Source organism: Oreochromis niloticus, linkage group LG20, assembly GCF_001858045.2.
Source record: "Oreochromis niloticus isolate F11D_XX linkage group LG20, O_niloticus_UMD_NMBU, whole genome shotgun sequence".
Taxonomy (NCBI): domain Eukaryota; kingdom Metazoa; phylum Chordata; class Actinopteri; order Cichliformes; family Cichlidae; genus Oreochromis; species Oreochromis niloticus.
Window position 1 is genome coordinate 20,693,590 of NC_031984.2, and position 283,916 is coordinate 20,977,505.

The window sequence follows — 283,916 nt, forward strand, 5'->3', positions numbered from 1 at the left end:
TTCTAGGCAATGCATAATGGAGTTTTTTCTTTTAAATTTTTCTAAGGATTAAAATGCTTCTGCCACTGCAGGGCAAGATCTGAAGCTGCGGTAAACAGTGAGACCCTCCCTCTTCATCACTGACCACTGTAATCCAGCAGGTGCCGCTGCCAGCAGAACAGTAAAGCCCCATGCCTGCCTGAAAGCAGCAGCACAGCGTGGGTGTCTGCCTGTCACCCGTGTCAACAGTAGAGGGAAGAAGAAGAGACGTAGAGGAGGAAACCAGAAAATAACGCTGCAGCAGTCATGGACTTGCGGTCTGAGCTGCTTAAATCCATCTGGTATGGTTTCACAGCCCTGGATCTGGAGAAGAGCGGGAAAGTGTCCAAGTCTCAGCTGAAGGTGAGTGAGGGATCATCTACCTGGAAGATGGAACTAGAGAAACTTTTTTTTTTCCTGCCTGAGAACTTACTCATCTCTTACCGTGTACCCTCGTTTCCTACCTCGTTGCATTTTGTATCATGCGGGCTGGGTGTGAAGGAGGTGAAAGCAATTTTAGCAGCGGAGCAAATTAAATCTCACGGTTTACTACTTTTACTATGTGTTTATGTGTCAGGAAATAATGGTGTGCAACGTCTGATATTACTTATCAGAAAACATCATCATCATTAACATTTCCTGTGTAAAGCTCAGTGTTTTTCAGCCGTGTACTGCCCAACAAGGAACAAATTTGTTCCCCCTATTTTGAATAAAATGCTTTCAGCTGCTGAAAGAGGGCACAATATGCACCTCTGTCCGGCGCGAGCACGAGAGTAACAGTTTGCTCTCAGTCTGTACATGAATGGGAGCCCTCATCTCCAAGCTGTGCTCACACTGGGCCTCCATGTACCAGCTTGTAGTGCAAAGGGACCCTCTGGCACAGCACCGGGCCAGAGAGCAGCCTGTTGAATAGAGTAGGTTCACAACATGAGGCCGAACATGTCAAAAAGGACATTGTCACAGGGAGAGCAGGGATAAAGTGGCAACATGTTGGTGACCGTTGTCTCTTTCCACAGAGCCTAAACGAGGCTACTGTATGTTGCGTTGATCTCATTGTTATGTCACTCGGTCTCGCTGTGGCTCAGACTCCATTTCCAGCCACCTCCACGCTCCTGCGAATGTGCCGCCCGGCGCTCCTGGCTCTCAGCGAGTCAGCCTCATGACTGGGCTTATCCCCCCTCGTGCCTTCAGCCTTCTCTGAGACACCGCGCTGCTCAGAGGCACTCGCAGGCAAACACTTTGCATGCTTTGGCCTCAAAACTGACAGATGTTGTAGCGTTGGAGACTGGAGACAGGATGTGGTTATGGCTCAACACACAGAGAACCTAGCTGTCTGATAAAATGCACGATACCTCAAGATGTTGCATGCTTTCAACTGAAGAAACAGAACAAGAAGGAAAAGCGCTTTTTTAATCTAACTGTTTTTCACATGCTGTCAGTGATGCCACTGCTCACAAAGAGTAAAGTCTAACACTTGAAGCTTCTAATATAACTTGGAGATGTTTTCCTGAGCTCGATTTTCATCTTTTAAAACTTTAAAACAGTTATATTGCTTCACTGACGTCGTTCCACTCTTAAACCAGTGCGTCTGAACGGTTTGCCAGGCAGCTTTCCTCGAAAATTAAAGCTTTTTGCTGACTCTGGTGACTCTTTTTTCCATGTTTGAGCAAACACTTTTTTTTTTTAGAAAAAACGATGCAGCAGAAATTTAAAAGTTCAGTTCCTTAAACACTTCACTGGCCTTTATTTTCTGATTCAGCAGCCAGCTATATTAATATATTTATACATCATGTCACTTTTATATTCCACACAACGTTTCATCTTTCCTAACTCATCATGAGTAATCTCTTTTTTTAGACGCTTAATTATTTATTTGTAGGCGGAGGCGGTTAGCAGCCTCACAGGACAACAAATAAAACAGTTTGTACAGTCCTGTGTTGGACAACGAGAAGTAAAATGACTTTCTGCTTCAGTGTTTTTCTTTTGTAAATATCCTCATATTGTCATCCTTCAGGTATTGTCTCACAACCTGTGCACAGTCTTGTGTATCCCACATGACCCCGTGGCTTTGGAGGAGCACTTCAGGGATGACGATGATGGCCCAGTTTCCAGTCAGGGTTATATGCCTTACCTCAACAAATACATCCTGGATAAGGTGATTAAAAAACCCCCAAACAAGTGTGCTCAGTTTATTTCAGCATATTGCAAGCCTCATGTGTTTCATAATTCAGACAGCTTTTTTTTAAACCCTGGTCTTGTGTCGTTGTAGGTTGTGGAAGGTTCTTTTATTAAGGAAAACGTAGACGAGCTCTGCTGGACTCTTACTGCAAAGAAAAACTACCAGCCAGACAGAAGCAGCAGCACCATTTTGCCAGAGAAAGACGCTTTTCGTCTCTGGTGCCTTTTTAATTTTCTCTCCGAGGACAAGTACCCTTTGGTTATGGTTCCCGACGAGGTGGGTTTAACTCTTAACTCTTATCATTACTACGATGCATTGTTTATTGTATTGAAAATATAACCGAAAGAGGAAAAAAATCACAAGTCTGTGTGGCAAAAGAAACCCGTTTCCAAACTTAGACCCGCAGATACTCAACATTTCCGCGCTCTGTTATTGAGTCTGAGATTGCAGTCAGTAATCTTTGACCTAAAAATGCTGTTGGATCTTTTACAAACACCGAGTACACCGGCTGAAACTTTGTTTCTTGCCACCATGGAACATGGTGCTCATGTCATGCAGCAGTGTGGGCTTGTTTCTCACTTGCAATGTCTCATTTTGGTTTCCTGTCGTGTATTCTTCACAGCCGCTGCCAAGAGAAAGCCCCAAATTTTCAAGGGCAGGGTCGTTTCTGTTGCCCTCGGTTTATGAAAGCATTATCCAATTGTATTTTGGAGCATGTTTCATACACCAGCCACTGTGCAAAGCACTCTGTGGTGTAGCCAGGGCTACTGTGAGGTTATACTGTTACTAGAGAAAGCCTTATTGCGAAATAGCAAAAGCTGCTTTCAGCTACACTTTTAAATACAATTTTTGCGGTTGTGTTTTAAGCAGAAGGATTCAAAACTACAAATAAAAGTGTAGTAACAAAGTAATATTAAAGCATTACTGTGAATTAGCCCTTAGTTAGCTGGTGATGGTCACTAAAAATGGTAAATTCAGTTTTAGATACTCCTTAAAACTGCACACAAAGGTGCTTGATGTAATCTATAGCTTGCTTGAGTGCAGCACAGCATGCAGGGACACTCCAGATGAGTTATTAATATTCTCTCTTTCCATGCAGGTGGAGTACCTCCTCAAGAAAATATGTATGGCTATGAGTATTGAGTTCAACTGTGTCGAGTTAGAGGACTTCTTCTCTCAAGACTCAGTGCAGCAGAGTGGAATTACTGTTTGGATGTTTCTAGAGATGATGAACTCCGGGAAGGTAACCAGAGGAATTGATGCGAGCATCATCAGCATGGCTATAGAGGAAGTGTACAGGGAAATAGTTGGTGACGTCCTCAAAGAGGTAGGAAACTGATGTGCCTCCAGAAGGTTGTTTTTGTTCCTCCCAGATGAGATTTATTTCAGTGATCTGTATGTCGGTTTGGCTGCGTTCAGGGTTATCTATGGAAAAAAGGCCAGCTGAGGAGAAACTGGAAGGAACGGTGGTTCACCTTAAAGCCGAGCAACCTGTCCTACTACACTGGAGAGGACCGCAAGGACTGCCAAGGCAATATAGCCCTGGATGAGAACTGCTGCGTGGAGGTAAACAGCTGGAGAGATAATCATCTGTGACAGCTAGAGAAACTCTTAATAACAAAATCTCCCCAGCAGAAACACTCAAGCAGGAGTTTAAATGACATTCAGGCAGTGGTTCTAAGTGTAGGGCGGGGACTTCCCCAAGGTTTTTTTTGTAGTTTTATTTTTTATCATGCCCCTCATCTTTCATTTAACATGTAATTTACTAGAAAATTTGAAATCCTGTCCCCCCAAAAGTGAAACAAGACGAAAAACGGGGAGCAAGCACAAAATCCAGCAAGACCCTGGAATCTGGTCAAATTAAATGTAATGACTTATATACATTCAGTTTATACCTGTAAGTTTATTTATTTCAGTTGCATTTAAGTCAAAATTATTGCTTCACGTTTACAAAAAATACAAAAGAATTTTTTTTGGAGTCTGAGAGAAAATGAGACCGCCCTAATACCCTAAAGTAATTAGTCACAGTGAAATCAGCACAAGTCATGTCGACATTAATAAACATGCTATACAGATAAGAAATTTAAACGTTAAATGTTGCTGAATAATCCCGCTGGTCTCTTTTACTCGGTGGCTCATGATGTTCTTTTAGCAACGGTGAGAGCTTCGGAGAAATCCCAAAAGACGCGGAGCCTCTCTCAAATGACTAAACCACCTTTCATAAAAGGCAGCAAATAACTGCAAAATCCACAATCTTTCTACTCCAGTGCTTTGACTTGTGTTGGCACTGCTTCATATTTTGGGTGTCATAATGAAACAAGGTCAGACTGAAAACTGAAGCTTGCCATGGGTCATATTCAAAACAAGATTTCCTCACAAATCTTGCGGAGCTCAAGGGAACTGAGGCGATTAGTGCGCTAGCCTCACTCCTAGCTGAATGTGAAGGAGAAGTAAGAATGGAGCGGTTGCTATTTAAGGGGTCTTGGTCGCTTTTCGTGTGGACACTGTCTCAGTTATCATACTGAGTAATACACTTGCAAGAAGGAAATTGTAAACCATTTGGTGTTATTAGGTTCTCTGCATTGATTGCTCATAAAATGTGGTCAAAATTTCATCCCAGTTACAGTCAAAGATGACTAAAAGCGCAATGAGATCTATTCTTGTATCAGCTATGAGTAATTAATCGCAGAGCAGGCTGGGAAAGGGTAAGTGAATTCCTGAATGTAGTAACTTGTAGATCCCCCCCCCCTTAGCAGTCACAACATCCATCACATGCTTCCTGTAGTTGTTCATGAAATACTTCAACATTTCTGGGATGTCTTGATTGATCAGCCCTCTTCAACTCATGCCACAGACCATTTGTTGACTGGTCGCATTCGGTTTCTGGACTTCCACGCGTGCAAGTCATTGTGGCGTCGATCACTGCGAAGTACGCATGCCGAGCAGCCCCAAACTATGACGATGATGAGCGATACTCCACCTACCGTGCTTTGCAATTAGGAGGAGGTTTCAGTGTGGGTGTGCAGTGCCCTTTCCCCCCCGCATTGCATGAAAGTTCACGTTTGTCTCGGCAGTCCACACAGCGTCACCCCAGATTTATTGCAGAATACACAGGTGGTCCTCGAGAAACACGAGCTCGTCTTTAAGATGGTTTTTGAGATTAGTTGGACTTGATGAGTACACAGTAAGAATCAGCTGTAAACAAAAGGTATTTCCTCATATGTGGACTAATGAGGGTTTATTTCACAAAATAACGCAATAAAGTATGAAACACTTTATTAAGCATGAATGCAGCACCAGGTACAGAAAAGCCAAAATGTAATGATGACACAGCGTCTCGTTACGATGACTTAATTTATTTTAGCACTTGTTTGCTTTATAGTGTCCTTTAACTATTTCTCTTCTTCTTCTTGATGAACCACATGTTTGATTTGGCAAAAACTTGAGGGCCTACCTGTTACAGGTGTCCCCTTTTATCGGGGCTCTGGATCGGCATTAGGAGTACTCTGGCCTGTGGCCTCCCTGTAGCTGAGTCTCATTAAAACTAATTTAGACTCCTATATCTGTATGTTTAATTAACTATAAGTCAGATTTTTGGTCATTATCTTAAAATATTGATTTAACAGCCTTGAAATTTCTTTTTTCTTTCTTTCAGTCATGGGAAAAAAAAAGGTAAAATTTTCAGTTTCAGAAATTCAGCGGTGGAAACAACCGCTTTACTTTACAGTTAAGGGAGACAAAAGTAACAATTGTAAATGACACACATGGTAAACTACTCTCATTTTTTCCACTAAGTCCATTTTGGCCTCTAATATTTAAGGTTATGGTACGGTTAGGGTTATCACCTGTGTAGATGATGTAGACCTCAGAGGGTTAACACTACTTCTGTTTTGTGTTAATGCTGCATTGGACACGTTAACTAAGGAAATGAGACTTGTGCAGGTGCTTTGCTGTTAGCTGTTCTTCTCACCTCTTTAAATACTCAGGTTTGTTCTCTTGTTGTGATCACCGCAGCATGCCAGACCCCAGGGAGCTAGCCCTGTCGCCCTGCCTTGTATTTTATTGTGGACTGATTAAATACCGAGGCCTCTAGCAAAGCTTTCGTAACATTTTCTTGCTTCTCTTTATGCTTCTTATAAATCCCTAAGGAATTTACTGTGATCGAAGCATGAGTCACACCTTCATATGCCTCCTCTTGTCTCATCTCTTTAACTGGAACGTCTTGTTGCAAGAGGATTCTTTTGAAAAATCACGAGCATATAATTTTGCATATTGTTTCCAGCCTGGACCGTGACTGATGACTCATTGTGTTTATAAAAGACATTTAAAGTACAGCTCAAATTATGATCATTACAAAGGTGACTTGGAATAAGCGTAGACCACAATATTGCAAAAATCCTGGCAATATAAATTCTTGCATGAATAACTAGTTGAGTCATAAGTTCATCACTTCACCCGGCATGTGATACTTCAAAGGAAGTTGCTGAAATTGTGTTATATTATAGGAAGCAGATGTTTGAGCTTTCAGAGTTGTTAGAAAAATGTCCTTTGCCTATAATTGATGTTTTTTCTCCTTTATTTTTACAAAATAGACTCAAAAACTGCAAAACCATTCACAGTTAACTACTCAGTATTAACAGATAAACTGGGTGTCCCTTTTTTGAACAGGTGCTGCCAGACCGAGATGGGAAGAGATGCATGTTTTGTCTTAAAACCCTCTCCAAGACGTATGAAATGAGTGCGTCAGACACCAAACAGAGACAGGAGTGGACTACAGGTTAAAAGAGACTCACGTTCATCAATTCAGATCAGTTTTTAAAAGCTTTAATTATTTATTTAGATTTTAAACATCAGTGTCTTCTTTGCAGCCATTCAAACGGCAATCAGGCTGCATGTGGAGGGGAAGAAATCCCTCCACAAAGATCTGAAGCTTAAGCGACGTGAACAGCGTGAGCTTCGGGAAAAAAGGCGACAGGCTAAGGAGGAGGAGCTGCAGAGGCTGCGGGCCTTGCAGGAGGAACGGGAGCGCAAGCTGGCGGAGCTGGAGCTCCTGAAGGAGGCGCAGAAGCAGGCTCAGGCCCTCCTGGAGCAGGATGAGCAGAGGAGGCGCCAGCAACACGAACAGCTTCAGCGTGCCCTGGAGATTCAGCTCCGTGAGGCTGAGGAGGTGAGCATGGAAACAAAGAATGAAAGATTTTAAAAGGATAAAGATGCAGGTGGACTTTAACTTGCTTCTTTCTGTGTGTCACAAGGCCCGAGTCAGTATGCAGGCAGAGATGGCTCTGAAAGAGGAGGAAGCAGAGAGGCAAAGGAAGAGGATCCAGGAGCTGGAGGAGATGCAGAAACGTTTGGAGGAGGCGCTGCAGCAAGAGATTAAAGCCAGGCTGGATGAGGAGGCCTTCCGCTATGCTCAAGCAGGGTAAAGTTGTTTAAGCAGCTATCCAGGTGTACAGTGCAAAAAGCTTAGCGCAGGGTGGTGGAGGTTGTGTCGCGTACAAGCAGCAGTTAATAAACTCAGTTGCTGAATTAGTTCACATTGCGTTATGTTCCTGAGGAAGTTGAGCTGCAAAGAGAGGAAGTTGTTTAACGTTGCAGTCACCTAGACCATTGTCATTGCACTCTCGATTTATCCCATCCCAGGTCCAAAATACCTCGCTGATGAGCCCCCTGCATTAATTACAAATGATCTATTCAAAGTGTAACGTCTTTGCATTCTACATCATGCTCAGGTTGTTGGCTGAGGAGGAGGAGAAAATGAAGGCCCTGATGAACCTGCAGGAGGAACAGGAGGAGTACATCGCGAAGACACAGAGGGAGAAGCAGGAGCTGAAGCAGGAAATGGAGGCCAAATCCCGAGCCCTGGAGGAGGCGCAGAGACAGCTGGAGGAGGTTCGAGCCAACCGGCACAGAGTTGACCAGGACGTTGTGGTAGGTAGAAACCCTGACACTGACCGTGTAACTCAATTACAGCATGTTATTGAAGCTTATACCCCTCAGGCCACAACTGCAGACCGCCTGAACATGGAAAAAAGAAGTGAGCTTCTGCTGCTTGTCGTTTTTTAAAAAATCACCACAGAATGTGTTGATGAGATCAGCGAGAGGCTGTCCTGTCATAAGAGTCACAGACAATTTGACACCAAACCAATAAACAGAAGTTAAGCTTATAATAGACGCTTAAAACAACACATGAAAGCATCTCATGAGCTACAAAAATACAAAACAAAAAAAAACAAAACCACCCACCCATGACAGTTCCTAGTCATCAGATAAAGTTAGATAACCAGGAAGTGCTGCAAGTATAAATTTGAACTTCATAATGATAAGACAGGATGCCAGATGGCACAGACTTTAATGAGACTAAACAGACTGCCATCATGATCAGTCCCTCAAAAGCACATCAGTTATGAACAGGATTCAAACAGGACACTATTTCTTTTTCTCTTGTGGAGTGGTGGCTACTCTGTCTTTTTAATACTTTCATTATATTTGATTTTGTCTGACAAAATCTGGCCTTGAGAGCGGCAGTGGTGAACCTTAACTGTACTGAGATGCAGAGTTTAACTTTTTAATAAAGTGACCAGTTGTAGGTGGTTAAAATACCAACAGCACTTTGTTTGTGACCTGATAAATAAACAAAGAGCAAAAAGGAAGCGAGATCACGTCTTAGTGGCTTTTCTGGGTAGTTTTCAACAGACTGAGGTTTTTGTCAGTTCACTTGTTTATTAGTAACCGCTAAGCTCTTCTTCTCTGCCAGGCCGCCCAGAGGAAACTTCGGCAGGCGAGCACCAACGTCAAACACTGGAATGTCCAGATGAACAGACTGATGCGGCCGATCGGACCAGGCGGTACGTGTCCTTGTCTGTTCAGAGACACGACAGACATGCAGCGTTTAAAGACCAGATTTTCAACTTTTTCTCGCCGCATTATACCAGCGGAGAAGTGTTAACCATTTCTAGCGCTGTTGTGTTACAGCCAGGACTGATGTGTGACCATTGGCTTAGCTCAGGGGCTGTGAAGTTTAGGTCAGAATAGGTGGTTCTTATATTTCATTTTGAACTTCTGCAAATATACTTCCTTAAATTTGATACTATACTTTGTTTTTTAACTGAATTCTGTTTTTATTTTTGGTTTTTGTTTCAGCCTAAGTCTGATTTCAATTGTCCGCTCTTTTGTTTTCATTTTCAGAGAAGAGACCATCGCTGGGAAGCTCCTTCTCGAGCTTCCAGATCCCGACGCAGCGAGACCCCGGGCTGCGTCTCAGAAGGAGTTCGGGATCGGGGGATCGGGAGGAGAGCAAAGAAAATGTTGACAACAGAGCTGGATGTGATTTAGAGAAACGTCACTCTCATGCATCTAATGGCGACATGGATATCCCCTAAAATGATGAGTCATAGAGGCTGCCTCGTCACAGGAAGGGCAAGAGATGGTTGTCGTGTTTGTGAACAATATGAAAGCAGCGGGGATATAGCTGAATTTACCGTACTACCACGTCTACTAAATGCTGAAATATTACTGACCTCGCATCACAGACAGCAACAGTTTAAAAACATTTTAACGAGAGTGCGTTTTCCAGTATCTCCCCCTCTCAAATAATCCTTTTCTGCCGCCTGCGTGAGGCCTGACGTGAACGTAACTGATACCTCAGCGGAAAGAAAATGAGCGGTAAGAAAGATCCTGAAAGTACAAGGTTAGCTCTGGTGTTCAAAGAGAAAAGCCTACACGCACACAGGAAGCTCGTTTTTCTGCAGCTCTGTAACTTAGACGGATACCAATGTTTCATTTCTATTGGTACAGTTTTCGAGGTTGTGGGAGGTGGCTTAGGTTTTTTTGATCTAGAAACTTGGTTCAGTATTAAAGTTTACCACAATTTCACTCCTGATAAACAGGAAAGAGAAAAAAGAGGCGTGAAAGAAAAAAAAAACTGTCATGAACTTCCTGTTTTTAATGTCATTTAACATTACTGTAAATAAAGAGAGTGAAGTTTGAAGCCGTACCTGCATCTTTACTGTGTTAAACTTAGCGCATTGTGCAATTCAAGCAAACTGTAAAGCAACTTTTTGTTTCACATCTGAAGCTGGTGCTTCACACAGTGGAAAAGCTAAATAAGAGTTTGCGAAACGAGTAGTAGTAACGCAGACGTGACAGAAACGCAAAAGACCAAACAGTGTGGAAGTAACTGTCGCAGACACTGCTGAAGTTGCACACTGCACATCCGCTTCGGTTTGAGTTGGAGTCTACTTCACGTCTGAGCCCTTAAATGTGTCATCTCCGACTAATCTGACGCCTTCCGGGGACAAAACCTTCAGCTGGCTCACATGAGCAAACAGAGACATCCCCTGACAAATAATGCAAACTGCAGGCCAACTGCAGTATGTGCCAGTTTATTAATGCACAGTTTTAAGCAGAGGTGGCAACAGGTAGAAGCACAGATAGTAGTGTTGAAACATACTCCAGTAAAAGTTGAAGTACTGTTTCCACTTCTTTACTCAAGTAAAAGTGGAAAAGTACTGGCTATGAAATATTCTCAAAGTAGGAGAGTAAAAAGCAGCTCTTTGAAAAGCATTTCTTCCACCTACTTTTGTGCAAATCTTACTGAACCCTGTGCTATATTCATGTAATAATTAAATAATATTAGTAGATAGGAAAACTAGCTTTATTTCTGTTTAAATTTTATTTCTAATAAAGGCTCGGCTTGAATCGGTTAAGTATAACATGAGCAGAGAAAAATTGTACAGGCTGTGATCTGCTGACCTGTGCTGCTGCAGCTGCTCTGAGGTTTACTGCGCTTTGTGGATTTACACACCTGAATTTAGCTGATGTTTCATGAGTTGTCCTGGATGATTTCCATCCTCTACTGACAGTACACTGTTTAATCTTCCAGTTTATCAAACACCACTGAGCTTGTGTGGTTGCTGTTGTTTGTTAATCGGACAGAAACATTGCATTTGAAATTACCTGCCACTTAAAAAAAATATTACTCCTTTTATGTTTGCTACTTTTTTGCAGGGCCGCAAGTACCACAACCGCAACTTATGGACAGCCTCAGTCGTGTTGTGCCAAAAAATAAATAAATAACTAAAAATACCAGCCCACTTTAACCTCTGACTTTGGCACACAGTTTTGCCTGTTTCATCTCTTTTTGTGCCACATACCCTGGTGATTATTACACGAACAGGACTGCCTGTCATGTGTTACTGTTTAGACTCAAATCGGTTTGATGTTTAAAGGCCCACGCTGACGAAATAATAACTCTCTTCAAATGCCTTGAACCAAAAGTAACAAGTAGAAAATACCAATGTTTGTTTAAAAATGTAGGAAGTAAAATGTTGCCAGAAAGTTGCATGGAGGTCCACACTGAGAGCAGTTGATGACTATTTTATGTTATTTTCAATTTATGAATAATCACTCCAACACTTTTCACCTTCTCACCAAGCCTTGTGCTGATGGTCTGGTCTTGTAGCTCAGTCCAGCCTTGTGCACGTCTACAGTCTTGTCCCTGGAAGTGTCTGATAGCTCTGTAGTTTTGCTCATGTTGGTGGAGAAGATGGAGAAGAAGAAACTAATTCTGTGGACAGGTGTACTTTACGCACATAACGAGTTGAGGTCAGGAGTGTTTGTAATTGATTGGTTGTAATCTGTGTCCCACATGTGCAAACAGCCAATCTGTGGGAGCCAGAATTCTGGCTGGATTGTAGAGGATCAAATACTTATTTCACTCAATGATATGCAAATCAATTCGTAACTTTTAGTTAATGTGTTTTTTTCAGTTTTTTTCTAATATTTTCCTAATATTAGATTTGCCTGATAGTTGTTTATTTAAACAACAGTTAATTTAGAAATATCATCTATATAAAATCTCTATTCACTGCAGTTTTTGGTGCAGCAGAGCAAAATTTCAGCTGTTTCTCTGATTTGGCATACAGTGCTAAATGGAAGCTTGTTTCTGCGATAAAAGACTGCTTTGTTTTTTGTTTTTGCTTTTTTGGACCAAATTTGGAGTTATTAGTTAGAAACTTTGTGATTCCTCACTCAAATTTTTCACATAGTAACCCCAAACTCGACATTTTGAATTCATAACCCCCCAAACTGACAAAAAATAAAATAAATAAATAAATAATGAATAAAAATAAATCTGTGGCAGAAACAAGCTTCCGAAACAGCTGACGAGAGGACCTATTTTTCTTGTGAGAGTTACATTTTTATGCAGTGTCAGCTGAGAGGAGAAATAAGCTGCTACCCTCCCTCCTTCTATGTATGTCGTTCCTAATATTAGATGTTACCTTAATAGGTTTATTTAAACAGAAATGAATTTAGAAATATAAACCAAAGAATATTTAAACCTCTTCTTCGATACATGGTCACGTACAGTTTCACGTAAAGTTGATTATATGTGTATAAACTAGTTGCAATGCATGTTTTTTTCCTCAAAGGCTCTTTGATTGGTAGTGGAAAGTTACAATAGCCCATTTCATTCAGATTCAAAAGCGTGCAGCCCAGTTCAGGCTCTACATTTATAAATCACACATTTTCCCACGTGGATTTCAGCCACGTGCTCTTTGTGTGTCTCCATTAAGGCAGATACAGTCAATGTCAGTCAAAGCTGAATATGTGTCCATGTCAAAAACAACTCTGTATTTAACCGAGACCTTGACTCTTCAGACAGAAAACTGTTTGCAGTAGTTGCATCCAGTCGGATGTGCGCTCTGTGTGTGTGTGTGTGCAGCGGGGGCGCTGTGCTGTGGCATGTGACGAGGGAGGAGGAGGAGGAGGGGGAGGAGAGAGGGGAGTGAAGCAAACCAAACCAAACCAAAGCGGAGTAAAAGCAAAGCCAGGGATAGACTCGGGGAGGGATTACTAGTTAACTCTGCTTATTTGCATGTGACATGGTAGCCCACAAAGATTTCCACATTGTTTTTCCCGTCTCGTCAGCCCGGTTTCTACATGGACGGAGGCCTGCCTGATTCGGTCTAAGTTTATAGTAGTTAGCGATCTGACGTTAGCTCCTGCTGTAAGCTAACTCCAGCTTCAAGCAAACAAACTTGTCAACAGCCGATCGATCCGGTACGGGACTCGGGACTGCTTTTGTGGCTTGTTTACCTCAGCCGGGAGGCATAAACATCTTCTGAAGCAGCAGCACAACCGGGAGAGGTAAGCTAACCTGGCAGGACAGCTAACGTTATTTAAAGGCACAAACGGGAATGTGGGTCAGCCGTGCTAACAGCTAGCTGATAGTAGGACTCAGTCACAATTCAAGGTTAGTGGCTAACTAGCTGCTAACCGAGCCGACACTTTTCGACGGCTGAACGAGCTCAGTTTTAAAGCCTATACAGTTTAAACTTTAAGAGGGAAAAGAAAGTTTGGCGGCAGCCATGTCTGTAACTCGGCTGTTCTTTCATTTTTCAAACGCTTGTATCCAGTTACAGTCCTGTCAGTGACTCATGCAGTTACACGGTAATGTTAGCAGAGACTTCCGAGAACCAGTGTGACAGGTTGTCTACTGTACAAGTCCTAACACCCCTAATTTGGTGTGTATTCATTATACATCGAAGCATTATGAAAACAGCGCGTAGCCTTTGAATTACAATGAGCGTGTCCTTTATGGAAAAAACCCTAAATTTATTTCTAATATGTAAACACTGTAGCTGTTTGTTAAGGCACAGCTACAAACAAGGACTTATTAATCCGCTAGAGGGCCCCGAGGTAAAAAAAAAAAGAAGAAAAAAAAAGTGTAACCCCCAACCCAAAGCCCTCTCCCCCACCGCCTCCATCAGCAAGCTGCACTGCTCAGTGTGTACATAGTGCATGCACCCTGTCCCTTTAAAAGCAGCCGCCAAGTACCCCTCGCACCCTGCCATGGAAGTGAGGCAAACAATAATACAGATGTCGTCAAGCTCCGTTAGAGATAAAGTTAGTGCCCTTACTATTACGATCTACTGGTGAACTGTGCTGGAAATGCTGTCGGCCCTTATTGTGATTAAAAGTGACGCAGCGGTTGTGAAATTCTTGCTTTTGTTATTTTCCAGGGGCAAAGTAAATAAATAAATAAGTATTCATTATGAAACTGAACATTTTTTTCATCTTTTTTTCCATGCTGTGTTTGAGCTTACTGTCAGCTAGGGAAAATGGATACGCCCCCCCCAAAAAAGAAAAGAAAATAGTAATAAAAATATTCTTACCCTACCCTATATCTACCATAAAAATTACTTTGTTAAAGGTACCAAAGGCATATACTGAACATGTTAGTATGTGAAGTAATGCAAAATGTTGCATATACATATATATATATATATATATATATATATATATATATATAAAAATGTGTCTTTACTTTTGCATTATTGCCATTATATGACCCAGATGATAGAGAGGGTCATCCAGCATCCAGAGGGTCATGTGTCAAAGTGTCCTTTAGCAAGATATTTAATCCTGAATTGCCACCAGTGCAAGCAAAGAAAGTAAACGTTGGATAAAAAGCTCTTTATGAATGTGTGTGTGTGTTATTAGGCAAATGATACTTGTAGTAGAAAGTGCTTTGAGTGCTTAAATTAACTAGAAAGGCACTATATGAGTGGCAGTCCTTTTGCCATCTGGAGGAGAAAAAAAATCTGCTGAAGAGGCTACCCGCTGTGGCAACTTATTATGAATAAGGGAGAAGCTGAAAGTAGCTTTTTACTTTGAACTTACAGTGGTTACCAAAGAGGTTTTGACCTTCCAACAAAGGGAAAGCTCGCAGGACTGTGATTTTTAACATGTTTATTCAAGTGGTGTTTGATTTTTCTTTATTTAAAAATACATTTTTGGTTCATAAAATGGCCAAAAGATAACAGGAAAGTGCAGGTAACAGAAAACATTTCGTCTGAACTATTTGTAGACCACTTGTCCTTACGTGCACAGTCCTCCCTTTTTTAACCTAGGAAAACCCCTGTTTAAGTGTGACTTTAGCCTGTTAGACACGGTTTCGTTCTACATGCTGCTAACTAATAAGTAATTACTGAGTAATACTGAGATGGCGTCTCTGGATGTATGTACAGGCTTTTCTGGACAGTGCTGCAAATAAGCAAATCAATCTTTTATTTGTAATAAAGTATTTAAATCTAACCGAACCTAGCAACAGTTACCCCAAACAGTGTCTGTGTTAATATTCCTGTAAAGTGATGTTTTAAATCAGGATTGAAAATGTAGATATATCCTTATTATTGTCTTGTCTGTCTCTTCCATTGGCTTTGAAGTAATTGAGGCGTGATTCCATAACATCTGTGTCTCAGGTCATGAGCTTATTTCTTTAAAAGACATTCCCTGGCTGTTATAACAAAACCTAACTGAGTGAAAGGCTCCTAAACAAACTCTGTTGAAGATTACTGAACAGCACTCATTTCATTTATTATTGCTATACTAAACTGAATACAAGACTTGCGTGAGTTTCACCCGCGTGCTTTTGTTAAAAAAAAAATAGGGCTCTATTTTGGCTCTGCTGGTTTGTTATGGCAAGCTGAAACTGGACTGTTAACCACTGGCATGCTGGATTAAATGGAACTCTTGATGATATGTGGGCTCTAACAGTGTGATTAGCTGTTCTTTCTAGTTGTGTATATTAACTTCATGTTAACAGAGATATTTTTTTAGTAAGGTGTATTTCAAGTAGATTGATTCTGTTTTTAAATAGTGGAACTATGGTGGCTACGTGACAGGAGATGAGCTGCTGAATCAGCTGCAACAGGAACCATGGACGGGTTTCAACAAACTGCCCCAGAGAAGCATGACGGGGTGAACGGCTACTGTGAGCCAAATTCCCCCCAGGACGCAGCTGACGTCAGGTGGACGCCGCCGCAGGCAGAGTCTGTAGGCTCGGACAGTTGTGGTGCGACAAGCGTCTCCGAGGTGGCAGATCTGAAAGAGTTAAAGCGCAGGGAGAGTGAAGATGAGGAGGAAAAGGAGGAGAAGGAGGAGAAGGAGGGAGTCCCTGCTTCTAAATACCCGAAAAGGGACCAGAAGAAGAGACGGAAAGAAGGGGAAGATCAGGAGAACAGTGACAACAAGCAAAACAGTAGTGCATCATCTAGCTACACGGGTAAGACTTTCCACTCTCAGGACTTATTACCTACAAAACAGAGTGTGAAATTTTCACAAGATATACTTGAGCTGAAATCCTTTTTTTTTTTTTTGTTATATGCAGACCTGTCCCATACCTCATCACCTTCGCTCTCAGAACAGCTGCGTTTGGGCCGAGAGGACAGCACAAGCTCTGGGATCAGTGTGGAGTGTAAGGTCTGCGGGGACAAGGCCTCTGGCTTCCACTACGGCGTACATGCCTGTGAAGGATGCAAGGTAAAACATTTCCTTTTAACCACAACAGATTATTGAGTGGGAAGTTCTGTGCCCCGCCCCCAAACTGTGTGAGTTGCTTAAGTTGATGTGCTTTGCTCTGTGCAGGGCTTTTTCCGGCGTACTGTGCGGATGAAACTGGAATATGAGCGCTGTGAGCGTTCCTGCAAGATTCAGAAGAAAAATCGTAACAAGTGCCAATATTGTCGCTTCCAGAAGTGCCTGTCTTTGGGAATGTCCCACGATGGTGAGGGCTTAAGTGTTTTTTGAGTTTCACTTAAAATACTAAGATGATGATCAATTTATTTGTATAGCAGTTTTTAAAACACAGTTACAAAGTGCTTCACTGTTTGAGTAAAACCACACATTAAAGATAACTGTGCATGTGCAGTCATAGAAATGTAAAGTCAGACATGTGGTCATGCATTCATTCTTGCACATGCGCTTCTATACACATATTAGAAGAACAAGAGCCAAAAATAATGGGCAGTTGTTTAAAACAAACCACAGATTCAGCCAACCTGATGTGCTGACGAAGGCTGTTCTAGAGTTTAGGGGAGACAGCCTCAAAAGTGTGGTCATCACTAGCTTTAAAATAAGAGCATGGATCAGTTAAAAGACCTGGATGAGACGATCAGAAAGGCCAACTGCTGGAATAAGGTGTCATCATATCTGCTGTACAGGCATGGGTCTGGCCATGTAGGACTTTATATGCTAGTAATAAAATCTTAAAATGAATTTGAATTTCACCTGAAGCCAGTCTAGCTTCTGTGTTCTTGACCAGCTGAAGATGGGCTGACTGAGAGATCCAAGAGTTTTATTGTGTCTAAAGGAGGAAACAAATCTGCTGTTTTCATGTCAAATCCTTTCCAATCTTTCGCAACACATGGATGATGTGTTGCATTGTTAATGCAACACATGGATGATGTGTTGCATTGTTAATGCTCTGAGTTGTTCCAAAACACAAAGAGGTCTCAAAACTCATTAGTGTTGCAAATATCCTCTCAGAATAACACCAGCTCTGTGTGTGTTTTTGCTCAGCAATCCGATATGGACGAATGCCTGAGGCGGAGAGGAAGAAGCTGGTGGCAGGCATACTCGCAGAGGAGCTGAACGTCAGCAAACCAGGTGGCTCAGACCTGAAGACTTTAGCCAAACAAGTCAACACAGCCTACCAGAAGAACCTCAGTATGACCAAGAAGAGAGCCCGCAGCATCTTGATGGGCAAAACCAGCAGCACCTCAGTATGTTCCTGTCTTTCAGCCGTGCTTGGATTTATGCAAAACTCAGTTATGTGAATTTGTCCCTCAGACCTTTCACCCTTGAATAACTTTTCCTTTTAGCCTTTTGTGATCTACGATGTGGACACACTCTGGAAAGCAGAGAGTGGTTTGGTGTGGAGCCAGTTAACTCCAGGTGCGCCTCTGACCAAGGAGATCGGGGTTCATGTGTTCTACCGTTGTCAGTGCACCACGGTGGAGACCGTGCGAGAGCTCACAGAGTTTGCCAAGTGCATTCCAGGGTTTGTGGACCTCTTCCTTAATGACCAGGTAAGCCGCTATCTCACATAACAAAGAATTATTAGTATATCCATGTTTAGGAAAGCACAAATAAACAGCTGTTTTTGTGCTTACTGCAGGTGACTTTGTTAAAGTATGGTGTGCACGAGGCTATTTTTGCCATGCTGCCATCTCTCATGAACAAAGATGGACTGTTGGTAGCCAATGGCAAAGGCTTTGTGACACGGGAGTTTCTGCGCAGCTTACGGAAGCCCTTCAGTGAGATCATGGAGCCAAAGTTTGAGTTTGCTGTTAAGTTCAATGCTCTGGAGCTGGATGACAGTGATCTGGCCTTGTTTGTTGCTGCCATTATTCTCTGTGGAGGTGAGTCTGAGCAGCTTTCTGGTCAAGTATGAAGATTCAAGTCTTGTGAAGTGTGTCTGTTCCTCTTGAAACCTCTTTGAAAGTGCTGCATTGAAACTGTTAGAAGGTACAAACAAGGTTCGAGCCTTATAACATTCAGAAAAAGATAAGACAGTGATTTAGAAGTAATCTCTGAGATGGGTTTTAACTTGCCTTTGCATGTCTTGTTTGCCCAGCGTAAATTGTGACTCATCACAGGGTTTCTCCTCTTTTTGCGCTAGATCGACCTGGGCTAATGAACGTGAAGCAGGTGGAGCAGAGTCAGGACAACATCCTCCAGGCCCTGGACCTCCACCTCCAAGCAAATCACTCTGACTCTGCCTACCTCTTCCCAAAACTGCTTCAGAAGATGGCTGACCTCCGTCAGCTAGTTACAGAGAACGCCCAGCTTGTCCAAAAGATCAAAAAGACTGAGTCGGAGACCTCGCTCCACCCTCTACTACAGGAGATCTACAAGGACATGTATTAGTAGTCTCCAGCACAACCTGCTTTTAGCAATACTGTTACAGACTGAATTTTATAATGAAACACTGCATTCAGTACAAGCACTGTTGTACGGGCATGGATTTCTAAGGTGCAGATGAGGCAAATTCACCTGGCAGGTCTAACACAATCAGCAGAGTCTTCGCAGTGTCAGTGCAACCCTCAGCACAGTTATACGTGTGTTTGTGTGTGCGCGCATGGGACGAGCATCTGGAATCATTTGCTGCGAGTCCCAGTTTCCCACAACGGTCACGTAACAGGAAGAATGATATGTTTTCTCAATGAGGCTGCTCCTGTTTCATCCTGTTAGCGAAGCTGACCCCAGAGCAGTGTGCAGAGGGAGCTCGTCCTTGCTCCCCTCAGCTCTGTGTTTGTGCTGCAAAGGGAAAGCATTTCACATTCTCACACCAGTGGCACGGTTCAAACAAACGAGTGATTGTATTGTGTTCTCAGACTTAACTGACGGGAGAGATGCAGCAGCTGGTATTTGTTTACATCATCATCTTCATCATTATCATCATCATCATCATTATCACTGACCACCACTTTGCCATTTGGTATAAAGAACACAAACTGGGCTGGCTCCAGCAGTGTAGAGATCTCTCTTAATGCTGCAATGTGTGCAATACCATTTTGCCATTTGTCAATAAATGTGAGATCCGGTTTATTTAGGTTTTGTCTTAAAGCCATCTAGCCAAGTGTGAACTGTTGGACTGTGCTGCAAAGATTTTATTTCTGAATCTGACACTATACACATACATACATGACCCATTGAAGTACAAGGGACAGCATGTTTTTTCTTCCTTTTGATATGCAAAATATAATGAATTTGCCATTTAAATATTTTTGTTAGGTTATTCTTTGTAATTCTGTAACAAATTATTTGTAATTTTTGATTGTATTTCTAAGGGCAAAACATGAATTTATCAACTTGTTTCATATATTAGTTCATATGTGTTCTTTCCTATTACATGGCTGCCTGTTTTAGTTTTAGACTGTACCAAATATATCACCAAGAATACCACCAAACCTCTCCCCAATGAGGAGTTTGGATTTTATGGTTTCATGTGCAGGAATGACCTTAAACCAGCATTTTTAACCATGTCATTATTACTGGGATACTTGATGAAAATTGAACATCTTCCAATATCGTAGGGTGCTTTTGTATTGGAGATAGACACGGTCCTAGATTAATGCTCTTTTTATGTACAGGCTGATATGTCTTGAAAGTTGAGGCATAGAGTGTAAAAGCCTTACGATACTGTAGCCAGGATCCAGACATTTCTAATCGTTTCTTCCCCTTTTCTGTTTTTACTGTCCCTGCTCTGTGTGAGCACTGGTGTGTGCACAGGTCTCCTCTTTTGGTCTTTTTCTGTCCTGATCCCTATCTACCTCTAATGTATGATCTGTGACATTATTCCGCTGTCTCATCTAATCCTTGACATATATTATTTTTGCCTTAAATTCCTGCTACACATTGAAATCCTGATGTTACTGGCTGGTGTGCAGTGTGCCAACCTGGCAAAGGAGCAATTACACCAAAAACAAAAAGGAAAAAAAAGAAGTTGATGTAAGCTACCTCTATGCCTGTGTAAGTGATGGACTGACATATTTGTTCACACAAAAACTTGAAATGATTTCTTCTTAATGGTCACATGTAACCAATCTGCACATTTAGTTTAGTGATTTCTCACTTATAAACTTGATTAGAAACGGCAACAGTGATTTTCTCGGGTTATTTTTGTTTTATTTTGTATTTTATTTGACATTTTTTAACATGAGGTGGATCATACAACTCTTTCAAGTTGCTCCCTGCTGTGATTGGCGTCCCTCAATAAACTCTCTGAATGGAGTGCGTAACGTGCTGACGTCAGCGTCACGTTTCTATTGGTTCGTTGCCAGGTTAATTGGTAAGAGGAACCAGCTGTCAACTATTTAGTTAACGTGGATGGTGAAGGCTTGGCGGCGGCTCGTTCAAAACACACGGAGGATGGACTCGGCTCGTAGTGGAAACATTTGTCGGTAAGCAGCCCCTCAGAGTCCCACAGAGTGGGTTAGAAATGAGGAAAGTGTGGACCAGGCACTGAGAAATAGCTTGTCATGAGTTTAAATGCCTTCGTGTGGCGGTTGAATATACGCGTTAAAGTGAAATAGTGACTTTTGATTACACGAAAACTGCTTAAAAAAAAAACTTATGTAGTATGTTTGTTTTTTATTAGTTTTTTGGGGGGTGGGGTTCAACTTAGGAAGAAAGTGTGGTAGAACATGTTGCTGTGTGAGTAAATTCGTACAAATTTTGTATTGCTAGGTGACTAAATATAATGTTGAAATGTTAGCCAAAACTTAAGCTAACCGAGTTAGTGGCTGTTGGTAAATGGGATTTCTGACCGCACTTGTGTGTCGGATTTGTCCATTCTCCGTCAATTAATCCAGAAACGCGTCAGTAGAAGATTTTATTGACAAACACAGTTTTTAGAGCTGTTTAATCATGTGCATATACAGTACCGATGTTGTTTCAAACGGTTTGGTTTCAACGTATAAAATGCTCGCTCTTTACTCTTTGTAATGTGTTACATCTGCAGTTGAGGCTCAAGTCACATTATTTTCATTTTGACTACGTCAAGTCTCTTCTCTCTCTCCCACCTGTAAGAATTTACTTAACTATAAAAACGGCTCGACTACTCTTTTCAGCTTCTTCCCATAGGCTTGGCCAGAGCAGATCACTCCATTTCACCCTGTCCCTAGGATCACACCAACCATCTCCATATCCTTCTTCACCCAATCATCTTTCCCTGTGGTTTTCCTCCTGCCTGGCAGCTTCAGCATCCTTTCTCTAATATCCGCTATTCCTCCTCTCAATGTCCAAACCATCTCATCCCATCCTTGCTTCTCAAACGTTGTCTCCAAACACCTCAACCTGAGCTGTCTGATCTACTCCTAATCCTATCCTTTCTGGTTACACTTAATGAAAATCTGAGCATCTTCACTTATAAAGAATAAAATACCAGCAGCTTATCGTTATGAACTTGAATTCTAAATAACCCTATAAACACTAGCAGTCATCACAGAATCAAATTAGTGCAGTGGCATGTAAAACAAATCTTGCTCTTTTTTTTTAAAAAAAAAAGAAAAAAAAAAAGTTGGTGGCAGAAATTTACTTTGCGATTTGTTTTTGTTCTTTCACTTCATTGCAGGCGTTTCATAAATGGCTCTTGCAGATTTGGTTCAAGATGCAATTATCGTCATGAACTGCCAACCATACACTCATCCCAAATATGTCGGTATTATCAGAAAGGTGGATGCTGGTATGGTGAGCGCTGCAGGTAAGCTGCCCCCCCTCCCCCTTTTGTTTATTTAAGAAAATCCATTATTTAATCCCTTATATTTTTTTTTTCTCTGCTAGGTTTTTCCATGTTCTTCAGTCTGAAGCTGGCACAACTGTTGCAGGAAGAAGGGCTTCAGTACCTACAGTCTCCTCCTCCAGTGTGGCTCATGCGTCACCTGATAGGAGAGGGTCAGAACCTGCAGTTCTGCAAGCTGAGGTGACATCTGAACAAGAGTGCAGCAGATCCGAGTTGGTAGCTGATATTCCGAACCCTCAATGTGACACTGAGCACCTGCCAGCGAATATCGCTGAGGAGCAGTCAGAAGGTATTGCATGATTTTGTCGATGGAACTGAATGTAGAAGTTGATCTCATTAATTTGCTTTTCCTCTGCAGAATCTGGTCTGGGATCGTCTCAGTGCTCAGAAGCTGCTGAAGCAGGTGCCTGCGATGGAAGAAATGAGGTTTGTTTAATTTGACTGCCTTATCTTAAGCATGCTCATTCAGCAGGGGAACTTGGCTGAACCCAGAGCCTTCTATTAATGGAAAGTCATTGTGTTCAGGAGATCTCCCCATCTGAAACCCCAGAGGATGGGGCTGCTGCTGCAGCCTCTGGTTCTCAGGGAAGAGAAGAGGAAACTGAGGCCTTCCTCAGGAGCAAAGACGTGACCTGTGGGATCTGCATGGACAAGGTGTATGAAAAGACTGATCCGAAAAGCGGCGTCTTTGGCATCTTGCCCAACTGCAATCACTCCTTCTGTTTACAATGCATAATGACCTGGAGGAAGACCAAAGACCTCGGCCTGGATGTGATAAAGTAGGTTTCTGTAATATTTAAGAGGAGGCAGCAGGATCTGATGGGACCAGAGAGGGCTTGAGGTGATTCTGTGATTGACTTTTCTCTTTTTCCTCTTCTCAGACGCTGCCCACAGTGCCGCGTGAGGTCTGCCTTTTATGTGCCACACAAATACTGGGTTGAAGGACAAGAAAAGGAAGATCTGATTACTGAGTTCAAGGAAAAATTCAGGTGAGGAATAGATTTCATGTCTGCAGAGTTTAGAAAATCCTTTCAGGGCTCTAGAGTGCGACCAATTTGGTCGCAAATGTGACCAAATTTTTCAGTGGTGCGACTAAAAAAAAATAAATATTTGGTCGCACCGGTGCAACCAAATATTTTCGGGTAACAAAAAAAACAATCTCTGCAACTCTCCGTGTGGTCAACAGACACACATTATGCCCCTATCGTGGACTAAACCAATCAGAGATAGTCAGGGGCGGGACCTCTCTGATTGGCCGTGGTGCAGGTGGAAGAGGGAGGTGAGTAGCTTGAATAAAGCGATATCAATTCATTAACGGATTCCACACAAAGACAAAAACACAGAGCGGACCCGACGCATCAGAATCAGCTTTGTCTTTCTCGGCTTTCTCACCCCACGGCCTGAACACGGACACGCTGTCGGAGCTCAGCGATTCTGATGCGTCGGGTCCGCGCTGTGTTTCCGTCTCTTTTGCGCTGATTCTGAGCTGCAGGTTTTGTCTCTCCAACCAAAATTTGCCGAGCCAGCAGCAAAAGAAGCAGCAAACTACGCTTCACATTTGATCAATGTCGTCATGAATTCCCTCTGACTTTTGCTGTTTTGCTTCCACCACCATAAAAATCACACTTCATGCACAGCTCTCTCTCTCTGTACTTCAAGAACAGTTTCCCGTCTCAAATCTGTTTTCTGCATTATTTATTCACTTATTACCCACCAGTCTACCGTTGTTTACAGCGCTGTCGGCCGCTGTCTTTTTCTTTTTTCACTTAAATGACCTCGGACAAGAAAGCTAATTTCTGCTGTTCAATACTGAAGAAATTTAAACTTCTTAAAATTATGCAAAATTGCAGAATATTGCAGAATATTTTTAAGGTTATGTGCTATAAAACGCCAGACCACGAAAATCTTCATGTTTTTCTGTGTTTTATTCTCAGTTACTTTGACACAAAGGCATCTGCTGTGATGTTCACAATTCTGATGAAGTCTCATGTGTATCAGTACTGATAAATGATCAGAATTATATTTCTGACTGTCTGAGGCTAAATTGAATCGAATCAGGACTTTGAGAACCGGAATCGAATGGATTATAGAAATCAGTGATTATACTCAGCCCTAGTGAGCAGCCTAGGCCTGACAGAAGTGGATGTAGCTGTGGGTAATAAGAAAAGATGAAAAGAACTATTGATAACTTTTTTGTTAAGTTAAGGACTGATCCGTCTGAAATTCATAGCCAGCTCTGACACGGTGCCATCAATCTTTGAATGCTGAAAAAAGCAGCAGTGTATCCAGAAAACACATGCTGCAATAAATGCACTGCCCAAGTGTCCCCTCTCCCCACTGCCTTTCAGCAGCAGCAAACAGGTCGTCAGAGGAGCCAAGATGATGATTAAGTTTAACATTTTCTACAATATTGACAAAGCAATTTGAGCACAAGTTTGTTAGTTAATAATTTAGAAATGAATGTAAAACTGCGGTGTTAAGCGATGCGGTTGAAAAATTTGAGTGCGCCTAACTTTTTATGCTGGTGCGCCTAAATTTTTAAAGTTAGGCGTACCGGTGCGCCCATGTCAAAAAGTTAGTCTAGAGCCCTGCCTTTGGAGTCTGTCCTCCTGGATATATTGTATGGATGTTAGTTTCAATAAGTCCAGCCTTTTCTTCAGATTTCTTACATTACAGGGGAGGGTTTTAAAAATGTATATATGCCTTTGCAACAAAAGGGAAAACTTTGCCAGTGCAGAAAACTTTAGGTTTAAATTGTTTGGTTAGGCCATGGTAACTTTGTCCATAGTTGCTGTCTAAAGGTTTTTGTTGTTGTTGGTTTTTTTTTTTTTTTTTTAGTAATATACTCCTCCCAATAAATTGAATCTCTTGGACTGCTACAGGTCTCCCATTCAGCATTAAGCTATAAAGATATACAAAAATCAATAGCTGTTAAATGGGACCCAACCTACAAATTAGGCAAAGATTCATACCACATATTGCAAAATACTTGCTTTTGGTTTTGCTTATTGCACCTTTAAGTCCCTTCACCATTAGTACGTACTCGGCAAGGTTCACACTAGTTTTCAGGACTTTCCATTAGGTCATTCTGATATTAACGGTCCCTCTGGAGTGTGCAGCAGATGCCTTCTCTAAGGAAGAGTGCTGAAAGATTCAGAGAAACGCAGGTGTGTAGCATTGCTAATTAACAATGGGAGCTACAGAGTGAATGATTCAAAAAAAATAAAAAAATAAAAAATAAAAAAATTTCGTGACATAGATTTTAAAATTGCTTGTAATCTCAAGCCAGTATAAACATTTAGCTGACCCCTCCCTGCTGCCTCCTGTTTGTTTCCAGTAAGAAATCCTGCACCTACTACTCTCGATACCGATGCTGCCCCTTCAAAAGCGAGTGTCTTTACCGACATGACAAAAGTCGACACAGCGCGTCCTTTCTGGTAACTACATGGTGATCAGTGAGTGTTTTACATTCTCCTCCCTCTTCTAAGATAGGTTGTATTTACTCTCCCCTCACTCTCTTTGTCCTTGCAGCATTTTGAAGAAGATGACTTTGAGGATGAAGACGATGGAGTGGATCTAATTAGTTTCTTCATAGCCATGACCCTCCTTGGTGACGATGATGATGACGACCTTGAATTTACTTTTTTACCTTACTAAAAAAGTGTGGTTTGAGCGCTCCTTATCTTCTTTTTTTTTTTCTTCCTTTTTTCCTTTTGTCAGTGTTTGAAACCACTGAATGGGGTCTTTAGCCATCATTGGTCCCTGGAGAATACATGGCTGCTGCTTTTTTTTTTTCTTTTTTTTAAACCACCTCGGTCTTCATGAATTATTTTTTTTTTTTTTTTACTGAAACAGCCTACGAGTATCTTTGACTCAAGATCAGGATTATTGTCCGTGCACTGAGTGAAAGTACATCTCACTTATAGGACTCCTAAATTCAGACGGGAACCTGTCTCCAAGTCTGTGCACACTTGGACACTCCAGAACTCATGGCTAGTGGTCTCAGCACAAGACACCTTTGTTTCTAGTTGGGGTTTATAATTTTTTTTTTTTTTTAATAAATACTACAGCCGTTGTGTGTTAAGTGTTTAGCCAACTGTCAGCTTCTCTTCCAACCTCTGAGCGCGCCAATGTAGACATTTCCCTAGTAGCTTGTGCCATTTAGATATTTTTAAAGTGTTGTGTAGATGGTAGTTTTAATTGCCCAAGGGTTAAAAAAAAAAGTGTACTGTACCCATGTCCTAATGTTTGATTTGCATAAAAATGATTAGTCATCACACACTTCCCAGTTTTGGCAAGAACAAATGGTTTTATGTCTGTTTTTAAACAAATTGTACCTGTACACAAAAAATAAAACATTGATTCACTTTGTCTCACTAAAGTGTTGTTCCTTCATTGGTGCTTTGTGCCATTCAGGGTATTTCCCTGAATGGTATTCCCACATGGCCTGGGGGCCAGAATGGGCCTAATTCACACGATGCAATGAATTCACATAATGGATTTTCATTTTAAAAAAGTAATTAAATATGGGCTAGATGGAATAGTCTAACTTTTTTTATTTATTTTTTTTAAACTCAGCCTGTGCTGTTGAGTAGCTCCACTGTGGTCTCCAAATACAGACTTAAATTTGTTAAATGTGGAAACGATTGAGACATGATGGCAGTCTCGCTTCGGTTGCCTCTGGACGCTCGTTCTATTCAGGAAATTCTGGCTTTTAACTAGTATACACCACAGGATTAATCGTGCTGTGTCGCCAGTGAGCTAAATGAATTACACATCTGACCAGCAGGTGGCGATGTTGAACTCATCTAGCCCTTTACCGGTGACGAAGAAGAAATGTAAACAGCAGTGGCGGTATAGTGGGGTTGGGATGGAGCCACAGGTGTCTGGGAGAGACGGAAAGGACAAACCCGGAGATGGGGCACACAGCTGTCTGAACTCCGGCATGTTTCTTAGCGGATTTGACGGGCAATCGAGGCTGCTGCTTCGGTCACTGATGTCCGGAACCTCCGGGACCTCAAGGGCGCTGGGCGTCTTCCACAGGCAGCAGCGGGCTAACCCGGAGAGCTCACTGTGCGACTTCATAGAAACACTGTGCAGAGACGAAATAACCCACACAGAGGCTGACGCTGAGTTTCTAACCGTGTGAGTAAAGTACACAGAAAAAACAGTTAAATTATAAGGTGGGGATCTCTGCCTGCTTAAGTCATCAGTCCCACAGGCTGTGTGCGTTTAGACTGAACGTAAATGCTCCAGTGTAGAGTTAGTTTAGCATTCACATAGATATTTTAGGGTAAACAGACACACATACATGTGTGAAAAGTAGGGTGAAGATCAAATCAGTGTTTCCTTACCTCTTTTGTTTTAGATCCTTTAGATAGCTCCTTTGCCACATTTCCTTGGTTTTATTGCAGTCTAAGAAGTCACTTTAATCAGTATTTAGCAAGCATGCATCTCCCCCAAAATGATTTACATTTGTGAAAAAAAGTGTCATAAATACTGATGGTCACAAATCAGTTTTGTTTTTTTTAACTTCTGCTTTTTTCTTAAACATGAACTTTTTCTTTGTCTACACAACTTCAGAGACCAGCTGACGGTTTCTTTGGTTTTTCCTTACCTCTTCTAGTAAACCACTAGTGTGCCTGTTTCCACCTTTATTTAAACAAAACCTGCTGTCATTCATCCACCTGGTGCATTCTGTTCTTCCTCGGACCGCTGTACTCCATCTGATCAAATGTCTCAGCCAGGACTCTCGTCCAAACCCGTGGGTGACTGCTTTGTGCAGACAACTCGAAAGAGACCTGGAAACCCACCGTGAGGTGCCTCTGTACACCACACTGTGCAGCCAGAGACTAAAGGAGCTCTCCCAGCATTTGATCGGATCTGCTGAAACTGGAGGATGGACCAAGTGTTTCAGCAGTCAAACAGAATTTGAATCCCAGAGTACATCTGATTTATCTGAGCTGGGGACACAGAGGAAAAGAAAGGGCAGTTTTGTAAGCGTGGGGTCTGATGGTGAAGAAACGGGATCACAGAGTAAACGGATAAAGATGGATGATAATGAGTGTGTCACAGCCGAAGAACTGAGAGTTAACAAGGAGATGCCGGGAGCGCCAGAAAGTGATGCTGCAGCAGAAACTCCAGCCTCAGACAGTTCGTGTGATGGCCTGCCTGAACATATAAAGGTAAAAACCACTATACAAAGAAGGGTACCCTCTCCACGCTGAAATCTTTCTGCCAATTTCAATGTTTGTTTTGTCCTTAGAGGAGCAGAAGTTGTAAAACGATGAGCTGATTTACTGTTTTTGTGTTTAAGGTCTGTATTCCTCAGATAAAAGAACTGTTGGAGAGTCAGACGGAGGTAAGAAGATTTTATTTTCTTCTAGCTCACTCAGTGCAGACAGTAAGTGACATTTAGTCTCACTGTCATTCTTTTTGTGTGTTTCAGTGGGACCAGAGCTCCACAGATGTGTTCAAAGTGCTGAACAACTGTGATTCAAACCAAGTATGTCCTCAATAATTTAACCTGCGTTTTTACTTCGAAAATGGGTGGATTTGACTTAAATTACAAAAAAAACCTATTCAATAAGATCTGAAACTGTCATTAAAGTGCAAACGAGCTGTTTTCACACATTTCCATGAAACCAGAGTTGCTTTTTGCAACCAGAAGAGTCGCCCTCTGCTGTTCGTTAAAAAGAATGAAGGTGTAGGGCAATCTTTTAAATCTGTTATACTATTTAAAATCCTTAGGGCTGATAAACAAGATCATATTTATAGGAGGAATAACAGATATTAAATATAGGACTGACACCAGTGGTTGGGACCATCAACTGAGTAGCAGAGTCATTTTCTCATTGATCTCTGTTGGGTTCCAGAGAATATATCAATATTTTATGTACAATCTGCCGTTGTGATTGGACTTATCCCAGGTCCTTCCCTGCCCTGTTTAGGTGGAGGTGTTATGCAGCATGCTGAATTTCCCGGGCTTACCTGACCAGGCGCTGCCTACACTGTGCAACAGTGTTTTGGCCCTCTCTCCTGACCTCAGCTACAGCACTGCTGCAACGCTAATCAAGAGCCTTCTGCTGGAGAAGGTAGAACACTGAGTATGAAAAATAAGCAACATGTGTTTCTGTGTTTGATCGTGACAGGATATTGTTTCACCTTACAGGTGCTGTCCCTGTCAGAGCCGGCCTCCAGGTGTCTGGTTACCGCGGTGACATCCCTGTGTAGCCGCTATCCCAGACCAGTGTGCCAGGCTCTAATCGGACCAGTACTAGAGAAGGAGAACATAGGTGAGATAAAGGGAAACGGTGTCACTGAAACCGACTACAGAAATTACTTAATAATAATCCTGGTTTGTGATCTTGGTCAGCTGCTAAGATGGTATGTGATTTAATAAGGTCTGGTGTTTACAAGCACTTAGTTAAAGCAGTGTGACTTGTACAAAAGTGATATATATATATATGTCCTGCACTTTTCTTCTTACTGTGATGCAACGTGTCAAGCAGGTTTTCTGAAAAGTGCATCACCGCACCATCTCCACCAGCCTGAACAGTTGATATGAGGCAGGATGGATCTGTGTTTTCATGTTGTTTAAACCAAATTCTCCCCCTACCTCTGATTGTCGCAGCAGAAATCGAGAGTCATCAGACCAGGCGACATTTTTCCCATCTCCTATTGTCCAGTGTTGTTGAGCCCATTTCCTGTTATTACTGACGGGAGTGACACCCAGTGTGGTCTTCTGCTGCTGTAGCCCATCTGCTTCGAAGTTCATCGTGGTGTGCATTCAGAGATGCTCTTCTGCATACCTTGGTTGCAATTAGTGGTTATTTACATTACTGTTGCCGTGCCCAGCTTGAAGCAGTCTGTCCATTCTCCTCTGACTTCAGCTGTTTCAGTGGATCAACAGATTCTGAAATACTCAGACCAGCCCAGCTTGCACCAGCTACCATGTCACGTTCAAAGTCACTAAAATAACCTTTCTTCTTCACTCTGATGCTCAGTTATAACTTCAGCAGGTCATGTGTTCACATCTCTATAGATACAATTGCTCACACTGATTGATAATGTTTGCTAACAAGCAGTTGAACAGATGTACCTCATGACATAGCTGGTGAGCGTGTATGTGCACTGATTGTTTCAGGGAAATCGGAGAGTTACAGAGCAGCAGAGCAGGCATGGATTCAGAACCCTGGTTTAAATACACATTAACAGGACAGATGCTTTGATGTGATAGAGCTCCTTTTACTCAGGCTTTGCTCCCAGCATGAATTAATCCTTTTGAACTTGTTTTGTTTTCAGGGCCTCCACAGGCTGAGCTGCTCAGCAGACTGATAGAAAGCTGCCTGGACTCTCACTACAGACTGCTGGTGGTTCAGTAAGTATGAAGTTAGGTTCTGTTTTCACTTGTAACTGCTGCGACAAAGAAGCTTCGCATATTAACGGACACATGGTTAGTAGTAAATGACTAACCCTCCTGCTTTTTTATGTTTTGTTTTTAAAGAATGACATTGAAGATTGCATGGAGCGAGACAGTGCTATCTATTATCCACAGCTTGCTAGACTCAAAGGTAATCCAGATGTTTATTCGTGGGAAAGAGCTGCAAGACCTGTTAGTCATAATACTCACTGTCACTGAGCCACCTGTTTTGTCTGTTCCCCCCAACAGCCTGTCTTGAATGAAGAACTTTTCACACAGTTCACAGAACAGCTCGTCAGTCAGGCTCCTCGTTTCACAAAGTCTGTGAAGTTTGCAAAAATGATGCTCACAGTACTCACCAAATACAGCATTGATGTAAGTATGATTGGGATCACAGATAATCTCTGTACAGTGGATGAAATGGTGTGTGATAACCTTCTGCGTATAAATGATTGCATTTCCAGGTGACTGCTGCACACAAACACTCCTTGTCCAGCTGCCTGATGTTAAATGAGACCTTCCTGAAGAAGTCTCTACAAGCTGCTTTGAAACGAATCGCAGACACGTGACCTCACTACCTTTTCACCTAATTTACATTAAAAAAAACCTGTGTAAATAAATTAAACTGACAATAAAGAATCTTAATTCACCAGTCTGACAGGGCTGATATTGTTTTTTATTACTCAATTACTTAATGCCATTTAGTGCAAGTTGTTGAAAAAGATGACCTTTAAGTCGTAGAAAGAAAGTCAGTCTCTCCATCAGATGTATTTCCCTATATTCTCTAGCACTTACTCTACTCGGGGAGGATCCTTCTTAAGCCAATTCCTTGTTATGGCCTTTTCAGATGCGATCAACAGGATTTAAAAAATATATCTGTCCTTTTTTTAGAATCAAATCTCTGGGTAGCAAACCCAGGAGGAAGATCCTGGGATCCTTAGGGATGCATAGGACATGATGTCATCTGTTAACTTGGATATGCTGTCCTAAAATGAGGTCAATTGTGTACACGTCCAAAAGATATGAGAGTGATTGGCGTTCGGGTGACCACGCTGTCTCAAAGCCTCCATTTTTTAAAGGTTAAAAAAAATTATTCAAACTTTGGGGTTCCCTAAAAATGTCTTACAGTACCTCAAAATCTAATAATTTTTTTCTGTTAAATCGCACAATTTTGTTCCAATTGTTTATTTTGCTTTTTAATATACATTTCATTTTAGCAGTGTTTGTGGCGGTCATGTTTCCGGTTATATTTAATAAACATGGTCTTAAAAAGTAGAGCTACTAAATAGAATTGTGAGACTCGTACCAAATATATATAATATATAAATTGTTTTATAGCAGCGTATGGTCTTTCAAATCAAAAAGTTTTCACAGGCTGTAAGCAGCATTGTGAAAAACTATGCACGCCTCATAATTCAGTAGCTTCTAGAACCACCAGTAACAGCAATAACTTGAAGTCTTTCTGCTTTGTTTTGCTTTATCACAATCTCATATCATTGTGGAGGAATACTGACTCACTGTTTTTTGTTTTTAAAGGTTATTCACTTCATTGAGCTCTCTTAAAATCCTGCCACAGCATCTCAATCAGGTTGAAGTTTGGACTTTGACTGAGCCATTGCAACATCTTGACTCTTTTTCAGTCATTCTGTTACAGATTAGCTGATGTGTTTAGGCTCATTGTTCTGTCGCATGACCCAATTTGTGACAAGCTTTAGCTGTCAGACTGATGGCCTCGCATTTAACTCTAGAATACTTTGGTATACAGTGGCTGCAAAACAAGCACAGATCATCACTCCACCAGTTGGTATGATGTGTTTGTGCCTATTTGTTGTTTGGTTTAACATACCTAATGCTCCACACCAGCAAACTGATTTATAAGGGAGTTCAAGCAAATGCATTTGATTAACAGCTGTCATTTACACTCTTTATTCCTATAGCAATCGTCAGGGATTTTTCACAGGACTATAATTTTGGAACAAAGAAAATCACCTGAAACAGCCAGAGCTCAACTTTTCATATTATAATTTACAACAGCATAAAAACTGTAATGACAAAATTTAACAAAGACAGCTGAATTATGTAACTGTTATGCAACCAACTATTCAGCTTTATAAGTAGGTAAGTATCCTTCAGTAGTTTTATAGGTATTTTACTTTTTTATGTATATGTTTTATCGTAGACGCAACTTTTTAAATTATAACTGAAGCAAGCACAAAAATATATGTTATTTTAATATATAAGTTTTGTTGATTTCTATCGGAAAAAAGAAAAAAGCTCGCGCTTTCTGATGGCGTCACGGATCGCCTTTATGTCGCGTAACGTCCGACGTCACTTCCTTTTCCAGCGTAGCACGACGAGAGCGACGAGCTGCCAAGATGAGGTCAGGCTCCATTTTTCCCAATAAATGATTAAAAACCTCATTTTAAACGCGCTTTTCTTTATTGTGTTATTCTTCTAGATACGTAGAGTCGTCATATTGTCCGGCTTTGTTTATATTTTATTGTATGTTGTAGTTTATTGACGCTAAAGGTGCGGCATGGGACCGGTTCATCTGCCGGTGTACCGTCAGCGCGCTATGTTTCTCAGATGTAATCCGTCGTCATCCGCATATTTAAAATATATTTACAGTCTTCATCTAATCTCTGCTGTTTAGTTTAATGCTCTTAAATAACGGAAACTTATTTTTTCACGACTTTTGTGGCTGCTTGGTGAACTTTCAGCGCTGTGCTTTAGCATCATTAGCGGTCTTAGTTCTCTTGCTGATAGTAGTAGTGACGTTAACTTTTTTTCTGACGTTTTCCACATTACAGTAAGGTCTCCAGGGATACTTTGTATGAAGCCGTGAAGGAGGTCCTGCAGGGCTCCGTGGCCAAGCCGAGGAAGTAAGCAGATCCGAACAGCTGTAACCAATGATTAAAGTGCAGTACTGAAAATACAGGACGTGTGTGTAACCTGTCATCTCTTTGTAGGTTTGTGGAGTCGGTGGAGCTTCAGATCAGCCTGAAAAACTATGATCCCCAGAAGGACAAGCGTTTCTCCGGCACTGTCAGGTTCGACCTTTTACTGTCTCACCCACCCTTTTCCCTGTGTGTCTCCAGCCCTGTCTGAGTATCACAGCGGCCTGTTTAACGGCCACATAGTACATGAAAACTCAGTCCAGACAGGCCAGGAGCAGACATGGAGAAGTACTCTGGGTAGTCTGACTGAGCTTACTCAGCTTTCTGCTGGGAAAGGCGAAGCAGGCGGACCCCTACCCTGGGTCTTAAAACATGAGGGGAGGCTTTGAGTGGCTGAGCTGCTAAGTTCACGCCCTCATGCCGACCAATTTGCTTGTATTACCTAAGAGGTCAGCTGGACGCCAGCCCCTGTGGTGGTATGGGTAAGACTTTTTCTACTCCACAGTAAAGTCAGGTGGTTTCATGAAGGGTCAAATTATATCATCACATGTTGAATGAGTTGATAATTATTTCTCAGAGGTTGAAATGTGGTTGTGAGCACAGTCACTAAAAATGTTTTGTTGACATGCAGGCTGAAGACTCTCCCCAGGCCAAAGTTCTCCGTGTGCATCCTGGGAGACCAGCAGCACTGCGACGAGGCCAAAGCTGCTGACATGCCACACATGGACATCGAGGCTCTGAAGAAGCTCAACAAGAACAAGAAGCTGGTCAAGAAGCTCGGTACGGTGTCCACAAGATTACAGACAAACTGCCTCATCTGTGACCAAAGTCTGTCAAGGCTTTCTAATGTCCTCGTTTCTTCCTCTTCCAGCCAAGAAGTACGACGCCTTCCTGGCCTCTGAGTCTCTGATCAAGCAGATCCCTCGTATCCTGGGTCCTGGGCTGAACAAGGCCGGCAAGTTCCCTTCACTGCTCACCCACAATGAGAACCTGAACACAAAGGTGGATGAGGTCAAATCCACCATCAAATTCCAGATGAAGAAGGTGAGTTCTGCTGCTCCCTGGCTTTATGGTTTCATTATCTAACGCTTAGTTTGAAGAAGTTGATCAGTGTGGAGTAACCTTGCTGCTTGTTGTAGGTGCTGTGTCTGGCTGTGGCCGTAGGACATGTGAAGATGACAGAAGATGAGCTTGTGTACAACATCCACCTGGCTGTCAACTTCCTGGTGTCGCTGCTGAAGAAGAACTGGCAGAACGTGCGTGCCCTCTACGTCAAGAGCACCATGGGCAAACCCCAGCGTCTCTACTAAATACAGTTTTTCTATTAATAAAAGTGGAGATTCTCCAAAGTTGGCTGCTCTGAGTGATTTATTTTTTTAAATTTCATTACTGAGGTCTTTTATCACCAACTGATAGTATCTGTAATTCTCATATGAAACGTGTGTAACAGTGTAATACATAGTTGCACAACTCTGGTAACTTTAGTCTGTATAATGTAAACTTGCTCTGCCCTCAAAATGTGAAATTCAGGTTTTGGGAGAAATGACAGGAAGGTGCTCAGGTTTTCATGCCTAGAGAGATTTTGAAAGTTATTATGACTTGAAGACATTAAAATGATTAATAGAACTGACAGGGTTGATATCTTTTGGGATGACAAAGATTTTCAATGAGGGATAATATGGATTGAAGCTTTTCTACACTTATTTGACCCCTTAAAGCAGCTTGTGCTATCGGCCTCATTCCACCATTAGCTTCACACCCTCAACATGCACCCTTCTATGAACAGGGCCAACTCAGGGGTCAGTACCTTGTCCAAGCATGTGCCAGCAGGCATACCAGAGGACCCTGGGATTGAACCACCAACCCAGGCTAGTGAGCCCGGGTATTCATCCCAAATAATTAGTGGATGGGCATTAGGTGTCTCTGTTGGTCTGTGCTTTGGCGTGCATTAGCAGGACCTGGGGCCTATGTTTAAAAAAAAAAAAGCGCCCTCATTCCTGTCTCTGGCTAGTGTGGCTCTGACCAGCTCATCTACAGTGTGCTTACTGAGTTTCTGCACTGCCACTCATACTTTACACTATACAGACTTGTTGATAAATAAATGTTCTTGCAAATTTCTTATTCAAATGGATTTATGGTACCATCTCGTCTTCATCACAGTCTTTGGGCTGAGCTTGAACTGTCCTCTAATGGTCTTTGATAAATAAAGGTCTAATATTCGACTGATGCAGATCACAAATGTGTATGTAGACTGAAAAATGGGAAGCAGAGTGTTAATAAGATCTACGGCTCCTGACCGATGTAATCTCCTCATGGGACCCCTGTACCCTTGTGTCCTGTCCTGCTGAAGCTTTTAAAACCCAATTATTTATTCATGAGATTAAGTGAACAAGCTACTCCCTTTGCTTCTACAAGATGTTATAGAGTGTAGTATAACATGGTGTATTATATAGTATGGAAGCAGGGTGAACTGTGGAATTGGTGCATTTGATTTATTAACTGGTACAACACTAGTTTTAATTTACCACATACAAACACAGCTTCCCATGAGCCTCTTGGGCCAGTCGTCCTATTCTGGTCTGACAGTGGATCTCTTAATAGGATTATCTATTCTCGGGACTGGAGAAAGGCCGAGGAGCAAATGAGCCAAACACTGACTCGTGAGAATATTTTTGTGCGTTCACAAATGATGAAGAGTCCACTGTGAACTCTGAAGTGAATCTGAATACTGTAATCAGGCTTTCTCTGACATTTGGATTAACTCTGGTGAAGAAAGAGGCTGACGCAGTAATGAGCGCTGAGGTGAGTAACCAGCTGTCCTACCTGTTCCTTAAACCAGTCATTTAACACCTCGGAGGGCTAATAATGTCTTTCAAATGTTTTCAGCCAGAGGCAGAGATCAGCATCTACAACCTGCCCAACATGCCGGACAGTGACGACAGCGGGGAAGGTTAATGGCTTAAAAATAATCATTTTTTTAAAAGGTCTAAAAAGTTTCTAAATCAGTTTGAACTTTTTAACAGAAACTAGCCAAGAGGAGCCGCCAATCGCAAGCTGGAGTGAGCTGCCCATCATAGAGCGCGTCGGCCTCAATAGGTGACATTCATACGTACATATACAACCAAATGATAACCGCCAGATTTAATTAGAAGTGATATCAAACTGTCAGACTTCTTGTTTCCTAACAGTGTAGAGATGTCAGAGAAGGATTTGGAGGTAAGTAGTCTAAACTTCCCCTTCATTAAAAACATTCAGTAGGTTTTAAACTTTGTTTTTTAATGTGCTGCACTTGAAAATTTACATACAGAATGTGGGTTATTTGATTATAAGTTCAAGATTTCTGTATTTCGGAACATCTACGGTTTCTTTAAAGTTTATTTATCCTTAAATCTCAACACCAGGCAGAGCCACAGGTATCTGAAATGCAGGAGGACACTGAGAACTTGAATGAAGTTGTTATGTTTTTGTTTCTTCTCTTAGATGGCTTTCTCTCAGATCGCCTTGTCTTTCCGCTGTGATCAGTACACCCTGAAGCAGAGGCTGCAGGCGGAGGAGCACGCCCGTAACCTGGCTGAGGAGAACATCCAGCTAGAGCTGAGTAGAGGCAGGGAGACCCTGGAGGTACTGTATGTAACAGGCTATTATCTGTAGTGAGTCTTTTTGGCCTCAGCAGGCTGCAGGTACAAGTGTGATCCTGTGGGATTTCAGATACTGAAGAGCCTGTGTTTGGACAGCAAGCGCAGCAAGATCCTGCAGAAGCTGGAGCTGTCCCTGGACATCCTCGGAGGCACCGTGGAGCGGATCTCTAACACGGCAGAGGTGCTTGGTGCCGTGCATCAGGTACAGTAAGGCCTCTCTGCTCATGCACTGTGGGTCAGGCTCAGTTAAAAGCAAGTGTTACTGCTATATTGGGACCAGCACTACTAGTAGGAGTTTTCTCTTTATCTCCTGCTTTGTTCAGGAGGCTCGAGTGAGTAGAGCAGTGGAACTCATGGTGGCTCACGTGGAGCGCCTGAGGAGGCGATATGACAGAAATCTAGCTGAGCTGGAAGAAGCCAGGAGGATGATGATGCAGCAGCAGCAGCAGAGCTCCTGCAGAAACATCACAGATCCCAGAGCCTCCACAGGTTTCTGCATCAGTGGCCTGTTTCTTGTTACTTGTCTTCTTCTGTGGTTGTATGCAAAGTTTGAGTAATCGCTGGATTTATTGTTGTAGATCCAGAGGAAAGTGACAACATAAAGAAAGATAATCAGCAGGTATGCATTTTTGGATGCTTGTAGCATCTAATGTAGGTTTAAACAATCTTTTGAACTTCAATCTGCCTTTTATTTGTGTGTTTTTTTAACAAGAAGCATGTCCGTAGAAGGGTCTGTGTATCAGTAATTTCCAGCCAAACTCAGGTAAAGATTTTCCTGAATAAACCTTCCTGCTTTCTTCTCATGTTATCAGCCATAAACCACAGGGAGTGTCTTCTTTGTCTCCAGGATAGCAAAAAGCGAGACTCCAGAAAGCGTCTCTCTTCCAGCAAGAAGGCCGTCCCTTCCTGCCCGTCTCCCATGAGCTCAGAGTACAGCTACTCTTTCGTGACCAAGGACGACAGCTACTCAGTGGAGGACAGGTGAACTAGAGCCAACAGGTATATTTTTTGGTATCCTAACTACATGGTAACATTTATCACGAACATGTCTTACTGCAGGCCACACGATCCAGATGAAACTCCATCAGAAGCTCTTCCAGGACCCGCTCCCATCCTAACCCCAGAGAGCGTCCCATCAAAACCAGTGAACAACAGCAAGACTCTGAACAAAAAGTATGACACTATTCAGAGGAGGTGGACTAACTGAGAGACACACAACAGCCTGCAGTATTGACCGATTTCTGAAGCGTTTCGTGTCGGTATTGGTTGCTGCTGGCCCTGGGGCCTGTGTCTAGTTTAACAAATACAGCTCTTACTAAATTCAGCATTAGCAACTTTATCAACAAAAAAAGCATCACAGGCTTGAAGAAGTTACTGAGGCATGTGCTTTTATATTTACAGCTCCTCTCTGGATACTTTGCGGCCCAGACACAGGGGCAAAGCAGTGTTATCCAACAAAGGAAGGGAGAAAAAGATGGCAAATATCTACAGACGGATCTCCACAGTGGGGATGTAAGTGAACACAATGTCATGTTTTTTTGTTCTTTTTTAAAAGTGTATTATTTCTGATAATTTTGGATAAACACTAACCGACTGTTCTCTTCAGGTGGAGGCAACATCCTCTAGCTCACTGGCTGCAGCGCTGCCGGCTGGTTCTCCTGTGCACGTTTGTGATTTTCTGTGTCGTAACACTGAGTTACTTCTTGTGGTAGTTTCATGATACACAGTCATCAGTTGTTCATGTGAATTAGTGTGTCTACAATTGAGGGCTCTTTGTAAACAAACATAAAATGGTTTTTGATGGCCTGCTTTTGGTTGTTCATTGTGTTTGTCACAGGGAATCATACATTTTAGTAACATCCATCCATCCATTTTCTGCTGCTCGTCCAGTTACCAGGCGGGGTACACTCAGATGGGTCATTTTGGTAATATTTTTATTATAAATATACAAAACATATCAAAACTGATACAATCACTCGGTTAGTAAGAAAACACCATACTGCAGTGAAAACTTTCACCAAAATTGCCCTTAAAGGCATCAGTGGTTAATAGGAGTTAATAAGCAAGATTCAAATGTTAAGATTCAGCTCACTTCACGTCATTACCAGACAGATTTCACTATGTATATCTACACATATACCTTTAAAAACTCATTGCTGTGCGTGCTCATAGGTGGCGTATCATAGTTTTAGTGATAAGTCTATGTTGCAAAGGAAGGCAGGGGGGTTGGGGGGTGTCTTTAAATAATAAATATAGAATATAAGTCAAAAATTATATTAGAAATGAGGAAAGCTATTTTAAATCTACTGTGGGTGAACTGCATGTGCAAAATGTGTTCCAGCCACAAAAAAAGGTCTTCAAACAACAGCAAGTTTATGGTCTTTGTTGAAATAAGCTATGAAACTGTATCAGATTCATTTCACCTCAGATCTATCACCAAACAGTGTCAAATAAATAAAACTGGCATACCACCTTACATTAAATTAACCAGTGATACCAACAGGTCCACGTTTTCTGCATTATGTCAACAAACAATCTCACAGAGAGTCCAAAGACTTAATAAATAAAGGAATGAGGCATCATACTGCAGGGGGTTTTAGGCGCGTCAGCTACACCTGGCTCACAATCTCAGCATCCTCGGCTACAAACCACTGAAGGGGAGTCCCGTCTACAGCCCTCTGGAGAATCACGTTACCTGAACCCTGTGAAAAAAGTCACAAAGTCAGCATATTGTAAATACATTAGATCTCTAATCTAGTTCAGTAAAAAATATTTCATGCTGTTTTCAAGTGAAAATGTGTCAATTTGCCAGAAAATCCCATGGGGACCAAGCAACCTTAAATCATTGCTCTAATCAAAAAATAAGAGAAAGTGATGAATTTCCTCGAAGAAGTTATTTGAAAAAAACAAAACAAAACATAAAAACACAGGCTGTTGGCTCTTAATTGCTAATGCTACCCAGTCAAATGCAAAGCATTAACGCCATTGTTTGACCCACATATCACTAGAACACAAACTTCAATAAAAGATAAGTGTAAGTGTAACGAGTAATATCACAAACTAACCACCACCTACTACCAGGTTTAATTGACTTTTTATATAAATAACAGTACACATACTTTGAGTAACTTGAGTACCTTTGCTGTATCCCAGCCCACACTTTGGGAATCACTGATCTAATTTATGAAAGTAACAGCTTCAATGCATTAATATGTTGAGAGTCAAATGAAAAGGTACCGTGTTCAGTACCTACCTGTGCAAAAAGAGGCAGGTGAGGTGAAGTGGGGCTCGTAACGCTCTGCTGTTCGACGCAGCTCGGCCGTAGCTTCTGTAGCTGATTTCTTTGATGCCAGGATTTCAGCTCCTCTGATACGACCTCCCGGGGCAGCAGCCTCACGGCGTGGTTCGGGTACTCTTTCAGCGAGGGTGTCCGTACGAGCCTGGTGTAAGGCGGAGGGGGCTTTAAGATGCTTCTCGGTGAAGGTGTCCCCTCCTGCCACTGTCTTTGCTGAGTGCTGCGTGCCACAGGAGAGATGAAGCACTTCCCCATGTCTGGAGCTTGCGGGGAGAGGGGTCCATCTTCCGCCGCTGCCTTAACATAGCTGGCGCTCGTGTCTTTGTGCGTACTGGGGAAATGGGAGACTCCTTTCTTCTGTGCTCCAAAGTGGAATCCGTAAGGCGGCGGGCAGAGCTTTGGGATCTCAGTCGGCTTCTCCCTGCCAGGAGAGCTAATGCAAGAGGATGACGAGTGCTCTGAGCTGCTGTCCTCAGAGCCGGACTGGTAAGGACGCAGTGGAGAGTACTCCGGAGAGCGCACCATGAAGTCAGCCACGCAGCGTCGCTGGGGCAGCCTGGCTCGACCTCGACTGCTCTCTGAGCCGAAACGCTCCACGTCAGATGGCTTTCTTTTTGGAAGTCTGAGAAGGGACATTGTGTAAAATTTAAACCTTAATACATGCATTATTGTCTTTAATTCCTCTGATAATACAAATGACATAACTTGTCTGTGTACCTAAAGGACTGGGAGTACTGCCGGCGTATGAACAGCTCTGGGGTGGAGGGGGCGCTGGTGGAGCTGCTGTGACGCAGGGCAGAGTTTTTGACAAACTGAGTGAGAGGAATCCTGATGCTCTCTGCAGACACCTGGGCTGCTGCTGGGCTACTGCACACAGGAGACATGACATGAGATATCCCACACATTCAGAGAAAGGAAGCTTTACTATGTGCTAATCCAGCACAAGAAGTCTGACATTACACCTGAATTTATCTAAGTTCATCTGTCAAATGGAAAACTGTAAAATAAGGTACAATCTAGCTTGGAGTATAATAGTGTATTTCACTAGTTGTTAGCATTCTTCAGTCCTTACCTGGACCTGCTGCTGCAGGCGGACTGAGGTTTGGTGGCCTTTTGGTAAGGCTGGTCCAGACTGGACTCCTTCCAAGGGGAATTCTGGATGGGAGCGGGCTCGTGCTCCACACTGAGCTCGCTTGAGGACTGGTGCGATGTCTGCACAGTCTGGGCTGACAGCTGAAGGGGATCTGAATATGAAGCGTCCAACACTGGAGGTGAAAGGGGGCTGGATGTGTCCACATCTATACAGGATCGGAGAGAACATTAAATAATTATTTCTAAACCAAAACAAGTCAGTAGAGTATTCATTATTTTTAAAATTTTTTAAATCACATTATTAAAGTGAGTTTTGGAATTTTAAACACATATTTGTTTTTACACATGACCCGCAATTAATTTCATAAAAAGACATGTAGAATGATATGCATTTTGAATGTGACACCATGCTCTATCAGAGCTGTCTTTTCTTCTACTGCATATTTAAATGAATATCATGATAACCTTTAAAATTATACAGGTAGAAATGTATTTTCAGCTCACCATCATCCAGAGCCACCACATCGGAGAGTGAGCTGTCATCAGACATGCACAGATCTGCACACAGACGCCATACATTTTAAATTTCCATTAAATCCACTGCATGTTGCACAGCCTGGCCTGAAGGGAGCAGCAAAGTCACTCACCTTTGTTCTGGCTGCTGACGCTTGGTGAGTTGCACTCACTCTTGATTCTATGCTGGAACACGGCCTGCTGCAGTTCCTTCACTTTCTTCTCCTCCCTCTTGCACTGCTGCAGCCGGCCCTTCTTCTGCGGCTTACTGAGGTTCTCCTCGAGCGAGAGTTTGCGGGCTGCCTCATAAATCTGCCGCTGAAGGGCCAACTCAGTTTCAAGCGCTTGCAACTCTGAGTCCTATGAAAAAAAGGCAAACTCTAACCTTACATCTCAGCTGATGTGCTGTAGTTTCCTCTGCTTACTCACTCTTCCCACTAACACTTAACACTGATGGTGGTTTGTACCTGTTTATCTAGATGGATCAGACCTTCATCCAGCTTGAATGAAGCACCAATTCTCCTCCGAACACGTGGTGGCTTCTCATCTGGCATCATTGGATAGTCTGAGGGCAGTACGCCTGTCAGCTCCTGTGGGAACAAAACAAAAGTGGTGCTATAACGTAAAAAGAAGCAATCTTCAATATTGATTTAAAGCTAATCTTCATAAAAACTAGCCTAGGCATGTTTATACGCTTTAATCCAGGAGTCACTTACTGCCTCCCTGATGCAGAGTTTTCGGAGCTCCAGCAGGCAGATCTCCAAACGCTCCTCCAGAGATTGGTGCTTCAGCTTCAGGGCTCTGGTGTGGGTGGTGAGGTCCTTCAATGGGGACGTGGGGCTGTCAGGACCTGCAAACAACACACACAAAATCAGGCTTTACCTATCCACATCTATTATATTTTATATAGTGTATATGAAGTGTTGTTATCAGTTCAGCCAGTGCTGCACAACCGATGTGCAAACATTTATTCTCATACCCTGTATAACCAGGTCATTATGTACAATACTGAAGCTGTATTGTACTTTCCTGTCTGCATCATATGCTGTCATATGAGCTAACATTTGCTCTGCTGTGACGAGATGTTTTTAAATGCACTACATTATGAATCTGTATTAAATAATATAGTTAAACATGAGGGCAAACACAGAGCACTTTCTCCACAAAGATTAATCCACAGAGTTTAATGGATTCTTTCTTTGCCCACGCTTCGTCTCTCCACTTAGTTTCATGACATACACAGAGTCAGAAAGACCCACAGTACCTTCCACATATATTAAATGATATATATGATATGATAGAGTGCTTATGAAGAGGAAAATGCAAATATTTTAGAAATCTGTTAAAAACTTATTTAAAGGTAAAAAATAAAATAAACCCAAAGTTGAGCCAGCCACAATGGACTTCTCTGAGGAGGCAGAAATTATTCAAGCATAACATTAAAAAACTAAAACTTGACTTTCTGTTCAGGACTGCAAACAATTTGGCTTCTTAATAATAAAAAATAATAATAATGTGCTTTGCCACTTTTTCAGCTTTTTTTGTAACATTAATTTCAAAATTCATGAATATCAACATTAATTATATTATAGCATTAAAACTATCATTATGTTTGCACAGACTGGTGGATTAATCATTACAGGAACTGCCAATACTCTTCATATAGGGGAGCTATCGCAGAAACCTTACACTGAGTAGTGGTCTAATAAGTTTGTTATCTTGTTATGTCAGTATTGATATGGAGCTACAGCAGATATAGTACATTAGTACTGATGTAAAGCGTAGGTTGATAAATAGCAACAAACTTTTAAAAAAATGCTAAAGATGCAGTATGTTAGAGGAAATTCAGACAAAATGTCCCAATTACATATTTACAAAGTAAAAATATATAAGTTTATTTAACAAAATGTCACCTGATTTATTTATTTTTATTTCATTTCTCAAATGTTAATATAGCTATGAGCCTCAAATTCCATTATACTCCTAGCAGTAAGTAACAGTATAAATATGTTTTGATACTGATTATGTAGCACTAATCTGCAAAAATGAAAGATGAGATAATTGACTGGACATCTGTTTAGTACTGTCCTTACCGGAGTGCAGGATAATCCCACTGTCCGTGTCGCTGATCTCTTCTTTACTCTCGATGGCCGTCATCTTGTCTCTCTGCTCTTGACTTTTTTATATATACCTGTTGGAAACAACAGAGTTTATTCAGATTGCTAAAATGAGACTGTTTACTGCTAGGAATAAACTGCTTGTATTCCCCCTCACATGGATTCAATCACTCTGTCTCTGCTGCTTCACTTAACAAAAGTGAAAGACTGGCAAGTGTCCTTTTTACACACTTATCTGTGCAGCTCTCCATCTCCCTCCCCCTCCTCCACCCCTGTCGCCCACCCTTTGCTCAATCACAAAAGAAGCAGACCCCCACGGTTGACTCGGCACATGTGCGAGGGTTAATCTGAATCACGGTGCCATGGTGACGGGGCATGCTGCGGCTGCGGCTAGGGGAGTGTGTCGCCATGAGGCGTGTCAGAGGGCGTTTAAAGAGCCCGGACCCCGAAAAAGAAAGCAGATGGCAGTGGGAATTACCCCACTTATGGACTGCACCTGTTCCCCCTGTGCACCCCTTCCTCGGCTCCCATTCAACCAGTGTCCAGAAAACCCCCTGGGAGCTTTGAAGTGGAAGAATGTCTCAATGCTGGGCTTGTACTCGCAGCATCAGATCACAAGGTGCCTGCTGACTCCTGTGCAATGCTGAGCACAAAAACCTGGCCGACACAATTCTTGTTTATGACCCGCTCTGTCCCATTGTTGCTCTCCAGCAAACATGTGACTGATAATGAACTAAAACAAGGTGTGGAGTGGAACAACAGCAAGAAGAGAAAGACAGTGACAACAACAAATTGGAAATAGCGTTCAACAAGCTGACAGCCATTTAAAATCAGACCATGAGTCTGTGTGTGGTTGTTGTCTTGAAATTACCTTAGGGTAGCGGAGACAGAGAATGCTGCCTTTATTTTCTCAGTTTTGTAGGTCATTTGATTTATTTTGGATCTCACATGTCTCAGACTTATTCTAAAAAAGCTAGCAGATCACAAGAGGCAACATTATTGTCTCTAACATGATTAAAGGATGTTATTTCCTTGCCTTGCATCAATGCCACATATTCATAAACTTTTTGGAGCAGCCAAACCTCATTTGAAAAGTGAATGATGTGTCACTGGTCAGGAATAAAAGGGGAGGTAAGATGCCATGAAAATAGACACCACATGACAGTAAGGCTTCTGTGTATAATCCTTAGCTCCTGTGTTTGGTGATTGGTATCAGGCCTTTTCCTGTAGAGACAAGGAAGGCACAGAGCCTGCGTGAATGAGAACCTTCTCTGGCAGGATATTATTGTGTATCCTATAGGTTTTCTCCATTCAAAACAGCAACTCATGCGAATGGACACAGCTATGAGCAGCCAGTGGCACAATGGAACACAGCTAAGCAGCTCGAGTTAGTAAAACAACACTGCAACAAAGGGCCTGTGTCCCAAAACCAGCCTAAATAATCTGCTGCAGGCGCAATATCTGCTGACAACTGTGGCTTGAGCGGCTGTGCCGGGTCAATATTGAGACAAGGCTGTTGAGACAGCGAGAGAGTATCAGAATGGAGCAGGGCTGAGATTTTAAGGTGCAAGGTTGCGCTCCCAGACACATGGCTCCATGCTGCGGCAATCTAAAGCTAAATACGTCAACAGGAATCCAGCCTGGTAATCAGAGACAGACAGGGTAATGTGGGATTTACCCACTTACACCCCATAACTGTCTGAAGACTTTCACAAGAGTCTGTGGTCGGAGGTCTAGGCTGATTGAGTGAGTGAGTGGGTGAGTTGGTGGGTGTGTGGATGAGTTTGGGAAAAACTCTCACTTGAAGTCGCAGCTTATTGCCAAAATGCTGATGCCATTCGTCACAGCTTTCATAAGAACCTAGAGCCGTGGGATTGTTGACATTACGCTGTAAAGGAGCGCTAAAAAAACCCAAGACTTTTCATAATTGACTGTGACAGGAATAGCAGTCCATTTCCTGAAGTGAAGCTGCTGATAGCACAGTCTCCACCCGGAAGACCTGATTGATGTAGTCAAAACATCTTAATTCAGGGAAGTGTTTGATCACTGCTTATGATGTCTGCCTAGAAACACATCAGGAGTACGAGATGACTGTCCCACCCATCCTCACTGGTCACTGGACCATGACTGTGTAACATCTACGGAAGTTGATGTTTATGGCAAGAGATCACAATGCGGATTTACTGTCTCCCAGACTTCCCCCACCACCCTTTCCCATGAGCCTCTGGAGCTGCGTACTCCTGGATTGCGGCCATCACCACCGTGCTCATTACCACTGTGGTCGGCCCTGGAATTACCAACGGGGATCGTGAGGGTTGCCTGAAACCAGACCGAGGCCTGTTCGAACCCTGTAATTAAGATTCCCTTCTGAATGCTGATACTATGGAAGAAACCAAACGACTTTACAGCATGCCTTCTTTTTTTTTCAGAGTCTCATGGAAAGCCAAAATCCATTCAGCAAAATGGATCCGCTCTGTAGACAATATATGCTGCTGGAAGAAAAGTGTATCGGAGTGGGGGAGTTGCAGGCAAGAGAAAAAAATGAAGTATTGTATTACAAAGGACGTCACTGGAGTGAGATCCTTGCCTTAAGAAGCAGTGCTGAGTTTGAAAAGAGCAGTAAAAAGAGGCTGTGATAGCATGAGCTTCAAAAGCAATGGTATCAAAGACTTGATATGCCGTCAGCATCTTTCCTCTGACAAGTTTCATTCAGAACAACACTTTCAGGCAGACAATGCAGGGGTAATAAGCACCAAGCCGATCTGCTTTCAGTCACTGGAGGCCATATGCTGACCAGACACATCAGCTCTGTCACAGCCCAGTGACAGTGTAAATACCAAGGGCCAGAAGAGATCCTCCATTGTTCTCCAGAGGCTGAAGCATTGGCTGGGGGTGATCATGATTCATGACACCTTGTCCCTCTGAGTCATCATTTCTGAAGCCTCTGAATGGACACTGATGGTCATCTCAGGCCATCGCCGGGATGTGTTTACAGCTTGTCAAGTGCCCACCACTCACAAAAGAAGTGGAGGACGACACAGAGGTGTTGTCTCCAGCATCACAGTGACACTTCATGCCTGTCTGTGTTTGTTCTGCTGCTGCGGACAACAAAACAGCTGACACTGACAAGCCTTTTCCCAACCATAAGTCCTGCAGGGTTGTTTATCTGTGAAAGCAACCTGTTCATTCATTTAGCAGCCCAGTTATTATTGAGTCTGGTGGTTGTATTTCTGACATCTTTTTCTGGTCTGTAGTAGTCAGTGCTTCACTCAAGTAAAAACACCACACCCCAGTAATCCATTACAAGTAAAAGTCTTGGATTTGCATGTTTTCAAGTACTGAGAGTAATTGTACTTACTCTGTAACATTGCCAGACCATATTATACTAGTGGGTCGTTACTACTGACGCATAAATCAAATAAGCATTTCATAGCTGCTCACTAATCTACACATATCAACACACGGTACATTATATTTATGGTTTAGCTTAGCTCGCTTTTATATGAGTGTAAAAATAAGCAAGCACACAAGCAGTGAAATAAAAAGTGAAAAAGATTTTCATCTAAATTGTGCTGGATTAAAGGAGTATAAGAGAGAAATCTTTAAATGTGTCATAATAGCATATCCCTTGAAGTTATTTCTGTTTTTAAGCATTATATACCGCACAAATAGCCAGTTTAGCTAACTGCTCAGTAACGTTTCTCTAAAATTTAATTGTATAAAAACCTCCAGCTTTGCCTACCTTTTTGCTGTTTACATTAACATCGACGGTTATTTTCTGACTTCTTCTTTTTTTGCGGGTGAAAATAGTCTGTACTTACGTTTCAGCTTGCGGTCTGTTCCTCTACATCAGCATCTTTCCTGAGACAGCGAGAGTTCAAACTTTCTCTGGTCAGATGTGAGGGAAGAGCTCCGGACATCTGTTTCAGACGAGTCCACTTTCTGGATCAAACTACGGGCGGGGGTGAGCTTTGTTGATTTTTGCTTCAGTATTTATGTAAAAATATTCATTTTTAAATTAACTTACATTTAAGTCACAGCTCACGCTTTTGTAAAATAGAGTAATTTCGGCTTAACCGAATAAGTTTTTATTGTTTTCTGTCTGTAATGCCCCCCTCGCTTCTTGTATTGGGTTGGTCCGACGCTGCAGACTTTCCAGACACGCTTTGCGTATTGACACAGCACGCGACTCGCTGAGGGGGGGTTAATTTGAGAAAAGGCACAAAAGGCTAGAGGGAGGCGGTAGAGTCAAAGTTTTGTTAAAAGAAAGAAAGAAAACAGGACAGCTGGCTGGTAAGTGCTGGCTGAGAAGACCACGCTCTCCTCTTTCCTCCGCCATGATGATGAAAAATTGTGTACAGCGTGAGCCATTCACCCATTCATCCATTAACATAAATAAAACATAATTAAAATGAACAGAGAAATATAATTTTGATTGCTGTTTAGTTTCCACAAAGCTATATTACCATGTGATCTTCTTTGTAATTCATTTCCATGTAATTCGCTTAAATTTATTATTACTATTATTATTATTATTATTATTATTATTATTATTATTATTATTATATTTGATGCTAGCCCTTTTATTATTACTTTGCTCAGGTAGGCTACTTGGCGCCTTAGACAATGTTGCACCTTTACTCTTCACTACATTTATTTGACATCTGTAACCAACTAGTGCTCAAGTTCTTACACAAATTACATGTGTGTAACTTCTGAAATGCTAAACTATATAAAAAAGTTAAAATTATGAGAATAGCCTTTAGCCTATTTGCATGCGTACAATTATACAATAATGTTACCTCACATCTAACTTTAAAAGTACAGCACTTATGTGTTATTGCACATTTAAAGTTGTTCTGTTAATTCAATTTGCACATGTGGGTTTCTTTTGTGTATGACATAATTGCTAAAACTACTTAAAATTAATTCTGAAACAGCAAACTGGCTACTGCTATGTGCCCTCAGCCGGTTGTATCAGTGACCCTTGGGTATTCCTAGTCTATAGATGATGAAAAGCCTTCTCCAGATGGCCTGTGCTTTCTCCTCTCATGGCGTGATGGAATGAAAAGATCAGCTAATTAAGCAAAGTCCCATATCCATGTGAAAGAACCGTGAGAGCCCTCGGGGAGTGGAGCAGCATGCAAATCAGTCCCCAGTGCTTTGAATGGTGTCCAGTGCAACAAAACATCACAGCAAGCTATAAACCTTTCATTTCCACAGCACTCAGACACACTAAAAAAAAAATCCAAAGTCATGACAGAGAAGAATAAGCAAACATGCATATTTTGCAGTGTTGGGGAATTTTTATTCATACAAAACAGCTCAGTTGAAAATGTTCCTCCCAGCAGTTGCATAATGGTCTTTACAAAGGACAGAATCAGGCTTAACTGATATCTCATGCTCATTTGATCCTGGAAGAAGCATGGGAAACTAATTTGGAAAAAAAAGTAGTATAATTAGCATAGAAAAACATAAAAGAAAAATCCAGACTCAGAACTCAGTGCGAGCTTTCTCTATTATTTCACTTCCCAATCAGAAAAAGAACTGTGACTGACTTTATGAAAGTACACTATATTGCCAAAAGTATTCACTCATTCATATTCACTCTAGGTGTTTCAATCACTTCCGCGACGACAGGTGTATAAAATCAAGAACCTAGGCACGCAGACTGCTTCTACAAACATTGGTGAAAGAATGGGTTGCTCTCGGGAGCTCAGTGAATTCCAGCTTGGTACAGTGATAGGATGCCACCTGTGCAACAAGTCCACTTGTGGAATTTCCTCATTACTAAATATTCAACAGTCAGCTGTTAGTGGTATTATAACAAAGTGGAAGACATTTGGGAATGAAAGCAACTCAGCCACTAAGTGGTAGGTCATTTAAAAATCACAAGGACGAGGTCAACGGATGATGAGGTGCAAAGTGCGCAGAGGTCAGCAACTTTCTGCAGTCAATCTCTCCAGACTTCTTGTGGCCTTCAGAGTAGCTCGAGAACAGTGTGTAGAGAGCTTCATGAAATGGGTCTCCATGGCCCTAGCAGCTGCATCCAAGCCTCACGTAACCAAGCACGAGCGTTAGATGCAGTGGTGTGAAGCGCACCGCCACTGGCCTCTACAGCAGTACTGACCTGTTCTCTGGAGTGGCAAATTACGCTTGAGTCTGGGTTTGCTAGTTGCCAGGAGAACAGTACTTGTCTGCCAGCACCGTGCCAAGTATAAAGTTCGGTAGTGGAAGATTATAGTGTGAGGCTGTATTCAGGAGTTGAGCTTGACTCGTTAGTTACAGTGAAGAAACTCTTAATGGTTCTGCATAACAATTAATTTTGGACAATTTTATGCTCCCAACTTTGTGGGAACTTGACTGGCCTGCACAGAGTCCTGATCTCAATCTGACAGAACACCTTTGAGATGAATTAGAGCAGAGAATGTGAACCAGGCTTTCTCATCCAACTAATGATGGACCGCCTCACAAATACCCTTCTGGAAGAATGGTCAAAAATTCCAATAAATACAGTCCTAAACCTTGTGGAAAGCCTTTTTAGATGAGTTGAGTCTGTTGTAGCTGCAAAGGGTGGGCTGAGATCATATTAAATACTACGGATTAAGAATGGGATGTCACTCAAGTTCATATGCACATGAAAACAGACAAGAGAGTACTTTTGGCAAAATAGTGTGTTTCTGGATTACATGTTAGCCTGGTATGAGTGATTGCTTATACAAAATGTGATAACTCAAAGTATATTGTAAAGCAAAATGGTGTCTGTGGGATGTAGTTCTGTAGACTGTGAACATCCAGATTTAGGGCCACTATGGTGAGATGCTGCGGGGGCTGATGGGAGAGCCTCAGGGCCTCACTGCTCAAACGTCTGCGTGCGCCTCAGGTTGTCCTTCACACGGACAAACTCTGGGATCTTCTGCTGATTCTCTCGCTGCCTGATCTCCTCCTGCTCGTACTGTTGGGGGGGAAGGACACCAGTTTATCCCAACAAAATATCCACAAAGTTAAAGAGAAAGCCTGAGAAGAGCTAGGTTGTATTCTGTTAGTATTTGGTGAAATTCTTCTCAGTTATGTGCCTCTTACCTCTTGCAGTTTCTGCTGCCTCTTGCGGAGCTCCATCTCCAGGTCTGAGGGCTGTCGTTGTGCCATCTCCGCCTCCTTGTGCAGCTCCAGTCTGCGCTGCTCCAACACTCGCTTCAGCTCCGGTTTCTCCTCCAGCAGCAGACCCCTTCAAAGTCAGAGCTACGGTTTTACCGACACATGCAAACACAAAATTCCTGCCAATCTCTGTTTCAGTGGGTGACTACTTTAAGACCACAGAGTAAAAGGAGTTTTTGGCGTACCGTTTATGGCTGAGCAGCAGCTCTCGGTGCAGGTTATGATAGCTCGGCGCTTCTGTTGAGGAGCCGTTGAGTTTCTTCTGCTCACTGCTGCTGTCACCTGTGGATGGACCAACTCAAAATTCTTCTTAAAGCTCATAAATGTGAAAAAAACAAGTTTGACTCTACCTTGTTATTAACTATCACATGGTAACAGAATGTCCTCATAGTTTTGATTGTTGGAGATACAGAATTGTAACATTTAATCGAAGTGGCGATGTCATTTTAAACACAGAATACACTGCTTCATTCACCCGGTAGTACTGATGGATGAAGCTACTTAATATAAAAGATGATTATTTCTAGCTAATTCTAATCCTACTACAACGACTATATATTTGACTGATAGCAATATTTGATTGATAACATATACATGATTTTGCTATCGATCAAATCTAATCTATCATTCAGCATTTGTGCTTTAAACTACCTTTTTTGAGAAGCCCATATCCCAGTTTCTGTGAAATGTCATATGCAGTCAAACAAGGGAAAAAGAAAAAACAATGCTCTTTGTTAGTGATTTCACAAGTTAATTACTTTGCATGTGAACACTGATGCACACAGCCTGGTTTGTCAAAACATCTTTGTTGTGATCGTCCCTTCATTTGACGGAGGGTATAATTAGCTAAAGGCTAAAAAAGACCGTGCCTGCTGTGCTGCTTAAGTACGTGAGCTTTGTTTAATGAAGGTGACATAACAGCTCTGCCAGTCTGTCAGAGAGGTAGTTATGCAGTTTTGGTGTGTGACAGAGAGCTTTATTTGTAGTGGCAAATAAAATGATGTAACCACACAGAGTCAGGCCACTTACAGTGGAAGAAAAACGTGGTTGTAACACAATCGTTTACTTCTGCCACACCCACTGAAACCAGATAGCCAGGAGACACAGATTACAGCGACCAGGGAGCAGATGGCAGATGCTGTCATGACTCGTGTTTCTCAGGCAAAGTCAGGCAAGCCAATAAGACCAAGACTCTGACATAAACAAGTCCAACAGCTGAAATATGATCCCAAACTCTGTATTTGGTATTGTGCCTTTTACTATTCCTGCTGTAGTTATAAGCCTCCAGGTTCAGGGCCTTCTTGGGCCCCTGCAGGGGAGATAACCAGTCTGGTGTAAGGCCTGGTGGAAGCCATTGTTCCAATAAAGGCCTGAAGGTTTCAGATGGATTACAGGAAGCTCTCACCTACTTGCAGAAATGCTCTGAAGTGTCAGAAGTTAGCTCGATGATGCCGCTCTGTGATACTAAACAATCTGTCTGTTGGACTGAATCAGTCTAAAGATACGTTTTTTGACCAGTAATCATTATAATGTTGCTGTCAGATTAAAATACTTTATTCTTCTTAGGAAGTTCAACACAGCTGCCTTGTATTTTCAGGCTGTTTGTCCTTATGTAAAACCATCCCAGCCCCAAGATGACCTTGTTATGTAATCACTTCAGATGTGACTTTGATCAAAGATTGAACAGCAATGTTTTGACATTGCAATAATATTATATCACATGTTCAAATCACCTCACTGATCAGAACAATTCAGACTTCGAGACAGCATTTAAATGCCCATCGGGGAGCTAAAATATGCACAATGATTTTTGTGTTTAAAACACAGAAAAATGCAGAAAAATCTTTAATGAAAACAGACATTGTGCTAACATAGGTAGTTTTATAATAGCAGAGATTAAAAAGAACTATAATGAACTTGTTGAATATTAGCGTCAATACTATTTAATCTGCAATAACAAGATTCTGTAAGAAGGCACAGTTTATATATTTTTGGTCAAAGTGTCCATCATATGAAAAGTTACATAACATCTACATACTTTAATCACAATAAACTTTGACTGTAAGCCCACTGAAGCAACACATGTGGTCTGACCAAAGGTGAACTAAACCTTTGACAGATGGACATCAGACCAGACACTGATCTCTCACTCACTGGACTGAGACTTATAGCAGCGCTGTAAGTAAACAACTAGAAAGAACTCACTTTTTTTACAGCTGATCCCTCCATAGCAGGATGGTGGAGGCCCACTGTCTTGTGCACAGCAGCGGCGTTCCTGTTTTAGTCCATTGCTAAAAGAATTGCACGTCCTCACTCCATCGGTCGATCGTCTTTTTCCTTGCTGCATCCAAGGCCAGCATGTTGTTGATGACAGATCCACAGACTCAATGTGCCATCTAGCAGTAGTCAATAGTGGTAGTAGACAGTGAAATCTTATTACGCTATTCTAGATTACTTCACAACCCCCACACGGCATAGGATGTTAGATTAGGTAATTGCCGCTGACACAAATGCAGCTTAAAACCAACCTAACACGGTACTATTACCAGTCGACTCCTCTTCCTCCCAGCCCATTAGTACTGACAGAGAGTCCAGCAACAAAGGTCTTCAAAGAAACATAATATGGTGATGGTTGTTACAGTTTGGGGACTGAGACAATCGTAGAAAACCCAAGTACAGCCGGAAATTTCCTGCCATAAACTTTGTGAATGTTTACTGGTTAGATCTATAAGAAACTGGTACTGGTAAATAAACTGGTACAAATATCAAAGTGGGCAAGAAGACTGTGTGAATGCATTGTTATTTGTTGTTTGTGAATGACTGTGTTTTCACTCTCAAACAGGAGCTGTGAAAGTTTGTGTCACTGTGCTCACATCTTTACATCTTCAACCATGCGCTGATGTATTTGTACTTTAAAGTCACTTTTTTGTAGCAGTTCAGGAGGTTTGAATGTTTTACTAAAAAACAAGACTGACTAAAAGCTTTATTCAGGTTAGACTTATGATGATACACACATACAGCACACTGCATGTATTTAAGTGTGTATCAGTGTATGTATAGTCACAGCACAGTCTTTTCTTAATGAGTTCTGAGGAAACAAACACTTCCACATACTGTATCTATTTCTGTGTTTCAGCTTACAAATACCCTACAAAACAAGTTATTTTGTATTTATTTATTATTGTTAGGTCCATTATAGTTATGTTAAATGTATCTGTGGCATAAACACTAAACAAGAACAAGAATGGATTGTAGATTATTCTTGTTCTATAAATAAAAGCTGAAATGTCATCTGGTGAGGTTTAGTCTACATACTTTACATTTTATCTATCTATCTATATGTATATATGTATGTATATATATATATATATATATATATATATATATATATATATATATATATATATATAGTCCAGCATATATCTATATATATATATATATATATATATATATGTAAGTTTCCATACATAGATTACTATATATTATATTTTAAAATAAATCTTTATTCTTATTATTATAAGTTTACAAACAGCATAATATTCTGCTGGCTCATAAAGACACAGAATTTGCCAAAGGGAACAGTTAGAAAGTATTCTATTACATAACATAATATAAGACCAACAAAAACTTCCACAGGAAGTTTCTGACAATTTTTCTCTATTCAGGAGTGTAAGATTAACTGGAGGAAGTAAGAAAATGCAAGAACAAAATGAAATATATTTTAAACTTATTTTACATAACTCTCTCTCTCTCTCTCTCTCTCTCTCTCTCTCGCTCTCTTTTTACCATTATTTGCTTTTACCATGGTAAAAGCAAATAATGGTAAAAGGAAGTAATTTATGGGATCAACCATCCAAAGCAACAGACATTGCACAAGAGAGGTGAAGAAGAGAGTGCAGGGAGGGTTGAGTGTTGGGGATTTCTGACAGAAGTAGAGCACAGTGAGTGAAAGGGAAGGTTTGCAAGATGGTAGTGAGAGAAGATCATGGGACTAACAAAAACACAGGAGGCCCAGTTGATAATGTTAAGGTTTTCACTGAGAGTGATCAGGATGGAAAGGATTAGAAATAAATAACGTCAGTGGGACAACTCAGGCTGAGAGCTTTGGAAACAATTTTAGAGATGGTTTGGGCAGGGATAATGGATGAAAGACAAAAGATGATGAATATAGAGCTGGCAGGCAGGAGGAAAAGAGGAAGACCTCTGATAAGATTCGTGGATGTAGTGAAGGAGGGTATGCAGAGGGGTGGTGTAACACAGTAGGATTCTAGGGGCAGTGTAAGAGGGAGGCAGGTGATCTGCTGTGGTGATCCCAGAAGAAGATGAAGACCTTTTAACACTTAAAAAGCTTTACCTACATTTGAATTAATTCAATGAAATATATTTGGGGATTTGGGTGATGGTTTTATAATTTTGTTTTATGTATATTGTGTTACTACTGGTGGCCACGTGATGTCGCTAAATAATCAATAATCGTCGGAGTCGATGTCCCATAATCCCATGCGGCTTTTGGCTTTAAACCGGAAGCGGAAGCTCCGTGTTCCTCATAGTTTGAATGGCTTGTGAATGAGTAGTCGAGTGTTTGAGTGAGTGAGTGAGTGCGTGAATGATGTGTGACTGTGTCGTGTCTGTGTTTATTTTAAAAACCTACACACTGATCTTATTTGATCCGGTCTGAGGTGGCTCTGCTCTGACCGGAGATGATAGGAAACGCGCTCGCGAGCCTTCGTGGCGATGTGCAGCCGGCAGAAACTTTCAGGGCCTCCACGCTCCGTGCCGTGGTTAGAGGTGATGAATTGATCAGATATACTAGCTCTGTGAGAGTTTGAGTTCATCTCAAGCTTCGCAGTGGTCAATGAGTACAGAGGCGATTCTGATCTAACCACAGCAGGAGGAACCGTGGAGGAACACGACCTAAAGAAACGGCTGCTCGTCACATACTGCTTATTTTAACGGTTAAGACAAGCTGTGGAAATACCAGGAAAGCTAGGCTTACGAAACGCTAGTTTTCCTGGTAAAAACAAAAACAGTTAGACGTGTTAGTCCTAAAGTTGCTTCTTCAGTCAAAAGCAGTTTTTCTCCCTTAAAGCGACCGATTCAAAGGGAAAGGGGGACAGTGGGAACAGAGCTATACCGGATTAATTCAATCAAGTAATGAAGATCATTTAAGGGCTGACTTCTGTTGTATTTATTTTCAAAGATTGACTGTACAAGCTTTAATTGTTTTTCCAAAAATAAAAAAACGAGCTTGGCTTTAAAATATTTACATTTACGGCGAAACAAGGTTACTAGCAAAATGTTGGAAAATTTTCCAATGTAGCTCTTTTACTTTATGTAGGTGAGTGTCTGAGATATAACTCTTAATTTTGATTACTCGTTCCATTTCAAAGTCTTTAGGAATAAAATACCTTTTAACCTTATTTGGAAAATAGTGTTTCAGTAACGCCTCCAACAAGTTTATTGGAAACTCTTCTGGCACAGAAATCAGTGCCTTGAATATGGAGCTGTCTCAGGCCAGCGAGGAAACCTCACCTGGGGCCTCCAGGAGTCTCATTAACCTTTAGGTTTCATTAATATCCCCACATATAAACTAAATATGATAAATCTGCTCTAGTTATCATCCAACGAATAAAGTGACAAAACACAATTGCCGTTTTGTGTATTTATTTTCTTTATAAAATACTGTCTTTCTCTGTGCATAGTTCTTTAACCCCGAATCAGCACTATGACCTCCTTTAAAGTGCATTTTAGTTTACCACTAATTAAATTGCATTAGTTTTGTGTTAAGTGGTTGCTCTGACCAGTTTAACTGCCTTGACATTTCTGTTTTTGACCTGTGGAGATGTTAATTTGAAAAAGCCCATTAGGCACTTTTCGAATTTTCAAAATGTTCCACTTTGGCTACAATTTGTATTTTAGGACTAAATGAATTTCACAGCTTTTACTCTTATATCAAATGATTTTGAATGTAAGTAAGTCAAATTATAACTTGAAAATTTCTTCAGAGCTTCTTTGTTTTTAGTACAAGATAATTAAGAGAGCAAATGTTTACTTTTGTCTCAATGGTCTCATGACACTTGTAGCTGCACAGTGCGATGGAGGTTTAGCGCTTACTTTTTTACCACTTTGATAGTGGCACATAACTAGGTTCAGACATTCATCTGGTGTCATTTTATTCTCATCTGTTTCACTAATTTCATGTCCTTGGTGTGAAAACTCTTTAATCCGTAGCTCAGCTGTCATGTTGGCATTCTCATCCATTCATGGAGCCTTTCAAAGACATTGGGTGAAAGGTGGTGCACTCCATGGGTAGAGTAAGCATCATACCATCATGCCAAAAGCCACTTCAGAATCACCAATTAACCAAACAAGCGTGTTTTTGTATTGGTTCAAATCTATAACCCTTTTAACACTTTTTTTTTTTAAACTCTCACCTGTATGAGTTCGCACTAATCCATCATACTAATCCTCCCTGGACCAGTATCAGTTTGCATTTCAGGGGAAACTAGTCAACATAGATACACATAGATACATAGATAGGTATAATAGGGTATAATAACATTTAGAACTCCCTATAACTGAACTGCGAACTTCATTAGAAATCTTTCGTATTAACGCTAACACAACATGCATCACCTGCACGTGTTAAATTATATTTTCGAGTATTTTCTACTTTCCTTTTATTTTCTAATATAGTATGTTATCACTTGGAAATCAAACATTTTAGGTGCATGCTGTACGTTTGTCATCGTATGGGTAAAATTCATATCTCGCGATAGCTTTGGCGCTGTGGTCGCCTTTGTGTATACACGTGATCTTTTTGGTCCAACCGGCTTTCAGCAGCAACTGGGCAAAGCGCGCGAGGTGTCTGTCCGTGTGCGTGAACGTGCATGGTTGTCTTGTGGGTTCCCTTTTGGGGTCACCATGGCCGAACCCAGCAAACGACAGAGGCTCAGTCACATTAACAGCAGCTCACAAACTTCGAGTAAAAGCTTATCGAGCATTTTCACGGACAGTCAGGACGAAGGACTCGAGGGGGAGGGTCGATATGTGGAGGGATCCATACTTCGGATCACCATGAAGAACTTCCTGTAAGTTGCTGCTCCTCAGTTGTCATCGGTCAACGTCTGTAAACTGAAACTGCCGGAACACCCCGATTTACCTGCTGATAGCTACAGCCAGATGACCTAGATAGCATATATGCTAACATTTGCCACCAGTATGCGATTAAAAGTTAAACCCTGGGCTCTGTAAACACGAGCAGGTCGTAGACCCACTGAGGGAAGCTGCTGCAGACCGACTATATGGTCCAGCAGCTACAGTTAAGTCCAAATGAGGTATTTTAGTGAGCTAACTGTACGATTTAAGGGGTCACATTCAAGGCGGGTGTTAAAATAGACTCGATATATTAAAGAAGGGGTTCCTCATGATGACTCATTATGTTTCCATTGCTTTCTACTTCAAGGGGGGCGAGAATCACAAGCAGCTCTAGCTTAAAGCAAAGTGCCAAATCCAGCCAGTCAATAAAAATCCTGTACCTTCAGTCTTATAAATTCTGTATAAAAAAACAGGACTTCAAACGTCTGGCAGTGGAGCTTAACAGCGAGTTGCATACATCCCCTTTTTTCAGTCTGTTTCTAAACCATGTTCACACTCACAGATGATAAGTAGCGGTAGATGATAACCTGTTCAGAGCTTCTTTTCCACTCAGAAAACTAACCAAGAGTCAGTTACTGGTATAAATTCTCATCTTACTGTCATCCATACCTGCCTCTAAGTTTTTTAATGAAAATTATGGCAGACTAAGTAAACATTCATTGTTATACAGACTATTCTACATTTATTAACTAGTTAATCTGTAATACATATTTGCATTATTGTCAACTTGCCTCCAAAATTGCAGTAACTGTGCAGGGATAAGAGTGGTTGTAAATAGGTATTTCACTTTGAGTCTGCCTGTCACAAATGTTTAAGCAGTATGAGCAGATGAACAGGTACTGTATGTATGAAACTTCAGGTCTCACTAACAGACAGCCATTTGAAGTGTAAGATAGCAGTATTGCCACTTTTACGTTACTACGTTCATTTGTACTGTTAGTGTAGATTGCAATGATTTTAGGCGAGATGGAGCATCTTTACTCTAAAACACTGCAGGAAACCCCTGATTGTCTACCTTGTACTCACAGGACGTACGACTACTCTGTGGTGTATCCTGGACCTAATCTGAACATGATTGTCGGGGCCAATGGTACTGGAAAGTCCAGCATTGTGTGTGCCATCTGTCTGTGTCTGGCTGGCAAGACAGCTGTTCTTGGCAGAGGTGATAAGGTAAGCCACAGAGCAATACAAGTCATTGATTGATGCACTCCAAAGTTATTTCGGATTTGTTTTCTTTTCAAAAGATCAGAAAATAAACACAATGTTAGCAGACTGGTAAACAAGCTGTAGGTGGTGATAAGCATACCTCTATGAAAATCTTTCATTGCCCTTTTGCAGTACATGTACTGTTGTTTCTCATCTCCCTGCCCCTTTATCAGTCAAAATATGATACTTTGAATTGAGCTCACATAGCAGATACTGCATTTGTTGATGATGATGATGATAATTATTGAATGTTACTTTGTTTTGTTTTTTTTAAAGGTTGGGCTCTATGTCAAGCGTGGTTGCAAAAAAGGCCATGTTGAAATTGAACTGTAAGTTATGTGAAATACATTCCACACGCTGCATTACTCTTTACATGTTTTCAGAAATTCTTCATGAATCTTTTCAGACAAGAAGTTTGAATTCTGAACCCTCATCTTTTCAAAAATGAAAGGAAAATTTGTCAGAAGTTGTTACATCACCTGCATTATCATGTTCAGCATAGTTATATGACTCTAAATGCTACACTTTGTTTTTGTTTTTGAAGGTACAAAAGAGGTGGTAACGTAGTGATTTTTAGAGAGATACATGCGGAGAACAATCAGTCTCTGTGGATGTTGAATGATCGGCAGTGCAGCCAGAAGGCGGTGGAAGAGGAAGTCAAAGCTCTGCGCATCCAAGTCAGCAACCTCTGTCAGTTTCTACCTCAGGTATGTTTATGCCACTGCAACATAAAGCTGCATAGATGCAGCAATATGTAGTTTTATCCCTGTTTTATTGGCTTTTTTTTCCCCATGCAGGAAAAAGTTGGCGAGTTTGCCAAGATGTCCAAAATTGAGTTGCTGGAAGCAACTGAGAAGTCAGTGGGCCCACCAGAGATGTATGAATACCACTGTGAGCTCAAAAACTTCCGCAACAAAGAACGAGAACTGGAGGTAAGCTCAAAGCTAGTGATCCAACAGGCAAAGTTTGATGTTCATTCATTCCTGTTTGTTTTTTAAGTTGTCCTCCTCTTAAAGACATGTAAAGGCGACATGGCTCTTTGCTTCTTTGTAGAACATTGTGAAGGAGAAAGCAAGCTTCCTGGAGAAAGCCAAGCAGCGAAATGAAAGGAATAAACACGATGTAAACCGTTACTACGAAAAAAAGAGGCATCTGGATGTAATCGAGTTGCTCGAGAAGAAGAAACCATGGGTGGTGAGTGGTCTAGTGTAAACAAGAGAAATGAGCACAGTACACATGTGGAGAGAGAAACTGAATTAATTGTGTAAGCTGTTTCTGTTTCCTTGTGATATTAGGAGTACGAGACCACACGTAAGGAACTTGAGGGTGTGAAGAAGGAGCGTGACGAGGCGAAAAAGCAGCTTTTAAGCCTAAAGCAGACCCAGGCGCCCATGGTGAAGAAGATCCAACAGATTGAGGAGCAGCTGAAGCCAACTGAGGCACAGATAAAGGCTAAGGTGACAAATCAAAGGCTGGTACTCTGTAACAGGTCCAGTTTCATGAGCAGATGCAGTGATACATTATTTTTGTAGTAGAGGAACTCTGAATTAGAGACTGTAAAATAAGTTCATATTGCAATTTCAGTTCACAAGTCCTGTAATGATGGTGGTGAAGATGAGGTTGTTGTTTTTCAGACTGCTGCCATCAAAGAAGCCTCGCTGAAGTGCAAACAGAAACAAGATCAGCTGGATCGAAAAAACAAAGAGGTGCGGCTGTGTGTGTTTTGTTTTTTTTCCCCATTCCTGGTTTTACATTTGTTACAGAAGAAATTAATAATACATTGTGCTTTTTATCTTTGTACTTAATTGACATAAAGCAGACTTTTGTTAATACACGACTGCTCTCTCCACTCCTCTCTGCAGATTGACGATATTAAACAAAAATGCAGACTCAAGCAGATGGAGGAGGAAGACCACCAGAAGCGAATCAGCAACACCAGAAGAACCATCGAAGACCTGAAGGCGGAGCTTGCCAAAGTTGGCGACCAGCCTGATGTAACCCCGCGCATCAACGCCGTCAACGCTGATCTGAGGCGCATTCAGGAGGAGAGAGCCAAGATCGAAGGGGAGAAGGGCGACCTGCGCAGGGAGAAGGACAACCTTTGTGCTGAATCCAGAAGTGAGCTTCCCACAAACAATTTGCATAAACAAAGATGTCTTTTTTTTTTTTTTTTTTTTTTTTTTTTTGGGCGCACATTTCGCTGACAAAAGCACATTATGTACAACAGATTTACATGTAGATTCTGTTCTATTTTCTTTACCAGTGTTGGAGAAGAAGCTCAATGACATGAACAACATGATGAATGCCAAAGAGGAGAAGCTGCGAGGACGTCACAGGGACACACACACTGCCCTCCAGTGGCTCAGACAGAACAAGCAACTCTTTCGTGGAAACGTCTACGAGCCCATGATGCTGGTGGTGAGTTTCACTGAACTGTGACAGGACGTGCTGCACTTTAACTGCTTAGTGTAGGCATGTGTTTTCAACAGCCCTAAATTATAGAAGTGAAAAAAAAAACCCCCAGACAAACTCATGAGATCAGGTTCTGATTTAACAAACAACTCGTATCTGAAAACATTTAAATCCCACGATTCTTTCTCCATGTTTAATGATGAATTTCAGCCATGTTTCTGTTTTCCAGTTGAGAAAAGCCACTTACTAAATGATCATATACTGCTTATAAATGGTTCAAGAGGGGGGGAAATTATATCATGATATTTCACGGATGTTATAAAAAAACGGAATAATGTTTTATCAGTGATTGCAGCTTGCACGCAGCTGAATTTATTAGTATAAACAAAATGAAATATATTTTCCTTTCTTTTTTTCCAACAAGCTGCTGTCGTTAATGGCAGACTAGCTGCTTCAGAGCATGACTCCATTGCCACAAGGTGCCAACAGCATTATTGTGCAATAGTAGTGACACAGCATTATATACAGTGACACATAAGCACGAAAGTAGCCTATGTGGTGCTTTCCGTGAAAATTTTTAAACTTTATTTGTCTCTGATAAGAGACAAAAACAATAAAAATGTTCCACACACCCAGCCCCTGAGATTACAGCTAAAAGGTACAAAGAAAAACACACTAGGGTGGATATTCATAAGACAAACATAGTACAGATGAATGGGGTGGGGTTCTCCTTTACTCACAATCAGTTGAAATGTACCACAATTCAAACAATGGCTCCATTTTATGGCTGTTTTTAACATATTCAATGAAGGACGACTAAGTCACTCAAAAGTTTCACAGAGAGTTCACTGTGTTCTACCTCACTTTTTCTAACTGCAGCGTAGAAAACATTTTTCTAAGATACTTTGAGTTACTCTGGAGATGGAGAGGTACTACAGTGATTCTGCAACAATGGCAGGGCCTCGAAAATGTTCTTCCAAATACTGTTCAATCATTGGCAGTGCCAAAACACGTGAACTAGTGTAGCTGGGCCTTGATGGGAGGGTAAGCTTGTTGCCTAACACTAGTGTGTGTGTTTATCATTTGAATATTGTATACAAGGTACTACTTTAAATTGACTCAGGCACTATTTAATGCAAAAGAGAAAGAATGAACACACCCTATTCAGTGTTGCCAGAACTCCCAGTTCAGGGATTTTGGCTAAAACGTGATTCCGGTTATAATGTAGCTCTGACACAGAAGTATAATTCAGGTGTAACTTGCAAATGTCTTAGTGATCCTCTGTTGTTTGACTAAAGTGGTGAAACAAGTTTCTTTCCACCTTCAGCGGGAACAGTTTTCTTAGTGTTGTGCTTTGCTGGAGTTTGTTGTAGTAGCTCCTTTTTTAGCTGCTGAATCACCATCAGAGTCTAACTGTCAGAGTGGCACGAGGTGTGATGAGACACTTTTCCATCACTTAAAAATTCATAACTGGCATTATATCAGATGATATGATACTGAACCACCCTACCAAACACATTGCATCTCACAGGATAAACGAAGATTTCCTTGTTAAGTGATGGATTGGTTTACTTTCCTTAACTCGCTCTCTATTCTACAGATCAATGTGAAGGATCACCGCTTTGCTAAGTATGTGGAGAACCACATCTCATTCCACGACCTCCGTGCGTTCGTTTTCCAGAGGAAAGACGACATGGAGAAGTTTATGATCGAGGTCAGACTGCTGCAGGCTGCCGATGTCGCCTGGTTGGAGGAAAATATTTCATCCGATTAGAAATTTTAGTGAAGCTAATGATGAGTTTGATCTGTGGTGACCCTCAGGTCCGTGACAAGATGAACTTGAAGGTGAACTCCATCTGTGCTCCGGAGGAGTCATGTTCTAAGCGACCGCCATCCCGAAATATTGAGTCCCTGAGGTGAGAGAAAATAAATTTAGTTCAGTTTTTTAAAAATCTATACAGTATTGTTTTTTTTTTTTTGTGTGTGTGTTCTTTTTTATCCTGACGTATCCGTGCATCTGTTGCGTCTTTTTACTTCTTCTTACTGGCTTTCAGGCGTTTTGGGTTCTTCACCTACCTCCGAGAGATGTTTGACGCCCCCGATGAGGTCATGAGTTACCTCTGTCACCAGTACAGGGTGCATGACGTGCCAGTGGGCAATGAGCGAACCAAATCCATGATTAAAACGGTACGCTTGTCTTCTCACATTATTCAAAGTAACAAAAAAAAGGTGAATATTGTTCAAAATGTAATCTCTTCTCTCAGCGAAGCTTGCAAAATAACACTATTCAGAAAAATGAGGAGAGGTGTGTTTAGAGTAAAACAACAACAACAAAAAAAGCTTCTTAATGTAAACTAATAAAACCCCACATCGTTCTCCTTAACATCAAAATCTCCTGGGAGTCCGTTGCTTTTAACTTCGGTTGTATTTATTGCTTTTGTGGTGGAAAGATTTTGACACTGACCCGGATCTGTCTTGTTCAGGTGATTGAGGAGCCCTACCTCAAGGTGCTGTACACAACAGAGGAGAGGTACACTGTCAAAAGGTCCTTTTACTCTAACAAGATAAGCACCAGCAACTCTGCGGTACACCCTTCCCAGTACCTCACCATCACTGTGGATGCTGAAGAGAAACGGCAGCTAGAGCAGCAGATGAAGGTGGGAAACAGTCATGTGAAGAGAGCTGGAACGACAGCAGCACCTCAAGACATTTCAGTATATTATATTGCTTAAAGTCCGTGTAAAGCAGTAATAAATGTGCGCTTTGAGTTTGTCATGTAACAGAAAAATGTGCTTTAAACCACTCAAGGATTAACAAAATTCACCAAGTGTATAAGATTAGGTTTTAAAATTGTTAATAAATGTGCTCTGAAACACTGAGGGGCATGTCCGATTGAGGGGGTTGATTGCTTGAGTGTTAGGCAATTTGGACAATACTAGGCAGGCAAAATGAGCCGGGTTTGTTTTAAGGGGGGAATTACCAAAAACCCTTCATGCAAAACTGATGAAAAAAAGTTTTGTGTGTAACTGCACACTTTAGTAAAACGTAGTTGACCTACTTTTCACTTGTTTTCTGCAAACGTTTTTTTAAATATGTGCTTCATTCTCCTGTGCGACCAGTCCTGTGAGTCAAAGCTGCGAGACATCGACGAGAGGATGAAGGCCTTGCAGAAGGAAGCTGTTGCACTGGACCGCCGTGACAATGAACTGTTGGCAGAGAAGAAGCGTCTCTCTGAACTAAAGGGGAAAAAACGACAACTGGAGCAGAAAATTAGTACCAAACAGGACAGGTAAGCTTCAATTAAAGGGACAAAATGCTTAACAGTGACTTTTGTCATATGTTTTAAATGATCTCTTCACAGAGGCATCAGCTTGGTTATGAGATTTCAAAAACTCATCTGTCTCTTCCTCTGTGTTTAGTCTGAAGCAGATGGAGCAGAATATTATTGACCTGAAAAAGATTGAGGAGGAGACTAAAGAGAAAATTGCAGCTGTAAATGCTGAGAAAGTGACCATAGTGACTGCATTCATGGCCCAAATGAAGGTATGAGTCAGGGAACCTGACTGCATTGCTTGTGTTAGCTGTGGTAGAATGGCATTAAACCCCTCTCTGTTTTTATATCACCTTTATAGCAGATATTATTGAAAACATCTACGATTAAATAATTTGTCAGTGAAAACGATTTCACGATTGCAGAACTGTCTCTTCTTTTTTTTCTATTCACTTGTCTGCATAACCTTCAGCTGAGAGCCAAGCTGACGATGGAGAAGGTGCATCTGGCGTTGGAGACGGTGGGACTGACGGCAGAGAAGAACAAGCTCGAGAATGACTGCAGAGAAGGTGCCTCTGACCTGAGGACCACTGATGTAAGTATTTAGGCCTTTCTCTGAGGATTGGGAGGTTTTGTATCGCTGATTTATGTTTACTTGTCATGTTTTTTTTTAAGCAAAAATGCAGCCGTCTGGAGCAGAGAAAGGTGCAGCTGACAGACCAGTGCAAAGGGCTGTTGAAGAGAGCAAAGGCGATCTGTAAGATGCAGCCTGATCAGTCATTACCCGAAGACCTGCGTAATGTGAGTGTTCTTCACAGTTTTATTGGTGAATATGATATGATATGATATGATATGATATACCTTTATTAGTCACACAGCTCCTCAGAGCCTAAAATTCAAATGAAGGAGTTCACAGCTCTTTTTTTTTTTTTTGTTAAATCAGGCTTTCAGCAAGCTCCCCGACACGCTGGATGAGGTCGATGCCATGCTGAATGAGGAGCGCTCCAGAGCCGAGTGCTTCACTGGCCTCAGTGAAAATGTAAGGACGCATAGAAATCAGGTTTTCATTTATGCTGCAGGACTTCTGTCTTCAGCGTGGTCGTAACTTAAGTAAGAAAGCAGTTTGGAAATGTTAATGAGCATGCATTAGAACAGGGACGTCAAATTGTGGGCCACAGTTTGATTTTAAGTGGGCCGGACAAGTAAAGTTCCTCTTTCTTTCAGCAGGAAGAACGTTCACTAGACATTTAGAAAAGAAAAAGAAGGGCAATCGCAACAGTATTTCTTATTTTTCTACATAATAAGGAAATGCTTCTGTAGTAAATGAAACAAATATCAGCATGATTTAAATTGTAAGCTTGTGGGGGTTTTTTTGTATTTTTTTTTTTTAACTGTCCAGTGGGCCGTATTGGAATCTTTGCTGGGCCGATTCTGACCCCCGGCCCTTATGTTTTACACCCCTGCATTAGAACTTAAAAATGCCCTTTTGTTCAGACAATTAGTTTTATTTTTACTTAACAGTTTATTCCATTAATGTTCTTGTTTGAAATATTAAATGTAAATATATACAAATATTGATCCTGACACCTCTCTTGACTTGAAAGGTTGTCGATGAGTACAACAGGAGAGAGCAGGAGATTAAACAAATGGAGAAAGAGCTGGAAGAAAAGAGCAACGCCCTGAATGCCTACCGACAGAACATATCTGAGGTGAGTGATTACCTGGTTTCACAGAAATTGTCCAGTTTATCATTTGTTGTGCGACAGAATGGCTCTTGGGGTGTAATGATGTGTATATTTGGACTTTTTTTCTTCTGTGTCACAGGCTAAGGAACGCTGGCTTAATCCTCTGAAACATCTGGTTGAACAGATAAATGAGAAGTTCAGTGCTTTCTTTCGCTCCATGCAGTGTGCAGGAGAAGTTGATCTGCATTCAGAGAATGAGGTAATCGCAGAGTCGCACCACACTGGGGGTTGCCTTATTATTTTTCACATCATATTTCTTCATAATTCAGCATGAATTTAGTTTAACTGAATATATTAGTGTCCTCTCTGGACTTAAAATAATTTAACTTAAATTGTCCAGTTCATCAGTGGTAGGACAGTTACCTCTCATGCGGTTGTACTCACATGCATAATTCAGTAGATTTATTGATGATTAAAGTTATGATCTGAGCCTTTTTTTTGTGAGTGGATAAGATTTTTATGAGTGTCTTTAGAAACAAAAAAAGAGAATACTGAGTGTTTCTGCCGCAGGAGGAGTACGACAAGTACGGGATCCGCATCCGGGTGAAGTTTCACGCCACCACCCAGCTCCACGAGCTGACGCCTTACCATCAGAGTGGAGGAGAGCGCAGTGTCTCCACCATGCTTTACCTCATGGCTTTGCAGGAGCTCAACCGCTGTCCCTTCAGAGTGGTGGATGAGATCAATCAGGTAGTTCTTACACACAGTCTCAACAGTGTGACCGTAACAAAGTTGCACATGAGCTGCAGGTACTGTAATTATTTGGGAAACTCGGGTACGAGTTTCTCTTTGCTGTCGTGATTTGTGGGCAGATTTTTTTTCTTATTCACACATACACACATTTATGCGCAAACCACTTCACACAGACAGATTTGAATAGACCAGAGCTCATGTGCCGCTGCTTTCATGAAATTAACATTTTAACAACTTTAATAAATAGAACTCAGATCACGCCGACAGGCATTCACACAACAGTAGTCATCAATTGCCTTTATTAAAGAGTCTGAGCCCACCTGTTTCTTTATGCAGGGAATGGATCCTGTAAATGAAAGAAGAGTCTTTGACATTGTGGTCCGCACAGCCTGCAAAGAGACAACGTCCCAGTACTTCTTCATAACACCTAAAGTAAGTGTTCTATGTTCATGCAGACTGCCTGACTGAAAGTCCCAGTGCTACCAAGCAGCTGTTTATGTGCTAATAGTCAGACTGTTTGGACTAAAGTATTGGGCTGCATCACTTCATCTTTGAGTCAGATTGCCACAGGGATATAAAATCAAGCACTTAGCCATACAAATGTTTGTAAAAGAATGGGTTCTAAAGAGCTCACTGTATTCAGATAATAGTATGCCACCAAATTCCAACTGTAATGGGTATTTACTTGGTACTTCATCAGGGAAGAAGTTAGGTACCACAGCCATGAAGTGGCAGACCACTTGCAGTTACATAGCAGGTTTGCTCATAATGCTCACAGTCACCAACACTCTGCTGACTCAGTAACCACAGAGCTCCAAACCTCCACTGACATTAACATCAGCATGAAAACTGTGGACCGGGAGCTTCCTGACTGAGCAGTACTTCTATCCATATCGCGTATCTCCCTGAAAGTTTGGTATCCTGAAATAAATATGGTTGTTGGACTGAAAAAATAATAATAGTGCTGCTCTCCAACAGCTCGTCATGTAAACAGTCGATTGTTGGCTAAAAGGTTTTATATTTTGTTTAATTTTGAAATGTTTTTTTGTTTTGTTTTATATGAATGCATAACAGCTCTGTGCTCTTAATTTCTTCCTGCTGTATTTGCCTGCAGCTGCTGCAGAATCTTACGTATGCCGAGGAGATGACCATCCTTTGCGTCCATAACGGCCCCCACATGCTCTCCCCCAACCAGTGGGACGAGAGGGCTTTCGTCAGACGGTGTCTTGAAAGAAAAGCCAGGGCATGAGCCCTCTGGATTGACCTGTTCTCCTTGAAACTCTAGTTTTAAGGAGTGTTTATAATTTTTAAAAAAGAATTATTGGGTATACTTTGTCACTTAATGTTCAGAATCTTTAATGCTGCCATTTTTGCAGTTTTTTGGTTTTGTTTTAATGGTATTGGGCATTATAAAAAAGATTAAGAGAAAAGTGTTTATAAATAATATTATCCGTTTTCATCATTTGCACATTTTCTTATTTATGCAGCCGATATCTTGTCTCGTGTGTCTTTAACAGTTGCTCGTGTTTATATATTTGAATAAAATGTTCTGCTGTTTCTCTTCTACACGGGTTGTTAATGCTCACTTTAATGAAAAACACAAACAGAATAAAGAAGCATTGAAAGAACTCGTTTATTTTCAGGGCCGAGGTCAGCAGTTGTTAGAGATGTTAGCTGTTGAAGCTTCATGCTGAGCTGAAGTTCTTGTTGTGCTTTGTAGAGCAGCCCCCTGTCTGAAGACGCCTGTGAAGCAAAGATAAGTGCATTGTGTTTGTATTTGGACACACCTGACTCCAGACAAAGACACACTCCTCCCAGGGTCAGTGGATTTGGGTTGAAGTCGCAGTATTAGAAGTATTAGGTTTCTCTGAGCTGATGATAAATTTGCGTTTCATTGTGATTGGTTTCACCAAGCTTTACCTGTGTGTCAGCTGATGCGAATAGAACGCCTCTGTTTGTCGACCCACACTGTGATTCCATTTTCTGCTTCCTCCATTTCTAAGTTTGCCTCTTTCCTGTTAATTAACATACAAATAATGTTAACACAGTTGAACTACCTGATGCACCACTGCCATCACATCACAAACACCCGCCTGTGGTCTTCAGAGACAGTCTCCTTCTGGTACAAAATCTGGTTCTTGCTCCAGAAGCAGTTCTTGTGGTGATCGTAGACCGCGTTTAGCTGAAGGTCAAGGCTGTCGTTTGGAGTCTGAGGTTGAGTACAGAGCAGTCGTTCAAAGTAGAGATACTTCAGGCTTTCTGTGGTTTCATAAGTGAATGCTGACAACATACCTGCATACAGTTCAAAATACTCCGCTGGGTGCTGGCCACAGTGGCTGTGTCGTGGAGGCGACTCCAGGGTTCCTCAGTCTGGGCGATGTGAGTTGGTTTATTGTAAGTTTTTTTCTGCAGGATAAGAAAAAACACTAATTCCAAATTAGTAAAGAAATGATATGCATAGATTCCAAATTTAAAACTTATTTACATTTTTAAGCATAGAACGACATCCGTGTAGAATGAAATCTTACAAATGGTTTTAGTAATTCTTATTTAAGTTCAATTTTTTAATAACTTCATTAGATAACAATAACTAAGCAAAGAGCACCAGGTAACATGCCTCGAAATGTTTTACAATGTATTTTTTAATACTGCATACCTAGATTTAATTGACTTCATTTATCAGTTACTTACATATCAAGTGACATTATAAGGATTAGGTACCCGTGTCCAAATCTACTTTTCAGTCCTTAATTATTTATCACACTTTTAAGCAGTGGTTATACATAATTTGAGCAGGGGAATACTAGGACTGTTTGAGTCACGCTGTGTCACCATGTTCCCCGGTAAGTTAAAAAAACAAAACATGTCATTAATATTTTAAAATAACAATAAAAGTAACAAAGGAGCCAAATAATCTGCTCCAATCCAGACAACAAGATATTTGTTTGCTCCTCTGGCTCTGTACTTATGTACATGTAAGTTAAAAATAGATAAATAGATATTACAATATGATGTTGAAATCAAATATTTTATGTTAGTACTAAAAAATCTATGTGTGAGATGTAAACAGAGATCCAAATTTGAGGAGTAAATGTGACCTTCTCATGAAAACAATTAGGTCCAAATGAAAACACTGGTTGTAACATCCCAGTTTTTCAAAACAGACCAAAAAGTTTTAAAGCTGTGGAACAGAATCCTTTAGACTAAGAAAATAGCAAACTTACAGGTGTCAAAACACTGAAACTAAAGAACAAAAATATAATGTGTTAGAATATTTATGTATATATTTATACTTATATTTATAAGCCCCAGATGGTATTGTTGTTAAAAAGTAACACTTGTAATACAGCCTGCGACTAAGGGTGTAATTCCCCCAGAGTAAAGTAAAATTTCAGTATAGTTTTTGTGAAATCAAGATGTAATTTAAATTACCTAAAAAACAAAACAAAACAAACAAAACGTTTGTTTTGTGTTTCTTGTGTGTTTTCTATCTTTATTTGTGGAAATGTTTCTCAGAAAAAGACTTTCCAAGGGAGACACATTTGTTTGCTTGTTTTGTTTTATTAGAACTGCTATCATCATCATCATTATTATTATTATTATTATTATTATTATTATTATTATTATTATTATTATTATTTGCTCTGTGTCTGGTCACCATGTCACATTTATGACAGTTTCCTGATCTTGTTCTGTTTAGTTCATTCAAGAAAGACAAAACAGTCATTACATTCTTATATGAGTAAAACTGTATGGTGCAAACAAAAATATCATATACACTAAATAATGTGTAATTTCTTTCTTTTCTTTTTTAAACACCATATTTATCATGCAAAATTTGGAAATATCGTTATTTTCTCGGCTAAAATACCCGGTACTTACTCACTTCTTAAAATTACTTACAACTTGTTTCTTTTTTCCTATAAAAAAAGTGTTGACCTTTTACAAGTAAATTACAGCCTTATTTCACAAAAACAAAACAAAAAACAAAGAAAAACATATTACACTCTCAATAATAAAGTGCTACTCGTGATCAAATGTGCAGTTTGGTATAAATTGTTGAACACAAAGCAACAGTAACGCCTCTCTGAAGTTTCTTCTGCTGACATCAATCAGATATAAAGTTATAGTTATTAAAGTCAACGCACCTGCTGCGGCCTGTAGCCGCTGAGAGTGAGGTCGTTTTCTACCCTCGGAGAGGGGAAAGGATCCCGATTTGACATATTTAGAAGACGTTCTACAAACAATGGTCCATATGACTTTGTTTGAGTTTTTCTTTTTGCGGCCTTTAAACGACTCTAGCTAAAGCTAGACCTTTACAACCCGGTTTCTCAGCAACAGCAAACTTCCGGTTAAACCTTTCACAGGAAAACGGTGATCAGTGTGAAGGTTTATCACAAAGCTATATATATCTATATGTGTGTGTGTGTGTGTGTGTGTGTAAACAGAGAGAGAAGTCAGGTATTAAAAGGTAACTCAGAGTAAAAACACCAAGCCAATCACCTCCCAGAGTGTGAGAGGGAAGCCGCGCCTCCAGCACCTGAGGGCGCAGGTCAGACCTCTTCTCCTCCGTCTCCATCACTTTAGCACCGACAGCAGGTGACCATGCAGCCCGGCCTGACACACCTGAGCCACTGCCTGCTGTGGCTGCTTTTTTTGCAAACCTCCGCGGATCTGCCCATGTGCAAAGAGGTGAGGCGGTTCATATTATTTATTTATTCATTTTTGTCATTTCAGTCATTTCTAAATCACCAAGGGATGATTTCATGCGTGTGCTGCAGCAAACCAGCTGTTTGTATAATTCACTCTAGTTCTGGGGGTGCAGACAGATGCTGGTGCATGTGCTGCTGTACTATACGTGTACTGTGTACTATACGTGTACTGTGTACTTCAGACTTTGAAATATATGAAAGGTTGAAAGGTTGGTCTAGAAACACATATGTTTGGTGTAACACATGTTCAAGTGAAATGCTGAATCACTCTTTAAACTAAAACCAAACACTAAAATGAGCACAGACAGCAGTTTGTTTGAGCAGTTTGTGAGATTGAACATATGTTTCCCCTTCAAGTGTTTAAAGTACTCCTACACTTGTTTTACTAGAGGTTCCACATACTACACAGCCTGCTCGCTCTCCTACAGCCTCCATATCTGTGGTCAGTTTGCATAACAGGAGTAGCTTGTGATAATACTCAAACCACTCCTTTTGATCAGCACACTTTGCACCATATGGACCTAAGCTTTTATTTCAGTTTCAGAGAGCTATGAAAACAGTCCTGCTAGCTGCTCCTTTCCCCTCTGTGACTCTTGTTTTCAGCCCAGTTTATTTCACCATGTGGCACAGCGGTCATAATGTCCCGTTGCCCTGGTTTCCTTGTGTTTGTTTAAAGAGGGCAATTAAGCTACAGCACATCTCCAGTTCGATGCATTTTTACATCAAATCCTCCCACCCAAGACCCGCATTCACTTGATACCCTGGCACAGCTAATGTTGCAGCTCTAATTGAAAAACACAGGGATGGAGGAGTGCAGCTGCTGCTGTGTTTCTGTTAACTATTAATCCCATGAAGCTGTGTGGGTGTAGATTGGCGTGGCAGATGACCTTCCTTGGAATATCACATCCTTTTATTGACCAGTAACCAAATCTCAAGATTACGCTCTATGCCTGCTCTGTGTTCATGCCTTGTTTCAGTGAGGTTAACTTAAATGTTTTGTCTCTTCCCAGTTTACCTCATTATGGGTGGGACTGTGTTTGTCATTCGACTGAGAGCTTTTGTTGTCTTCAAAGTTCTTCGAGAACACTTAAATTAAATGTTTACAAAGGGACCGGTCAAATCAGCATCTCTCCCCTCAGCTGAGTAAACCCTTAAGGCTGCAGAGAAGCAGCAGCATATCCTTGATAAGCGTGATTAAAATAACAGTTGAGACGGGCTCCTGGGCAAATATTAGCCTCCGCTTTTATTTGTAAAAGAGGCTGTCCTGGTTTGGGGAAAAGATTCCTGAAGTATAAGGCAACCTGGAATTCTTCTTTTTTTAAAACAAGGGTGCAACAATGAGTTTAGTGTTCCTGTGTGTGAGGAATTTACATGCTGAACATGTGAGGAATCAAAATGGGCACATAAACTGCAAAATAATCCTTATTTGCATTTGCATTTTTTTTTTAAATTTACAGTTATTATTCCATCCCACTTCCGGCTGTGCAAGTTATCCATTGTGTGCTTTTATGTCCAACTGTGTGAAACTCACACCTGTGTTTCGTCCCTGCAGTCAGATTATCACTTTGAGTACACAGAGTGTGACGTCCTCGGGTCAAGATGGAGAGTTGCAGTTCCCAACAAAGCTGACACATGCACGGGCCTCCCGGATCCAGTCAAAGGGACTCAGTGCAGTAAGCAGTGACCTACTTTTATTTCAGACATTTTCTCCAAGTCTTCAACCTGCACGACAGATACGCTCACTGTCAGGTGCACATCTCCATTCTCAGCATGTGCTTTGTCTCCTTTAAGCGTTCTCTTGTAATGAGGGGGAGTACCTTGATATGCAGTCACAGCAGTGTCAGAAATGTGCTGCGGGCACCTACTCTCTGGGCACCAGCGTGGCCTTTGACGAGTGGGACAGCCTGCCGTCTGGTTTTGTCACTCACGGCGTGATAACGAACGAGGGGTATGACCAAACGGACTGCTCCAAGTTAGTATTCACAGTAACAAGCCCCCTCCCCCGTCCCGTCAAGGTTTATCTGATTGATTGAGGCGCTCTGTATCAATTTTCAAAACTGTTGCTGCTTGGTGATGTTTTTGCAGCTCAACCTGGACACCAAAGGGTGACTACATAGCCTCGAACACAGATGAATGCACTGCGACGCTGTCCTACGCCGTGAACCTGAAACAGCCTGGAACTCTGTCCTTTGAATATTTCTATCCTGACAACAGCATCTATTTTGAGTTCTTTGTAAGGATTGTAAATGACTGCTGCTGCTTCTGCTGACACAGATCATCTTTCAGTTTGAGTATCTGGTGAAATGTTCTCATCTTCCTGCAGGTTCAGAATGACCAGTGTCAGTCGACAGACTCTAACAGCCGGTGGATGCGGATCTCGGAGAACAGCTGGAGCAAATACACGGTTTGTCCAGGAAGCAGTTTTAGCACTTCAATGCACTCAAGGCCAGCCCTGGGGAATTTTTGAATAAATGAATGCCCCACTCTGTCTCTGTGCAGGTAGAACTAAATAAGGGCAACAATGTGTTGTACTGGCGAACTATAGCGTACTCCCTGCAGAGCAGCGCTGTCAAACCTGTGCTGCTGAGAAACATTCAGATATCAGGTAAGATAAGTGTGCAGCAGGCCTAAACATTTCCCTTTTCCCACCAACACCTTGTTTCTGTTAATGATTAACTTTTTTTGGTTTCCTCCAGGGGTGGCCTACACATCAGAGTGTTTCCACTGTAAACCCGGCACCCACAGTGCAAACCCAGGGTCTGCACGTTGTACCCCCTGCCCCGCTGATACCTACTCCAATAAGGGTGCCACTACTTGCCGTGAATGTGAGGAAGACAAATACGCAGGTATGCCCGTTTGCTTATCTCTGTCCAAACGTAGCAAAGCATTCTTACAGACTTACAACTGCTACGTTCCACACACATGCAAATGCAGCAGTTACTGCTAAAGTGGTCAAGTTAATGTTTTCTCTGGGCTTAAATGTGTGCTGTGCATTTTTCCTCATCCAAAAACATTTCCAGTGATCGGTTCAGCGAGCTGCAAACCGAGACCTGCATGTACAAGCAGTGACTACTTCTATACCCACACCCCCTGTGACTCTGAGGGAAAGGTAATGATATGTGGAAGTAGAGTTCCTGCTGGTTCAGTAGAGGTTTTTCTTTAAAAATCCCACTGGTGTAAATGTTAGGCTTCATTTAATATAAATTATCTGTTTGAATGAGCTGTAACGCTGCCACTGCTGCCTCTTCTTTTTGTGTATTGGTGTGTGTCTCAGACTCAGCTCATGTACAAATGGATCGAGCCTAAGATCTGCACTGAGACTGTCGAAGGAGCACTGAAGCTTCCCGCATCAGGGGAGAGGCAAACCTGTCCGCCATGCAACCCGGGTTTCTTTGTCTCCAACTCCTCCAGCTGTGAGCCCTGTCCCAGCGGATCCTTCTCTAACGGAACAGGTTAGAGCCGCTCCGCTCCTTTTTTACTGTGTTCTCACTGATGTCGGCCTCGTAGTTTTATTTTGGCGTTGATCATGTGATATTAAAAAAAATAAGGCAATCATGTTTATAGTTAGTTACATTTTTGGGCAGCATGAGAGGAAATGTTATAAGATTTAAGGTGGTATGTCTAATATTGTTGAGACTAATGACACCCCACATGTTAAAAGTTATCCTGATGTGATTTTCCACTGATTGCTCAGTTTGCACCGAGTGCCCTGCTGGCACAGAACCGGTGGTGGGGTTTGAGTACAAATGGTGGAACACGATGCCGGCCAACATGAAGAGCTCTGTCTTCAGTCAAGTGTTCAGTGACTCTGACCGGCGTACTGGTGAGAACCTTAATATTAGAGAATGAGGTGTAGGTGGCATGGTGGTGCAGTGGTTAACACAGCAAGAATGGGGTTTGAATCCAGTCTGAGGCCTTTCTGTGTAGAGTGCGCATGTTGTCCTCCTGTCTGCGTTGGCTTAGTTCGGTACTCCGGCTTCCTCCTGTAATCTAAAGACATGTGTGAATGGGATTGTGAATAGTTGTCTGTTTCTGTGATTTAACCCTGTGACAGATGGGTGACCTTTTCATGATGTACTGGTAATCTCTTACTACGGGTGAATAGACATAATCATTAACTTGTGGTGAGGAACTTCTCAAAGTAGAAAGATAGCAAAGTGATTAAACAGCGTGAGGCACAGATAATAATTTGCTAGTTTGCAAACTTTCCAAGGCCAAGAATTAAACCTGCACATGAGCTTCAGCAGCATACGTAATGGTTGAAGTGAATTGTGTAATAGATCCTTAGCTGTAAGTAGGTTAGAGGAATTCATCTAAAAATTAAACCAGTTTGCTTTGGTTTCAAAAATTATCCACGGTGAGTTTGTATGTGTGCATGTGTATGTTGCTGTTGGGATAAAATGTATCTTACAGCTTTTATCTTTTGTAATGGCAGCATGGGAGGTGGCTGGAGAGTATATCTACACCACCCCCGGGGATCAGGACACAGACTATCTAATGCTCACGCTCAGTGTCCCCGGATACAGGTGAAGTCAAACAAGGACTAAACATAAAAGTTTCTCCTCAAATTTGAGCTTGAGTTGTTATAGACGTCTAATAAAACGTCACTGGTTTTCACAGGTTGCCTCAGTCCATGGTCAAAGATGCTGAGAGGAGTGAGCTATCTCGCATCACCTTCGTCTTTGAGACCATTTGTACAGCTGACTGTGAACTTTACTTCCTGGCGGTGAGGATGGTGTCCCAACATTTTTGTTGCATGACTCCTTCAGGATGTATAATGTGCACATGAATAAATGAATGAATGTGCTTTTGTTTCTGTAGGGATATAATCAGTGGAACAACGATGTGGTGGAGCGCTGGAATGGCAGAAACCACAAGCAGTCATACTCCTACTTGATCCAGAGCAACAGCACCGTCAGCTTCACCTGGACGTTTAAGCGAACAGAGGAATATGGCATGGTGAGATACAGACGCGCATCCCATCTACTCAGGTTGATTTATTTCCTTCTTAGCAAATTCATATTTCAGCTTCAAAAGTACATTTTTTCCAGAGTCCCTATTTAGACCAGGGGTGTCAAACTCATTTTATATTGAGATCCACACAGAGGGTAATTTCATCTTAAGTTGGGTGGACCAGTGAAACTACAGCACTGCCTGATAACGTCTTAAAAAACACTGACAATTGTTTCCCCCTTTTATTATTCTTATTCTATGTAAAGAAGTTACACATTTAATCAGTGATGTCTTATGAAAAATAAGTAATATTTCGGTTAAATAAGTAAAATTTCAAACTGCAGAAAATGAAATCTGCCAGCATGGCTGTTTGGGCTTATGCTTTAAAAAATAAATGACTAAAGTACTCTGTAGTTAAAAACAAAAATTTACTGTTAATTTACAGAAAATGTGCTTTTTAATACAAAAAAAGTCTGGACCCACTGTTTTTAAAAATAAAACGAAATAAAATAAAAAAAGGGTAGAAACAGGAACTTTACTGTTATGATTTATTTCTTACTCACCCGTTTACATGTATTATGTTTGGCTCTGAGTGATTTCTTTGTCAGTAAGAGTAAACTGTACTTCTGTAAAACTGACCTAAATACAGGGAAATGTAAAAGAAAACACCAAACCTTCAGCCATAAAAACATTGTGTCAGCTTTTAAAAGTTCAGCAATATTCAAGGTTTAAATTGCGATTTACCTGCAGAGAGATTTGACAGGAGGGCAAGAACACAAAGCAAGAAATTTAGCAATAAATACTGCACATAATATGTTTACAGACTGTCTGTCCATGTTTTTAATCCTAACTGGAATTTGCTGTGACAGCCTGCTGCAGTGTCATGTTGGCTGTGGTTGATTTGTTGAGAGCTTTGTACCGAGGCTCTAGATGGCAGTCTGGAGCTGTGCGTTCACCTCAATCCAAATGACCTTTGTTCTCTCTGTTCCTTATATCCCCGTTTTATACTGACTATAAAATAGAGCTAAATGATAAACTGCATTCCTGTTAAGCAGGGCATTTGCATTTCTATTCCCTCAGGAGAGGAACTACAGCGCAGATGTCGCAAAGATCTACTCCATCGTCATCACCAACGCCATCGGAGGCGTGGCCACGAAGTGTCGCCGCTGTGCTCTGACGTCTGTTAAGGCCGGCTCTGCCTGTGTGCTCTGCCCACCGGGACACTACATGGTCAACGGGACAGGAGCGTGTCAGAAGTGCCCGCCAAACACCTTCATCAGGACTGATCAGCCAGTTGGGGAAGCTGCTTGTATTCGGTGTGGGCCAAACACAAAGACAAACAAGGTGTAGAACAAAACCCTTTCCAAAAGCAGCGCATAAATGTGTCCAGGTGCTCACTGATCATTTTACATGTTTTAGTATTACAGAGAAAAATGTTTAAACAAAATATGTAATTTGGGGCATGAATGAGGAAAGAAACTATAAAACAGGCTTTCTTTTTTCCATTTCTTTTGGTATACTCACATATAAAACTACACAAATTAATCCCACATGCTCAAACAAATCAATTACTTTACTGTCTGAAATCCACAAGACCCAAAACATTAACGTCTTTTATTGTGGAAAGTGATTTTTCTGTTTATCCTGTGATTTCATGTTTGTTGAGCTTCTGTAAACTAGCCAAGACGCTCTTTATTCACTACCATTAAAGAAAATTAGTTTATCGTTAATTCCTAAATATGTAAAGAATTTCACTCAAGAAAACAAATCCTCAAAAGACAGTGATTCCTTAACTCTTTAAAGCCTGAACCATGAAATAATTGCCTGAAAATTCTACTTTTTTTAATGAAATGAAATATTCATTTCCATATATGAATTTTAATTTGTATAATATTTGCTGGATTTGGCATTTTTTGGCAAATTATTCCTTAAAAAATGTTTTGTGCAATTTATTTTGGTTTTTCAAGGGGAAAAAAAATCACACTGATGATACAGAAGGGTCAGAAACAGAAAAACTCAAGTATTAAATTTGAAACAGGAAATCATATGTCTCTGTCATATATACATGCCAGCTATAATAGTTGGCTTTCCCACAGACAGAACGTGAGGTTTTTCTCTCAGTGTATGATGTGTGCTGACACGCTCACCTCGTCCTTCAGGCCTATACAGCTTGTCTCAGTGACTGCATGCTGGATGTGCGCACAAGCAAAGGAGGGCGGCTACACTACGATTTCTCTCCTTTGGCCAACGTCACCAGCGTCCATAGCAGCCCCCGCTTCACCAACAAAGGCCTGCGGTACTTCCATCGCTTTAATCTGGGCCTGTGTGGGACAGAGGTGAGAAGGCAACCGTCCCGGTGACGTTTCTTTTTTGCAGAACTGCGTTTGACATGTATTTTATCCTCGCTGTGTTTCTCTCACAGGGCCGAATGCCAGCTTCCTGTGTGGATAATGTAACAGAGAGTGGGAGAGAGGTCAAAGGTTATGTCTGTCAGTCCACTGTGGTTCCCTCTGACATCAGGAGTCAGAGCCTTGTGTCCTCACAGCCTTTCCTTATTGGTGACTCACTCATTGGTATGAACTGAATGAATAGGTTTTTGGGTTTTGCTGTAAATACGATGATACACTTGAAGGAGTTTGTTAATCATTTATTGAAAAGTGTGTTCAGATAATAATTAAGCTAGCTGTGAGGATTTGCATTCCTCCTGCTCCTCAGTGTTCAAGGTCATCGGTGCTCCAGAAGAGCAATTTTTGGACATTTGCTTTCAGGATTAGCACAGGTCTTTTTAATTGATTAATAAATTAATAAACCCTAAGGATGCTACTAGAAGTGTTTCAGCTACTATTTTTGAAGAGTGGAGTGTTTACTCTGCTGGAGTGTAGGGCCATAACTGTGACTGAGTTATGCATTTTTAAGCATTTTCATATATTTTTGAATGAAGATTTCCATATTCACTTATAGCTACATGCAGATTCCTTAACCCTCCAGCATATAGTTTCATAATTACATGACTTAAAAAGTCCCTTGCGTGATTCATCATCTCACATCTTTTAGCTCTATGCAGCCTGCTACAAGGTATCAAATAGACTTTACTTTGTATATCTAATATATCATAATGGCACATGTATTCCAATTCCAAAGGTGTAACCACTGAGACGAAACTTGGCAACATCTCTTCTCCAAAGTGGTTCCCTGCAGCAGTGGGCCTGCCAGATGTTATATTCTATTACAGGTAAGTGAGCTCACAGCTATTCATTCATTTTTTTGATCCATTTAGATGGTTCAGTAGTAAATATTCATTAAAAAAAAAAAAAGAAAGCTTTGATCATTTTTTTAGAAATTAAAATGTAACAGAGAATCAAGAGCAGTTTAAAATTTCTCACTTGGTGTGTGCTTTTGATGTTTCCAGGTCCAGTGATGCAACTCAGGCTTGTAAACAAGGCCGGTCAGCTACAGTCAGGATGAGATGCGATCCCGCAGTGACCACTAAAGATCACATCATGCTGCCAAGGTGCTGTAAACAGAAACCGAGCTCGACCTTCGACCTGTCTAGAGTCGGCTAGCGACAGCTTTGTTGAGAAACAGCAGCCGTCTTTTTGCACTAATAGATGTCACATTCAGAGCTGCAGACAGAGTGACTCCCGTGAGATCGTTTTTAAACCCTCTGACCGTCTGTCTTACTTTCTTTTTCTCCACAGTAACTGTTCAGAGGGGACATGCGATGGTTGCACGTTCCACTTCCTGTGGCAGAGCCAGCATGCGTGTCCACTCTGCACCAAAAACCACTACAGAGAAATCGTCAGTGCTTGCATCCAGGGAATACAGGTAATGCTCCATACCCACAGACATAGTACCAAAAATCCCTTTAACTCCTCCTCTGCGTCAGATCCATCATCACGTCTTTCAACATTTCATGTTGTGTTTTATGGAAAGATAGAATTAGAAAAAAGTATTTTTTGTTGCATTGGATTACAGAAAAAATATTTAGACAATGATTAAGATAAGAGATAAAGTGCACTTTTCCTTGTGATTTAAAGTGAAGCACAAGCATGTTTTACGGAGATTAAATGTCAGTTCAGCATAATGTGAATTACAATTTCCAGCAGGTAAGATGAGAAGACTGATAGCACTCAGTTTAATATAAGCTCACTCTTCCAGTGTGTCCAGTTAGCATACTGCTTACTAGTATCTCAAGCTCATTCATCAAAAGTCTAGTTTTCACTAAATGCTACTCTCCTGCTGCCTGTAGCTTCATATCTGACTGAATAGTATGAGCCTGATAGCACTCTGCTTATCAGATCTCTCCACCAGAAAGCATAGTTCTCTAAATCTCAAGACAGACGAGGGAGGAAAGTTGGACTAAATGCTCGTATGTGTGTTTCAGAGAACCACCTATGTGTGGCAGCACCCTGTGCAGTGTTACGGAGGACAGCCGCTGCCTGCACAAAAAGTCAGCGCTTGCGTGACTCTGGATTTCTGGCTCAAGTTTGGTGTTTCCACCGGAGCCGTCGCTGCTGTGTTGCTCATCAGTCTCATCTGTTATTTTTGGAAAAAGACACGCAAGTGAGACTACCACACTCTATACTTCCTGTAGTGTTTATTGAACAGCTGGCACATCCAAACCGTTAAATAAATCAAAGACAAAACAGAGAACAAGGTGCTGTTCCTGTCGTCTCCCATCTGCAGGCTGCAGTATAAGTACTCCAGGCTGATGATGACCTCTGGGGGTAGGGAGTGCGAGCTGCCCACCGCAGACAGCTGTGCAATAATGGAGGGAGAGGATGCAGAGGACGACCTCATGGACCTCACCAAGAAATCCTTTTTCACCAAAATTAAGTCTTTCTCACGCGAGGTCAGTAACCCCCTCATTCCCGTTCACATTGAGCTACTTGAGCTGACTTACCTTGCTTCATGTTGCCATCAATATGTTTCCAGAGAACATCCGACGGATTTGACTCGGTTCCCCTTAAGTCATCATCTTCACGCCAGCGATTAGTAGAGGAAGACTCTGATGATGAAATAGAGCAGATCACTCTACCAAGGCACAGAGGAAGTGTTCAGATGTAGACGGTTTAGCTTCAGAGCGGCTTTTTCTGTCAGAAAAACTTAGACTGTTGATGCATTTTAGTTAATAAGATATTTGCATTAATGAGGGGTTTTAAGAGAATGTAGAGACATAGTTTTGAGGATGTCTCGAAAGTTTTTAGAAGTAAACAGAGACCGAAATATTTGTTATTGGTCCAAAAATGTAAAGACTGAGAATTTGTTTGTAATTATCATTCCCCCCCCCAGTCTCAGAAACACAGTGAGCAAATCAGCAGTCTTGGCATTATTGCTATCTACCTCTTAAAACGAAGCTAAAAAATGTAGATCTCAATCTGACTGAGAAATTGGTCCATACTTTCATTACAGCTACTGTTAGACTACTGTAATGCTCTATTTGTTGGATTGTCCAAATTATCAGTAGAACAACTACTATATTAATATAGTAGTTGAATATTAATCCATTTCAATGGCTCTCAGTTCAACACAGAGTCACCTTTAAAATCCTTCTATCAGTTTATGAAGCACTCAGTGATTTGGTCCTCCTTGTACATCTCTGACTTGCTCAGTGTCTATAACCCGATTAGCTGTCTCAGACCATCAGGGGGAGATTTTTTTTCCAGAATTAGATCCAAGCTTTCATTTCTTGTGGTCCTATTCTGTGGAACAAGCTGCCTACCGATGTCTTTTACAATTATGTCAACATTCAAAAAGAGACAATATCTTTTTATTTCTTTTAAGTTTACACCTGGTAACTGTGTGTGTGTTATTTTAGATCTTTGTAAAGTTTGTTTTGTTGTTTTTAATACCTTAAGGCATAGTAGACCTGCATAGGTTTTTATGTTTTTATCTTTTATGCGTATTGAGTTTACATGTAATGAAATGTGCTATATAAATAAAATGGCCATTGCTATATTTTTATGTAGTGTTCTTTCTCAGTTGAAATACAATATTAGTGTCCATTTGGGGGATATCGTGTATTTTTAAAGCCCAGGGTGTTTTCATGATGGTGTAGGATCCAAATTTATTTAGAACCTGTGTGCACGTGACTGTGTATATCTTTTCTCCTCTTTTATACTTGGTTTTTTTTTTTTAGAAATTTTGTTCAGTCATAAATTTTTATCTGTTGAGTGAGTTATATTTTCCAAAGTTTAACATTTTCTGCCTTGCCTAACAACATATGATTATGCTTTACTGTAAAGTAAATGCATTTTCTACATTAAAAGTCTCTCACCAGGACGTGACCTCTGATGCTGCCTTCAGGTACTTTTTGAAAGCTCACTCCACAAATAAAAAATAGAAATAAAATAAAGTGGTTGTTGGTTTAAGGACGATAATTATCGTGTACATTTTGAGTCAAGCGGATGAATATGGGTTTTTAGTGAATTTATTGTAAAGTAAAAATGCTACAGGAAAAAACCCTGTAAGCTGTGTCTCAGCCGAGCGTCTATGTTTTTATGCAGTAATTCGTAAATAAATGTAGCTGTTTTTTTTTTTCAACAATACATCTTAGTGTCACATCCTGTTTTACCGGTTGGTATAACTAAGATACTTTAGTTAAGTACTGTCCCATTCACACGGAAAATTCATACCTTTTACCCATTTAATCGGAATTATTTTCGATATTCTGCAGATTAAAATGCTTTAGGCACATTCATTTTTTTTAATTTTTATTATTATTATTTTTCAATCGTCTAATACCGATCAGTTTTTTCCCTGCACCACCTGAAAGCAGCACAGTTTCAGACGTCGTCGGCACAGCTGTCCCATCTCTTTTTTCTTTTTTTTTTCCCGCGAGATTTTGCGCCGTTTAGCGAAGCGAGTGGGGTGAAATCTCGAGCGAGCGTGAGAACCAGCAGGGTGAGGAGGAACAAATAACGTGGAGACCTGAAAAGTGTGTGCACACATTGCAGCATTTCACAAGAAGGCAGCACGGTAACTTTAAACGACGTCAGCTTCTCCGGGGACGAGAAACATTTCGTTTAGCTCCACTTTCTTGCACTTTGGTAAAGTTGAGCTCTGCGCGGCTCGGAGTCCCCCTCCTCGGAGCAGAAAGTCGGTCGGTGGTCGGCAGTTGGTCCTGCAGGAATGTCGCGACAAGAGAAACACGATTTTTATCGAGATGAGGTGAACAAGACTATATGGGAAGTCCCGGAGCGGTACCAGAGACTGACCCCGGTTGGATCCGGCGCCTACGGATCTGTCTGGTAAATCGCCTTCCTCCAAGAAGTTCAGTTTGGTGAAGTTAGCCTGACTTATCCATTCATTTAGACGAGGCCTGCGCTTCACAAGCTAATGGCGAGCAAGGTGGAGCCGCGGTGTCTGTTTGAGCAAGAAAGCGCAGAACTTGTTATCTTTGACGTGCTACCGAGGAGTAATTATTAAGTGCTGATAAATTCCTGGTTGTGAACTAAGTATAGAAAGTCTGATCCTCATGCACTGATCAGTGGGCATGTTAAGAGTCACACAAGTGTTGTGGTCTCCTCAGGTTACTCCGACCACATTTGTTCTGGATAAAGACATTTAATGCACATTGCACCGTTAGTGCAACAAATATAGCTGCCTGCTCCTAGCAGGTTGTTTGAATTAACTCAATCCCTTCATATTGACGATGTGAGCACAGCTTCTGGAAAGGATGTTTTTATTATTAGGAGCACAAGTGGAAAGTTGAGATGTCCACTTCACTGATCTTGCATTGATAAAGAAAGTCAGAGTGCTGTAATCTAAAACAGTGAATAGACCAATAGATTGACCAGTTGGCTATTTTAAAAAAAAACTACAATAATAACAAGTGCAAACAGTTTTCTGTTTAAGTCACTGTGATGTTAGTATCTTTTACTTTTGTGGCTAACTTTAAGATAATGACTGAAAATGATCAACAGCTGCTAAAACCTCCCAAGTTGGTTGCTATGAAAACCAGCTGCTGTCTTCATGCAAATTTGATAGGCAGCCTCATCAAAAGCCCTGCAGTTAATGTTTGATACGTTATATACAAATCTGCAGCTCAGAGGTATTTGCATGCACAGCAGAGTGGAGATCTTGCCTCTTGAGGGTGGGTTTCCTTAGTGTTGCCTATTGGCAGTAAGGTCATCTGTGGCTGAATGGACCCTTTACATAGGTTTTTAATTAAATGGATTGTGCTGCTGATACGATCTGGGACACAACATAGTCAGTGGTACACTTGGTTTAGTGAGCAGATGTTTGTTTTGCAAATGGAAGAGGACAGCTGTGCTGTTGCCGGGCAATAGGATAATCTGTTGCTGGTCAGATTACTGTCAGCTCACTGCTACTGCCTCACTGACTGTGATTGTTTTTATTATAACAGTGCGCTGGCTTATATTGTTAGCAGTTACGTGATGACTTCAAGTTTACTGTAGCCAGTAATTTGAAACTGAAACTGAACAGCATGTTCTCAACTGTGTGGCAATGACGCACACCTGATCCCTGCTGCAGGTTGGTGGCTTTATCCGAAGTCGACTCCCTTATCATCATACCTAATAAATGGAATGAGTTAAGGAGCGTCTTTATCCAAGAAGCTTGCACAATTGAACACTGTTATGCGGAAATTGCTAAGCGGACATAGTGTTTTTTAGATGTGTTCATACCACTTAAAAAATACTCTTGTTTTGTTTAGGTGAGGGTGCAGCCTAGATAATGTCTGCATTATGTAAGACAAAGGATGACTGCACTGTTTTAACTTCCTTCAGTCAAACGTGAGGTCCTTATGAGGGAGCTGACGAGATGATTTAATATCTAATGCAGCTGCATGCGGGATTTACATTCCTGCATGCTCTTGAAATGGGTAAAAGATCAGTGCAGCCGTGTATGTGGGGAAGAACAGTTAAGGCGACTCAACTATATCCTGTGGCATTGAACCAGACCTGATGATTATCCCTGTATCCATTTTTATTATTAGGTTGGCATTGCTATAGGGGGTTTCTTTGTTAACCTTTAATATCTGTTGGATGTTGATGTGTCTGCGGGCACGCTGGTGTCCCCACAGCAGTCACATGAGGCCATCCACAAGCCGTGACTCTGGTTAGGTGAGCTAAGCAGAGGTGGGGTGGGTGTTGCTTTTGGGTCAGAGACGGTTGGTTTTCAGAGCGGGGGATATACTGCTGCCAGGGCTGCTTGCAGTCTGCTGAGAGATGGCATTTTCTGCTGATGTCGTCCTTTCCCCCAGCCTTCAGCAGCTCTTCCTGCACCTACTTTGTTTTTTGAGAGCAAACTCAGACCCAGACTGAGCCACATGAAACGCTTCAGTTCCTCTGCCTGAAAAGGACGGGCTTGCTTTGATTAAAGCCACAATCTTTCAGTGTTAAATAAATGCTCATAACTTGTTGCTTTGATTATCTAAATAGGTATGCTAAAAATTAAGGTGTTTTACCCAATGAGATTTAAGCTCACATGCATGCTTTTGTTTTTTTTAAACAGCTCCGCCATTGACATGGAGACCGGTTTGAAGGTCGCTGTGAAGAAGCTCTCTCGGCCTTTTCAGTCCATCGTCCACGCCAAAAGAACCTACAGAGAGCTGCGACTGCTTAAACATATGAAACATGAAAACGTGAGCGACTTGTCCGTCTTCAATTTGGTCCGCCTGTTGAGAACAAAGCCCCACAGTGGTCTTTGCTCTTCAGTTTTGAGCTTAAGTGTTTGTCTCATTCTTGCAGGTAATTGGCCTCTTAGATGTCTTCACCCCTGCCACCTCTCTGAAGGACTTCACCGACGTGTGAGTCGAATGTCCTTCTTTAAAATAACTTATGTTATCTTAAATTTAAAGTATCAGGGAGTGCTTTTGCATAATTTAACAGTGATGTGAAGCTCAGCAGCCTTGAGTTTCTCAGCAGCCCACAATCCCTACTGTTCCTGGAAAACACCTGGAGGCACGCCAGGAGACTGAAAACACTGACAAACATTCTTTAGACTCTCTGCTATGTTAGTTATTCACTCACTGGCTGTAGCCAGTCTCTTCATCACCAGCTTCCTTCCTTTTGTTTCCTGATTTCTGGTTTTGTGGAACATGCAGTACATGCCCTGGTTTACAGAAAAACGGGTAGTTATTGTTTGTTGATGTTAAAATCTCTTGGAAATTGGAAGTGAACAGCTTAACAGTGACTCAGCATGCAGCTGTGCGTGCTGCCTTGCTTGTTATTGGTGGAGTGTCACTCTTTTTTTTCCCTACACTTACACAAAGTTCAAACTGTTGCAGATTCCAGGGAACACCCCATCCAAGAATGCGTCTCAAGTGAATTCTTGGAGTCACACACTCATTTATGATTTCATACTTCAAATGTCCCCGTGTTATTGACCCATCCTATTTAGTTCATTATCTGAACCAAGCGATACTGGAAGCATTATCGCTGATATCTAAAATTCATGAAGGTCAGTGTGGCAGGCAACTGCACAGATCCTGGGAGCATACTGTAAAGTAAACATTGAACACAACACCAATTTTCTAAGTAAAGTCTGAAGGTGCTATTGACATGTAATTTTTCACCCGATGTCAGCAACAATCCACCCAATCCACACATTCAAAGAAATCAAACCATAGATGTCCATAAATTCACTTATATGTAACAATAAGAAATGAAATAAGGAAAAAAAGCATCGAACACATGAAGAAAAGGAGGTGCAAAAAGCCATGGAAACTCATGAAACCGGTGAAATGTATCAGTAATTAGAAAGCAATCCTGCCATTTAGTGCAAATTAATATCAGCTTGTTCAGTCCCAAGTGATGGCCTATGAAAAGGTGTCTCATTACCAAGGTATCACGCCGTAAAACCAGTGAGCTCTCTCAAGACCTTTGCAACCTTATTGTTGTAAGACACGATGCCACTGATTACAGAAGAATTTCTGAACTACTGAAGGTTCCAGTGAGCATCGTTGGGAACACTGTAAACCAGCCAAACTAAAACTGAGCTCTTTGGATGCCGTGATACACAACATTTTTGGAGGTCAGAAGATGCTACATATCACTCTGAAAATACCGTATCAACAGTGAAATTTGGAGGTGGGAACATCATGGTGTGGCGCTGTTTTTCAGCAATACAGCACTGGCACGCTTCATATAACTGAAGGAAGGATCACTGGAAAAATGTAATGAGACATTATTGATTATGAAGATGAAATGAGGGTGGATGTTTCATCGAGATAATGATCTCAATCATACAGAGAGAGAGAGAAAATAAAGCTGCTAGAATGGTAGCCAATCATCTGACCTGAATCCAATTGAAAGTCTATGGAAAGAACTAAAGCCCAGAGTTCATTGTAGGGGCACACAGTGCCTTCACAATTTGAATAATGGACCAAAATCACACCTGAGCAATATATGCGACTAGTTTCCTCCATACATGGGGCGTCTTGAAGCCATAATCACCAGCAAAGGCTTTTGCAAGAAATGTTAGATAAACTTCAGTAAGCATGTTCAATACATATTCCCTGTGTCATTTTTCATTATTACACATAATTTATGGACATATATGGTTTGCATGGATAGGTTGTTGGTGAAGTTTTCATGTCAGTGGCACCTTTAGAGATATATTTACTTAGAAAATTGGTGACATGTTTAATATTTATTTTACCTGCTTTATATAAACTCTTAACTTGGTTCTCAGCTGCATCACAAACCTCTAATTTGAGATTTGCCACCAATTACTTGAAAATGTTGGACATTTGCACTGGGCTCTCTATTACTGCTCTACTGGCTGAAGTGAGAAGCAGTAACAAATATGGAAGTAAACTCTATCCACTTGTGCAAAGATAGGTTTGTTGGGCAGTCTGTCCTGGGATTTCCCTGGGAAATTATTTGGCTGAGACAGTACGTCAGTCAGCTCTCTTTGGAGGTGACTAATTGGAAGGTGACTAAGTCTAACTCTGTAATAATCAAATGAATTAATTTATGCAGTTTTCTGTGAAAGTGTCTGTCCTCAGTTTTGTTAAAGGTTATGTGTTACTTTTGCATCAGCTCGTTAGTTATATGTAGTTAAAATTTTATTAGAGTCCTAAACAACAGGGAGTCCTGCAACAGAGCCCTGATCTCAACATCAATCAGTCTATCCAGGTTCATGTGAAGAAAGAGAAATAAATGAGACTTTTTGCTTGGAATACCAAACCTCCTTTGAAGAGCATCATGTGATTTGAAGTGCTGTGAAACTTGCATGACGTTGTGTTTATAGTGCAACACACAAGCTAGAATTTTTTTTTTTTTTTCATAATCATTTGGAGGTATATCACAATTCTATTCATGTAATAATTTATAAGGATCATGCAGTCTGTGTTTGGTCTCAGGATAGAAGAAAATAACAATGCTGTGTTCAATATTTGATCTCAAGCTTCTCTGACAGCTCAGTCAGATCACACAGTTAACACAATTTAAATTCAGAGTGTGGAAAAGGCTTCTGATAGATGACTCAGGCTCATGCAGAGATTTGAAGTGTAGTGAAGTTTTCTCATTTTTCATCCGTCATCTTCCCGAGTATCTCCCCCTCTCTGACGTATTGTGTCTGCACAACCTTTCGAAAGTTGATTAAATCTTTGTGGAATATTTCTTCTAAACTTTTTTTTTTTTTTTCCCCTCTATGTTATCAGACATTTAAAATTGCAGCGGTACAGCAGTGCAGTGGTTAGCACTCTTACCTTACAGCTGGAAGGCACTGGGTCTGAGCCTGTGGGTCGGCTGGGGCCTTTTTTATTGTTTTTGTTTATTTTGTGTTTGTTTTTGCTTTTTGAGTCTCCGATGGCCCCTTTAAGAATTGCACGTTATTTTGTTTTTAATTTATTTTTGTTTTGTTAGCATTTATTTTTTAGCCCCAGAGGTTTGTGGTTACTCATTAAAGTCCATTAGGTCTTGGTAGGTTTATGCAAAGATGATTCATGTCAGTGCAGCATCACATGTGCTCATCTCTGCTGCAGGCTTGCAACTCAAAGTGTGACGCACTGAAATATGGAATAAACTGTTTGCAGTTGCATTGCTTCTTGGGTAATGTAGGCACAGGGCCTTTGAAAGGGAAGACAAATTTGTGACAAACAAAAATAACAGGGCCCACAATGCTAAACTGCTGAAGTAGAGTCATTGAAACTGAACACTTTAATGACTCATTGGAATTTTGTCTTCATACTTTGAGTGGCAGCATCTGTGCGCTGTTGTAATGGAGAGCCGTCCACTCAAGAAGCCCCGCCCTCCTCCCAGAAAAGCATAATGCTATGGAGGACTCGAGGCAATGCAAGGTCACACATGTAGACCACACGTAAAGCTGGACCCCTGTGGGAAAGAGAACAGGGGGTGAGTCAGTGGGCTGGCATGTCTTTTGCAGGTTTGGCACTGTTCTCCAGTGCACATCTGCCAAACGCTGTAAAGTTTCTGCATGCAATGTAAAAATAAGTAAAAATGTCAACTGTGCAGGTGCTCTGGGTGTGACCCTCCAGCTCTAAAAATACAAGCTTAGTCACAACAGAGCGGCTGAGACTCCTCAGCGCTCTAGCCATGTTCCTCTTTCTTTAGGAGAGAGAAAAAGAGAGGTCACTATTTATATTTTATATACCGGTGTGTGCGTATATATAAATATATTTACCCCCCCCCCACGGCGGGTGAACCTAGGCGAGTGTCTGTGTCTTATGTCTGTAGCGGAGAACAAGTTCAAGCATAACCAGATGCTATTTTAAGCCCTCGTTCTCTGTACTGTGTGAGAATAGAAGAGTATTCATGAAACGGGTATTTGTTGTGCAGCAGACTGACCAAGCAGCATGCGGCTCTGAGTTTTGGCTCCAAAAGTGCCAGTCTAGCATCCCGCTCTAGACTCCTTCCATAAGTGCTGTTTGGGCATTTTAAACAGCTTTGGGATTAGATTTGAATTATCCACTGATGCAGTACTATTAAGCCCATTTATCTGGGGTGCGTTGTTAAATGACATTCCATTTGTGAAGGGCTTGGCCTTTCAGTGCCTCTGGAGAGACGTGAGAGTGAAAAGAAGTAGCAGCTAAACCGGTTTAAGCTCGCATAGCCATATGGGAAATTAGGCACATGCTGCAAACAGTTTTGAAATTATTAGTTTGGAAGTGCAAATACATTTTATGAATTTAGTTGTTGTTGTTTTTTGCTTTTTTTTAATGAAGTGAGAAACATTGGTATGGCTTCTGACACTTGTCTGTTTAAGCTGTGACAACAATCTTTTCTGCTTTGGCAGGTATCTCGTGACTCATCTAATGGGGGCAGATCTCAACAACATAGTCAAATGTCAAAAGCTCACAGATGACCACGTGCAGTTTCTTATATACCAGATCCTCCGAGGATTAAAGGTGAGCTTAAAGGAATCTATTGACGTTGTGCAAAATGTGCTTATTTCCTTCCTTTTCTTGAGCAAGATAAGAAGATTGATGCCACTCTCATATCTGGTCAGCTTAGCACAAATGATAGAGTCCTAAGTGTCTGCTAGCTCACCTGGTCAAGACATGTAGTTTTTCCATCTTGCCCAGTTTGACTTGCTGTAGCTCAACAATTTATTCATAGCACTTTTTCACAGACAAAAATCAGAAAGTGCTTCATAATAAATGCAACTCTCCCTTTCCTCTCCTCAGTGCTCGGACTGTGTTGGAGATTTTAGTGAAATCTCTTCAGTTTTGCTATGGTTTAGAGCAGGGGTGTCAAACGTATAGCCTGTGGACAATTTTATCTGGCTTGTGAGATAATTTCATATGTCAGTTATTAATGGCCCGTCTGTATGTAGCAGCCTAATCTTCAGCCCTGCTGAGAATCCATGCAGGCAGGGATGGGACTCTAATTTGATGGGCACACCATGTGGCCAAATACATCCAAAGACAGACTGGGATCATACCATTATTGAAAGAAGGAAGGGGGGCAGACGTTCCAAGACGACAAGTGTAGTGGTGCAGGCCAGGTAACCAGAGAGACTGGGCAACCGGATTTAAATGCAAGCGTGTCGGGAAAAAGTGACGAAATGAACGAAAATGAATAAAATGAGCAGCACCTGCTGCATTTCAGTGATATTGGAGATTGCAAAGCTTAGCACAGAGCCATGGCTCAGTGTCCGAGTGTCTGACAGGCCTGAATGTGCACTTGAAGCCATTTATAATTCTTAACTTGTGGAAATTTTGGACTTTTAACTGTATTTCTGTAAGTTTTACAGCTTTTCCTACTGATAAAAACTTCCCTTATTGTCATTCATACTACACAGAGTAATTAAGCAATAAACATTTAACCTGTTGAACCCCATCAGGGGGATAACATCTGGTTTAATGGGAAGTACAGCCAGATCTGTTATTTAAATACAGACACCTGGGAAATCCACAGAAACGTCAGAAAGCCCACAAAACCATTTCAACAACCACCTAATGGCTAAAACAACAAACAATTAAAGAGCAGGTTTTCCTTTCACCATGATAAAATCACACTTCCTGCACAGCTTTATCTCTCTGTGTGTTTAAAGACCGCTTTCCCATCAAAACTCTTTTTTAATGTCTTATTCGCTTGGTCAATCTGCACCAGTCTACCGCTGTGTACAGTGTTGTCGGCCGCCAAGGTTAGAGGTTAGAATCACTCCTAAGTTCCACCTGTGTGTACTTTCAGAGATGAGGATTTTACTTATTTTCTTAACTGTTTTTAGTTACAAATCATGTTTACTCAAGCTTCACTGCTCTTGTTACAGTAAAAACTAAATTGGCAGATAGTGTGACAGATGAGTTATCAGAGCTTTAACTCTTTAGGTAAACAGCAACTTCTTTCTGGCATTCAGGCGGTGCTTATACACTACACCTGTTCTGAGGTACATAACGCAGGTTTTTTTTTTTTTTAACACTCTTTTAATTTGTGAGCTTTCAAGGTGCTACTAGGAAAAGGGTTTCACCTTTGAACAGAGATGTGTGTATCTGCTTTTGTCCGAGAGATGTAAATTTTGTCCTCAGACCGACCTGTTTCTTATTTTTTTGTTTCGTTTTTTTTGTGACTGCATGACAAAGCAACAAAGTACGACTGCACCACAGGTGGCAGAGGTTCAAGAAGTATAACAGGAATGGTGACTCGGCTCTTGTATCTACAGCTGTCCGTGTCCACAACAGAGTGTAATCAAGGCCTGAGCTGCCCTCCATGTTTCCATTCTCTCCTGTAGGCAAAGATTACCTTCTCCTAGCTCCATATATTTAATGTACAGATATGAGAGTGGTATCATTATATTATCTACCTCTAAGCAAGTAGTTCCTTCAGTGATAGTTATCTAATGTTTTTACATTGTGTCCTGTATCTCCTGATGTGTTTTGTTGTGTTAAATCAGTCCATCTGTAAACACATGATGTAATCTGACACGTCTGCTCCCGTCTCTCTGCAGTATATTCACTCAGCAGGCATCATACATCGAGTAAGTGCTGTTTCGTTTTATAGTGACTTTTGTCAGATAATTGTTAAACAGGAGAGCATGAAGTGTCCTGGGGTTTATGACTTCTTTCACTTTGCAATGTCAGACTTGTTAATCCTCTGAAAAGACAGGAAGTTATAACACTTTGACTTTAGATTAAAGTTTGAATGATGTAAGACTCATCTTTTAACAAAGGAAATATCACATTTACTTCATCTCACCATCTTGGTTTAAATCACCCTAAATTAGACTGATGGCTTTCCTTTCACAGGATTTAAAACCAAGTAACCTGGCAGTGAATGAAGACTGTGAGCTGAAGGTCAGTGAAGCGCTGCTTTTATTTGAAACATCAGTTTATCTCAAACCTGGCTACAAATGTAAATGGTTTGTTTGTTTTTCAAGGCTTTCTTCTTTTTTTGCATTTAAATTGTTGTCAGATTTTGGACTTTGGTCTGGCACGACACACCGACGATGAGATGACCGGCTATGTGGCAACCCGCTGGTACCGTGCCCCAGAGATCATGTTGAACTGGATGCATTACAACATGACAGGTAGATGGCATAAAGAAGCTCCCCTCTGTGATCCGTCTGTAAATAGAAGAGTGTTCTGGGTATAATGTCTGTGTCCTGACCTTCTGTGTTTCAGTGGATATTTGGTCTGTGGGATGTATAATGGCAGAACTTCTCACTGGACGCGCTCTGTTTCCCGGCACTGACCGTATCCTTTTCATGTGACAGTTCGTTGTGCACACCATGAACTCCTGCAGCTGACAAACAATTTACATAACAAATTAAACTGATCCAACACACACTGATGTTGACGTAGAGGCGCACTGATTTGTCTGCAATAAATCTGCAATACTGCTTTTCTCCGTCCTCACACGAAAAGCCGCCTTTCCCTTTCAACACGACTCTGCCTGAGGCGTTTTCTTATGAAGAGCGATCACGCTTTCTTCTCACTTGACACATGCACCTCTGAGTAGTTTTTACACTTTGGCACTATGACTCTTCCTATATTTTAAGTGTGTATCTTTGGCTCAGGTCCACTTTCACTCTGTCTCTCCTTGCACCACCCTGTTTCTTTCTCTCTTTTCTTTTGCAAGTATTTGGTAGCTAACTGCTGAGCTTGTAAGCAAGCGCTCCACTAGGCTGCCCACCGCCTCCAATCCTTTTCTATTAAAAGCTAAAGTTCAGATTACAGATGTTCCCATGTGCGGCGTCTGGTCTTCCTTTACCGTGTGCTGGTAGATATTGATCAGTTGAAGTTAATCATGCTGCTCGTCGGAAAACCAGGTCCAGAGCTCTTGAAGAAAATCTCTTCAGAGAGTGTGAGTTCACAAAGCTGTGCAAGTTTTTTCCCCCCCTCTCTCTGTGTAACCGTGTTTCTACTCTAAACTCTGCACTCTAGTGTGGTTCAGCTGGAAATATCTGCTTTGTAATGACAGCATGTTTTTCACCCTCTAGCCTTGTGGGTGTGCTTTGCTTCTCTTGAAGAGCATTAAGCAGTGTTTGCTGTGAGATCATTGTTACACAGGTGATTTCATCTTTCACTGTGTGCCTGTAATGAGAAGTGTTGTCATGTGTCTTTCCTCTAATTCTGAGGATACTTAAGCTTTAGGTTTTTTTTTGTTTTTTTTCTGGGCTCAAAGCTCGAGACTCGTGACCCGGAGTTTAGCCCCACACAGTGTTGCGTTGAGAAATGGCTTCTTAACTCTGCTCTGTCACTATACTCCCCTTGACACAAACACCAAAGATATAAACCAGCTTCAGCACATACTGCGTCTGACAGGGACGCCCCCAGCAACTCTAATGAACAGGATGCCCAGCTATGAGGTGAGGAGGATACAGAGGTACTTGTAGTGCTGAGAGCAGACTGGCAGCGGGAGGACGGTCAGACTTTCCTCAGAATTTGTGCTTATGTTGATGGTTTCCACACTGACGCATCCTAAAATAGAACAAAAGCAACAAGAAGCACTCAGAGCGCAAACCTCCGCCAAGACAGCTCACTCCCTAAACATTATTTATGTGCATATAGTATATGTGTAGCATTCACTCCATTGTTTTACAAAAATCTAAAAGTTACTTGTGCATGAATAACTTGAGCTTCTTATATAATAATATACTACAGTATATTTCTAACTATCTAGGCAGCTCATTCTCCTTCTCTTGGCAACACTTTCTTTAAAAATAAGACACATTTTAGGCTCAACTTATAAGAAAGGTAGATGTAAAAATGAGGTCAGAGGTCAAATGTGACATATTTGGATGCAAACTATTATGTTGATATTTAGAATTCCAGTATACCAGTATCTCTTCTTAAATGTTGCCAATACAAAGGTAGTGGAATTTGAATCATAGTTTTAAAGATAAAAGACATTTTACTTGACCTTGAAGAAGAGGTCAGAGAGCCAAAGTAATGTGATATTTTGAACCCTTATTATCATTTCCTATATGCCTATATGTTGTCAATACAAACAGTGGCAGTAAGCTATATATTGTTATCACTTTAGCCTTCAGATCAATCTGTTGAACTTGAAGCAGAGGTTAGAGGTCAAATATGACATGATATTTTAAGTCTTTATACAGTACTTTTACCACACGTGTAAGAATTATAAGTTATAAGACTTTTTTTTTCAATAAATAATGAAGATGACCTTGAAGACCTTGGTGGATGTAAACTTTTCGATCTATCATGTTTACAGACAGAATGACACGCCCGTAAACGCTACCAATAAGATAACCGCCATGGCGGAGGTAATAATATTTGAAGCCACATTTTAAAAAGAGCTTCAAGGTTTAAGGAAAACTCAAACTCCTTTGAGGCAAGTGGGGCGCAAGGAGGAACGAGACCTCTTGGGACAAAAAGCTCGTATTAAACATCTGAATTTTACCGTTTTAGTCACTCGTGTGTCGTGTGACATGCTTGCTGCACGTGGTTATAACGGTGACGTGCAAAAAGCACCTTGAGTTGGATTAAGAAAAGTGCACTTCAATACTGCTGGAATTGTTGTTAAAAGCAACATTTTAATCAAAAAAAGTGCACTTCTTGATTTAAATGTTAAGGTTACTAACAGCATTTTGATGTCCAAAATACCCTTTTCTTCAGTGTTTTTTCTTTCTGTTTGCCCCTTAGAAAGGTGCCATCTTCTTCCACCATAACACTTTTATTTTCAGATCACACGTTGATTTACATGAGAGGTTTATTATAAGGAGTATTATGATTGTAATACGTTTTTTTTTTTTTTAAGTCTTCACTTCCGTAAAAGACAAAGACAAGTCCTTTCTTTTTAAAGGATACTTGGTTTATTATTTTTTTTAAACTTTAGTAAATACTTGCACTCATAGGCACTAATGGGTTTTTGACTGCATGTGTCTCACTTCAGGCAAAGAGTTGAACTCTGTAGCAATACATAATACAAGTTGAAGTTCCTCAATAATAATTCTTCATAAATGTAGTTTTAATGATGCTCTAATTATCACAAGAGGAACTTGTTGACTGTAAACTGCACTCATCAGGAAACGCAGCACAGATGTGGATAGATCTAAAAGCCGAACAAAGGTTGGAATCAGTCAAATGAAATGTGTCACGACTTGTTGCTGCTGGTAGGAACTTATGTTTGGTTTACTGTATTGATGTGTCTTCACAGGCCAGAAACTACATCAGCTCCTTGCCACACATGCCCAAGAGGAGCTTTGCTGATGTATTTATTGGCGCCAACCCACTCGGTAATGCCAAAGAAAACCAGGTTTCCCTATGATTTACAAAATTTACATAAAGAAACAATGGGATTGAGTGTAAATCAGTCATGTTTATATGCGGATGTGTTTTTAAGCTGTGGATCTTCTGGAGAGAATGCTGGTTCTGGATACGGATAAGAGGATAACGGCAGCTGAAGCTCTGGCCCACCCCTACTTCGCTCAATACCACGATCCAGACGACGAGCCTGAAGCCGAGCCTTATGACCAGAGCTTCGAGAGCCGGGAGCTGCAGATCGATGAGTGGAAACGTACGTCTTCTCGCGCTAAAAGTCACAGCATGATGATGTATTCCTCGGTAAAGAAACCAATCATCTTCTCCTTTTTTGCAGGATTAACCTTTGAGGAGGTGTGCAGCTTCCAGCCACCTAGCTTTGATGATGAGGATGACACAGAGTAATGAGACGCGCCACCAGTTCAACCCAAGCTTTTGACTACATAACTTATGCTTTAAAGTCTCAGACACACATCAGCCTTCATTAGTCTATTAATTGAGAAAACATGACCAGAAAACGTAAGAAAAAAGTTATTATTCTTATTTATAAATGACTTAATGTTGGTCAGTTGCTGGAAAACGTCCCTTCTCGCCAACAACTAAAATAGTTTTCTATTTAATATTTAGACTTTATTTTGACTCCTCACTGTGACCCTGAGATGCTGAAACACTTTGACCTATTGCTGTGCTAGTTTTTATTTTTTGATTAATTTATGGATGAGCATTTTTCTGTTAGTTGAAAAAGGAATTTGCTAGTGAATCACTTCCAAGCAGTTGCTAGTGAATCTCACATTTTGCTGTTCAATTTGATTAATTTAATTGGATGAAATCTGAGCCTTTTACTATGTAGGGTTTTATTATTATTTTTTTCACCAAGGCCCATAAATATGAAGAGAAATCTTTGCGACTACATGCTTTGCTCAAAATGTGTAAATATATCTGTGCCATGTTTTTTAAAATTTCACATATGTTTTGAAGCAATCACTGTTAGCATGTACGTCAAGACATTGTGTGTGTGTCCGCTAGTGTGTTGTTGGTTTATATGAATTTAAGTGTCGTGCCATAGCTTTTAATAAAAATGCAGCTTAAATGTGTAAAAGGAGGGATTTGTATTTATACTTTGTGGAGCTGGTATTTATAAGCAATCGAAAGATCCCTTAAGCTATTTTCAGTTTTGCAGAGTAACTACTGCTTTAAGTCCTTTGTTTAACAAAATAAAAACTTATTTCTAAGAGATTATGTTTTGTCTTTAATTTTTTATCCTTATTTTCAAGCCAATCAGTTGTCTCTAACTATGGTGCCCTACCATGATTCATGGACTTGTGGAATCACCTTTAGCAGCAGTAAATTGAAGTAATCGTTTTCTGTGTGATTACCAGCCTCTCACATCATTGAGGAGGAATTTGCGTCAGTTCGTTGAAGTTTGTGGGTATTCATTTACGCACAGCCCTTTTAAGGTCTCACCACAGCATATCAGTTGGGGCTGGACCATTGCAACACCTTAAACCATTCTGTTGTAGATTTGCTGCTATGCTTGAGATCAGTCTAGTATTGCACAAGGCTGTCAGACAGCCTCACATTTATCTATAGAATACATATATACACAGAAATTCATGGTCACCTCAATGACTGCAAGGTATCCATGTGCTGTGGCTGCAACACAAACCCAAATCACCACTTGCCCACCACCGTGCTGGTAGAATTATGGCTTGCTCTGTATTATGGCCCTAAAACCTAATATGAGCTTATCAAATATGCATTTCCCCCCCAAAACATTTAAAATAAATAACAAAATTATATTTTTCACAATTTTTTTGCTGTGACAGTTTGAGTTGCATGATCTTGCACTTGGCTTGTAAATTAAACAGATTTTTTTATACGTTAAACCTTGTTGTTGATGTTGTAATGTCCGAAAAAAACCCCATGATAAAAGATATTGCACTACGTTATCCGTGTAAAATATTTGGTAATACTAATATAGAAGCTATTAATTTGAGCCTACCAAGTGTCCAGCTATGTAAATTCCAGTCTGTGCCTTTTAACAAACCATGCAGTCAGCTTGTTCTGTACCGCTATCAGCATCCAGTATAACAAAGGTTACCAACACTTTAATATTAATCCCAATGTGGGCACAAACCACTGAATCACGTCACCAATCAGGCAGCTCATTTAACCCACCTACCTACACTGCTGCCTTAGTTAAAAACATGCACGAAAAGTAAATAAAAGGTTAAATTCCTGAACTGCACGGCTATCAGTGAGGCTGCTTTAAATACTTCTTTATAAGGCAGTTTGCCCTAAAATCCATAAAAACTGTTTGATACACGGGCAGAGACGTCACCAGGGAAGCTCCCCTTCGACATAGCGAGCCAGTGCGCATGCGTGGAACATTCGATCACTGGCTGTGTAGCTAACGGCTAAGCTACGGATTCAGCAGACATGGAGAGGAAAGGTAAATCTTTACGCGACACGTTGCACGCTGTGTGACTGGTGTAACACATTGTGTGTGTGGTTTGCCGTTACAGTCGATGTTGTCGTGCAGTGACAAATATAAAAACACTATTTTTCGCCGAGCAGCATACATTGTGATACGTGGTTTAATTGAACGCGTCTATCACGCACTGAGCTGGAGCGTTAGCCCTCTAGACGTTAGCTTTAGCTTCAATAGGACATGTCAGGATTAGCTCGATACATTTAGCTCTCCAGCTCCTTCCATTTTAAACACAGCCCGAAACACCGGCCACGGTAACCGTGCGTTCATGTATGAGTCCATAATTAGCCGCTGTAGTGGCTGAAATCACTTCACGCCACATTACCGTGTTTGAGACGAGCGTTGCCTAGGTGGGAAGCTCAGTGATGTGACTTAACGTTGGATGGGTTCTGGCAAACCGACACATGCACTGACACTGATTTTAGATACTGTTAGGTGCAAACATGACCCAGCACGATGCATAATGAACGTTGGGGTGAGGTAATTGTTTATTTCAGATGGCTTCGTTTGTTTTGTCTTGAGTGTCAGCTGGAAATCAACAAGGCAAACAGACAATGGTTAAAAAAAAGAAAAAGGAAAAAAAGAGAGATCTCCTGTTTCTTTTTTCTATTCTTTTTTTGCAGTGCTGGCACTGCAGGCGAGGAAGAAGAGGGTGAAAGCAAAGAAAACCAACAAAAAGTGAGTCACTGCTCCATTTAAACGTCATTCCCTCTTATGTGTGTCCCGTTTTTTAGGACACCCGCACACGAGCAAGTATTTTGTCAGCTGTACTCAATCAAAGCAGGTTGTTTGTTGCACTTTGGTGTATTTGCTGCTGTTCTGACATTGGAGAAGCTGTTAGAAAGGCCTTTGACTGCTTGTTTGCACTTAAACTTTGTTTTGGTCTCTACACGCCACAGCTTTTTATTTTTGCTCTAACCCTAACACGGTTTACAGTGCTTTAGTAAAAAAAAACAAAAAACACAAGTTTTGGGTGCTCTGTAAGCCATACCTGAAATATAATATTTAAACACTGTGATCACCTGAAAATATTTCTGAATGATTAGTTGCTGTAAATAGGGCTGTCAAGCGTTGATCTCCAGTACCGATTGTTTTGGTGTGCCCAACAATCTAGTAATCATGCTTGCACCAGTGGCATCCTCCAGAGCGTTACATAACAGCTAGTGCTATATTTAAAACAAGAGAATGAAGAAGCCCACATCAGCCCACCGAAGCATGGTGTTTAACTGAAAACAGCACCATTGAGGATACTCTCCTCCTGACAACGTTATCTTCATGGCTCGTACTTGTATGTTTTATTAGCTGTAAGAATCATGTGATACCAAGAAACTAAATGCAACTTAAAGCAGAGCAGCTGCATTCTGCAGTAATCCTAGCACATTGAGCACTGCATTTATAGACGAACAAAACAACCTTAGAGGACATAATGGGGTGGACTGGTTAATGTTTTGAAGTGCTGTGAGAGTCTCAAGGAAAATGTGCATCAGACACTTGTCCTCACACCCAAAAGGATGAGCACCATTAAAACGAGGTGCACACACCCAATATTAAAGCTTTTTATAATGAAAGGATGACTAACTGAGACTGGCTCTGCATTCAAATATGCTTCATCTGCTTTCTCTCTTTGTGAATGAAAATGCACGAGTGAGTATGTAATTTAGACGATGTATTTATTTGCATGTTGAAGTGAATTTGAAAAGCCATGCATTTACCTCTCAAGATGCAAAAAAACACGTTTTAAAATAATATGTTATTAATGCAGCAATGTAAATATTAAAGCAGACAACACGAGAACTGTACAGATAATCAGTATTAAATTACTGCCTCATTTTACCAGCTTTATGATACTTAAAATATAATGAATGCGTTTCAGATTTAAAGCTTGACTAGAAAGTCAAGATTCATATAAAGTAATTCAGTAATTATTTGAATCGGTTTATTTTGTCATCCTTGGACAAACATGCACCGCTTCAGCTGACCGTGTCAGGCACAAAGAAGTAGGTTGCAGGATTACGTAGAAAACCAGCAGCTCATTTATGAAACACTGGAGCCCAGTTGTAGGAATTTAGTTGAATGTGATCTCTGCTCTCTTGGCTCCAGTAGAGATGAGCAGGCTTAATCTGCTCTGTGGAGGAAGTAACATCAGGCTGTTTGGCTTTCAAGTAAATATTAGGAACTGAACTACTGGCAAAGCCAGAATGTATGTGGTGACACATATAAACATGGAAAGAATATGTTCTGTTATTTAGGGCTTGCAGAGCCATGAAAAAAAAAATATATACAGAAATATGTTTCAAATATGCATTTAGAAAAGAATTGGATGTCCTGTTTTCCATTATGTCGGGTTTGATCAATCTGTCGCCGGAGTTTTAGTCAAAATGAAAGTCTGCACACAGTGATTTATATTTGAAAAATGCAATATGCACAGACATTTCATTTGTCTGACAGCTTGACATAATGACCATATAACTCACTTAGTAATTTTGGAACATAATTTGCTTGCAGGCTTGTACGTCTGCTTGTAATGTAGCCACAGTTTTCTGTCCCCTTATTCTGGAAACTTCTCAGTATTCAGTCTGATTCAGCAAGGTTGATGTTGTCTTTCATAATGCGGATATATACACACACACACACACACACACACACACACACACTAGGCCTGCAGTAAAATGAATAAAACAAACATATGGTGACAGTTGAATTGCTATGTTGACTGCAGCATGCGTTTCCTTAAATGCTTTCTTTAATTTGGTTGTGTGATATTCCTTGGCAGAAGGTGTGCCAGTGTGGTATTATTGTGGTAGGGTTGTTTTGACAGGCCAACTTCTTGTTTTGGTTTACACTATGGTTAAAAGCAGACGTTCAAATGCAGTTTAAAAAAAAATCATTGACAGCGATTTAGATGGTATTTGCTTAAATTTTCTGCTTGCAGTTTGTCACTGTGCCAGTGCTCGGTTACACATTTAGGAATCTTTATTAATATAATAACCGTTTGTGAATATTTTAATAGTTAAACATTGCTTCGATAGCTGCAAGATTTGTTTGAAACTAAGTTTTGGACACACCTTGCTATTTTGTTAAAACTAATTAAACTTGGTTGCAACAGTCCTTCATTAATCTTTCTTTACTGATAACAAGGTCAAAGCAAGAAACTGGAGGCAATTACACTGAAACTTGTGGTTTAATTTCAAGGGGACATGATCCAAATTAACAGCCTGCTATGACTTTAATGGACTTTTATCTGCTACTGCTCTATTGTTTTGCCTTGCAAATATTTGCCTTTAATGTGGGTTTATGTTTGGTTAAGTGTAACTGTCAAACTAGTGTAATAATTCAAAACTGTTTTTTATTTATGGTCAGAAATGGTCATATGCCAAAACATTGCATGCCAAAAATACTCACTCAGCCATTGAATTCAGTCATGTCCACAGATGTATAAAATAGGGCACCTGCAGACCGTCTATAGAAATTTGTGAAACTGTGAAATCCAGCGTGGTACCATGATAGGATGCCATCTGTGCAGCAAGTACAGTTGTGAAATTTCTTCATTACTAAATATTCCAGAGTCAACTGTTAGTGGTATTATAATAAAGTGGAAGCGATTGGGAACAACACCAAGTTTGCCATTAAGTGGTAGGCCACACAAATTTACAGAGCAGGGTCACCAGATACGGGGGTGCATAGTACACAGGTCACCAACTTTCTGCAGAGTCACCTGCTACGGACCTCCAAACTTCACGTGGCCTTCAGATTAGCTCAAGAATAGTGTACAGAGAGCATCATGGACTGGGTTTCCAGGAGCGAGCAGTTGCATCCAAGCCACATGTCACCAAGTACAGTCCAGCGCATCAGATACAGTGGTGTAAAGCACGCCACCACTGAACTCTAGAGGAGTGGAGTTTTTTGGAGTGAAGACTCATGCTGTTCTCTCTGTCTAGTAATCTGATGGATGAGTCTGGGTTTGGCAGTAGCCAGAGAAACAGAACTTATCTGACTGCATTGTGCCAAGTATAAAGTTGGGAAGGAATTATGGTGTGACGTTGTTTTTTCAAAACTTGAGCTCTGTCTTTTAGTTTCAGTGAAAGGAACTCTTATAGCCCTTTTTTCACTAGTACCTACATGATTTGACTCTGTTTCGGTCATTTTCAATTACAATCAAGTACCACTTAACATGGGGTATTTGTATGCGACATGAACACCACAACAATGGAGGAGCACACACCTGCTGCTCGGAGTATAACTTTTTTCGAGGGACCACAGTGGGAGGTTTTTTTTTTTCTTTCTTTTTTTTCTTTCCGTTTTCCTCGTTGCCAGGTTTCAAAAATTAGTAGGTACTAAAAAAATGCCTATTACCATGGTACTACCACCTAATGGAAAACTCCTAAAAACTGTGTCGAGCCGGCCCAAGTAGGTACAAGTGGAAAAGGTTTATTAATGCTTCAGCATACCAACACAATGTCATGCTTCCAGCTTTGTGGGAACAGTTTGGGGACCAGTGCACAAAGCAAGGTCCATGTCACCTCATGAGGAGTCCTCACCTCAACCCAAGTTACCTCATAGTTTCTTCATATTACACATAGGCATTTTTTAATTTTTTTAAAGAGGTAGTTGTGGGTTAATTGAAGTCTGCAATGAAAGATGAGATATTACCCTGGAGTAAAATTTTATTTGTTGACATTTCACATTTTCACAGTGATTGAAATGTGACTGTGGATGTTTACAGTTATAACCCTTCTTTATGATAGATTTATAAAACAGTTGTCTATTTGTAGCTTTATACATACACCAAATGTACACCAATTATTTATTTATTTTTTGCAGTCAGCCCCCGGTGTCATCTGTTTAAGAACGAGTGGTTCTTGTCATGTTTGATTATTTTGTGTGAGAGGCTTTTTAATAAATACTGTGTTATATGGGTTATGTTTATGCAACAAAAAACTTGGCTGATGAGCAAGTTCTTCCTGTCTCTAGTTACCCATTTATACAAGAGCTGATTTTGAAACGTCTATGTCCGTCACTGTGACTGATCATCCAGAGCAGGCACACTCTATGTTGGTGCTTAGCTAACATGATTATGTTGTTCAGTAAAGTATTAGTGTTAGAGTGAATTACTCAGTTGCTAACGCTAGCTAGTTAATGCCACTTACTTTTGAGCCAATTAAGGTCAGATCCCAGGAGAGGCAGGAGAACGTTCCCACTGCTTTTTAATGCATCTGTTTAAGTTAAACTCTACAGCTGTTCATCAGTTCTGCAGTGCTGAGCAGTGTTTGGAAGTAAAAGGTTGAGCTTTGATTCTTTCCTGCTATGTAGAAGAGTCGAACTCATCGGTTATCAATGAGGTGCAGTCTTGTTCAGTTAGTCTCATCCGCATGTCCTGTAATAAAATCCTCTCATCCTGGGCACGCCTTATTGTTGAGCTAATATTTGATAAATGGACGGTAAATGCATCAGAACTCTGTTCCATCGAAGTCTTTCATAATTGTTGTTTTTACATCAGGCAGCCAGCCAATCCCAGAGCTCGACAGCAACCTCAGGCTGAAGCCTCCCCTCAGGAACCTGAGGAACCTGAAGAGATCCTTGGCTCTGATGATGAAGAGCAGGAGGACCCCAATGACTACTGCAAAGGTGGGTTCCTCTTTACTTTTTGCATTCAAAGGCACACTATATTGCACTGTATTTGATTAACTACTCTTTCAAGTTTTTTTTTTTTTTTTTTTTTCCCCCCCAGTAGAAAAACGATACCAGAGTATTGGTGATTCACACCTTAGTTTAAACAGATAAATCAATATTTGGTATGACTGTTTCAATAAACGGTGTCGCTTCGGTTAGTTGTGACCTGTTATTACAGTGAATGTTATTTCACTGGCTGTTCTGTATATATACATGCTCACCTCTTTATTTATCTAATCAGCTTGAATTTCTTATCTTTTAGGTGGCTACCACCATGTGAAAGTAGGAGACCTTTATAATGGAAAATACCATGTAATTCGGAAGCTCGGCTGGGGACACTTCTCCACCGTGTGGCTCGCCTGGGATATTCAGTATGAGAAAAGCTTTACTGCATATTTATAATTCATGTTTTGTTTTTGAGACTTGACATTGGATTCCAGATGCAGCAGCAGCTGGCTCAGAGACTGTTTACTTTGCTTCCTGTTAGTGAACATTACATTCTGTGGTTGCAGGGTAAAGAGGTTTGTTGCAATGAAGGTGGTGAAGAGCGCAGAGCACTACACAGAAACAGCACTGGATGAGATAAAACTGCTCAGATCTGTGAGTATCAGATTTAGTTGCATATAGTAGGTTTTATGATGAAATCTCTAATCAGTAAGCGCAGGAAGTGTTCACTAATTAGTTGTGGGGATATCTGGAGACACATCAGAGTGTACAGCAACGTGTTGCAAGGACAGCAGGGCTTTGCTTACACTACAGCTTTTACACATGTTTATTCATCTAAACATGTGACTTGCATGCGTTCCAGCACGTATGTTCACACAGTTTTACATGTAAATGATGTGTGTGGGTCCCCCACCAATTTTTTTTTTTTTTAAATTTTCATTTTTTTGTCTGTAGGTAAGAAACTCTGACACGAATGATCCCAACCGAGAGATGGTAGTCCAGCTTTTAGATGACTTCAAGATCTCTGGCGTCAATGGAACTCGTATCCTTCACAGCCAGATATAACAGATGTTTCCGGGTTTTTATTATTAGTCACATTTGATTTGTCAAATTACCTTCTGCTGGGATGGGAAAAAAAACCTAAAACAAAAACTTCAGTCTTATTAGAAATGTTTTTGTTTGTTTGTTTGTTTGTTTGTTTTTTTTTTTTTAAATGTACAGAACTTTCTTTCCCTTCATGTCCATGTCAGGTAAAAAGCTGTATGCAAGTAAGAAAGTAAACAACAGGTGAGGGTGTGACAAATGGAATCTTATGTGTCCCAAACAGACCTCCACCCCCATCACAACACTTTAGTTGGGTAAGATCCCCTGAATGCCTGAGGGATTGCTGTAGTTGTAACACGAGAGGCTCTAACAAAAGCGTATGGGTTGCACATCTACGTGTCCTGTCTTCAGCATAAACAATGCCACTCCTCATTTAGGTAGTTGTTTTTTCCCTTTTTTGTTTTCAATTTTGCTTTACCGGTATTACTTTGCCATCTTAACTGCTCCAATCTTCAGACGTCTGCATGGTGTTTGAGGTGTTAGGACATCACTTATTGAAATGGATAATAAAATCAAACTACCAAGGACTGCCCCTGGCTTGTGTGAAGAGCATCATACGACAGGTAAAGTGAGACCCACAGGCACACCTTTTGAATGCCTATGACTCATCATTAAGGCTCAGTAGTTCACAAGAGTTGTGTAGCCTGCAGGCTGCATGATAGATGGAAAACAGTCAGGGTAGAGGAAGCTGTGATAACTTTACATATTAACAATAAGCTGCTTAACAAAACAGATGGGGAGTGAGGCAAAACTAAGGGGGCTTTTTTTTCATGGTTAAACAAATGACTAATTCAGCAGTTAATTGCACAGCTCATCTGTGGATTAGTGTTGTGTATTCCACAGCTTTTTATTTGATGTCCTTTGAAAAACAGCAAATGTTCCTTTTATTAAAATTTTCTTAGATTGTTAAGCTTTTGTGTTCTCTTAAAGGGACCCTTTTATGCTTCTCTTAATGTTCTGTTATATGCTGTGTTTGTTACATGGATGGATTTTCAATAAGCACCACTAAGGTTTAAAATAATGATAGTATCATTGTGTATTAACTACAAACCAAACGCTCCGGCTTCAGACTGCCCTAGGGATTCTTTTTAAGACTTTTTTTTTCTAGTCTTGGCTCCTTTCCTTTAAAGGGAGAAGAACTAAAATATTTTGTTTCAGAGAGGATAAACTGAGGGGCTGCAGCAAAGCCAAATGTGATTAATAAGGATTATTTATGAACTCTGAATTGTGCAAAGCTAGTATATTTGTTTCCAAGAAAAGAAAAACCTGAAATTTGACGCAAAAGTTTCCTTATGTTTAGTTGGTAAAGGTTTTGTGTCCAAGTCAGTCTGATTGGTTAATTTGATCTACACAATCAGATAACCATTTTCCATTAATGTTTTTTTTAAGGTTCTCCAAGGTCTGGACTACCTGCACACAAAGTGTCATATCATCCACACAGACATCAAGCCGGAGAACATCCTGATGAGTGTAGATGAGCCTTACGTACGGAGGCTTGCAGCTGAAGCCACAGAGTGGCAGAAGGCTGGGGCGCCTCCTCCCTCTGGTTCAGCGAGTATGAGACGTGCATGCACACACACTTTTATATCTGCATTCATAGGTTTAGTACAGGTTTTGACTTATCTCATGTTCTCTTTACAGTAAGCACAGCGCCAGTTCCAAAACAGGTACAAGACTTCGTTTTTTTTTTTCACTTTCTGCTTAGATATTAGCCTCCTATATGTTTTTATTTATTTTTTTTAGTTTACTTTTAAATCAGTCCTATAAATGTGTAAACCTTTCCTTTTTTTGTCTTTGACAGACAGTAAAAATGTCCAAGAACAAGAAGAAGAAGTTAAAAAAGAAGCAGAAGCGGCAGGCGGAGCTGCTGGAGAAGTGCATCATGGACCTTGAGGAAATGGAAAAGACCACAGAGTTACGAGAGGATGATGAAGATGAAGACGACCCACAGACTGAAAAGGGACGAGCCTGTGCGCCTCTCAGACAGGTGTCTTTTGCAGAGATAGGAAACGAGGAAACAGATGGTAAGAAGCTAACGTCAGAGAAGTAATGTGTTCTGCAAAATTTGCAAAGCAGCCAAAAAATCTGATATGAATCAACTGAAAATAAATTTTCTGATACTTTCAGGGAGCACTTTGAATGCAGATCACACGAGGGTGGGACCAGAGGAACTGTCTGAAATGAACTGTAATGGCCATGTGGAGGAGAGTGACTTTCAGCATAGCGATGAAGACCAACACAATGGCAATGCAGAGTGCACAGAACAATGTGGCTCTCCAGAGGATCAACACGTGGAGTCTCCTCTCCACTCCATGTACAACGGTGTTGAGTCTACAGATTTCAATGAGGTGTACACAGAGACTAAAGGAACTGGGGCTCGTAGCCGTGGAGTTACTGAGAAACGCTTTTCTGCTGGGCTGGAGGACGGAGAGCTGGAACAAGGCATTTTAGAAGAAGATGGAGAGGATGGGTCCAACTGTCCCTATAGAAACCAGGAAGATGCAAGAAATGGTCAGTAAGCCGAAATCGATTGGTTTAGGTTTTTAGAAGCTGTTTGCTGTCGCTGAGCTGCTTTGGAAATTTAACAAAACCATGTGAACTTTGAAATATTGATTATTATACTTATCATTTATTCAGTGTTTATCCCATTGTTTTATTCAATGTCACTGCTTCTCTCTGTGCTTTATAAAGGCAAGCTGACAGCAGGATCCCTGCTAGTTAACCCACTTGAGCCACTCAATGCAGAAAAGATCAAGGTCAAGATTGCAGATTTGGGAAATGCCTGCTGGGTGGTGAGTAGCCTGCTAATGACCAAAGGGATTTCCTCATAAGAGATGAAACGGTACAGCCAGGGACACATCGAGTGTCATCTAGCTACTGAGAGTAATGTTTCGGTATTCCTGCTTTTTATGGTTTTAAATGAGAAATCATTTACCAGATGGGAGTGTGATCCAGATTTCAAATTGAGCATAGAGGCCATTTATATTTTCAATCATTTTTATTCTCATGTAAAATATTTCTGTTTTTCAGTGGGTTATTGCTACACATGATGAAACCTACTTGTTATACGTTTGTGTTTTCGTATTTGTCTTTTTTCCTCTCAGCACAAGCACTTTACCGAAGACATCCAGACACGACAGTACCGGTCTTTAGAAGTACTTATTGGTTCTGGATACAGCACACCAGCTGATATTTGGAGCACAGCCTGTATGGTGAGAAATTTTCTCTGTATCAAACTATTTATATAGTGCCAAAAGGTGCTTAAACTCCCCCCTAAAACTGAACAGAACAAAAAACATTATCTGAAGGAGGAAAAAAAATCCATTGTATCTTAAAGACTCAAGTAGCATAATGAGAGTCTAGTCAGTGGTGGGAGGGATTTATTGAAATTTGGACAGATGGCTTCATACTGTTTCTTTTTCCCCCCCCTCCCTGTGTTTGTATTGTCCTCAGGCCTTTGAGCTTGCCACAGGGGACTACTTGTTTGAACCACATTCTGGGGAAGATTATTCCAGAGATGAAGGTATTGCCTGGTCTTCCTGTACTTTCGGTGTTTAAAGTACAAGTTTTAACTCTAGATCATTAATTCTCAGAGCTTGATTTAGTAGATGTATTGAAATGTGTTTCACTGGTGAGTGAGACTTCTGTTTCGTATTACTGCTACTGTTAAAAGCACCGTAGTGTTGTTAAATCTTCTCTTATTGGTGTTGAACTGTTGAATTATTTAAAATGTCCAATATGCATGCAAGTTCTCACCTTCACTGGAGCTCCAGTTACAGTGCACTTTGCACAGTGTTAACATGTTAATGAGGTGCTCCATTAATGGCTTTGAATTCAGAAGAAATATTGTAAAGTATGAAAAGTATGAGCATTCCTGTGTGTATTTCCTGTCTAACAACTTGAGCCACTTTTTTACCGCACTGGAGATGGGGCCATCTCTTCAATTCTCTTCTCACCTTTTCCTCACCTCCTTGTTACTCATACTTCATGTTTGATCCATTTTCACCTCATATTTTAATTGAAACATAAGGTGAAAATGGAATTTTGGCTTGCTGCTTAGCTCAAAGTTTCCATATTAACTTGATTCTGCTCTGGCATGTCTGCTATGTGCTGACCTTTAACTTTGACTTTACTGGAACATCCTGCAGCTTTTTCACCTGCTGTCACATAAACCATGGCTTACTGTTCTATAAATGCTTTGTGTTTAACGTTTTTATTAGATTTTTTTAGTAAACTTGCATCAGTCTGCTTTTTGTGTTTTACTGTATATCTTTGTGGGCTGTGCTTTAATGCAGACTTCCCATCTTGCTTTATAGTTATCATTTTTCTGAAATACAACAGTGAATGAGCTCCATGTGTTCAGATGTTTTTCAGTAGGTTAATTCAGGCTGTTGATACATGTGCTATTTGTCACACTAGACTGTCATCATCATCATCATCATCATTGTAATCATCATCCTTTGTTCCTAATACATTGTTCCACTTGACTGTTTGCCATCTCCTCTCCAAACTCCCTGTGACTTTCCATCTTCCTCCTCCTCTTCCTCCTCCTCTTCTCCTCTGATGTGCCTCATTTCCAGACCATCTTGCTCTCATGATTGAGTTGCTCGGTAAAATCCCCCGACACTATGCTCTGAGTGGAAAATACTCACAGGAATACTTCACCAAGAGAGGTACGCCAGCACCTCTGTCTTTGGCTCACTCTGGGAAAGGTGGACAAAGAGGGTCAAGGCAGGAGGTTAACTTCAGTCAGCACACTCAAATGGTTTTGTGCAGGCCCGTCATCAAAGCAAGAAACTCAGACCAATAAATGTCAGCCTCTTTGAACCACTGATCATGATTCAAGTGTTGTTCTGCCAAAGACTGCCTGGCAGAGCCTTGTACACTGCCTTTAGACATTTTGGCTAGGTGCTTGATGCCGTATTGGTCCCTGCTGAGGAGAATCAGAATGACCTTTTTCCTCTGCATGGAGTCCACTGCGCAACAACAGTGTATTTATAAATGTAATTTAATCAGTTTCCTTTAATGAAACAAGTCACAGGGGGGAAAAAAGGCAAGAATCCTTTACTTTTATAAGTCAGTGTATTTATTTCAGAATATAAACTTTTAATGTACTCAAAGTACACACGTTTACAGAAATATGATAATTAATGTAAGATGGTTTTAATTAAGGATGTCTATAAGGGATTAACTGACAGTCTTGATGTAACCTTTTTAAGGTCCCTGAGTGGGAGTTGTTTTGTTGATATGTACCAAGGTTACTGCAAATGTTAAGACCTCTGTTACAGTTACGGATAAAATGACAGTGAAGTTGATGAATAATTAACACAAAGTACAAAAACATGATTTTTTTTTATATTTTTTTTATTCATTATTATTTAAAGAATGGCCAGTTTTAGATGTATTTTTCTGACATTTTTCAGAATTTCTTTATCTGGGCCTGTCTTGTCAATCTACAACTGGTGGGAATTGTTTTTGTTCCCTGCTCAGTCTGAAAAGCTTCAGTGGAAAAAACCCCAAACTGAACAATAAAAAAGAGCTAAAGGTTAATGAACCTTACAGCTCTGTTTTATAACTTTCTAACTTCTGGTCTTTACACCTCGTCCTCTGCCAACAGTGAGGCTGGTGTGTGTGATGTCACCCAGGCCTCTCTCTCCCTCTGCCCTCCACCCACACACCCAGAGTGGGCCTGTGACTGGGTCCACTGTCTGATGAATCTGTTTGTCTTGTCTGTCTTTTCTCTTGCAACTGTCTGCTGTATAGACCATATAGCACTGATCATTGAGCTGCTGGGGAGTGTCCCACGCAAACTCATAATGTCCGGCAAATATTCCAAGGATTTTTTCACCAAGAAAGGTAAAACAGAAGCTTTACTGTCAAGATTCGAGTGAGAGTTACTGACTGTGCTTTGGAATATTCCCTACTTGAATCCCAATTGCTGCATATTCATACATTTGAATATACATGTAAAAATGTCTCCAGTGTATATTACAGTTCAAAAGAACAGGCCTTCTTTAAAAAGCAATTACAAGGTAACTATTTAATCAGTGTCATTTGTCCGATTAAGACTGTATGTGCAGTTTTGCAGACATGACTGTCCTTGAAGTGAAGTTTAAAATGGGGAAGTTTTTGTACTCTGTAGTGGTGTGGTTCTGATGCAGTACTGTCTGTCTGCAGGTGATTTGAAACACATCACTAAGTTGAAGCCGTGGGGACTGCTGGAGGTGCTGATTGACAAATACGAGTGGCCCCGCGAAGAAGCAGAGTGCTTCACTGACTTCCTTCTTCCCATGCTGGAGCTTATTCCAGAGAAAAGAGCCACGGCCGCAGAGTGCTTGCGCCACCCCTGGCTCGCCCTCTAGTGGACACCTCCAGCTATCGAACCTCCCTTCCCTCCCACCTCCTCCAGAGACTGCAACAGATCACTTTCCAGTTTGGGCATATCAGATGGATATTTATTTTTCTTTATTCTTTCTTCTTTTTTTGGTTAGATGTTTTGAATTTCTTATGTTCTTGTTTTTGAGCTAATGCTTCTGTGTACGTTTGCTTTGCATTAGTTGGTTCTCAGTGTGATGTCAGGAATCCAGTGGATTTTTTTTTTTTTTATTACTTTGTGCTCATGTTGGCTCCAACTGCTGTGCTCCGTTCACCCTCCTAAGGAAGTCTGTCATTGTACTGCTAGTGACTCATCCTTGTTTGTTACACTCCTGCACTAAAACCTAAACAAACCAAGGATATGTAGCCTTTATTGGTCATTTTTGTTCCCTAAAACTCTTTTCCCACAACTTTTCAGTAGTGACTTAAAAACAAAAAACAAAAAAACAAAAAAACAAATCCCATTCAACATTTGAAATACACTTTGTATTTGTAAAGAAGGTTTTAGGAAGTTTCACACTGGGCTGACATGTACACTGACTTTGGGTAACTTTCATTTCATGCATTTCTTCAGGCAGGGTCACTGTTTGATAAAGTAGGTCATGTTTAGCCATAGCAATTCCGTTATCACCTGGTATTTAGTATCCTTAGTTAATTATAATAGGGATCTTTCATTTTCATGGGAGGCTGGTATTCTCATTCACCTATTACAATTCAGGTATATAGTATTTTAAAGGTTTCAACAAGACAACATGTTAAGAAGCCCAATCTTAAGGAGGAAAAAAAAAAAGTGAAAATAAACTGTATATATCTGTACCAAAGAGTTTGCCTTTATGTATATTACAGTTATGTACAGTTTTTAACAAATCTTATATCTTAGCTAAAATTGTTTAGCTGGGTAGCTGTGTTTTAATAAAGCGTATGGAAGGTGTGTTTGAGCTCAGTTGTATGTGTGGTCAACTGTTCAATAATGTCACTGTTTTTACCATCGAAATGGTGAGATCTGATGTTATGTAATGGTGTCCCAAACAGATCATATCCAAGTAACCTATGTTATCTGTCGAAACCTATGGGGGGAAAAACAAAAACTTACATTGGTGTCAGATTCAAGAACATAAACTCTGTGCGAGTTGTCGACTTACAAAGCTGTACAACACACCATACAATAAAACAAATCTTCATACAATACATGATTTTGGTGGGCTTGTTTATTGGGTATTGTGAAATATAGTAAAATAAGGAAGCACAAAATCGTATTAATCAAAACCACAGTAAACATTAGAAGGCAAGAGAGGTGAAAACCTAAGGTGCATCATGATATTTCACACTGGCCCTGAAGGTCTGTGGATTCAATCAGGGGTTTTCTGTAAAAGAGAAACAAAAGAAAAATGTTTGTGGACACCAGGGCTGAGATGGTTTGACCATGTGCAGAGAAGGGACTGGATATATTGGACACGGGATGTTGAACATGGATCTACCAGGCAGGAGGTGGAGCGGAAGAGCACACAGAAAATTAATGAATGTAGCAAAGGAGGATATGGAGAAAGTTGGTGTAACAGAGAAGAAAGCTAAGGATCCGGTGAGATGGAGGAAAACGATCTTCTGTGGGTAAGCCCTAAAGGGAGCAGATTTAATGGACTTCAGGCACTGGGACACTGGGCAAATTATGACCACAGATTAACTGTAAAACTGCTAATTTGATAAAGTTTATGGAGAAAAACTTTTTAACCTAATTACTAATTTGTTGAAAAGAACATTGCAGCACAACTTAGCTTCGAAAAGTTGCATCTGAACTAATCACAAGACGTCTGGCACAATGTCCTGTCAACAGATTAGACCAAAGTGAAGATATTTGGTGGTTCATAAAAACCCAAACATAGCATGTCAGCACAAACACCTCATACCAACTGTAAAGCACGGTGGTGGATCTGTCTGACAGCTGAAGCTTGGCCGAAAATGGGTCATTCAACATGACAAGAATCCCAAGCACAGCAGCAAATCTACAAGAAAACAGCTGTAATGGCAAACTGAAAGCCCAGAAAGTCTGGACCTCAACCTGACTCAAATACTGTGGTGGGACTTCTTGAGATCTGTGTACAATTAAATGGAATTGATGAACTGAAGCGCAATTTTCGTAAACAAGAGTGAGTCAAAATTCCTCCACAGACACATGAGAGACTGATATAGTCGAAATGAAAACAACTTCAAGTAATTCTGCTAAAGGTGCTTCTACAAGATACTGAAACATGGGGTGTACTTAGTTTTTCACGGAACTACAAAGAGTCCTGTGGTAACTTTCTTTTTCACACGACTGTATATAAAGAACTCTGCAGAAAAATCTCCAATCTTGGATACGTTTCTTAAGGTGAAGCAAATTTTGCTAATGATGGCTCAGACCTTAACAGAGAGCAGGCATGCACAACAGCAGGACCTTGTAGCAGGCCAGTCTGAAAGGAATGTGGCTGTTTTATATGTCACACATTATACTTGTGCTATGCCAGCTATGACACATTAAAATATTTGTTTCTATACCCAGCATTCAGTCTGCATACCACCCCACAGCCCTCACCTGCTCCCTCCAGCTCAAAGTCATCTGGCAGAAGTTTGTCCTGCCGGTTGCCGAGTGTGAAGGACAGCAATGCCAGGAGCACGGCGTCCAGAATGCTGATGATGGCCAGGATGTAGGCCCAGCGCACCGTACAGTTTCCCAGCGTGTACTTATCTGTCTTCTGGCCGCACATCCTCTTCACCTCTGGAGAGTCCCAACCATCTGGGTAGATCATGCAGCCCATCACCATCAACACACCTGCGGGGGAAGGACATGGAAATGGCAGAGCCTTGTAATAATTACCTCTTGTGTGCTCTTACTTTGATAAATAATTATAATCCGGTGCTGTGGAGCCCCCAGTGCATGATAAGACATGATGTACCTCCATAAAGTGCCAAAGTTTTTATTTATTTACGGCTCAGCAAGGCAGATGATGCTCTGTGGAGCCATTTGCACGATGTACCGTTATGAAAGTTCTTAAATCTTAAATGCTATTCTTCCCGTAACGTCTCCTCTGGGCTTCCCCAAAAGCTACTTACAGTAGAATGCGAGTTTGCAGATACATGCCCATAAAGTTTTACAGGCTTTTATCGTGGCTAGTTTTCTTGCCCCTCATACGCTTTTAGGTGCAAATTTAGATCAGTTAACAACACAGCAACACCTGATCTTGTTACAGGTAACTAATATGCTATCGAAGGTGTCAGAGTCTGGGCTGAAACAGGATTCCTTATTGGCCACGGCGAAGAACAACCTCTAGAACAAACGCACATCACACCTGAAACTGGAGAGGTGAGAAGTCGACCCGTGACGGGATGAGCTCATTGTTTCACACCTGACTTACAAGAGAAGCACAGGTCTCATGGCTCCTTTATAGCTGCCTCTTTAATTTGAGTTCTGGTATTGAGGTGGTGAAATATTTGGGCTATTACTTAAGAATAGTTATAATAAAACCGATGAACTGAACCTCATCAGACTTCTTTTTAAACTGGTAATTTATGGTCGCAAGAACTTTTGTTGGCACTGTCATTGTCTGTTTCTATTGTATTAACAGAGCCATCAGGTGATGCATCAATATTATTCATACTGTGACATTTTAGGATTTAATTTGAAAAAAAAAAAAAGTTTATGTACGGTCTTAAAGGAGAACTACAGTCAGGTGCATAGTTTGTAGGATGAAGATGAGATATGAACAGTTTTTCCTCTCTACACAATCACAATGAATTTTAAATCAAAAGATCAGCATATTTGAAGAGCAGACTTTCAGCTTTAATTCAAAGGGTTTAATTTTTTTTCTTTTTATTTTGCATGAACTGTTTTTTATACTCAATAACCCATTTACAGAAAGTGCCCATGAAAGTGCTTGTCAGTCAATTCTCCAATTATTTTGACAATTGACTGACAAGTACTTTCATGGCCAGGTGAGACCCGTTCCCTTGTTATTTCAAATAACAAGATTGACAAATGAAGCAGACATAATATCTGAAGCTGATTCAAAGTGTTGAATGTATATTATATAGATTTGTATTGTAATTTTAAACATGAAGACTGAAGAAGGCCATCAGTAGGCTAAAAAAAAAAAAAAAAAAATCAATAATAAACAATGTATCAACAATCTTAAACTCAACAACATCAAAAGGCCTGAAAGACCTCAGACGAGAACTAAAGTGGACGATGACAGAATTATTTCCATGGTTACGAAAAACAACTTCCCAACATCCGACCAAGTCGGGCTTTCTCTTGTGGAGGTAGGTGTGTCATTGTCAAAGTCTACCATCAAGAGCACAAACCACTGGTTGCACCCAAGAACAATAAAGCCACATTAGACTTGGCAGTAAGGATCCAAGTAAACATCTATAATGACTCAAAACATACTGAAAAACTAAGCCAAGAGTTTCAGAAGGCAAAGAAATGTGATATTCTTCAGCCAAGTCAGTCACTGGATCACAACCCACAAAGCATGCTTTTCAGTTTCTGAAGACGAAACTGAATGCAGAGAGACCCACAAACAAGCAGCAGCTGAAGGTCAGTAAAGGTCTGGCAGAGCCCCTCAAGGGAGGATTTAGTGACATCCCTGTCAGTCACTGACTACAAGGGATTTTCATCCAAGAATTAAAAAACAAAAATGTATTGGTTTGTCCACTTATTTTTTTTCCAGCTACTAAAAACGGTGGAATATGTTTAGAAACGGCTGTAATACTTTTATTGGACCCCTTTAATTATAGCTGTAAGTCTGCACTTCTGTCACATCTGGACTCTTTAAAATTAGCTTTAAATGTATGCGCTAGGTTTTATTTTATTAATATTTTTTAGCTGATCTTACAGTTTTGTGAATTTAGTGTTAGTTTTTCACTACAAACTATACAAAGGCAAAAACAAAAAATGATCTTTGCTTACTGTTTAATGAAACATCGCATAGTCTTATGAACAATTACCCATACATTATAATATTTTACTCGTAAAAAAACATCTTAAAGATGGAGGTGAAATTAGTTTTATGATTACTTACACTGCTGTCAAATAAATGTAGTTGAGAAAAGCTAGTTTATAATATTAATCTGTGAACTGAAGTGGAATAAAGGGAATACGAACTTTACATCCAACTCTCTTCCCTCACCTGAGGCCAGCTGCATCCATGCACAGATCCTGTAGACGTTTCCTGCGTTGCAGAAGAAGAACAAACTGATGCCGACCATGGTGCCTACAATCAGCAGCATGGAAGTCCCAACGAAGAACATGGCAGTCTTGAAGGCCGGTGAGGGGATGGAAGCGAAGTCCAGCATGCTGCCCTTGCAGACGAGCTCCGAGGTCAGCGCGTTGCCGATGCAGTAGTGAAAGAGGCCGAAATAGCCGGCCTGCGGGGTGTTGACGCTGTCCCCGATCCAGTAGGGCTGAATGAAGACCACCACGGTGATGATGACGAAGCAGATGGTAAACACGGCCCACATGACGCCGATGGCTCGTGAGTTCCTCACATAGTTGGTGTGGTAGATTTTGGCAGCTTCCTGCGCTGGAAGGAGGTCCATATCCACGAAAAGTTTGCGTCAGGCTTTTGAAAGAAAGCAGCTCTGTTAGAGGTTTGTTTATAGAGCTGGAAGGATATTCCCGCAGTCTTTATACACGCACACAGACACACACGGGTCGTTGCCTGGACTGGCTGAGGATTCAGCACCCTGGAGAGCACCACAGCTCCCTAATTAATGACGTTTCTCTGATGTCACAGATTGACAGCTACCTGATAAGGCTTGGTGTGAAGATACAGTGCTACCCGCAAGTAACTAATTTACTGTAAATTAAAACAGCGCATTTGAATGAACTGCCGTACAGGGCTGTGTGTTACAGCTAATTAATTCATTGCATGCAGGCAAGAACAGGCGAGGTTAAAATAAACAACAGTTATTATTACACAGCCAGGAAACTCATCCATTTGATTCCGCTTTAATGTGACAGAAAGTTCTTCGTGGTGTTTAATATTACAAACTTTTAACTAACTGCTTAAAAACACAGCTATTTATCCTGAATACTGCTTCAAAGATTAGTGTCAAGGCCAGCGATTTGTCAAACTATACGTTTTTATTTACATAAAGCCTACATAAGCCTGATTTTAACACTGTAATCCTTTTCTATAATTCTATTTTCTGAAATTAATCAGCTACTTGTGTTGCCCAAAGTGCAACCACAGGTAAATATAAACAGTAAACACTCTTTTTTTTTAACTTACATTTTTACGGTTTTAATTTTCTACCAACTCCCCTTTTCCCCAGTTTCCTTAAATGTCATAATCTGATATTTAACGAGCTTTAGAAACTCATGAATACGGAACCAGAACGAATAAGGTTTGCTGAAATTCATGGCTGATGAGCAGGAAGCTTCAAATAAAGGTTTACTGATATCAAATTCAATATTGTTCCAGCTGAGTCTTCTTATTGGAGTTCTGCTTATCTGGAAGCTAGTGCCAGCGACAGGAACACAATAAGTATTTTATTTTGATGAATTATAATAAAAGGCGGGGGGAAAGAGAAGCAGCTTGGTTAGGTTATGGCTTTCGATTGTTGCTGAGGATGTTGAGAGTTCAGCTGCAGTAAAGTCAGAGTCAGAGAAGACACAGATGTGGAAACACAAGCGGATGGGCTTCAAATTTCATAGCCCACTCATTTTTGCAAAAAAACCGGCTTCTCTGTGAGGCTCGATGCCAAAGCGGAGATCTAATTAACGCTGATGAGTCCAGCTTTTTCTGGATAATGGTCTCTGTCACTTGGTACTGTTCCTTTTTAAAAGAAATGTCCCCTCTGTGGGCTGAAAACCCAGCTGCAGAAATATAGCATACAAGTGAACCTCATTTGCAGGCTCCCTCGCTCTCTCTTAAAAAAAATCTATCACTTCAAACTAGTGGCCACATTCAGTGTGAGATAACAACTACGGCTCCAGGCTGACAGGAGCAGCCGGACAGAGCGTGCCACCATCTGTGCTCTTCACCCACTAGTCAGTGTCGGTAACAAGGTGCTTGAGGGCCTCCTCCGTGACACTGTGCCATGTGTAGTGAAACAGCATTCAGGGATGAGTGGTTGTCCTGCTTTCCCGGGGGATCCCTGATGGCTCCCTGCAGGTCGGGAGGGACACTTGGTTGGTTGAGGGTAGCGGAGAGGAAAACACCAGCTCTGCCTGAGAGACAGTCACAAAGATGGATGATATGGAGAGTAGACATCACAGTTTAGATAAAAAAGACCAATCAAAACCAGTCTCAGGAATAGAACTGTGGGGGATCTGTATCTGAGCGCTGCTCTAATGAGGTGTAATCTCTTGATATATGTGACAGCCCGTGAAGGCCTTCTTGTCAAGGTTTCAGGAAGCTGTCTGTATTTTCAGTGACTCATTGAAGAAGATATGTGCACAGAAGACGAAAAAAATAAAAGATAGACTGCATTCAAACATGTTGCACACACATTTATCTCTCACTTAAATTTTATTTGTCCATCAAGGGCCAAGGCAAGGCAGCTGGTCACGAAATGAAGCAAGTACACACATAAAAAAAGCAATCCAAAAATAAAACTTTGACCATATATTTTACAGCTCTAATAAAACTAAACTTTCCTCTGACAACATGTCAAAATGTCTGAAAAAAAAAGCTCATTCAGCACTTTGCATTCACTTCTTTATTTATAAAACATCAAATAATGAAAACTGTTAGGGATATGAGGTGGATAACAAATACTTTCTGAAGCCCTATAACCACAAGACAAGCTCAGACATTAGCAGTAGGAAGACTGTGTTCGACTGTCTCACCATTTCCTCACCTCACTACAAACTCAAGAATACCCATCTGCAGTTTTAGAGCTGTCACCTGCTCCTGACCATGAATTAAAGCAACACTTCACTGCCCGTTGACTGAGGAGAATGAAGCATTGTTTGCCCAGGCTTTTCAGTCCTCTAAGTGTCTGTCACCCTTAAAGTTTTGAGCTCTTTTCATGCTCGGGGGCATGAAAAGACAAAGTAGAGGATCTTTGTCTTGGTTAAAGAATTTATCTTTGTGACTCAAAGTGTCTGAAGATGATGACACAAGATGTAAAAAAAAAGAAAAGAAATAAAAAAAAGACCCAAAATAAACTAATCAGAAGACACCATGGAAACAAATTAGGATTTGAATCTTATCTGCAGCTGCACTTCTGATTGTGAAATTAAATGCCAGTGAATTATAGCACTGAAATACACTGCTCAAATAAAATGAAGGGAAACACTTCATCATCACGGTGTAAAACAAAATCAGTTAATCTTCAGCGATATCGATCTGTCCGGTTGGGATGCATGACTGGACAGAGTGTGAATGCTTGTTTAACTGCAAATGAAAGTGACAACAGGTGCACCGGAGAGGCAACAACAAGACAACCCCTGAAAAGGTATTGCAGGTTGCAGCCACAGACCGTTGCTCTCTCCTTATCCCTCCTGACTGACTTGTCTCTAGTTTGGCTGCTTATTAGTCTCCTTGTCACCACTGGTAGTATGAGATAGTACCTGCAGCCCATTCAGGTTTCACAGGCCGTCACAACAAGGTTTGTTATGTCTCCCAGAACAGTCTCGAGAATGTGGAGGAGATACTGGGAGTCAGGCTGTTACATGAGTGAGACCTGGGCCACAAAACCTGGGCAACAGAAGGGCATCAACCCAGCAGCAGGACTGGTATCTGCTCCTTTCTGACTGGAACAGGAGGAAGAGGAGGACTACAAAATGACCTCGAGCAGGCCACTCATGTGCATGTTTCTGCCAAAGCTGTCAGAATCATACTCCATGAGTGTGGCATTAGGTCCTGATGTCCTTCTGTAGGACCTGTGCTCACAGCTCAGTGCCATGCAGCTTTATTGGTATTCACAAGGGAATACCTAAACTGGCAGGTCCGTTACTAGCACCCAGTCTCTCCACAGATGAGAACAAGTTCATAATGAGCACATGTGCGAGATATGTAAGAGTCTGGAGATGCCATTGTGAATGTTATGCTGCCTGCAACATCATCCAGTGTGATGAGTTTGACAGTGGGTCAGTGATGGTCTGGGGAGGCATATTCCTGGAGGGTCTCAGAGCCAGTGTCCTTATGCTGCTGCAGTGTGTGATGGGTTCCTCCTGCTGCAAGATAATGCCTGGCCTCATGTGGCGAGAGTATGTCATCAGTTCCTGGATGATGAAGACACTGATGCCACTAACACAGCCTTACGTTTCCCACCTCTGAATCCAAGTGAGATCCTCTTGAATGTTCTGCATTGGTGGATTTAAGGCTGCCAAATAATGTTATAGACAGCCCAGCTCAATAATCCATCCGGGTATGGAAGGAGTTGTGTTGAAAACTGCGGAGAAAAATGTTGAGTCAAAATGGAGTTAACAACTTTGTTTTGTAATTAAAATAATAAAGTCGTTCCGTTTTATTTTTTTAAATTTTTGCTTGGCACACATACATATATGTTATAGTCTGACATTAATTTATTATGTTAAGAGATTTTTCTCCTCAGATCAAAGCAGAAGCCTTTTATATTTGTGCATTTGATAAAGATATTTGTTTTCTAATCTATGTAGAAATGTATAAGCTGAAAAAAACATAATAAATTCTTCTAGTGTGGGTGCAATTGATTTTTTGTTACTCTTACAACACATCACAATCATGTTTTAATGAGCAAAACAACAATTTGTGTTACAATAATAGGTGCTAGCGCTGTAATATATTGTGTTAAATTGGTGATGAAATCTGAAAAAAAAAATTAAAAATGCTCATTTATTCCGATGCCGATCCACACACTCTTAGAGTTCATTTAAATAGAGTTTCTGTGTACCTCATACAACAGATTATGCTGCAAATCATCACTTGCAAATACATTTTGATATACTGCATTATGTAAATTTAAAAATGGAAACATTTCATTTCCAAAACCCAGGCCAGTTCGTTCAAGGATCTCTCAAAACAAAACTGCGGCGTGACTTTAGATTAGGGAAAAACAATAAAACCTTTTCCAAAGCTCCTGGAAGCTCATTATTATAAAGAGGAAACATTTTTCAATCTCCATGACTCTCCCTGAAGCCGTCTGTCAGGTTAAAGTGAGTAACTGACTCAATCCTTGATAGTGAAGTGATAAGGAGGAGACCCTGGTGGAGAGAACTAGGATTTTTATTATTGAATTACTTATTACCAGCACTTATGACACTAACATTTGAAAAAGTAATATAATCAAACTTTTTTTCACTCATCTACACTAAATAAACAATTACACAAAATAAGCAATTTCAAGTCTGATTGTCTAGTGTTGATTATTTTGTTATTGGAAAGCATTATTGTTTTTCTGTTATGTTCTGTTACCCTCATGACACCGTTTTTAGATGCAGGCAGCCGCATTTGGCACAAATGTTCTAAAAAATAACCTTTCAGCACCAAACAGCAGACACAAACAGCTAGCAGACAGCTAGACACTTTGAAAATATTGGTGTGTGCCTCCAGGAAACAACAGCTGTTTGAACAAGTTTGTCCTCTACTTAAGAAGATAAGTGGATCATACAACAATACAGTTTACTAGGCTACATAAAACCCAGATATATAGTGTGGTAATTAAAAAAAGGACAATGATGGGAAATCATTTCATAAATCATTAGTGTTAGGAGTTTTGTTTTTTTTTAATTTGGTTGCCTCTCCAACAGCTTATAAATGCAGGGACTCCAAACACAGGGTATCAAACATAAGGCCCGGGGACCAGAATCCACCCGAAACAGACTCCAACTAGATGGTTTTGGTAAATGTGAAGGATTTTCAACTTTAAACTGTATTAAAATTAGTTTTACAGCTTTTCCTGTTGAAGAAAAAGACCACCCGCCTCCCCCAACCATTCCTACTACACCGAAGTAACTAAGTAATAGATAAACGAATAAATGACAGAAAAGGTCCTGTTTTCCACTATTTACAGAGAGACCACAATAAAGCAGTGAAACAAGTAAAGCTTCATAACTACAGGAAAGTTTGGTCAATGTAGAACTTTGTCTGTAATTTTTCATATTTATGCTATTTATGTTTCACTGGTCCCGCCCACGTGAGATCAAAGAGAGCTGAATGTCTCCCATGGTGTAAAATGAGTTTGACGTCCTTGCTCTAAACATATGTGCAACCCACAAACTAAATACTTACTTGCAGATTTTTTTTAAACAGTTCTATATATTTGACATATTGTGTATACAGTCAGCATCTGGCTCATTTTTGCAGACAACTGAGTTGCTGCCATCGTTAAAGGATGCCAGAGATTTTCCAGAGAGCTCAGAAAAACGCTGCAGGTTGTCATTGCTGTAGGAATTAATGTGTATGAATGGCTTCAGTCACAAGCCATTAAACCTCCTCCGGTCCTTTGTAAATGGGCAAGTTCTACTATCTTGGTTCATCATATTTCTCCCCATAATCCAATATAAGGTGTGTGAGCTGTTGTAAAATGGCCTGTGGCACTTCTAATAACCTCGGCAGCTTTATTACGTTTATGGCCAACTTTCATCAAATGAGCGACATGCTTATTCCTTGATGTGATTAAAGTCTGCTGGTGTGACATGGAGAAGAGTGCGTCATAATGTTTTCTGGAAAACCTGCCAGATATTCTGTCATCATCACACTCTTTCCTTTTTTTCACTATAACACTGTCTAATGTTGTATGTGTCATCTTCCGGTTTCTGACTGTAAGAAAAAAGAGACTTTTTCTTCCTGGACTTTGGATTCATGACAAACAACCAGTTTTCACCACACTCCACTAGCTTTCTATGCCAGTGCCAATTAAATATGAAGATGATTTCATCTGAATATTAAACTCGGGCCCTGTTTTTTTTTTATGACTAGCCCAGAGGAAAGTGCAGCCCATTGATGCTGGTTGGGGGAGAATAATAAGACAGTCTTCTACTTAGTATTCAGTTTAATAAACCTCTTCAATCAGTATGCTGCAGGGTTGTTACAGAAGACTAGCCAGTCTCTGAGTGCATTTCTAGTTTCCCCTTACTTCTCTCATTTTAATCTCTCTGAGGTTGTGAGTACAGTAATATCCTTCTAAACACCTCCTTCTGTTGTATCAGTCGCCCTGACCCTGCTCTAGCGTGCCTTTGTTTCTTTTTAGGCACACTGTTTAAAATAATGAGCCATGTGAGTTCAGTGCAGGTTCTGTAATGGTTGCAGCTCTGCCCACAACAAGAGATGGAACAGTCGCATTTTTTTGTGTTTCGCTCACAGCAACAGCTTGTGTTCAGGAAACAACCCAAATGTTATCCTCTCCTCCCTGACGCCGGACCCCTCCGTTAATGTTTTCTTTCCTTCATTACGCCACGGCCGCTCCATGGATGCTTGTCCAGCCGGCTCTGAGGCCAATCTTCTTTTATCCCTTCTCTGTAGAGTCGGCATGACTTGGCAGCAGAAAGCAGGAGCTTATCCAGACCTCAGTTAGACACATCTTGTTATTTCAAAGAGAGAAAAGAGCAAATTTTTTTCTCCACACTGCCCAAACGACCCAGCATCACTACCTTTGGGATAACTGAGGCATCGGCTATGGTTACAGCTCTTGGAATGTGTGTCTGGCGTCACAGTAATGAGATTTTTTTTCTATACCCAAACACTACAAACAGACTGCCATTGTGCACAAAGAGAATAAATAAAAGCACAGAAAATGACTCAAAGTGATTATTCTGTGATGAAAAAAACCAAAAACCTTTATTATCAGTGTCCAAGAGGGGGCAGTATGCCATTAAGTGTATTGACTGAAGTGAGTCAGCTTACTTATTACAGTCTATGCACAGAGGATTGATTAAGAGTGCAACCCCCCCCCCATACGTCCACTCGAACAAACAGCCAGACAAGGAACAGACTGTCCTCACTGTTCACGCATTTGCATTTACATACAGTGCTTTTACACAAAAGAGAACAGCTCGATATAGATCATACCTTCCTCCCAGAGGAGGGTATTCCTGTGCTATCTTTTGATCTTGAACCCAAGAGTATTTTAAACAAATCCTTTGTGGCGTGTTGTTTTTGAAGGGAACTGGCTTCTGAAAACTTCTAAGTTGATGTATTAATTTACAAAACCTTCAGTCACACTGGTTTTCATTTGACATGAAAACAAAAACTTCACCAGTAAATCCACAGCTGCATTTTTCACAATTCGACTTGTCAGTGTGTTTATTCCATAAACCTCATGCAGATGCCCTTCTTTGTTTCCAAGCCCAGCGAGTGTGTATGTGTACATGGTATCAAGTCTGTGATGGGGTTATCATTCAGTCCTCCTGACAGGCTAAATCCCCGTGAAAACACTGTTATTGGTGCCACGACACCGGCTTCTCCTGCGAGCACACACACACACTCTGCATGAGATATCAGGTAGGGGTGCAGTTATGCAAGGACATGCGTGACAAGAAGGCACATTTATCTCAGGGGGCGAATCTCATTGATATTCTTTCTTTTCGAATCTCCCCTGCTTGACTCGGCGGTGTGCAAAGAACCAAACCTCTGAACTTTGATTGTGTATGTGTGTGTATAATATCAGAGGCCCTCAAAAGATTAAAGAAAACACACCTATATTTCAGTCATGATGTGGAGTGCCCTTTTTGAAATGTCACCATCAATATGTCTGTCAAGTGGCCCAAACAGAGGAGAGGGGATGTATGTTGTCCGTGTTTTCCTGCAGGTGCTTTTCTGTGTGTGTCTTTTATAGATGTGTTCCCTTTTAGACACAAGTGCCTGTTTCAGTCAGTGTGTGTGTGACTGACGCTTCAGTCGTTATGCAACCTTGTAGAAGAAGTAATAAGAAGCAGAACCCCGCCCGCCCCCGCCCCGAATTAAAATTTTGGCGAGGCGGTGCTGCAAAAGCTGTGGGGAAATTCTTGCTGTTAATTGGACTGTGAAGGATTTTACTGCAGATTCAGCCCACTCTCCGTGTCACTCTTCTTCTCTGCAACTTCACCCCATGGCTTGTAAAAAAAAAAAAAAGAAAAGCATGCTCGCTTACAGGATGTTTACTGTTTCTATTTCTCTCTCTGCCTGTGTTCTCTCTACATTGAAATATTCACAGAATACTGTTTTTGCTGTCACAGTGCTGTTGTAAGGAGAAAGCAGTAAGCAGCTCCAGATATGTTGCTGTGATTTATGGGAATAATTTGACTTTCTTTTTCCTGTTCTGTAGCCTGTGATAAATGTAACACGCAGGGGATTAGTTTATCTAAGCACAGAGATTAGAACAGCTACACCGGCTCCGTCCAACAATTGCAAAATCTTCCTTCCAAGCTCACTAATTACTGAATTTAATCTTATTTGTTTCATCATCTACTCTTTATTGATTTGTGTGGGTGAGAATGGTTTTGGGCCACTTTGTCATTTCTCCTGTGTGTATGTGCATGCATGTGCTAAACTTGACTTTTCTGTAATAGACAGACATGAAAGTTAAGAATAATCTTCTCATCCAATTCTTGTCAACCAGTGTATTTTCAACAGCTCTAATTAAAAAAAAAAAAAGTGGTATACAATGTAAACAAAAACACAAGATAAATGTTCTGCAAATCACTCAAACTCTATATTTAATTGAAAACAGTATAAAGACAGCATTACCATGTTTACATGGAAGCATTTTTCTTTAGAAGTCCTTTAGACTCGTCGGTGACATCTTTAATAAGGCTGTTTGATGCTTGAAATAAGAAAAGAAAGAAAAAACACCTGGTGGAACATCTCAGAGCTAATTAAGTGGGTCAGTAGGCCTAACATGATTGGGTGATTATACCAGGTTATAGTCTTTTAGAAGTAATGACGAGGAAGGCTTCACCCCTCTCTGATTTGCTGAAAGACTGTTTCAGCAAATAGTGCTGCTATTTAAAGGTTACATTTTGCAACGCAAAATTGCAAAGCAAATAAGGATTTTCATCACCCAGAGTAGATAATAACAAGAAAAGATTCAGCACACAAGGAACAAGACTGAAAACCAATAATGCACCGCCAATACAGCACTGCATTAATAAAAAACACTAATGTGCAGTTCAAATGGCTACATAGCATCATGAAGGTTTTTCTTATTGATTTTGTCTTGCAAAGAAAACAACCCCTCGCTGTGCAAAACTCTTAAGTCCCCCCATATCTTTATTTTTATTTTTTGCTAGGAAAATGGGAAATATGTACAGCGATTAATTGAAATGTCCAAACATACATGGAAACACAGTATATAAGACAAAAACAAAGGTTTGCACAATTTTAGCAATTCTAAGGAGGTCGAGCAGGTCACCAACTAATTGGAAGGTTGGTGGTTCGATCCCCATTTGCTCCTGTCTGTATGCCAAATATCCTTGGGCGAGATACTACCCTGGAGTATGAATGTGTGTGAATGTTAGATAGAAGCACTTACATAGAAAAAAGTGCTTGTGTGAATGGGTGAATGAGGCAAGTTGTGTAAAGCGCTTCGAGTGCTCAGAGTAGAAAAGTGCTATATAAGAACCAGTCCGTTTTACAGGGACAGGCAACTCCAGGCTTCGAGTGCCGGTGTCCTGCAGGTTTTAGATCTCACCCTGGGTCAACACATCTGAATCAAATGATTAGTTCATTACCAGGCCTCTGGAGAGCTTCAAGACATGTTGAGGAGGTAATTTAGCCATTTAAATCAGCTGTGTTGGATCAAGGACAGAGCCAAAACCTGCAGGACACCGGCCTGGAGTTGCCTACCCCTGGTTTACCATATAGCGTTTAACAAGCTTGAAAGTTAATATTTGGTATGACCACCTTTATTCTTTGGCACAGCCTGAGCTCTCTTAGGTAAGCGTTCTCATAATTTCTTTAAGTAGTCTTCAGGCTAACTGAAGGACATTTAAAGCTCTTCTTCAGACGCCTTTTGTTCTGTTCTCTGTTAAGATGATGTCACACTGCTTAAGTACTGTTGAGGTCCTGTGTCAGGTCTTTGTTGGATCTTAAGGACATGACTGTCAGACACTGTTCACCTGCTGTAGATGTACATGATTTTTTAGGACACTTAATTTTTTGTCCTCCACTTGTCTTTCTTCCTCAATTACTGCACACCATGCTGATATATGCCAAATTTGCAGTAAAGAGCTCTTTAAGAATCCCCTTGTTGGTGCAACGACACAGTTTCATGCCTGCCAAACAGTGCTATCGTCGACAGGTTTCATTACAAAGTTCATAAAGATGCAATTTAAAATTGGTTCTTTGCTAAGTTGTGTGTTATGTGTAAACAAAACACTAGTTTTGTCTCTAGAACGCCTGGAGAACTATTGCTCAGGACCAAAAGTTACAAGAAATTCTGGCTCCTAGAGAAGTATAAAGAAATGAGGGGTGAATCGAGACTTTTGCACAGCACTGTACAGAAACAAAAACCCAGCAGTCCATTTGAAGCAAACGAGACAAAACCAAACCACCTTCTCCGTGTAGTACAACACTGCTCCACAGTGGGTTCAGAATCGGCTGAAACAAAATACAAACAAAGGAGGCTCTGAACTGCTGATCCGAAGAAAAAGCTTCACTTTCAAAAACACAGCTGGTCTCAATTTCCACCAGTTTACAGAGCATTGTTAAAAGAAGCGTTGATGCTGCACAGGGATAAACAGCCCTTTCCTAACCTTGCTGGAACTTGTTGCTGGCATCAGATTCAAAGTGACCCCTTCTGAAGTGGTTTTACTTTTTTTTTTATTATAGTATTTATATGAGATGTATTGTCATTGTGTTCTATTTTGGATAAGTTATTGTATAACTTATGCTATCATGCTACTACAACATTAGATTTTACTGAAGCTGCACCATACAGCTGCTTTGATACGGTGCAACACTTTATGTTCTGCACCTTTTTTGCCCATTAGCAGCATGCTTCAATATGAAGTGACTATAGAAAGCATACTGATAGGCTTGAGTTCCACTGTGAACGCACACATACCAAAACCCTGGTGGCATTAACGTTCAGTGTGAGATGAGTGTATAGCATCTGTGCCTTGCTCTCTCATCTTCACACATTTGCAATACGGTTCCTCAGACGGATGTTATCCAAACAAACATTATTTGCATCAAATGCTGATGAAACAGTGACTGATGATGATGCCAGCTCATGTAAACGGCGATGACAAGATGTTGCTTCAAAAGGAAGTTTCTGCATATGCAAAGACATTTCTCATTCTCGCAACGTGTTCGCTTCACACACAGTATATTTGTGCATCTGCTAGACGTCTCCAGTGTAGCAATCAGAATTGTTGTCTGAAGGCAGAAAAAACGACAGAGTTACTTTCACAAGTAGAGCATTACGGCATTCGCTATAATGGTCCACTTGATTGTCATATTGGATTAAAACTTTATTAGGATTTTTTTATTTTGGATTATTACAACCATAATGGACAAGACTTGGGGCGGAAAAGAAGAAGTTGGAGAAAAAGATAACAGAAGGAGAGGAGAGGGAGAGAAAAATAGAGGAGAAAAAGAGCGATAGAGAAAGAAAAGGAGAGATGAAAAAACCCCACTCAGAATCTACAACAGGGAGGGGGAGTCTAAGACCTGAGCTGACACATAGACATAGACAAACACGCACACACAGGCACAAACATGCATTCCCACCCTCACGCACACAAACACTCAACTGAGAGACACACAGAAATGGATGGCTTTCACACACTCACACTCCTCATACACACTCTATACTCCCAGGTCCAGGCACCGACACCCCCAGAGGGGCAATCAGCCACCACACCCAGTAGATGGTCCCATTCACTCTGGGGTGGAGACAAGCAGAAAGTCCCGGTGCCTGCAGCAACAGAGCAGCCACCAGCCCAGACAGCCAGCTTCTCCATCCGCCCTCCAGCCACGGATGGCAAACAGAGATCGGGGGTGTGAAAAGACCCCAGGCCTCACTCTGCCTGCTCATATGCTATGATGAGTGGTGTTTAAAAGCACATTTCAAAGGGGGCGGATGGCGCAGACGACCCTCTGCCAGACAGCAACTGGCATCAGCATGGACCCTCCTGAGAACCCTCAATGGGAGCACTGGCACCACATTGTTGGCTGAAAGAACAAACCACCCTCTGAACATTGTTTAGTGTGTCCATTCCCAGTGCCCTATATGTACGTGTCATGAGACTGTAAGTAAAGAGAATAAGTCTAAGTTGTGGAGTAAAATTAAGACACAGACTGCCATGAGGGCACAGAGAAGCAGGCCCTCCCCTGCATCTCAGTGATGCATCTGCACCTGCACACAAGGTCCTGCATGTGTGGTAGTATCATGGAAAAATACACCCACCTAACATTCTGTCAACTCCTGGACTAAATAAGACAATAGACTCCCAGGCTGCATCCATCGATCTCCCGCCTGCAGAGTGGTCTCCTCAAGGGTAGAGAGCACCTGCAAAAGATGGTAAAAACCTCCCTGGCAGCTAAAGGGCCCTCCCTGTTCAACCAATGCACTGAAGGCTCCTGGGCCGTGCATGCACCAACCTGCAACCCTGGCAACACACCAGCCAGATCCCCAGCCCACAGACAGAGTGCCCTCCAGAACCCCAACTTGACTTGAAGTTTGCCTTGTGAGCTGATTTATTGCAGTAATGTGGCAGTGGTTGAAGGTGTGCAGAAACGCTGCTTTACCATACTGGCTATCAGCTTCATCTCCTTTTTATTCACAAAGGAGGTGCTCCATCACATACATCCACTTCTTTGGCTACATACAGGATGGCATTACTGGAGCCCAAAGAACTTGTTGAAACAGAAAAATATTTTCAGTTTTTTAACTCACAGGCAGTTACAGTGTACAGATGCTAAACACATGTGACACTGAACTCTATATGTGTGTGACATATGGCAATGGCAATGTAAATGTGTTGAGTCTGTGATCCCAGCCTAAGGGGGCGACAATCAAATTTTGGAAAGTGTGAAGGACAAACTGTAAACATTGTGCGAATGAAGAAAAGCATTTGCTGTAAGTTAGCAATGAGTCCCTTTCACTTCATCGCCTCTTCACTCATTTGATTGTGGAATACGACAGCGAGCTGCCATTTCAGTGGAAATTGTCAAGTGGCAGCTGCTGGTAGCAAGGAATAGCTCAAGGGACTGTAGACGTTAACGAGTCCACAGCAAGCCTGTACTGCTACCAGCACTCGCCACTGATGAGTGCTTTACTTTTTTTGGCCTGCCAGCAATGACTTCCTTGGGCCCCTGTGTGCACACATATGCCCATCAGCTCTTAAAAATCACACTGCTCCTGTAATGAGGAAAACCATAATGGCAGATCCTGCTTGGAGCATCCTCTGGCTGTGATGGTTGCACCAGAGGGTCTGTGCATGGAGAGCAGGGGAGGAGGTTGCTTCAGCCGGCAAGGCAGGCTTTCCTCATTATCTAGATGTGAGAGCCACGAGGGTCGAATAACGCCGAGGGTGGGGAGTCACATTAATCATGCTGTCACACACATATAGGTTCCACTCCAAAAACAGTTCACACCACTGCACGCTGCTGCAGTGCAAAAGACAACAACCAGCCACAGTGGTGTTTAGGCTCGTATCACAGGACTCTTCATATTTTTTTCTACTTAGCAAGCAGATCACTCTTGATAATGTTCAGGGATGTGTGCAGTACTGCTAGTCCTCCTCTGGCTCAGCAGTGCTCCATTGCACCTGCGTCTGATCTCTGTGTGGGAGGAATCCAGCTATTTCCCCTCAGTGAGCCATTGGTGGTTACCTGTTGTGAGCCTTACACAGCAAATGTTCACATATAACTCTTTCTGTGTAGTCATTCCTGGTGCACAGTGCACAGGGAATAAGTGCAATAATTTGCATGAATATAGCTGTGAGAAAACACTGTGATAAAAGTCCCTCCCACCCACAGTGGAAAGCAAACTTTGATCAGGGTGCTAGAGAAAAGTATCCCTGCCTCTTGGTGCTACAGGGGCACGAGGCTACATGGGTGCAGCATTTGAGATTAGACTCAGTGCTTGCTGAACAAATAGATGAGGTCAAAATGCTTTTGGAAAGTGCTCTGGGAGGCCCCTCGTTTCTCTCACTTTAAGTTGTAGCCCAGTCTCTGATGGTGCCACTGAAGGCAATTTTATTTTTATCAAACATCTAAATTATTCAGATTTTGTTAAAGATGAGCAGCCGCGCTTCCTTCACTTTGCATCCTGAAGCAGGCTGATAACAAGTGTGTTGCTGTGGCATGACGACGCTGCAATGGAAAATGTAGATGATGCTGTGGACTATAATTCAGCAGATGAGCAGATGATACATTTCTCCCAGGCTCCCAGCCTCCAAAGTAATTCAATTCATTTTATTTCATTGATTTGCACTGGACACAGTAACGTCTGGCGTGGATGCGAGCAGGCAGGAATTTCTAACAATTCAGCCCCTGACAAGAAAAAGCAGCTTTGTGGACGATGACAAATAGTGACAAGTGTGTATGCGCATGTTTTATTGCACTTCTGTTTTTGTAAGATTCATTCTGAGATAGAGACCATCTCTGCTCAATATTTCTTTGGGGCAGGTTTAGTTGTGTTTTGTATCGTAAGTAGCCTATTTGAGGTTTGAGGGTTGCAGTAAAAAAACACAACTTTTTATTTTAAGACAACGACAGACAGTCCACCGGAGAGCCTTTAAAAACCCCCCCAAAAAACCCTTCATGGGTAAAATGATCATTTGTGGTTGAATTTTCGCCCACATGAGAGTTAATGTTTAAAGTACAATATTAACTCTCTTTTTAGCAACGTTTTAGGGTTTCACCAATTCCTGGAAGAAAGATCTTCCTCTCCAGTGGCCAAAACATCCACCGTGTTCACCAGCTAATCGGCTAATGTTTCTGCAATCTGGAAGTAGGAGGGTGTTGTATGGGATAGCAAATGGGAAAAACGATGCAAAGAAGAGTGAACCGAAATGATAAAAATTGGGAAAGAGATTAAAGATGCTAAAAAACTCTTTGGAGAAGAACGGAACTGAAGAGTGGATTCATTTCTGTCAGGGATTGATGTCCTCACATATATAAGAAGCACACAAACTTGTGTGTTTATTTTTTTTCTTTTTGAATTCTTTCATCAGAAAATAACAAGAAGCCGTCAGCTTTGTTTGTCTTTCTGGCATTTTAACTTTTGCAGCCTTTGAAGATATTAGGATTTTTTTTTTCATTAAGCCCTCTAACACGTCTGTTTCTGTCAAACCTTAGGCTGATAGGAGAACTGCTCTCTTTTTTTTTTTCCACCTCATTTCAGTGTAGTTCTTTCTGAGTGTTTTGACTTTTGTTGAGAATTATATTCGTCTCCAGCCTCTTCGTCTGTGTCTTATCTTTTGCACACCTGAGCTTCCTGGCAGGTGTTTTGTCCTCCATGATATGCAACTGAAAGATGCACTCAAGCAGTTTTACATGTCAAATTCATTTTCTTAACCAGAGAAGTGCTACACATCAAATTAAAAACAGTCTGGTATGATTTGTAATAATCTGTGGCTGAAAAATGTCACACAGATATAGCTTGACGGACAACGACACTTAAAATGTGGTAACTAAACACAGAGGATGTTACAAAGAATGCTATGAAGATGCTTCGAGTACATTTTCAGCTTGCCCTCTGCTGTTTCTATTGTTGCTTCTTTTGTAAGTTCCACAACTTTAGGGAAGAAGGATGTTAACATCCCCCTCAGTTTGTTCTATTAATTAGGTTTTCTTAATTGCAAATTTTATTTGTTTCAGAGTCACATTTATTCCAATATTGTGTCATGTTAACAAGCTTTACAGACCCAGAAACACACTGTGGTTTGAATTTTTCACAGAACTTAACAGTGTGATGCAATCCACTGGATGTAGCACTGATATGACTGGTTAAAGTTCAGCTCTAAGACCCTGCCTACATTTGATTTTAAAATGTGTCTTGGGTGATTGTATACGTAGATTTCTTTACTTTCAGTATCACTTCCACCAGAAAGTCGAGGTCTAGTATTTGAGTTTGGGCTCCTGTTTTTAATTTAATGAACATTGTGTGTTGCTTTCTGAGGGTTTCCTTGTCCTTTTCTATTTAGCCAGTGTGTTAGTTTTCTTGTCTTTCCTCACTGTGACTTCCTATTTTATTGTGGTAATGACTGTCTGACTTGCCTCTCTTAATAGCGTCACCTGAGTCTGTCGGGCTTTCAGAGTCTTGTCTCTCCCCCTGTTAGATGTCAGTTTGCCTGTTTTCTGTCTGGTTTGTTCTCCCCTTACATTTTGTGCTCCTTTAGAATCCTGGATCAGTGTTTGGACTTAGTTTGTTTCTGGATTTTGTTGTATTGGTCCTTAAAAGCTCATTTTTTGTTTATTAATCCTATCTCACTGTCCCTGTATTTCAGTCGTCTCCCGTGGAATCACAACACATAGACTGTCACAAAAGTACTGTTTCGACTGTCCCTTGTGAACCAAGCATGTAGTTTGTTTAGTAAGACCCGTTCCAGCTACTGCTCGCTGGACAAAGTCATTTGCAACTTGCTAGAGGGCACAAGACAAGACGGACATAGTCTTCCTTTTACAGTATCATTGTTAGGGTGGGGTCAGGACACGGAGGATTACTGAAGTGGCTTATGTAACTGATTCACAAGGCAGCTTGATGGTCATTAACGCTTGCATATAATGTGTCCACTCATGATCTGAGGGCCCAAGATGCATATTAAAACCAATTAAGCTAAATTAAATCCAGGGTCTTATTTACACAGAAAACTCTGGAGGTTTCTGGACAAGGAGAGAAGACTAACACACTCTGAAGAAGCTGAGCATCCTTCATGGATTTCTCTGAGAGTAGGCAGCTACAAACCCCAGCCTTTCCATTATGACAGTCACGTGGTGGAGTCTCTGAAGCACTACTACTACTACTACTACTACTACTGAAGAGACAGTATCAAGCCAGCCTCAACATACTTGTAATGGGATTTCAGTTGCATCATAACCCTTATTTTGCAAGTGACCGCAGTTATGGCAGATGACAACCGGCCTCGAAACAACCGCACCGGCACACAGTGACAAAAACATGTGACAGGCAAGACAAACGGAACCCAATGAGCTGCCATCGGATGATAGCAACTAATTAGAGAGTTTTCTCTTCCGCTCAAGGGGCTGTCTTATGATTAAGAGAGCCCAATGAATATGTATACGAACTGAGCACAGGGATGGCAGGATCTAGGTCAGGCTGCTGGTGGATGATGAGTTGCCTGTGAAGTGAAGCAAGGAGGCATGCGGCAACACCGCGCTATTCAGAGAAACCCTCAAGAGGCGCTCAGATGCGAGGAACCCTAACTTTTCCAGATTATGTCTCCAACAAGTTTATGCATTCTTGGCATTCAGAAGGAGGCGGCTCATCAAGCCGACGAGCCCTAAATGACTTCTCTAGGGATCGTTTCTGTCTCTTACAGCTTGGCATTTAAATACAGCAACTGGATTCATTGATTGGACAATCTGACCGCTCTGCAAACAGAATGTGAAACATATTTTCACAAAAATGGTGGAGCGATGTCGTACGCTGCCAGAGAGATCGCCGGCAGAGTCGTTCTATTGTTGTTGGAGGGAAAAAAAAGCACACCTGCAAACCACGCAGAGTCCCTGGAGACAAATAAGCGAGAAATAGAAATAAAAAGGCAAAGATTAGACCGTGGACCGTTGTGGTTCACGTATCCCAGTGACCCTTCAGTGGTCTCCGAGGTAAGGTGGGTGTGCAGTGCAGAGCTGCTGCTGATGTTTTCTGCTCATGTTCTCCTCTCTCTCCAGGATCATTACAAAAGAAATTACAACAGCTGACAAATTTCATAGCCTGTGCTACAAACTGCCGTGGCTGTGTACATGAGCTGCATTAATAATACAATCCACAAGCTGAGTTCAAAGTTAAAATTTCCTTTGGGTATGAAGTGGAAGAGAGAAGAAATGTCTGCCACACATCCGAGTCCTCCCAGCTGTCTCAGCTGCCTAAGGAACAGATCTGTCAGAGGATATGAGAAATGACCCCAGTATTATTTTCTTTTATTAAAATGTGCAAGCATTTTTTTTTTTCACCACTTGCAATCACACTTGGGAATTATGAAAGGTTATATGATCCCTGTATGCATGACAGCTCTCAATAAATCCAGTTATTTCTTTCTGTTCATTTTTCTTTTGGACGGAAAATGATTCGAATAAATTACCCCGTGTTACTGTACGTGCGCAACATTTCAAAGCAGAAACCACAGAGATACAACCTGCGAACCCTGAGCCTTTCAAAACACCCTTACGTAACTACAAAGGTATCCGTGACTGTAATTCTCAACCTGTTATCACTGGAGACTGGCCTGACATTATCTGTGAGTTCTGCAGCTGGTTCCAGCCTGAACTTACAAGACTCTGAAACATCCTGACTGTGCTCTATAATAAGGAATGCCTTTACTTTATAGGACCTTGCATCTCTGTCTCAGTATAATGAACCCCCTGACAGGGGAGTGGCAGGGCTTCACTACAGTAAAACAAGTCTGTTTTCTGTCCCCTGATTTTCAGCGATGGTGGAAGAGCGACTGGAGACCTTGGCTCAAACAGTGTAACGGATGAATCCCTGCTACAATGATGGTGGCACACATACACACACATACACATCCATGTCATGCATATATACGCACAGAGCGCACCAGTCCCGTGATGCCCTCTGCGGTTTTCTTCGACACACAGAAGATGAATGAGCCAAAATCCCTCACTGTTCCCATCGGCATGCTAAGTGAAACCACCTCACATCAGTGCAGCTCAATTGGACGGAGCAGCAGAGTAGAAATGGACTAAACACAATTTTTCAGTTGGCTTCAATTGTTCATTTGTACTGTTATGTATGAGTTGATATCCACACACACACACACACACACACACACACACACACACACACACACACACACACACACACACCTCCTCTAAGTGTAACCTGAACATCATCGCACCAGAGGGATCTAATACCCCCCCATTTCCTTCTCTTTAGAGGAAGGAAACAGCACTGACAAAGTGATCGGATGGTCTGAAACGGAGAATGACAAATGTGTTTCCAGCTCAGCACAGAGGCGATGATTTATGTGATGAAAGGGAGAAGTTTTCCTTTTAGTCTTTTAGGAGATTCAGGGTTCACGTTAAAAGATGCTACACAAATAGGAGATGCTTCCTGTGCTTTTCTAGAGCTGCCAACACAAATTGTTAATTCAGGTTTTCCCCGTAAATTCTAAATGAAGTGACAGGCATGTTGTAGCTGCAGGGACATAGTTTGACCAATCAGTAGTTGTCAGTTCCTAGATTACTCAGACTACTAATTGAGCATGGATGTTTTATTTTAGCTAAAAGACGCATAATTAGCCAAAAAGAATACAAAGCAACATCCCTGTGTACAAAGCACTAAAAGCCACGTCTAACACTTGTCATCAGATGAGGTTAAAAAAAAAACAGGCGCTCTAGTCAAAGGGAAGGCACTGTGCAAAGCAATTGAGGCGATTGTGTAAACATAGTTAGAAAACAACAGCACTAAGCAAGGTAAAAATACAAAAAGAGATGCATCAACACATTTTTTTAGTGCAAACAGCCTCACACAAACAGATTTTGGTGATTGCAAGAGGCTCTGCTGTCAGTATTTCTTCTTCATCTCGCGCTGCTCTCGCCTGATGCCAGAAGGCTGCAAATTTGTGCCTCAGTCTCGGCATTAGACGTTTATTTTCCACAGGACAGTAAAATGAACTGAAATTAAGTTAATTCATTCGGTGTTTCTTTTTTTTCTTTCTAAAACGCGACAAACGTTTTGCACAGATGGCACGGGTGTCCTTGAAAAGTGTTTGCTAATCGACAGAGAGGCAAAAAAATGGAATCAAGACGTAACTCTGCTGTAAATTTACAGTAGGTTGCTTCAGAGATGTTCATTTCAAAGCAAATGCATGGAATGTTTTCAGACTGCACAATAAAAGTTGGTATTACAGACTCTCGAGAGTGCTCTGTTTTTATTGTAAGTCATTTCACAAAAACAGGAAATGCCAGCAGCACAGATGCACTGATGTCATAACATTCAGTGGTATAACAAATATACAAATTCTTCCTTTAGGAAATGCAGCGCTATCACAGTAGAAAAATTAATACCAAGCAGAAGATCCACACTGAAAATTGTGCTCAGAGCTCTGTTTAATATCAATTTAATTAATCAAACAAGCCTGTGTTTTGTGAAATGGGTGCCTTTATGATAAATCCATAGCTGTAGCTGTATGGAGCTTTTTAATTTCTCATTGTTTTGGTTTATTCTTCAGGTGTTTGTGTGTCAGTGATTTGTTTTGTACTGTTTAGCAGATACTCTATGTACAATCACCAGTTTCTGAAGGTATTTGAGAGCAGAGGGGTAAAAAGCAGGATGAATAGTGGAATTTTACAACAGCACGGATTACTTGCTTTTGTCATTTAAATAATAAAAATCTATTTTTTTTTCTCACTGTTATCATAAAAACACACAAAGAAAAGTAAAATTTTAAGTCAATAAACATAGTTAAATACATGCAATCTTTGGCGGTCCCCAGTCGTCATGAAGCATGCGGCTTTGCTGGGGGATTTGCCAATTTAAAATATACTTCATGGAGCAGAAACTACTAGCTTTAACTTTCTGTTTTTTCCCCCCAGTCTTAAGTATCCTGCATCCTGCTGGAGCAGCTGATAACAGAATAGAAGAGCCAGTTTTACTCCTTTAAAAACACAAAATGAAATGTCTATGTCTCTTAGATATTTATTTGAATGCTAAATGGTGACTACAGATTTTTCAAACACAGGAGAGGGCTGTATCTCTGTAGACACACTCATGCAGGATAACAGGTTTGAAAAATGGGGTTTGACTTTCTGTCCATTTGACTGTCTCTTTCACTGTATGTATAGATTACATTGCAATGATCAATAAGAGTTGTCATCATGGATAGATGTTTTCCTTCCTTCTTTCTTTCCATAAGTGGAAATTGGAGCTAATGAAGTGAGCTGGATTCAGTGAGTTGTTGGCCTCATTTGGGGCCCATTATATTTAATCCTTGTTTTGAGAATTAAGTATGCTGAATTCATCATACCTAATTTGTTCCTGCTATGTCCCATTGCATGGAATAACAACTATTTATGAGTTAGTTTGACACTGAAGAAGACTTAAAACATGGTGACTCAGCTTAGTGCTGTGAGTGGGGTTTAAGGGGGTTTCTAGACATTTATTTAGCACTGATAATTATATACTTGGAAAGTGTCAGTCAGGCTGTATCTAAAATTATCCGTATCATGTCCGCATTCAGATTTAACTAAATAATGATCATGAAAACATAAAAACAAAACATTCGTCCAGGTATGTAATGGTGAAGGTTTCGCCTTCGTCTGTGTCTCCATGAACACAGAGGAACTCCAAACAAACACACTTTCTTTTTCAGGTGTTCATGTTCATCATATTTTTAACTGTGTATTAAAGTTGGCCGCAGTCACTGTGAGATCACTGATGTGCTTACAGCGTTTTGAAAGCTCATTGTTCATCTTTTTTTGAGTCAGATGTCACCATATTTAGACAAGAATGAACCAATATTGACACCCTCTTTCAAACACGGTTAGCAAACTGCATTCAGATACTATAATGGTGCAATGTAGCTGACTAATAAGATCCTAGACTTTCACTTGACAAACTAAAGCACAAACTTTTTGGGTGGACTTTACCACACAGCAAGCCATTATTTATGGTTATACTGTCCCATTAAAAATGCTCCAAAAGACACCAACATGATCAGGAGGTCCAGTTCAGTGACTGCTGTCCCCTATACTTACTTCCACTATGTAAGTAAGCGTAGAGGACAGCAGTCACATGGGACAGCAGCTACAGTGTCATATGACCACTGCATAAACTGTGGTTTTTGGCCACTTGATTGAAAAAGAGGAGCAGAGAAGGACATTTGTAAGAATAGTGGATTTAAATGCTGATTTTTATCTCCATTACAGGCAAACACTATTATTAAACCGAATAGTGGAACAATAACTCAATAACAATAAGGATGCACAAACAATTCAAATGCTGGAAAGCTTTCTAACCAACACTAGATGGCATAGATTCAAAAAGGTGTTGGAAACATTCCTGAGAGATTTCGGTAAAATATTTACATGATAGTGTCACAGTGTTGCTGCATATTTATTGAGTGCACATCCATGACGTGAATCTCTGGTTCCAACACATCCCCAAAGATGCTCTATTGGATTGAGATCTGGTGACTGTAATGGCTATCTGAATAGAGTGAACTCACTGTTGTGTTCAAGAAACAAGTTTGAAATGATTTGAACTTCTTCCTGTTTGAAGCAGCCATCAGAAGATGTGTACACTGTGGCCATAAAGGGATGGACATGGTCAGCAACAATACTCAGGTATGACATTTAAGTTATGCTTAGTTAATTAAGCGTCCCAGAGTGTGGCAAAAAATGTCCCCACACTATGACATCACCACTGCCAGCCTGAACCTCTGGAGAGGCAGGATGAAAACTTTAATGGCAGTTTCTGACACTATCATTGGAATGTTGTAGCACAATGAAGACTTATCAGACCAGTCAACATTTCTCCAGTATTCTTTCATTTTGGTGAGCCTCAGTTTCCTGTTCTTAGCTGACAGGAGCAGCAAAGTAGATAACCATGCCAAGCTGATGTGGTATGTCTTTTTCACCATTTCTATACACTTAATTGCACGGAGTTGCTGCCATGTGATTGGCTGTTCAGGTATCTGTATTGATTAGCACATGTCAGGCAAAACCAATGACTATACAGTTACTATGACTAAACCAAAACTATTGTGCAGTACAGTAGACGGTAGAATCAGCAGTTAACATTAAAACTGTTGTTTAATGTTACACTTAGTCACAATAGATCTACATAGATGTGCATGTTGACCAGTATGCCTATATTATATTTGAGTAAATGTTTGAAATACTGTTAATGTCTGAAAAGTAGCGATGTCAGAAAAATGATGTGGAGGAAAATGATTGCTGTACTGTCTCCATTATCTCGAGTTATTTTATGCTGCACAAAATAAAAATGCAAAAATGAAAAACATAGTTAGAGGAACTTGTAGCCTTTTGTTCTTGTTGGTGTTGGTTTCACCAGTGCTGCTGGAGCTGGCCTGCTGATGCTCAGATGCAGAGCAGGTGTGGGTGGTGCCACTGCTGTCTCTAACACACACACACACACACACACACACACACACACTCCCCACTCCCCGCTGAGAGGGTTCACACAGCTGTAATTGCACTCCTGCCAGAGCTATAGGAAATGGGGTGGCTGCGAGCAGAATCAGAGGAGAGCCTCGCAGCAGGCAGCAGGGAGCTGAGCTCAGAAGGGAGCTTGAAATCAGCCAACCAAAGGCCACTGTGGAGCCTAATTACACAGTGAACATGAATAATGATAAATCTGTGCTCTGGTGGTGCTCTGTCCGAAATATGCAGCACTCATTGCCCAATCAGCTCAAGTCTGTAGCAATAGTGGTGCCTTACTACTGTTTGTAGATCTCTCACAATGACGGATGGCCTATAGCATGGACCACATACAGACTCTATGGCTGAAATAGCTATAGTTTGTACACGTGTGGGCATTTCATTGTGTAGCAAATGTGCAGTATAATTTCCAGTTTCTGTATGAGAGCAGGGAGTCTTTTTATCACTGATTACTGTGACATAACTCCCCCATACATCTGCACAACCATGCACACATTCACAGAAGTCTACCTTTGAACTGAGCTTTTGACAGGTTGAATTCCTCCTGGTTTCCTCTTGTTGTTCAATCAGGAAAAATGATGAAATGCAAATGGAGCTCCCGTGAGAGCACAGCCTCCCATGCAGACTCCCGAAGAAGAATATTCTGTAGGTGTAGAGGAAAAAAAGAAACTGTAATTCATTTTGTAAAGATAAATGAGGAAAGAGGCTGTGATTGAAGCCGCAGGAGTTTGAGGAGCTGTCCAGATGCTGAAAGAGCATCAAACAGCTTTCCAGTGAGAAATAAAAGCTGGTATCTCTGAAGGAACCCGTGTCATTTTAACACTTGTCTTTGAACAATTTACGTTGGGGTTCATTTTCAAGCAGGGTTTTTATTTTTAGAACAGCCAAACAACCAAACACCCGAAAGAAAAGGGAAAATTCCCTCAATATATATATAGACTATAGAATTCGAGGCTATTTGCGCCTTCCGGTTTATTTTACGTTAGACTCTCTTTAAAAAGCAATCTGGACCAGAATAAAAAGTGTCCGCCACATATCTACAGCTCGAATCTGCAACGAGTGAGAGTGTAGTCGCAGCCCCGCGTGTAGGAGAATGCAGACGGGAGGGGAGGAGTTCACGTCTTTTACTTTTCAAAGCTCCTCTGGCAGAAGAGCTCAGTCTTTGCCTGGAAAACCGCGGAGTTTGGCGCTGAGGCGTCCCGGGCATGTGACCCCCCTCCTTCAGCCAGATTAATCGCTTCACCGCTGCAGCCTCCGATTAAACTTTCCATGCTGTTGCCCGTCCGACGGACAGCACTTTGGAGGTTTGTGTGGACCGTGTTCGCTCCCGCTCGCTCGCCCGTCCGCCGCGCTCCGGCTCTCCACCCTCGGCTCTCCAGGTTCAAAGGGCTCACGCGGCCAGTGGAGCTGGCCCGGGTCTCCCGCACGCATGGAGGGAGACGTTATGGACAAAGTGGAGGCCACGGCAACGGTCCGCGACTTCGACCCCATCAGCGGAAGCATCCCGGCCACCAAAGTGGAGATAACCGTGTCCTGCAGGTGAGTCCATCGGGGTGCTGATGCTGCCCCGTCTGCGTCAGGCTTTGGGAAGCTCAGCGCGTCTTTTGGCTACATTTTGTTGTGAGAAGCACTGAAATTGGACATTTTTTCATTTTCTTTTCATTTTTAAGGCGTCATTTACCTTTTTGTTGTTTTTACTTTGTTATTTATTAATTGTTTTTTTATTTTATTTTTAATAACCCTGCTTAATATTTCCCCATTAAAAAGAAGTATAAACATGCTAAACAACAAAAAACTTTCCAGCCCACCAATAAACCCACAAGCAAAAATTAATTTTAAGCAGTTAAAAAAAATATCATTAGAAATTCACTCAGCGACTAATTAGAACTGCAGTGATGTCCTCCCCCGGTTACAGTGAGCGAGAGATGCTGTGATAGAAACCAGAGCGATGTAAACTTTTACGCATATTCCGCCCTAAGATTTGCACTTTGGTATCTTATTTCCATAAATCAGGTCGGGTACGACGCTGTGTGCTGTGCACGCGCCCAGTCGCGTGCCTCGGGAGACGCCGAGCGTCGTGGAGTTATTATTGGCGTGCCCGAGAGGTTTCCCCCGAGGCAGCGTGTCATGTGTCAGCCTCTGCAGCTGCTTGTCAGGCTCCCCCGAAACGACTGTAGTTTGTCACCGAGACGTAAAGATGAACACTAAACAGTTTTTTCCTCCCAGCAGCCTTCAGCTGAATCCCAAAGTAGATGCAGCGGGAAAAATACCACGGCTGTGACAGGAGCCTGCTCGGCTGGGTAGGGTGGGGCAGCGCTGGTTGCAGGTATACGCACAGTATGTACAGTATGGTGCTGAGACATATGAGAGCCTAAGAGTGCAGGAGGTGCAATTTGAATGAGTGCTGCTCATGAAATGTGATGTGAATCTGTGTTTCCATGGCCTCCCCCCAGCTCTCATTTTGCCCTGTTTCACAGTATTTAGCTCTTTTCACCTCCCGGCTACATACATCGTTATGTGCATGTAAATGAAGTAAATAAAACCACAAGGGAGAGATTTATCAGCCAAACACCCCGCTGTCATTGTTTTCTTCCCTCGTCTGCAATATTTACTCAGTGAGTTGCCCGAAAGGGGAATTGACTGTCGATCTTGTTTAAAACTGTGATTTTTAATTTTAAACAAGCTTTGTAATCTTACCTTTGCGAGTTCAACAAACAGCTTAACAAAACCAACAAAACCGTTAGCATGGTGCTGACCTTTTGTGACATTCTGGATATTAATTAGCCAGATTTCAAAAACGTGTCAGCTGACCTTTATTGGGCGGACAGGTGACGAGATGATGATTGATTTTTGTTTGAGGATGATGAGCCGCATGAAGCCCCGTGGGAGCATTCTGCTGTAGCCCGTGTTTATGCAACAAAAATAGTCAACTGTGTAAAATTGTGGTAAATTCGAGCGTGTGGGAAGATTGCGTTTGAGGCAGACATGGAGCTTAGGGTGGGTTTTATCCAGTGTGGGGCGTTTGGTACGAGTAGCAGCTGGACTTGTGTTGCTTCCCTCTTGAAGCACGCTGTTGTTTTTTCCCTGCAGACATCCGAGCTTTAAGCCTGGGCTCTGTTGATGCCCCCAGGCTCTGTTGATCTGCAGCGCCCTTGTCATTAATTTCTCTCCAAACACTAGCTCTTGGACTCAGTTTGATGGAGAAGGAAAATTTATTCTTGCTTTCACTGGGGCCTTGAAGCATCGTCTGCTTTAGATGCAAAGGCTTCAGTTGCTGTCTGTTCTTCTTTGTGACTTGCGGGGATTGCTGCAGTCTGACCTCTGACAGCTGCTTCAGTGGACATCTCAAAAGTTGAACTCATGCAGAATACACACCAATGCACGCAGCTATTCTATCCACTTATCAGGAAGTGTGTATTTTATCTATCCAGTGCAAGCAAACAGAAACAATTGGTGTTATATGAGGGGAGAAGCCCGGGCTCCACAACTCTGTGTAATTGATTTAGCAAGCCTGAGAGCTCTGAGATTGCAGCGCACATGGAATTGAACTGTGCCGTGCAGCCCTACAGGCATTCTCATAACCCTCTGCCAATATTGCAGCAAGCCCGTCTGACAAACTAGAGGGACTCAGGCAGACAGCCGCTTATCAAAACAAGTGCATATCACCGTGATAGCACATTGTTCCCTGTCTATGGCTCTGATTGGCTTTGCTCACAGGTCAACCAGTGAGCCATACCCCGAGCATCTGCTTCTTAGCTGCGAGGGCTGCACTCTAACTCAGCGATAAGATGGCTCTTCAAACTCAAGTAGCCTCTTTTCCTACATCTGCCTTTTGCCAAACACAGTCAAGTGAATACATTTCACTGGATTAGGACCAGTTGTCCCCTGGTGTTTTTACAAGATTGACCCCCCCAAGTCTTATGTGGCAGTAATGAATGTGTTGATTAGCTAATATTAAAGCAGCTCTGGTGAATGTTTTGTAAGTTGTTCGTGTGGTTTGCTTTAATTATGAGCAAAGGAGTAAATGTGAATCCTCGTGGACTGCAGAATGTGCCCTCTCTATATCTCAGCTTAGCAGACTGTCTCAGAGTTTCCATGTACAATGACTTTAGGGAAACTGGGGCTTTAGCTCTGTGGTTCCACTTTTAGGAATGAATGCTGGAAGAAATTTGCACACAGACAAAAAAAGCAAATCAAATACCCCCACACCCCCTCCGAAAACCTCCCCAATAGCCCCTAAAGGCTTGACACGCTGAACTTCATTTAAGGAAGATATTTTCCTCCCAGTTTCTGCTCATCAGAATGTGCATATAAATCCAGTAATGATTTGTAAATGTTGTGTTTACCCTTTACGCTTATGTGACCGTAACAAGGGAGGGGAATCATTCTGATAAGCTCGACAAGCCTGACAAAGGTTTACAACCCTTATCAGAACAGCGCGACGGAGGGGTGGTGGGGATCCTGCTTCTGAATGATTACTTTTTTGGCTTCACATTTTTTTATATAGTTAGAAATGACTGAATAATAAAACTATTTCATTAAAACAAAAAAAGGGGGAAAAATACGCACTTGTGAGTAGACAATTTTAGTGCGCACTGTTATGGAAACAGCAAGGATGCTAGAGTGGTATCAAGGTCATTTTTTTCAAATACTTAATCAAAAGTTTCTTGCTATAAACCGAACATTTGGCTTCGTCTGTTATGCTTATATGAAAGCAAGGTGTGTAACAAAGTTGCACGAATGAGGGCTTTCATGTGGCTGTTTCAGAGGTGTAAACTCCTTTTTCTGATTGTTTTAGCACAATAGACCAATGACACCAGCAAGCAGAAGGGCAAATGTTTATTATTTATTTCCTTGCCATTTGCCAACAGAGGCCAATTTTAGAAATTTACTAGTCCTCTTCGGCTCGTCAAAGCACACCCAGATAGGTGATTACAAGTAAAACTGGCTGACAGAGCCGCCCTCCCTTTCCACTGTGCTCCACCTCGCACCTGACAGCTTGAACACAAACTTTATCAGCCCCCTTCACCTATTTCACAAAGACAAAGACACTGCTCGTCCATCCCCCTCTGTTCCCTGCTGTTGCTTTACTGCCTCCCTGTAACCATTCATTTGCTGTCATAGATTCGTTAGAGTAGCAATGCCTTCAATCGATGGATTCCATAGCTGGAGGGAGGGGGGTAACTCATCCGTGCCACTCATCACCCGAGGGATTCATTACCTGTTGAAACACACAGGAGCCACATGACTTCCAGCAGTCCTGCGACAAATCTGTGCAGGAGGGGTTCCCCTGGCGCGCAGGGCCACTGATCGCTGTCCCCGCGAGGTCAGTCTGAAGACTTGAGGCATGTCTCTGGATCTGGTCTCTTCCCGAGACAATCATTGCGGCAGAGGGGAAGGCCTAATGAAATCATCAGGACGATTAGGATGTTTGGTGTCGCTGCTCGATGCAGCAAGAGCTACTGCTCGAGCAGAGCAATTTGGACTCGAGCTGTGTAACCAACCGTTTGTTTATTTGAATGTGTTGGCATGGTGTGTAACTTCGCTGCTGTTGTTATGTTAATAGCTCTTATAGCTGCTACTCTCACTCAGTCTTGGATACCCATTTAGTAAAAGCTGTGACCTGGTTTTTCTGGTTGAAACATGCTTTTGTTTCGCCCTGGCAGGCAGCAAGTTTGAACTGAACCAGTTTGCATTGTGTAAGAACATAAAATATTAATAAAAGATCTCTCTGAGTAAGAGAGAAATTTCAATTTGCAGCGTTTTCCTTGTGCTTTTCATATTGTGATCTGGGTTAAGACTGACCTGAGGCGAGCTTGCAGCTTTTATCTTACTGGATGGCTTGTGTTTGTGGATGATGTGTCGCATCTGTTTTGGTGATCAAGGCTAAAAGACACCAGGGTGCCAAGAGGAGGCAGAGTTTTAGTTTTTTTTCCTCCCCATTTTTGGGGATGTTAGATTGCAGCAGACGAGTCTCACAGGCCGATGAAGCGGATAATTATGCATGAACCCCTGACATAGTGAAAATGAGTTTGGATCCCAGACACTTGGCTTGTGGTGGTGTCGGTGTTATTAATATATTCTCATTTGGGATGTATGACAGCAGAGGGGGATCCCATGGAAGCACAACTGCGGTGCCATGCCAGAGGTTTATAACACTCTGCATGTTGCCTGCCTCATGTGAAAGTGTTGATTGGAATGACAGGGGAAGTCAAGAGTGTGTTGTAGCAATAAGAGATCAAAGCAGTCCCTAGTGGCTCAGAATATCAAGCTGCTTTTGTCACTATTTTCAGAAAAACTTAAGGGTCAGCAGAGTATGTTGGAGGATTTGTCGTGAGGGCGTATTTGACCTAACATCACAGCGTGTCTGGAAAATGAGAGCTGTGACAGGTTACTCGGTGAAGATTTCTCCACACTGCGTTGCATATGTTGAAGGTCTTTCACTCGTTGGCAGTCTTAGCTGAAGGGCTAAACGAGCTACTCAGTGTCAGGTTATTGTCGTCTCTGAGGATTTTTTCTGTTTCTGCATTAGAGTGGACACGTTATTCAGTAGCCATAAGGGACATTTCAGCCCACATGTGTGAGAATGTGTGCCACTGCTACAAAGCTATGCATGAGTTTGTGCGTGTTTCTTCTTTTTAATTACAAATATATTTAGTATTCTCTATTGGGAAATGGATTATCAGTCAAATTTTTACAAGCTACCAAGCAAATGATTATAAGCTTGTGGAGGAATTCAGTCAAATTTTCACTGAAATGGGTTTTTTCTATGTTAGAAGCTTTCAAATGGAACACGTAAGGTTGTAGTTTTTAAGCAGATTGAGTAGGCTGAACCCAGGTTCAAAGCCATAGGAAGTAAAAAGTTCTACAACAAAGTAACAAAAAAATCAATTGTTAAAAGATGTTTAAAATTTCAATTAAAAAAGTCTTGAATACCTTGAAACCTTGGATATGGGCCAGTGCACACATCTCTGATTTGTTTAAATAGATCTGGCGCTGTGCCTATTGACTGCTTTTCTTCCCCAGGTGGAGAGGCAACTAATGAATCAGAGTTTAGGTATTAAGAAAGATTTAGTTGGGAACAAGAATGAGGATCCTGGCTTCCTTCAGTCCAACTGGCCACATTTATGAACAGTGATGTCATACAAACAGTAATAAGTGTGGATTGGATTGATGCAGATGAAAAAGTTGACTTACAGAGATGAGACTGTTTAAATAACGGAAGGTTTGCTTATACAGGGTCGAGCCCATCGGGGCTTTTCTTCTATTTCTTTGTCTTCTTCGTTGCTCTTTTTAGCAGTCAACACAGCGGATCATCTTCCTCCAACTCACCCATTTCACTAGTATCCTCTTGTCACACCAACCCTCTGTGTCCTCCTTCACTACACACATGAATCTCTTCAGCGGTTTTCCTCTTTTCCTCCTACCCAGCAGCTTCATATTCAACACCCTTTGCTCAGTATATCCGCTATCCCTCTTGTGCCGATGTCCAAAGTAACCATCTCAACGTCACCTCTTCAGCTTTGTCTTCAAGCTGCTCAACCTGAGCTGTCCCTCTGATGTACTCACTTCTATTTCTGTCCATTCTGGATCCAATCTTGAAGTCTGTAGCGCAACCTTTTGTCTTTTTGTTAGGGCCATATACAATATTAGCAGTTTTCTGAACTATCGGCATAAACATTTATAACAGCCAATAAATGAAAAATAAAAGTAAGGAACAGTTGGGAGAAACACCCTTCAACTATGTTCCGACCGTTGTCATCGCATAGTTTGTCCACCAGTGGGCAGTCGGCAGCTTAACCATCAGCTGATCCGAGCACAGTTAGGCAGAGCATAAATAGGCAAATAACTACTCATAATAAATGTTTTTTTGTGTCTGAAAGTAAAAATATATTGTGTGATATATCGGTGGGTACTGGTCTTTAAACTCTACACTGTTCTGGCTCTAATATGGACATGCTTATTACAGCGTTTATCTCATAAAATTAAATAGAGGAAGATATTTGTTGAGAAACATGGAACACTTATTTCCAACCCAGTCAATTAGTGTGTGTGTGTGTGTGTGTGTGTGTGTTTGAGTGCATAGGCGTGTGTCACAAGTTGGTCTTTTTCCTCCCGGCGTTAGTTAGTGTTTCTCATTTCATGCTCATTACGGTTTACCACCACCCACCTGCTGTGTGTTGCTTTCACCTATTGATGCTCAACATGTGTCCACCACCAATTACGCAGCCACAGTTCTCTATTTCCACACTGTAAGGTGCGCTCGCAGCTCTCTAATGCTTCGCTAACCTCAATTAGTGATATCATTTCTTTGTAAATGATCATCATCACTTTTCTTTTCACTCCACACTTGGCAGAATGCACGCAGAGTGTCTTCTCTCTGTTTAAATGATCAGTTGCCAAAATATGCATGAGCTGATTCTTTACTGTGCCCAGTGTGGTGCCTAGAGTACAATTCAGAGTGCTTTATATTGCCATTTTGTGAAGTAGCTGATTTGGATAGTGCAAGCCTGCAGCTTGGTGCTTTTTTCGGATTGCCGCAAGTTCACACTAGACTCAGTGCAAAGTGCTCTGCCAAGAGTTATAAGCCCTATAATATCAGTCTGTATTTCCCCTCACCTTCTTGTAAAAGGAATCTTTCTCTGCACAAACCCTGGGCTGTCACAGTATGCAATTAGCAACGTTATTATTCCCAGATCGGACATTAGCAACATGCCAAAAGCCAGCCCGATACAGGGATTTGCAGCGTATGTGCTTTCTCATTTATTACACGAGCAGAAGAGCAGGTTTATGACTGAGATCCTGTCACTGCCCGTGAGATGGCTGCCCAGGGAGTGCTCTGCTGCAGGTACTGTCGACCTGGAGAGATTCGAGGCAGAAACTGAATAATTAAACAGATGGAGGAGAAGAAGACACCTGGTGCCATCACAGTGAAAGACAGCAGATGTGTGTTTCACTAATAAGGAGACCAGATTGTGTGTCTAATGTAACAGAGGGGAGGTTTTTGAGCACTTGACAAAAGCAACATTACCCTGTATCGCTGATCGTGACTCCAAATACAGACAAAATGCAGCAAAACAAAGCCACACATACATTTTCATCTGCTGTGTTTTCATTTTTGTTTCTGCTTAAATCTCAGAGAAGGATTTCCTTTGTATGCGTGCTATCTGATGAGCTTTGCTACATGGTATGCTATACATAATTTTTGCGCTAGAAAAATTAATTACCCTTAAGGAAAAGATGAATATTTCACTGTACATAATGGGATTCCTCTTCTTTGTAGCAGTATATACGTTCCCCTTTTTGTTCTCTGACCTTTTGACCCTTTACATCTGCTCAAGGGCGTGTTAGACAGGAAATAGTCCCACGGACCCCATGATCCGTAATGGAAAAGCCGAGGTCTGTCGTCTGTCAAAAGAGAGAGAGCCATGAGGCAGAAGAGAAAGTGAAGTGACAGAGAAGACTTGAAATGCAAACCATCCTTCTGTTTGACCTCCCGTCTCCATCGTCTCTAATGTATTATGGAGATTTTTTTCCTGTAAATCAGTCTTACTTGACTTTCAGGCTCTCATTTGTCATGTCCTCTTAAAAACCAATGAGGCAGCAGCTCATTGGCCAGTCAGATTCAGGACAATTTTAAACCACTTTCCACTGAATTAGATACCATTTCTCCAACTTGCCAATTAGGACTTTGACAACTTTAAGGAAGTAGAGGAGACTTCAGGGACTGGTGACAATAAGGCACTGTGGGCACGGGAATTAAATTCTACATTTCTTAGTTTAATAATCAGCCCCATGGACCATGGAGCTGCTAAAATATCTCCAGGGATCTGACCGAGAGGGAGAGTTTTCCTAATATATTCTTTTTTAATTAGAGTTCAGCAGCCAGCCATGCTTTAGAGGTCAAATCTCCTTCACACTGGGCATTCAGTGAAACCATTTATCAACTACAGCGCCTTTTGACACATTTATACCAGCAGAGAGAGTTTGCAGATTTGATTTAAGAGCTCGTGCATTTCTGGGCCGGTGCTAATTCAGCATTTACAGAAATTCCTGGTTGTGGCTTATTGTATTTATCAACTGAAGTGTGCATAACCAATAACTATGAGCTTAATTCACTGCCGAATAAACAAACATCACTTTGTGAGGGATGATTAGGCAGAGAAAAGAAAGCTATTAAGATTATATTTTGTTTTTTTTCTCCAGCGAAATTGAATTTATTCTTGTTAAACATCTAATAATGCACTGCTGACTCTTGCTTCAAGCGCACTAAAATATGAAAAGCTTAAGTAAGAAAGAGGAGATTATTGCAATCAAAGTTTTAATGAAGGTGATGGGATCAAGAGCAATAGAGAAAAAAGGAGAGTTTGCTGTTTTCATTACATGTTTTTTAAATGAGATGGCCATAGTGATCACGAAAGCGCTGGGATCTGAAAGCAGGCGGATACATGAAATGGTGTGAATGAAAAGTAGCTGTATCTAATTACTTTTGTCCTACTTTCAATGAACTTCATCTTCATCAACAAACTTTTCCTACATCGGCTTTCGGGATAATGATCTTCTCTTATCCCACTGAGATTTGCAAAGAGAAGGAGTTAACTTTTGAAATAGGCAGCGTTACTTCAGCGAAAGCAGACGGATTATCTGAGATGTTAATACCCATCCTACGGCACTGATGTGCATACTCTGGCCATGTGCACATTAAGCTGCTGGATTAAGTTGTACAGGCGTATAAATCTGTATACTAATCGTTTCTTTCTGGAATAAAAATGTTCGGCAAAAACAAATTAAGGTTTAGCAACGTAAACGAAGGCTTGTGCTCTACAGGAACATGGAGCAAAACTAAAAGAGGATGTCATGTTTTCCACTCTTGTCTGCTCTGAGAGCAGGGATAAGGTGATGGACAAGCTAATTGTTTGAGGGTAATGGATGCCAGACAGTAACAGGTGGATACAAAGAGGCAGTTAGTCATGGATGGCTTTGTTACTTCCAATGATAATTGCACTGACAATCGTCCAACTGTAGTCAGGTCAGCCCAAGGCTAATACCCAATAACACCGCATCTGTCATTTCCCCACGTTTCCCTGTCACAGAAGATTTTGTGTCCAGGAATGGGGAATTACATGTACACGAACGATGCCCTGCTGCTTGGATTCAGTCCTGAACTCTCATCTATATTCATTGAAATTTTGCTGTCCCCTGAAGGGAAGAGGACTTTTCTGAATTGCGATCAAGTTATTTAGCAGCACAAGCTTTTGCACTTTACAGATATGGAAATGAGATCCCTGAAAACATTGGGAACATGTCTTCCATCTAAAATGGTAAATGATGATAGCATTGCTTTATGTTCTAAAGGTGATGCCTACCTTATTAGAATTTGCACAGAGGGAACATATTAAGGGAAAATGTGCAGGGTTTTGGCTTAAAATAAGGATGACATGAATAATATTATTGCTGATTGCGCCTCTTATCTGGAATGAGTCAATAAGCCAATCAGAGTGCGTGGCTGCTTGAAAAGGTGCCGAATGATGATGATCGGTGTTAGCAAACTGGATAGACCTTTCTAGTGAGAAAGCATGAATGCTTTATTTAGAGAGTTTAGCATGTGCAAAATGCTACAGGCCCACAATAGTGATGGACTCATTCAGCCTAATGATATTGGTTTGAATGGTTAAATAAATTCTCATATGTAGTGTGTTTTGTAGCTTGTTGGTTCCTGGCCCGAGTCACTTGGACACCTTACATTCACTCTGTTGCTGCGACAGAGCTGCTAACTTGCTAATTGCCACACTCTCTCCTCTGCGTTGTCATGTACATATGAGGAAAGCTGGGTGCTGTGCTCAGTATCAATAAAGGCTGCTCACTGGTTTGTACATGGGTGCTAAAGAGAAGCTGTGATCATGATTATTTTGGTCAGAGCTGAGATCTGGATTATTTAACACGATTATCTATTAACTTTTAAAACGTCAGGCATTATTTGAACTTTGATCACAAGTTGTATCATGTTTTGTGTCAGCATCTACTTTTCAGATTACTTGGAGCCAAAATGTTTCCGAGCAGCTGTTTCAGCTTCTCCCATTGCTCAAAGACTGTCTTTTTGTCCTTCGGGTTTGAGCTGAGCTAAAAATGCCTGCTCTCTAGGGCCTTTTTTTTTTTTAGGAATAGGTGCAGACACAGTTGTGAAGGGGAAGATGCACAGGATTTCTAAAACAAGACAAAAAGAAGCAAATTATTGTGAAACTTGATTATCTTATTTTAATAGTCTTTGAAAGTCAAATCTGTGATTGAGTGTACAATTACATATATCACCCAGCCATAGATATGCCTAGTTTGAACTGTTTATGTTTTCATGCTACTTGTTTTTTTTTTGAGTGCTTCATTTTCAGATTTACATTTACTTACTAAACTTACACGAATAAAAGAAATCTTGACATTTAATGTATAGTATTCTTTTAGGTGTTTTTTAAAAATTGTTTTTGTTTAATACTCACATTTCTGTGTTTTTTATTTAAGGATTACACATTCTTAAAAGGATTTGCAGTTTCTGAGTGCACTATAGAGGCAGGCTGCTTTTATAGGTAGCGTCCATACTTTGAAAGGCACCTCTCTGCCTGTTACCTCTGTCTCTTTTCACTGCACTTTATTGTGCTCACTGTACTCCTCACATGGAAATGATATCCCGAGGGGCGGTGTGGTTTGTGTGAAGTTAAGTATGGCTGTTGAATTACCGTGCAATTATGTTGTAGCTCTTTGCATATGGTATTCTGTGATTTCACAGCATGAAAGAAGAAGCATTTGTGTATTGTGTACAACTGTTGCCCTGCAGTCTTAAACAGAAATTGCATATACACACACACATGCAGGACTCTGTTTTCACATTTTGATGTGCAACTTCTTTCTTCTCTTACAGGAATCTGTTGGACCGAGACACTTTCTCCAAATCTGACCCATGTAAGTTCTCAGCTTTTACGATGATAATTGCAGCTTAGATTTTCCTGCGGGAGATTTTGCTCGGAATATGGTTCGCTGACACCTCGTCTCCATTTACAAAGCTTCACTTTTTATTTTTGCTGAGCTTAACTTTGACTCAGTTTACTGTGCTGTTTCAAAGTGTTCCTTCAATAACTGCATATCATTTGCACAATAATGTGACAACCTTTCCTTGCTGAGAGCTAAAGTACCTTAATGCATGCAGGGTGTAAACGCCAGCCTTTGAATACAAATGGCTATCTTTTGGTGAGACACATGGGGAAACGCCATAAAGGCATTTTCTTTGATACTCCCTGCAGGATAGAGAATGGAGGGGGAGACATTTAACATAATAGGGAGGAGGTACAAGCCCTTTGTGTAAATAAGCTACTGGGAAAATAGCGCTGACACCCTGTTTTGTATTCGCCTGAAGCTGAACCTCGGTATATATGACAGGTCATGTGGTATTCACCCGCCTCAGCTTCATTTAAAGTCACCAGATCTAATGGGAATCAGGAGAATCCCACAATTAAGAAATTGTGTTTTGATTGCATGGGTGTCGCTGTTTTCAGGGGCTCTCAATCTTGATTTTCTTCTTTGATTGTGGACAGCATACCTAGAACCATCAAGCTTGGCAGTTCATTATGTTGTCAGGGCGTGGCAGGATAATTAATCATGAATGTCAGCAAAGAAGGAACAAAACAAACACAATCAGAAGAGGCAGGATTCTTGATTGAGATTGTTTGGTGACGTATTCTTCTGTTTTGCATTTTTCCTCTCTCTTTGCTGCTATCTCGTCCTTCTTCATCACTTCTCAGTGGTTGTGTTGTACACCCAGGGTGTGGAGTCCAAACAGTGGAGAGAGGTAAGCGATCACACCGTTTCTCTGTCAACACAACTCAATCAGTCCGTCCGTCTCTTTTCCATGACATCTCACTCTGTTTATCCCGCTTACCCCCTCCCCACTCTCCTCTGTCTCAAGGTAAATGCTGTGAGTGCCAATCACTTGAAATTGACTGACCTTGTAAATGCTGGTGCTCTGGTCAGCACTGTGTTAGCTGTGACTGATTAAGGTGGCAGCTACATGTATCATTAAAGATTTTCCTCTGCGTTGCCGTCCCCTCTGGCTTCCCCTCTGATCAAAGCAGACAGAGGTTGCAGTAAGACATTAGGCCCGTCTGGAATTGTTATGTGACACTGTAATCACAAATTAAAGGCATACACTGAAACTGCAACTTAAATTAAATCAATTCTTATTATTTTGGTCTAAGGCAGTCGAACTGGTCTCTTTGCTTACACATTCAAATCGATTGGGATTGAGCGGTGAGTGGTGTGACTTCAGATTTAAAATGGGAAAGATCTGATACCCCAATAAAAACAAAGTGTATAGTTTTGTTGGGTTTATGCTTCTAAAATGGCAAAAATGTGGCAGTTGTACTGCACAGATTGGTAACTTGGATTTCAGGATTCACTGGACAAATTAGTAGCTAAACAGTTAAGGTATCACCAAATTTTACTCTTTATTTCATAAAATATAACGGTATAAGCAGCAATCATCTCAGTTTGACTGTCAAACCTAAAGAATAATCTATACCTGTAGCCACTCTGCTTAGTTGCTGTGTGAACCTCAGTATAAAGAGCTTTAAACTCCACTATTTGTACCTTGCTATTTTTTAGCCCAGAGAAACTACAAAAAGGAGATGTGAAACGAGTTCAGAGAAAAGGTCAAAAATTGTTTATTTGAATCACAAATTACATCTTTTCACAAGTAGATTGGGAAAAGCTCCATCAGCTCTCCATAGTTTGATTATATTGTCTAAAAGTAAAAACAAAACAAAAACTGAACCGGTCACTGAGAACAGAGGTAACACAAGCAGACCCAGAAAGATTACCAGCAGATTGGATAATATGAGTAAAATATGAGTACCACAAAGAACAGGTGAGAAATAACATGAGAAACCACCTCAGGGATCAACAAGAATTACCAGAAACAGTGTGGCAAACAGGCCATTTGAAAAAGCACTGTGGGCAAGGAGACAGGGTGATAAACCACCAAAAGCTCTTCCAGTGCTCCAAAGCATACCATCTGCCTTTTTTTAATAATATTTTTCACTGTATGAATGGCCCGTCCAGGATCATAACCATAAAACACCCCCACAGGTGCCACAGACAAAATAAATTCAGCATTAGTAGGAATTAGCCATTTGCAGGGTGAAAGATGTAGGAAATTTTCACTACATTCGTAACAGAAAATTGTCGATTCTATGCCCAAGTAGTCCTGTTCATTCGTTTTTTTTACATTCAGGATATGAACTTAAAGAATTCTAAGAAACTACTGGTGGACTGCTAGAAAAATGGTGATGAGATGATGAGATGGTGCATTGCTCCAGACATTTCCTCCACAGAGACATTGATGTTGGTGTTTCATTTTGAAAAAGGGGAAGTCGATATACAAGGTTGTAAAAGAAGTACAAACCTGGGCTCTACGCAGTGGCCGATCACAGTTTGAAGTGGATGTGAATGTCAGATTGTTGATCGCCAAAAGTGACAGATAATGCGTGACACAGACACCCCTTATCTGACTTCAGAGAAGTGCTGGCTTAGGGGGCTTCTGGTGGTAGCAGACCATCTGACATGCAGTTTGGACAGATCATAAATCCTGCAGTGGCCCCCGTAGATGAAAGAAAATAAATCTTACCTTTGCATGACAACACACACACATTTGGTTTATATGTCTGAATACCAGACCTACCATGTTTTAAAGAAACACATTGACATTTCAGCTTTCTTAAAGAAGAGCATTAGAAGGTCAATACTGCTCTTAATTGCCCGTCATCTTCAGCTCTCTCCCTTCTCCCTTCCTTTTTTTGGTACTTCTATGCCGGAGTCTTAATGTTTCTTAGGGTTGTGATCGATTGCCGGCCAACCTTTTGACTCTGGAAAAAAGGTTGACTTTCATTCAAAGCCAGCAATGTTGGAAGAATCAGGTCAGGACACAGTCCAAAGTTGCCTTTATAACACCTAAGCGATTTCTCGCTACTTGAAATACTCTTGATTTAGGCGATGGTGCTGCCTGCACCGTGCATACACTTGTTTGCTGTGAATTCACTGCACAGCTACCTGCTCACTTTGATGAATGAATACAGTTGAATTGAGTCTCTTATTGTAAAAAAAACTTAAAGGTAGCCCTCATTGGCATGGACTGACTCAGACTGAATGCAATGTGTTGGCAGTGTGTTTCCTAATGGCAAGAAGATCGACTTCCTGTTTTTACTCTACTGAGACTGAGCAGTTTGGGAGGAGAAGCAGACTGGAGACTATTTACTGTCAACAGACATGCATTGCAGATTTGCGTTGCCAAGTGCATTTCAAACAGAAGACGAAGAAGTCTAAGAAATTTTTCTGGAGCCTTAACAACACTTGAGGTTGATGCTTGACAGTTTTTCCTCTTATGTCTCTGAACGAATGTCTGCCGACCTTGACTCACAGAAAAGCAAGTCTTGGTACTGGTAGCAACGCAGTAATATTCTGTTCCTGAGCCAGAAAGTACTTTTAACATTTTATCATGCAAATATGGACGAGCATCAAGTGCGGAGCTCATTTGTGACAAGTCTCCTACAGTTGTCACCTCGGGTTACAGTGCCCCACCTCGAGCGTACAAACTGCGGGTGCAGGCTGAATGCCTCTCCCTGAAGGAGACACGGCCTGTGTTTTCAGCTGCAGATGACAGCTGGCTTTGCGAGCAGCCGAGTCAAGCTGTGCAGAATTGATAAAGCGGAGTGCCTCTTTTGCCCCTCTGTCAGGTAATGTGTTTTTGTTCTCCTGGGAGTAAGTGTGGTTGGTAGCCAGTGTGCCACCAGCCATCTGTAATCCAATTTTCCTTCTACGGGACAAGCTTCCCCATCAGCTGCTGGTCATTCACACACCTCATCAACAGAAGAACATGAAAGCAGATTTTACGCAAGCATTGTGTTTTGTTTCTAAGAAACAAGTGAGCTTTTAACTCACTTTTGGTCACAACATGAATCTGACAATCCATCATTTTCCTGCAGCATGACTTAAAGTCTTAATATCCAACTCCCTCATCAGTTATTACTCCAGGTGCATGACAGATTTTCCCCTGCCTCGCACTTTCACTTACCTGAGCAGCTGACATAGTACAACCTGCATAAATTCCTTTCAAACTCCTTGACGTTAATCTTTTTACCAAGATAAATCTTCTAACGTTAGGGCTCACAATTTATTTCAGTAAAGGGTTATTTAAGGGAAAGAAGTCACACTGCCAGCGCCCGGATATCCCTGCAGGAAGGGTCTTTTTTTTTTCTCTTGACAGTTAATTGTAGAGCTTTGCAACGTTGGCTTTACATGTTGGCCGTGTACTTGCCAAGGTGGAGATAATGTGTGGAGTGGGAGATCTGTTATTTCCACGGGTGGCTTTTTTAGCTGCTCTGGTGCTGATTCTTCTTCCTTTGTTATGTTTGGCGTGGCACCAAAGTGAATATGCTATAGCCCTCCCGCTGCCACATACACCTCCTGTCATTAAAAATAGGCTGCTGTTCGCTCGGGACAGGTTTCACCTTCTTTGCGTTTGCTGGAGCAGAGCTCTCACATTTTTTGACAGGAAAAGCAGGAGAGGAGGTAGTGACACACGCACATGCACACACACACACACACACACACACACACACACACACACACACACACAAAGTAGTTAAACTTTTATAGACCTAGACACACTTTTATACCTGATGGCAGGCTACACTTGAACAAACCCACACTCTTAGGCTGTCATAACTTGCACACAATCCACCCTGACTGTCTTTGCATTAGCATCGGCGTCCATCCGTTCATGTATTCTGCTCCCGTAGCGTGGCTTGTCTGCTTTCATGTTAGGACTCACTTTGAGTCTTACCCCCATTGGATGTAATCACAAAAGTGTGAGTCTGTAATCCCGCTGTTTCATCTCCTTATTAAGCCCTAACACTGCTATTATTAATTCACCGTGTCAGTTTATGGTTACTCTTTTTTACCGGCGATGTTTTATTTATGCAGCTCGACATCACTTCTCTGACTTTGAATTATTCATGTCGGATAACAATTAATGCATGTGTGCTCATGAGGAAGAGGGTGCAAGTCTTTCCATTTTTGCTGATTTGTTTGTCAGCACATCACCTCATCACAAAGTCTTGCTGTGTAACACTGATGTAATGGTTTTTGGTGTCTGCGCCAGCGGCTTTACTTTCTCTTCCTTTTGCAGGAGTGTTGTTAATTCCCCTTTATAAAAGCAAATGTAAAAACGCCACTTGCCCTAGAAGTGGCTAAGAGAATGGTGGAGGCGTGAATGTGGTATTAAAGAAAATTAGTGTAATTAAAATGCCTTCTGCAAGCTCATGCATGCCCAGCAAAGTGTGAAAAGGTACAGAAGAAGAAGAAGAAGAAGAAGATAGAACCTTCTGATTTTTGATTCCTGTTCTGATCTCAATGAAAGCTACTAATTCAGATGGCTGTTTGGTAGCATGATAGATGGGATAGTGTGAGGTAATAGAACAGTAAATGCAGATTCTCAAAGCTTCTTGTTCACATCTAACTTGTCTTGTCTCTAGTTTGGGAGAACAGAGGTGATAGACAACACGCTAAACCCAGACTTTGTCAGGAAGTACATCCTGGACTACTTCTTCGAGGAGAAGCAGAATCTGCGCTTTGACGTGTGAGTTATTCTATTTGATCCATTTCTCTGAGGACACACACTGAGGTTTTTTTTTTTAGTTATGCCGCCCTCTTCTCCAGTTCTTCACTTATTTCCAACACAACAGCTTCTTAACATCCTCTCCCTTATCATGCTTCCTTGTCCCCCATCTATCTCATCACCCCCTCTCCCCTTTTTCCTGCCTGTCATTTTCTCTCAAAGTCACTCTTTTTCTCTCTTCTCTTGCTCGTCATCAGCTTGAGTCTCTCCCAAGGAATTATTCATTGGTGCAGTGTCTCAGTAGTCATTCGTTGAGTGGAGATTGGTATAAGGTGATAAATATTTCATATAAAGTTTTATCCTTAATCTCCCTGCTGCTAAGCAAAGCAAATGTCTGAAAGCAAGTCCCATAAAACTCACAAAGACCGCTGTCCTGGCGTTACTCTGTTGAAAAGGCCTGACTAGTGAAAGGATCAGGAAGGTGCAGCTTCATTTTGAGGTCTCCCAGAACAGAGTCAGGATCATTTCTCCACCCCCCCTTCTTCCTGCAGGACTGGAGATGTGCTTACAAAAATCCATATCCGGCAAAGCATGAATTCCCTGGTGGACTTCTAGGATGTTTCCAGGACTGCGCCGAAGGTCTCTGAGGAGTTTTAGACACTTAATGAATTCATTTGGTGCAAAACTGGGACAGGAAAGGAGGGAGTGCACTCCCTCACAATTTGCGTTACTCATTTACATCTCTCTTTTATCACAGAGGTGGGAGTCAGGGCGTGCTCAGATTTAATTACTTTTACATTAAGTTTGACTGGCAGATGCTCCAAACCTACTCTCCTTTGGTGGATTGTTTCAGTATGTTCCCCCTGGCAGAGAGTGGAAATTACATTCATAAACTATAGAATGACTTCCTTAATTAACTGTCACATTACTGCTTACGTGTTTCTTCCCCCCTCCCCATTTTTTCTTTTTTTTTGGGCTAGGCGTCTCTCCCCCGGTGTGTGATTGACAGACAAAAAGTGTCCACACCGTAGTCAGTTTCCTTTAATTAGCACCAGCACAAGAAACTCTTCTGTTGTCGTGCCCACGCGCTAACCTCTGCCATTTGTGGTCTCTTTGTGATTTCAGGTATGATATTGATTCTAAAAGTCCAGATCTGGCAAAGCATGTAAGTGAAAAACATTTTTATTTCTGAGAGTCGGGAGCTCAGCTTTACTTCATATACTACCCTTCAGTCGTCAGTGCATGTGATATTTAGGTTCTATGCAAACCAAAGTTAGTAGCATCTAAATGCTCAAATATATTCAGAAATAATGAGTGAATTATGCTTCATCTGCCAAAATGTTGTTTGTTATTATTATGACTTTTTTTTAGTCTTCATCAGCTAAAATGAGCTATATTATTCCTCTGGAGCGATAATAATCAAACTTTCATTTGCATCTGGCATAGACTCATTACTTTTTTTTTCTTTTAAATGAGAAATGAAGCATTGCACATCATTATCAAAGCTATTCAACACATTTCCCCGTGTGCGCCGTGGTGCTCTTTGCAGCTGCGAATTTTGATTTCCAAGACAGCCGACAATTTTTCTAAACAGTATCTATTTATTTTAAAATGGCAGGACTGTCTGAAAGGCGAGGTCCTTTGTTGTGCGGCATACATTCAAGAGAACAGCTCATTAAGGTGAATGTATGTTAGTGTCATCTTTTATGCTGAAAGCTTTGATAGATAAACTCATACAATGCAGACACAAAACAATATATTTGCAGCACTTGGTTTGCATACTGCCAAAATGCTCATCATCAAATATGTCACGTGACGCTTTGTTGTTGCGCTTTTGCATTGTGCTCCATACTCTGGAAACAACCTGTATGATGTGTGTCTCCGTCGCCTTCCTTCTTTTGCGCTCTTTCGCTCCCCTGTTCGCTTCCTCTGAGGCTCTGTGACTCTTTACCCTCTGCTGTTCTCATTCTGCCTCTCTGCTCTCTCACATGTTCACTTTTGCTCTTCTTTCTCGCACTTGGTTGATGACAGTCTGGTATTTGAGTCGTGTGTCTTCTGTTCCATGATATGCTCTGTTGTGTCACTGCTGCTGCCTGGTCTCTCTCTCTTCTTCCTCCTCCTCCTTCTTCACCCCGGAAGCCAACCGAATTTAACGTACGTGTCTGCCTCAGACGTCCTAATTAATAACTGTACAATGCTTACAATTATGCTTAACTCCTCACGGCCTCTCCTTGTTACCCCCCGTGATCCATTTGAATGTTCCCATCCTACCTCTCTCTCTCGATCCCACTTTATGCCCTCCTCCCCATGGCAGGACTTCCTGGGACAGGTCTTCTGTACGCTGGGAGAGATCGTGGGCTCACCTGCCAGTCGCTTGGAGAAACCGCTCGGGTGAGTGGAGATTTCACAGTGTTCAATTTGCAGAGTTGTGTGACAAGAATGGGAGGCTCTCAGTGGAAGTAGACAAAGAGCAGTTTTAATTTGGAAGCACAAGTTTTCAGATATGAGATAATGAAAACTCAGTGCCACCTCTCAGCCTATTCAATCACAGCATGGCTCTTCTGCTGGATTTCATCCATACCAGCGAAGCTGACATCTCCCTTCTAGAGCCATCTTTATTGTACATTACAGTGCGAGATTAGACCAATGTGCTTGGATGGGAATGGGTAATTGAACATGACCAGGGGCTTCCACAATACAATTACTGTCATTAGGGAGGTGATCTAGCTCCAAGAGTGGATTGAAGTCAGCAGGAGACACATGACACTATCAGCTCCTTAGTGTAAATTGGGAAATAAGAAAGCCTGAAGCACTTGGCACCCACAGACCTGTGTGCGGCTCTTTGAGTTATGTGTCTTTTTGAGAGTGCGAAGGAGGGTTTGACACACTGTGAAGCCTGTGTTGGTGTGTGAGACCATGAGTGCAAAATATATGCCTCTATGTGAAGTATGAGGCGGTGCTGGCCCCGGCAGCGGGGGGGTTGTGAGAACAGCAGGGCTTTGGTGTCGACCATGAACTCAGCCAGGGACCGGGGGTTGTGGATTACAGAGCTCGGTGCCCTTCAGTGTTGAATAAGAGGATGAGCAGGATCAAGAGACAGTGTTACAGTGTTCACCAGTGTGCTGTAAACTAGGCTTCACATAAACTAGGCTTCACACCTCACATCAGAGACAGGGAGGAGGATCAGGAGCTCCAGGCACACATGATGGAGAAAAGTATTGATTCCACGACCTCAGCAGGGTACCTTGATCATCGCTGAGAGGGTGATGATGATCATAAGTTTGATGTTACAGTCCACAATTTATAAAGTCAAGAAATGAGCCCCTGTGAAAACTTTCACTTGGGTTGCTATTAGCTGTTCCTTTCAAGTTTGGAAGTAGCAATTCAGGAAGCGCAAGAAAACTGAAGGTTTCTTTTGATTCTTTTCAACTCCATGACACTCAGTTAAGGGTGCGGTTTTCATCTGCCCTCTTTTTATTTGAATAGTTAAATAACGTGCATGAGAAACGTAGTTTTTCTCTCCTCCTGTGATAGACGACATCCCAGAAGTTGTTTAATGGCTTTGTGCTCCATTTCCTTGTCATGCATCCTAAAGTGACACTGTCTCTCTGCGCCGTAGCTTTGAGGAACGGCTCCTGCAGGGACTGAGGAAATCTGTTAGTCATGCTTAAACGAGCCCTCCCAAGGCACGCTGCATCCAATGACCTGCTTAAGAAGCACATCAGCACCCCTTTCCCTATTTTCCAGACTTCGTCTTTCATTTATTCGTCTTCCTTCCATCTACCAGATTCTTTTCTTCTGGCTTGACCCCTTTTTTCTTCATCGTGTTCCTTTTGTTCTTCCAGACCTCTCCCTCTTTTTCTTTCTGCTCCAACCAGCACGCAAGCACATATCAAAGCCTAAAACTTACCCAAAGCTTAATCCAGTCATAATTTTGATTTTAAATCTAAAGCCAATTCTAACTCCTCCACCTCCCTTTTTTTAAACTTTTTTAGGACCTAACTGCTTGTTTACAGATTCATATGCAATCAGCTTGGAAGATATGTGGCTTCAACTCTTTCCTCTACAGCTATACAATATACCAGTAGTATTTTACTGGCTGGCACGAGGATAGAGGCAAGCTATTTTGGCATTTTCACCCATACTGACAGATAGTAGAGACAGATGGAAAATATGGAGATAGAGAGAGAACATTGACACTGGAGATGAGGAGCAAAGCTGGTTTGCCAGCCGTTGACATTTAGCCTCGCTTTCCCAGTGTTTACATAGCTGAAAAACTATAGTCAGTCAGTTAGTATTCTGACAAAGATAGCAGGCTAATATACAGAGTGACCTCCTTAAAATGAGAAATAAAGACAATGAGGTTTTATCTATAACTGGAAAAAAAAAAAAACTGCATATAGGTGCTTCACATTTAAGTTAAATAAAATATAACATCCCATCACATCCTTCACTCCACTTGCCGAGGGTGCAAAACTCCCGTGAACACTTAAACATTTGGTTCCTTTCTCAGGGAGCGCTGCTAGCTTGAGTGACACACGTGTCTGAGCTAAGATTAGCACATGGATGCATGCTGCTTAAGTATAGAAAGAGAGTTTACAGACATCTCAAAATGCAAGCACAGTATTATACCTTATGTGTCGTGTCCGTCATTCATGCTACTGCGCATAGAGCTCCAACTACTCCTGTAACAGCAATTTTATGGAACAGACCAGTGGTTCATTACAGACACAGTGGTACAAATACTTCCGTTTATAATCTGTTTTTAATGAGAGGCATGCATCAAAATTATTGGTGCAGGAAGAAATGTCAAGCTGAGTGACTGATGGGGTGAATGGCTTCTTTGAAAAAACCCCCACATGGGTGCTGTGATACAGCTTTCTTAGCTTTGATTGTTTGTGTGTTGTTGTTGTTGTTTTTTTTGCCTGCAGGAACAAATCACAATATAGTTGTATAGGTAACATAATAATAGTGTTCATTTAAAAAAATAGCTGTAACCTTTCCTGTCAGTATGGTGAAATATACCACACACAATATGTTTGTACAGCATATAAATGCAGCACAAGATTAGCATGCTAAACTCATTAGCCTACCCTTACTGTGCCCTTCTGCTGCATGCTTAAAGCTGGAAATGAACCATAAGGAAGACTACGACTGCCGCGGGTGTGCCGGATCAACCCACACAGGGAGGGAGGAAAGCTGGAAATATACAAAAATAACATATCAAAGGCATGCATGTGGAACTGAGTAAATTGAGAGCTCACATAAAAGCTCACCTGACCTGTTTTCCTGTGGGAAAACTAACGCCTTCAAAGGAATAATGATGTTTTTCCAGCACTGAATACAGAAGGATAACTGACAAAGAAAAAAAATCTTTACACCTTCTGATAGGTACAGTATGTTGCACTTCTCATGCATTTCACACATGAATCTGTTCTGTGTTAGCTCCTCTTTCTAGCTGCAGTTATAAGGAAATGAATAAGCTCTCTACTCATGATAACTATTTCAGTAAAGACAGAGGCACTAAGTTCATCAATTCAATACTGTAACTCACTGTTTACATGTACTTACAATTAAAAGTTTAGCTTGAACTTGGCTCAATTATGACTGTCGAACTCTGACGATGTTCTTGATTTACCATAAATATATTTATAGCCATGCTGTATACCTTTTAATGCCTTTTTTTTGGCTAAACAGAGTGTGTATAAAAACATCAAAGTCAAACGACAGGCAGAAATTGCATTAAGTAATCCCATGAGAAGGGCTAAAAATATATAATTAAAAGAGAAAAGATGAAAGTGTAGTTAAACTGATAAATGTTCTCTTGAATTTTTACTTGTTTTGATGAAGATATAATTTGTTTTGAGCATCTTAATGCTTTAATGATAAAAAAGCATAATACTTGATCAAAATCTCAAGAAGTTTGATCTCAGAATTACTGATAATTAATTTGTTTTCTCTGGTGTGAGAATATGTGGCTTAATTAGTGCGGTGGCTAATGTGCAACACAACACATTAATGTCTAACCTGATTTGTGATGATAATAATTACAATTATTTTAAATAATCACCAATCATTCTCTTATGGGAGGTGCAATGTCAAAGCTGTTATTGTTTTCCCCTCGTGAGTCAGAGTGTGTGCGTCATTGTGACGGTGTGGTGACTGGAGATACCTAGTTTGTTAGAAAACACCACAATGACAGTTTTACATACTTTGGCAGGAGTTTATGTGTCTGTTTGATTTTGGGAACAGGAAAGCATCTCAACCAGGACAGCTCAGTGTTTCTGCCCCCAGAGTTTTAATAAATTATGTTAAAGCAAATGCAAATGCATCTCCTGTTCAGCAGCCTTGAGGACAAGTTCAGGGTTGGTTGTATTTGAGAGGCTCTGTTATATCTGGACTCCAAAGATTCCTGTGTGGTATCAGCAGGCATCGTGGTACAGACAGGCAGGAAATGGAGAGCCCAGGAATGCCTGGAGGCATGGGAGTCCCAGCTGAAACATAAGCTTTTTGTGTTCATGGTAACATCTGGTCAGGCAAAGGACAAGTGCCATCAAAGAAGAGAGGAACAGCGTGATGGTGGACATGCAGCACCAGGTTACATGGATATGGTGGGAGCATGCAGTGCAGAAGAAGAGCTTGTTGACCGACAAAACCCCAAAAAGATCGACTCACCTGCATATCCTCTTTGCTATGAAAGCAGGACCACATGCTAAAGACCATCACTGTTACAATCTCCAAAACCAAGACCAAGAGCAAACATGTCTGCCAGCAGAGACTGGGGAACTGCTACAATCTCAGCCCAAACCTGCAATGTGGCTGCTCACCTCAGCGTCAGACTTGGAACTGGATCTGGAGAGATATAGAAACTTCAAAGAGGCCAGACACGGCACCTCTATCAGTCTCCTCCATGCAGGTGCTCCTATTAGAGCTCACAGTTCCCTGGGAGGAGCACATGGACGAGGCAAATGAAAAAAGCAATCCACATATCAGGAGCTGGTGGGGCTCTGCAGGAGGGGAGACTGGAAGGCATGCCGCAAGCTTATTGAAGTGGGGGGCAGAGGATTCACAGGTTGGTCACTGTGCAAGATCTACATGCTACTCAACATCACAGGGGCTGAGAAAAAGTGAAAGAAAGAGCCTCCTGTTGGCTTTGGATTAGGAGGAATGTTCCATGCAGTAGTGCTACTGGGACACAAGCCAGGGCCTCATCAACCCAGACTGGTTTGAGTGTATATGATGTTGAATCACATCACCCAGATATTCTAGGTCATGTTATTGCAAATGCAAAAAAACTTCACCACAAATGTTAATCTGTTAATCAGTACCGACTTATCAAATTGCGTTTGTCACATGTTAAGTGATATCTGATCACAACAGTGCAATGCAGATGTTGAAAGATAAGCAGTGAACGGCGAATATGTTTTTTTTTTTTAATAAAGCTTAGTTCTGCTTTCATCAAATCAGCAATCCTTTAATTTACCAAGTTATCTCTCTGTCAAAACAAGTCAAAATTCAACATATCAAAAAACATGGTGTCAGTTCTCTAATTGAGTTTAGGACTGAACAGATATTCAATACAGCAACAGCAATACACTGATGCAATCTAGCACAACAGCAATAGGATAAAAATCTCTGAAACTTCAAACTTTTCATATCTGTTGACATCCGGTTTATGTTGTCTCATCTAATATTTTTTGTTTATTTTCAAAAGGCTAATTTTCATCCGTAATCTCTGGTCAGATCTTAAAAACCAAGGTTTTTATTAGACTTACATTCGATCCTTAAGGTCACAGGGCATCAGTGCACGTTAGGGTGAAAAAACACTGCACAGTGTTAAACTGTAACTGCAGTCCAACTAATTTCAGTGCACTAAAAATCTCATCTTTGAGCAGAACTGTGTCATCTTGAAGTTTGAGGAAGTTGTACCTGATTATTATTTCACTGAAACAAATATGTTTGTAAGCAGTAGTTGCCGAGCCCCTTCTCTTAAATGCTTTGCAGTCTTATATGCACACAGGCTGTTTGCAATTATAAAAAAGGCAGATCGAGTGTTGAAATTGATAGTGATTTACTAAACAATGGGTCCTTGATTCACACAGGGATAGCCTCAAGCTGCATTACTCTCTCTGTGGGCTGCTCTCGTCAGCAGCAATGCTGAAAAGAGGACCAAACACTGAGGCAGACAACGTGAAAAATAAGACTGATAAAAGAACATACAATAAAATAAAATAACAAAAATAACCAGAGATATACAAACTCTAAAAATATCTAAAAACTGGTATCTAAAACAGTAAGTATTGGGCTCACCTCTTAATCTTTGAATTCACATGTTTTCTGTCCCATTGCCCAAGGACTATAAAATCACTGCCCATTCAGTCTTCCTTTATAAACATTTATAAAGTGGAAGCGTTGGAACCTGCCATGAAGTGTCAGACCACGTCAAGTTACGGAGAGGATCTGTAACTTAACTCTGCTAAGTCAATAATTGCCAGATTCCAAATCTCCTCTCACATTAACATCAGCGCAATGACTGTGTGCCGGGAGCTTCATAGTACAGGTTTATGGCGTTATTTTACGCCATAAGTATCAGGTGACTTTCATGGGAGAACTTGAAATGGCTCCAACCCTGCAATAGCCAGCAGATATGTCTGTGAACCTCTGCTTGGCTCATCTGGTTTAGTGCACATGATTGTCTCTTTGTTGGAGGAGCCAATAAATAGCTTCCTATTCAGGTTGTCTCTGCATTCTAATGTCATTATGACAATACGATCTCTGCTCGAGGGATGGATTGGGTGACGGGTCAGTTAGAGCCACAGATGAAATGGTTTCTAAGAGGGATCTTTTTACATAAGCTAATTATGAAATGCAGCATTATATTGTATTCAAAGTTAACAGTTGAAATGTATACTAAAAGATCAAATGCGTAATGTCATGCCCGCAATATTATTTCAAACTGCTGTGTAAACTCGCAGAGTGCTATAACTTACCATAAATTTACTCAGGGAACACTGAAGCAAAGGGCATCGCTTGTCTCATCTTGACTTCAGAGACTCACAATTCTTTCAAAGTTGTTGGTTAATGTAGATGGCTGACGGCGGCGCTTCCTCTGAGATGAAATAAAACCACAGATTTAAATAACGAGTGGGAGCGAGAGAAGTTTATTTGTTAGTGAAACTGAAAATCCCTAATCCAATTATTCCTGATACTGTAGATGGGTACATGCAACCAGGTACAGTGTTTCTTTAACTTTTAGCCCCCCGTGTTTGTCTGTTTTACTTAATTGGGAGGTGAACTGTTCTAGACGGCTTATACTAATCAGCATTCTCTGCCTCGGGGCATCACACACAATTAGACCATTCTGCTGCCTTGCTAAATGCCAATTTGGGCTCTAAGGCTGAGCACTAACAAGAGTCCCTCTCTAATAATGTGTATTCCTGCTTAGATGTATAAAAACCCCAACTGTGCTGAGTGTACAAGAACCCTTTTTGTCCGATGAAACAGGGATTTATTAGGTACCATTTTTGCTTCCATAAGAAGCAAAAAGCTTCCCCTCTCTGCAGCGCAGCTCTCACAACAAACTGTTTGTTTGCCTTGCCTTCCCACTCATTCAGATAAATTGTCAGCTACATTGCTCTGTTTATGACTCTTCAAGGACTTTGGAAAATTTCTGCTTTGTGCCTCCGATGAAAGGAAACGGTTCATTTATATATATACTGTGCTTGTTATAAGTATTGTCTCTTAAAGCTCTGCAGATAATAAGGCAATAGATTTTTGTCTTAACGCTACTAATAGAGGCCTCAAGTGCAAGAGCAGGCAAGGGCAGTGGAGGTTTTTACTCTTCCGATAAGCTTAGCTGATTTCTTTTGCAGTCAGAGCAGACAGTGTTAATTTCTGTTATGACCACAAGCTGTGTCTGCTGCAAAGGTGAGAGAGCAAACCGAAAGGCACTCTGTGTTGCTGATCTATCTATTCAGAGGCTGAAAACAATCTGTCGGTGCGCAGATTGCAATCAGAGGAGGTCAGGGCAACCCACTGCAACATCATATGAATTTCATTACATGTGCCCAGCGCTAGGTGAGGGGGCGAAAGGTGGCTCAACAGTAACACTGCAGGGAAAACAGAGGGCAGAATGAGCTGTGAGTTGATATTACCTACAGTCATGGTAAATAGAAAATACACCCGTAATGGTATGGTTTTAGGTATTGTGGGATAATAAGGGTAATTTACATATTTATTGTATCATTATTTATGTAACAAAACTAAGTCAGAAGCAGGTGCTGCTTGTTTAATTGAATAATTTGATGGTCTGAAGCATTCAGGTGTGTGTTAACATGATTCCAACAGGAAAATACATCAGTAAAGATCTTAAAGAAGTAATTGTTGCAGCCCACCAGCCTTGGAATGTTTATAAGGCCATTTACAAAGAGATAAAGATCACAAGTGGAAACATTCAAGTCAATTATTAGTCCTTCCATGAGTGGACATCCCAGCAAATTTACCTCATGCAGTGCTCAGAGAAATTGCATCGAATTCAGTGGCTACATCAGGCCCTACAGGCCTCAGTTAGCATGTTCTCTAATTGAGTTTAAGTATAAGTTAATGACTTTACAATTAGAAAAAGACAGAACAAGTCTGGTTTGGGAGGGTTGCAGGAGAAAACCTCTTCTCTATAAAAAGAACATGGCAGCAGAGCTTAGGTTTGCAAAATATCATCTGAACAAACCACAAGGCTTCTGGTACGAAGTCCTTTAGACAGATGAGAATGAAGTGGAGATGTCTGGCCACAATACACGGTGACATGTATGGAGAAAACCAAACACAGCATTAACACCTCATACCGACTGTAAGCGTGTTGGTGGAGTGGTGATGATTTGAGCTTGTTTACCAAAGTATTCTACAGTCAGATGAGAGGCAGTCTGACAGCTGGAGCTTGCTATAAATTGGGTCATACAACATGGCAATGATCCCTAACATAGCAGCAAATCTATAACAGAAAAGGCGAAAAAGAAAAGAATCAAGGTGGTGCAATGATCCACGCAAAGTCCAGACCGTAACCTGACCTCAACCTGTGGCAGGACCTTAAGAGAGCTGTGCACACTCTAATGCCCACACAGTGGGCCAGAACTTTTGCACACCAATGTGAAAGACTGATAAAGTCATACATAAAGTGATTACTTCAAGTTACTTAAAATTATCCCTGAAAAAATGATTCAATACACTATTTAACCACGAGGTTTGCTTAGTTTTTTATTTGCGGCGTCTGCATCTTGGCTTAATTTTTGTTAAAAAATAAATGACATGGTGGAAACTGTCGTGTTTTGTTGTTCATCTGAAGTTGCATTTATCAAATTTTCAGACCTGGTTAGGATCAAATAAATTTTCATTATATCCTGATATGTAAAACCTTAGAACTGACAGAGGGTGTACTTTCTTTTTTTTCTGCCATGACAGTAGTTTAAAAGTACAATAAAATGCATTCCAAGTATAAAAGCAATGGAAATTGGGCATCTTTCTTAGCGTTTCATATAGAGATGTTCTTTGCTTGCTAGGGGGAAATTGAAACTGACTCGTTATGCTCTCTTGAAGAGTTTCTGTTACTGGCAGAACACGGGGATTAGAGTGAGCTCGCTGTCATGAACAGGTTTTGCCTTTGGACTGAGAGAGAAAGTTTCCTTCTGACTGACAGCTTCTTCTTCTCTTTTGCTGTCAAAACAAGCGATTTTTAGCTTGCAGGTGGTTGATGACAGCCTCATTTATTCAGAATCTCAATAAAGCAAAGATTGTTATAGTAATTAAAGCCTGAGCTGTTATTTATGCAATCAAAACGTCAACACCAATCTCATTACATCACTACACTCATAAAATAGAATACAGTCTTAATTTAATCAAATTTCTTGTTTAATTAGTCACTATATAAATAACACGATTAGCTCCATTGAGGGAGATTGTGGTGATGGTCTTTACCCGTCAGTGGTACCTGGTGAATAACACGTGCCTGCAGTAGTAATGGAACGAAGGATGGCAGGTTCGTGATAATGTTGTCTCGCACCATGCGCCTCGTTTCCATTGGTAAAAATGTAAGCACATTCTTTCCTTGTGATGGTTTAATATCTATTAGACATTTTTCTGTGCCACAGTTTTTGCCCTGTTTACCGGCTTTGTGCTCATTCTGACAGAGCCTCAAAGAGCTTAGCACAGGTAGCCTGTGGCTACCTGCCTTGAACACAAACAGCATCTCCTCCTGCAATACCTGTAGGAAGGAGCTCCTGTCTGAGAAATACAGCGGGTGTTCTGGTGCCCTTTTGAATAAGTCGTTGCACTTTTCATCCTCTTAAAAAATCTTGGGAAGGTGAAGGATTATGGATTCTTATCGGTATATGAAGATCAGAGGGATTAGTGGTATAATCCCATTTAAACCCACAAAGAGTTTTGGCAACCTTGGCTAATTCTGTTCAGCTATGATATGCCCACTGCCCCATATGGTTACAGTGGCACAGAGCCCGATTATCTGCCTTCCACCCATCCCTGCTAGCCTTTGACTCGACTGGAAGTCGTTAGATTTGTTCATTTATATCAATCCCCTTGTCATCCAGGCAGATTTACTAAATTCACTGACCTGGACAGTCGCAGTGAAATGCAGTTAAACCGATCCTTTTTTTCTTGCTGTGCTCGCACCTAACCTTACTGAATAATTTTTTTAAGTGATTAATTGGCGTTAAGGTGTGAAATTGCAAAATAACACTTCTTTGCACGATAGCGGTGCAGCCATTATGCGTCATAGGGAAAAAAAAAAAATGCAGACCCACCCTGCAGAAACTGCAGTGTGAAAACAAATCGCTTTCTTCTTCTAGGACTCTCACTCATGTTGTTGAGCAGATAACCCTCTCTCACTCTCTTATGCGTGACACGTTGCACAGTCGTTAAATATCAAGACCATCCCTCATCCTAATGACCTAATGTGAACGGCATCAACAATTGCTTCCTTCTCTCTCTTCGGACTTTAATCTCACCATCCTCCATCCACCCGACCTCCGCACAGATAGGTAATGGAGAATACAGGGATTGTGAATCACTATTTCATGACAGCAACTGCCTCTAGATGGGAAATTATAGAGGCCATACATTGAGCCTGAATATCCATATTATAATATGTCATGCCTAATAATCTCTGATGCTTGCGTTTCGGAGGAATAAATGGTTCGCATACATGGTTCCCTGGCAAATAGAGACACCCAGTACTCGCATTGGTATTCTGCAGAACAGCAGTATCAAAAACTTTGGCCAAGTAATTGTAGTAATGTTGAAATATGCTGCTTGATCTCTCTCCATTCAGTTGATCAAACAGGGGTTCTGTCAAGGCAGCTGTAGCTAACCCTCTGTTTCAGAGCTAAGAGCATGACAGCACTTCTTGCCTCTGTTTCTTTCTGGGTAAAGGAAGCTGCTGTGCTACAAGGCGCTATTTCATTTCTGTCTCTATTTGTTTCTCTTCTTCATGAAGTTTTGTTTGATCCTGGGGGATTCTGCTGAAAAGAAGAAACAGCAGACATGATGCTAATCTGACTTTAAAAATTAGTCCTGCTGAGGTTTCCAGGCAACATCAGTGCACACCCTGAACTAGAATTTAGTTGGTCAGGCCCTTATGCTACTGTGTCTGCTGAGTGCCAAGAGAAGCCTGTAAGTGACTGGATGAATTATGGAGGACTACGAATGGTGGAAAGGATCATCATACATACTTAGCATGCGGTTAGCGCAGTCACTACTCACCTGTATTGCTATGATGCAGGAGTATTACCATATTGCATTAATCAGCCTTTTATATTAACAGGCTGCCAGCCTTCTCTGAACAAGTTGTCCACATTAAGACTTTATTTAACTCTAAATTTAAATGCTGTTATTCCTTCTGTAAAAGAGTTCTCTCTCTGCGTCATTCCCCATTGTTAGAAGTATGAAAACAGTTTTGGTTACTAAGCCAACTATTTGACTTTTGCCATGTATCTAGAACAACCTCACCTCCAGGAATTACTGTAAAACAGAGCCATCTGTGTGCTAGAAAACCTATTAAGGGTAATACTGTGTATTGATATGCATATTCATGATGATGTAACTTGAAACAGTGAAGGTCTCAACTCAGATTGTTGCTGGGGATTGCCAGGCTGTGAAACATCACAAAATAGCTTCATCTTGTTGTACTGGACTCGTTTAAAAATTCAGATGTTACAAATGTGTTTTGCACTTACACAACCACCTTGATTAAATCCTTTTGGTTCCCCACAGCTGACAAACTGTAGACTGTGTTCATTGCAGATTTACAGGAAAGAAGGACCACAGCCAAACATTTCACATAATTTCATCATCAAAGCGTTTTCCCCACTGAAAAACCATCAGTATATGAGTGCTGAGAGAATGAAGCCTCCTGATGCAGGACACTTTGTGTCACCTGCAGTCACGTCGCAGCACGGAGCAGAAAAAGTTAGAGAAAAAAAAACAAAGTCACGTTCGACCGATAATTGGTAGGAACTGTATTTATCCATTCAGTGCTTGCTTGCTTGCTCTTCACGTTAACTAGTCATTGTCAGGAGAAATTGCACACTCAATAATGCATACCTGATTTAAAAGACCATTGCCCTTTTGGTACCTGCTCTCTTCTCTGCAGCAGAGATTAGAGCAGGGTGGTGCATCTTAACGTGCCTGGAGCTGATATTTTACCAATTGCTGGATCTCATTTCCTGGTTTAATAGGAGTATCTAACATTATTGTGACCTCAGGGAGATAATATGACCTGTGGAGCGTGCAGGGTTTACTGGCATCATTGGTTAGAGCTTTACTCGCTTTTCAAGGCGCCATCAAACTGCACGGTGGTGACTTGGAGTAAAGCATCAATAATTCAAGGACAGTTAATTCACCCTGAGACTGGTCTCTGTGGACCTCCAAGATAAAGCCCGAAAACTAAGCAGACCTGCTCCTCGAGAGTTCAGTTTTTCCTTTTGCCTCATTAAAGCAGATGCAGCAGCCACAGTTCAGTGCTAAGTGGATTTGTGTTGAGGTACAGTACTATGCAAAAGTCTCTCAGACCCTCATTTCTTTATATTTTAGTACCCAGGAGCTGGACTTTTTTAAATGTAAAGATGTCACGAGCAATAGTTGTGTAGGCTTGCTGAAGGTCTTTCAAAGTTGTTTTTGAGCATTGGCTAATTTTTCACTCATTTTCAGTCTATTGCTTGTATCTGAGCACTTTTTTTTTCACTTGACGCTGACCTATGGATATTCTAACTCAAGGGATGAACCAGTATTGTCTTTAAATCTCAGACAAACTGGCAAACGGACAAAATCTAATCTTTAGACACTTTGTTACTAACAGGCTTTTGCAACAACACAGACGTTGTTCCTTTCTTTAGCTGAAAGGTGATTCCCAAAGAACCATTAGCTGAAAACTCTGCAAATCTCTGGTTTGCAGAGTATCCTTAAGAAATTTGGAGAAACTGAAAAAGTGGAGGACAAAAGTAGTGACAGGCCCCCCAAAAAACTATCTACCTCAGATAAACAACAAATCATATTCTTAGGAAATAAGAAAAATCTGGCAAAGACCTGAGAGGAGCATTTGGCTCTTCAGTTGATCTAGCTACTGTTTACTGAAGTCTAGTCTGAAATGGTCTTAGTGAAAGAAGCCTGAGAAGACAAGAGAAGCCTGGAGAACTATTCCTCCGCAGCATGACAACTGGTTTTATAGAGCTTTACTTCTTGTGATGCAGTCCTGGCAAACCTGATTGAGATTAATGGAAAACACCTCGTACCATACGTCCTAAAAACATTACAGAAATCTCCTATGCAGGCAGGCTCGGGTTCTCTGATATAATCGAGTTGTGAAAGTTCTCTCAGGTTTGTGCTTGAGATTGATGTTATGAATAAAGGAACTTTTGCTGTTATAGTCAAAGGCTGCCTCTCGCTTAGCAGTATGTATCTAGTAGTACTGATATTCAGATCAGCTATCACAGCTTGATGAACAAGTCTGTCACAGCAAGTCTGACCTTCTAATGACTGGTCTCCAGCTAAGGCCACAGCAGGACACTCGTGTAATTTCCTTTTTTATCCAGAAGGATGATGGGAGCTGTAGCAGCTGGAATGCTATTGTATGATTGGAAAACAGATATGGTGTATTGCTCTGTGTTGGGTCGAATGGATTCTGCCTTCTTCTCACAGCTTCACTGGATGCTGAGAGTTGGTTAGATTGGATATCAGAAAAAAAAAAAAGTCATTTTGTTCCGCTTCAAAAAATACAGCCAAATAACATTTAGGACAAACTGTGGCGCAGCGCTGTCTCTATTTTTGTTAGAATCAGCCACTGGATTGGCAGCTTAGTGAAGAGGTGATGTATGGAAACACAGACATGCAGAGAGCGCCTCTTGTGCTGCGATATGTCTTGATCATCTGCCGGAGCGTGAATCAGTGGTAAACAACTGCAGCTTTAAAGTCTCAATATGGTGCTGGCAATCGGGAATCAGAAGAGCTCGGCTTCTCAGCAGTCTGATATCACACTGTTCTGAAAACTTGGGAGCCTATATTTATAACTTGTTTTTGATTCACTTAAGGTGGAGAAAAAGGAATAATGTGCTCATTAGAGCTGTCAAACTGTCATACTAAATTAACATTGCAATTCTATATGGCCTTACTGAATTTAAAATACAATTGGATGTGAAAATAAGCCAGAAATGAAGCCTGATTGTACAATTCAAACAACGAGGAATCTTAGAAACATAAATATTTCTAATTATCGACACTTCTGTCTCTCAAAAAGGTATATCTATTCTTCTTTATATGGCTGGTTGCTTAGGGGTTGCCACAGGAAATCATCTGCCTCTATCTCACCCTATCCCTAGTGTCCTGTTCTGCCACTCCAACCCTGTGCGTGTCCTCCTTCACTACATCCATGAATCTTATCTGTGGTCTTCCTCTTCTATCGCTCAGAAGGTGTGAAATCAAACTTGTAGAATAGAAAGGCACATAAAAGCGTTTCAGCTCCACTTAGATACTTCAACCTCTTTTCCAAAGATAACCGAACTCAGTGGAATTTACAAAAGAGGATGCTAGAACTACTGACAATCTTGCTGTTTACTGACATCATGGATTAGTATAGCAAAATGCAACACAATGCCTCTAAGTGTTAACCTACTAACATCTAAAAAATGGTCAAAATGGATCGCTGTGAAAGTTTTACTTGGATGAGTGAAGGATATGTGTTTGTTTTCACAGTGGTATACCCGGGAAGAAATGTGGAACTATTATCTTGTCTGCGGAGGAGCTTGGAAACTGCCGAGTAAGTCCAAAAAGTTTTAACCATCATACTACTTTTTTTGTTTTTGGAACTGTTTACACTTTAAGTGTCAGAGTAAATGTTTTGCAGTGTTCACTTGTCTCATGTGAACTCGACCCTTAAGCATCATTACATCTGACTTTAAATGAGCGAATTGTTAAATTGTGACATGTCACTGTGAGATCGCCTGCGTTGTATGGAATTGCTCCATTATCTATGTTTAGCAATGTTCACGAGTCCGCTGAAGTGAAGTGGGATATTTAATATCCTTTACTCCAGCGAGATATATTGTGCCATAACTGTCCCCATTAAACGAGCAGGATATGCCGTGTTACTTTGCAATTGCGTTTGCCATTTGGAAGTTGTGTACATAGTGGATATGCTATGAGTTTGAATAGCTATTTAATGAGACCGCCTTCATTTCAATCACTAAAACAGGCACTTGCTCCTATGTAGTGTGCGTTAATCCATGAGTCTGCGTTAATAACCTGTGTCCACTAATGCCCATTGACTTTCTCTCCACACTGCTAAATGAAGATAGTAAATAATCACATTATACTGCTGCCAGTGGAGCAGGACTTATTGACCGGAACAACCGGCCTCCCTCAGAGGCTGAACAAAAAGCCCTTGAGCTTCTCTGTAAATGTTTTATGATTCCCTAATACATGTAAGCAGTGATTCAGTGGTTTCTAACTTCCTGACATACTTGTTTAGCTTAAAAAAGCACCTTGTTTAACAATCATTGTACCTGACTAGGTGGGTTTTTTTTTCTTATTGTTTATTCCCTGACAAATAAAGAGTCTCCTGTTAGAGTGAGACTGATAAGACATGCTGATAATGAAACCGCCACGATAACCATTACTGATTCTGCACTGCTGGATTGAAGTGTCAGTGCTCACAGTCATTGGAGGGCTGCTGTGAGTCATCAGGTGCATTGGATCTGCGAATGATAGGAGTTAGCATCATCGCTGCAAAGCACCTCTTCAAGAGGCGATTCAGTAATATAAATGCAAATGATCGTTACTGGTACAAATGATGATTTCCCTTCTCCCAGACTCCATTAGAGAGACGCCGACTAGACATGTCACCGCAGACCTGCCCTGTTTACACAGAATTTAACCCTGAACTGAAACGTGTCAGGTTTGAGAAAAGAACAGGCAAATGAAAGCAACGACGTACTAAAAGCATGACTCCGAAGACAGCGCTGTCAGCACAACACTACACCTGTGAATTCTAACAGTTTGGATTGCCACCATCCATCTGGTTGTTGTTTATTCTATAATCCACCTGTGACCAATAAATGGAGGCAGCTGAGTTGCTGCATCGCCTGAGGTAAACACTGCAACTCTTGTTTGGGGAAAGTGAGACGAGCAGAGGGAGAATCGACTGGGGAAGTTCTGCAGGGACTGTGAATCGAGAACTGGGTTGGCTCTCACCTTCGTGGTGGATTTGCCAGGTATCATTAGACAGAGCAACAGCCTCTGCATGGATCAAAGGCTTCCTCTTGGCTGTCGTTGCCTCTGGCACATAGGAGTGCAGAGCAGTGGCTGGCTCGCTTCACATCTTCCACACGGTCCAGCTCCAGCTCTGTCTGATTTAAATAAAAGTAAACCACACAACATTTAACATATGGAAGCTGTAAACCTCAGGCCTGGTTATCAGTACGACTATCACAATTGTTCACAATGTGGCGATTTTATTTATAAAACTTGACGCCATAAGTTTTCTACAAAGAGGCTTTTTAGTCTGTACAGAACAGCCTCACGTCCTATGAGTATGGAAAAAGTAATCAAGTAAATTAAATGAAATAAAATAACACAAAACCTCTTGAATGAATTTAAACTAGCTCTGGTAACATTAAACCCTGATTACACTAACATTTTTCATTTATCAAGCAAACGTTCTTCACTTTATCACTGTAGTCGGAAGATTTCATGTTCTTTTTTGTGCTTACATAATGCATCATCCTTACATTGACAAAAATCCTTCACCTGAGGCTTACAGTCATAATAGACGAATGCTCGGATGAATGGAGTGATGCGCGAAGCATACAAAGCAGTTGTGTTAATTTCTGGTTCATACAGTATAATCCACTGGCTTATGATTCATTTTGTGATTCACTACAGTCTGCAATCCCAAGGATGTCATAAGCTTATGTAACATGAATTCAAGCACTGTCTGCATTGCTTTGTATCTCTTTGAAAAGACCAGCCCCACTCTCTGTAAGTGGCAGTGTGCATTGCTCTGCCACTTACCCCATGCGGTGATATCTTGGTAGAGCAGAGAAACGGGTAGGAGGATGTAGACTGAACTCACTATTCCCCTGCTGCTCCTAAACCTCAGTGGCTGAAATGAATGTTCTGCCTTTTCCTCGCTTAATGAGAGAACACTGCTAGGCTCCGATGTGGGTATGTGTTATCTATGCCTAATGAAGGCTTAGGGCACTGTGCTGCCATGATAGTGTAATTGTAGAAGCTGTGTCAGGGTTAAGCAGGACAGTTATACTACGGATCTATTTTTTTAAGGGCTTTCATATCTGACCTAAGCAAACTCTCCCAACATGAAGTGTTAGTTTTAATGCACCAAACAGCACCTTGGAAAATTAAATGTTCTTGTGAAAAAACCACAGAGGGAGAGCTTGACGCACTGCAGGTAGAAAATGCAAAGATATTGCAGGCTGGATAGAAAGGTAGATAATAACTGAAAATGACAGTAGGAAATGAAAATGGATATATAGCAACCCATTTAGCTGCCAGCGCTGACTGTTTTAATCGTAGCTTTACTCTTCACCTGCTTCAACATTTCCACCACAGTGGAAGGATTCAAACTGTGGTGTAATCAGATTAGCTCATTCTTTAAATTGTTCCAACACAACAATTTAATTTTTTTGGACTCTAAAGGAGTAACTCTATTATTTCAAATAGTTCAAAATAAGTGTTGTTTATTTAACATTGGACCTTGTTGAATACTCTTATTTAACTGTATATGCAGGACTCCAACCTGCCTATTGTTCAAGGGGCTAGCTAAAAAGAAGAGTGGACTAAATAAAAGTACATAGCTTCCAGTGTGGAAATATGACGCCAGTGAAGTGTCATTCTATCTGAAGGTTACTAAACAGCAATAGCTGTGGCTGCAAAGAGTCTTCTGCTCCTATAGAAGTCTATGGACATACAGCTCTCTGATGTAGCCTCCGTAAATACTTTCCTGCTAAGTTTATGGACTCACTCAATCATTTTAGATCATACTGAATAGAAAATTAAGTCTATTATGAAAATCTTGGTCATACCATGTTTTAAAATGGAAGATTATCTGCCGCATGAAACCCGCGCGCTCAAAGTAGCTACGCCCACCTTTCATCCTCTTCTTTTATGCCATCTTTTGTACTGGCAGAAAATGAGGACAAGCATAATATCCCCCTCTTAAGGAGAAAACTCGAGGAGTTATTGTACTTTGAATTATGTAGTAGCTCTGTGGTAGTGCTGTGTCCAAGGCAAAAAGTGATGTTGTTGGGGGTTAGCGAGAGGCAGGTCAGTGGCAGACCGTGTCCGACTGATGTGGGTCAAAGCAATCAATAGAGGCCCTGCCCTGCACCATGCTGGTTTAGATCTAATAGCGGCACTTCAAACCCTAAAAGCCCAGCTGGGTAAAGACAGCTCTTCTTTTTGCTCCTTGAAAGCTTCAATGTCTTCTGGCATAAAACTTTAACAGACTCTAAGATGTGATAATAAGACCCCCGATTTACATATGTGGTACATTTGGGGGGGTACAAAGCTGTTAAGAAGGTCTGAATATCATTGAGGTGAAGATGATGATTGAGATGCTGATGGAGAACACTTTGCAGAGCTTTTCTTCTGATGTGGACATTTACCTGTCCAGTGTGCCCATTATGCAGCTTCATTATTGTACTATATAGTGACCACAGGGAGCCAAACTGGAATCAAGAACATTATGGAGCATGCTCTTTGTCTTTGATGTGGCAGTACACATTGAAATGCTGCCTTTATGAGTATAATTATGATAATACCAGCCTTTCTAATGTATCATTAGCTGCACTCACACCCTCCACATGCTTTTGTACACAGGCCCCTCCCTCTCCGTGTGCAGGGTGTTAGGATCCATTTATGTGCCTCTGTATGGTTACTCTTATTGTTTCTGTTATTTTATACAGCATAAGGTATTTTGAATTTCATTTCCCATGTTCCATCTACATTGTTATGCAGGTGTTGCATAATAAAGAAATGGTAATGAATGCATTTGCAGGTTTTTGAAACTAGAGCCCACTGTTTGGATTTGCTCTCCTCTTATTAAGATTCAGTCAGCACTTTGCTTTTAGTTGGTGCTTCAGTGCTTTTATATCTTGGCACACAGCATGTGTACACAAACATCGGGAGGCAAACACAGCCAGTAGCATGGATTTAAAATGTCCTGTACTTTTCCGTCATTCCATTTCTCTGACTGCCTTCCTCCTTTGTCTGTAGGATTACGCCACCATGCAATTTTGTGCCAACAAACTGGATAAAAAGGACTTCTTTGGAAAGTCAGACCCCTTCATGGTCTTCTACAGAAGTAATGAGGATGGCACGTGAGTTTGTCTTTCGCATTTGCGTCTCAGTAGGTCTTCTGTTTTGGTGTATCAAAGCCGGGCTGGAGGGCACGAAGCTCCAAGAGGAAGGGAAGCAAGGTTGAGAAAATTAGAAATAAGATCGAGACCCCTTGAACTCAGCTGCATACCGATGAATTCATGCAGAGATGGTTTCAAGGCAAAGCAGTTTTCTGCTTTAGATGTGAGAAGATTTTTCTCACTGATTTCTTTTTAAAGTGTTTTAAGGTGTTTGTTTTAACTGCATCTCCAGGTTCACTATCTGCCACAAGACCGAGGTGGTGAAGAACACACTGAACCCCGTGTGGGAGCCCTTCTCCATCCCTGTCAGAGCGCTCTGCAATGGAGACTATGACAGGTAGGTTGACTGATGATGTACGGGTGAGTCTCATGAAGACAAACAAATATTCCCACACACTCAGAGTTTGTTTTTCAAGGAGAAATTAAAGCGGTGCAGAGTTTTAATATGTGGTGTAGCTCTTACAAAGTGGATCAGGGCTATCAGATTTAGAGCAAATTGATTTTCTAATGTTATTCTATCCGTTGCTGAAATAGACAATTATTACAGGCTGACTAGCACTACATGCCACCTTGCCTGGCTCTTTATTGATTTCTCCACAATCACCGAGAGCCTTTCAGAGCATTGCAGGGTTTCTGATTGGTTTCTCTGGTGGCAACTTCTAGCTTATCTGAATCTTTTCAGAGTGAAGGGCATTGCAGAATACCCGAGGAGCAGGAAGAGTTTTGGCAGGAAGATAAAATAACGCGAGCGAAAAAAGAGAGCGAGAGGAGAGGGAGAGTCGGTCTAAAGATGTTGACAGGTGGCTGGAACAACACAGGAGCCCTTCTATGTGTGTGTTTGTGTGCAGAAGCAGGAAAATGTTTAGACCCAGACAGCCGTGTGAGTGTGTAGAAGTCATCAAAGAACATGTCAAACCATGGCCTCCGCTACACTGGGTGTCAGTGAAGGTTCGCTGCTTTCAATCCTGTCTCTGTTCACCTGCCCGGAGAAGCTAATTGGGTCAGACAGATGGAGCAGAAGCATGAAAGTATCCTGATTCCCTTTGAGGATTTTGATGACAAGAGAAATCTGCAGCCATTTAGGGGCTCTCGGCTTTTCTTTTAAAATATCTACAGTTTCCGAGATCTATACTGGAGACCTGTTGCAATTTATCAGTCTTTTCATCCAATACTTTTCAAATCATGACATTTTTATTTCTCTTTAAATTGTATAAGTAGAAATGGCCTGGTTTTTCCCCCACAGGCTTTTCTTTTGGACTCCTGTAAAATTACAGACAGGGTGGTCTGTGCTGTATTTTCTGCACTACCGTCTTTCATTCTTGTTCCCTTTTCTCCTGCAAATATACAGCAAAATTTACAATATATTAATAATGATGTATTGACTGTCTCTCTGCAATCACATTTTTCACCCTCATGAGAATCTGATAAATCTCTTGCAATCATTTGTCTTCGACAGCGATCAGAAAGTGAATTCTCTCCCATTTCCACTCCAACACAACGCTGGTGTCAGAAACTAAAATGAAATTGATTCGAGGATCGAGCTGCCCCCAACTCTGCTGATTATAATGATGCTGACTCATCACAGGCAAACCATCTGTCACAAGTGGCCCTGAGTGTCAAGAATCATTTGTTTTTTTCATACTAGTCAAGACTGCAAAGTTTTCTAACTCTGACTTTGAAAATCTGGTTGGTTTACAGGGAGACAAGTGATGAGTTCATCACAGACCATTAGAGGAAGTCTCCTTTCTTTGTGCGTTACACGATTTGGACATTTGTTAGCTGGGAAAAATAGTGCAGACACAATTAGTTCAGGTCAGGATAACAGAGTAACCCTCAGATACTTATCCGCCTCTTGGATCCTCTGACAAGTGACTGACAGCAGCAGCTGATGGGAAGATGGGGGTGGCAAGCCGCTAGTCTAGTTTCCATCAGTCTGAGAAGAAAAGAGGAGGCATCTTCCTCATTCTGCCTATATTCTCTCAGGCTTGCTCATTTGTTTTTTTCTCCTACCGACTTATTTTGGGAACTTGCAAAATATGCTATTTCCCAAGAGGTTACTTTTCTGTCTTAGGCATGTGGGGAGAAAATGCTTTACCTAAACTGTTGGTGTTGTCGCCCAGCTCTTTACTCTGTGAGATACACAAAAACAATTCATTTAAATATTTAATGCTAGTTTATTAATCCGCACCATATTTTTTTATACACAAATTAAGCAGACAGAAACCCAATAAGCTCTGTGAATTTGTATTATTGTCAGTCTTGCTTAAATGTTGGCAATTACTGAGACTGGCGCTTAATTATCAGCTAATATATTTTGAAAACCTAACATGACTCAGGCTGCCACGCAGTATAGCTTCAAAGAGAAAACAAATGTTGTCACCATTAGATCTCCAGAAAGATGTTTGTGTCTTTTGCATGCAAAACACAGAGCATGCTCTCTTTGATGGCTTTAATTCAGCCTTCACTAACTATTAATGAGCTTAAGTAACTTGGTTCGTCACTTCCAAAATGCTCTTTGTAACATTTCTCCTCAAGAATATTAAGTTTGTAGCTCACGCAAGGCATAAATATGTTCACACAAGGAAACAAACACATTTTCTGCTCTTTGATGTGCTTCCTAGGACAATCAAGGTGGAGGTGTATGACTGGGACAGAGATGGGAGGTAATTGATACACACAGAGGCGTGTGCACACACATGCGCAAGAGAAAATTTATCAAATTTTTGTCACCCTCTTTTTTTTCATCCCTAATAGACTACACTATTTTACTGTCTTTACTCAATTATAGTTACTTTTTTTTTCAGTACACATCGATGGTTATGTGTTTGTGGTGCAAGTCATGTTTTTACATCCTTTTATCTTCCACCAGTCAAGGCTGTGATGACATTTTTGTCTCCTTTCCACCAGCCATGATTTCATCGGTGAATTCACCACAAGTTTCAAAGAGCTGTGTCGGGGTCAGAACCAGCTGAATGTGTATGAGGTGAGCGGAGATAAAATCGACCAATACCATCATCACCTTCAGAGCAGCGGACCTTTATGTAAAAACTCAAATGTTGACTGCTGTACGGGAGCTCGTTTGCTTTAAGCTGCTTTGAAGTAGAATGCAGATCACTTTCTGAAGCAGCCATTTAGTTGCGCTGGCCCACTATGGCAAACGCACGAGTTTCAAATGAAATTCAGCACATCGTGCAAAATGTGACCGGCCAAAGCTATGTGCGAATTATTAATGAATGAACCTTGGAAGCACCTGTGCCACAAAATGATTCTGATGCCACAAAAACAAACCTCAGCTTTGTTTGTGCATGCTAGTGTGAGAAACCTGCCTCAGTCTGAGAACAAATCAGCGTGCCCTTTATAGTCGGCAAGGTCTTGTTTCATGACAGGAAGTTCTACAGGTCTCACTTGTTTGAGCAAAGTTGTGGCTGTTCAAGATTAACAACTAGCCTCCCCTGTTTGTCCTCACCCTACCCGCTATTAAGCCTCTCAAAGGTTAAGTGGTGGCATAGATCGACTGGGGAAGAGTGCTTCTGCGGTGGGAATACAAATGGAAATGCGACAGAACTATGTTACTAATTCCTTTCTTTGGATAGCACTCAGAAAGTCTGAATAGGTCCCTGCTCATTAAAACACTTGCCATATTACATTAGCCTCTGAATCAGTCATAGAAGCACTCAAAGAAAAGAATAAGGCCAGTCAAGGTAGATAGTAAGGGAAAAGCTGATGAGTTAGGTTAGGAAAGACGGTGCCCTTTTACAGTGCTGACACGGCATAAGAATGCGCATCCATTACCCTTCACCAAACCTTTCTATATATAAAACACAGGTAAGGTCAGAGACCTCGAAAAACTTTTATGATGTGGACAAAAATGACATTACACCACCTTCTCATTATGGAGAAATAAAGAAATTCAGTATGTCACATGCCACATTTTTTGCATATTTCTGTATATTCAACATGACATGCAGAAAGCTTGTAAACATTAGACGACAGCAGGCTAATGCCAGTACAGGACGCTGTAACTGAATGTGATTCCTTTGTGACGTAACGTGAACATTGCAGCGGCTGAGTGATGGTCACAACGCTGTGAGGCATCATTTTTGTAAGACGAGTTCAGGGGGCGCTTTCAGAAAGTACAGAACCAGAAAGGAAGAGTAGAGAAGAGAGACGACAGGAGGGTAGAATGGGATGCCTTTTACTTTATTATCCTGCACAGCTTCCTCCAGGCTCACGCTTTGTGTTTGTGTGCAGACCTTTAGAATGAGCAGTGCAGATATTTGACCTTGCTCACTGTTGCATACAAGTTTTTGGCTGCAAGCTTAAATGTAACTTTAATTCAATGCACTGAAGGCTGTAATCACTCTGCTCGCCTTGGATATCACTCGAGTATTTCCCAATTTTTTGTTTTTAGTGAAGTCTATAGGTTTTTGCACAGTGTTGCACTTATGCCCTTGTAAAACACCACATAGGATTTGAAATGAAGCAGCCAATATCTAATTGAAGTGCAGCGTATAACCTCTAACCATACACCAGGTCACCAGAAAAGCAAGCCAACTGTTTAGGAATTACAGACTTTTTTATTAGTCCCTCTATTTTCACAGCATATGTAGCTGGACAAAGTAATTTAATACAAAATGTCAGCTATATAAACATACTGAAGGCTACAGCCTATGCATATCTCAAAGTGCTAGGTTTTCTTGCTTGAAATGCTCTGTCAGCCTCGCTCAGTCGCTGCTTATTTAGGGAGCTCTGTCTTTTTTCTTTTTGGCTAGTTTTGTGTTCAGTAAGTGAAAAACATGCTCACTTGGGATGAAATCAGGTGAAAGACTAGGTCATCTAAAAATATTTAATGTCTTTGCCAAAAAGCTCTTAAGCTGTTTTCACTGCATGTTTCGGGTCATTGTCCATGTGCACCGTGAAGCGCTGCCTTGTCAGTTTTTCTGCATTTGGTTGAAACTGAGCAGAAAGTGCAGCTCTGTCGCCTCTGCTGCTTTTATCAGCAGTCACATCATCAATAAACACTAGTGACCCACTTCCACTGGCAGCCATGCATCCCCGTGCTGAAACACAGCCTCCACCATGTTTGACAGATGATGTGTTTTCTTTTAGATCACAAGCTGCTTCTTTCCTTTTCGGCGCTCTTAGTTAATTTTGGTTTCATCTGTCTCCAGAGCCTTCTTGTTCCAGAGCTGGGCAAGATTTTCTAAGGCATTTCCTGGCAAAGTGTAATCTGATCTTTCTGTTCTTGAGTGCTACCTGTGGTTTGCAGCTTGAGCTAAACCCTTTGTTGTTACATGAATGAAGACTTGTCGTGATTGCAGGCTCTGACACGCCTACCCCAGTTGAGAGTGCTCTTGATTTGGCTAGAGGTTGTGAAAGGAATTCTGAGATCATTCAGTTTAAGTTATTTTTCATGGTTGTCCAGGCTTGAACTCACCAGCGCTTTCCTTCCTTTTAAGAATTAGCCAGATTGTTGTCTTGGCCACTCCTATATTTTCTGCTCTGATGGCTCGCCTTTGTTTTCTCAGGCTAATTACCAAATGCAAATTTTGGAATCATCTGCATACCTTTTATCAGTTTAATTTACCAGTTAATTGTACAATTACTTTTGATGCCATGGGAATGGAGGGACTACGCAGAAAAATTTGAAGCAATTTTTTTGTCAATCTTGAGCTTCATTTCCTTTCTTCCGCTGTGGTGGTGCATACAGGCAAAAGCACAAAAATGGTGTCACTATCCAAAAGCTTGGACCTGGCTGTATGCATCTGCCCCCACTGCACATAACTGTGCACTTGCACTCATTCTGTATGTGGTTATAAGCACCACAGCTGGCAGCATGCATGTACAATTTACAGTAGACTGCTTATGCTTATAAAAATCCCTCTGAATTATCTGCATTGTGCTCGAAGGCATGATCAATGGTATCTCATTCTCACCTGCTACAGTTATTGGATTCACTCCCTATGCTCCATTACCCTTACAGACATAGAGTAGGAGGACAAAGATGTTTTTATTACTTGCCCAAGGGTGGATAAAAAGAATTGTGCTACAAGTTTACATTATCATTATCCTTCGTTCCCATTCTGCCTTCATACCAGGTGGTGAATGCCAAGAAGAAAATAAAGAAGAAGAGATACATCAACTCTGGGACGGTGAGTCTGAGATACAGTAAGAGCAAATCTCCTTGTGCACTCACACCCCTGCCTGCCTTCTCTTTTGTATTCAGCAGGAAGTTTCCACTAAGTGGATTGCATGAACTCTGTTAAATGTTTTTGTTCTATTCCCAGTCTCTGAGCTTATGATCCAGACAGTGAATTTAAGTAGACGGGAAAACATTCCCATGACCTCAAACGGGATGATTATTCAAGTCTGTGAAGATGAATAAAAGGGACTTGTGTCTGTGTCCTTTCACTGAAGAATAGTGACAGAAGTTCATAAATGAGCTGCGGCTTTGCTACAGCTCTTAGCATATACTGTGACTCTGTAATTAAAATTTGTGACTAGCTATCCATCACGCTGATCATCCATCAGTCCACGGGCACACTGACGCTCAGTGATTGTAATTCTAAGGCGCTGCTTCGGCAACGCAATCATTTTGCATGGATAGGTCATTTTGAGAGGTCAGTGTTAATGTGTAGATTGGTAAATTTTGTTTAATTAAAAAGGACGAGTTAATCTTTTGGGGCCTTTTTTTCTCTCTCAGGTATCCTTGTTGTCATTCAGTGTAGAGTCAGAGCACACCTTCCTGGATTACATCAGAGGAGGGTGAGTCATGCATTTGTGTGCAAGTTACATTACTTTGTTTATGTACTCACGCTGTTTGGGTTTCACCTTTACGAGTGGCTCACAGAAACTTTGACCACGTAGTTACATTTACTTCTAAAGCACATCTGCACTCAAAAATGAGATTTGCATATTGGAAGTTCACTGTTTGAATTTAATTGTGCACAATGATGGTTGTGCAGACTCCCTATTAGTATGAGTTTAACACATGTACAAGAAACATTGTTTCCAGTAGTTCGTCTGTCGAATGGACCTTTTAGTTCTCGAACACAGGTGTGACTAATCACATTGATTACGGCTTGCATGCAGATAGAACAAAACCCTCATTAACATCATTAGAGACACCTGTGCTGTCCCACTTTGTCATGTCAAAATGACTGCTGTGAAGAGGGGCTTTGGAAAATGTATTCATATTCATCATTTGGGTTATTTTTTTATGAATTCCTAGACAGGCAATTGAACTTTTAGCACATAAGACACTAATAATTCCTGTCAGAATATTTTATGTGTCCAAAATTTAATTTGATGGAGATTTCAAGTTTAAAAACAAATCTTGTTTTGCAGTTTATTATACATTTAAGTGTTAAGCACACTTATAGCATTAAATGATCATAATTAAATGCTAGCCAGCCCTCAACATATAGCTGATAAAATAATATTAGATAAGATATAAAGCAGTTAATATAATAATTAGCGCTGTCAGCGTTAATCTCGTTAAAATGACGTTAACGCCATAACTGCATTAACGCGGCAGATCTCCGTTAGCGAGTTACCGCGGCTCGCCCCGTGTGTGGGGCTGCATGGCATCAACACATTAGCGCGGTTAGCTCGTTAACGGGCGGAGATTTGCCGCGTTAATGCAGTTATGGCGTTAACGTCATTTTAACGAGATTAACGCTGACAGCACTAATAATAACCATAATCATAATATCATCCATGCACAGCTGTTCATGCATAGTTAAAGCAAAGCTGGGGTGGTGAAATCTGCAGTGTTTAAAGATCATTCAGGTAACCACTGAACTAGAAAGCCATGGAAATAATGGAGTTAACTTTTGCTTGTTTGATCCAACGATAGCTTTATTTATTTTACTTCAACTATACTGTTTACTGTTAATATTTGGTAAACTTCCATATTAAATTACCAAGTACTGGATACCATTTTTCTATTTTCAGAGGTTGAACAGCACACTGGTCATTGCTGGATAATAAATCAATCAAATAAATAATCATAAATAAAAGTAAACCCTATTATTTTCATGCCTTTCCAGCGAGTGGTTACCTGAATGATCTATAATCATTTCACCACACTAGCACGCTTTAACTATGCATTAATGGTTGTGGATGGGTGTGTTTTCATGGGAATGATACAGATGTTTGTATTGACATTTATAGGCTCAGTTTCAGGATTTTTATGCTAGCACTGATGCTATATCGTCAGTATAACACAGTACTTAATCATTATTATCATATGATCATTTACCACTCAATCCAGTATGTGAACACTTAACATCCATCCCAGTCTTTCCCATCCATCCATCACATTTCTCACTGTTAGCATACCAATATGTCCTCCAGCCTGCCAAACACAACACCAACGCTTCATGCTACCCTTTAGCATCTGTGCGATAACTATAGGAGCCCCAGCACTCTGGCTGTTTGAGTGAGTCATCTGCTCAAGAAAAACAGCTGTTCTGTGTTCATGGTCATAGATAGTGGTGCTGCTGACTGCAAATAGTGATATGCTGAGCCTCAGCCTGTGTTTGCTTGTATTGTGTAACCACTGAATCAGGGGTATGACAGTGGGGTAGTGGTCTAGAGTGATGTAGTGTGTGCAGAGCACCTGGGTTTGCTTGGACTTTTCTGATGTTTTCACCGTGTCTTGCTCTCAGGTATTTGCTGTCAAATGGAGGAAAAATAAAAGGAAAGAGGTCATAAAATAATTTAAATTCAAATTTATTTTCACCGTGCATAAATCTGGTAGAACAACAGTCAATAGTGAGTGTTAAAACTTTATACAGTGACAGCCATCGCTGTGACTAATACACGGAAATGAGTCAGGGCTGTGAGATTTAACACAGTAGTTTTAAAATGCATTACATTGGCTCCCCTTTTTTACTTTGTTTCCTGTTGTTGCTGCCTATGGCATAACAAGCACTCATCCATGTTTTCCTCAGTGTTATTGAGTGTGGTTACTGAGGTGCTTCTGATTTTTCACATAACAGCTAAAAGTGTGGCCCCGAAGGAAACGATTGTGTCCACAGCCACAACTGTGAATGAATATGAATGCTTATGATAAAATATGGAGAAGATCTGAGGGCTTAATTAAGGGCGAACATCCTGTCACATATGGAAATGTTTCTCAGTGGATCAGTGGCTGCCCTGGTTTTAGTTTTCTGCTGCTTTGCTGCTGATGGCTGAGTGTCCCAGATCTGTCCCGTTGGTCTCTCTCCAGCTCCCACAAACGGACACACATACTGTACCCTCACCCACAGCGCACATTCACTCACTGTCAAAATAGCAGTGTTTTCACCTTTTTCTACTTGTTCGACTCTGATCTAATTTGTCCTTGAGAAACTGAAGAAAAATGGAGGAAGAGGGGAAATGGGAAAACAATGAGGTTAGAAGTACTGATACAATAGATCAAACTATGTTGTGCTGTATTTACTTTCAGATTTTAGTTCTTCTGGGGGTTTTTTTCTCTCATTTTTATGATGGGGCAACCTATCATCATTTTGGATTCACCAAACCAGATAAGCAATTATCCAAGTTCACAGCAACCTAGATATGAGAGCTGATACTTGGGGAACATGCACTGTCCTTCTAAACTGACATTTAGAAAAAAGGGGCCTCAAACCAAGCTGTGAGAGAGACTGCACTGACCTGTTTAAAATTGTGTGTATTTATTTATAAGCGTGAGTTGAATAATTAGTACGTAAACATGTTTATGTCTTGAAGTAAGATTAAAAAATGGTCTGCAAAGAATTTAGTGTACCATTTTTCTTGGATTTTGTCTTCATATACAGGAACTTGTGAATATGGACAGCAGTTTGATCCTCAGTGTCTCTGGTCTGCATGTGGAAATGCCCTTGAGCAAGAAGCCGAATCTTAATTGCTCTGATGCATCTATCAGTGTTTGTGTGTGTGTGCTAGATAAAGTGCTTAACTTGAATACAGTAGAATAAAAGTGCTTTAAGAGTGTGTGTGTGTAAATGGGAGAACGTGGCTTGTGTAAAAAGCACTTTGAGTAGTTAGGAATACTAGAAACTGCTTTATAAACCCCAAGCCATTTTCAAACTAAAGAGACGCTTTCTGTCAGACTGCTACGGTTCCTAAATATAGAGAAAAAGACACCACTCCAAAGACGTTCCATATAAGAATAACAGGTTTTAAAATGTCTATTTTTAGCTAGCTCCTTGTGATTTCCCTGTTTGTGCTTCCACGTTACATTTTATTAGGACAAACTGCTACTGAAGCTGTTGAAAAAAGGTGTGTGCTCTTCAATAGTAAGCTTAATTTATTCACCAGAGAAAGACTCTTGAGGACCAGATTTACTAATGGTCTGTGCCAAGCAAAGACTTTGTTTGGCATTAAAAAGCTTATGTTCCCTATTTAATAAAGAGGTTCAGTATCCATTTTTGCAACTGGAAGTGATGGACGGATACTTTTGGCTGCCAGGTAACTTTTATTCATTTAGCATTAGATTTAAAGTGTTTTAGGCTTTCAGTCTCTTTTCTACACATAAATCAATCCACAGTGGGTAATCTGGTATGCCCCAGCAGCATCTTCAGTACATGGGTCACCAACTCATCCAATGAGTTACAGCACCTCAGTATATAATGACTGATGTTTTTCTTCCAATCATTGAGGTAAAAACATAGAATTGAGGTTTATACATTGGAATAGAGGCAGCCCTCCTTTGGATGAATGTTGCACTCAGAATTATCCAGACACCACACACATTTATCCACACTCTACAGCAATTTCGTACAGAAGTTGCCCATATATCAAAACTCAGCATTTCCCAGCTGCAGGTAATTGATCTGAACTGCCACAATGTTTCCAGAGAGAAACACGTGCACAACACTTGTGCGTGCACTGACTTATTTAACTTGGCGCATTGCTTGCTCTGTCATCAGGTCTGATGGTTTGTGACCTGCTAATTTGTGCTGCTCTTGGCAGAATGCCTGTCATTAGCAAGAACTGGCTGCATCTTTGTTTATAAATTAGCACAATGCTAGTAGATGACCCACAGACCTTTTAAATCCCATTGGTGCATTTTTTCAGTTGCAAGCTTACTCTGATTTGCTCTGTGTAAGAAATCTGGTGTTCGGACCCAAGAACATGAACATGTTTGTTTCTGTTACAGAGGATTTATTGAATGATTTGAAATCTGTGCAAATCTTACTGGTACTACTATGCATTGCATCCACCTAAATCTCTTTTTACGGGAGCTGCTTTCATTATGTTTTTAAAAAATTGAGTTTTATTTTGAAGCTTGAAACAGTTTTTGATTCATCCTGTGGTAATTTTCACATAAAACTCTTTCAGACAGAAGTTAAAGAGATGATCCCATTAATTAATGTGACCCAGCGAGTGGCACATGGCAATATGTGGAGTGGTACTTCATCTTTTCGTTACAACCCATTTAGAGACGTTGGAAGCCCATCGTGCCTGTGAGAAAGGCTGATGACAAAGGCTTCTGCTTTAAAAAGATGTGGCAGCTTTGAAAAAAATATGGGATCTCTGCAGGAAAATCTCTGCAGCATCTGTGTACTTATTTTTTCTCTTGAGGTCTTTTACATCATCATGAAAGACTTGCCTCTGTCCCTTCTGTTGTCTCCCTAATGATTTCTTTGAGAAATACTGTTAACAATGGCGGTCCTTGCGTATTTAAATTCTCCTGGATGATTCGTCTAGAAGAAACTACTTAAAATACGACACTTAAATACAAGCTGCAGAAAGTTTCAGTATTTTGTTTTCATAAGTCAGAGCTAATGTTAAGTCAAGGCTTTTGTCCCCTTTTTGTTTCTCTTCGGAATAAAGCTCTATCTTTTGTCTGCAAGTTGTTTATGTGCCAAATCATCTGAGAGGCAGCGAGCAGATGTAAAGTATGTAGATGTATTCTGGATGCCATTAAACTCAGCTGTCAAAAATAATTTGAGAATGATAAATTGAAGTCAATATCCCGCATGTAACACAACATTAATTCTTACTTAGCATGTTAATGAATAATGTTGTACCCAAACCACCACTACTTTTTAATGCGTAGGATGGCATGGATCCAGAAATGAACTCATGTATTCCTAAACAGTTTCCATCACTAAACATTTATGGTATTACAAATTTTTATTTTTTAGTTTATTAACTATTTCACTTATTTGATTTATCATCAGCAAAAAAAAAGAGTTGATAAACAAAAAAACTATAAAGCACTTTGTTTTAGTATTATATTTGAATTGTGTAGATTTTAAGACTTATTGAAAAGTACATACAGTTGGTGGTTAGAGACTGTTGCACGACTAAAATTGTTGCAACTGTGCGCAGTGAACTTGCAATCTTGTTGCTTTTGAAATGTTTACAAGTCTGCAACCACTTGCCTGTAGTTGCTATCTTTCAACTGATTCTGGTGCTTCTCTCAAGACAGTGAAAAAATGGCAATAAAAGTTGTTAATTACATGAAATCAAGTTGTGGTAACACAAGCAAAATCACGTTAGTGCCTGGGAACCTTACTATACAACCTATACAACCCTAAACCTATAATACAACAAGTTGCATAACCAGCTGAGTGCACTGCTCGTGTCAGTTTCCACTCACCGCTGCAGACTGACACAGATTGATTGACACCATGGCAATTATTTGCAAACCTTTGTCAAAATTTCTGAGAGTGATTGCAGTCGGTCCGAGTTAGAGCGCGATTGGAAATAGGTCGCCTCCCACCAGGTGACCTGTGCACTCACCTTGCAGTTGAAAGTTGTTGCTCGGAGCATGATGGCATTGGACGTTCAACCCCTGGGCAACTGGTTGGTTGCTGCAGCTACTTGCAATCAGTCACCAAATGCAAAAAAAGTCATTGCAATCCCTGGTTAACCATCATTTTTTTCCTAGTTGCAAGGAGGCTGCTATTCTTTTTTTAAGGCCCTTTCACATAGGAAGCAGCAAATTCTGCATCAACCACTAGTTTGATCCAATAACTCAAAATTTGTGTTGAGTTGGTAGTATGTCACTCTTTGCTGCTGCCCTTGGCCTTCACACCTACTACAATATATATGCCAGCTTCTTGTCTGCATTTCTATAGCTTGCACAGATGTACGTCATTGTGGTGCATGTGAATGCTCAAAGCAGCGGGAAACCATTATTGCTCTGTGCAAGCCACAGAGAAACAATGAGTTTCAGTGCACAGCGCAGTACATGTCAGTTCCTATGTGACTGGGCCATAAAACAGCCTTAGAGCAGATTGATACAACGAGAACTGGTAGTTTTTAGACTACTACTATAATCAGAGATATTTTGATACATATGGGAAAAGTGTGAGGAACAAGCCTTTGCTGTTCAAAAAGAAAATTGGTGACACATAAGGAAAGCCCAAGCTTGCTTTGAATAATTTGTTTTGGACAGGCAAATCAAAGATTGAGCTGTTCGGTCACAGTGACAGTAAACATGTTTGGCACAGACCAAGTAGCAGAATCTCATAACCAGTGTGGAGCATGGTGATGAAAATGTTAAGAGTTGGTATTGCTGCTTAGGGACTGGGCAGCTTGCAGCTTGATTAAACTATGTGCTCAGCATTATAGCAAAGAAAGCTCCAAGTTACTGTGAAGGTATGTGTTTGAAAGGTGAAAAGTGTTCTGAATTCTAAAGACGTTCTAAGTAAAAACAGAGGGTCACTGAAAGACCTGGTTAAGATGTAGAAAGGATATATTTGAAACCCACTGAAATAAGTGATTAAAACTGGGAGTTTTTGCAAGAAATCCCATAAACATCTTGCTGTGGAAACATTTTTGCATGGTTCCTACTGAAGATCCATTGAAATCTCCTACAAGAATTTACTTCTGTTAAAGGATGAAGTTGTAGCTTTTGAGGGCAGAGACTAGTATTACAATAAATCTATTAATGTTATTGTTGAATGAATGATTGAGAAGCTATTTTTCTTTGCTGTGCTGTGTTCAATCCAAGATGCAATGAAAAACTGCACCCGATCTAAATTTGGCTTGTTCTGCCCTTTAAAACTGTCTCCTCGTGCAGTGATACACTGTTCCTGTTGCCATATTTGGAACACTCATTGGAAGTCCTGTCAGTGCATCAGGCAGCATCTCTGATGGATACTGGATCACCTCCAGTGTGTTAAAATCCTAACCCTTCCACTTTAGTTACATTTTGGGGAAGAGGAAGAATATCTGGTGAGAAGTTGTGAGCACTGAAGTAAAACATGGTGTTGACAGTCTGACCCTGGGGACAGATTTTCAGTGCACAACACCCCTGAGTGACAGAGAAAATGATGAGCTTGCTCTAGGTCATGCTTCTGACAGAAGGCTGCTGTTTGTTCTCTGGGCAGTGGCAGTGCATCCTATTCTTATCACACTGATAATCATGAATGTTGGGTAATCCATTGCCTGCTGAAGGAGATCCTTCCACACTTTAATACTGTGCTGCTTCTTCTCAGAAGTCAAGCGCCTTGCATGCTATGGTTGGGAGTGAAGTTTGTCTGAAATGTGACAAATAAGAATTTAAAGATGCCAGCGATTTTGCTGACAACTAACCATTCATCTTCATATACAATTGGTTTAATTTTTTTGCACGTCTTCAAGGAAAGTGCCCGTGGAGGTTCTCCAGTAGCATTCTTTCTGTAAAATCATCTTCCCTGGCTAATTTCTTTTCTGCTCTCCCATATATTTAAAGTTTCCCATTGCAGATTTCCCAATGTTGACACAGACTTTGATGTCTGCTCTTTGGGGTTTCTGCAAAACGCTCTGGTCCTGTTGTCAGTCATGCGACACACAAAATCTTGGCTCATGACAGTTGTTGCTGGCACCAGTTGTAAGCAGACGCCCATGCTGTGCTGCTTTCAGACACAACAGGAACAGTCCTGGATATCTTTTATCTATAGACACAGTATAAGGGAGGTTTGCATGTCAAAATATTCCATCATAAAACAAATCTCCATAGGATCTATTTACTTTTCCACACAACTGTCAAATCACCACAATCGTAAAAAACCCCAATTTATCAAATAAGAAAAGGTGCATAAAAACTGGTGCTTTGAACAGACTGTCGACTTGAAGCAGATTGCATAGCAGACTGATGAAGAAAATAAATCAGAATAGGCTTACTAGTGCTGCTTATCCATGATGGGAAAGATTAACTGTATCCTTGAAAAATGATACATCATGATACACATGAAGAGAGTGCCAATTTGGAGGACTGGAAACAACTTAAGACAACTGCAAATACTTGTCATCACTAAGTTAGATGATATTTAGTTATATAATTTTGTCAAATGTGTCTCAAAATGTTTTGCATTCGCCATATTATGAAAATAAACTTCACCTATTTAGCCTCAACCTTTAAATGGGTGTTGAGAAACACTGGCAAACTGCTAATGGGGGTTTGGGAGCATTTGAAATGAGAAGTACACAATTTGAATGTTTAACTGATACATTATGTGCACTTTTATGCTGTCTTATTTAATTACATAGCATGTGAAAAATAAAGATGCTTAGAGAAACCAGAGGTTAGCTGTGTGAGAACTAAGTCAGAAACAAGGTTTATTTCCTACATACATTTAGAACAAAAACATTTTTACTGTGAACAAATGCCACTGTTTTATGATATTATGCAAAAATACAAATATGTAAAAGTTGAATAAGATTACATTGGAAAGTTACTGTGCATTATGCAAGTTTCTTCTAATCACTAGAAGAAACTTGCAAGATTTAGTTTTGGCTTTATTTTTGTTTTGATGTATCCTCGTTCGCAAGAACAAAAAAAAAAAGCATTTCGTGGACTCAGGCACAGAACACTCTGTGTTTGTCCCGTGGATCGCTTAGTTTTGATTTGGCATCTGTACTTGCCTAGTGAAAGAGATTAGTTTTCTTCAACTGATGCAAAAGATTCTACTTGAATGCGTGCCAACGCCGTCATTCAGACAGATGATGAGAAATGTGAGTAGGAGCCTGAGCAGCAGGCTGTATAGAACAGATCTGATATCAAATTTGATATTTTAGATCGCTGCTATTGATTTCTCTCCTTTCATGTGTGTTTGCTTTGGTGTTCCGTTTCTAACAGGTGATAACTAGCACGGTGCATTTTGGATGATATGTGAAGCAGAGGGGGGAAAAAAGCAATTTCTTTTCAAGACCCACCATTGCACCCTGACTGGTTTCACAGTGAATTGGTTTTTCATTAATTTTCATTAACCTCCAGTTGTGGCAGAGATATAGTCAAATAGAGGTAATTAAAGTCCAAAAGCCACATGCTGCTTTGAGAGGCTAATGAAAGATTTATATTCTTTTCATCACATATTGAAATGTTTCTTTTTAAATTAAATCTCTAGTGAGATTGGTCATATAAAGGCTGGTGGGGAGCTTCTATTGTGTTGAGATCTTATTAAGGTTTAATAGTTTCATCCCAAAATATCCTGAGAGATTGATACTGCTTTTTTTATTGGATTTAGGTTAGCTTTGTGGTCAGACTGCAAAATTGCACTGCACAGAAACATACAATTTCTTTTCATCTGCTTCTTTTACTGCCCTTTGCTATTTGCTGACTTTTGAAAGAGAGGTGTTTCTCAGCTGTGACACTCAGTCTTCTGCAAAGGTTATTTTTGTGATGCAGTGTTGTTTGTTATCTGTCAGCAGTTGCAACAGCATAGCTGGCATTGTGTTCTCTTTATGTGTCTGTGTGTGCGCATGTGTGTTTGTCTATCATGGCAAAATGTGGTCATAGAGTATAAAGTTCATCAAAGCACTTTAACATGATAACTAAACAAGATTGTACTGATGCTAAACCCTTACAGATATTGTGTGCTGGTCTGCTAGGCTGTGCAGTCTGGTGATTTGTTGTGATCATACAGAAGTTTGAGTTTACAGTCACCAGAGGCAGAACAGTTCACTTTGACTTCTTTAAATTTATGTATGACAAAGATATACACTTTGTCCAGGGAATCGGCACAGCTAGAAACAGTAATGACAGTTTCCAGCAGTGTTAGTGCAGCTACTCTTTTTGATAGCTTCTTCTACTGCCACATGCTGTATATTCATGGATATTCATGGGGCCTATGTCCCCTTTGCTATTTTTCCAGTTTTACATTCACCCACTTAGCTTTTCAGTTTTTTTTTTTTAGCTTGTTGCTCTTTTGAAAGTCTGGCTTCATAATATACACCATATAGAGAAGTAGTGGACTAACTGCCTAACATTACACCTACAGGAGCTGTTCGGCTATGGAAACCCATACCACAAAGCTCCCAGCACAGTTTTTCTGCTGATGTTACTGCCACAGGAGGTTTGGAACTCTGCAGCTATTGAGTCAGCAAAGTGTTGGCAACTTTTACACACTATGCACCTTGGCAGTGGCGATCATGCTCTGTAACTTCGTAGCTATGTTCCTGTGGTTCCTAAATTCTTCCACTTTGCATTGATGCCACTTTCAGTTAAAGATCTAGGAGGAAGAAATTTTATAAGAGAAACCCCTGTCAGTATAACAGTTAGACTGCATTATGTATTTATACTTTGCTAGTAAAACTGGAAAAAAGGGCAGCGATTTATTGAAACATATGTAATAGAATGGAAATGCAGCATATAAGGCAAAAAACAGTAATTCTAAGAGCTTGAAAGTAAATATTTGGTATGACGTCCGCATATTCAAAGCTCTTATTTGGATGTTGGCTGCCTCTTGTCCCATTCTCTGTGAAGATGAACATACACTCCTTCAGTATTGATGAGGTCCAGGCTCTGGGGAGGCCAATCCATGACTTAGTGTTCCACTGTGTGTATGCTGTTACTGGCATGGTGTTTGGGATCATTGTGATGCCGAAAAATTAATCTCTTGCCAGTCAGATGCTTTCCAGATGGTGTTGGATTAATACCATGGCAGGTGAAGCAAAACATAGTGGTGCTGATGGTGCTTTTTTACCTTCAACATTGCATCAGTTTTGACATTTTCCTCAACACCATTGGCTTAAATGTTGCCCAAAAGTTCTACCACTCTCCTGACCCCCTTGGGAAAGACTTAGAACAGTTTGAGCCAAATATTTCAAATTTGGATTCATTGATTTCCAGTTCTTGTGTAATTTGGCATACCGCAGTTGTTTCCTCCCCATTTCCTTCCTTAATAATGGCTTCTTGATATCCAGTGAACTAATTTCTGGATTCAGTGAACAGTACATGGATTAACTGAAAGGTCAGTTAATCCATGACAGGTCGTTGCTGGGTTTTTAAAAAGTTGTTAAGGACATGACTTTCAGATAATGTTCATCTGCAGTTGATAGGCTTTATTTGACGTGAACTTTTTCTTTTGCCCTCCACTCTTCCAGTTTCCTCATATTTGTTAAGGAAGCATTGCGCACAACGCTGAGATCTTTGAGTTCTTTGGTACAAAAATACAATGTTATGAATGTCTAACTGTATTAGTATATTCTACAGAGTGAATTCATAAAATGGGAACAAATTTTGTGTTTTTGCGCATAACAAACCTGAGATAGGTGCCGTTTAATGCTTGAAATATTCACAGGTCAGTGTCAAGAGGCTTAAAAGACAAAAAATCGTTCCTCTGAAAATGGTCAGGTACAAGAGCTGGATTGAAAATGGGTAAAAAAGTAGCCAATATCCTGTCAAAAAACCTTCGAGAATTATTGCTCACGACCATTTAAAAACATTACGAGAGCGTCTGGCTCATTGGAAGCAAAATATTAAAAAAATGAGAGGTAGTGTAGGTGTGCTAACGAGGTGGCGGTGGATTGTTAATTATCTTTACTGTTGTGCAGTCTGTTCACTGGTGTAGTTTATGTTTCCAGAGCATACTGATGAGACTGTAAATTAACTGTAGGTACATTGTTTGTTCTCCATTTTGCATTACATACGATAACCCACCCTGCTCAGATTGCTTAGTCTGGAGGCATTTCACATTACAGGCCCTTGCCATATGGTGTTTGTCTGACTGGAAGGGTAAAGTCAATATGACACTGATACATTTCTGCCTGTTTTATACTGTTGCAGTAATTCAAGGTGATCCACAAACTGTTTGGGGAACCGTCATTTTAGCTTGGAACAAAATTGAAAGGAGAGGAGACACTGAGTGGCAGAGTGAAAGGACAAACCGGTGCCAAGAGGGAATTGTCGGACTACCTGTGCTGAAAGATTTGTGTTGAATTAGATTGTATGAGGCCATTTAAAGGCTGATGTCAGATTTAAAAACGCCTGGTGAAATATAGGAAATGGTGATGGTACATTAATTTGTCCACTGAGTGATACATTGCTCGAAGAGGAGCATAAAAGTGAAAAAAAAAATGACTGAAAAATTACCAGCTGTCAAGGACAAGGATAAAAATAACATCTCCAGATCAGCCATTGGTTGTTTGCCAAAACTGGCAATATTACAGCATCAGTCAACATGAATACATATTGATTTTTTTGTCCCAAGAACATAGGCATGCAGTGCTGTCCAGAGGTTTTAGGTACTTTAAGGTGTTTGCTTCCTTCCCATACACAGTATCAATTTGGAGACATTTAGAAAGCACAAAACTGAACTATTTATTTACAAATATGATACAAGGTAATGCTATGTAATGCAAAAAATCACTTCAAAATTTGAACCATGTTGTGGGTTAAATTTAGGTCAGAGTTCAGCAATTAGTGTTTAAGTATGAAACTGTTCATAATGATCCAACAGGCAATTTGAATAACATGTCCAGTGTCTGCTGTCCTGTAGTATTAATGCTAACCCACCATCTAGCTTTTCTAGCCAAACATTCAAACTAACCACAGAAATCAGACTTTCAAATCGAGGCAACATGCCACCGCAACAATTCCCCTTTGTCAGCTGAATGCTCGGCTCAATGCTGATTAATGAGCTGAGGTCAGAGCCTCCCCAGGAGGAAGGTGCCATTATCTACAATACTGTGCTTGTGGGAATTTCTGAATGGAGGTGAAGCCAGGAAAAGGCAATCAGTGTTAATCACAATGAAAGAGCACGCACTTTGATCTAAGCCCTCCTTCCTTTCGCTCCCTTCGTCTCTCTCTCTCGGGAAATAAACAGATCCAGCAGAGACTAGTTAGGCCATGTTTAGTTTCTTTTCAAGGTTTTGGCTATCATTATGGGCTCATGAATAAAAAATATCCAGTAGTTTTTGACTTCTTTTTTTTTGGCTGTAGGTTGCTTTTTCAGCCTGGGTGCAGTGAATGAAACTGAGTTACTTTATTCAGATGCTTTGTTCATCCCCATATCTTTCCTGATGTTTCATTAAGCCAGCTGCAGCGACTCATTATGTGTTTGTACAAATCACTGGGGAAATGGCTGTGCTCTTATCAGGTTTTCTACTTTTTATGGTCTTGTAGTTGTGCTATTAAATCTTTAAGTAATGTAATCATTAAAAGGCCAGAACAGTCCTCTGGATGTAGTATAGCAATAAATAATTTATGTATGTATCTCATTCACTGTTTTAAAAATTAAACTATTAAAGCCTGACTCCAGAAGATATATTGTCAACACTGTTTGTGGTTCAGTTTTGTCGCACCTCTTCTCAAATAAGACCACAGAGCATGCTGAAACCTGGGAGAGCTTCATTAAACTGCAGCACCGAGTTTTCCTGCCTCTCTTTTGTTAATAGCATCCTTTCCCCTATTCATCTGTTTCAGGACTCAGATTCACTTCACAGTGGCCATTGATTTCACAGCATCAAATGGTGAGTGTTTCAACAACCATCGCCCTGCTCTGCCTCCATTTGTCATCTCATGTATAACTACAGGATTTTCTATTATTCAAAGAGGGGCTGGAGTTTTCTCTCTGCCTGTGATCTCCCTTTTTTTTATCAAGGTGTTCACATGTCAGACACTATTAAGTGCTCCTTCCATCCTGCAATATATAAAAAAAACTTTAAATCATATTAGTGATAATTAAAAAAGTATATATACAGAAACATGTACAAATGTAGAAATGCACAAAATCAAAAATCTACAGTGGCCGGAGACTTTGGTTTGAATAAAAGTTGTGCGCTTGTGTACACTTGTGATCGTGTTGCCTGTGTGACGATTACTTCAAATGCAGTGACTGGGTTTGCAGCTGCTTGCAGTCAGTTGCCCTTTTCAAAGTGACCGGTGCATCAAGACAGCGATAAAGTGGCAATAAACTGGAGTCAGTCACTATCAGTATGAAACTGAATGGGTTCAAGTTAGTAATTACATGCAGTGTTTGTGATATTAAGGTGATTAACTGTGATAAATGCATAAAAGCTGCAAATGTGTCACCATCTGTTGCCGTTTACATACCAAGAAATTCACATTTACTGCTAACATTCAGTCAGAACCTCAGAACACCATAGATTTGACACAGAAATTCAGAAATTCCACCGCAAATAGTGACATAATTACTTCAGGATGTTGATTTAACTGCAAAATGACATAGGTGCTCTGCAATTTGCTCTTATTTAGGAATACAAGCAGAATACAACCAGCTCAGTTGAGTTCCTGATGCGTAGGAGACGTCTTGTGGTGCAGACTGACTGCATTTTGAGAGCAATCTGTCTGTGTTATAAATGAGTTCAACTCAATTCAATTGAATGTTATTTATATACAGCCAATTCACATCAACAATTGCGTCGAAGTCCTTTATATTCTAGACCCTGCATTAATGGAGAGAAAATCCCAGCAATAAGTTGTACCATGTTCAGAAGTGATTAAACTTATGTGAAAAACGCCACTAGGTTTGCAAGAAACCTTAGATCAGTCACAATCCTCAAAGCATTATTGCCACAGGCTAAGGGGACAATTGCCAACATCACTAAGAGGGTAAATTTCACTGGCTGACTGGCCGGGTTGCACTCCCAGGTGTGTGGCTGTGCTGAGTCAGGGTTTTCCCCTCACAAGCAAGAGGTTTCCAGGATGTGGATTTGAGGCAAGACAGCGTGTTGGTTAAATAGCAGTTCATGCGAAGGTAACTGCTCATTTAACGACATTTTCCACAAATAGTTTAGAGATATTTGCAGAGAGTGAAGTTGAAATAACAAACAGTTGAAATTTTGGAAAGTCTGTCTGTTGCTGATTGCGTCATTGCTTGGCCGCTTGCGTGCACAGCCGGGATTCTTAGTTTCTTGGGCTGGCTTTTCCCATAGTGCCTCACACATCTTATGGCCTTCACAGTCACCAGATGTCAGCATAACTAAATACCTAGGGTAGATTTTAAACCAACGTGCTTCACAGCACCATCTGCTCCACCATCACTAACAAAATACCAAGGGAATATCTTTTGGAAGAACAATTTTTCATCCCTCCAGTAGAACTAACACCACGGCACACAGAAGACACTTTATGCCAATGTTTATTTTAATTAGTTATCTGTCTCTGCATAATGTTTAATTGCATTTAAGATTTAAAATATAAAAGTAGATGACCAGTCAAGCACAGATGCCAAATCCTCTCAGCTAAAGTGTCTTTTTTAGTGTAATCAAACACAAGTATTTATAGTATTTCTAATGAACATTCGTTAGATCCATCTGGGATAAGTTGTAATAAGAATAAGAGAAAAATATATTCAGTGGTATCATTGATTTGTTTAATAATATTATCCAACTACTCAATCAGCAAACATATTAATTCTGTGAGATCATTTTGAAGGGCTCTTATTATCTGAAGGGAAGCCTTATAGTGCAAAATAAACAGATACCAAGTTTTACTGTTATTATTTTCAATAAGGCAGTCATCTCCTCAAACCCAAATCTTCAGTTTAGCTTTAGTTTGCTCTTGTTTCCCTGCCTCGGCTGTCAGTTTCCTCTCAGTCTGATGGTCTGCATCAATGACTCTGACTTCTCTCTTCTTAAAAGGAAATCCATCACAGTCCACTTCACTACACTACATGAACCCATACCAGATGAATGCCTATGCCATGGCCCTGAAGGCAGTTGGAGAGATCATCCAGGACTATGACAGTGATAAGATGTTCCCTGCCCTAGGATTCGGTGCTAAGCTGCCCCCTGATTGGAGGGTTTCCCACGAGTTTCCACTGGTGAGTAAACTACGGGATTATTTTAGACACCGACTTTGTATTTCGGCATCTGGTTCATTGACTTAATCTAAATCAGTGGGAAGATGATTTTGGCCCTCCCACTGGAGGTGATCCCAGGGAGTGCTCATTTGTGTGTTTATTTTCTACGTGTGGGTAAGCATGTTGAATGTGCAGTGTAGATGTGTGCATTTTGAGATAAAAGCAGCTACATCTCTGACATGCGGAGTTCAGGCTGAATTCCATTTACCTTTTATAGTGCAAATTAGGTTCTGTAAGGCTGACGGCTTCTTAAATCAATTTAGCTTCACTCAGTAATGTGCTCTGGCTGCTGCATAGTACAGCCTAATGAGGACTGTGTCTACAGGGTAATGTCTGCATCACTCCGTGTTTCCATTAAAACTTGTGAATTAAGATTCATCTCAGCATATAATTGAAGTCTTTTTTTCCTTGCCGTACTCATGTAAGTGGGTTTAAAAGTAAAGTTAAGTCTTGAGTGAAATTTTTCTTATACTGTGTATGTTTGCTTTGGACTGTGCCTTAATGGGCAAGGATGCTAACCTTTGAAGCAAAGTTTGACAAGAACATCTCTGGCGGCTAAAACAGTGTTTTCAAAATGCCATTCAGCCCTCAACTCCACACCAGTATTTAGAAGTACCCGTGGTACTTGAGAGCACATACAGTTACTGCATCACTATTGTTATAATATTATTTACAGTATTGATTAGCTTTGACCAAATTTCAGCCTGGAGTTCCTCTGCTCTGCTTGCACAGTTATGAGGCAAGTGAGTCTTTTGAACTTGTTGTTATTTCTAACTCCAGAACATGCAAATCTAAATAGCTGTTGGCTTTAATCACTTTTTCACTTGATATGTATTTCTGTGTAATAAGTAAGGGTGTAGTCTAAAGTGAGTAACAAAGACCAAACACTCCTCAAAAATCTAAGTTGAAGTGACTCAATCAAACATTTAGTTACAAACAGTAGAGGGTTGCAAGATTGATCGTAAAAGACATGAAACTAGCAGAAACCTGTGATGCTTCAGTGTCAACATGTTGTCCTGAGGTACAAACTACCAAGTGCTCAGACAGAAAACATGACCACCACTAAATAACATTCACAAATTTAATCTTTGAGATTAGGCCAGGAAATGTATGAAGATAGAGATTTTTAAAGGTTTTAGAACTGTTGAAATGAGAGTGCCTCTTGATGGAGCAGATGGATGGGTGCGTGGCTGGATCACTTATAGACATCAGACACCACTTCACCACTGGCGCCAGCACAGTGGTGAAGGTTCTGGTATGGACTGTGCTCATTAAGGATGAGCAAGTTGGAGCTTTTATACAACTCCCAGACCTTCTGCCAGCTACTGGAAGATACCACACAACACTGAAGCATTCAAGAGGGCGATGAATTTTATGTAGGACAATGCTCAAGGCATCAGAGCCACTTAAGAGAGCTCAAGAATGACTGAATAATAACCTAACCTTTTCTTCCTCACATGGCTTAAATCCCACTGATAATTTGTGAGCCTGTCTCAGTGCTGAGCTTTACTGACAGTGCAGGGGAGTCTGTGTTTTCTTCTTCATTAAAAATTGATTGCAAAAAGTGGAATAGCTGTTAAACCGCTGGTTATATTGGACACTGAATATTTTTAAAAGGCCAAAATGTTGTTTAATTAAATTTTCTGTTGCATTTGTTACATTTGTAACAAACAAACTTCCTTAAGCTTTTTCTTTGCTAAATATTTTGATTTGCAGTTGAGTAAAACTGATTGAGAGCACTGCTTTTAGAAAATTAAATAAATGTAGTCCTAAATAAATAATTTTGTCTCTTAGCTGTGCACGCAGTGGATATGGTTCAGTTTGTGGCTATGATTAGGACAAAACACTACTTTAAATCAAGCTCTGTATGAATTTTTAATTCTTTAATGTGTTAAGTAATTTTTAACTACTTTTGTGGAGGAGCTTTGCAAAAGATGATTGAGGAAATCTGGCCATCCTGCCCATACAGAAAAAGAAATTTCAACCACTACCATTCACAATTTAAGTTATGTTGTATTGTTTTAGTCATGAATGGGTTTCATACATGCAAAGCTCACCGATGGGACCTGAAATGATCCTTAACCTGCTAGTCCCCTTCACATGAACTTTACTGTACAGCATAAAGATTGCATGATGTTTGATTTCACCGATTTGCAGGTAATGGTCTAGTGAATTGTGCTACTCGAGTAACCCTGGTGTCTAAATCAAAGTAATTTCAGTAGCATCACTGGTGATTTGTGGCTTAAGCCCTTTTCTTCAGTTTCACCATCATCACGTGCTTCACATGGTTGCTGCTAAACTTCATACAAATACAGAGCTTTAAAACAGGTTATCACTAAGCTTTCCAGTCTGGTTTGGTCCAACATGCTGCTGATTATAAGTAGAGTGACCGTCTTGCTAGCAAACATACTGGAGTATTTAGCACATCCACTTGTATTCATCTGATTGAAAAAAAAATCTAATGAATCACAGTTTGACTCCAGCACCCCCGTAACCATAAAGTGACTAAGTGGAAGAGGATGGATGATAGTGTTGTTCTTACTGCTGGATCTGTAAATGAGAAGCATTTTGAATGGACCCCCCATGTAGACTTACATTTATGATAATTATGGGGTTCATGACTCGTCTATGCTGTCCCCGGGTGACCCAAATATTAATTTTAACAGGTTAAATACATTTTTTATTGATTGTTCCACTCTGCCATTGTTGTAGTTTTTGTACCATTTATGTCTTGTTGTTTTCCCTCAGAATGGCAACGTTGACAACCCGTACTGTAACGGTATGGAGGGGATTCTTGAAGCGTACCATCAAAGCCTTAAGACAGTTCAGCTCTATGGACCCACCAACTTCGCTCCTGTTGTTAATCATGTGGCAAGGTACCAACGCAAACATCTGTCCCAGTGGATATATGACAGAGCGCAGTCGGCCTTTCTTTGAAAGTCAGTCTGTAAATAATCTTCAGCAGGCAGCCATGCCATCAGAGGCATTAGGACACTGAGTGATGGTTTCTCTGTGAATTGAGTAGAAATAATGAAGGGAAAATAAACAATCAGCTGCCAGGCTAAGACAAATAGAAATGGTAATCAGGGATTTGTGGTGCCAGACATTTATTTTGCAGACATATAATGTGATGAACGTGGGGAGGTAAGGCGGCGTCTCTGGGAGGGAACTTGTAAATGGTCATGCAGCCTTTCGTGACATGTATCGATGAGCCACGCTAGTCACTTAATGAGTTTTACTGTAAATGGGGCATGGCATTAATTCACCATTACAAACTTCTTGTCACTGCAAATAGAGTAAGTCCACAAAGTGAATTAAAAAGCTGTGTCTACAAACCAGCAGCAGTACATTAAACACACAGAAGACATAATGTGCTGTTCGCGGTTAAAAACAGTCGTGATATTACTATATTAAGGCCCACGTATATAACGTGTCCCTGTGATCTGTGTTTCAATACTCCACCCCCCCCGTCCCTAAAATAAGTGTATATTTGTTAATATTTTCACCATAAGGATTAGTCTTGTAGTGGATTAATAGAGCTTATGCAAAAAGATTTATTTAATAAAACGACGTGCAAAATTTAAACTAACAAAATCTATCTATCTATCTATCTATCTATCTATCTATCTATCTATCTATCTATCTATCTATCTATCTATCTATCTATCTATCTATCTATCTATCTATCGATCGTAAGTAGATCATCTTTATTGTTAATCAAAAAGTTAAATCAAAATACAAATCTGATCAATATGTTAACAGAGAAATGTAGTCTGACTAGTGAAAATGTTTTCATCTGAAGGGCTTTTATGTCACTTTTTGTTTCAGTATTAGTTTTGCGGGTTTCATGTAGATAATATTTGCTTTCCTCTCTTTTTTTTTTACTGATTTGTATAATAACAGTTATAAACTGTGAAGAATCCTTTCCCCAGTAGTGTTGTAGAGTGGGAGGAGCTATTTCAAGCCTGGAATCATCCAGTCTTAGAGCTTAAAATCCTGTTATATGCCTCGCTAACAACTGGCAGAAGCTAAAGATTAGGGTGTTGAGATAACTGAAAGCACAAACTGCAGCTTAAATTAATTTAATTTAAAACCCACCAAAGCAAACATTCCCCTACAGACCTTTATACATCATGTCAAGGAATAAAAAAAACAGAATAAGTAAAAGTCTCAGAAGGATGCCCAATGTAAAACTGATGTTAAGATAACTATTTGCATAACCAGGAAATGATCTTAACAATGCAGTTCAACTTTTCCATCCACCACAAGCAGAAAGCTGATAAATTATTGAAGTCAGGAAATGTTGGTAAAAGGGGGAAAGATGTTCATGCATGATGCATAATGTATAGTAAATGTAGGATGTTGAGTTGTTAATGTTTTAGCTAGTTTAAGGATCTCATCTGTGTAGGAATCTATAAATTGAGTTTGACTCTACTGTTAGTACTCTGCTAATACGCTCAACAGTCTCCAGTGAGTGTGGCCTACATTGTTGTAAGTCAGCTAAGGAAGACAAATGTCCCTTTAATCCCCTAAACAGCAGCCATCGCTTTTGCTGTTGTCACAGACAGGGCACGCTCTTTGATTAAACTGTCGGTGCCTCACAGTCAATTTGACCAAGCGGGATGCAAAGAGTGAAGCTTCACCTCTGACCTGTCCTTGGCTCTCGCAATGATCTGCCACATTTCTCCCTCTTTTTTTGCTCATCAAGTCTAGTCAGATGAATGCAAGGCAATCAATAATGTTCCAGAAGAATAAGACTGCTGCACTTGCATAAACAGTTTAATAAATTATTCATAGAGCAGCCAGCGATGGGCGATTGAATCTAGGCCACACTCGCTGTGGTGTCTCTGATGGGTTTCGTAATAGTGTCTGGATAGACCTCTGAGACGTGAAGAGCTATACAACATATTTTACTTCTTTACGTGTCTATATTAAGCTCTTGTGTCACACACTGTGCGGAGAGGGAGTTTGTTTCTGACGAATATATTTTTTAATGTATTTTTTATCTCTCACACAGTAGTTTTCTGCTCCTCTAAGAGTTTCTCTCTGGTTGCTCCTGCATGCGCGCTTTTCATAACTTTTTTTTTTTCTAACATGAGCTGTTGTGCTTAAATCATTCTGTGCTGGTGATTTCTTGCACCCAGGTATGCAGCAGCAGTGCAGGACGGATCTCAGTACTTTGTCCTGCTCATCATCACTGATGGAGTGATTTCGGACATGGCTCAGACCAAGGAGGCCATAGTGAATGTAAGTGCTGATTTAACACTAGCCTGAGGATATTAACCTCTCTCTCTCCATTCTCCTCCACTCTGCGGGACATTGGCTTTGCAGGTGCTTTAAGCTTACTGTGGCACTGTTCTCAGGCTTTCTGTTACTTTGAGGGTTTATAAGCCAGTAGCACTGGATTTGAGGATTTATGGGATGTTTTCTACCCCACTTCTTAGAGGCTCAGTTTGTCCAATATTTTTCTTTCTTTCTGAGACCCTCAGGAAGCTTAGAGGCTCAGCTGAGAGTCAACCTCTGTACTATAGATGCGTTGTCTGATCTGAGATCTGAGGCAACAGTTTTGTCAATTTTTTTAAAGTTTAATTGTGTTTGTTTTGTCCTGTACTGCCTGCTGCATATTTCATGTGTCTTGACAACACTGCAGCTCACCTTTGGCTGGAATCTGCCCACAGCGGTAAGGCTGACAATCAGTCATCGTCGAGCAGGTAGAGCCTCACAGGAACACAGTGTTCAGACCCCCAGCAGACTGGGTTTAAAGGGAATTTGCGACTGTTAATCAAACCATTCGAACAGCCACACCTTCCTTTTAAGATCTTGTCTGCTGCTCTGCGCTCTGCTCAGCCTAAACCTGCCACCTCCTGCAGCCACTGGACCTGACTTCACTCTCCTTGGATGGAAGAGCTTCATTAGGTATTCAGCCTTTGCCCTGGAACGATGAATCATAAACAAGTAGCTGTGTCCAACACTCATCTCTGCATTTTTTTTTCTTTCTTCCAGGCTCTGCTGTGTCATGAGAGCTAATTTAAAATACTGTACAGAGCAAATATTGACTGGTAATTTTCCTGCTAATGGCCACACTGTATGGTACTGTATTTTACACAGCTTAGCCTTCAGGGATTGATATATCCACTTATCTGACAGAACAGCCTCGGAGGTAAATACACTCTGCAACTCTTTTCCCTTGATGTTTTTCCTTGAAACTGAAAATTTCATTTTAATAAAATTGTAAAGCAGAGCCTGTTTTTAGCCCGAGAGGCACAGCCATAAATTAATTTGTATGTGAAATTTAGATTATATCTGCAGTTGTCACTTTGCTGTTTGGGTAAGACTGACTCAGGAACCTCATAAAACCGTGGATATTTTCCTGTTAGGGAGCTTAATTTGGGTCTTCATCTTCGAGCTTCGGTGAGATGGAGCAACCTGATACAGAATACGTAACAGTGTTGGACAGAATCAAATGAAAGCTACTGCAGAGGCAATGTACCAATTTAGATTTTGTGGTAAAAGTTTGTTTAAACAAGAACTGAAGAATTAAATTCATTGAGTTGATTGAAACATGGTGGTTCCATTCTTCCTGTCCCAAAATATTTCTGTAGTCCTTTAATATTAAATGAAACTGCTGATATCAGAGCGGATATCTGCTGAGTCCCTTTATATTTATTGTGGTTCTCTGCAGTGAAAGTGAAGCATCAGAAAAACTGGGGGAGTGACACTTTACAGTACATGCAAAGTAACAAATGGTGTAAACTGAATAATTCAGCTCAACCAACAATATCAGCTTTGGCAAGTATATACCTGAGGGTTTTGGTCTGCTGGAAACTAGGAAAATAGAATATATAGGCTATTTTGTACGAGAACAAGAGGTCATGAGGAATAACACTAGTGGAGAAAAGAAATAAATCAGGAATAGAGGCTGAGGGAGAAAAACGATAGAGACCATGAAAGGGGAGGTCCTCCTCAGTCTATTTACTCCTATCTGTGACAGGCCTCTCCCCTTGAGAGGTTTTTCCAGGAAAGCTGACCTACTTTTGCCCCCGTGAATGCATTTCTACCACAAGCATATATCATTCATTCATTCGTGCCAGGGCTTTCACGTTCTGCACACCAATGCCATGGTCTGAATTTATGCAGTGCAGTAACCTCTACACCACAAACCGTTGAGAAGATGCTCCCTTTCATCTTCTAGATTTATGATTTGTTTTGACTGTAGTTAAATAGACACAACATGGGGCCCTTTTCTGTTCTGATGTTAAAGGCATTTGAATCATTTCTATAAGCAAACTTGAATAAATGGTTTTATACTGAGTGGTATTTGCAGGATTTCTGCAAACTGCAAGAGCATTGTATAACCTTATGTTCTTTAACTACGATGAGATTGTGAATGTGTGTATATTGGTTAGCTAACACATGCGTGCTGACAGTTGTTCCACCTCGAAGGCCCTGATTTGAATAATGCATTTTGTGTTTTCCCTTGGCTCCTTTTGGAACAAAACTATACAACACAATGTGATGTGTAACATAGTCAAGACAACGTTATTATGCTATTTCTAATTTATATTTGTCTTATTTTATCTTGCCCATTATCATTTATGTCTTCTCTGGGGAACTGTGCATGTCGGTTCATACTGACTGTTTTAATGAGATGTGTGTTGGTGGATAAATAAACGTAATTGGAAATGTAACCCTTTCATGCTCTGTGAAAAACTTTGATGGCTTTGGTTCTTTTTTGTTTTTTTGAAAGAAAATATTGTATTCCTGGCGTGTGACTGACAACTAACTGTTTCTTCTTCTTGTTTATGACAGGCAGCCAAACTCCCCATGTCTATCATCATTGTTGGAGTTGGCCAGGCTGAGTTTGATGGTGAGAATACTAACTAAACACAAAATATGTGGAAAGCACTTTGTTGCCTCTTCGGATTAGGGATGGTTTGTTTTATTAAACCAGCTCAGACTTTCTGCAAAGAATAATAAATATTGTAAATCTCAGGCATCTCATGACTTCACAGTATGAAGACATATTTGCTCTGGAAAGTTTCCTGATGAACTAAAAAAGAGTGTATATATAATTTTGATGCTGAGGTATACTAGAGATTTTTGTTTAAAAATCCATTTTTGTTCTCTGTAGCAATGGTTGAGCTGGATGGTGATGATGTCAGAATCTCCTCACGGGGGAAGGTGGCAGAGAGAGACATCGTACAGGTGAGACGTCTCGGCTTGTCACGGGAAGGAACAGCTCATTTTCTATAAGCATAAAAACATTAGGAGACAGCAACCTTATTTTTTGTTTTTTTTTACTCCAGTGCAAAATATTTTTTAAAGTATGGCATCAGTTTTTCAAGACAAAATAATTTTCAATCATATTGGTGATCTCTTTATCTTCCAGCTACTTTATTCATACATACAGTCAGCATTAGTTTATGCACAGCTGTGGGTACCGCTGCAGCATTTCAGTCAGGCTGAGTTCTGGACTTTGACTGGGTCATTGCTGCATCTGGATTCTTTTCTTTTTCAGCTATTCTGTTTATATTTGCTACTGTGATTGGGATCGCTGTCCAGTTGCATCACCTAGTTTTAGCCAGGTCTCATACTTTGGACAGACACCCTACATTTGAATATTTTGGTAGGAGTTCACGGTTCACTCTATGACCAAAAGGTGCCCAGGTCCTGTGGCTGCAAAACAGGCCTAAATTACCACCGTGCTCGACAGCTGGTATGAGGTGTTTGTGCTGAAATGCTGTGATTGATTTTCTCCAGATGTGGTGCTGTGCATTATGGTCTCATCTGTCATTGTTACAGCACTTTTGTGATTTGTTCAGATGCCACACATTCTCCTGGCAACCCTTCCAAACAAGCCATACTTATTCAGTCTTTTCATATTGTACTGTCATGAACATTAATGTTTAATATGCTAACTGAAGTCTGTAGAGTCTGAATCATAGTTCTTGGGGTTTTTTTGCAATTTGTCTCAGTATTGCACAGTCTGAGCTTGAGGTGAATTTGCTGGAAATGTGTTAAAACACATGTGAATGCTTGAGACCAGCAACCTGCCAAAACCTCTTCTTTAATAGAGGTGCTCACACTGGCTGAGGATCGTTTTAAGTGCATTTGATAAGCAGCACCTCGGTGCTACTTAAGCTTAGTCTTAACTCCCATGGAAGCAGTAAGAGTGTTTTTCACAGCACTTCTTATAGTTGTGAGAAAACTTTATTTTTTTCCACATGACTGTATGCACATAAATCTACCATGGACTACTGTGGAGTCTTGCAATAACAGGACCATAAACCTAGCAGAAAATCGTTTGCAGAATTTATAAATTAACTGAAAAGTATTTATTTTCTTATAGACTACATGGCTTATAAAATTCTCTCTGTAATCAGAGGAGTCGCCCCCTTCTGGACATTACAAAGAATTTTCAAACCTTGGTGCTCCTTTGATTCATCATTTTAGTGTACCAGCCAGGAAACCAGAAAACATTGCCGGTTTGGTTTTAAAGTAATGTGTTTCTTTCCTATGTCACAACAGTTTGTACCATTCAGAGACTACATGGACCGCACAGGTAACCATGTGCTGAGCATGGCCCGACTGGCTAAAGACGTACTGGCTGAGATCCCTGACCAGCTGATCTCCTACATGAAGAGCAGAGCCATTAAACCCAACCCTGTGCCAGTGTATTCGCCCAGTGATGAGCCGCCGACCAACCCCGTGTGAGCCCCTCCCCACCCACGCACACAAAGCTCTGCGTCGGGCAGAGCAAGGTTGAGATCGATGGGAACCACCAACACTTCTTTGAAGCAAAAATGCTTTCGAGGCCCTTCCGTAAATATTAATCCAGCGTAACACAAAGATGATGAGACTCCATTGTGGTTTGGAGCAGTGAGACTGCAGAGAGGAACCTGCTATGATGAGGGAGCTTACTCTCTCTGAGTGCTTGAGGACCGGAGCGCTGAGAGACCGGTGTGAAAGGAGCTTTCAGTTGTTCACTGTCAAACCTGGCAAAATGGTGATGTAATGGATAGCAAGTGAGCCCATAAAGAGGGCCTGTTTGAAGGCATAAATATATTAGGATGTGCCAGTGTGTATCATGTTTGTGATACCTTTTGGAATCAATGTGTGTAAACTAGGAAATCGTGTGTATACTAATTTATTTATTTATTGCAGAAATGATCTATTCCTTTTAGGGGGTTTTAAAGGGCGGGGTGTTAAAGTCATATTTCCCCAGAAGTTTTCCACCTTATATTTTGTGACCGGTATAATAAAAACGACCCCCATTTCTACTTTGATAAGGACTGTAATATAAGAGCATGTGACAAAACCCATTCAGCAGTTTATTAATCATGTTCACCTATGAATAATCTTTGATTGCAAGCTATAAAGTAGAGCACCTCCTGCGAGCTGTTGCCATATAGACATTTTAGCACCATGTGTTATACATCTTTCTTATATTTATATTTACAGAATGCACTAAATATTGTCCAAATAAAAAGCACAAAGGCAATAGTGGTGATAAGCTGAAAAACTCTTATTTTGAAAGGACTAGCCACAATGACAATAATGGAAAGGACCCCGGATTATGTTTTTGACATTGTCTGTTTTTATTTTAAATAGGATTATCACTACTATTATACTCATATTTAAATTAACTTGTATCTATCATAAAAACAAGCACATACTCACTTTTCCATGTAGTAAGCAAGGAAATGTAGATAAAACTATTCTCATGCTGCCATCATTTTCCATCTTGCTGCTTCTTTCCATTATGTTTGTTGTGGTGACAGTTTAATATCTGAGATTTGGTTCAGTATTTTTAAAGGAGCCTTCAAATACGGTATACTTTTGAAAGACTGATGTCAACTAACAGCCATTTTTCTCCTCATTAAATTTGATTTGTTTGTTTTTCCCCAGAATGAAGATTGAACAATCCATAAATCTTGCAACAGAGTAAAAAATATATTTAGGCACTGAGTGTTTTTTTTAAGTGACTGCACAAAACAAAAACAGACCATTTTATTTTATTCCATCCTGTCTGCTGTGTCCTCTGTGTCTCGACTGTTCTCAGATCATTTTGTTTTATACTAATGCACAACGGCCCATTTTATAACTCATCGGGATGCTATTTAAATGCTTAAAACCACAATTACACAATTCTGTTTTAAGATTTAGTTTAAGCTTGTTGATATATATATATATCGTTATGGCGACTGTGTATAAATTGTGTAAAAAGTTGACAGTTGTGGCCCAGTTGTGTACATCAAGTTATCCATATATAATGGCCATTTTCACATAGTCACTCAATATCTTGATCCAGATGTGCCTATTTATATGGAAACATATCCAAATTTAGTTACCCAGGTGTGATTCTGCCAGCATGTTTTAAGATGTACACACAGAAAATGTTGGAGATGATAAAACACTTGTGAGATTAGGACTATTTCAGCCAAAGGAGCTGGTACACACTGTCTCCGCCACTGCTCTGCACTTTTTTATACTTACAGCTCTTCACTAAGAATCTTTGAAGTAATAAATGCTACCAGTGTCATCGAGCCTTGTTGTACAATATTCAAAGTCAAGACTTGTTTACAATTCAGCTGTGGCATTTACATGGCCTCAAGGAAAAAGTAAACATTCATGGGTTTTATTAAGAAATTCCTTTCTGTTTTGTTAGCACATTATTCAGTGTTTCAAAATAATTTCACTCAATGAAACTGGAGAACTAACGTTTACAAATATTTTTTTGTGTTGTTCTCTGTGAATGTGAAGCTCGGTTGTGTTTTCTTTTGTGTTCGGAGTTAAATGTGTTTGCATAATTCATGTTGCTTTAGAGTTTTTGTTTGTTGTTCTTTGACTCCCATAGCTGTGTTGCTCTCAGAGAGCAGAAAGAGTCTGATGATACTGCAGAAAGTCAGTCCTGAGGTGCTGAACTCGTTCTGTCATGAGTCCAGCTCCATATTTGGGTTTTTTTTCCTTTAATTTTTTTTATTAGTGATGACATTTCCCTCTCGGAAGACAAAGCAGGGTTTAATCTGCCGACCGAGTTCTTGGTTCATCACATTTCAAATTAGGCTGAGTTACATAATGGTCAAAAATACCAGTATGCCTCTACAGAAAGCCATTCAACACGATGATAAAAAAATCCATAAAAACAGAAAATGTCCTGATAAGTCTTTTTTTTTTCTTTTACAGAAGTTTATGGGCATTTCTATAAATGTCAAATGGTAAAATTCAGTGTATGGTTGAAAATACGGGAAAACACCCCCCAAAAATGAATACGGATATTCTTTATTTTAAGATGCTACATACTGTACTGTATTTTTACCATTTCAGTGAATCTAAAGGAAATAATTTGTACTAAACACATTTATCATAAGATGATGTATGAACTCAATAACTTATAAATATAATTAATATAAATATATACAGGCCTGCACTGCTTTTTGAAATGCTTCATTCAGTATTTAATGATGACTCAAAAATATTTCTGTTGTGGATACAAATTTTGGTGACTGTTAAGTACGTGACGTACATTGCACGTGACACACAAAACAAACGCTAAGCGAGAACAGCCATCGCATTTGCAGGGGGACAATGAAAAAAGCATAATGTGAAAATCCAAAGAATTGGGATTTGTAATAAATCTTTTTTTTAAAAACTTTTAGATGTTAGAATTACTTTATGTATGACGATGTTCATGCAAAGTTTCATTCAGATTGGCCCACCCGTTAAGGAGGACATAGGATACATGCAAACATAATATATACATATACTGTGCTCGTTAAGCCTAAAACGCATGCAAATTTCCAAACTTTGTCTGTGGAGTTTTAAATAATAATTAATTAAAAAGTAGCACTGAAAGGTTTTATGCTGTTTTTCTGAGATAATAATAACAATTTCCCCCAGTGAAATCAGGAAACTTGATTTCACTGTGCAATCCTTAGTAATTTAGGAAAAAAAAGCTAAATAAATAATCAATAACACCTCTGACACTTCAAATTATTTGTGAATTTTATTACTCAGTATAAATGATGTCTTTTGCAGCAACAGAGTCATTCCGTTTCTCTTGGTGGGAATGGCTTTGTTTCTTTTTTCCACTTCCTTTCAAATTCTGTTTGAGGCTGAACTCTAATTATGTACATAGGCCCCGCATAAAGAACATTCAGTGCCAACGTGTGTTCAGTAGTTGAACTTGGCCTCTTTAGAAAATGTGCATGTTTGTGCCAAAGTGGCAGGAAGTTTGGTAGTTTGCCATCATTTCACCTGATTAGTGCATCTGCCAGTGCGTCATTATCGTTACTTAGGATGTATTTGGAGATAAACAGCCACATCCAGCATGTTGCATCTATTGTTTCTTTCATTCTGTTCCTATGAGACACATACTGTATGGGTTCTTCTTGCCACTATTCCTGTTTTATCCCAGGTTGTTTACATACCTCTCTTGGTCTTTGACTTGCATGCTGAATATTTCCAAACCAGGTGTTGGACATGATATTGTCGTCATACTGTGGTTTGTGAAATGCTTTGTAATGGATTGCCTTAAGATTAATAAAATATTGACAACTTTGGCAGAATACCAGTTGGATTTTTAATGAATGAATGAGAAATTCTTTATTATTTATTTTATATTTGTGATTTTTTTCTAGATGAAATAATAACAATAACATCTGGCAGATGACTCTCTCCCAGACAGATTAAAGACGGTGATGAGCATGCGGTGTGAAAGATGTCTTGTATCTCTCCTTGTGGCAGTGGATTCAAATAAGAGATTTCAAATGAGAGATTATTTGAGTAACTGCTCTGCTGCCTGTCTAGTAAGCGGTGCAGACAGGTGGTCAGGATTATACATGATTGATAACAGTTTGTTCACTGACTGCTGCCTCTCTACCACAACTTCAAAAGTGTCCAGTTTGCAGCCAATCACAGACCCAGCCTTCCTGATCAGTTTATTCATTCTGTTGGTGTCACCAGCTCCGATGCTGCTCCCCCATCAATGTTCACTGTGCTTGCCACAAATGAGCGATAGAAAATCTCCTTAATTTTGCTGCACACAGAAAAAGTAGCGCCTGCTCATCACCTTTTTCTCTACAGCCTCTGTGTTAGTCTTCTGGTTCAGCCTGTTGTCAGTGTTGACGCCCAGATCAACATCCCATTTTAAGGACAGACACAAGTCACACAGCCGTCTTCTTTCTTCTGAGGTCAATTACAATCCCTCCGGTCTTATTTACATTCAGAAGCAGATGATTTCTCCAAACCACCCCACAAAATCATCCACTAGTGTTTTATACTTCTGACCCTGCTCATCACTAATACAGCTACAGAGATGTCAGAGTATTTCTGTAGGTATCGTAACACTGATTTGGAAGGAAGACAGCACACTTCTCATGCATCACTCTGAGATTTAAAAACGTAAGAATAATGTGCACAGTGCAATAACTATTTCTAGTAAGTTGTGAACATAAATTGATATGCAGTCTAATGTTTTGAGTGAGGACTTTATAAACAGTTTGTTCATGACAGCTAAGTCCAGTATTCAATCTTTCGAAGTTATGTTTTCATATACCTCAAAACCACTGACAGGCATGCCTGGAGGCCTAATGTTTTCCTGGATGTCAGCATGTAACTGTGACAAAAGTTCTTCAAATTTGATACAAACATTCACTTGGCCTCAAGGATGAACTGATTAGATTTTGGCTGTGAAAATAACATTTTTTTGAAGACAGTGTATGGAGAGAATTTGATCCCATCTGGTGCACACGCTTATTTGGACTCAAGGATGAACTGATTAGAATTTGATAAGGAAAGCAGCTGAAGGTCACTGTGATCTCACAAATATGCTTTTGGTAGCAACTCTTAAATAAATGTTAAATATACTAATATTTTAACACATATGTCTAATGCAGGGATTAGTAAACTTTACTATCAGTAGAGACATTTATGCCTTTTTATTTAAGCTATTTGTGAAATGTTTGTTTTGTTAAACAAATGTAAAACTGCTCTAACAAAATAATTTACCAACTTTAAGAGAATGTATATTTTATCCTCTTTCATCTTAATTACAGTTACAAGGTATACTAAGTATAACCGAGCCTATGAACATTACTAATAGGTGTAACATTACTCTACAGTGGAGTATTAATGATTATTTAGTACTTCAGCTTTGCATTTTTATTACAATGCCATTAACACCATGCTGTTGCTTAATATATTGAATCAGAGTGTCGATAACTAAAACTGTTTTCTTCTTATTATTATTACTAAACAATATTGAGCAACTGTGAAGTGGAAAGAAAGTGGCCTGCAGCTTTATTGCTACTTTGAGTCCTATATGCATTTGTGCAAATCAAACAAATAAAAAGCTTCAAATATAATAAAGGTAAACAAAAAAATAAAAGGTTTTATTTTGGCTAATGTGCAGAAAACACATCTGTCTATGCACAGTTAAATTCTCCAATTTTCTCCATGACTTATTTTTGGGGGATTTTGAATCCATAGCTAAGGGGACTCATGACTAACCATTTATGTGTATAGATTTAACAGTTAAGATTAAGTTTCTATTTTTAATTCTTTTATAATAAGGTTGCTTTTTGCAAAGGGGAGCCGCTGAAGATGAGCTAAAGAGATGCAAGTAGCTCTGGAGTTGTGGGTTTGAGGGACTACTATGTAGATGTTATGACATTTCATATCCAAAGTTCAAGTTTGGACAGACGTGGATGTCACCTTGAACTTGGCTGGCTGACAGATGTGATGCATGCACCTGCTAAGAAAGAAAAAGTTCTTGTTGGCACCGTCTGTAATGGGGGAATATCTGCTCTTTCTGCTGAGCGGGTAGGTACTGTAACTAGCTAGTCACCGAGGTTTAATGAAAATGGATCACTAGTGATTTTAGCATTTTCACTGACTTGTTTTGAAGTTAAAAGTGCTATAATCCCAAATACCATCAGCAAAATATGGCAGTCTCTCAGGACTTGTCTATTCCAAGAATACTGCTCAGTTCACAGCAGAGAAAAGTTGGTTTCAGGCCTAAAAATGGGCAAAACAGCGCATGTTGCCTCATGTTCTCTCACATTAATGATGTGAGAAACAGAAAGGTGAAGTTTAGACTCACTTATCATTCAAAACTGTGCTGTGATCCCATGAGCATTTTGTCTTTATAGGAAATTATGAACAGACATAAATACAGACACTGATTTGGAGGACATTAGTTTAGGTAGGTTAAGCATAGATTACTAATAGTAAATGGCCTGTATTTATATAGCGCTTTACTAGTCCCTAAGGACCCCAAAGCGCTTTACATATCCAGACATCCACCCATTCACACACTGGTGATGGCAAGTAGTAGCTGCAGCTTTAGTGAAAAAAAATATTCATAATAGATAATGAATATATTTCAATTAAATCTGCTATAAAAACAAATGATAAGTATTATTTTCACATTTGGTTGTGGCAACTTTATTAAATAACATCATGTAAAAATAATGAGTAGATGATGTTAGTAAATTTCAGTATGACTTTATACTAATATATAATAGGAAGGGGTGAATTGACAAGGCTAAGAGATCTATGCAAAAACTAAAACCAAGTGTGTATTTGTCATGCAGCCCAGAGTTTATTATACTGAATTTCATAATAATAAACATCAAACTAATAAGTTATTATTATCTCTCAGTGTGTGCCTGTCTCAGTGTTCTTTGCTTATCTAAGCAATCGTTTATCTGTGCTTCTTCACACTTGGCAGGTGTGTTCCTGCGAATACACAACAAAGTGTTTGGAAGAGGAGTTCTCATATTTCAGCTAAAAGATTGCCCTAGGCTCCACTCTGAGTGTGAGGAGATGGGTTTACACACACATACACGGAGGAGAAGAGAAACTGCTGTGACATGGACATGACAGGAAAAGAGTTGCACTGATACATGCGGGCACCCTGCCGGGAGCGCTGGGACATTTCCTGGTGGTCTGAGGGTGACAGTGGCCTGCCATGAACAGTTAACCACTGTAAACTGTATATGTATTCACTTAAAATACATGTTCTTATGTTTGGTCCTGACTTGCTGCATTTTTACAATGCATTGCATTACAGATTAGAAATGCAATTAGTTTATTGGTATTTAATAGAGAATATTTAGGCAATAATGTAAATTTCACTTTGATTGGCCCACAAACTGAAATGTCTTAATATTTTCTGCTGCTCAAACTGGCCTGAAACAGTTTCACTTTAGTCATTCCAGGTAAGCTATTTTCATGTTTGCATATGAACCCTGGAAGCGCAGTGTCTCTGCAGGTGTGTGGCTATCTGGCCAGGCGAATATCTCCATCAGGAATTATTTTATTTTCTGTTTGTTCACTTGGGTGCCTAGTGATTGAACAAGTTACTTTACATGCCAAGAGTACTGTGCCTTAGGGTGTTGCAGACAGGCCCATCTGATGTTGTTATATCCACTCTTAATGTGATATCTGGCTATGCTTCTGGATTATGGTGGCTTTTTAGAGCTCTGCTGAAAACAGCTGCCTGCTGTGGGAGAAAACAAAGCAATGAGAGCAGGGACAGCCAACCAAAATATTGTGGCCTTGGCTACTGAAAATGAGATGAAACTCACAATAAAGCTGCAAAAAGGCAATAGGAGCTGCAGATTCTGGCTATAATTCTCTGTTGGTTCACATTAGGCCCTTTTTTAATATATATTATGCAATTATACCTGTTTTAACTTATAGTTCTTACATCAGAAACAACTTAGCAGATTACATGTAAACTCCATCCACAACGATAAAAGACTCAGTCTCACTACTACTACGCTCTACTGTATTGAGACACTGTGATCATGAAAAGAGGGACTTGGTCAGCAACAATACTCATCCCCCACACCGTTACACCACCAGCAGCCTGAATCATTGATAGCAGGCAGGATGGATCCATGCTTTCATGTTAATAAAGCCAAATTCTGACCCTGCCATCCAAATGTTATAAGAGAAATCAATCCTCATCAGGCCAGGTGATGTTTTTCCAATCTTCTGTTGGGTAATTTGATCTCATGCGAATTGTAGCTGCAGTTTCCTGTTCTTAGTTCACAGGAACGACATCTGGTGTGGTCTTCTGCTGCTGTAGCCTTTTCGTCCACAGAGCTGCTGCTCACTGGATATTTTTTGTTTTCAGACCGTTCTCTGTAGACCCTAGAGATGTTTATGTCAGAAAACCTCAGAAGGTTTTTAAACACTCAGACTACTCCATCAGGCATCAACAATCATGTCACATTCAAAGTCACTTAAATCACCTTTCTTACTCATTCTGATGCTTGGTTTCAATTTCACAAGGCTGTCTTGACCATACCTAAATGCACTGACTTGCTGCTATTTTAAGATAAATATAAATTTCAGTGTATATCATGGATTATAAAAAACACTTCCCTCACATTTATGTTTTTGTTTTTCATTTTATTTATTTATTTATTTTTATCAGGCTGCCTAATTTGTATCTACAAATCTATTCCTCCGAGAAACTGTTGTCCAATCAGGGATGAGTGCCATCCTCTCACAGAATGTGCCTCCCTCAGAAATGTGTTTTTCTCTTCCTAATTAGATGCACTGCTGAGGAATCAAGCTGTCCACCTGGGGAGAGGGAGACAGCAGCTGGAGTCATAAATTACCAGCCTAAGATAGAGGCAACACCTCCCTTGCCCACCCACTTACTGCTTGAACAATAACCACCAAGCAGCAGCAGCAAAGAGGGAAATCAACAGCTAATGACATAGAATTACACCGTACTTACAGTGCATGTAACGTTTTACATGTATATTATGAAAAAAGCACTCATATGAGAACTCTGCTCAGAAGATTTTACACCAATTAGCTATTCTGGAGTTCTGGCAGATAACATGAACCCAAAAACAAAAAGATATTTAAACATCGACTAAATACGCTTAGAGGAACAGTTCACTTCTTTACTTTTGTGATTACTGGTTTTCTTTTAGTGCCACTGAAAACCAATGCTTAGGTTTAGAAATAGATGGTTTGGCTTAGATGCCTCTGGAAAATATGCTGATCCACTGTGTTGACATGTAAGGTCAAGGGGTCATTGACAAGGATCCATATATTATGAACTGGGAATGAGAGACCCTTCCTACTGTTACTGCCAGCTGTATTTGATATGGAGTGGAACTATTCCTTTAACACAGCTAAATTTAAAATTGGTAACATCTATTTAGTTTGTTGGCTCTTTAGTTTGTTAATATGTGTTCATCAGTCTTGGACAGATCTGTAGTACACTGTCAAATGATGACGTTAGTACAGTAAAAAAAGTCAACATATTCACTGCTGAAAATATAAAACTGAGCCAAAATACATACTAAAAGTTTCACCTTTTATATTAAGAAATGACAGCGTTTCATTTCTGACATAAACAAATTAACTCTGGGTGCATAATGAGGTCAGAGCTCAGTGTGGTCAAGAGGTAATACTGCTCAGCCTGTTTTTAATCTGCTCATCAGGGTGAGGAGAGAGGTGTGCAGATGCTTTACCCACTCTAATAAGAGATCAGGGTGGACTGTAGCTTCAGCATTGACCTGGAAACCAACCAGAACCAGATGTCTTCATACTATGTCATCACAGAACTGCCAGCTTTTCCCAATTAAAACAGCCTCTCTCTGGTAGCAAGGTGAGCTGCCTTCATGTCTGGCAGTGGTGGGTGGAACGACATCCATCAATGCGTAGAGCTCAGGTCAGCTGAAAACACATTTCTTTTCAGATTCGGACTCAGAATCATTTCTCCCACTAACTGCACGTACACCTCTTTGTAAGCTTTCTGCTCTGCTATTCAAAACGAACTCCTCTCACCTCGGGGCGACAACTCAGGTCTCGCTCAACAGCACAAACCCACTCACCGCCACAATTCTCTAGACGTTCTCCTATCGGCTATAAATCATCATTAGGCTTCCGATAAGGAATGATATTATAAGAGAAAGTGCTTTTTCAGTGCACTGTAATGGAGCGAGAGTGGAGCAGTGGGTGGTTTCCCATTACCACCTATATGAGATAATGTGTTGGAGACTTGTCAGCTGGGATAGCCGTCCACTCACAAAATAAATGTGATTGATAATCTTAATTATTGCATCAAATTTACTGTAAAGAAAGACAACAATTTCATATTTGCTTTACCTGTTCGTTTTAAAGTTAAACTAACGAACGCAGTGGCGATTTGACGTAACCTTCAGGCATTGTGAAAATGTAAAAAAACACCATGCGCATTAAAAACATCAACAAATACAAAATGGAGACGAGCTGAGTGCCCACAGAATGATAGTACTGCCTTCTCAGGGGGGAGTCCGGTGTACTGAATATCATTATATCCTTGCAGAGGGAGCCTTATTTACTGTTTGCTTCATGCTGGAACAGCCTGTTCCTCATAAAAATGCATTTCCATTACAGACAAAAACAACTCGAAATTGAAACTGTCAGGGGTATTTTGCTGATTTTATTTGATTCTATATGGCAGCACAAAATAGAAAGACTGAGAAGATAAATAACCCGGTCTACAACTAATAAAACTAGCGCCTGTGCAGTTTAACTGCCTGTACACTAAAGCGACAACTGTCTAACCTAGAGAAAAAGTCTCGAGCCACCCGACATTCCTTTATATTGTATCTTCAAGGAGTTTGACATAATAATGTCATTTTGTCGTACGACTGCTTTGTCACTCATTTTACTCATTTTCAATGCATTTCTTGAACCTGATCATTTTCATATGAATGTTTAATAATCCACTTAACATTGACCTACTATTCATCAAAAAAAAAGCACACATACACATAACAGACCACACCATAAAATCAGATTTAAATTGTATCTTCAGGCACTTTGGTACTAGCAGCCTTATCCCGTTCCTTAATTGATGTATTTACTGTTCACTTACGTCCTGTTCACAAAAACCATTTTAAAATAAGAAGCCTTAAAAGTGTTCAAGCAGACCTTTTTAAGGAAGGGAGAAAAGCCTGGTGTGTGCCAAATTACACAACAACTAGAGTGAGAAGTGAGAAGAATCCAAAATGTAAATTTTTAAAATTTAAATCATCATATATGTGTGGATATTTGGGTCTGTTTGAAGCTGCATTTTACCCAGTGACGTTGGGGATGTTGTCAGAATTGACGGAACTGGGGGAATTAGGAACGCAGAAACCATCTGGAAAGCATCTGATTGGCAATGGCTGTATTTTTCAGCATGACAAAGATCCAAAATGCACTGTCAATGCCATACAAGCATAGAAAAACATCATCTTGATGGATCAAAAGGCAGCCAAAATCCAAAGAAGAGCCCTGATTGTCCCTAAAGAAGCCTGAAGAACTTGAAGACTGCTTAAAGAAATTAAAAGAAAACTTTGGCCTTTCAAGCTCATTATAATACTTTTATACTGTATTTCCATCCATATATGTGCATGTTTTCCAGCAAAATATAAAGAAATGAGGAGTGACTCAAGACTTTTGCACACTACTGCATTTCACACCATAATTAGAGGCTAAACTAGCTCATTAATTGACTGAATTCAAATCAGCAGCAAATGTGATGAGCCATTAATAACTAAACCTGTAGCACAATAATAACAATAAACCTTAACAGTCTTATGAATAATATATAAATAAATCAGATTCATTTTTCAGCCCTAATAACAGTCCTGCGAGGCTCAGACAAATGAATTTCCAGCCACAGTTTTATATGTTGATCTCGAGGACACGGACAAACAACATTATATTTATGACCCCATGGGCAAATTGCCCAGGGTTGAAAAATGCATCTCTAAAACTGCTCAAATTTATAACTCTCTCTTTCACCCATATCATGGCACATGTGACACCCATTTTGGTGTAACTATTCTGATCCCTTGATGTATACAATAAATCTCACAAGAGAAGGCTGATTTAAAGACACTCTAATCCAAATAAAAAGGCTGCTGCATTTCTGAGCGCTGTCAGCAGCCATAAACTATTTCAGTAGTGAGAATCAGTGTTTGGTTTGCGTGTGCCATTTAGCATCGAACTGAAAAGTCCACACAGTTGTGGACTTGACCAGCCTGTCATGCAGTAAAAGGCTTTGGAGATTTCAAATAAACCAAAGTAGGTGGTAGTTTTCACGTAGTGCTTGGATAATCATTCCCAAACTGACAGCTGCTTTGTCTGCTGCTTTCTCTGCAGTGCACTCTAAATGTATTTACTATACACCTTAGATTACCTCTACAGTGATCTGGGGCTGGTCTAATCTCTGCGACTGAGAAGAGAGAAAATATAGAGGGGAGGAGATGATCAAGGGGAGGAAGGTGAGCGGTGAGTTTAAAGAGGAGCACTGGAAGGATAGAAAAGCTGTCAGGTGAAGAAAGGACAGAGGGAGGGTGGGGGGGCTGCAATATTGAGCAAAGGAGATTAGAGACAGCACAGGGGAGGGAGAACAGAACAGCAGGAGAGAGCATGGGAGTACAGTAGGAGTGAGGAGAGGAAGACAGAGCCCGCCACAGGGAAGCACTATCCTATGAGTCATTCACAAATAGCTGGATCAGAGCCTGTGCAAGCTTGAGACTCCCTACTATGGTCTGGGGGATTTTAACAAAGAGAGATTGATCATTGACTTCTCTCTGGAAGAAAAAAAAAGAAATAAAGAGAATAAAGTCTCTCTTAGTAAAGCCAAGGCTGTCTCATTGAGGCTCTTTTAAAGTGAAATATTGCAATGAGTGAATCAGTCCATGCACTGCAGTGCAGTGGTTTTTGATGACGCTCAGAAGCTCGCACGCCGATAACCCTGAACAATATTTAATGATTTTGTTTTGCACAAGTGACACAGCATGGCGTCTTTTTAAAATGTTGAAAAACTCATAATTTTAATGAACATTTGACTGGAAAAGAGAATCGTAAAACTACAGTTCTCAAAATAATTGCCTTTATTTCTGTTTGAGTTTGGAAGCTTTTTACCTCTCCTCCCCAAATCCTTCTTTTCTGCCATTCTCTCCAGTCAACAAAGATGTTTTGCAACCACAGGGCTCAGTCTCATCCCTCTTACTCCCGCTCATCCTTGTGTGTTTACCCCCTCCGAACACGCTCAGACACATGCACTGCCATACCACCACACGCAGAAACACTGGCACAGGGAACAGAAATAGCAGTAGACTGTGAGCGAAAAGATAACAGCCTCTGCTGCTGTGTGGGTGTGACACAGCTCTGCTTCATCATTCCAACTCTCTGCGACAGTCAGGGAAAAAGGGACTGAGAGAAATCACTATAAAGTGCAGAAACCAGTGGCTTTCTTATTTACTGTCTTGCTCTGCTGAAAGACTTGCGGTACTCTTCTGATGTCACCTATGCTGAGCTCCGAGTCTTTGAAGAGCTCCGGAAAACTGACAGATTCAGCATTTGAGACATTAAAGTGGAAATGAAATAAGGGCTAAAAATTTTTCCCTGAGGAGTCAGTTAAAAGGCCGTCCTGTTGCTCACTGGTTTTGCCTGGAGGAAAGTCCTGTGTCAAGTCAAGCGGTCTGTCAAGCTGATAGGTTTGGTTTTACTTTTCTCTCCTCTGCTTCAGACATGAGCAGTCAAGTTGTAATGCTTGAGTGGGGAAGAGGGCTCCCTCTGCATCATGGATGAATGCTTCTTTAAACCCACCAAAACCCAGTTTTGTGGAAAATGCATTCATTTTCATGTTAGCAATATTTTCTACTTCCATAGAAACAAGATAAGGAAAAAAAACTGCCTCCGATTATAAAAATTTAAGGTTCATTTTCTATTCAGGGAAGATTGAGAGGGCTGGAGTCCACTGGGTGCTGTCCGTGGTGCTGAAAAGCAGCCACATACATAATGAGGTTGTCTAAGACTGTGATTTGCAACCAGTTGTAGCACCAACTCAGGGTTATTTTTGCATATATCCACAGTGTGTGAGTACTATTTAATGAGCAGACATAAAAAACGAAACAACAACAAAAATCAACTGAAAGTAATGAATAACCTGCCTAAAATTTAGAAATGATTGAATATGCAGTTCAGCTAGTTAGGCTAAATGGAAAATTTCACAAGATCCACTTGTATTTAATAACAAGCAATAAATAAGATCCACAACAGGTGGAAGAAGAGGTGTTATATGTCAACTGAGAGGTCTGAAGGAGAATATTAGGCAAATCTTTGAAATGACAGCTGCAATCTAGGGCTGGCGGTCAAAACTGGAGCTCTCCTGCACCATTTCAGAAGCATTAAAACAGCCGTATTACCTGTTGGCAAGGATCCCAGTAAAGGTCAGAAACTTTGGTGAACCTGGAAGCCCACTGTGAGTGATACTTACAGAAGTAGCAACATGACTATGTGATGAGAAAACACACACACACACACACACACACACACACACACACACACACACACACACACACACACACACACACACACACACACACACACACACACACAACAAAACAATGTTAACATTGAAATATCCACACAAAGACTTTCTGAACAGCTTGCACTGCTCTCCTGTTCAAAGATTTCCCTCTACAACTGCAGCAGAGAGTCTGCAGGCAACAGTCTGTGATTCCTGTGATTTAGTGCTTTGATACTTAAAAACCAAAGTTGGGTGTACTAGCCGTCATGTACATTAACTTTTTTCATTTGTGGGTCCTGAGGGGAAGTGGATTTTAGTGCCTAGTAAGAGTTGAAGAATGCACAAAGAGCGCTTGCTTGAGCTGAGCTATAAATTACACAGCTGGATCATTCTTCTTTTCAGCACACGAAGAAATGTTAAATACTCAAAGCCACATTGTGATTCTGGGTGAATGACCAGGATCATCAATTATTTCTGTATGTAAAAGAGACTATAGAGACTATGAACTAACCAGAGATGGTGCTAATCAGATCATTGCTCTTAATAGAATCATTGATTTGAAGGTGGGGCTGAGTGAATTGCAGAGGCCCTGTCATTCTATAGGCAGTTTTACTTGTGGTAAGAGAGCTTGGCCTTGCAGGTGGCAGTGTCTTCATGCTTTCCACTTTGAAGTAATGGTGTGTGTGAGGAATCCATTACTTTAGCTCTAATGCCCTGCTGCGATGTTTGTGGGGGTACGTGACACTCCATTTCCTTTCATTTCCTGGCCTCACTGCCAGAGGTTCAGATTCACAGTGTAAAAAAAAGTTAAAAATAAAGACAAAAACCCTGCTCCCTTCTCCTCCCTGGCCCAAATTATTGTTAGGATTTTAGTCACAAACGTGTTTTTTTCTGTTTTTATAATACTAGCGCACAGTCTTAAAATAGCATTTGTGCTGCAAGTGAGGGAAAAACAGGTTCATGTTAAATATGCAGAAATCTTAATGCAAATTCAGCATCTTGTGTTGTCTTGTCCTGATTGCATTTCAACCAATCTTAGGAGGACACAACTCTGCCCCCCTTACTGCCATGAAAGACTGCAAATGGCTACAAGCCAAGGCACTATAAGAGCTTGACAAAACAATGTGTTTCCCTCTGAATTTCTAGGAGTCCCCATGGGGCAGGTTGCATCCTGGTTATCCACAGAAAATGGTGCAACTCATTCACTGGCGCTGTGTTCCTCCTCTGTCAGTGGTGTAGCCAGCACTGATGGTGGGCTGTAACCTCTGTGTACATTTACTCAACTACTGTGCCACACTATGAATTTAAGGTTGATCATATACCTCGACAGAAAAGAATTATTACACTTCTTTATTAAATTAAACTGATGTGAGTATTTTGACATGAAGACATTAAAAATTTAAATGATTATTTTGATTTTGACATTATCTGATTTTTTAAACTAACAAATCAGTTTATTTTGAAATGAACCAGGAGATTATTGTATGTAAAAAAATAACCAGATTAGTTGCCGTGTTGAAAACAATTATGATAACCTAATGATGCAGAACAGCCCAGAGTGATAGCATTTGAATAGCTGCAATCTTTGTTCTTCTTTCTTAACACGTTGCCCCACTGAATTTGAAACCAAACAAAAGATACTACACTAAAGTGAAAAATGTCAGGTTTTACATAAATAGATTTTACACCAGTATAGGAGGAACACACGGTGCCTTTTAACACAGCAAGCCACTGGTTAGAGGTGCAGTAGTAACTGGAGAAATATTTTTGTCAAAAAAAATGATTAAATGCAAAATTCTGTGGGAAATATGTAGAGTCTGGGCTTTAAAAAACAGTATTAAATTGGCAGCTCTTCCCCAAACTAAACTGATATGTTTTCCTCTGACCCGCAGTGCTGTTTTTCCATCTAGATTATTTTGATGTGAGTTTCCAAAAATCCATCTGGTTATTTAAGAAAAATACATCCACCAACATGGTTGTGAGCAGCTTCATGCAGGAATTGTTTTCTGTTTTAACAAAGTGCGCTGTCCACCCTTATCACTTTAGAAGGAAACGAAACTCATGCTTTTGACAGAGTGACAGGAGGCAAACGTCAATGGGATCCCACTTGGCTGAGCTGTAATGTTAGTTAACTGCGTGTGATGCATTTTCATATGTGAAAATATTCACAAGATGACTTTTTTCCCGTTTTAAATTATGATTAAAAATGGTAACTTTTTGGTTCTTTGAGCAAATGGCATCTAGTTCATTGCATTTAAGACAGAGCACACATTCTGTTTTTGGCTCCTCCTTTTAAGGGTAGGGTATCACAGTAGATCATCAGTTTTTATGCCAGATGCCCCTCCTGAAATAGCCTTCCTCATTTATCTTGAATAAGAAAGGGCACTGGGAGTGCACCGTTTTGTGACCCCTTGTGGTTAGGTTACAAACATTTCTGCATCTGATATTGCCAAAACAGGGAAACTTACTGCAGAACAACGTAAATATTTAGAGGAACGACATGCAAATTTAGCTTTTTGGGGTGAACTATCCCTTAAAGTCACAGAGTGCAGGACCATTAAATATGATAGTAATCCAAGTGGAGAGAATTTTTATACTGCTGTATTAATACTTTTACTTAAATAAAGGATGTGCACAAATAATAAACATCTATCTGCACACAGTAAGGCCCGAGCGGCCCTCCCTCCTCCACACATGCTGCTAAACACCATGCAGGAGCTGGTCATTCATCCTTTTTGAGCACATGAGGAGACTCCTGTTGGCTTCTCATGTCAGCCTGACAACCTGCTGATGGTGACTTTACGATGTCGCAGTGTGACATCTCAGAGATTTCTGAACTTCACACAGAGACGACTTTTCATAAGGCACTTTTTTTTTTTCAAAGTGCAGCCTAATGGGACGTTTTAGTGTCACAGCCAACAACAACAAGAAAAAAGAAATGTTGATATAGCTGCATAGGATGCACTTTTTTTTAGAGCTATTGCACTGCTCATTGTGCTATGCTCAAGAGTTTCAAGAACTGTATCCCACTTTTTATTTTGAGTTGTCGTTCCTTTTCTGTGTTCTTTAGCAGTTTTATATTCGGTCATTTAAATATTACTGTGGTTTCTGTTCAACACAAACCAGCCTGTTGGAGAGTGGATTTTGGTTCAGCTGAAGTTTCTTTAGTCGATGCCCTCCCTGTGTTATAGAGAAAAAAAAAACAAAAAACAGATAGGACACAGGCCTCCAAGACACCTTTGTGTTTGGTACTTAAAAGGAAGGACATCTAGTCCTTCTCTGCAGTCAGTGCAGTGTGCAAGCTTCTCTGTATGAACATGGAAAGGACTGAAACTAGTCAAGATTTGGCTTTCACAATAAGAGTGCTGCAGGAATCTGGTATTTTTTAGAGAAATGGTCTGAATGCCAGCTGCTGTGAAATATTTTTTATGACTATCAAACTTAATGATCATTAATATAACATAAAACAGAGAAGTGAAAATTGGGATTATGTTCAAAAACAATTCTATTCATTTTAATATATAAATTAAAAAAAACCCAAACCACATTTAAATGACAGGCAAGACATAAAGTAAAAACAGCTGATTTTTCTAACAAGCTACTGCCATCTTAGGGAAGAATAAGAGCACTGCAGCAAGAAACAGCTGGGGAATATTTAGCCTACATTTACACGTGACGCCGATAATCTTTGTGCTACAGTTTGTGTAGTAAGTTATCTTAAAAAAGTGTAAATTAATGTGTGCTCAGTGAATAACAACTTTAAATAATTTTGATATTAACTAATAGATTTATGTTAGACAACAGATCTGTATTACAACAGATGACAAAAATTATGTTGAATCAACAAAAATCGAATCTTAAGGGTGCCTCCTTGACTTCCTGCTTAAATCAGCATTCTTCACTGTCCAGGATGTGTACATCCTCATCAGTGAACGAGTGGCCACTGTAGGTGTAAATAAACTGTGGAGTCCTGGCCTGACAAGTTAGCTCTTCTGTGTTGTGCCATCCGCTTCGCCAGAGGTTGTTTGGTTTTCCCTTTGTATAAATCATGGAAATCCTCCTGGCACTTAACAGCGTACACTACATTACTCCTTGGGGTGGACCAGTTTTTGGCGCAGAGGGTTTTAGGGTTTAAAAACTATGGAGACGCTGTGTTTAGAAAAAAGGTGCCTCAACTGTTCCGTTACTCCTGTCACATGAGGGATCACTAAGGGTTTTTGCTTAGGCAGCAGTTGTCCTTCTCTCCTGGATCAGCTGGAGAGATCCCGGGATTTGGAATTTATTTACCTGGACGATTGACCATGCATCAAGACATTGTGCAGCCAAAATTAATTTCATCTTAAAATAAAACGGCAATGAGCCTACACTTTAAGTACACTTAAGTACAGGGTGAGTATTGTTTTGCTGGTAATCAAATCCATTCAAGCTTGAACGGGGCAGATTATGTAATCTCACAGCTTTCAATATTTTACAGCAAAAAACAAAGAGGAAGTCAGAGCAGGCAACTGTGAAACAGGGAACAGACCAAAGGTTTGGAGTGAGAACTGATTATTCCCATATGACAGGAAATTTTGGTCCACAAAGATGACATTTTAATGAACCTTGTGTTGCTTTTTCACAGCTTTTGTATTGCTAAAATGTCACTGTTCGCTTATCAATCAGGCAGGCTGACAAAACAAAAATAAAACAGTAACTAACACGTCTCCACATTTTGAGAAAATGTTTATTCACATGGATGTTGAGTTGCATCACGCAGCATCAGTGGTATCCACGAGCAATAATTAAACTAAATTGTGATGCATACAAAAAAAAACAACAACAAAAAAAAAAAAACAAAAGGAAAAAAAGCACCCAGTAAACAATAACATGAGGCTGATCTCTTAATATACAAAGAAGGACACAGGAGTGAAACTAAACTATAAACAGTGGTGTTTACAGAGAAACTGAGAATTATCACTATTCTCAAAAGTGGCCCATGGTGCAGTGCGGGTTCTTAACACGTATCCCCATAGTTCGGTATAGCTGAAGCATGTACACCCAGACAAAGTGTGAAAATGACCAACACATAATACTGAAAAATGTGCCTCAGCTTTGTCCATACAAAAAGTCACTGATTAGTTTTTCCCGACCAACAAACGGATAAAATGTCTTCCAAATGAGAAATAATTATTTTCTGTCGATCTTACACAGAAACAAGGAACTTGAGGGCAAAGCTTAAAGAAACAAAAAACAAAACCATCACGTAGCTGTTCCTGCTCAATAACCTTTTCAGTTTCCAGGCCACAACAACAACAACAGAAGAAAAAAATAGAAATAGCACAAGGAATTAAAGCGCAGGTGTGAGTAGGATAAGTGCTTTAAGTGCTTATGATGACACAAAACTACAAAAAGGCCTCTAAAAGAAGGCAAAAACTTCAACCTCAAAATTACCACAAACAAAAATCAGTCTGAGAGGTCATCGTCTTTTGAACACTGTAAAGGTGAAGGGGTAAACTGCTGCACAAAACCTTTCTGCAGGAGGCCGCAGCTCTTGAAGTCCTCCTCTGAGAAGGGGAGGTTCTTTAAAAGTCTGTTTTCAAGCTCCTCTATATACGCATAGTTCAGCAAAGCCAGTGGGCTGGATGAAGCACAGGAATCATTATCAGGGCTGTTCTGAAATAATGTCACGCTGTCGTTCTGATCAATCCCGCAGTGCTGACTCATGGTATTTTTAATTGGCAATGTGTGGTTGTTCTCACACTCACTGTGCTGGTTATTGATTATTTTGGCACTTGTTTCTAAAGACAACGTTGTGGTCACGCTGGGCTTCAAGCAGGCATTGGGGTTTGCCAGAATCTCCACTGGAGAGAAGCGGCTCGATGCGATTTCGCTCAGTGGCGTCGACCCTTCCCTCACTCTTTCTTCTGTGACTGTCTGGACGATGTTGAGGTTCCACAGATCTCCAGCCCCTCTTCCATTTCTGCTGGGGGTGAGTTCTTTGCTCAGGTCCAGGAGGATACAGTTAGAGTCCTTTTCACTACTTTCTGTTTCTGTCTCTTCCCCAGATGCATCGTGCTCCACACACTCTGCCTCCCAGGGTTCTTCACATGACTTCCCAGATCCCCTTACAGGAGACTCAAATACCACTCCTTTAGGAACAAGAGGATGGAAGTGTTTGCGGCGAAGGCTAGTGTATGCTGATGAGCCGAGTTGCCTCTCAGGCTCTCTCGACATGTAGTGTCGGACTGACTCTGGTACCAGGATTTCATGGCGTTTTTTGTGAGGGAGTAAGGCAGAAAGACTTCCAGGTACACATTTTCCTACAATGGGTATAAGGCAGGTAGGTTTAAGTGCTGACACAAAATCCTCCAGCTCTTGGTAGGAGGAGTGATCTGAATAGGGTACTACATGGACATCAGGGTGGAAAGAGATCAGGGGCCTGCTGGTGGGCAAGATGGCCAAAGTTGGTTGTTCTTTGTTCCACTGGTGCAAAGCAGAGGCACAAATCTCTGACTGGTCCACAGCTCTGATACGGCCGGCCCCTGGCTCAGTAGTGAAGACATCAGGCAGCTCCAGAGCTTTAAGGGTCTCCATTCTCTCAAAGCTCACCTCAACCCAGGATTTAAATTCCATCGCCAGCTCCAATAGCAGGGACTCTTTACCTAAAGAATAAAGGCCTGCAAGATGGAATAAAGCAACAAGAAAACTTTAGACCTGCAATAACTGACCTTTTTTTAGCTACTGAGAATCAGCAGGAACAAGCTGTGAACACAGGACTGACAAATCATCACCTTCTAAGCTGAGGGTGTGAATTAATAGCTTTGAAAGTGAGACAATGTGTTTATCAGAAATCTGAGGAAGAGTTTTGTGTTCAAAATATCGCACAGCTGAAAAAAAAAAAATGTGTTGACATGTACTGTTGTCAGACACACCCTTTGGCAAAGAGTGCAATGCGACTCCTGTGTATGTAACATCAGCTTTTGTCCCCTAATGATGATGGTGAGGTTCCTATTAGTACTGTCAGCGTTAATCCCGTTAATAAGACGTTAACGCGGCAAATCCCCATTAGAGAGTTAACACTGATCGGCCCGGGCGAGGGCTGCACAGCTCTAATGCGTTAACGAGCAAACCGCACTAATACGTTGACGCCATGCAGCTCTCGCCGGGACCTATCAGTGTTAACTCTCTAATGGGGATTTGCCACTCTAATGCGGTTATGGTGTTAACGTCGTATTAACAAGATTAACGCTGACAGCAGTAGTTCCTATTAATCTTTGTCAGCACATACACCCAATAAAAAACATACAAAAAAAGCCATTTATGCACTGTCACAATACAGTAACTGACAGGGCTGCAGAAAGCTGTTTAAACTCACCTATGATAACATTGTGGCTGGGGTGGCTGCGAATAATCTCCTTAATCTGTTGAGTGGCTCGCTGTCTTGATGGCAGGGTACGGTTGGGGTCACAGTTAGTGTTGTCCAGGTACAGCACATCTATAGTGGCGTAGGTCCTTAAGCATGGCTCACGCAGCATTGAAGGAGTGTATCTAAAGTCGCCTGAAATAAATCAGCGCTGAATGTTAATTTTCGTGATACCAAAAACTTGAGAAATTAAATCCAACAGGACACAACTTGAGAAAATGCATTTTTCTATGTCTGAGAAGCTTCAGAGAAACCGACCAGTGTATAGAATGGAGCCAAAGTAGCCTTCGAATAGAAACATGACAGCCCCTGGACAGTGGTTGGCATCTATCAGTGTGACCGTGAGCCTCTCCTTGCCAATATCATCCAGTGGGAGTAGGTATGGCTCACCCACTTCTAAAGGATGGATCCACTGTTCTTTCACCTGAGCAGAAATGGAAAGAGTCAGAGGAAAACCAAAAAACATCAAAACCTTATGAAAGACTTTAGTGCAACAGAACATCTACTACTCCAGATCACGGTCAGATTTATTCTGAAACACGCTTAAGGTTGATAAAATATCAAAGTTTGATCAAATATAGAAATAACAGACTACACCTTCCCTTACCTGCAGCTTGAGTTTCAACAGAGTGGCGGTGATAGGTGAGCAGTAGATGGGACGATTGCTCCACGTGGACGTCAGACCTGTCGTGTGGTCGCTGTGCATGTGGGACAGAAAAAACAGCCGGGTACCCGGACACTTCCGCACATGCCAGAAGTCCACGGCCAGCGGGGTGTGGGGAATGACTTTCCCGTTTGCGGGCATTATTGCCACCGCTTGAAGTCATCCAGCTGTGTGGTCAGTCGATAGATGTCACGAGTTTCTTGGCTGTGGCCAGCTGTTAGAGACTAATTAAAGTAATAGTTGGGAGTTTGACGGACAGTTAAGGTTGTCACAGAGCAAACTGCGTATTAAAATCTCAGCAGAAACACAACAGCGTGTTGACATAAACAAAAAACAAAATCCTTCACTGGCTTCTGGCTAACGGAATCGCTAAATACAAATTTAACACTCGTTACTAAAGGCTACATACTTTTTTCTTCTTATTGACCTCTGATTTTAGGTTCAGAAAATCTTCTGCCCAACCTTGAGCACCTTAAACAGCTGGCCGGTCGTTACATTTTCACAGTTGTGGCGCTAACAGCAGCTGATAAGCCCCGCCATTTCTGTTTTCAATTTAACGCTCAACGCCTCCTTTTCCTTCTTCTTCTTTGTTTTTTTTATTGTAGCGGTCATGCTGCTTATGTACAATACTGCCACCAAACGGCGGCACTCGGCTGAATCCATATAAAAAACTAGAAACCCCCCCCAGCAATAGCAGTCACCTCAATATGCTTATGATGTAAGGTAAACACTAAAAACTTACAGTGTTAAAGAGAAAACCTCATCGAATGGTCCCCTCAGAGCAGCACTTGGCGACAGTGGAAAGGAAAAATAATGAAATTCCTTTTTATAGGAAGAAACCAAGGATGTAGCAAATCAATGATGCGCAATGGCAACAATATTCATTTTTAAAACTGTATTTGTAAATCCATAACAAATATATATTCAATACAGGAGGCTACCAGAAATACACAAAGTAAGTAAACTGTTGTAGTATCCACAAGATGGCGCCAATAGAGCGGAAACAGTCGCTTTATGGCAACTTTGCAGGGCATTTATTGTGTTTCTCGTGTTTTACGAGATTATAACTTGATAGAGAAGAGCGCTTGAAGAAAAAATAACAATATATTTCCTAAAATATATTTAAGCTTTAAACAATTCTAGCAACAAAAAAAAAGAAAAAAAGAGAGAGAGAGAGAGAGAGAAGACTTTGCTGTTTGGATGATGGATTGATTCCCCTCTGAAACCCTTGAGACCTACTTACTTACTGTATCTAATATATATAATATATATATGACTATATATGTAACACTCCTAAACATCACCTCGCCCAATATGCATTATTTGTTATATGCATTGAGAAGGGGGTACTACTAAATGGGGTCATTGCTATGGTGATGATAGGAATCCACTGTAGCGCCCCACCCCCCGCACCTCTCCACCCTTTCCTTTGCACGCTGTTCACTTTTCAGGATAATACCTGGGACTGCAGCGCATTCCTCTCTTATCACGCCGCATGAGTTCTCTTCCCATTCAGGAGCGCATTAATCACATGCTGCTTTACAGTTAATTATATCTCCCCCAAATGCATACCGACGCACGCTTGCGCCCACTCTGCAAGGATTCAGTGGAACCCCTGTTACTATTCACTTCACATCTTTGTGATGAGCTCCACAGCGGGGAGACTGTAACTAATAAAGATTTTGTCCCTGATGTGCAATAGATGTGTTTATTTTGGGGGTAATGCTGCTCTACGTTCACACCTCCAGCTGCAGTGTTAAAACAGTGTCTTGACTTGAGTAAAATATTGATCGCAGGACAAATATTTCTCACGGATATTCTAAGTATAATTATGCAACTGTGCATAAATAAATAGTAACGCACTTAATTATTATTTGGTATATTCTTTCTCAATCAGGAACGCACATATTTAAATTCCTTAAATAACGCTAGAACTGTGCATGCACAAAACCACTTAGCCTTGTTGTGATTCTTCAAATATTATAAGAATGTCAGTGCAGGGAGAAGATTAAAATCAGCAGCTGTTTACATGTATCAAGCCAAAGGTTGCTGAGTTCAGGAGCAGGAGCTGTCTTTTCTGTCATGGTGTTCTGCAAGAAGAAAAAAAAAAACAAACACAACACACAAAAAAAACAAAAGTGCTGTCAGACAGTACCAGTGATGCTTCAAATGGCAGATGGCTGCACAGTCTGCGATCTGCCACTGCTGTTTTTAAAAGGAATGCTTTATATCTAACACATTCTCTTGCGCTAATTTCAGTGTGCAAATGTCCCCATATCCTTTATTCCTCTCTATCAAATGCTACTTAGGAAAATGTTACTTAAATTAATACAGGTAAAAAGATGTAAAACAACGTGATGTATTTTGGCAGTGACAGCTATGATTAAATAAGATTTGGTGGTCCCATAAAAGTCTTTCTCTTAATTCTCTCATTTTTTCCCAAATATATAACCATCCCCATGGGAATAAAGACCAGTGCGATCTATTTTTATTACCCCCATTCATCTGAGTCAACAAATTTGTACAGTCAGACTCAGAGGCGATGGCGGCTTATGTCTCTTTCCCTTCTGGGATGATGCAGTGGTGCTACACACACACTCTCCCTGCTGCAGAGATATTTACAGATGTGTGATGAGCTAAAAATGTCCCTCGGGGGCTAAGAACAAGTTGCAGGCTAGAAGAAGCTGGTGAGGACACATATCCTAATTTTGGCAGCCTCTCTCACTTATTCCATCTGTCTTTCTTTGTTTATCTCTCACCTTCTCCCTCCTCCAGTCTCTGCGCTCTTTGTTTCATTTTCTCTGCTTCAGCCTCTCCCATTCCATCATCCTCAATGAGGTTTCAAGGGTCACACCTTTTATGCTCTCATCGTGTGACATAAAAACAGTGTCATGATACCACAGTACAGTAGCATGATTGCTGTCTAGCCCTCTTTACCCTGTGTGTTGAGCACCACCTTCTTATCCACACTGCTGTATAACACCTATAGAGGTGGAGAAGCTGCACCACAAAAGCACTATTGTTTCTCCCCTCATGTGAATTGATAAGTTCAGTTTATTGGACTTTCAGGAGTGAGCTGAGAGGTGCGGCATGTAGTCAGCGTGGTAGAAATCACCCACGGACCAGCTAAGGGTGCAGTTTTAGGGCCGCATAATGCACAGCCATGATTCGTAGCTTACTGTCATTGCGATGCTGCATATGGAGAGAAAAATGACTCTAATTTTCATCCCAGAGAGCTCCAAGTGTTTTAAAATTTCTTTTTATATGATGCAGGGATATGAAAAATCTTCAGCAGTGAGGATTAATACAGCTAACATGCAAGCTGCAGGGCTGAAAACCCTCATTAATTGTCTATCAGGAGAAGCTGGGACATGGTCAATATGTCAGCCATACTAGTATTTAATCAAAACAGCATTTTTTCCCCCCTGAAAAGGGAACAAACAGATACGGGGGCTAAAGAAAGAATAAAAATACGAGATGTTTGAAAAATGCACAAACATGCTGTAATGCCAACGTGCTTTTACACAGATTTTATTGTGCACAGCCCCCACATGCACCCGACTAAATACTTGAGAGCGGTTTAAGATGGTGGTGAGATGAGTCAAGCATTGTTTACTACACTGACGCTGCAGTTCCTTCTTTGTGCTGTACTGAATTTGTGTAATGTTGCGTGTAATAGGCTATTTTGCCTTACCAGCACATCAAGTGTTCACAAACTGAGCAATAAGCAAAAGATTTAATGTTAAAATGAGAGTTTAAAGATTTGGCTCAATTTCTGCTGAAGCAGACAGGTTTGTTTGATAGAGAGATCCTCTTGTTGTCCCACAGGAAGACTAACACTGACAACTGGCTGTCAACTCCTCAAAAGCACACTGTCAACAAACACATCATTTTTTTTTCTCCACAGGATGAAGACGAATGTGATCATTCAGGAATCTGATTTATATACATAGCATGTAGCATGTTCCGCATGACTGGCTTGCTGCTGAGATGACAGATTTTCAATTGCTTCCAAGTCAGCGCCGTTGACTCTCTACTATTATGCTTCTCGTGTAGATTGGGACAAGACTTCATTGATATTTGCTGTTTAGGTTAAATTGTCCTGTGGATATAAAGAAAAAAGGGATTTTCTTTTTGGAAGCTCTTTTCCTTCCTGCATTGGAGAACTATTATTGCAGGTAATTTACCGAAATGGCTTATGCATCAAATGATGGGTGTGAAGCAAATTTGCAGTAAAAGCATCATTTACTTGAAAGGAAAAAAAACAATCCTACATGAGCACAAGAAACCGGATTTTAAGTGAGCAGGTTCAGAGAAAGGTGAGTTCAGAGACCATCATTCTGAATTAGTTTAATGGACATGAATGTAACTTTACTTTTACTCTTCACAGATGTCTCAGCTCTAAAGATGGGCTTTTTTTTGCCAGTGGTGCCCTGCACACCAAACCATAATAAAAGAAATGATAAATAATAGATCAAAAAGGCCCCAAAGAAACTTCAATCACAGGGCTGCCATATTCTTTAGTGAATCAATGTGCAAGACAAATGGTGCGTTTGATCGTGATTTCGCAAAGTGCTCCCCATGTGCATAATGCATGTATGGCACAGTATAGCGAAAGGGTTGAATTTACTGCAGAAGAGCTGCTCCACCATCCAGCACTGAGCAATGTTTGCAGTAATTCTGTCCAGTGGGAAAAGACAGAAGAACTACTCTGTTGTGATTGTTGTGTTTGTGCCTGCAGAACTGGGGTGTTTTGTTGGTTATTTGCTTAGAGAAACTTCAGAGGAACTGGCACTGAGCAGCTGCAGAAAAATAGGGTTAACCTTGTTTATACCTATTACAGTCAGGCTGGTAGAGCATGCAAACGTCAGAACAATACTTTATCCTGCTGGTAATGAGGCACCAGAGCGTGCGCGCGCATACACACACACACACACACACATAAAATTGCAGTGGGCCTGAAGCTCAGTCAAGTGTGTTAAGTTGATGTGAGTATCCCTGTGACAGGAGCTTAGTATACAGTTTACCGAGAGAGGAAAAACACCAGGTTGGTAAAATTCCAGGAGCCAGTGTTTCAGTCTATAAGGCTGTGAGTAACTACTCCTCATTACCTGTCACATTATATCCACTAATTGACGAAACAACCAGTCTAGTAGATAGCCCCATGCACTTTGCAACTACAGATTGATTTGCAGTAAATTAAATAGTTGCAGTACTCTCATGGGACAATCAGAAGACAATCAATACACTGAGTCTGCAATATCAATTTGCTGTATAAAAGCAGGGACACCATAATTTCCATTGCTTATAAAATCCATAAAAATGCATTTTACGGAAAGAATCAACTGCAAAGTCATGTGACTCTTAATTTTTCACAAGGCCTATCAGGCTCTAGAGATTCATAGCCCCGTATCCATCCTGCTACAAAAACGATGAGCTTGACCTTTGTCTGCAATCGCTTAAATGCAGAGTCAGTAAATTTCAAATATGAGATCAGAACCACTTATTTTGATAGCAGTTTAAGTCTTTTGTCCCCCAGTGGATTAGACTGCTGAGGGAGTTTGCACAGAAAGACAGAGAAAGAGAACAAGCAAGCAAGGCAGTTATGGATTACACGGGCTTGGTGTGCTGTGTCTCAGCGGGGTGTTAGATTTGAAAATCGAAATTAAATTGCAAACTCAAGCTATAAATGTTTTATCAGCTGTCACCACATTAATGCCACAGTTTATTTTGGCTTAGTGGATAAATGGATGTTTGTCATATGAAATGAATGAGGAAAAACTAAAACGATGGCAGATTTTTCAGCACAAAAAGAAAAACAAAGACAGGATCATTCCTTTAGTTTACCTTAGCTGGCTTTCTGGCTAACCCACTTCTGTTATGCTCTTGTTATCATTTAGAAAATTGTGGATTTGCACAGAGCAACAGAAAATGGTCGATATTACTTATGCGGCTCCAGTTGAGCTGACATAAAAGAAACTTTTGTGGCATATCTCCCGGTCGTTTTTTCCCAGGATGCTTCTGTTCGTGCCTTTTTTTCTCTCCCAGATGCCTTTGTTGTGTTTTCAACAGCAACCTTTTGTTTCTGTTATCAGGCTTCAATTTTCTTGTCAATGTTTTTAGGTGGCAGTTCACTTGACATTCTGATATCCCAATATGTAGCACAGTATACTTCATGATGATGGTGGTAACTTTACTTGATATGATGAAAGCTGTGCATTTTGTGCTTCAAATATATACAAAAACAGACTGACACAGTTTTATGATGCACAATAACTCGACACACACCTTTTTTTGTGTGCAAGACATTGGATTATATTCAAATCTTGCTTGTGGATAGAATCAATCAATCAGTCACTTTGATTGCTTGATCATGCACAGCTTTATAAATGCAATGAAAAAAATACTAATCTATGTGTGCTTCCTGTGTGGTTTTAGTTTTGAATGTGTGCAGTTCTTTCTAAGGTTAGCAATGCAGCCAAACTGAAAAGCCGACCGATTATGACTCTGGGAGGTGACCGAGTCCAGAAGATTCCCTGAGAGACGGGGACCCTGCCAGAAGGATGACCATCAATCAGTCCTTTGATAGACCAGCAACATGTAAGCTATTTTGGGCAATGCTCCAACCATGATGTCTGGCAAAAAACAGGCAACCCTTCTGATAATAATAACAGCATGAGGTTATCAAAGTTCTTTTCATTGCCAGAAATGGAAACGCAGATCAAAACTGAGAGATGGGTAAATATAGATGATTCTTCAAGAAAAACTGCTCACATTTCTTGTGATATGAGACTACAGCCCAACAGTGAACCAGGTGTCAAAAACAGGACAGGCTACAGGAAACGTTCTTGAGTAAACCAGGCAGTGCCCATATTTAAATGCCAAAGAACATCTGAGAAACCTAAAGCTGGACGTTAACTGCCCCTTTGCATTCACTTTTCAAAGTCATAGTATGATCTCTTTGACAATCCCACTGTGGACTCCTGTGAAGTGTTTTAAGGGTCAGAAAATGTTTGTATTTTTTTTTGAGCACTTAATAATGAATTTTTATCATAAAATCCTTAGTATGGATTTTCAGGATAAAAAAAAGTCAAGCCAAATATATAATAATCCAAAGTCTACAAAAACTGAAGGGGACTGAGATCAAGTTTTAACATCGAATTTATTTGCCGGCGATTTTAAAACAGCCAGATGTGAGCACATGGGGAGAAAAAGCCCAGGTAAACATCCTAGAGTGCTTCCACCTTAGAGAGGCGACCAAATTACAAATGCTCTCTTATCTTCTGCCCATGAACCAACCAGATGCTAATATGTATTTCTTAAGGATGGCCTACTCAGCATCAATTATAGTCACTGCAAAGTAAGGTGAATCACTCTAAGTGCTACGGCGGTAGAGCACTGAGAGAGCTGATACAACAGTTTCAAAGGTCATACAAGGAAGTCTTCGTGTGACCTCGGCATGGTCAGGGCAGGGAAAATAAATTAGAGTAGAATGCAGATTCCCACTTACCCACTTAATCGTAACAGAATTCATCCTGTTAACCTCAACCTACAGAATTACATAATTTATTTTGTATACTGGTAAAACACATGATCTGTATGGAGTGGAAATTTTTATGTTCAGTCTCCTATGACTCTGGAGAGATGTGGTAATTCAACTCTATGGGCATTTTAAAGCTCTTCTTAGTGGTGCTGTCTCTTGGACCGCACAGCATTGAAAAGTGTTTCCAATTTTAATAAACGTTTACTGGCACTGACCAATGCCACATACCACAGCATTTAATCCTCAGCTGGTCTGCAACGCCCGTCTACTGTTCTGCCCTCCTCATCCATCCATATATAAACAAGGCTGGACGAAACAATAAAAATGTCTTTAAATGTAATGCAGTTCAACACGACACCACAGAGCCAAATAACTGCGGAGCTGTATTTACTACTTTCAGACAGCAAAACTTGATTATGAGCCGTAAAAGTATTACAGGTCTGTTGCATTGGATTGCAGTAGGCTGTGAATCAAATGAGCTGGTGAGACGGCGTGCCATTCACATGAACTAAAACTACCAATATGAGTCAAACATGAGATAAATTGCTGTTCCCAACGTGATTAAGACAACTGCAGACATTGCCTCTGAAGTCTGAATGCCCACGGCTGCAAATCTATGCAGCAGAGTGGTTCACAATAATGAGGCTTAACAGCAAGTCTTCATTTGTCTTCATTGTCTTCAACACTTGTCTGCTTTAACAGACTTCAAAGGTTGAAAGTAATGTTAAAAAATCCACAGAGGCATTGCAACAATGAGTGCTTTGATAGCATGACAGCAGAGCGCATGGGTTAAAAGAAGCTGAAATCACACACACTCACATTGCATCTTCAGAGCATTTAATCATCAAGATAAGAAACCGGTGTTTTGCAAGACTTCGTCAGAGTTTAGAACTGACAAAAGGCATATATGTGAGGGTTACAACCCTATTCAATCTAGAGTTACATAAAAAACACAAACTGTAAGAATAGGATGATTATAAAGATGAAAGAAACATAGAGATAACATCACAAAAGCAGAAAATTTAAAATGTAGAAAAGAAGGAGGAACTGGAAAACAGAAAGCTGTAAGTTATCATAAGCACAAATAAGCAGTTAAAAGACGATATACTTTTCAACATATTTTTAAACATTCATTAAATTGTCAAATTAATTAATAAATAGCTTTTAAATGCCTTTTTCATAAACACATCACATGCAGATTTTTGATCAACCTTGTAGCTGAAATGCTGCGTTGTTCTGATATCCAACATGTCCTGGGAGTGTCTCCTAAGAGGTACTTTGTTGAAAGTAACTGCATACTGTGGCTGAAATCTCTTTTCCACCTCCTCAGTACCAGGACAAGTTACTAATTTAGTACAACATTGCAGTCCACTGCAAATAAAGCAAAACCCCCAAAACTGGCAGTGGTGCCCAAAGGCTGGAATTAACAGAGCAGCACAAAATTGCTAGGCCCAAAGGATGAACCACTTACATCAGTGACTATCAGAGGGGCTGCCACAGATGATGCCTCTGAAACCACCAATCTTGACATATAACAAAAAATGTCTGGTTCTCTGCAGGCACCAAAGTCAGAATGCTTCTGCACTACACTCCCGTTGGTGGAAAAGAGGCATGAGAGAACAGCAACGCCTTCATAGAAGAATAATCATTCTTTGTGGGTTTGTCATCACAAGTGACGAATTTAAAGCCAAGAAGTCACAGGTTCGATTATGAATATGAGTTTTGAAATCAGCAATTACAGCTGTTTTGTTTCCTGGAATCTGGTCAGATGTGGTTGTTACGAAATACTGCTGGTGTCCTTTATAAGCTCAGCTCAAGTGCTAGCATCCTGGCTGCCAGTGAATTTCCTTTGTAGCATCTTTCTGCAAAGACAGAACGTCAGATTTCCATACAGAGGTGGAAAAGGCTTGGATCTGCATTCGTCCCTCTCCGTTTGCCTTGTCAGCTGATGTTTTAGATAAACACACTGTATCAGTTTTATGGTCCCCTGAGTTTTATCCTGTGTATAGATGGTGCTATATTAATACCTTCAGAAGTTGCATTTGAGTTTAGGTCTTGCACAGGGCTCCAAGTGTTAACAAAAGATGTTTGCTGTTCGCTTGGGACTTCAGCAAAGAGCAGCTAGATTACAGAAATAGCAGGCAGTGCACTCTGAGCTCAGAGTTAACAGAGCATTTGCTCTTGAGTTTTTAAAGCACTATTACCCCCACCAGAGAAGTTATGACAAATTGATTTGCAGCTGTGATTTCGCTCTTGTCAGATATGAACCATTTTCAGGAGTAATCACAGGAGAAGTAGGACATAAAGCTCTATTATTTGCCAGACCATTGTGCCGGTGTCAGTCTAAGAAGATGCTCATTTCAGAGTGAATGGGTTTTTTTGTATTGTAGACATTGATGCACTGAGACAAAGTCGGGCTATCATAAATATATTGTCAATGCTGTGGAATAAACAGCCAATCTGGAGCCACTGACAGTGCATCTGTCTTGCTGCTATTTCATTGTCAGCAGACAGCACCGTTCTCATTACCATTTTATGAAGCCCAGTTGGCAGAGTGAGTTTGGCAGAGTGCTGCACGACTAAGAACTCTGTTGAAGTGAATTAATTTAAAATGGGATTCAGACACTAGCACGAGATATATTTAGTATCTTCTCAGGCTTGGGCTCTGGGGACCTAATGTCCAGAGCTCAGACAGTAAAAGGCAAAATCTGTGCAGGGACCTGATAACAGCTCAGGATCAAGAAGTTGGATTACTTTCCTCTTATTTTAACACACTTCTCCTGCCCATTAGATTGATTATAGAAGAACCAAAAGCTCCTAAATTCAGTTCGTCTAGATATTTAAATTTAAAGTGTGATTGTGAAGCCAATTTTAAAGGCAGCAGCAGAGTATTTCTTCCCCATTAAAACTAAACTACCTGAACAATTTTCCTCCCGTGCTGTAGCCTTTAATTATCCTGTTCAGTGTAGCTGGGAGTCTTTATTATCTGTTGTTACCAGGATGAATTACATCACCGAAACAACTCATGCCAGTGATATTCTTTGCAAATCAGCAGCAGCTTTTAGCACACTGAGAGATGTGCTCGGTCATCTGCTGGAAACGATAAGCCGACTAAACAGGCAGGGGAAAGCCAGGGGAAAAAAATTACAGTGTGAAAACTCAGCACTTTAAAAAAGCTGTTAGCCTTATCTCCATGTTATTGACTGTTGGTGCATTGTTTGAAATTTCTCTGAGTCACTTATCGTGGGGACAGGCAGAGCTGTGTGAAAACATGACTAATAAGCTTTTCAGGAAGAGATCAGACTGAAGGAAACGTTTTCAGATGTGCCCTGATAACCTTTTTGTCAAGTGTGCAGATGTAGAGCAGAAATCCCACAGATCTTCGCCCTCGTAACCTGTTTCAGTCAAACTGATCCTCATTGTATCTCTAATGGTTAACTGAAAGGCATTAGGAACGGGAGAGCAGCACGCAGATCCAAGAGGATACAATACAAAGCTCCCCAACTCCCATATCAACCCTCACAACATTTGACTCATTATAGAGCACTTGTGCAATTAATGCCACAAAAAGAGCACTCATGAGGGACGACTGTAACCATACTTAGTTTCCTGTAATTTTCAACTTTTTGTTTGAATTTTTTTCATATAAGCTGCATTTGCATTGTGAGTCAGAGCTTTACTACTAATGTCTCTTCTTCTTGTCTATTATAATGTAATTTCACCCTGACACATTCACTAAGGCGTGGGCCGGAGCTTGAAGGTGCACTCCAGGCCCGTTAACCTTGAATATCCCTTTTGTTTTTGATGTGTCAGATTCTCAGACTGAAGAGGGGCTGACCTGCCAGCTATTGATTGCAGGAATGAGAGAAGCAATCCAATATTCGATATCCGCCTACCGTCATATCAGGCTGCCATGTTGACTATTTTGAGAGCAGCATGAGTGGGCTTTCATTATTTATGAGATCGTGTACATTCTCTTAATGCATGCTAGGTCCATAATTTGTAGGACAAATACACACTTTTTGTAGTGTTCCCTTTGTACACCAACATAGTGGATTTTAAATCAAACAATCAAGATGGGATTGAAGTGCAGTTTAACAAAAACATTGTATTAACTGATTAGGAATTACAGAGGTTTTTATACAAGGGCGTCCATTTTCAGTAGTTCAAAATTAACCAGACAAACTAACACATAACTGTAAATATAAGAATTGTTTTTAAAACTAGGATGAAAATCATTTATGCTCAATGACTGCCTGAAGTCTAGAACTCATAAACATCACTAAATGCTGTGCTTCTTCTCTTGATGTGCTCTGTTAGGCCTTTATTATAGCCGCCTTCAGTTGCTGCATTTTTCTGGCTGTCTCCATTCAGTTTGACTGGCTGGTGACTGACCGAAGAAGAATTTCCCATTTCTTTGCCTTGAGTGACTATCATCATTTACACTTGGCTGAATCAGAGCAGAGAGTAGAGTCCTGTACACTTCACAAATCATCCTGCTCCTTCTTTCAGCAGCCACATCATCATTACACACAAGTGACCTGCTTCCATGCCTCCACCGTGTTTGATGTGGTATGCCTTGGATCATGAGCTGTCTCTCTCCTTCTCCATACTTTTCTCTTCTAATCACTCTAGCGCAAGTTCATTTTGGTTTCATTTGTTCAAAGATTTTTTTTCACTGTGCATCTCTTTTAGATTTTTTCTTGCACAGTCTAATCTGCTCTTCCTGTTCTCTATAAGTAGCATCTCTTAACCACAGACCTTGACAATGATACGCCAACTTCCTCAAAAAGGCTACTTGACTCGGTTATATGTTTTGAACGTATTTTTTTCTTTAAATCATGGAGATAATTCCATTGGACTTTAGTTCTCTTCTGTAATTTTTCAGGCTTTTTTGTGTTTTTGATGTCTCAGATAGGATTTTTTTGTCTTTTTCTTCAGCCTTGCAGTGACAGCTTTCTGGACCTTATATTTAAATTTACAAGGAAACCTAAATTGAACACTTTGAATCGGCTTCATTTATTATTTCTGCTCCATTTGTCACAGCAAGTGTATGGGCCTTACCTGCCTGTAAAACTGCTTGTCAACCGCAGCCAACTGTCAAATTACTTTTGCGCCTCTGAAAATTGGGGAATGCTGTGAAAAAATAAACTGAGCAATGAAACCAAACTGATTTTCCAATATTTATTGGCAGAAACCTTTGTAAAGGACAATCTTTGCACCAGTATTGACACAGAAAAAAAACCCCAAACCAATTCTGTCTTCTGCACGGACAGAATCTTTGTCTGTTCAGCTGTAGGGAGTTTTTTTTCTTTCTCACAGTCATGTAGTCCTGCCCGAAAAAAAAAGACAAAGACCACACATCATGACCTCGAAGCTTGCAGTTAGCTGATATTAGATTTAAAATCAAACAATTAAATCAATAAGAGACAAAACTACAAAATTGTGCCTTTGTCAAATGAATTATGGGTCTATCTATTTTAATCCTATTCACATAATCTTTAAATGACCTCTGCACATCATCCACCACATAACCTGTGCAGGTGAGAAGAGCAGCGAAATGAGGTGATGACATGCCACCAGCCCTGCTATGTCTCGCTCTCTTGGGAGAGAGAGACTACTAGCACAAGGTTCCTCCAGGTTAGTGAGAGAAGTGCTTCTTTTTAGGAAGTGAAGGGATTTCTAGAAATGCTAGTGCTGAAAGGTGAGACATGAAACACTTCCTGAGGACTGTTGCACAGCTTGTTAAACCTGCCACCATGTCAGGGGTGAAAATGTTAGTGTTTGTCACTTAACAGCTGTTAGAGTGATTTCACCTGATGGGCAATTGTTGGAAAGGAAAGGAGTGAAAAGGCACAAACTCACATACACAAACACACATGCAAAGTGTTATAGCGCTCAAAATAATCTGGCAATCGAAATGGAAAACTTCCAAAGATATGGGGCGCAAATTCCCCCATCACCATTAAATTGGCATTTCTATGATGACATGCTGGGGATTAGCTGTCAGATTCCTGTTTGAATTTAATGTCATCTTTGATTGTTTTCTGATTAAAATGGTGCTTAGCCTCACATTGAGAGCACCCCAGAGTTTTACATTACAGCTCTCTCCTAATTGACAATGCCCTCATGTCAGCATGAGCTTAATGCTCATACTGTGCAGCAGCAGCTGGTGTAATATGAAACATGGGGTTGCAGGAGTGCAAGAACACGTGGTAGTAGGAGTAGTAGGAGTGCTGAATTTAGTATTAGTGCAGAAACGATGGAGAAGTGTAGCGGCCGGGGAGGTGGACATCTTAAGAAGAGACGCTTGAGAAAAACTGGACATAATAAAAAAGTATGCAGTGTTTGTAAGCGAGCAGCAGGAAAGATATCAACGGTTGAAAAAATGTAATTGTGTGATTAAAACGATAATGTTTGACTAAATGGCAAGAGAAATATCCACCTTGGTACATCTTTTTTTTATACAAGTGTCTGTCAGTGTTGGACTGTCATGACTTGAAGGCAGGCGTGACCTGGGATTGGTCTCGATGGGAACAAGGGGCTGAGATTGAAGCAGTGGCCAAGACCATGAAACGCTTCAGCAAAGACAGACACTGAAGCAGAACTGGTCTCTTCAGAAACAGGGAGAGGCAGAGAAAAGTAGTGAGTGGAAAGAGAGGATAAGAAAGATGAAATATTAATCAGGCCCACCTCTCTCCACTGTGATGCTGTGCTTCATTTTCAAAAAGAGCGTCTCTCTCTCTCTCCCTCTCCCATGTTGCTTAACTAAAGTTTTCCATTACAAGAACTGGCACTTTTACTTTTCCAGGTATCTATAATTTAGCAGTTTTGCCCTGTGGAGTTGGTTAAGCTACTTTAAAAGTGTGTGCCCCCTCCGGTCTCGTCTCTGGTACAACAAAGACTGGACCTGCTGAGTGCTGTTTACTTTGGTTTTGGATCAAGTGTTCTCCCGACTGCTCTGCGGTGGTGTGTTTAATTACAACAATTTGACCTTTGGGTGTTGCAGTCAAGTTTTAAATTGAGGAGGATTCAATCAATCGTTTGATACAAACAGAAAATAAATACACAACTGACCAAAATCGCTCCTTTATTGATATAAAGTATATGTTTAACTGGATGAGATTGCTCTTGTTCTACATTAAATCAAATTCACATTTTACATGATGTTGATGGTCTCTTTTAGCGAACATTCAGAGGTTAAATGCTCTCAGCTTTGGAAAGCATTAACACAGCTTGTGTATGTAGAAGCTGTGAGGTTGTTTGGGCTCATTTCAGCTGAATGACTGATCATATCCACATTTTCTTCTCTGCCACGTTCCCTCCTATTTTCTATTCACAATGAACACGAATTTAAGAAAAAAAGACAAGCTTTGTTTCACAGTTGTCAGCTAACACTCGCACCAGTTAGCGATCTTGGTTATTAAGATGCAGTTCACTGTTGGCTTCTAATTCTCAGGCAAAAAATACCGTCCAGAAAAAAATTGAATGGTTGACTATTTTTAAGTGTTTTATCTGAAATCCCCATGTTGGTGTTGCTCCTACAACATCATATGTTGCCATGAGGCTAACTTTGCAACTGACAAATAAAGTTGTAATGTCACAACTTAGTAAACGTGGAAAAAAGGTTGCTGAAGTGTTGCCAAAGAGTCTTGGCAAACAGGAAACATAAACAGGCATGAATCTGATTGAAGATTCTTTTCTCCATCTTTTGCACGTATCTCTGAATGCTGAACAAGACGAGACAATAACCGCACGTCGCACTAAGTGTCCGTGTCTCCAGTAAGGCATAACTTTAAGCATCATAATTTAGAAAGGTGAATTATAAAAATTCACCTCTTTTAATAATTTCACAAAGGAGGAACTTGGCTGTAGAAACCAAAACCTTTATTTGTGTCATGCTGCAAACATGCCGTGTAATTTGTTATTTTAATACGAGCCTCTGTTGGGAAGGAACTGCAGCAAACTGCTTTTTCATGTTCAGCCCTGGTGTTTGGTTCTCTAACTGGATCAGTTATGCTTTCTGAGACAACCTACCCTAACCCTAAGCACCAATCACAACACAGCACGAGTCCTGCTGTCTCCATCTGTTTGATCCCGTTTAAAATAAAGCAGGGTAACAACTGAAGAAAGAATATAGTGCCGAAGACATGATTAAAAAATACAATAAAATATGTATTCTGTACACAATCATCCTCACAGAGAGTAGTTGGCCAACTATCTAATATAGCTAGACACATATGAACATTAAATCTTTGCATCCAAAATATAATAACCATATTAGAGGTCATTTAGCAATGATGTGGAAGCAGCAACCAATCTAATATGACTTGCCAAACAGGCTTAAACCTGAGTTCATGGTCTCATTTTGTGAAAGGTTGTGGACTGTAAGTAATCAGCATGCACAGAAAGCAAGATCCAGATGCCCTGCCATTAAGTAAGGACACAGGCACCTCAGTAGATCCTTTAAAGAACTGATGGAAGACCTCGACCTTGTCATGTATTATTCATGTGCATTTAGTATGAGATATCAAAGGGCATTTCAAAAACTTAATGCCATCTTAAAAAAATGAAAAATAACAGCAAATTAGGTCAGAAAACACATCACTCAATGCAGCAGACATTTTGACGATTCCTCTGTTGCATTTCTTTAACCGGGTATCAGTGAATGATGTTAACACTGACGCAGCTTGTGTAGACTTGACCAAATCAACAAATCTCAGCAGATACCTTAGCAACACAGGGATTATCTGGATTCCAGCATCACGGCATCTGTGTATGTGAGCCGTGAGTGTATTTTTTAATCTGTGCCCTCATTTATCTGTAAACCATACAACATAAATCCGGCTGAGAAAATCTCATTCCTCCTCACAGGACTCTCTGTTCAGTATACTATGCCACAGAGAGTTTTATGAATAACAAAATATATGAAGGCAATACAGAGTAAACCACAGTGTGTGCTAGTACATATGGCTCCCTTGAGATGGATGGGGCATTTAAAAAAAAGAGATCAACTTTATGATTTCGGTTTGGCAGAAATATGACTCCAGAATACTTATAGAGAAACACAAAGGAATAGGGGTGACCATCTGTAACATGATCTCAAAGCAGAAATTAGCAAAAACACATTATATGAACAAGGCCAGAAAAATAAGTCCCTGCAGGGAGCTTTAAAAGGCTGTGATATCGATTAGACTCTACAGTACAAATGTTTTGTACATAGTTAATGAACTGAGGTGGATCATTAAGTATAATCAACTGTGTGTTACACACACACACACACACACACACACACACACACACACACACACACACAGCTGATAAAATGAACGTGTTACTTGGATACACAGCATGAGCCGAGCAGCAGAAACAACTGTAACCATTGCAACAATCTGTTTGAACAATTAAATCATTTCTCACGGCGATCAGACAGGTTTCTACATCTCACACGCCAACACTGAAGGCAATCAACTCGAACTCAGGTGAAGAATAATATCAGATAGGTTCAGTGAATGAGAGCAAAGTTGAGTAAACAAGCTTTAAATATAAGACATTCATTAACTCTTAGCGGCAAAGGACATTATCTCACAAGACATGTGAGATAATGAGGGAATGAATGACTGTTGGACTGTAGCACTAAAACCCTGCAGCAGGTGGATGAACTAGTACTGAAGTGTGGGAGTGGCAGGTGACAGCGGTGATCAGTTTAACAAAGAAGCCAGTGGCTGCCCAAGTGAATTTAGGGGAAATGTGTGGTGATGCATGTTGTCAGGAAATAGCTGCACCTGAGTCAGCAAAGTGAGGGGGTGGAAAGGCATGGCAGCAGTTAGTTCAGGTCAGTCGTCTAATTGGTGACATGGTGTCATCTGGGATTCAGAAGTTAAGAGCTTTTGTGTTCAGTTAAATAAAAATCCACTTATGTGTTGCAGTTACTAAAGGTAAGCTTGTCCTGAATGGGATTTGAAAGCAAAGTTTGCAGGAGATGAAATATATAGCCAAGTCTGCTTCATCCAGTTGATGAAGTCGCTCCATGAAGTAGTGAGTATTGCTAGTTACAATAAATAGTGAAAAGGGCTTTTTAAGGTAGAAACAGCTCACCTGCCATAGGGAGGTTTGTGGAGTCTCAGAGCTGAAACCCAGAGCCAGGGCGGTGACTGTTCTTTCATCGTTAATCTCTTTTGTTTATTCTCTGGTGAGACATCATAATGGTCCTGGTGAATGCCAGCCTTTCGTTATCATCTGTTTAATGTCACCTAAATGGATCTTTAACCAGTTTACCGCTGTAGGAAAAGGAGACCATGAATGGCTTCTGACCATATAAATGCCGTCCAATCCAATTTCCGTTTCTGAACCAGTGGAAAACATTGCATGTGAACGTGTTGTTTTTTTTGAAGTGAACATTTCCAAAAATTTTCCATTTGTTCAATTCTACTGTACATTTCTCACAAGCTGTTAAGAGAAGCAGCATGTCAAGATGAAGCAGAACAGTGTAAAAATTGAACTTTAGCTGTTTATTAGCGGTTCAAATCCTGGACCACTATTTATGGACTTTTGAGCCGCATTGATGCAAAAATTATATCATCTGTAACGGCTTTTCTATATGCTGCTGCGACCGAATCTACTGATTTTAAAAGCAGCCATAAAGCTCAGGAACTTACTAAAAAACTTACTATGCATGAAAAGAAAAAATCATATGTTTGACTATTTCAGTTCTCTATATTGCTAATTTTTTGCAAAACTTTACAGTACCTGCAGTTTTTTTTCTCTTTTTACAGAGGATTACGGTGAAATTTACTTTCAAAGTTATAACAATAACAATGCTGCATACCAATTATACAGTACTCCAGATTGTATATAATTTCAGATCACTTATCAATGTTTGTTTGTGACTTTTGTAGATTAAAGATGAAATGGATTCAGTGTCAGAGTTTTGGGCTGAACATTTATTAACAAATGATTTTGTGTTTAACCTGAATTGAAAAATCACTTTTTTAAAGCAATACATCACACTAACATCAGGTGTAATTAATGTGCAGCAACCTAAATACTCAGTGATTCAAATCAGTCTTTAGTGTGATGTAACTGCTCTTGCAGCTGGTATTTGATTGCCCAACGTGGTATTACATATGTGAACTAATAAATAAATAATATCTTAAATTGCCTGCAAAGGTTTTTAGTTTTTCCCAGTTGTGTTCTCAGCATTTTATTTAACAAGCAGAGATCTTTTTTAAAAACCTGCCTTTCAGCACTGTGGCCAGCTGATCTAACGTTTCTGAATGTTTAATGATTTCATATATCATTAAAGTTAGCACCAAGCCTGGGGTTGCAGCTGCAGTTCGTGTGTGTTGGGTTGTGTCATTCAGAATCAGTTCTTGTGCATGAATATGCTAATAGAGGAGAAGGTGCCACTGGCTGTTTCACAGTCTTGTAGCACCTCAGCTTTACTAGCACTGAGTCTGTCAGCAGTTTGTGCGCTGCCAGCATTGACAGTAATTCGTTTGAGGCCACGAGTGTCCTTAATGCATTTCGGCAGATCTTTGTTGTGACTCTTAAACTTTTCTCTCTCCATTTCTGTGTGATGAAACACGGGTAACTGCAATAGCCACCAGAAAAGGCATCTGTCAAGTTAAGAAACTTCCAGGGTAATTCTTCTCAAAGACAGTTGTATCCAAGTAAATCCTGAGATGTTAGAGAAAAAAAAACATTTTCACGCCACTTCATTCTGCAGGTTTTTAAAATCCCAAAGCCAGCAGTCCTTATATGACCCTGCTGTCCAGGTATCTTTTCCATTCACCCACGGTCCAGCTGTTTTGTTTTTGTAAGCCTTTATTTGACAGTCGTAGTAAATAGATGCAGGAAGCAGTCTTACAAGCATCAGAGCCAGCTGCACTGGGGGACTCCCTGCTAAGGGCATGCACGCATGGGTTGTGCACTCTAACCACTCAGCTATCAGGTTACCCCAGCCCAGCACTCTTAAAAAGGAGGTCTCAATCCCTGAGGACCCTCACCTTATTGTCACAAGCATTAGTGTCTTCAGAATTACGTAGACTGAGCCATGCGTAAAACATTTGAGTTGTTTGCTTTTCAAAGCCTCGGGTTAAAAGGATTTAGGGAAAATGAGCAGAAAATGCTCACTGGGGGATTTTTCAAAAGCAGTCTCATCTGTTTACCTCCAGTTCTCCATTCCACTGACAGCTAAAACTTCATGCTTGGCCTCACTGCGGTAAATAAGTGCGTCATGTGTCTCTAAGTCTACGTGAGTGACTTTATCACCAAACAAATGTTCCCTTGAGTGAAAAACTCTAAAAGGCATTAGTTCCCACACTGAAATTTGTTGCCATAGGAACCAACATGGAGGGTGCTGAATGTTGGAAGGTGCATATAACATTGAATAAGAAATGCATTTTACTCCAAAATGAAGCTCTTAATCAAGCCTGCCACTTTCACTGTGAGGGTCAAAAAGCAATCCAAGTGAACATGACGTGAAAACACTGAAAGAAAAAAACCTGAACCTGGAGTCACATGTTTATTTGGATGCGTGGAGGTGTGACTGATGGTTGGTATATGAATGCAGAGTAGAGTGATAGGCTGTTGGGATGATAGACAGGATGGCTAGATGGATGGATCCGTGATGGATGAAAGCAGGGATAGAGGGTGCACTGGTAAACTGATGGATAAATACAATACAATAAGCATTGACTGCAGCATCAGTTTAAGTGTAAATAATAAAGGACACAATATGAGTCCCCTCAGCAATTTAAAAGTACAGCAACTTGAAGTACTGAAACTTCAAATGAGCAATTTACAGTTTGAACGTGTAGGTAAGAGTGCACTGCATTGATGAATACCTTGATAATTTAATCATGATGATTCAAATGACAGATGAAAATGGTCCCTAATCATTTTTCTTCTCATGTTAATAATGCATTCTCACATTTCACTGGGATTTCATCCTCTCCTCGGTGGTGAATTCTTTTTATTGCCTGGTGGTTTCTAGCACACAAGGAAGAATAATGCATTCCACATTGCTGTAATTATTTCCTGCGGCACCAATAGCCCTCTATTTGTGTGAACACACACACACACACACACACACACACACACACACACACACACACACACACACACACACACACACACACTTTCTTCACGTGCAATAGAGCTCTTGAAAAAGCAAGCGGCCATGGATTGCGAGGATTTATCTTATTAATAAAATATCACGCTTCCTCTCAGACCTTGGATGGCTTGAAAGGAACTTGAAGTGGCAAGAGGCAGAGGACCCTTTGAAATTAATTTTCAGTTTCTTTTTTAGGGACTACAAATAGCATTGCTGTTCTGTGAAGAAGTGACAGTGTCTTCGAGTAAAACAATTTGCACAAATCTCACCCATCCTTCTGTCTGACTCAACTATTACAGATAGTGTTATTTTCATTCCCAGGGTTGTCATATTCTAATTGAGAGGCCAAAGAGAATATTGGTTTTTGAAGTGCCTACAATTCTGCTGAGGAATGATTGTTATTCATGGAGATTTTTCACAGCTTGAGGCAGTTAAGTTATAAAACCATGTCTTTCTCACAGTGTTTACTTCATGTTCTGGTTATTTCAAAAAGCTTCAGACGACCTGCGTGCATAACTCCCCCTTACATATCAGCCTCTCCGCATATCAGTCAAAGATTTGATTGAGAGGCGGTGAACAGGAAGAATGCTGCAGCGAGACATGCAGGCGTACATGCAATGTGAATGCAACGCAGTTAAGTGATGCAAAAGTAACCTGCCAGGTCATTTTTCTTCCAGTAGGCGGAGCGGATGCCAGCCTTAAGGTTGGTCCTCTATACCAACAAATCCCCATGGGTTGTTGGTGGTGGGGTTTGTTTTATGGAGACTGGCCAACACATTTTCTGTATGCACAGCTGCGTGGCAGATGCAGTGAAGAGCCATTACAGAGCACGCATAGTCCCTGCACACAAACAAATAATGCAGAATTGCATTGGATCTTTATTTATGAGAATAAGGGTAGACTAACATTATAAACATGTCTCAGTGTATTACAACACAAGCTGCAGCTTCCACACTGACCACATAAATTGAATCAACATCTCTAAAACTAAATGGAAACATAGAGGTAATAACGTTGCCTTGAGAGGTTCAAGATGTGCACGCTTACATCTGTGACGTCCACTAAACTAAACAGTAATTCAAGTGGTAACTTTCTATGAAATCTCAGTTGCTGTTGTGAAAAACTCAGTGGTTTCTAGAAGATGCGTTAAAGCCGTGGCAGAATAACCCCTGCAATTCTGCTGTCAGTAGCTGATTGCTACCAGGTCAGCAGAAACCTAAACTATTTACAACCCAAATCATTAGGTTTCTCTAGATTTTTCTGCCCAGTCTCACAGACATTATGTATCTAAAAAGTAGTAGTTAAAACAGTTTCATGACAGTTTGGCATAATTAAGCCACTAAACAAAGGTTGACAGGGCTGTCACGGGAAGTCATAGTATTGCCTGACAAATAAACCAAACAGACAAACAAAAAAAACAACCAGCTTGGCCAAGACAACCACCTGATTTCATCACAACTGTCAATTTAATAAGCAGTCTTGCCTGCCCTTGCAAACTGATGTACAGCAGTGAAAGTACTGCTTTTTTTTCTTTGCAAAAACAGAGTCATCAGTAAATTATGCATTACGTAAGCTATAGACAATAAGACAAACACTCAGGCACGAACAGGAATAAATTGATGAAACAAGATGAAATGCTTCTGCTGTCTAATCAACAGCATCTAGAATATTTTTGCATACTATTCCCCAGAGCATGTCAGAGGCTGATTAGTGGCATCCAAACTGTTACGCGAGGACCAGTCGGTCCCAACACAATTTCTGCGTGCGGAACGTTGATGAGTGACGAGCAGTCGGAATTCAAACAGGCAGCCTTTAGTATTCAAACTGTGCATAGTGAATACTGGAGTGTTTTGATGTACCCTGCTATAGAATTAGGCTTGATTATTAATTCTTTCTATTACAACACTGGATCCTGACAGCCTCCAAAATCACTGAGCCGACATCAAAGAAGCCGAAGCCGGAGCACAACATCTTCTCCCACAGAGAGCTGAAACTACATGTTTGACCCAGTTTTCTTTAACTCATCAGGACCTGCTTTTCCAAAGTGTCTTTTCAAAGGAACATCGCAGCAAAATGGGCTGTGACTTAAAAGACCCATCCAGAAGCGATAACTGCACAAGAGGCCACACCAAGTCCTTTGATATAGGATTGACCGCTCCTCTTAAACAGATTAAATTCAGAGTTTTGTCATTAACCAACACATTTTTTTCCCTCCTCTCCTTCCATTTCCTTTCATTTCTTCTCTCGTCTGTGTAGTTGCTCCCTAACTGACGCATCTCTCCCGTTTCTCTATTTAATAAGATTCTTTCCCTTTCAGTGATTCTCTACCAGTTTCCCCAGTGTTGCCTTTGTATGCCGAACTGAGGGAGTGTTCAGTGCTGCTGAGATGAATGAGAACAAGAGCCTGATTTCAAAGGTAACTGCTGACTTGGGTTTTGAAAGCTATAATTATTCAGGTCTCACTTTATTCTTCTCGCTTCCTCTGAATACGAGCTGAGTTAATTCTATAGTGGGAGCGTTGTTTATGCAGTAATAAGCATACCCAGCCAGTCCACATTGTATTCTACTAATTATCACCCTTGTAGACTAATTAGAAATTTGTATTGAACAGCTAATAAAATGTAAAGCATCAATATTTAATGTGGAAGCTGTGATCAAGCAGGGATGCTATTGTACAAGCTGCTGTCAAAGAGCTTCTCTATTACTGTTGTCAAGCAACAAAAGGAGCACATATTGAGAAAAGGAAGCGGGGGGAGTCTTCATCATTATCAAGAACTACTTCAGTATCTTCACACCCACAAGGAGAAAAATAAGACTCATCAGATTTTTTTTTGCTTTTTCAACAGTAGCATTAATTGCTACCAAAGTCTGTGGTGAAAACAATTAGCACCTAACAGCAAACCCCACCCACCAACACTTAAGTCAACAGGATGTGGGTTATTTACTTTTTCTTTTCTATTTTGGTCTGCAAATGAAGCCACTTATAATTCTGTGATGCTGCGTAGGCTGCTGGAATTTCTTTTTTTATTACTGTAAAACCATCTGTGGGAGGAGCTGAAAAGCTTTCACCCAAGTTGTCAAGAGATTTATTCTAAAGACACTTCTTCAGCTAAGAGTCTAAGGGTAGAAACACACACAGACGCTGCAGCATTTACTTGTATACAAGGGCGATCACAGAACACTCACACCAGAGTGGGGGCCCTGTGATGCGCGCCCTGTTACCGCTCTGGTCTTTATTTATATACAAAACAATACAACAGTGAATACGTCTATTCATAGGCAGAGGAAAGTTAGTGCGCAGGGAGTGAAGATAAGAGTGGTTTAGGTGTATGCATGTGTGTTGTGGGATACAGAAAGACGCGGCCTCTCTTCTTGTAAGGGAGCGTCAGATAAGAGTGTCCAGCTCTCCTCTTCCTGCTTGTTCAGCTATTATCGCTGTGAGAAAGAATTTATAAAACTGTCTTGTAGTGGACAACAGTCTAAGTCATCAAAAGGTCAACATACAGTATTCTATCATATGCAAACTTACATCACTAAAAGCTTATACTGACTACTAAGTACAATTTTCCATTGACACAAGTCAAGCACTGATCATGGAGCTGGGCGGGGATGTTAAGTGAATATTAAAAATGTCAACATGCCACTTGAATTACATTTCTAACCTTGAAATTTTGAGAGAGATTCAGAGAGGGGCACTCACTGCTGCCGCCTCTTTCGTGTGGGGTGAAGAGCTGTGGGAAACACAGCAGAGAATTTGATAACCTCAGTATTTTCTGCACTGTAATCTTATTTGGGGCTGGTGTTGGATGACTGTGAGATCCTCTCCCCACAGAGCTGCATTACGGAGCCTGTAGTTTGGGTTTAGCGCTTTTCTTTTTTTTTTTGCTTAAGTAAAACTCCTCTTCACATTTTAGTATACTTACAAACACACACACACACAGCCTACATTAGGAAATAAAATGACACAGGGGAATCCCCTATTAGGGTCAAACTAAAGGAGCATGACCAGAAATATATTTCAAAAATATACTTATAAAGCAATCTACATGAAACCATATATGGAGAGAATATGAGGACTGGGACCACCCTCCTGTCTCCATGGTAAATTTGAAGCGAGACTAACTGAGCTCAGCATAAAGACAGAAACAGATAATCTGTCTCAGTTTGGATATATCTCAGCACACTACCATATAATACACTAAAGTACAGCATACTTACTTGTGTAATTTCATGCACTGTTCGTAGCAGTGTTGTTCCTAGTCAAAGAAGGCAGGATGTGCATTTACCAGAAGTGACCAACACAAGATTTAACCACGATATTTGCACTATCTGATGCATTTTGTTGAGCCTCTGGCCACACACATTACTGAGTTCTTCTGCAGTGAGGATGATAACATGCATAAACATCAAACAATAAAATACCACACAGCTCCGTTATCACTCCTGCTCTGATAACATATCCTCTTCCTGCTGGCTTGTTGCCACTCCCCTTTTCCAGTTCATAACAGATTGTAAAATTCAGACCTATAATGCTTACTATTAAATGCACTTGTTTTTTTTAACTAAGCAAAAAAGCAATGATGCTAAGTTATCCTTAGATTATTGAAAATATGAAATATTATGTATCAGTTGTTGAGCTTTGGAGGTGTTTTATGGCATCTTTTGTCATATTATAACTAACATAAGTGTTCACCTAAGCCAACTGGCTACAGCGTTTGCAGACGTACAGCGTCTGCAAAAGCCTGAACTTCTGTATTTACATGTAAACAATGCCATTCTCTTGTTCAGTGGATACAGTAAATACTGCCATTTTTTCAAAGCCACGGGCTTCCAAAGATACACAAAAGGTGCCCTTTGACGTCAGTCTCTGGATGGTTGAGGGGATATTGGATTACCAGAGAAAACAAACTGTTTGAAATAATGATAAAGTCAATGGTATGTGAAGGGATGTTTGTAGAGTGTACCAGTGGATGACTGATTGGTGCCCTCCTGCTCCCATAGTTCAGCCAAATCTGGTTTTGAAAAAAAAAAAAAACTGTGACGAGAAATAACTCTTGTAGTGGCTGACGCTCCCCTTATGTTGGATTGTCAGCGGTTAATTTAAAAGGCTTTTGGGGAGTTTTTAGGTGAGGTGAGTCATGTTGGGCGCTTCTGATTTGCATAAAGAACTTAATGCAAAAGAGGAGAGGCAAACCTGACTGCTTACACAGAGAAGCACTTAAAAGGGAAGTGCTTAAATTACAGATCGTGTGGCCCAATAACAGATGCACGGTGGGTTGCGGGTCCTGTAATATATAAGATAAAGTGCTGTAATTACAAAATATTTAAGCAAGAGGCCATGGTTTGTGTGCTCTTTACAAGATTCATTTTGCACTTACTGGTTTTCACTCACTGTGACTGTGACTCACTGAGCACCCAGAGTATGCCGAAAGGTCCAGGGCAAACATCTGCATGTGAGACTGTGGAAGTGACACCAGGTTTGTGTAAACCAGTCAAACAAAACAGTTCCATCTTTTTTTTTTCTATTTAAACTAATATCACACAAATTACTGTTCTCATTCATAATGACCAGCTAATTCAAACAAACACAGTGGAGGTTGATGGAAAAAATTAGTAGCGTTTGGAGCTACAAATGATGATTGTGGAAAATATGTAGTACCACTGTGTCTCTTACCATCTTTGTTTATGACTACATATGCATAAATACACAAATCATACCCAAATCATACCCCTCGCTTACACAGAACATGCTATCCATCACAGGGCATACATTATCAAGCCGCTCCTCGCGAAATACAACATCATCATTTTCCTTACATTTGCATGCCTTGACACGCAACAACTATGTATTATAAACCAACACAATTATGAAAACATGATCCCAGAGTAGAAACATGGTTGCAGCACTATCATAATTTGGGGGCCTTGATGGGGCCTTGCCATGATCGAGAGGAGGGCGAAAGTCCCACTTTTATTAAGACATTGTTGGGATTTAGAGATTCTTTTATTGCTACCATATAATCTGCCTTATGATGAATGCATTAAGAACATGTTTTACAGCATTATTTTATCAGTAATATTTCTTACAGGGTTCATATTGCATTGAATATGTTTGTCATCACATTCATTCTATTCACAGGTAGAGTTCATTTTATACACATTGCATATCTGTGCTTGTTTAGAGTTGATGTTCCATCCAAGAGGGTTTTAAGCTTCACTGGTGAGAGTGTCCAGGTGATACATGTTGAGGGAAGATGAGAACATAGCAGGTTAATTGCATGCATGCTTACAATACACATGGATCTAGTAGCAGGCCTGAGTGAAGGCCCAAGTGTCTTCTGCTTCTTCTTGAGACCTGCGCCAATCCTGTCTACTTAGTGATTGGTGACGAGGGTCAATTATTAGCCCTTAGAGACCCTGAAGCTTGAAGTTTATTACCTTAAAAGGCAGGTGTTATAGAAAAGAGAAGTTATATGTCTGTTTATAGTTATTAGAGATGTACAAGATGTACCCTTGTCTGTAAACAATGACTGTACACAATGTATTTTTGACCTGTGTTGACGTACGTGGAGGCGTGATCCTCCCTGCTATAAAACCCGCATCCATTGTTGTTACGGCTGCGGCCATATGAACACTGTGTGCTGTCTTGTTCTGTCTCTCTACTGTGCTTAAGACTCTTTGCAGGTCCATCCCCTAATGAAGAGTAGCGAGCAGCTGATTGGCCCGTGGAACACGTGCCCACGTTCAAAAAGCCCCTCTGACAGCTCCCGTGAGAGAGAGAGAGAGAGAGAAGCGAGCGAGCAAGCAGTTTGACAGCCGACGCGGTCCTGGCCCTGGTTTCCAGCCTATACCTTTGCTGTGTGTTTGTGTGAGCGTGTTCTGTGAGAGCAGCTCCTAGTGTATTAACTTAGTGCTTAGGCACCCATAGGCTGAAGCGGAAGGGGTGAGCCGCCTTTTTCTTTGGAACAGTTTTCTCCTGTTTTCCGGGTTAGGGAGCGAGGTTTAGTATTGTCTTTTGTTTGTTTTGTTTCTTCCTTAGGGTTTAGTTAGTTTTCTCTGGTGGGACTTAGTTGGTTTTGTTTATTATTTTGGCCTGGGTTCACCCTGGAGCTATGCTTCATTACCTTTAATAAAATCACCTTTTTTACTCACAACTGGTTTTGGATGTTTGGCTTGGGAACCAGGGCGGGTATCTGTCTCTCTCTCCTCCAACCTTTATGTGCGTCCCCACACGCCTAGACTAGGGGCGTAACATAAATGGGGGCTCGTCCGGGATTTGAGACCTTAAGCACAGTCGAGTCTTTTTTGTCAGAGGAAGACATATGCTGATGTTTCCTCTCCTGTGTTAATAAACTCATCGTTTGATTGCACTTGTCTGGTGCCTCCGTCGTTTGTTGTTCTGGTCTCCAATTGATTGATCTCGCACGATAGCATCTCACGCGATAACGCAGGTGTGGCTCTTGTACCAGCCTGAAGCTTAGTGGAAGTTGAGTGATAGAGCAGGACAATAACACTAAACATCAAAGTAAGAAAATAAACTTTTGCAGTGGCACAGTCAGACCTCTGAATTCAGCCCAATCCTGTCGTATGACCTCAAGACACACGTTCACAGCAGACACCCCAACATTATAGCTGAGGCAAGTAGTTCAGTCAGGAGGAATGGTACAAAATGGCCCAATTAACGCAGAGGAGGTAGCTGCAAATGATGTGATTTTAAAGCAGATTCTTCAATATTTTGCCATGAAAAAGTTACAGCGCACAATCTCTGTAAAACTTAATGTTCTCTTCTGCTTGTGTGAACAAGAATGAAATTTGGTGAAATGTGTTCTTGCCTTGTTCTTGCTGTGCTATCAAAAAGAAAAAAAGGTCAGCATGTGACAGCAGCCACCCATAGCAGTTTCCTGTTATGTAATATAGATATTTGCAGTAGTTAAGAAACATTAATATTGGTGTTAAGTAGAAAATTAAACATAAATGAAGGAAGCTTACATTTTGCAGGAAATCTACACCCACACTCTAACCTTTAAGTAGACCTTTATTGGTTTACACACCAAACTAAATTGGATTGCAAATGCCAGCGTATTTATAATGCATTGCTGCTGTTGAGTGATCGCTACGAGTGATGACACTGAGGCCATGTCCTTGTGAGTGATTCAGCTAGTGTGGCTGTTTGAGTGACGTGCAGCTGTATACATTGCCTTTACAATGAGTATTTTTGAGGGTTATCTAATGTTTTTAAAATGTAGGTCTTTCTGCCAAAAACTACAATTTAAATAAACAATAAATATATAATTAACATGATTTTTTGTAGCTATTGTTTTTCATCAAAACATTCCACGTTTCATCCTATGAGGGCTTTTGTTTGATATCGCACAGCAAACTACCAAGTGAGCTGCTGAGATTTTTCATTTTCACCTTGTCAGCTCATTCTTCAAGTGTGAGTGGTGGTAAATTTCCTGGGTCAGAAGCAGGTGAGCTGCTGTGGAGTAGGCTGAATGGTGTGGAGCACACAGCTGGCAGCTCTGAGAGGAGCTCTTACACCAAATTATAGTGTCCACAAAGTTGTTTTTCTGGAGTGTAAACAGGAAATCAAAACATATTAAAGCACTTCAATTCACAGTATATGATTATCTACAGGGGCTGAGCCATAGTGAGGCTGCTGTAGTCAGTGGTCAGGACTTAAAGCCAGCTTAACTGTATTTTTGTAACACGTAACCAAAAATCTGGATCACATGGATAATGTACAATTTAATAACACCAAAATCTATTTCCTCTGCAATCAGATGTGCAGTATTTATTCCCACTAAATCATTGTTTTAATGCTATAAAGCATATTATTCAGGAAGTAATAAATGCTGTGGAACACTTTGTTCTCTGGTGTACAATAGTTGGTGGTAATAACTTTAAATATATCATATTTATATTCATTTTAAAGAGCAATCAAGCTGATATGCTTGTATGGAAACTAAGAGCATCTATGGAGCAGATTTTTTCAGGGAAAAATAATGAGATTCATGTGACTGTTCAGTTCTCACATATATTGTTTTCAGTGAAAGTCTTCTGATCAGCAGTAGCCCAGGCTCTCTATCTTGTTGTCTGCATTGTAACACAACATTTTTATTGCTAATTTCAAGTCTTCCACTTTGCATCAGTCCATTTTAAATGTGTTTTGGCCCAGAGACAATAGTGGCATTTCTGGCTCATGGCTTCTTCTTTGCATGACAGAGCTGTAATCTGCATTTGTGGATGGCACAGTGAACTGTTGGCATAGACAATGATTTCTGAAAGTGTTCCCAACCATTGATTTCCATGATAGAATCAAGCCTGTTTTTAATGCAGTGCCGCCTGAGGGCCTGAAGATCACATGCATCCAATACTGATTTTCGGTCTTCGGTCACAATTTGCAGATTATTTTCTTTTTGTAGATTGGTTAACCTCTGCTCACCTTTGCTTCTGAGAAACTCTGCCTCTCTAAGATGCTCTTTTCATACTCAGTCATGTATCTGAGCTGTTGCCAACGAACCCAATTAGATGCAAAATGTTCCTCCAGCTGTCTCTTTTTAGTACCGCTTACTTTTCCAGCCTTTCCCAAGTTTCTGGTGATGTGTTTCTTTCATCAAATTCAATCTGAGCTAATATTTTATAATGAAATTGCAAAATGTCTCAGTTTAAACATGTAATCTGTTTTCTATGTTTTATAGTGAATAAAATTTGGGCTTCTGAGATGTGAAAATCATTGAATTCTGTTTTTAATTCATATTTTACACAGCATGCCATCCCATGTTCTTAGAATTGGAATCAGCAGTTAAGATTCATTGACTTTGATGTCTCATACTGGTGAGACACACTTCACTTCAGTGGCCACGCAAACCCAGGTGGCAAAATCTGACAAATGTTTACTGAAGCATTTCCTCATTTACAACTGCGTGGACGCTGCAGTGAGGGTAACTGAACTGTTAGTATTTCAGGGTTGCTGAAAGTAATCCAGTAAAGGCCTAGCTAGCGGGAGATGCCGTAAAAAGTTGAAGCGTTTCAGCAGGTCATTTCGGTGAAGATGGCGTCAGTGAACATGATCAGACAGCATTTATAGGTCTATGTATGCCATGTTAAGTGTGGGAGAAAAGTCTGGAATGAGGGTGTCGCTTGAACTTGCTTTGCTCCTGCTTACCAGGGTTTGTCATAGCCATGACACTATTGATTGATAAGTAGATGAAGACAATAGTACTGTGAGCATATGACCTTGATAATGAGACTTATTTCAAAGTGTAAACATTCAGAATCTTGAATGTCAGCCATTTCCACCCAAGCGAATTAGTTCATGCCATTTGCTCTATAATGATTGATTTCCTCAACATTGCCACCACACATACGCTCATTAAAATGTCCCTAGTGAGTCGCAAGCCAATCGCTGCAACTGGGCCATATGGCTGCTTCCTTCCTTGCTTATATTGGCTGACCTCTGTACATCATGCTGACAGTTTTCACCATGCTGCTTCTCACAGATTGGACTTGTCTTCAGTGAAATCCTGCTGACTGTTGGTCCCCCTGTCATCTCTGTCTCTCAGTGTGGATCCTGGAGAGTAGTAGCCCCACCTCCACTTTGCCTTTTGTTTTCACTGTAAATATCAGCTGAAACAAGTACAGCAAGTGTTTGCAGTTCTCCATCTGTGACACCTGCAAATCCAAACTACACAGTCATTTGTGCATGCCGTGGTCAGTACTCACACTGCTACCTGGTGCTGACCTTTGAACCTTGGGGAGCTAACACAAGATGTTTGTAGTTTTATGTAGTTCTTGGCTTCTCGAAGTTCTTTATGTCTCTGGAAGAAACAGGGCAGGTTATTGTGCCATGGGGATCCTGTTCCTGCTTCAGATTCTGAAGGAGGATATATCCGTTTTCAGAAACCACTTAAAAAGCTGCAAAGGGTTTTTTAAAAGGATGATCAATAGATCTAAATCAGTCACAAGGTTTCCAATTTTAAATCCCATTAGTTTTTCAGATGGGCTTGCCTCAAGCTGAGAGTGCAGGCCTTTGAAGTCTACAGCATAAAGATATATTTAGAATGACCTGAATATTTCTTTTTATTACAGATATATTCCTATCTGATGTGTTTTTAGTATGTGGCTTAAGGAGTAAAACCAAATAAGTGGCTTACTACCGTGTGCCTAACTCCAGTAGTACTGCAGTTTCAATGGCCTTTGTTATATGGCTGTTTCACTCCTTCACGCCTTATCAGAACAATGGGCGAGTGACCAAGGTCTATTAGTTTTCGAAAGGGCGTGGGAGAAATGCATGCATGGCGTTACAGAGAGTTCAAATCACCCTTCGCTCCACTTCTTTCGGACGGTCCTGCAGAAGGCTAACACCATTTAATTTCTCCTTGGAAAACGAAGCAGTCGCACGCACCGAAGGGAAAAAAGACTAATGAAACCAAGAAAGCAACTCTCAATGTCACGTGAAAGGCGAGAAAAACCGCACGGCTATTTTCAGTAAGAGCATTTCTGTTTTGACTGAAATTGCCACGGGGGAGAGAGAAAGAAAGGCGGAGGTGGACGGAAATTACGCCGCGTCGAAGCTGCAGCCGTGCGAGCCTTTCTGTAGCAGGTAGTTTCTCATTGGATGTGTATTTTTTTTTTAAACTGCTAGATTAAAGTGACAAAAGCTAGGTGATGAACACGAGGCGCCCTCCCGGATAAATCGCAAAGCATGGCAAGGATGCTCCTCTCAGAAGAAGCAGGTGTATTCCGCCAAGTGAAAGCGCAGGACGCAGAACGGCAGCGACGCACAGCCGCCTCTGGACCGTAATCACCTGCTCCAAAGGAAAACACCCTATTCTAAGACACTGTGGCTCTTAACCTGCTTATCATCGTCATAATAACTAGATTTTCTCTCAACTTAAATCTCGTTGGCTAACCAGGAGGATGAGAGTGATGTGAAACAGCGGGACGCATTTGGAAAATTCTATACTGACAGGAAGAAAAAGTCAAGGATTGTTCTGTTGGCTTTTTTTAAATTTTAATTTTACAGCTCCGTTACTGAAGCAGCTCACTCTTATTAAGGACAAAATTATCTGCAAGGATGGCCGGGACACTCTTCTCAGTGGACTCAGTCTACATAGGAATGGAGGTGGTAATTGCTGTGGCGTCTGTAATCGGGAATGTGATGGTGGTCTGGGCGGTGAAGATTAATAAATCGTTGCGAGATACCACGTTTTGTTTTATTGTCTCCCTGGCTCTGGCGGATATTGCAGTGGGAGCACTCGTCATCCCTTTGGCCATTACTATCAACATCGGACTCCAAACTCACTTTTACAGCTGCCTGCTTGTGGCGTGCACGGTGCTGGTGCTGACGCAAAGTTCGATCCTGGCCCTCTTGGCTATTGCAATTGACCGCTATCTCAGGGTCAAAATCCCGACCAGGTAACGACGTTTTTGCAACACAAAGGATAAAATGAAGGACGGGATTGAGTCATGCATTATTTGTGGAATGTGGGGAAGTGATGCGAATGAAAATGGGATAGATTTGTTGGAGGTACTCACCAGAAATGATAGCAGAAGTCAGCACAGTTCCAGTGCTGTTTCATTGATTTCTCCATAGGTCTCGTTTCACTATACAGGAAGCTGCCAGTCTGCCAGTTTCTTTATATGCATATATATCCGCCTTCCCATGACAGCTTAACAGAGCAAGGCCAATCTATTAACTACTTTAATTAGTCTTTCTGTCATCAGGATCTCTAATGTGCTGAAGAGGTGTATAGTAACACAGAAGTGGTCAGCTTTGCTTCTCCCGCTTTGTATGTGGCGTACACATCATGCCATTCTGGGCTGGAGTAAAAGCACAAGCAGTGGTGTTGAAAAGCTAAAAGGACAAGCCGAGAAGGAAAGAGAAATTAATTATGTGAGAATATTGTCTATGAAAGCCTCAGACCCTTGTCCCCTTTTAAATCCCATTAAGTCTTCTAGGCTTACAGTAATACTCTGACATCAGTTTTAACTTTTGACTTTTGCATGTAAAGTTTGTCTGTCACAGCAGCATCTGGGTGTCCTTGCTCGGGTTACGCAAGTAGAAATTTTCTCAGGAATTGTCACTTGTTTCCAACACACATCACAGAGACTATATTTAACAATATGCTAATACAGCATTGTAACATTTTCATAAATTACATGATCTGCTGCATGCTCTGCCCTGATCTTTTCCGATCTCTTTCAGGCTCAGTTTTTCAATTATTTATTTAATTTTTTTTTCTGCACTTCTGACACAGACCTCACTTAAGGTCTGGGTCCCTAATCAATACTCATCCTACACATGGCACCTGCTACATTTGGGCTAAATTGAAGAATCTTGTTTTGCCTCAGGCTACCCTTCAGCAAAGGTCAGCCTGTGGTAATATGAGTGTTTTCTTTACAGCCAAAACATCCTACATGTTAAACATTAACCATTAGTAATCTGAAAATGACTAATCACTGGCTTACCATGATGAGCTGTATCAGATAACTACTTTCATCCCTGCCTCGGGGCAAGTATCAGGTTGTGGTCCCTGAAATCTTTTACTTACAAGACAAGACAGCAGTGACAAGACCTTTAAGCCTCTGTCTCTTTTTAAACCTTCGTCTGCCTCTTGCTACTTCTTCATAAAGAATCTTAAAAGTAATGAGAAAGCCTAGCCTGCAACACCTTTAATATCCAGCATGTGATAACAGCTTTCTTTCTTTCTTTCTTTTCTTTTTTTTAAAAGCAATTTCTGGTTTTAAGAAATTCATTAAAAAGTAACAGTCTTGCAAAGGCCAAGTATCAAAGATAAGAATTTCAGAAACATATTTTAAAAGGTAATATGTGCTGCAAGGACCTTTTTACAAAGTGTATTGGGGGTTGTGGTTGTGAAGATGTGAGTCACATCTTCTGTCAGCCCAAGGACACTGACAGTATGAAAAATGAAGTACAAAGAATGAAAGCATGCATGCCCTAACAATACTATGTGGGAAAGTGCTGACATGACGCTCTGCTGTTTACTCCTGTAGGTATAAGCGGGTGGTGACCCCTCGGCGAGCGGCACTGGCAGTCGTGATATGTTGGACGGTAGCGTTTATTGTGGGACTCACACCCATGTTAGGCTGGAACAACCTGAAGCGCTGCCAGGAGAACGGCTCCATCAGCTCCGACCTCATTACCACGTGCAAGTTTGAAAATGTCATCAGCATGGACTACATGGTCTATTTTAACTTTTTTGGCTGGGTGCTCCCACCTCTGCTGCTCATGCTGTTCATCTATGCAGAAATCTTCTACATGATCCACAAGCAGCTTAACAATAAGAAGCTGAACACCAGTCACGCAGACCCCAACAGGTACTATGACAAAGAGCTGAATCTTGCTAAATCCCTTGCTCTTGTCCTCTTTCTCTTTGCTGTGAGTTGGCTCCCCCTCCACATCATCAACTGCATCACACTCTTTTGTCCTGAGCGTAACAAGCCCAAAGTCGTCCTCTACATTGCCATCCTGCTCACCCACGGCAACTCTGCGGTCAACCCAATTGTCTACGCTTTCCGCATTAAGAAGTTCCGCTCAGCCTTCCGGAAAATCTGGCAGCAGTACTTCTGCTGCAAGGACACATCGGCTCTGGAGACCCAGGCCAGTGACAGGAAAGAGATGCCAACGTTAGACCTACAGCAGGCAACACCGCCTCTTTCTCCTCAGACAGAAATCCCTAAACCTCAGCCTCTGTCTGAGCCGCAGCAAAACCAGAAGGCCGAATCACCTCAAAAACATAAAGGACAGCCATCCTTACTGGGGCAGAATGCAGCCTAAGCAAAGGATAGAGCTGACGCCTGGAGAAGTAATGATCAGTGGGCAAAGCATAGCTCTCTCCTCGTCTAACGTGTAACATGCATTGTTACGCAGGGCTACAATGCTTAGCGGAAGGGAGCCAGTTAAATCACTGGATGAGCAATTGTCTTCACTCAGGACGAGTGTATATGCTGAAAGTTTGGTCAGAAAGAGCAAAAAAAGAGATTGCATATAAACTTGAAATAATGGAAGTCTTTTTCTTACAGTGACTGTTGGTTTATCTTAGTAACAAACTGAGAACACTGAGCTTTAACTGTTTTATTCAATTAGATGAAACAGTTGGTGGAAACATTACAAGATGTGCAATATAAGTTATTGTGGTTGGTCAGTATGAGATAATCAGATATTGCAACTTTCTTAAACGTTTATATATTCAACGGAGGCGGCAACTCTTACTACTCTATAACTGTGTGTAAGTTTAAAGTGACAGTGGCTAAAAATTTATGAATGTAATAATGTAAATATGGGACTGAAAGTAGCACAGCTGTGAATGAGCATATCTCCTTCAGGGTCTTCACTGGGCAACAATGTGTAGTGTGTTATGATAGAAAGCTTTTTTGTAACCCCTTAACTCCTTTATGCAGGAGCCCCCCCCCCGGTCATTCAGCAGTATCAATCTATAGCAGAAGGAGCGATGAATAGGGATAAAAAAAAAAACAAGCAGATGGATGCATCAAGAGGTTTTAACCTTTTAGGTGTTACGTGCAAGAGAGTCGAAGAAGGAAGACAGCAAGTCACCTGGGAAAAACCCAAGATGCACTTAAACCTCCTCCTTGAGTGGATCTCTTACTACCAGCGTCTTTTATCTGATAGTAAGAGTGGGATTTCCCTTTTTACATTAATAACAACATTATCACATCTCAACACCAGAGACAGTAGCAGCCATGGCCTTATTCATTATCTGAACTGGTGTGGGCTCCACTTTTAACTGACCCAGAAATGACAACCTGAAGATGGTGAGTATGTACTACTCTGTAAGATGAACTTTTTTCGCATTAGCCCAAACTGGGTCATGAGTAGCTTAGTAATGTAAGTATTGTAAATGCCACTGACTTTAAGACTGTGTGAGAATGTAAAGTAACTTTCTTTTGTCTCTGGAAAAGACTCAGAGCTTGGGATAAGACACTGACATTCTCCTAAACTGGTGACAATCTCTTCTGTAAGGTTAAGGCATTTCTATCACTGTCTTAAACATCTGACAGGCAGGAGCAGACAGTGAAGCTTGATGTTCGATTGACTGAAAAGACAAGGTCAACAGAAACAGTAAAGCACTCCACCCATGTGAAATGCCTACAAAGTAGAGGCTCGGTGGGCTGTAAATACATACGTTTAAGAGAAAAGTGGATGAATAAATGTTTAAAGATGTGTCTTTTTTTTAGTTAATGCAATTTAAAGCCTGGGTTTACAGCTCTGATTAGCACTGAATAGTGAAATATACATATTTGTCTTATGATTTTATATTTTTTAATAAAATGTATAATTCCTAGTCTGAATGTTACTACTGAGCACAGTGCCTATGTGCTCTATGATATATGGTTATAAAGTAAAAAGCATTTTCAGCAGTAAATATGATTTTTTTAAAACTTAAATTGAATCTGGTTATGTTTTTTTTATAAATTAAAGAGGAAATAATCACAAAGAATGCCATCATCAGTCATAGAACATCAGTGCAGTGCACATCAGTAAAAACATCACAATTCAGTCATGGTAAAAAAAAGAAAGTACATTTATAGGGTTTTACATAACAGGACATAATAAATCATCATCTAGTCCTAAGAAAATACAACCTGAGGTGAATAACAACCCAAACATATTGCAACCTCTCCTTATTTATTTAAGAAAAATAAAGCAAAAATGCAGAAGCAGTGCCTGAAAAATGAAATATAATTAAGCACACCCTTAGCTGCTCCTTAGCTTCTAAATTACACTGGAAGCAGTAAGTGCTGCTAATAAAATGCACTTGAGGAGGTGATCATCACCATGTGTGAGCACCTCTATAAAAGCAGAAGTTTTGGCAGTGTGCAGATCTGGAGCATTCAGGTGTGATACAGTGCCAAGGAGGAAAGACACCGGCAATAATCTTAGAGAAGCAATTGTTGATGCCCATCAACAATAAATAAATAAATTTAAAAAAAAAAAGAAACAAACAAAAAAACAAGAGCTTCACCTCAGAATCTGCAGGCATGTAAGATGTTAAAGCTCTGTAACAGTGTACAGGACACAGCACCATGTTTGGTGAAAACTGAAGACAGCATATTAGCTGTGCATAACAGCATGTTTTGTAGCCACAGGACCCGGGCACCTTGAAATAAATAAACCAAACACTTTTCTGTAAGTCAAAGTATTCTAAAGCCAAATGTGAGGCTGAAAGCTAAAGTTAGTCTGAAAATTGGGCCATTATACAGAACAAGAGTTGCAAGCAAACCAGAAGATCTACATCAGAATGGCTGAAAAAGAAAGATGTCAGACCTCAGTCTGATTGAAATGCTGCAGTCACGCCTTAAGAGAACTGTGTAGCAAGAAATGCTCACAACCGTCAACGAAATAAAGGAAAACACTAAAGAGAAGCGGTTCAAAATTCCTCCACAATGATGTATGAGACTGATGAATTCAAACAGAAGATGTAGCACTTGAACTTACTCCTCTAGGTGATTTAATAAGCTGGGTGTACTTAGTTTTCCATACATTGCTTATGTATTTTTGCTCAGTTTTTTAGTTATACAGTAATACAGAAACAACCAGCAGTGACTTTAAGCCAGAGATAAAAATTTATCAACATTTGATTCGATCATTCTCAATGTGCTTTGGCTGAGACTGGATGTGTATGATGTCAAAGACATTTTGGTTGTAAACTTTGGTCAACTCTGTTTTCTTACATAAATGTAGTTCTTTTACTCAAATAAAGGGTTGTTTCACAGAGTGATTGTCCCCACGATGTAATTGAAAAATAAATCATATGCTGAATCCCAGACCACTCATTTAATCAGTTACACAAATCGCAGTACAGCAGTGGGTCAAACACAGAACTGTATCTGCTGAGCGGTATGTGAAAATGGTACACTGACAGGTCATTTCTGAGTCTTTTGCTTTTTGTTTCAATTTTCCGGAAGCCAACCTTCCTGGTTAGGTTCAGTCTCATGTCTTTCAAAAACACACCATTATTTCAGGGCTAATAGTCTTAAAATAATTCCTCAGGAGTCACTGAAGACCATACCAGAGCTAAGGACAGGGAATATTGCACCAGGTGTTCAATTATATGGTCAAATTGATCTTTGGATGTGTTAATAAGCATCTGTTTTCAGTTTTGTGTTTACATTTTATTTCTGCTACTCTCAAGTGGCCGAAAGCATCAGTAAATGCATTTTTAAAAGACCTGGACTAATAGGTCTTACACCTATGTTTCTTCCTTATATAAAGTCGTGTTAACTAAGGATGCAGTTGTACTATTAAAAGATCATAAACAAGTTCTGTCTGTTCAGTCCTCTGGATCATTTGTCATCCTCTTGTAATTTTTTCCACAACAATCAGTGCTCGAATTGGTGGATATCTCAGCTTCTTACGGGTACCTTGCTGCGGCTTATCAGCGCTGTCACAGTTCTCATTAATTTTGTAGAATAATGCAGTGGGTGGCTTTAAGATAACAGTTGACAGCTGTCACTGTTCACACAGCATTTCTTCTCTCTTCTTTCTTCTCAGTCTATGAGTTTCTTTGATATTAAAAGACTTTTGAAGTTCTGAAAAAGACCAGGCAGCACAAATAAGGACTACTCACACTGTGCTGTGTCTGCAAGGGTTTATCCTTGAAAGCTGTCAAAAGAGTAACTCCACTCGCTTCTTTCTGATATGACATGTGTATAATCGCTACAGTGGATGCTGTGTGTGCAATTTTATATGACATGATGTTAAACAGAAAGCCAATAAACTGTTCAATATAATGATTCATAATAGCTTGCTCTGTGGCCCTGTTCTTATCATATTTGCTTCAATGAAAAGATTAAATATTAAGTGAAAGGAGACTTCAGATAAGAATGCCAGAGACTGGAGGAGGAAGGCAATACTGGAGCTGTGTATTTCTATTAGAGCAGTGACCTTTCCCTGCAGTGACATACCGTCCTTGGGCTAATGTTAGTGTTAACCACAAGGCCTGAGAAAGAAGAGAGAGATATGTATTCACACGGTTCATCATTCATAAGAAAAACTGATACTTAGAGCAAAGCTATCATTGACTTTTTTTATTATTATTAACCTTTATTTAACCAAGAAGATCCCATTGAGATTAAAAACCTCTTTTTCAAGGGAGACCTGGCCAAGATAGGCAGCAGCAAGTGTCTCACATTTACAGGAACTACTCAATTAAGCACAGGCAGCAACAACACACATGCAAAAATAAATGAAAAAATAAAAATAAAATTCAGTAAAATTCAATAAAGTTAAAAAAATAGTTAAAATGACAATCAATCTAATTGAAACAGTTGCATGTTATGGACTTGGCCTCAAGGATTCGTAGTTTAGATTTAAAAGCACTTAATGAAATGAATTCAGCCATTTTCCATTCGTTCTGCAGTTTGTTCCAAGCCAAGGGTGCTAAATGGACAAAAGCTCTTTTACCAAATTCAGTTCGGGCAAATGGAACAGAAAGCAACAAGTAACCATGCGGACGAAGAGAATACCAACCAGCATGTTTCACTGCAAGCAGGGAACATATATAAGAAGGCAGCACCCAAGTATCGCCTTATATATAAAACTGTGTAAATGGGAGTTCCTCCGACTTACCAAAGCAGGCCATCCTACCTGAGAGTATAACTCACAGTGGTGAGTCTGAAATTTATGGTTAGTGATGAACCTCAGAGAAGCATGATACACAGTATCAGCCATTCAAAGACATTGAGCAGAAGCATCCATATATAGAATATCACCATAATCCAGCACAGGCAAGAATGTTGCAGCAACAAGCCACTTCTTTGTATTAAAAGAGAAACACAACTTATTTTGAAAATAAAATCTCAGTTTTACCTTCAGATTTTTCACAAGATTCTCTACATGTGGTTTGAAGGTAAGCGAGTCATCAATTATGATTCCCAGATATTTATAGGTGTGAACCAACTCTATTTTATTACCTTCAAGAGTGGTTACTGATGGGATTGTTTGGGCCCAATTCCTTGATTTAGAAAACAACATGTTTTGTCTGCGTTGAGAACAAGTTTAAGCTGAAGTAATCAGTGCTGGACAGCAAAAAAGGCTTTCTGCAAGGAGTCAATGGCTTGGACAAGAGTTGAACCACTTTATGAAACCACAAGTTTACACACAATACATTTTCACAGTTTTATATTGATTGGTTCACATTTCCAAAGACAGTTCTGTTCATTACAGTAATGATGTATTTAAAAATACATGAATTAATGGAGTACAGAGTACTCAAATTAATAGAGTACAGAGTACCATAATAACAAGTGTGCTTTGGCTCTTCTGGTGAAACATACATACACGCACAGTACTGTGCAAAAATCTTGAGCCACCACTCAAGGGCTTTTTTCCACAATTCTCATTCACTCAATCACACACACAATCATGCAGTGTTTACATCTATGCCTAAGCAGTTTTTTTAATCTAACATTCACATGCAAACACACACACACACACACACACACACACACACACACACACACACATACACATACACATTAATGAATGCATCAAGAGCAAGTGGGGGTTCAGCATCTTTCCCAAGAATACACGTGGACTGGAGAAGCCAGGAAGTGATCTACCAGCCTTCAGATTTGTAGATGGCCAGCTCTGAGTCACCACTGGCCCTAGGAGGCAGACCTTCTTAAAAACACTCTTTTGCAAACAGAAAGCCTGGAGAACTATTTGCTCTTGAGCAATAATTCTCCAGGTTTTCTCAAGGTCTCTCCCAGTATTTGTTTGGATACTGGCTGTGAATTCACTCATTTACAGCCCAGTCTGACAATTTCAGGGAAATTTGTTTGTTTTTTTATTTGCTAAATCACTTAACACTTACCTACTATGAATCGCTCAAGCATAAAAAAATGGTAATGCTGTACAGTATGTTCTACAGCAGAAGAACATTATCTGAAAGTCATATCCTTAAAGTCAGTGGAAACTGGTCTTAGGGAGGGATTAATCCAAGTTTGATTTAGGTTCAAATGACCATCAGTATGCTTGGACGAGTTCAGAGAAAGATAGAACAGTGAGTGTCTACAACTATCCAACCCAATATCACGGCAAAATGTGTAACAGACAAAATGTGTAATAGACATGTAATAGACAATAGCATGAAAAGGGCACACATGCAGAAGTTGCAGTAAGCTGCAGTAACAGCAAAGGGAAATATTTTATTTTAATCTTGGGAAAGTGTTTAAACAGCCATCATTACACATTAGTTGCCTAGCTTAAAAGTTTCTGATGATTAAGGACCCTTGAATATACTCTATAGGGTTTTTTTGCTCACTACCAACTTCTTGGCTGTAAATATATTATTTCTCCCTGTTGGTAATTGTCTGGGTTGAACCATCTGTAAAACATGGTGGAGCCTCTGTCTCTGATGGTTCCTGGTTCAATGACCCAGTGTTTTGAGTTTTTTGGGTTCATTTTTGGGTTTATGAAGTCATTTAGGCTCTAGTTCTATATCGTTTCATCCTTTGAGTATAGCTTCCCAGCACCTCTGAGTTTTGTTCTGTTCCTTGGTTTATGTTACCTTTTTGTGTTCAGTCTGTCCTGGTCTTGTCTCTGTGTTTGCTTCCTAGCATCACTGTATGAAGTCTATCATGTTTCTGTGTGTTTCCCTTTCTGTCTTTGTGTCAAATCTGCATTTCTGTTCCCGTGTTCTGTTATTTTATTTTGTGTTCTGTCTTATTTTGGTAGTCTTTCATCCTGTGTGCATTTTGCTTCCCTTGGTTCAGCAGTTGGATTCTGTTCAGCTCTGTTCCCCAGGCGTCTTTGCTTTGCCGTTACCTCATGTGTGTATGAGGTCTCGGTTTGATTCTGTTCTTTGTGGCGCTGTCCCTCATTCTACTTTGCTGTGTTTTTCCCTGCTTCTTGTTGCTGTTTCCTCCAATAAGTGTATCCCCTCCTTTGTATTTTGTCTGGATCACAGTTGACTAGTTTAGTTCAGCCAGAATAAAGGTTTGGTTTCTGTTCAACGTCTGTTCGAAACTTGCCTGCCACATCGCTTCACATGACACTGTCACAGTTTGGAGCAGCATTTCTGCCAATGTGGTTGTTGATCTTGTCAAAACTGATTGAATTGTGAACGCAGAAAAGTACTAAAGCCACACTGTCATACAGTAAAAGAATACTTGGACAGAAAAGACAGTGTTTCACTATCAGTCGTGGATTGGCCTCCCCAGACCTCAACATTATTAAAGCAGTGTGTGATCACCTAAAGGAAGCTAACATCCAAAAGTGAGTTTGAATATCCTTAAGGAAGCCTGGAAAACTATTCCTCAAAGATACGTTACATTATATACTATTGTAAGGTCTTTGCCTTAAAAAGTGCCTTGAAGCAACTGTTTGATTTGACACTATATAAATAAAATTGAATTGAATTGAAAGAGCTTGTCTAAGAGAGTTCAGGCTGTGTAGAAGAATAAGGTGGTGATTCCAAATATTGACTCTCAAGCTGCTTAGAAGTGCACAAACTCTGGTTTTGTCTTTTATTTTGTATTTTTATCGCATGTTTTCAGTCAATAAATTGAGCTGAACCTCTAACCAACATGGCTATTCCACTTATCCCTTAAACTCCAGCAAAAGAGGATGAAGTGATTGCATATTCGCTCCTGTAAGAAACATTTTCATTAAAAATGGAGGAGAGGTTTGATCTACCTGGGATCTCATCAGGCATCATAAATAAGCAAGTGTCTTTTGCCCCCAGTGCTGCTGCACAACAAGAAACACATCACTTCACCAAAACACTTATACATGATAGCAACATCTGTCTCAGGGAGCAGCTGAAACAGACCTCTGAAAAATGAAATGAGGATAACACCAACAAAGACAAACAGTTCTGTAAAGTCATGCCAGCACTCTACCGTGTGTTATACAGTAAAGCACAGAATGATGCTCGTGTCTATTGTTGACTTTGTTATGCATGTGCGACTTCACAGAGAAGCAATCAGTCATAAAAACAAGGCCACCAATACCGCCTCCGCTGCAAGAACATCTGTGTCAGACTCCTCTGCGTTGTGATGCAGCAGTTTGGGAGCATCAATTCCTGGTTGGCACTGCAGCTAATGAGAGGCTGCATTCACATCAATGAACATAAATGAGCAGATGAAAAAAAAAAAAAAAAACACCCCCCCAAAAAAATGTGTGGATGAAAATTTGCAGCAGATGGAAAATTTGCATTCAGTATCAACCGAACATTGCCTATTAAAATGTAATGATATGCAGCATATTACTGGCAGTATGTCGGAGAGCAATTACAGCACGGTGATTAAGTGACATCCTGTGTCACTGCAAAATAAACATAAAGGTGTTTTAACAGAAAACCAGCGCAATCTCAGAGCATTAATGAAACTGCTTCAATAAATCGGTGGAAGGAAATCGATGCAGTTAAACAAGCTACATTCCAGTAACAATCAATTATTCACCAAAAAAGGCCTACAAAATTAGAACAGTATCAATATTTTATCTCCTTTTGTTGTTTTTTTTTTTTTTTGACGAAAGAAGAAAAAGCTCATCTCTGCACCAGGATGTTGACAACACAGCCTTGAAGCAGGCTGTAAAATGTAGGGAGGGCATTGCCTGCTGTATGAACCCAGACTAAAGAGAAAATACACTAAATCATCCACTGGATTGATTTAAAATGATATTTTTATGGAGCAGATTGAGGAAATGATGATTGTCTGCTTTGTTAGCTCCGCAATTCACTTCTTTGGGTAAATAAGAGATCAATAGACAGTATGGCTGTTAAAGCTTAGTGGTGCATTTTCTTTCTGACACTAATTCCCCATACCAGAGTGCTGTCCTTTGTCCTCACTGACTGTCCTTATGCCAGAGTGCCACCTACTGGTGAAGATGCATTTAGTATTAAGTTTATTAAAACGTGGTGGTGCCAGGAGAAGCCGCTACTGATTTGGCTGACTTCCGGCTTCCTAATTAAGCATCTCCTGCAGGTTCTGAAGGACAGATCAGTGTTTTTTATCTAAAATATTTTTGATGACAGCTCCAAAGACCTGCTTGGCTCCGTTACAGGGACTAATTATAAAAAAAAAGTGTGGGGGGGGGGGCACAGGGAAAAGAAAACACAGCACTGCTACACATAATAGCATGGTAAACTTTGCTGCTTATATGATGCAGAGTTCTTAGCTATGAAAGAACATGTGTTGTTTAACTTGGCAATGTTCTTTGTACAATTCAGCAAGGTAAGAAAAAAAAACTAAATCAAGATTTTGCACAATTTTAAGGCAGGATATCATCTCTCTTTTTGATCACAAACAAGAATTTTGTTGTCCTTTGGTTTCTGAGCATGAAACAGCTGTTTGAAGTTCTTGACTATCTGACCTTGATCCTACAGTATGTTCCAGAAAATCTTCCCACATCCACAGAAGCTCACCCACATACCGTCACTAGACCTAAAATTCTGTCCCCATTGTGAAGAGACAATGTGTTTTTTATTGCTCCACTTCTCAGGCAACTTTAAACAAGTTCGTGATGGTAAAATGTTACGCTGAATGCAGTACTGTCCACTTCAGTGACACAGGAAGAGTCATGAGCATATGTATAACCACAACCACCCAGGGTTCGAGTTGTTTACTGCAGTGCTGGAAAATGACACATATTGTGTGCAAATCGAGGTTTTTGCCCCGAAGGAAACTGCTGCATTTATCTTATTCTGTGTGAGTTCAAACCCC

The 283,916-nt window shown here is 40.6% G+C and overlaps 17 protein-coding genes and 1 non-coding gene across 32 annotated transcripts; 13 read left to right on the forward strand and 5 right to left on the reverse strand.

Annotated features, from left to right (window-relative positions):
• Nucleotides 1-285: 285 nt before the first annotated feature.
• LOC100702730 (DEF6 guanine nucleotide exchange factor) lies at nucleotides 286-10,188 on the forward strand. Its single transcript, XM_025901872.1, has 11 exons — nucleotides 286-381; nucleotides 2,033-2,173; nucleotides 2,288-2,473; nucleotides 3,297-3,524; nucleotides 3,617-3,763; nucleotides 6,866-6,974; nucleotides 7,066-7,364; nucleotides 7,450-7,616; nucleotides 7,927-8,125; nucleotides 8,952-9,042; nucleotides 9,383-10,188. Exons 1-11 carry the CDS (start codon nucleotides 286-288, stop codon nucleotides 9,574-9,576), a joined length of 1,857 nt encoding a protein of 618 aa, XP_025757657.1. The 3' UTR covers nucleotides 9,577-10,188.
• A 2,859-nt stretch (nucleotides 10,189-13,047) lies between these two features.
• On the forward strand, nucleotides 13,048-19,587 carry ppardb (peroxisome proliferator-activated receptor delta b). Its single transcript, NM_001289636.1, is given in 8 exon segments — nucleotides 13,048-13,345; nucleotides 15,861-16,265; nucleotides 16,371-16,522; nucleotides 16,628-16,766; nucleotides 17,561-17,763; nucleotides 17,863-18,069; nucleotides 18,159-18,402; nucleotides 18,663-19,587. Coding segments are annotated over 7 exon segments (1,539 nt in total). The 5' UTR covers nucleotides 13,048-13,345; nucleotides 15,861-15,919; the 3' UTR covers nucleotides 18,911-19,587.
• Nucleotides 19,588-20,791: 1,204 nt separating this feature from the next.
• On the forward strand, nucleotides 20,792-26,667 carry mkrn4 (makorin, ring finger protein, 4). 3 transcript variants are annotated; one of them, XM_013273185.3, is made up of 8 exons: nucleotides 20,792-20,946; nucleotides 22,119-22,247; nucleotides 22,328-22,575; nucleotides 22,645-22,712; nucleotides 22,812-23,065; nucleotides 23,168-23,275; nucleotides 25,624-25,741; nucleotides 25,818-26,667. In XM_013273185.3, exons 1-7 carry the CDS (start codon nucleotides 20,873-20,875, stop codon nucleotides 25,736-25,738), a joined length of 996 nt encoding a protein of 331 aa, XP_013128639.1. In that variant the 5' UTR covers nucleotides 20,792-20,872; the 3' UTR covers nucleotides 25,739-25,741; nucleotides 25,818-26,667. The 3 variants fall into 3 exon arrangements, with proteins under 3 accessions (XP_013128639.1, XP_013128638.1, XP_013128640.1); XM_013273184.3 differs by having other exon boundaries at nucleotides 25,624-25,723; XM_013273186.3 differs by lacking the exon at nucleotides 25,624-25,741.
• Nucleotides 26,668-27,066: 399 nt separating this feature from the next.
• Nucleotides 27,067-31,368, forward strand: fance (FA complementation group E). Its single transcript, XM_003448223.5, has 10 exons — nucleotides 27,067-27,431; nucleotides 27,913-28,471; nucleotides 28,603-28,647; nucleotides 28,735-28,791; nucleotides 29,237-29,380; nucleotides 29,458-29,581; nucleotides 30,591-30,666; nucleotides 30,793-30,859; nucleotides 30,958-31,083; nucleotides 31,173-31,368. The coding sequence occupies exons 1-10, from the start codon at nucleotides 27,082-27,084 to the stop codon at nucleotides 31,275-31,277; spliced, it is 1,653 nt and encodes a 550-aa protein (XP_003448271.3). The 5' UTR covers nucleotides 27,067-27,081; the 3' UTR covers nucleotides 31,278-31,368.
• Nucleotides 31,369-32,971: 1,603 nt separating this feature from the next.
• rpl10a (ribosomal protein L10a) lies at nucleotides 32,972-34,954 on the forward strand. Of its 2 annotated transcripts, XM_003448143.5 has the most exons (6): nucleotides 32,972-33,088; nucleotides 33,519-33,590; nucleotides 33,678-33,758; nucleotides 34,237-34,385; nucleotides 34,477-34,649; nucleotides 34,745-34,954. In XM_003448143.5, the coding sequence occupies exons 1-6, from the start codon at nucleotides 33,084-33,086 to the stop codon at nucleotides 34,913-34,915; spliced, it is 651 nt and encodes a 216-aa protein (XP_003448191.1). In that variant the 5' UTR covers nucleotides 32,972-33,083; the 3' UTR covers nucleotides 34,916-34,954. The 2 variants fall into 2 exon arrangements, with proteins under 2 accessions (XP_003448191.1, XP_025757625.1); XM_025901840.1 differs by lacking the exons at nucleotides 32,972-33,088; nucleotides 33,519-33,590; nucleotides 33,678-33,758 and adding an exon at nucleotides 33,874-34,087.
• A 144-nt stretch (nucleotides 34,955-35,098) lies between these two features.
• LOC102080628 (lymphoid-restricted membrane protein) lies at nucleotides 35,099-39,049 on the forward strand. 4 transcript variants are annotated; one of them, XM_005478129.4, is made up of 13 exons: nucleotides 35,099-36,407; nucleotides 36,492-36,555; nucleotides 36,629-36,701; nucleotides 36,794-36,821; nucleotides 37,086-37,226; nucleotides 37,314-37,445; nucleotides 37,567-37,732; nucleotides 37,822-37,862; nucleotides 37,956-38,006; nucleotides 38,091-38,224; nucleotides 38,303-38,416; nucleotides 38,645-38,755; nucleotides 38,850-39,049. In XM_005478129.4, exons 1-13 carry the CDS (start codon nucleotides 36,396-36,398, stop codon nucleotides 38,953-38,955), a joined length of 1,173 nt encoding a protein of 390 aa, XP_005478186.1. In that variant the 5' UTR covers nucleotides 35,099-36,395; the 3' UTR covers nucleotides 38,956-39,049. The 4 variants fall into 4 exon arrangements, with proteins under 4 accessions (XP_005478186.1, XP_019204827.1, XP_005478185.1 ...); XM_019349282.2 differs by having other exon boundaries at nucleotides 37,959-38,006; XM_005478128.4 differs by having other exon boundaries at nucleotides 37,956-38,224.
• A 111-nt stretch (nucleotides 39,050-39,160) lies between these two features.
• inavaa (innate immunity activator a) lies at nucleotides 39,161-48,218 on the reverse strand. Of its 3 annotated transcripts, none has more exons than XM_005478131.4 (10): nucleotides 48,082-48,218; nucleotides 44,237-44,334; nucleotides 42,860-42,993; nucleotides 42,611-42,733; nucleotides 42,278-42,503; nucleotides 42,135-42,188; nucleotides 41,611-41,836; nucleotides 41,256-41,402; nucleotides 40,497-41,160; nucleotides 39,161-39,945 (listed from the first exon to the last, which is right to left on the reverse strand). In XM_005478131.4, exons 2-10 carry the CDS (start codon nucleotides 44,298-44,300, stop codon nucleotides 39,853-39,855), a joined length of 1,731 nt encoding a protein of 576 aa, XP_005478188.1. In that variant the 5' UTR covers nucleotides 44,301-44,334; nucleotides 48,082-48,218; the 3' UTR covers nucleotides 39,161-39,852. The 3 variants fall into 3 exon arrangements, with proteins under 3 accessions (XP_005478188.1, XP_003448270.1, XP_025757756.1); XM_003448222.5 differs by having other exon boundaries at nucleotides 41,256-41,405; XM_025901971.1 differs by having other exon boundaries at nucleotides 41,256-41,405; nucleotides 48,003-48,087.
• Nucleotides 48,219-49,546: 1,328 nt separating this feature from the next.
• zgc:195245 (protein FAM107B) lies at nucleotides 49,547-54,533 on the reverse strand. 2 transcript variants are annotated; one of them, XM_005478132.4, is made up of 5 exons: nucleotides 53,624-53,784; nucleotides 52,070-52,097; nucleotides 51,604-51,700; nucleotides 51,344-51,488; nucleotides 49,547-51,215 (listed from the first exon to the last, which is right to left on the reverse strand). In XM_005478132.4, exons 1-5 carry the CDS (start codon nucleotides 53,645-53,647, stop codon nucleotides 51,114-51,116), a joined length of 396 nt encoding a protein of 131 aa, XP_005478189.1. In that variant the 5' UTR covers nucleotides 53,648-53,784; the 3' UTR covers nucleotides 49,547-51,113. The 2 variants fall into 2 exon arrangements, with proteins under 2 accessions (XP_005478189.1, XP_025757757.1); XM_025901972.1 differs by lacking the exon at nucleotides 52,070-52,097 and having other exon boundaries at nucleotides 53,624-54,533.
• A 1,397-nt stretch (nucleotides 54,534-55,930) lies between these two features.
• On the forward strand, nucleotides 55,931-56,300 carry LOC112843388 (small Cajal body-specific RNA 2). The gene has a single exon (XR_003215719.1).
• A 1,947-nt stretch (nucleotides 56,301-58,247) lies between these two features.
• On the forward strand, nucleotides 58,248-69,469 carry smc5 (structural maintenance of chromosomes 5). Its single transcript, XM_003448141.4, has 24 exons — nucleotides 58,248-58,509; nucleotides 59,605-59,746; nucleotides 60,059-60,111; nucleotides 60,327-60,489; nucleotides 60,580-60,714; nucleotides 60,836-60,976; nucleotides 61,078-61,239; nucleotides 61,417-61,488; nucleotides 61,645-61,900; nucleotides 62,046-62,200; nucleotides 63,795-63,908; nucleotides 64,016-64,110; nucleotides 64,249-64,381; nucleotides 64,678-64,851; nucleotides 65,314-65,483; nucleotides 65,614-65,737; nucleotides 65,938-66,060; nucleotides 66,141-66,266; nucleotides 66,409-66,504; nucleotides 67,070-67,174; nucleotides 67,290-67,409; nucleotides 67,721-67,900; nucleotides 68,240-68,335; nucleotides 69,018-69,469. The coding sequence occupies exons 1-24, from the start codon at nucleotides 58,343-58,345 to the stop codon at nucleotides 69,150-69,152; spliced, it is 3,237 nt and encodes a 1,078-aa protein (XP_003448189.1). The 5' UTR covers nucleotides 58,248-58,342; the 3' UTR covers nucleotides 69,153-69,469.
• Nucleotides 69,470-69,516: 47 nt separating this feature from the next.
• cfap276 (cilia and flagella associated protein 276) lies at nucleotides 69,517-72,265 on the reverse strand. Its single transcript, XM_003448220.3, has 5 exons — nucleotides 72,052-72,265; nucleotides 70,196-70,309; nucleotides 69,997-70,112; nucleotides 69,824-69,918; nucleotides 69,517-69,646 (listed from the first exon to the last, which is right to left on the reverse strand). Exons 1-4 carry the CDS (start codon nucleotides 72,124-72,126, stop codon nucleotides 69,831-69,833), a joined length of 393 nt encoding a protein of 130 aa, XP_003448268.2. The 5' UTR covers nucleotides 72,127-72,265; the 3' UTR covers nucleotides 69,517-69,646; nucleotides 69,824-69,830.
• Nucleotides 72,266-72,381: 116 nt separating this feature from the next.
• On the forward strand, nucleotides 72,382-83,526 carry elapor1 (endosome-lysosome associated apoptosis and autophagy regulator 1). The gene is made up of 22 exons (XM_003448219.5): nucleotides 72,382-72,595; nucleotides 74,168-74,288; nucleotides 74,407-74,587; nucleotides 74,701-74,848; nucleotides 74,939-75,019; nucleotides 75,115-75,220; nucleotides 75,312-75,461; nucleotides 75,636-75,724; nucleotides 75,890-76,067; nucleotides 76,310-76,438; nucleotides 77,051-77,141; nucleotides 77,236-77,341; nucleotides 77,437-77,574; nucleotides 78,649-78,912; nucleotides 79,728-79,904; nucleotides 79,991-80,141; nucleotides 80,710-80,800; nucleotides 80,978-81,079; nucleotides 81,267-81,393; nucleotides 81,953-82,131; nucleotides 82,255-82,420; nucleotides 82,504-83,526. Exons 1-22 carry the CDS (start codon nucleotides 72,509-72,511, stop codon nucleotides 82,633-82,635), a joined length of 2,994 nt encoding a protein of 997 aa, XP_003448267.1. The 5' UTR covers nucleotides 72,382-72,508; the 3' UTR covers nucleotides 82,636-83,526.
• An 887-nt stretch (nucleotides 83,527-84,413) lies between these two features.
• mapk14a (mitogen-activated protein kinase 14a) lies at nucleotides 84,414-98,962 on the forward strand. Of its 2 annotated transcripts, none has more exons than XM_005478133.3 (12): nucleotides 84,414-84,818; nucleotides 87,046-87,175; nucleotides 87,282-87,340; nucleotides 91,795-91,906; nucleotides 93,949-93,978; nucleotides 94,247-94,294; nucleotides 94,413-94,527; nucleotides 94,622-94,693; nucleotides 95,224-95,303; nucleotides 97,623-97,701; nucleotides 97,809-97,982; nucleotides 98,064-98,962. In XM_005478133.3, the coding sequence occupies exons 1-12, from the start codon at nucleotides 84,700-84,702 to the stop codon at nucleotides 98,129-98,131; spliced, it is 1,086 nt and encodes a 361-aa protein (XP_005478190.1). In that variant the 5' UTR covers nucleotides 84,414-84,699; the 3' UTR covers nucleotides 98,132-98,962. The 2 variants fall into 2 exon arrangements, with proteins under 2 accessions (XP_005478190.1, XP_003448266.1); XM_003448218.5 differs by lacking the exon at nucleotides 95,224-95,303 and adding an exon at nucleotides 95,729-95,808 and having other exon boundaries at nucleotides 84,416-84,818.
• A 1,061-nt stretch (nucleotides 98,963-100,023) lies between these two features.
• On the forward strand, nucleotides 100,024-114,500 carry srpk1a (SRSF protein kinase 1a). Of its 2 annotated transcripts, none has more exons than XM_005478135.4 (16): nucleotides 100,024-100,178; nucleotides 100,841-100,895; nucleotides 105,715-105,842; nucleotides 106,150-106,258; nucleotides 106,400-106,487; nucleotides 106,788-106,875; nucleotides 107,394-107,500; nucleotides 108,327-108,492; nucleotides 108,579-108,604; nucleotides 108,739-108,961; nucleotides 109,065-109,448; nucleotides 109,629-109,729; nucleotides 110,042-110,149; nucleotides 110,391-110,460; nucleotides 111,518-111,610; nucleotides 113,115-114,500. In XM_005478135.4, the coding sequence occupies exons 1-16, from the start codon at nucleotides 100,166-100,168 to the stop codon at nucleotides 113,297-113,299; spliced, it is 1,944 nt and encodes a 647-aa protein (XP_005478192.1). In that variant the 5' UTR covers nucleotides 100,024-100,165; the 3' UTR covers nucleotides 113,300-114,500. The 2 variants fall into 2 exon arrangements, with proteins under 2 accessions (XP_005478192.1, XP_003448188.1); XM_003448140.5 differs by lacking the exon at nucleotides 111,518-111,610 and adding an exon at nucleotides 112,701-112,793.
• Nucleotides 113,945-119,020, reverse strand: lhfpl5b (LHFPL tetraspan subfamily member 5b). The gene is made up of 3 exons (XM_005478134.4): nucleotides 118,475-119,020; nucleotides 115,882-116,118; nucleotides 113,945-114,676 (listed from the first exon to the last, which is right to left on the reverse strand). The coding sequence occupies exons 1-3, from the start codon at nucleotides 118,881-118,883 to the stop codon at nucleotides 114,666-114,668; spliced, it is 657 nt and encodes a 218-aa protein (XP_005478191.1). The 5' UTR covers nucleotides 118,884-119,020; the 3' UTR covers nucleotides 113,945-114,665.
• A 24,539-nt stretch (nucleotides 119,021-143,559) lies between these two features.
• Nucleotides 143,560-217,375, forward strand: cpne5a (copine Va). Of its 2 annotated transcripts, XM_005478136.4 has the most exons (21): nucleotides 143,560-144,067; nucleotides 155,439-155,479; nucleotides 156,316-156,362; nucleotides 161,101-161,204; nucleotides 162,309-162,348; nucleotides 163,323-163,337; nucleotides 163,498-163,574; nucleotides 178,434-178,497; nucleotides 182,973-183,076; nucleotides 183,348-183,452; nucleotides 185,737-185,778; nucleotides 186,023-186,098; nucleotides 189,214-189,267; nucleotides 189,819-189,880; nucleotides 203,748-203,794; nucleotides 205,928-206,109; nucleotides 208,897-209,024; nucleotides 211,293-211,395; nucleotides 213,958-214,015; nucleotides 214,280-214,353; nucleotides 215,677-217,375. In XM_005478136.4, exons 1-21 carry the CDS (start codon nucleotides 143,958-143,960, stop codon nucleotides 215,860-215,862), a joined length of 1,719 nt encoding a protein of 572 aa, XP_005478193.1. In that variant the 5' UTR covers nucleotides 143,560-143,957; the 3' UTR covers nucleotides 215,863-217,375. The 2 variants fall into 2 exon arrangements, with proteins under 2 accessions (XP_005478193.1, XP_003448264.2); XM_003448216.5 differs by lacking the exon at nucleotides 163,323-163,337.
• A 17,804-nt stretch (nucleotides 217,376-235,179) lies between these two features.
• dclre1b (DNA cross-link repair 1B) lies at nucleotides 235,180-239,136 on the reverse strand. Of its 3 annotated transcripts, none has more exons than XM_005478138.4 (5): nucleotides 238,952-239,136; nucleotides 238,486-238,766; nucleotides 238,137-238,302; nucleotides 237,831-238,013; nucleotides 235,180-237,132 (listed from the first exon to the last, which is right to left on the reverse strand). In XM_005478138.4, the coding sequence occupies exons 2-5, from the start codon at nucleotides 238,681-238,683 to the stop codon at nucleotides 235,919-235,921; spliced, it is 1,761 nt and encodes a 586-aa protein (XP_005478195.1). In that variant the 5' UTR covers nucleotides 238,684-238,766; nucleotides 238,952-239,136; the 3' UTR covers nucleotides 235,180-235,918. The 3 variants fall into 3 exon arrangements, with proteins under 3 accessions (XP_005478195.1, XP_005478194.1, XP_019205790.1); XM_005478137.4 differs by having other exon boundaries at nucleotides 238,970-239,135; XM_019350245.2 differs by having other exon boundaries at nucleotides 238,486-239,136.
• Nucleotides 239,137-270,486: 31,350 nt separating this feature from the next.
• adora1b (adenosine A1 receptor b) lies at nucleotides 270,487-277,008 on the forward strand. The gene is made up of 2 exons (XM_003448214.5): nucleotides 270,487-271,622; nucleotides 273,222-277,008. Exons 1-2 carry the CDS (start codon nucleotides 271,282-271,284, stop codon nucleotides 274,003-274,005), a joined length of 1,125 nt encoding a protein of 374 aa, XP_003448262.1. The 5' UTR covers nucleotides 270,487-271,281; the 3' UTR covers nucleotides 274,006-277,008.
• The last annotated feature ends 6,908 nt before the right edge of the window (nucleotides 277,009-283,916 follow it).

Bases quoted from the DNA above. Each gene is read 5' to 3' on its own strand.
- LOC100702730 (XM_025901872.1), top strand. From the start codon at position 286: ATGGACTTGCGGTCTGAGCTGCTTAAATCCATCTGGTATGGTTTCACA. The intron at 382-2,032 runs GTGAGTGAGGGA...GTCATCCTTCAG, and splicing joins TGTCCAAGTCTCAGCTGAAG to GTATTGTCTCACAACCTGTG. The intron at 3,525-3,616 runs GTAGGAAACTGA...GGCTGCGTTCAG, and splicing joins TTGGTGACGTCCTCAAAGAG to GGTTATCTATGGAAAAAAGG.
- mkrn4 (XM_013273184.3), top strand. From the start codon at position 20,873: ATGGTGAAGGCTTGGCGGCGGCTCGTTCAAAACACACGGAGGATGGAC. The intron at 20,947-22,118 runs GTAAGCAGCCCC...ACTTCATTGCAG, and splicing joins CGTAGTGGAAACATTTGTCG to GCGTTTCATAAATGGCTCTT. The intron at 25,724-25,817 runs GTAACTACATGG...TTGTCCTTGCAG, and splicing joins GACACAGCGCGTCCTTTCTG to CATTTTGAAGAAGATGACTT.
- fance (XM_003448223.5), top strand. From the start codon at position 27,082: ATGTTGAACTCATCTAGCCCTTTACCGGTGACGAAGAAGAAATGTAAA. The intron at 28,648-28,734 runs GTAAGAAGATTT...TGTGTGTTTCAG, and splicing joins TGTTGGAGAGTCAGACGGAG to TGGGACCAGAGCTCCACAGA. The intron at 28,792-29,236 runs GTATGTCCTCAA...TGCCCTGTTTAG, and splicing joins ACAACTGTGATTCAAACCAA to GTGGAGGTGTTATGCAGCAT.
- rpl10a (XM_003448143.5), top strand. The intron at 33,759-34,236 runs GTTCGACCTTTT...GTTGACATGCAG, and splicing joins CGTTTCTCCGGCACTGTCAG to GCTGAAGACTCTCCCCAGGC. The intron at 34,386-34,476 runs GTACGGTGTCCA...TTCCTCTTCCAG, and splicing joins GAAGCTGGTCAAGAAGCTCG to CCAAGAAGTACGACGCCTTC.
- LOC102080628 (XM_005478128.4), top strand. The intron at 37,227-37,313 runs GTACTGTATGTA...GTGGGATTTCAG, and splicing joins GAGGCAGGGAGACCCTGGAG to ATACTGAAGAGCCTGTGTTT. The intron at 37,863-37,955 runs GTATGCATTTTT...TTTTTTAACAAG, and splicing joins TAAAGAAAGATAATCAGCAG to AAGCATGTCCGTAGAAGGGT.
- inavaa (XM_003448222.5), bottom strand. From the start codon at position 44,300: ATGACGGCCATCGAGAGTAAAGAAGAGATCAGCGACACGGACAGTGGG. The intron at 42,504-42,610 runs GTACAAACCACC...TTTTTTTCATAG, and splicing joins TGATCCATCTAGATAAACAG to GACTCAGAGTTGCAAGCGCT. The intron at 41,837-42,134 runs GTGAGCTGAAAA...GATCCTGTATAG, and splicing joins TGTGGTGGCTCTGGATGATG to ATGTGGACACATCCAGCCCC.
- zgc:195245 (XM_025901972.1), bottom strand. From the start codon at position 53,765: ATGCAGCAAGGAAAAAGACGATCGACCGATGGAGTGAGGACGTGCAAT. The intron at 51,701-53,623 runs GTGAGTTCTTTC...GTCCATCCACAG, and splicing joins AGGGATCAGCTGTAAAAAAA to GTGACAGCAGCAGTGAGCAG. The intron at 51,489-51,603 runs GTACGCCAAAAA...CTGACTTTGAAG, and splicing joins CTGCTGCTCAGCCATAAACG to GGGTCTGCTGCTGGAGGAGA.
- smc5 (XM_003448141.4), top strand. From the start codon at position 58,343: ATGGCCGAACCCAGCAAACGACAGAGGCTCAGTCACATTAACAGCAGC. The intron at 61,901-62,045 runs GTGAGCTTCCCA...TTTCTTTACCAG, and splicing joins CCTTTGTGCTGAATCCAGAA to TGTTGGAGAAGAAGCTCAAT. The intron at 62,201-63,794 runs GTGAGTTTCACT...TCTATTCTACAG, and splicing joins ACGAGCCCATGATGCTGGTG to ATCAATGTGAAGGATCACCG.
- cfap276 (XM_003448220.3), bottom strand. From the start codon at position 72,126: ATGTCAAATCGGGATCCTTTCCCCTCTCCGAGGGTAGAAAACGACCTC. The intron at 70,113-70,195 runs GTATGTTGTCAG...ACTCAACCTCAG, and splicing joins GTATTTTGAACTGTATGCAG to ACTCCAAACGACAGCCTTGA. The intron at 69,919-69,996 runs GCGGGTGTTTGT...GTTAATTAACAG, and splicing joins ACTGTCTCTGAAGACCACAG to GAAAGAGGCAAACTTAGAAA.
- elapor1 (XM_003448219.5), top strand. From the start codon at position 72,509: ATGCAGCCCGGCCTGACACACCTGAGCCACTGCCTGCTGTGGCTGCTT. The intron at 74,289-74,406 runs GTAAGCAGTGAC...GTCTCCTTTAAG, and splicing joins AGTCAAAGGGACTCAGTGCA to CGTTCTCTTGTAATGAGGGG. The intron at 75,462-75,635 runs GTATGCCCGTTT...AAACATTTCCAG, and splicing joins TGAGGAAGACAAATACGCAG to TGATCGGTTCAGCGAGCTGC.
- mapk14a (XM_005478133.3), top strand. From the start codon at position 84,700: ATGTCGCGACAAGAGAAACACGATTTTTATCGAGATGAGGTGAACAAG. The intron at 95,304-97,622 runs GTGAGTTCACAA...GTGTCTTCACAG, and splicing joins AGAAAATCTCTTCAGAGAGT to GCCAGAAACTACATCAGCTC. The intron at 97,702-97,808 runs GTAATGCCAAAG...TGTGTTTTTAAG, and splicing joins TATTGGCGCCAACCCACTCG to CTGTGGATCTTCTGGAGAGA.
- srpk1a (XM_005478135.4), top strand. The intron at 106,259-106,399 runs GTATGAGAAAAG...CTGTGGTTGCAG, and splicing joins TGGCTCGCCTGGGATATTCA to GGTAAAGAGGTTTGTTGCAA. The intron at 111,611-113,114 runs GTACGCCAGCAC...GTCTGTCTGCAG, and splicing joins GGAATACTTCACCAAGAGAG to GTGATTTGAAACACATCACT.
- lhfpl5b (XM_005478134.4), bottom strand. From the start codon at position 118,883: ATGGACCTCCTTCCAGCGCAGGAAGCTGCCAAAATCTACCACACCAAC. The intron at 116,119-118,474 runs GTGAGGGAAGAG...CTTCCCCCGCAG, and splicing joins ATGGATGCAGCTGGCCTCAG to GTGTGTTGATGGTGATGGGC.
- cpne5a (XM_005478136.4), top strand. From the start codon at position 143,958: ATGGAGGGAGACGTTATGGACAAAGTGGAGGCCACGGCAACGGTCCGC. The intron at 178,498-182,972 runs GTAAGTCCAAAA...CTTTGTCTGTAG, and splicing joins AGGAGCTTGGAAACTGCCGA to GATTACGCCACCATGCAATT. The intron at 206,110-208,896 runs GTGAGTAAACTA...GTTTTCCCTCAG, and splicing joins TTTCCCACGAGTTTCCACTG to AATGGCAACGTTGACAACCC.
- dclre1b (XM_005478138.4), bottom strand. From the start codon at position 238,683: ATGCCCGCAAACGGGAAAGTCATTCCCCACACCCCGCTGGCCGTGGAC. The intron at 238,303-238,485 runs GTAAGGGAAGGT...ATTTCTGCTCAG, and splicing joins TGTTGAAACTCAAGCTGCAG to GTGAAAGAACAGTGGATCCA. The intron at 238,014-238,136 runs GTCGGTTTCTCT...GATTTATTTCAG, and splicing joins TGGCTCCATTCTATACACTG to GCGACTTTAGATACACTCCT.
- adora1b (XM_003448214.5), top strand. From the start codon at position 271,282: ATGGCCGGGACACTCTTCTCAGTGGACTCAGTCTACATAGGAATGGAG. The intron at 271,623-273,221 runs GTAACGACGTTT...TTACTCCTGTAG, and splicing joins AGGGTCAAAATCCCGACCAG to GTATAAGCGGGTGGTGACCC.